Here is a 288,358-nt window from a genome sequence, read left to right as displayed (position 1 = left end):
AGGGTGGGTGACAGCCACCGCAGCTCCCAGCATGTCACTGGGATGAAGTGGTGTCCCCTCCCCGCTGTGCGGAGGGGAAACTTTGCTGCAGAAGACCATGCGCATGTACACGAGGCCTCTAAATATTTATAAAGCAGTAACTGATGTTGAGGGGATGGGCGAGAGAGACTCCAAGCTGGGAAGGTTCCCGAAGCCATTTGCACGCTGGCCCAGCTACAAGCCCTCGCTACGCCACTGGTGGGACCCTTGGTGGTGCCGGTACGTGTCTGTGGTTCTGGCTGAGCAGACAGAGGACATGCCAAGAGGAAATAAAGTAAATGGTCCATAAAAAAAACCCAAACGAACACCCACAACAGAACAACTTCCCCCAGCCCCTCTCTCTCCCCAGAGGTGGCCGTGCTGGCAGGCATGCTGTGATTTGTTTTTGTCGCTATGGGAAATGTAAAGCACAGCAGCTGTGCATTACTTACTGCTTTTATTCCCTGTCTCTCTCCCTTTATTTCTTTGCCAAGACTGCAAATGAACGTGGTGGTGCCACTGTCACTGTGCTCAAAGGCAAGAGGGCAGAGGCCACCAGGAGCGGCCGAGGTGCCCCGAGCCCCAGCATGGTCCCACAGAGAGGAGCTGCTGCTGGTGCGGGGCACAGAGGAGGGAGGAACACCTGGGTCTTTATCGTGTTTTGGCACCTGAGGGCCCCTGTGATGGGGCAGAGCGAGCTCCTCCGAGCAGTCACCTCGGGGCAGGTCACACAGCAGGGACGGGCTCCGGCACAGGGTACGGACAGGAGCAGGTGGGGCTGGGATGAGGTCGGGTACCGGCTCACCTGCCAACGGGGAAGGAAGATGCTCGTGCTGCCGCAGCCAACTCGAAAGCCTGGCCGAGCCTGCCCAGACTACAGTAGAAGGGACCCGCTGTGGCTCTGGGACTTGGGGATTTTGTTCCTTTCTCACCATGTAATTTTTCCTTTCCTGCAAGCAGGGACTGCAGCAGGCAAAACAAATAAGTGGCTGTAATGTAATTTTAGATATATGCGCTTTAGAAAATGAATTCACATCTAGAGCGCAAGCCGTAATATTTTGGTTTATTATTTAATTACGGAGTTTCTGAATTTGTAAATGGATCTAGACCCTTAATTTTAGGAGGCTTGAATTACCTTCTGTTCCTTGTTTAATATTCAGGCAGAAAAGCTCCCACGTCTGGCTGCAGCACGTTCCGGGTGTGCAACGCAGCCGGGTGAGCCAAGCATTTTCGCCTCTCTGTCTTCTCATTTGTAGAAGTTGGGCCAAACTGTGTTTTACTGTAAAGTGCTTGAAATTAATTAAGTGGCAGAGCATAAAGGAGCTGGTTCGAGTCCTCCTTTCCCCGGCAGCACTTTGCAAGCCCTGATAACTGGGAGAAAATTGAGACCCTGGTCGCCAGCTTTTCTTTTGCACCTGAAAATTTAAATCCTGTCTTTTAGTGAACATTACCCTGTTAGAAATTGTTTGCCTAATATTAGCCTTGTCAGATAAATCCCCGATGGTACAAGGCCTCCCTAGCTTGAAATCTGAGCTCCATTCCTGCACGGTGCTGGGAGCACGTCTCTTGTTTTAATCAGCTTTTGTCAAAAGGCTTGAGCACGTGCGTAGGGCTGAGCTGGTGCTGGAGTACCCCCATGATCTGCTCCTGTTCAAGGTGACTGTGGCCCCGAAACACTGAAAGCTGAGCGGAGACTACTTTTGAGGACTCACACCTGAGCCCCCTGCCCATCTGGGGATTTGATCTTCATGATTTTCTACCTGGGTGGATGCTACGCTTCCTAAATAGCTGCTTTTCTGGGAGGTTTTCCATTACTTTTCTCCTAGGGAAGGTTTTTTCAGGGGAGCTGCCCTGTGTTTCACTGTGATGGGTCCCTTCCCCGGCCAAAGCTCCTGGTGCTCCCCAGGGGGTGGTGCCGGCTTTCAAGCTGGGACCCCACGGAGGCATTGCACTCCCAGGGCTCCCACACCATGTTCTTCCCGGACACGCCGCCAATCCATGGGGCTGTTAATTAGGGGAATCAATTTGTCACCTTGGCAAGGTGCCAGCAGCAGCAGCGCCACTCAGGAATGAAGTGTTTATTTAGGGAAAACCCATTGCTGGGCCTTTGCATCCCCCTTCCCTGCTGAGCTGCTGAAGTCAGGTATTGCCAAGCACTTGCCCTGGGAGGCACAGCAGTGGTGTGGGGGTTTGGGACAAAGTACTGGGGGGGCTTTCCCTCCTGCTCCCCTGGTGACCTCCCCATAAGCTCTGTGAGGGGGCCGAGGCTGGTTTGGGGATGCCCCACTTGTCCCCCAAGCGGGGGACTGAGCCATTTTCACCATTCAGATGAAGCCCCATGTAGACTTCAAACCCGGCCAAAGCCAAGCCTGAGGCTGTGGGCTGCCCTGGCCAGTGCAACCATCCCTGAAGCACCTGGTGTGTGCCTGGGGGCAAAAGGAAAACTGCAGCTTTTCTCACTGCAACCTGAGAAAAAAACTTCTTTCATTTCCATTATCTGTTTTGAACTGTGTTTAACTCAGGCTGCTCATCCCCGGCAATTCCCATCTCCTCACATTTCCTCCCAGCATCAGCGATGTCTGCAGGCAGCTGGCCAAAGCCGAGTGCGACTCCGTGGAGATGCTACACACGTACGCATTTAAAATCCTTATTTACCTCGCAGGGAGACCTCAGCCAAAATCAGGGAGGGGGTTTGCAATTGCTTTGATACCTTATCAGGTCTGTACCCACTCCCACCCAGCTTTTGAGCAGCAAGATAGCGAGGAGGCGAGGGTCAGCTCCCATAAACAAAACTCCTGCGTGTTCAATAGGAGTAAAGACTGTATAACCATTTCTCCATGAGAAGAGAATGCGAAGGGTCGTGCTAAGATTGGCAACATATTCTTGGGATGTACACTAAGGAATAACTTTTCTCCCTCCTGAATATCATGTTTTAACAACAGGCTGCTTTTTTTTTTTTGCTTTAATGGATAATTTTAAACCGCTGCATTCAAGCAGATGTACATTTGGCATCTGGATAGACGATGCAACAAAAAGTAATGATCATCTAATTCCTATCCATCTGGATTTGCCATATAAATAATTAGAGCAAAACACCTTCAGAAAGGAGGCTGAGGCTTTATCAGCAACAACGTGCGATAAATGGCAAAAGAAGACGTCAGAGTTTGCACGACATGTCCATCTTAATCCCTCGCTGCAATTCATGAACACTAAAAATAAACCCCCTTCGAGTTTTGGCTGTTTACACAGCTGTAGCATAAATATTTAGATTTGCAAGAGAAATGCTTGCTCAGCCAAAATCCTTCCCAGATCTCTGGAGTCAGCAGCGGGGCATTTAGAGAGGCCCAACATTTCCTCGGAAAAAAAGAAAATCGATAATAATTAAAGCGGGGACTAATGTTGCCACACCAAAGCTCGGCACTTATGTAAAACAAACTCGGCTCGTGTTCTTCACGGGGTGCGAGAAAAATTCCCTGTGAGGGCTGGTAAACACCATTACAAGCTGCTGGCTGTCGGGTGCTCTGGGGGGAATATGTCTGGCGTTTCCCCGGTCAGGAACAATCATATTTCCATACGTTGTGTTTTTCTCACAGAATCACAGAATGATATGGGGTTGGAAGGGACCTCTGGAGATCATCCAGTCCAACCCCCCTGCCAGAGCAGGTCCACCCAGAGCAGGTTGCACAGGATGGTGTCCAGGCGGGTTTTGAATGTCTCCAGAGACGGAGACTCCACCACCTCTCTGGGCAGCCTGTTCCAGTGCTCTGCCACCCTCAAAGTAAATAAGTTCCTCCTCATGTTTAGATGGAACTTCTTATGTTCAAGTTTGTCCCGGTTACCTCTTGTCCTGTCACTGGGCACCACTGAAAAAAGGCTGACCCCATCCTCTTGACACCCACCCTTTAAGTATTTAAGTATTTATAGGCGTTGATCAGATCCCCCCTCAGTCTTCTCCAGACTAGAAAGACCCAAGTCCCTCAGCCTTTCCTCATAAGAGAGATGCTCCAGGCCCTAATCATCTTTGTAATCATCTGCTGTACCCTCTCCAGCAGTTCCCTGTCCTTCTTGAACTGGGGAGCCTGGAACTGGACAATTCTCCAAGACTAATTCTCTCTTGCTTGCTACGATAAAGTTGGCTGTGGACTGCAGGTCATCTTTTGACCACCTCTTGCCAGAGGAAAGGAAGGCTTTTACTGTTCTGGAGTATCACACAGACAGGTACGGCATCCCCCACCCCAGAGAGGAGCTGGAGAATGAAGCTGGCTCCTTCCTGCTGAACAACTGCAGCCTCCTTCCTAGATAAAAATCTTTAAGTGGATTTTCCATCTGGTAAACCGTCGCTTTAGGAAAACCATAAGGTATAGCAGTTATTAAAAAGAGGATTTTTACTAATGCACCTACTGTGTCTTCATTATGTCAGGGCACCTCTATGAAGAGATTTGCAGAAGAATCCATCCATTCATTTCCACGCATAATTCCTCAATAGCCCATTTGCTTCAAAGATTTTTATCGACTTTTACTACTACATGAATCCTCAGATATTTATTTTTTAGGCCCTAGGGGACCCATTGAAAAAGAAATTTGTTTTCTGAAGTTTTATGACAAAGGTTTTGCTCTGGATAAAAGCTTCCCATTATTTCCAAACTTCTGTTCTTCACAAAGATGACTTTGGCAGGTCTGTCCCCGCAGCTCCCACAGGCCGTGAGACACAGGTAAAATTTTAGCTCCCAGAAATAAATAAGAATATATTTCTGTTGGAAAGAGCACCTTCCGTGCCACCATCATTTTCAGTAGTGCAGACATCACTCTGCAGCTATCCAAATGTACACAAACGCCTGGGAATGGGAACTCTGCGTGTTCCTGTGTTATTTCCATCACTATCATCTGCCTCCATGCCTGACCCTTCTCCACGCAGGCCAGCCCCACCACAGATGGCCATAAATGCCCTCACAAACCCCCTTTGTGCTCCCCAAGCCCTGCCTGCGCGATGGTGCTGGGGAAACAGCAGTGGGGCAACCAGCCGGCAGAAACTCTTTGAAATCACTCCTGATGGGGCCACACGGGAGGCCAGCTCTCTCCTGGTGAAAGGTTTTGCTGTGCAGAAATATCCCGTATCCTGAGCGATGCCTCCCGTCCCAATTCAGGCTCTGCTGGAGGGGCTCATTGGGTTTCCTGCCACACGATATGCTTTGATCTGGTGGGTTTATTTCCTGGGGCTGCTCAGCTGGTGCAGGTGGTGGAGAGTGGCTACGGGTTGGGCTTGTTCCCCCTGTGCAGCCACTTCCCAGTGCCCAGCATCCCGGTGTTTTTCCGTGCCAGTAGCTGGAAAGGGATGAGCAGGAGGAGGTGTCCCAGGGGCTCCCAGCCAGCCCAGAGGGTACCTGGGACGTCAACCCAAGCCAGCAGGATCCCACCTGGCCAGAGGCCATGGAGATAGCAAAATGTAAAGAGAATCAGGCAAAATTAGTCGGAATAAAAGCCTCATTTCCCTGACCCTTGTGCAATATTTAAGCTGTGCAAGGGCAAGGCAAACTCACAGTACTTGGGTAACATTTTATATATCAACTGTGCTTTTTTGGGGGGAAGGAGCCAAGTCTCTCATCATTTTGCTTTCCTGAGGATTGGGAGTTTCTAAAAGCAAATCAGATGCCTTGAAAAATAGGCCAATGTGAGTGTGGGGACGCCACACGCATCCACTAGCAAAACAGGCATTAGAGACAGCCCATCAATCCAGATGCTCCTGGTTTGTCTAACTCCAGGATGATAGTGACCCATGTAAGCTGGAGAAGTAGATTTGACTTGTTGCTTAATAAAAATACAAACGGTCTGGGTGCAAACCTGCTCCTACTGAGGTCTGTCAAGATGAGATTTCACTCAATCTCCAGTCCTGAATTTCACTCAGGACTCCAACGAGGTACTGATTGAAGTGGGGTGATGAAGGTGAGGCCAACAGAGAGGGTGGGAGAGCAGGATTTGAGGGGAGCAACGTGTCCACACCAATCGGCAGCCATGAGACAGGCACAAAGAGGGAAAGCCGGATGGTTACACTGCGACAACATCAACACAGCTAAAGGAAGTATTTACCTGGACTCAGTTACCATGAGGTGCCATTGGAATTAAGAGCCAACACGTCTATGCAAGGGTGAGGTGCTATGTGGATGATAAGCGCAGCCAGCACTGTTTAATGAGGGACATAAACCACCAGGCTTCAGGGGGCAAGCCAGCCACGTTGGAGGGAGAAGTGGAGGGGAGATGCTGTGGGCAGACAGGTGCTTTCTGGTTTTCCCATGAGGAAACATGCTGGCAAAAAACATGGTTGGATTTGCTGTTTGTCTACCCATGTGGTGCCATGGCAGTGCACCAAGGACCACTGCTACTGTCTCCACGTGGTGCTTCTACAGCAAACCAACCTTCTTCCTCCATCTCTTGCATCCCGCTGCCGAGGCTGGATCTGCTGGGACAATGTCTCTGAACATTTCCCCGCCCTGCCCCATACATGCTGGCAGGGCTCCATGAGCAGCAGTGGGACAACAGTGAGTCCCGTGGGCGACTGGGCAGTCTACACCAGGTGGCCCATCTCACCATCACCGCAAGCACCTTAGGGGCATCTCCAGATCTTCACAGCCCAACAGTTTTTGCCTGGGAAACTGCAACTGGCAGTAAAACAGGGCAATTAGCCCTAATCATCCTGAATTGTCATGTGTCCTCCTCCATCCCTGCTTTTCTGCCACTCCTTCCCCCAGAACTTTTCTCTCTCATTAATCGAAACAGAAACTTTCTGTCACCACTGATTGCACCGTCCAATATCAGCTGCCTGGAAGGATAAAAATAAAAGCTGGAAAGAGTGTGCCTTTGGTACAAACAAATAGGTGCCAGAGAAGGTAATCTAATTATGCAGTGATTGAATTAAGTGCAAGAAACTGCTTTATGCCCACAAAATATCTGCCCTGGATTGATTTGAGGCATGGTCCCTGTTTGGCCAAGTGATGAGGTTTGGCTGGGAGTGCTGGGGAGCAGCTCCCGCCTGGCGTCATTGGGATTGTTGTGGATACCTGGGCCCATCCCTGCTTTTCTTTGTGAATTTGGCTGCTGGCAGAGGGAGGCCAGCATTAAAATGCTCTTGTTGTCTACTACAAAATTGCTGTGCAAGAAAAAAAGGAACTTTAGAGAAGATGAGCCTTGTGGCTGAGCTGTGTCCTTCCACTACCATACCTCCTGTGGGATTAAATGGGACAAAGTGGAGCAGTTAGAGGGGACAAAAAGGAAAAGCTCATTGTGGACGTGTTACTTGAAAGTGGCTTTTACGCCACTTTTTTTTTTTTTTATGAGGAGTTTATATGGGAGGGTAGGAAATACGGATTTACAGCTGAAACAGGGCTTCAGGCAGGGCCCTGGAGCCAAGCGCCCTGATGAAAGTGCTGCAGCCCGAGCACATCTCTAATTAGGATGAATTTCCCCACTGCTGGAGTTAATGCATTATATATTGAAACCATTTGTGTTCATTTGTAGCAAATAATTACTTTAAAACGTTATCATTCATTTGGGTTATTTGACTTCTCTATTAATCGTATAAATAATTGTTTAAAAGACTGTGTTTGGGTCAGTGAAAGTCATCAATATTACTCCGTTATTGGTTGATAAACGCGGCAGAGGTGGTGGCTGACCTGTTGGCACCACCGCAGACCCAGCCTGAGCCCTCCATCTCCAGGGGCTTCCCGCCACCACCCCTTAGTGATGCAGGACACGTGGCACATCGATGCTGAAAATCACCTTCTGCCTCAAACTTCGTGTTTCTCTCTTAATTGTTAGGAAACACTCTGATTTCGATGTAAAGCTGCACCCATGTCCTTTCTTGCTTCCCCTTGCTGTAAATTTTCTGTCCCGTGGCACCTAAAAGAAAAAGCAATCTTCTTAATCACACCACTTGATAACACAAACAGAGGTACAAGGTAAAAGGCGACAGGGCAATAAGCTCCTCCATTGTCTGCCCTTCAATCGGGCTTGATAAATGGAGATTTTGCCAGGAGATTTTTCATGCATTAGCATTAAAAGAGGAGCAAGGCTATTTTCTTTCCTTGCGAGGCGAGAAAAAAAGAGCTGTGCTTTCAGCTTCAGCAGCATTAGTCTTTATTTCAAGGGGGGAAATTAAATAAATGAATCTGAAAGTGGGAAGGAGGGAAAAGCCTTCAGTATAGAATTTTAAAAAATTACTATTGGGCCTCTCCACATCTTCCTGATGTTATCAGCCGAGTCCAGAAAGCATTAGGGAAACACATGGACCCTCTAAGCATCCCACTGGCCGTCCTGGCCAGACGCAGGGGTAGCAGCTCCCTCTTGCTGATGCTCCAACCTGGCAGGCTGCCAAAATTTTTTAAAGGTAACCCGTCAATTAGCTGATTCTCTCAGAAGAATTTATTCCGGCTAAATCCAAAGGGAGAACTTAAAAGCTCTCTGTGTTTAATTTGATCAAGGCTTTAATAACATCTGGCTGGATTAGTATGCGGGTGCCGCTGCGCTCCCAGGAACGGGGCTGGAAACGGCCTCCCTGCATGCCGTGTTCGCTGTGCTTGAGTGATTTCCCCACTATGTTGGCACCATTGGCAGTAAAAAGGATGTTGCAGGGTTTTTGTGGCACAGGGCTGCTCCTGCAGGCACCCACCCTGTGGGAGGTGGGGGTCCCACTGGCACTAAATCCCCCACCACCCATCCATGGAGCAGCTGACCCTGGCAGAGCTACCATCGTGACCTGGGGGAGAAGGCGCTCTGCTGGGTGACTGGATGGGTCTGGGGGGCCAGGAAGGTGATGGGGCAGGGGTCTCAGCCCCTCTTGCCATCCCAGTGGGTCACCTTTCTGTGGTGGGGCATCTCCTTGGAAGGCATCACAGCATCTGGCACCAGAGAGGGTTTTTGTCTCCGCTTAAATCACGAGAAGATGATTTAAGGGACTGAAAGCTTCAAGCCAGGACTTTTAACCGAAAAAGATGCATTGATTTTCTGTAGCTGATGGAATAAAAGAATTACCGTGGTGCAAAAAAAAAAAAAAAAGAAAAAAATGAAAGCTCTGTTCAAAAAGCCCCCTTGGCACGTGCTGTGCATCAGTGGGGCTGGTGCTCCCAGGAGCTGCAGAGGATCCTCCTGCAGCCCCAGCCCGCACAGCCTGGGTTGGGGTTTGGGTGCCCTGCAGTGGGAGCAGGCAGAGCCCAACAACCCAGACGGACGCAGGGCAATGCTGGGGGAGTATGTTCTCCCCCCATGCCACTGGGAGACACCCAGGCAGGTGGGCAGAGTTTGGGCATTGCACCTGGCTGCAGCCCAGCAAGGGGGGAGGCATTACCTCCGCTCTCCAGGAAGAACGAGATTTCCTTGCTGGCTTTTCTACAGTGCCTCAGACGTTTTAATCTCCCACCCCACACATGCCCCACCAGGGTTATTATCTCCATCTTGCAGATGAAGGATGGAGGGGACCACACAGGCTCCCTCTCCCTCCAGGTCCCTCCTTTTTGGAGGTACAGAGTCTCGGCCCCACTCTGGGCTTTGGGTACCATCCCTGCAAAAGGGGTACGAGTGCCAGTGGGATGAGGACGGGGAAGCAGCAAGCAGGGGTTTCTCTTGTCCTCAAGAAGTTTCCAGCCACTGGCAGGGAAGTGCTGGGAGGCTTTGCTCTCCCTGCTACTGACACTGCTTTGCTGGGTATGAATAATTGAGCTCCCCTTCGCCCGTGCCCTAATCGCCCGGCCACGGAGTCAATTGCTCGCTTTCTCGCTCGCTTTTCCTGATGAATATTTCATACCTCCCCGGGGCAGCAGCGCAGCCAGGGCAGCCTGCGTGGCTGAGGCTTGTTGGGATTTAGGGGAGCACCCACCAGCTGTGGGGAGAGGATGGGAAAGGGCAGCACATTACACAGAAAATGCCTCGAAATGTGTCACCAAGTCATCCCCAGCGCTCACAGCTGGTCTGCGTTGATGGCCGTGTCTCCCAGAGAACGGGCAAAAAGGCAGGAGAGCTGTGGCCAGTAGGAAAAGCAAATTGGGGTCGCTTTTGGGATCAGTGGGCATCCTGACCTTTCTCAATGCAGGATTTGGGCGATCCCCGGGGGAAGCAGCTGCCCATGCTGGTGGCAGCTTCTCACCCTGACACCCCCCTCCCTGGCACTGTGCTTTACCATAAGTGCCCCAGAACCCCCCCTCCAAGAAACCACCCACCCAGTGACAGTGAGGACCTGGCAGCATTTCTCCAGCTCTCTGTGAAGGCACTTGTTAATTCTCTATTTCTTCCTTAATTACGCAAAAGCAACGACCGTTCTATCATCGCTTTACAACGCCGCAGCTTAAATCCACTATTAAGGCAGGAGCGTTACGATTCAGACATTTTAATTAACATGAATGATCTCACCTTTGTCCGCAGCATCTTTTTACATGTTATTATATCAAGTAATTGTTAAACTACTCACTGCTTTAGAGAGGTCTGTGCTTTCATTAAAACGTCCTGCTTGTTCTGAGCCGGCAGATTACCCATATTTTTAAGCCTAGTATTTTCAGGTGATTTCAGTTAAATCAATCTGCAAGAAACCAGATGAATTATTTAAAGCGCTGATGGTCTCAAGCTAGGAAATGGGGTTTGGTCAATGTTTCTCTAAATTTTAGGAGCTTCAAGGTGCTCCCAGACTTGGCTGGAAAAATCAACTCCCTATTGACCAAAGCTATCAAAAGAAAGAACTGAATTGTTTAAATTCATCTGAAAACTTTCCACACTTCTGGGGGGGGAAAAAAAGCATTCATTAATTTTTCACATCCCCTTTCTTGCTTCCTCTCTAACCAGAAAAAAAGGTTAAGAAAGAAATCAGGGGCTCTTCCCTCAGGAGAGAAAAGCCCTTCCAAGTTTTTAGAAATATTGCCCATGTTTTTTTGATGTGAAATTTCATTGAAAATGGAGAGGAGGAGAGGGAAATAAAAAAAAGTAGAACAAACAAACAAACAAAAAAAAACAGCCCAGGAATCCTTTCAGGGTACACTCTGACATGGGTGAAATTGCTGCTTCTGACCAATTTTGACCACTTGAAAATGTCAGTTCTTCTCTCAAACCAGGGAAAATTGAAATAATTTTTTGTAAGATACTAGGACTAGCTAAAGCATTTTGCCTGCACCCAGCCCTCAGCCCTGAAGGCCAGCAGCGATCTCACTTCACTGCTAAAACATGGACTGGGGGGCTGCAAGAGGCTCAGTTCTCCTCCCAAGGGCATCTCCAGTTCCTGCCTCCTGGGTTTGGAGAGTGATGGGGTGAGAGCAAGATGTAGATGTAAATGTGAGATGAGACTTTTGCCTCGGCTCAACATGGACCAAAGCACTGGGAAAACCCTGAACTGTGATCTGAACAACCGAAGACCTCTTCCTCCTGCCTGAGAAGCAGGAGAGGAGCTGAATTAGGACAGACGAGGGAGGAAATCCCACCCCTGCTGCCCTTCCCCACCAACACTGGCAGCATCACATGTCCCCAACCCACAGCAAGTTGCATTTGAAAAAAAAAAAGGCTGTGGCATGTAAAAGGTTTGGTGGTGGCTCACTGCTCTGTTATCACTGGAGAAGAAACACCTGAAGGCCCTAATGGCCCTGCTCAGCCTCACCTGGGACCCGCACCCACCCAGGGGCTCTGGAGCCCTATTGCAGCTCAGCCCTGGTCCAGCAGTGCTGATCTGAGCCCTGTTACATCTCTCCAGCCCTTGTTTCCTTTTGCTCCCAGCTGCTGGACTCTGGTGGGACTCCAGACCTGGCCCATGATTCACTGTGTGAAGGTGTTGATGGACCCAGGCACCAGCCCCTGTAGGCCTTAGCTCCCAGCTTGTCTTGCTGCTCCCCAACGGTAAGTTGTTGTTCTTTGGATGGTGGTGAAGGTGAAGCTGTGTGCTTAACCACGTTGTTATGTGAGACACGAATGTGGAAAGAAGAGCTGGAAGGCACTGTGGGTTAAGGGACTGTCTTAATTTTTGCCATATGTTTGACTGACCCACGTGTGTGCCTTTTCCAGGGCTGGGGTGGGTTTGCTGTAGTGTGACCCCTCCTGTTGCAGAGATGCTTTTGAGTCATGTGAACTGTGTGGGATAAGGGCTGTTGTGTTGTCCTGTCTCCCAGAAGAGCCTCTGCTACTGCTGGGCTGTGAGCCACATCTGTGGCTCTCAAACCCACCCCTAGAGGAGGGGAGGGGGGACCAGCTCTGACCTGTAGCCCTGTGGACCTGCCACCCAGGCATGGGGCTCAGCGAGGCTCCTCTGCTGGCACAGGCAGCTCGGTGCAGCGGTGATGAGAGCTGTGGTTAACTGGGTTAATTATATTCATGTTGCTAGGAACACTGTGAATTATGTTAATAGCAGCATCTGGGGAAATTACATCTTCATTAATTGGTCCTGATAGCTTTTTGGCAGATGCGAGATGTTTTTGACTTTAACATGCAGGACAAAATTTATTGTAATCAGCGCATGCAGTAAATGCACAAATAGCATTACCTTGCCTGGCTAATTAACTCTCCAAAGAGGAAGAGATGGGAAAGACCTGCTTGGCCATCTCTTCCTTTCTCTCTTGCCCCAGCCAGGGCAGGCTTGTTTACTACTAGTCGTGCTCTGGTGTTTCTTCTAACAGAATTATAAACATTATTTTGAAGTTAAAAACAGCAACAACACGGCTGGCAGCCATGGGGCTGGGAAGGCTTCCAATGGCATGTGTTGTACACTGGGGTTGACCTTGTTGCTCTCTGGCCTTGATCTGCCCTTAAGGCTTCTCCTCGTGGATGTAACTTGGTGGCAATAGGGTCTGTTCACATGTTTAGAGTCAAGTACGTTGGTGATTTGGAGGCCTTTGATCCCATGGTCACCCTAGCTGCACGGGGCTTGCCCAGGCTGGGTTGTCCCCGGGGGACTGTCGATGGGTGGAAGATGGAGCTGGTGGGGTACCAGAAGGAAACAGAGGTGGCTAAAGTGGTGATGATCTATGTGCAGTGTGCGGCATCGATCTCTGCAATTCTTTAGCTTTCAATCAAGGTAGCGGCAAACAAGGAATTAAACCACATTTCAATGAACTATTGCCATGTAGCAGAAAGCTCTGCCTTTAACCATGGCGGAGACCCTAATCTCTTTGGATAAAAACCCGAAGCTCTGAGCGAATGCAGAGTGCGGGGCGGAGGTAATGCATTGCCTCCCCGGGGAAAAAGAGGCTAAAGCTCAGGCGAGGCATCGAGCTCCTCTTAAGTTATGAGGCTGTTTGTCTGGGGATGGCAATAAGTTGTGTTATGGCCCCACTTGCTCTGCCTTCTTTTTACGCAACCTCATTTTTCATTGTAATGGTGCTTTTTCAGCCGGCTTTGTTAGGGCTGCTGCTAATTGGACTGGATTCAGGTGTTGTACCAGGGCACAGGACAAGGCTGGTGCTCGTTAAATAGGAAGGGTGAGTTTTGCTGCCCGGTGCTTTGAATGGGCATTGTCCAGACTTTGGGGAGTAGGAGAACGGGGCATGGTGGGGGGGTGAGAGACGAATTTAGAAACAAGTTTAACCCTTTGGCTGCCATGGAAGCTCAGAGGTACCCTCCCTGTGGCAGTGATGGGGCAGAGAGTGGCTCCACATCAGTCAAATAACCCCTATGGAGATGAAAACTCTTTTTGTGAGCAGCCTTTCTGACCTGGAAAGATGCAGGCCCATGTCTTTTGCTGGAAAGTTGGGTTTAAAAGTTCTTTGGTGCTTGAAGTGTCAGCTTCAGACCTTCATGAAGTGGTTTTTGTGGGTCATCACAAGGAATCAGAACTCGTTGCTGAGACAATTTCACCAGAGCTTTGGAAGGAGCAAAGTTTGTGCCCTCAAAACCTAGAGCTATATTTTACTGAGAAACTGTATCCCGTGCTTAGTGGGGACCTAGACATGTCTTTTTTCCATCATACTGCCCCTGTAAATAGGTAAGCAATAATGCAAGGACCAGAACAGCTGTAATGCATGTGAGATTTGGTTGCCAGGCAATGCTTCTGGCTTGTGGGACACCCTTTTACCAGCTGCAGGGCTCCCCAGGTCCCTCAGCACAGGGATCCTGGAAGGTCAGAGAGCTCATGGGTTTCTGCTTGTGTTCCCAGGGCTTCTGGGAGACTTTCACAAAAAGCTGTGGGATCAGAACTCCTTCTCCCAAGAGACAGAAAAGCATGGTGAAGAAGAGCTACGCTGCTTTTCCTCACCCATTCAGATGAACCAAGTGGTAAAACCTGCCCAACCATTTGCAAAGGTCTTTCCCCATCAGCCACTGTTGTAGTAACAACAGAAATGTCAGGAAACTCCCCCAGAGAGGAAGCCTGCCCACGCCATGCGTCTAAATAGTTCGTATTTGTAGCCAAGAAACACAGCAAGGAGCTTACTCGTTGGCAAAAGGACTAATATGTAGCATTGCCTTTATTTTAAAGGGCAATTAGCACTGTGGAAGGATTCTCTTCCTCTTCAATATGCCACAGTTGTTAGTTAAAACTTCAGTTTATGGTTAACGCTATATCATAACATATGTCACAGCTCTGCGACTGAGTTGCTCTGTGGCATCAAGCAAACGGTGCCAGAGCAGAAGTCCCAAAAGATCCAAACGTGGGGGGGGAATATTGCTGTGAAATAAAATGGTACCCAGTGAAACGCAGTGGGGAGGTTTTCAGTGAAAGACTATGACTCTGGAAGATGTAACTATTTGGGGTTTTTCCCTTCCTGTTCTCTTGAGAAGTGGGACTTCTTCCTTTGGGTATGGTTTTCCTTGCAGACAAACAAAGTGCAAATCCCTAGAATTGCGATGTCAGACAGTCCAGGAGAGATGAACCAGGCTGGACCATGAACCACCCTGTAAACCTGGATTTGAGGGAGGGAAGACCCAGGGCTTCCATCAGGCTGGTGGAATGGCCTGTGTGTGTGGGGGGAGATGAACACGCTGGCCCAGCCCACTGCTTGGACTGGCCCCTGGGCTAGAGAACAGCTTTAACTTCACCACCGAGCCGTGCAGTGGCAATCTCTTATTGACAGTCAGCTAAAGCAGAGATGGCAAGCGTGATGCCACTGTGACCACCCTGGTGATGGCTGCAGGCCACAGTCTCAACTGTTGCCATGCCCATTGCTGACAGTGAGTGGGAAATACTCTTTCTTAGTGGGGAAAGAAAGTTTCCTCCTAGTGATTGTGGAGGGTTGGGTGCTGGGTTCCTGCTTCTCGTCGAGCCAGGCTGTCACTGGAGAGGTCAGAAATCATTTATTTTTAACGCTATGAATATGTAGAAACTTGTCTGAGCTTCTTCACGCAGTGGCCATGAATTTAGAAACAGTGTCAGAAATCACAGCATTCGGTATCCTGCGAAACGGGTCAGAGCTATAAATTCCCCTTATTGGTGTGCAAGCCATTTGCCATACGTGATTTTCTGGATTTGTGGTCATTTCTCTCTCTCCCCCTGTGTGCCGAGTGTATGACTGAGATTTTATATTGCGCCTCTGAGACACAAAGTCCTTCTGGTGCTTTTGCCTGGCATCTTAAACAGCCTCGCTCGCTCCCTTCCCTGTCCCCTTTGCTAATGGCTTCTGGCCACAGCCTGGCCCTTAAATCACGGGCTGCACCTGGGCTGGCATAAACCGTGACTCTCCCCAGACAGGGTGTTTGTTCAGAGGGGAGAGCGATGCGCCTCCGAACACGCGCCGTTCAGCCCTGTCGGAAAGGCTGCTCCCACGCCGAGCCTGAGACGGGTCCCCGACACAGGCACCAAAGCCCCTGCCTGTGGGGACAAGTCCTGTGAAAACCTCCGAAACCCTCAGGGAGCCTTTTCAAGGACAGCCCTTCTGGATACAAAGGGAGGAAACGTTCAGCGTAGATATCGTGTGGGTCGTGTTAAAATCGTCTCTGCGTTGGGAGGAAAGATTAAGCGAAGTTCACATTTTGGGGACTGGAAGGTGACGTTGCCACCCTCCTCCTCCACTTTACTGCCTGCATCCCTTCAAGACATAAAAGCTTTTTTATTGCAAGACTATTTTTGCTCAGTGAATTAAAATGAAGAATTTGCAGCCCCTCCTCCCCAGTGCAAGTGCTCCCAGCAGCAGCCATCCCTGACTGGTCCCAGCCTGGGAGAGGAGACAAGTGCAGCAGCAGGACGGGAACGGGTTGTCACTAAAGCCCAGCTCTGCCGAGATGTGCCCATGCATCGAGATGGGGCTGCCATATGCTACAGACCTGCTCCCTCGGAGCCTGGTGAATCACTTAAAGGCAGCAGATAGGATTAAGATGTTTCTCAACTGATTTTTAATCCTTTTGGCACAGCAGTGCCAACACACAAACGTGACCTGGGCCAACGGGACTGTTTATTAAATTCTGGTCTTGTCACAGTGGTGCAACCCCGTTGAGACGGTTTGGTGAATTAATATAAAACAAGAAAAGTGGATTTTCTCAGATGCTGCCGAGAATCGTACCTTGCCTGCAGGTTGCTGCTGAAAACGATACTTAGGTGTCATCAGGGTCTGAGCCCAATTATGAGGGTAGAGCACGACATTTGAAACTGCTCACTTCTGGGTCAAAGACATCTGATACAGCCCCTACTATTAGCTCATGGTTTCTTTCAAAGCCGAGGTCTCCGGCAAACTACGCTTTTTTGGGTCTTTCCCTCCCAGCGCCAGCCGGTAGCTGAAGTAACTGCACACAAAAGGGCCCATCAGGGTAAGGTTTCTGTGCTTGTTAAATGTGACCCTTCAAGCCTTTTCAATTTAATCCTTTTCCAAGTGTATTAGGCTGTGGGGCTCATTTTTTTTGTGGGGGTGGTGGTGTTTTAAATGGCAAGGTTTCCTGGATTTCTAACCTGTTGGCGCATATCTAGAGCACTTGCTGCCCCATCAGGGCCCTGCCAACCCACAACCTATATAAAAGCAGAGAGAAAGCACCTTGGCCGTCATGATTTTTCAGTTATAAATTGCTGGAAAGTGGTATTTGTGAAAACAGCGCCAGCTTCATGTATTTAGCAAGGAATATGCACCAGCGAAAGGTAATATTAGGAAATGGCTGGTGGTGTAAGGTTATGAATGTGGAAACAGGTTAATGATAGCAACTGGTTTGTAGGTGCTAGTAGACATGAGCAAACATAAGTTTTGAAGGCAAAGGCTTCACAGGAGTTGTCCCGGAAGAACCCTTCCAAGGCTATTGCAAATGCCATTCTCTGTTGCTACTGCTGACAGAAATCGTAGGAGGCAAGAGCATCCCAAAAGATCTCGGCAGCTTTCTTTCCAGTTTTTTTGGGGGTTTTTTTTTGGTTTTTTTTTTTTTTTTCAAGCCTCTGTGAACAGCTTCAGTGCCAACTCACCCTCTTCTCTATATGTCCAAGTTCCATAACCTTTTAATCAAAGGACAACCCAGCCTTCAAAAACAAATCCAAGGACTACTATACTTTGAAGAAAGGATGGTCTTGTACAGCAACCACTTACAACCAGAAGAAAAAAGTCATTAAATTTTTATTGTTATGGTAAAGAGTTGGACAGAGGCTAGAAAGTCGTAACTGCTTTGTTTTGTTCCTTAGAGATAGGGAACTGTGTTCATCTGGCTTTAAATAATAACAGTAACTTCCCGATGGCCTTTTGTCTCCCAGCTTCGAGTGTTTCTGAACCAGGTGAAGGCTGCTCTCTTGCCAAGGGCTTTTGTCTCACCCCCTCCTAGAGCTTTGTGACAAAACTTAGGCTATTTTGTGGAAGGAAGTAGATGCAGCAGTGAGTGCAGTACTTCTTGGCTGAGGTTTATTTGAACTTACTCTCTCTAAAGTGGTCAGCTGATCACTTATTGACTATTTTACTTTAAATGTGGTCAAGGGCTGCAGTCCACAGTAAGTCAGTTTACCTTCTCCCACTCTTAGCCCCCCTCTGCTCTGCTCTGCAACCACCTCCTGAGCCTATCGTCAAGCCATCCTTGTTTCACTAGTGATGCTACCCTGCACCTTCCCAGCCCTGGGAAGGGCAATGATGAAGGACAGCAGAGAAATGCTTTTTCAGCCCTCCAGCCACTGACCAGCTTTGGCAGTGGAAGGGAGTGAGCAAGTGCAGGGTTCAGTGCCTCTGGATATGCCTCCTAGGGACTTAAATTGCCCACCCTGAGAGAGTGGAGCTATAGGACGAAGGGTAAGAGTTTTAAACAGAAAGAGGGGAGATTTAGATGAGATATTAGGAAGAAATCCTTTACTGTGAGGGTGGTGAGGCACTGGAACAGGTTGCTTGGGGAAGTTGTGGATGCCCCATCCCTGGAATTGTTTAAGGCCAGGCTGTATGGGGCTTTGAGCAACCTGCTCTAGTGGGAGGTGTCCCTGCCCATGGCAGGGGGATTGGAACTCGATGATCTTTAAGGTCCCTTCCAACCGAAACCATTCTATGATTTTATGGATTTTTCTGCTGGGATGAGCCAGGACCTCTTGAGAAGGTGTAAACTGCAACCTCCTGTGTGCCTGTGGGGATGAATCAAGTCTGTTACTTGAATGTAGAAACAGATCAAACACGTCTGTAAGTCTGCTTCTCAATTCTGACCCCAGCTGTGAAGCATTCAGTCCTGCAGCGTCTCCTCAATATGGCCAAGCCACATTCATTCCTAGCGACAGCTGCTTGTGGGATTTACTGTTGGGGCAAGAGATGCCTTGAGACCAGAGCTGGTTTGCCTGGTTCCTGGAGCAGTGAGGGTGCTCAGGCTGAAGCTGTCAGTCAGTACAGTTATGCTGCTCGAGTTTAAAATAAATGAAATTAAAAAAAAAAAAAAAAAAGAAAACCAAACCAAGAAACCCCTGCAAGAACATGACACCCCCCTTTCTGGCAGGTTAGGTCTAGCAGACTTACTCCAGGAGGAACCACAGCCCCACAGCCTGTGCTGTCGCCCCCTGAAATGCAGAGCCTGCTTGTTTCTGCACAGCTGTCCCCAGCCCATGCTCAGAGCTGTAGAACATTTTAAAGATCCCATCCACACAATGAGGTGGGATTATAACTGTGTGTGCTCTGTTCCATTCGTAACACCAAGGAGCGCTCCGACTAAACACACCTTTCTCTTCCCAGCCATCAGTAATCAGTTATTCTTCTTTCAGCTCAACTTCAACCTGCCACTTAACCATTAACTGCGTCTGTACCTAAAAATTACCTGAAATGAAACATTCAATTATTACTGAGCTTAAACACCCAGAACAAGGCTGCCATTTGATTCCTTTATTTCAGAAATGATAAAGCACTCTGGCACTAAACTCTTGTTCTCTCCAACAGCAGCCGAGCCACTAACCTGATGACACGCGGATTAACCAAACAGTCCAGCAAATCATTGGTAGAAAGGGCTGTTTGTGAGGCATTTGGGCTGCTGTCTGCATCCATTTGATGTGCGGGTGTTTCATGGTCATTATCCATTACCAATCGCTTCCCGGTGCAGTGTAATTTTCCCAAATGTCCTCCTTCGTTTTCATGGAGAAGATCTCCACCATCACTTTCCATTGCAGCCGCACCCATCAAGCTTGTTTCTTGAGACCGTGGTAAAACTTGAATGAGGTGAGGCCCAAAAGGTATTTCCTGTGACTTTTCTGCTTCAAATGCTGAAAAGCCTGATTCACGGGTTAGTAACCTGCAGCCCTCTGGTTCGCAGTCACCTTCCCTTCTCTTCCTCTTGCACGAGGCGCTTGTCCTTGGCTCTGCAGTCGTGCTGCTGGGATGTGCCTGCTCTGACAGGCTTGCCTTTTGACATCTGAAATATGCAGACACTGCTCCATTCAGGTACTGAAGATTGATTTCATGGGATGTTGCCTCAACCTAAGAAAACACCCAGGATGCACTCAATTAAAAGGAGATATGTTTCCGTTCAGTGTTGCACGATCATCTCCCATGAATTACTTTTGCTACATGAAGGGAAGGAATTTAAAATTCTTTTTCTTAGGCAGCAGAAAGGCTCAGTGGGAGCTAAACAAAATGTCAGTAATTCTCTGTTATCACTGCTATAATGGGAACAAGAGAGGGCTTACCTCTGTGGGATTCAGCCAGAGATCTCCATCACCAGGGTTTTCTGCTGATTTTATGGCACACACCAGCATTCGAGTTATTGCTTCTTCTACACGGGCTTCATGATCTGCATCCTGCCTCGAGGGAACAGAACATGTTTGAAGACAGGTCAGCACTTGGTCTCTGCAGAAATGTGGAAGTTCTTGGGAAGAACTAAATGGACGGCCTTTGTTTGAAAGCCATACTCGTGTATTTGAAGTCAGAGAAAGGCTTCAGACTCCTGATGCTCCTACACGTGCGTACGGCCCCCACATGAGTAACAGCACAGGCTTTGGTGTGACTGCTCATCTGAATAAGGATTTGCAAAAAATAGACTCTAGTGTGCAGATATAATCTTTTTCCTTACTAGTGTTCTGTTAATTAAATCTGGTGCTTGAAATGACAATGCAGTGTTAGCATTTAATTAATATATGCATTTTTATAGCTCTTTAGGACTTGAAGGACCATGAAAGTACATAGCAAATTCTATCTATCTAAGTATTATGTCCAATTTAAGTAAAACACACAGGATGTTACAGCAAGGAGCAGCTATCTGGGGGCTACAGAGGCACGAAAGTGAGTCTTAAGGAAACATTTTATCATGTAACAGTAGCTGACGTACTGCTGCAATTTTAAACATCGGCAGAAGGAAAACCACGTTTCCTCTGAAAGCTTTCCTGCAAAAGTAAACACTAAGTTAGTAACTGGTTCTTTGTTTTGGGCCTTCACTTTCTGCATCATCCCCTCATGCAGCTGGGTACTTGCTAGTTTAGGATAACAGACCAAAACTTTCTAGGATCTTCCTACTTTCCTACCTAACTGAATTTCTTGTATGTGGAAGGAGACAATAAGACTGCAAACAAGATGGGTGGTATAGTTATTTCAATGGCAAGCACCTAGGAGTGGATACATAAATTTGCTTTCATTGTGATGCTTAAACATACAAGCTTTGGAAGAAAGATGTAACCTTTTCAACCCACAGCCCTCAACTGCCTAATTGTGGCTTTGGGGAACATGTCAAGCAAACCATGAGCATTGAAGGCAGTAAATCATCCTGGAACCCTGAGCAGAATTTGGGATAGAAGCAGGGGGAAGTGCTCTTAGCATTTTGTGCCCTTGGATGTTTGGTTTATCAATGGCCTTGTATAACAAGCTCCCAAAACCACAGAGTTTGGTATCTATGTGTGGAAATTATTTAAGATGTTGCACTCTTGGTGTTCATCCTGGTCTGCTGAATAACAGGGTAGTACTGATTGCATGAGAGTATGTTAGGAAGCAAGGAATGCCTTGAGTAGCTCACATCCAGCTGAAAACAAATTAAACTTCTACTCTAAAGTCTTGCCAATATAATTAATGGTTTCACGAGGACTATAAATGTTGGCATGATTCACATCTGTCAATATGAAAGCAGCTGGTAACAGCTGCAAGCAAGAACTGCATGGTTTGGTAATGGAAATATTCTCAGTATTGTCTTTTATCACCCATGTCAGAATTTATGTTTATAGACGGATTGCCCAACACCTACCAGTGCTGCCATCAGGGGTTATATTTTCCCTGATGGTAGGGATAATTTCTGTAAGGAACTTTCACGTGGGTTGCAATAGCAACACTTGTTTATGGCAGCTTTTGGTATCTGGGGAGACGCAGTGTGTGTGCCATTCATCAGCAAGATCCAGCAAACACTCCTCTGCTCAGGATGATGCCATACACCACTACCCGCTCTCACTGCCACCAAACAGGATCTTGGTGACTTCTGCAAGACCTTTATGACCAGAAAGGCCCTGAAGTTTAGCTCCACTACTTTTTTTTTTTTTTTTTTTTTCCCTTGCAGCACATAAGAACAGCTAGAAATGCTGTAACTAACACCACCCAGCCACCTGGGAGTTACCAGCCTAGAACAACTGGTCCAGTCCTGATCTGCTCTTCCAGAGGGGGACAATTTGTGAGGCGTAGCTTAGGGTACAAGTGTGTGTGTGTGTGTTGACATCAGGGTCTTTCCAAGCATGGGGCACACAGCCAGTTCCTCTGAATTACCTCAAAGGCTGCTCAAACGTAAGGCAGGCTTAAATGGTGCTTTCTCTGGCACTGGACACAGCCTGACCCTACTTAGGGCTACATAAGAACTCCGTATGGGCTGTTGGCCTGTTGTCCTTTCTAAATACACAGTCTCATCTGGAAAATTTCTCCATGAGGAAAACACCCAAGTGAGTTCCTCTGCTCTGCAAGTGCTTGGTTTGATGTTGCTATAAGAAACGTGTCGTGTAGTCTTTCAACAGCAGTTGAACGCATGTGTTCATTCCCCTGCAGATTTCCAGTCTAACAAAGGTTTAAAAAATAAAAAAAAAAAATAAAAAAAGCAATAAGTATTTTAGTGAGGCAGCTTTCACAGGCCATTTCAAAGGGTCTTTTTTATATTAAGCCAGGATTAACGATAAAGTAATTTGAATCAGAAAACCTTCTGAAGCATTGAGATGATATCCCTGGAACCATCCCATACACACTGGTTAACACGAGCAAGAAAAATCAAAGCCTGGGGAAAAGAAAATTAATTAAGTACTTGAGAAAATCCAACTCCAGGCAAATCAAAACTATCACAGAGAAACGAAAATTCAAAAATCCTCTGCCACCCCCTTCCTATCACATTAATCTGATTTAAATTCTAATTTCGCTTTGCATGTAAGCATGTGCTTGAGGTGAAGCTGCTGTTTTGTTGTCCCCTATTCAACACAAAGCCAGCTGTAGTCCATAAGAAATCGGACATGAAAAGTTTAGCTTGTGTTTAATTGTTTACCTGACTGAGGTAAACTTGCATGTGATTTCTGCTGAATTGTGGCTTCACATCTGGAACCTCGGAAGGTTCTTCAGGAAAAACTGTATCCATAGGGGCTCCTCCCTCACCAGCCTCTGAACACAGCATGCCCAATAGGGCTAAAGCTGGCAGGCAAGGGACAAAATGCTTCAGCTCGATCCTTACAAGAGCTCCTGCTCAATGCAGCTAAGTAGGAAACACAGCTTGAGTGGCATCGTTTTTCTGCTCAGGTCATACTCTTTTCATTGTTTTCTTGCTAGAGGTACTTCTTTTTTCTCCTCCCGCTTTCTCTAGCAAAAACCTTGAATTGGATGTTGTGCTAGTGGCAAAGCACAGCTGCGTTTCAGTGGTGGCTGACAAACGATGCTGGCAGAACAGGCGGGTCTGCAAAGTTTTCTGGGATCCTCAGGATGAAAGGTGCTATATAAATGTAAGCACCATTGAAACTGCTCAAAAGTGTCTCATGAGGTCATAATCTGGGACAGAATTATTTGTGTCAGCTTTCCTACTCTGCTTATAATATATGCAAACATGGAAGTGCTACATCACCATGACGTGGGAAGGAAGAAAATACCAGTTCAATCCAAGAGTTTATGCTGACAGTGATGGGGTCAACGGATTCCACATAGTGCCACCAGTGCCTTGGAACAAGCAGGACCTGGAATCAGAGACATGGCATTAGGGAAATAGCAGAGGCTTGAGGAACGATAAGGTGTTTTAATTAAGGTGATGTCGGGTGCAGAGACAGAACGAGGCAAGGAATAGAGGTGGATGGTGATCTTTCTCTTTCTTGTAAAGAGCCTTTTCTCAAGACTTAAATGCCCACTCTCTCCTCCCACTGTATCAGTGTTATCATATAAGAAGTAGACGTGACCCAGAACTACCTCTCATCCAAACTTCTCCTCTTGTGAAGCAGGATTGTAACCATAGAGATGTTCCAGGTAAGCAAGGTCTGGCTGTACAAAGCCAGTGTGGCTGGTGTAGGGGTAGGGCAGGGCTTTGGAGAAAGTCTCAGCCAAGCAAGAACTCTTCTGTAGACTCTCCAACTGAGCAGACTTCTCAGTTCTTTTAGAAGGACTGCCAGCTGGCTTCCCCAAAAAGCAGGTATCCGAATGCTCATCGAGGTGATTAACAACATGTAGCTTTAATTCTGGTAAACACTCACCAGTATTAAACTTGTCACTTTTAGTAGATAGGCTTTTAAAAGAAGGTGTCCCAGAAATCGTGACAATCTAGTTTAGATCAGAGCTTTGCAACTATATCAGGATGATAGCTGTGACATAAAATTGATTCTAACCCATAGCTTTTATGGTACGAAGACATTAATGTTGTTTTGATGATATAGTACAAGCTTTACAGATTACTGAACATTAGATTAACATAGAGCTATCAAGAAAAGCATAAAAGATGGGTTTTGACAGGGAATAAAAATGGTCAGAGATGGATAAAAATATACACTTCAGAATGGAGAAAGTGAAGCAATGATCTGTATCTGAATTGCAGACAATTCTTTTTCTAGGTAGACACAAATTACTTAAAAGAATCTTCTGCTACCTAGATAGCCCTGTGCTTCATTATATCAAAACACGGATAATGAGGAAATGTCTGTGTAGGAAACAATGACTGAGGCCCTAGTCCTGCAAACACTTACTTACGCGACAGTCAGAGCAGAGTCATTTTTGGGCCACAGGACAAAATGTTCTCCACAGGTTTCAATTTAAATCAAACAAAAAAAAGCATTGGCTCTCTATGGGTCAAAACCGTTGGAAATTGTACTTTAATCCAGTACAGCACACGAACCAGAAGGAAGTCAGTCTGTGGAGGGCCGTTATTTAAAAAATATCACCAATTAGTTGTTCCTGACATCTAAAAGTGTACGAAACCCTACATGAACTGAAGCCAAAACATGTTTTCTACACGGAACAAATTTCAGAGCGGTGCTTTTATCATAGAAACCTACACTTTGAAAAATCAACGAAAATTAAACGAAAAGCGCAGTTGCGTTAGCTGCAATGGGTTTATCTGTGAGCAAGTGTTCCCCCATGTTTCACTGACAGCAGACTCGTACAAAAACCCGCTCATCTGCTCTACAGGGGATCTTATGTTGCACTCTGTTAAAGAATCTGGGTGCCATCAAAATGAGAGGGCATAATGATGAAGCCTGGAAAATTTTGGTGTACAGCAGAAGGCAGCATAGTTTTTGGAGTAAGTAGCTGTTTCTAACAACGGGGTCCTTACTGTGAGACCTGCGTAGCAAGAGTGAGCTCGCAACGTGCTGGAGAAGTGGATGAAGACACTTGGGATTTGGGGTATGGTGCAGGGGGAGCATGTAGCAAGGGAACAAAAGCAAGCAGCAAATTAAGAGCAGTGTGTAAAAGCTTCAGTAAGAGGGGCTGCCTGGGAAAACCGAGATGGAAATTAGGAATGGAAAGTGCTGGCTCAACATGACTCATATGCGAAGTGAGGAGAGAAATCGCTTTGGAAAGAGGAGGTACAGCTAGGAGGAAAATACAAATCCCCCCAACTAGTCCAGTCTTTTCAAATCAAAGAGGACGAACTTGGTCTTTGGAGAGACAAATCAGATTGTACTTGCCGGCAGGGTAAGGGTAATAACTGCAAAGCTGGGTATTTCTGCTCCTGGCACTGTTTGCTGATGCAATTTATAGAGGAGTGACAGAGCCGTGATTCAGAGGCAAAACAGGTACCAAAAAGATACCCGCTATCCCTCTTTATTTTTGGGCAAGCTTATGCTTGTTAAAGTAAGGATTTATGGCAGCAAGAACACTGAAATGATCAAAAAGCAAAAGGAATAAACTTTTATGAAGAAATGTGAAAAAAGTAATTAAAAACAAAAAATACAGCTGTCAAGGGAGCAGCAGAACTAACAGAAGGCAAAAAAGTAATCCAGCAAAGAGCAGTAGGATTCTTCTACCTTTACAAACCAGTATTCTTCTAAGTTTGCAAACTAGAAGCAAAAAAAAAAAACCACAACAGAACCAAAACAAAAACTCACCACCACCCCCAACAATCAATTCCACAATAAAATAAATCAGACTACCATATGTTTATGAGTATGGGACACAGATTTAGCTACATTTGAAAATATATTTCAATAGGAAATGTGAAAGGAAACCACAGTGAAATAACACACGCACACAAATGCAACAAACGTTTTACAGGGAAAACGTAAAGTGCAAAAGCAAGACAGAACTATTCCAAGCTAAGAGATAATTTTGTATTAGCCTGCTTTATACAGAATATATCTAGCTTTGTGGGCTGGGAAGATACTGATCTAAACACCAACCAATCAGATAATTTTAATATTTAGGCTAGTGATAGGCAAATATAGCAGATGAAGTCAAAGTAGGACAGAAATCCCAGAAAAGATAAAATGAATTTCTGGTCTGTAACGGGAGGAAAGAAACCAAGAGAACAGTTGGGAGAGCAAGCGGAGCAATGCTGAAGGCTTGTACAGCACAGAGAACAGAACAGGTTTAAATTCTCAATGGACGTGATTAACTTGATACAGTGCAAAGGTAGGGCAAAGGTGGAATTGCTTCAAAAAGAGAGCATACCCTGAAGTAAAATATTATACCAAGAATTTCCTGCTCATTAGTAAAAGATACCTGGGTAAATGCGCAAGACAAGGAAGCACCAAAGAACACCAGTGTCATGGGAAGAAAAAGATGGGGGGCTGTGGGGGGAGCCAAGCAAATCCCAGAGCTGCTTGCAACCCTGGCAATGAAAAATAAAATAAAATAAATAAATGCACAGTCAACTCTGTGGGAGCACCGTGCGAGTGCTGCCATCCCAGCCTGTGCCCTGTCCCAGCGGTGCCTGGCTGCCCTGGTAATAGGAAGGTGCTTCTTACCCTGCTTCCCTCCCAAGCTGGTGTCTTCCCACCTGCTGGAACAGAGTCCCCAAGGAAACTGACAGCAGAAACACAGACGGCCTGGGGAGAAGCTCTGTGAATGGGAAGGGAATGGGGCTGTCACCATGCCGTGTCCCTAGGGACCCAGGCGAGGGACTGAGGGAAGCTCAGGGAAGAGGTGGAAAAGTAGAGTTAGGAGCTGGTGGTGTCTTTCATCTTTGGTTTGCTCAACTTATTGGGCACTCATGGGGTTCTCCATGTGTCCTGCAGGCTGAATGGTGTTTTCATCACCGATTCTAGTGTAAATTCAGCTCCTGGAATTTTCTGCCTCTTCTGTGATGGAGACGATAGTTGTGGGGACTAGAAGTTGAGCTGGGCTGTTTGCCTTCTCTGTGGGGTGACTTGGGTCCAACTCTATGGTCTCCCACATGAAAATTCGTTCTCCCTTCCCCAAAACAGAATTATCAACCACCTACTACGCATAATGTTGCAGACATCTCTGAATTCTCCTTTACTAAAATCACTACAACTCTTCTCCAACAAAAGCAATTTTTTTCACTGCAACTCCTTTTAAAAAGTATTTCATATGCTTTGAGCTGGAACGTTTTATTGCCTTTTAAAAAGTTTGAATTACTGCATTTCCTGACTTATGACAACGCTGTCTGACGCTGTCTGTTCTGCTCTTCCCCACTTTAAGCCCAATCTGAAGTTTTCAACCCTGTTCTTTAAAGGTGGCACAAAGGGAAATCCCTCCCTGACTTTGTGAAGGTTTCTGCTTGCTCAGGGTTGGGTCAAAAGTCAGAGATCTGCCCGTGCTCCTGTGGCTGCCCAGCAGGATCCCATGGTGTGTTAGATACTGCAGCAGGAGAACAGAAAGAGAAAACCTTGCAGCTATACATAGGAACTTAGTGATAACTCTACTTGTGGACACAGACCAAGTTCAAGATGTGTTTCTTTAGACTTTCAGAAGGCAGGCAAGAAAAGCAGGGGAGGAGAGCTTCTGAGGAGCAGACAACAGTGAGAGACAGGAAGCAATAATGTTGATCATTTTTAAATCACTCTTCCCATGCTGTGACAATATTTTTCAAGGCTAGAAGGGAGCATCCTTCTCAGATTTGATGTGCTTCTGAGACTAGCACAGTGAGGCCTTTCCTCGCATCTCTGCTGTTTAGAGCTGTTCTGCAGCTCCTCTGGCTCCAGGTTGCACCTGGGACTTGGGGCTAGGAAGCAGGACCCGCTGTGTGCTGCCTGTAACAGCACTGGTCTTGGTGTTCACTGCCCCTGCTGTCTGGGGCGGTGTGAGAGAGAATGGCATTGCTGGTGGGAGCCCAGCACACAAGGCGCTTGCTCTCTGTTAGGAGGGTGGATGTGTGGAGCCTCATGTGTCTGCCTTCAGACAAGCTGAGATGTGCGTTCCAGTTCTTTTTAGCATTGTCTAGCTATATGGCTACGGATTAAGAGGAAGATGGATTAAGAGCAATTACAATAGTGAGCAGGAAGGAAGCAAGAAGCTGGTGAGAAGTGGGGCAGAATGAGGAGAGAATGATCAATGATTTTGTATTTCTATAGCATCTCAGTTTTTTGTAGCCTTTTTCAGGTGGGATTCATGTCTATTTTTAATCATCAAAAAAGTTAAGCATCTATATGCGTAGGCTCCTTTTATAGCCTGCGCTGGAGGACAAGATGGGATGAATGTTCCTGCAGAACTTTAATTGTGTAAGACAGGGAGATGAATTGTCTTGCAGGGATGCCAGGTTCTTCCCACTGATGGCAGCCAGGACATCTGGATGGGGTTTAAGTTGAGGGTAGCAGATCTTACCCTCACTCTCTCAACACTTGTCCCAGAGTGTGGGGTGGAAAATACCAAAACAGACTTTTTTTTGCGACATTTGCAATCTTTCAAGCAGTATTTGTAAATTTGTTAAAATAATCAAGGTATTACTACAAACATTGCAGAATTTATGAACAAACAAACCAAAATACTAATGCTTTGGGTGAAAACTCCCTAGTTCAGTGAGCACAAATCCTGCTCCATACTTACCACTCAGACTTGCAACCCTGACATAGGTGACCGGGTCCAAATATTTATAAGGAGCCCCTTTATTTGTGTGATACAACCTGAGCTTGTAACTTTATGGATATAGCAATGTACCTCTGCAAACCACAAAACCACTCAGCTGCCTATTTAAATAAGTTAGATATCTAAATTTTATCATAATTTGTATCAAGAACAGATCACTAACGTATAACCAGAAGCTGAATTAAGACCTCTGTGGAAACTCAGCCCACAGCCACCGGTCAAGTACAGGATGAAACCTTATAAAACCTATTCACTGGACAATACAGTGAAAGGGCACAAAGGATGCAATCAAAGTACACATTGTGCATTGGTACAACGTTATTAAGAGGGAATTCTGCTTGAAAGCCTTAAATGGGTGTAGAAAAATGACCTGTGGCAAACAGCGACCAGAAGGTGGCATTAGACATTAGTTTTTGATATTCAAAGCTGCACTCACCCTACATGCAGTTGCTCTCCTGAATACCTAAGAACACCTTTGTCTTTATTTTTCATCCCTTTACTGTCACAGTATCTAATCCAAAATGTTCTGCATACCCTCTGGGAAGGAGTGGAGATGCTAGGTATTGTCACCAAAAAAAGCTGGCTGCAAATTCTGCAGTTATTCTATGAATTCTACACGAAAACCACTGCTAAGCACGTATCAAGATTGTTATTATTTAGGGATCCTCTGCCATGTTAACAAAGGATTCCTTCCAGGTCACTCCTTTCCTCTCCTCTATCAAAGGGCAGCTGTCCCCAGCCACCTGCCCCATAAGCTTCTGGAGGAGTCGCTGGGAAGCACCACCCGAAAGGCGCTGATAAAATGGATGAAGGCAATACCTCACTGCTCTGTCATTGCCTCTACGCTACTTTCTGCCCAGAAATCCAAACAGTATCTCCTTCATGGCAATGCAGACAACTTGTATTACAGCTGGCTCAAGATCTTTATTCCTAGCATGATTAATTTGTAATTGCTTTAAGCCTAATTAAAATTAAGATCATATTAAAGGTTCACTACCATACTTGATCATTCCAAAGGAGATTATAAATTGAAATAGTGTTGGGGATCATGGATAATGAAATGCTGAATGAGTGTGGCATTTTTATCAATAGTAAAATTTGTTCTTTGTCCTTTAAATTATTGAACACTGCACCTTACAAAGTGCAGAGTGCGAAACTAATCATCTGCTTTAGGAGTACGGCTAGGAGCTAATGTACTGCAAACAAGGAAGGCTGATCACAGATATTCCCCATTTGCAACTGTACCAGCAGAAGAGCATACTCTTCCCAGTTGACAGACATCATCCTCTTGTTGGAAACTACCATCCTGCTCCAGTCCGCCATCTCACCAGTTCTCAGGAGCGCTCCTTACTCTGCCTCCTCAAAATTACCTAGATTAGCAAAAAATCCATTTTTTAAATTGTTGAAGGCAGCTGGGTTTTCCAGCTAGGGACAAGGGAGCACTCACAGGAGTCGCTGAGCTGGCAGGTCAAAAGAGGTGACCACGTCTGGCAGGAAAATGGTGAAAAGGCTCTAGAAGGGGCAACTGCACTGTCTTAAGCAGTCGGAGCAAGGAACATCACAAAACTCCTTTGAAAAGGCCCGACAGTTTGAGATGCGCAGAAGTGCTTTACAAGGACACGCGCTGCTGAACAAATGAAAAAGGGTAATTCAGACTCCAAATACAGAACATGTTGATTAAATAAAGAAGGATGCTATTTATGGCAGGAGACTAGGAATTAAGAGTCCTGAACCCTACTCCCATACTGCTGCCAACTGCCTGTCTGCAAGGCAGGCACTTATAACTGAACTTTCTCAGCAAAAGAGGGTTAATAACATCCTCACATCCTCATAAAGCACCATGAAACCGCTGGATACTGCACGCTCTAAATGCAAGTATCATCATTACAATTCTCTGCTATTAAAGCAACAAGTTGGGCCAATGTTCCCTGGTGAAGGTTATTCTCTATGAAAATATGAGTTCTTTTGCTGGCTCTACACGCTCATTAATCAAATACATTTTATGGAACATACTGGTTTCAGAGTAGACAGGTTGGATTACTGTTCAAGAAAGTGTTAAAGCAGACAAATTGGAGGTGATTGCAAGAACTGTGATGGAATTGCAAGAACAGCCGATTGAACTAACTCTCCAAATGTTTGCAGGTTTTGTACAAAAAGGGCTAGTAAAGTAACTGTGAGCAAAGAAAATTCCCGTGCTGAGAGAAATATTTTAAGCCTGAGTGCAGAGTGTAAGGGGAATGAAGTACCACAGTCAGTTTGTTAAGATTTCCTAGCCCTAATTAGCCAGTTAAATAATTTACTAGAATCTTCAAACTAACGCAAAGCTCGCATGCGAAGGGTACCTGTCCTGGGCTGAGTGTAACCACATGGGCTGTTGTGTTCCTAAACTCAGGAAAGCGTTTCAGATCAGGGTTGGTAACGTTGACTTTGCTGAATATGCTGGATTCCTCATAAGGGATCCTGGTGGGATAAAGGAAACTGGTGTCACCAGGTGGGAAGAGGTGCCATCTCTTCCTGAAAATAGAGAGAAGATAAAAATGTATTCAGTGCATGTCAGTTACAGCAAAGAACTAAAGGCAGTAGCAAGGTTTTCAATAAAACATAAATCTGCCTCACTGTGTGAATCTCCTACGCAGTGAGAACACAGGCAGTGCTTACAGGCTGTCTCCTAAAAGTGTTTTTAAAATACTCCACTTCTTAATTTTTTAACTGAAAAGACTTACAGCTTCTCACCAAATATTTTTAAAAGGCAGATAAAACAAAATTAAAAAAAAAAAAAAGCTCTCCCATCTGGTTCCTCCTTCCTCCTTTTTACAGAGCAACACGCAGCATTTACAGATGCTCAGAACATTAAAAATCGCTCTATAAACCAGGGGAAACAGTTTTGTTAGAGACAATGTACTTTCATTCACTGAATGAATAGCTGCTGTACTCATGTTTGTTTTAAAAGGAGGGATTGTGTGTTTAGAATGGTAACAATAAAAGGGTATGGATGCAATCTTCTGTTTCCTATCAGCACCTACAGTACTTACTTGGCTCTTAGTCATAAAACCCTCACTCTTAGTAAAACCCACACTGATGCTCCTATGTCACAGCTAAGCCGATGGCATAAGTAAAAACTAGAGAGTTCCATAGATGCAAACATCCTGAAACATCTGTATTTTTCGGTGTTATGAGTACCACATGATGAAAATGTGGCTTGTGTGGGCCCCTGGGTTTAAGAACTCACTGGCGTGACTAAATGCTCAGATGGAGCAGGACAGGATCATTCTGCTCATGAGGGGACCCATGTTCCAGGTTGCTCTCTATGCGCCCAAAGAAGTGGGTCAACACACCGCAGTGCAGCACCAAGACATGGAACTTGTCCTCAGGAGCTAATGTATCCATTTCACTTACATAGACTAGATCAAAGTCAGAAAAAAGAATATGCCAGAACTGGTGGTGCCGGTTTTATGGGTACTATAAATGAAATATCTTAGCAGGTACATATGTTATTTAGAAATAAGAGTTTTATATGGCAGTACTTTAGGTGATGGAAGTAACCAGAAAGGAATACACAAAGGGAGAATTTATTACATTAAAAGGTGCCAGACAATCAGTACTTCAGTGACCCATGCACTAAGCAATGGAAAAGTAAAGGCAGTACTTTACAGCACAGTTGGACAATTTGTACAGCTCTCCTCTTTGTTTCAGACTCTAGCGAGATCTTTTTGTCCCTTTCCTTGGTACTCACTACTTGCTTTTTTGCCTACTGCTTCTGGTTGTCAGTTCTAAGTCACAGATCTGAAAATGGGAGAAAAGCAGCCAAATGGCACAAAACCAGAAGAGACAGGAATAGCAGGATAGCCAGAACTGCAGAGATCGGCACAGATGGAAGTGCCATAGGCCGCTGACGTTTCTTGGTAAATACCAAAGCTACTGCTGGGTGCAAGTACAAAAAATAGTTCTCCTGAAACCCAAGCCCTATTGCAACTTTATTTTGCCCTCCAAGCTAGACCCTCTGAAGGGGCAAAGAATAACTAGGTTTAGGAGGCTCATGGGTTAATCCTGCAGGCTCATGACAAAACAGTATCACCAAGCAAAAAATTAAGAAGCCCGAGGGATGCACGGAGGAAATTCAAGATAGCAATAAAGGGCTAAGGAGTCATCCCTGGCTTTCCTGCAAAGGCAAATCTATTTAAGTTTAGCATAAGCTTATATTCTGTTACAAAGCCTGTCTTGTTTGTGAGTCTCAAAAGGGAATCTTTCTGCTCTGAAGAAGTACAGGACTCACAAACTTGTGGAAGTTTGCAATCTATTTATAGGCTTTGCTCTGAAAACAACTTTGTCTTTTCAGGCCATGCAAAGGCTTCTTTCCCTGAGAGGAACAAGGATTTTGTTCTACCAGAGGGTGAGGAAGTACCTTGGGAAGGCAGGCAAAATTGCCATATGATGCTGGAACTCTGGCTTGAGTTCAACACCTGAAGGTAGAGATCAAAGAGGCAGGGCAGGTATCAGGTCTGCCAGCATTTAGGTGGATCCTTAGAAGATATTTAGGCATGTAAGTCTCATGGTTTTCAGTGAGATGTCTGGCTCCTAAATACACTTAAGTGTCTGGACTTCAATGTATGCTTCCTGATGCGATCTGAAGCCTACAGGAGTAGCTGCAGCAAAGCGCGGTGCTGAGGGGGGGCTTCCAGAGTGTCTCTGCGGCACGTTCTCCCAAGGATCTCAAAGCTGTTTATAATCATGAATGAAAGTCTGTCTGAGAGCTAAACAGAGTTACCCTTCTTACAGGTAAAATGATGACAAACTCATTTGCCTCAGGCCTTAAAACAAATCAACCTCTGGCACTGCCCAGCGTCGAAGCCAGCATGCCCGATTTCCAATCACAAGACCACCATGATTTTCCTGCTGTATAAAAAGTCAGAGTAATTAATCACATTAAAATCCCACTGGCAAATTATTCCTACTGCTCTATACTATCAAACCTAAAAAATACATGTAACTTGTTTTGTTCCTCTAGCATTACTTTAGCAATAATAGAAAACAAAAAAAAACCCTGAAGCCAATATACGAGGAAAAGAGAAAAAAAAAAGGAGAAAAAAAAAAAGAAAAGACAGCATGCAAACAGGCAGAAAGATACAGCAACAAAGCCACATGCTCCAAAATTAGTTTGGACCCTCAAGTGTCCCTTTCAACTTTGCTCACAGCTGGCTGCTCCCATTCTGATGTTCCCCTTTTAAATTAATTCTAGCAGGCTATTAGAGGCTCTTGCACAGAGAATATTGTAAAAGTCTAAAGTAGTTTATTTCTATTTTGGTTTTGGGCTTTTTATTTTTAACTCTTTATCTCCTATTTCCAAATTCCTGAATTCATAACTACTAGTAACATTAAAATGTTCATTATTAGACCACATAACACACAGATCAGAAAAGATCTTCCTCAAACAGAAGAAAATAAAATTGTGTTATCTCCATGACTGAGTCAAACTCCAGCCTGCCTGGAGTTCTGTCATTTCCTCTAGAACAGTTCTAATGCTCTTCAGTCATCGAAACCTCAGAAAACTAAAACAATCTGGACCTAGAATTAATACTCAAGAGTCCAAAACTAACTTTATAGCACAGTATAATTTTCCCTGCATTTGTTGTATGTATATGCACTTGTTACCTTCCTTGTACTTGCAACACTAGGTTGCAGCCATAGGAGTCCAAGTGGCAGGGGGTGTTTGCTCCTTCAGAACCAATCCACAGCGTGCTCTCTTTCCCACTTCTTCCAGGAAAACCAAAGTCAGACCATCTTACATCCTACAGCAATGAAAAGGTTATTTAAGTAAGCTGTTGAACTGATTCACATCCCACCCTCAGTTCTCTGAGTTTCTTGTCTTCTCCCTCCATCGCTCAGTCACTCTTTATCCACTGCAGCTCTTACTCCTTGGTGGGGTTCCCGCATGCATGGCCTGTGCTCCTTCCTCCAAAACTCTCCTCTCTAGTAGTGTTTCTTCTGCTGACTTTCTTCTTTTTCTGTAAGACTACACAGCCTCCGTGATCCCTGTCTCCAGTTCTCATCCCAGTCTTTCGTATTACTCAAGTTACCCGTTTGCTCTACAGAAGGACTGCCCATGCTTGTGGCCACACGTGGCTACTTTGCCTTCTTTTGAAACGCTCTTTTTTCCCCCTTTCTCTTAACCATCCACCCTAGCACAGGATTGCTTGTGGAAAAATTCTGATATATGGCATTTAAAAAAAAGAAGACTGGAAGGAAGGAAAAATCCCCTATTCTCTTTTCAAACCAATTTATATAATCCATGTGGCACATTTTTTTGTCTCTTTGCTCCTGTCTCAGGGTTCTCCATGTGTTCTGGAAATACAGACTTTACCCCTTTGGTATGACTTTACCCCCCTGGTATGCTGGGTTTTCTATGTTCCTTGTTATTTAACGGACACATTCCTCTCCTGCCTTTGCAACTGAGGAGACAGTGAACTTAAAACAACTCAATTATAGGTTGAGAAAGGGCATACCAGGCATGCATCTGCTATGAACGTGATCCTGGAGCTTCCTAGTCCATTGATCCGCCCACAAGCAATCCCTTGGGGATGACAGCTGGAACAAGGGACAGTGAGCTATTTTTCACACAGTTCAAGGGTTTTGCAGGATGGCTCAGTAGAACTTGGATAAAGCTTTCCCCTCTTTCTATAGCCAACCCTGCCACCTCAGGGCCTGACCATTGGTTTATTGGAAAGCGTTTGAAGTATACTGGCCAGAGATACTGGTGCCTTTTGGCTGGAGCCCCAGACTGAGCCTTAGGAAACAGAGATTCAATTCCTGGCTTCCTGATGGTCTCGGGCAAATCACTTCATTGGTGAGCTTTATTTTTCCCATCTTGAAAAGGAAGATAACGGTATTTGTTCCATTTCAGTAAAGCACTTCGGGTTACTCACATCACCTAACTTTAGGAACCTAATTTAAGCTTGGCTCCGGCTCTTGTCAGAGCGCTCTCAATCACCCCTTGGAAAAGCCTCTCTCTTCCCACTGTCTACAAAGAGCAAATAGGAGTCTAGCCTCCTAATTTAAGTATGTAAGCTAGCTGTTTGCAGACAGGTGGATGACCATCCCTTTTTAAGATCTATGGATGAGGAAAACTACAGCTAGACATTATTATAAGGATGACTTCACCATGACTCTCTATCAGGAAACCCTCAAAATGAGCGATAGCCTTCCCAAAAATTAGGTGTTGCTGAAGATTTTGAATTGCAGCGTTATTGATTTTAAAGATATCATTTGAAAAAAAATGCAGAAGTTTAATATAAACATTTGTCAAAGGCAGCAAAAAAATAAAAAAGAAAAAGTTGCTCCTATAGATTTCAGCAGCCATAAAATTTAAAATCCAATACAACTATCTCAGTGATAAAGTTAAACGTAACACCATCTCTACACTTTAATCTCACACCTAAATAGTTTTTGTATTTTGTTACAATTTAAGTGGAAAGAAAGCACACATAATCAATATTAGATTTAAAAGAACTTTTTGAAAATGCTGCAGCTGTAGTAAATAGTTGAAGCGATTATGGGTAAAATAGTTTTTACCCAATGAACTGAAAAGGAACTGGTAGGATTACTGAAATCTTGTCACAGTGGGTTCCTTTTCTACAATAAAAAGCCACAGCAAGACGAAATGCAGTAAAAGGTGTTCCAACCATAACAGATGGCACATTACTCGTGAATTATATTTATTTCATTTGCTTCTTATAATGAAGTTAATCTGTACCCGTATGTCACTTTAAAAGGTCTCATTTCTATTTAAACTTCACGCATATATCTTGCTTCTGATTTATATCTCAAATTCTGTAATGAAATATCAACTGAACAAAAAATGTAAGATGCTAGATACTGCTCATAGATTAAAATAATGGAATCATTACCTTAGCCCACACAACTGTAAATGATAAACAGTGCAATCTAAATTTCAAACAACTTCTAAATGGCCCTATTAATCACTATAAATAACAGTGCAGTTGGCCTTCTTTTCCCCTTCAAGTCACCTTACGTAAATCTAAATAAAATCAAAAAGAAAAAAAGGGGTTATCATTAAATTCACACAAGAATGGAAGATAATTTCTATAAAGAACTCTTTTGGCTGGTATAAATTGTGTAGCAGTGTTTCAAAAGCCATATGAGTCTGGAACTGACGGATGCATTTCACTCCCATGCCTGCGAAACTGGCAGATGACATACACCATATTTGCTTGCATAACACCATCGATTTTTTTTCCTTCCCAGATTCTGCTTTTAAAAAATCCCCGGCATAACCATTACGTGTGTCTATTCTAAACTTGCAGTACAATCTGTTGCTTGTTACAGGTCAGGTGATAAGGTTGTGGTGTGACACAAATGCAATTCCCGAAGCCTCAATTTTGTTCCTGAATGGGGGCAAGGCGGGAGAAGGAGGTAGGAAACCAGTTGTTTCCTTCAAGTGCGTTTCTATTGACCAAACGAAGCAGCAGGCTATTCAGGTCTTCTGAGCTGCTATTATCTTGTGCCATAAAACACAGGAAAATGCTGTCTGTTGAGGCAGAAAGAAAGAAGACCGAGGTAGGACCACAGGTAGAGGAAGTCACGCAAAGATACGGGGAAGCCTGAAACATCCCTGGAGCTCCCAACTTAGTTCAAACAACTCAACCTAGTTGTGCAGCCCAAGTTACGTGACCCTGGTTGTGTTTCAGCCTGCCAAGGAAGGGAGGGGAGAACAAAAGGCAAGATGCTCTCCATGCCCAAACCTTACCTTCCCATTAACCACGGCAAAGGAGACAGTCTGAAAAAAAGACTGAGCATTGAAAAATACCGATTTTACTGCTATAAAAGAATAAAATACATATAAGGAGCACAGGAAATGGTTTCTGAGGAAATAATTAATTTGAAGGGGCTTATCAGTTCATATTCCCTGTCATCCTGGTGATATAGTGTTTGCAGGGAATTATGATTCCATCTTCGCATTTGAAAGTGTAGAAATTAATAAGGCTTCATCTACTATTCTTTCTTTATATCTTTTGAAAAAACACACCTTTTGTACAGTTATCCTTAATTTTGCCCTCTTACAATTTGCAAGGAGAAGTAGTAAGAAGGTAGATGAACCAATACATTGAAATAACAGATAGACATGAAGAAAAGAAAAGAAAATCCCCCAGCTATGTGTCTAATACCTGCATTTGGAAATTACTATAGATTATGTACTTTCATGGACAGGTTACTTCATGTATTTTACTGCCTTCTTCACAGGCAATCAAGGTCTGATAGTCTCTCAGACTCAGAATCTCTCCACCCTGCAAACAGTTAACCTGAATATATGAAGGGAAGGAACTGTGCTACTCGAGAAAATGAGCCACAAGGTAAAACATGGAGCGAAACCATATTACAGCCGTGTTGCTACAAGTGAATCCAAGTCATCAAATTCTCTTTCCTGCGTGGAGCTGTTAATTTTGGTACCATTCGGGTACCATTTGGGTACGAGGTGGATCTGGAGCAGCCGCAGGGTCTGGAGTTTGCAACACGCCAGGCCTGCTGGCTGCTTGTCATCTCCAGACCCTATTCCCACCTCACTTCCATACCTTCAGCAGAGGTGCAGGGACAGTGCTCAGCTGCAGAGGTGACACACGGGGCTGGGTGCTCCCCGAGCCTGCCCAGTCACAGAACGATGCTGGGCTAAATGGGAAGGGGAGCGCTGACAATCTGGTAGTTTTTTTGGTTACTTGTGGTATTTTTAAGTACATATGGACACCTAGAATTTTAGACGGCTGCCACTTGGTACTAGTTCTGCATTAGCCTGAGAGCCAAGAGCTTTTATTTCAAAATTTTAAAATAAATGGCCAAAGGAGCAGACAGGATGTACCACAGGGGTTGCAGAAGCTACATTAGATAATTTGCAATGATTAAACTAGAATGAGATAATATTATTGCTTTACCTGGAAAATTTCTGGCTTGTCTTCAAATATCCTGGCAATGTATTTGTAGTCAGCATAAGCCCAATATTTGGAGTACTCGTAACAACTGAATGGTCCAGAGAGACAAGAAGGCTCCCCACAACTCCAAGCCAAAAACTCTTCAAGTGTAGCCTCCACATAGCTACACCTGGTTTCAAACTGGGGAACTAGAGCAACAAAAGGAAAGCCAAATATTACATGAGCACAGAAACAGTAAAAATAATACGTAAGTTCTCTCTCAGCTCTGGTTAAACGCAACAAGAGATACGAAGTGAGACTAGATGGCTTGACTCTGGTCAATAATCACCAGGCTCACAATTTAAGTCTGAGACTATTGCTTTTTCATTAAGGTTTAAGTGAATGGCTGTTACTTTGAACTTGCTGTGAGGTAAAAGCACACCTATAGATGTTGTTGTTCATGCGCAAGGCACTCTTAAGCACGGTAACTCAATAATACCCCCAAGTTCCCTAAACACCTGAGAGCCCATCCTTTGCTTCATCTCCCTTCTTACGTGTGAGCTGCAAATGTACACACAAGTATTTGTGTACCCTTTATTTTGTCTCCATGGATTTATGTAGATGGACATGTTCATCTTTCCCACCTAAAGCAATAACCGTATCAGCACAGTAATGCGTAAGAAGCAAATTATGGAGCTACACGCGGTGCCAATGATCCATCTAAAACGCTGTGCGTCCTTATTTTTCATTTGGGACTGACAAAAGTGTATTGCAGTGTTCCTTGGCAGACATAAAAGTATTTACCAGCAGTGTTTTGCTCCCGTCATGCTTTGGTCAGGCTGACTGATGCAGCCTTTCAGCTCAAGGTCAGGTCACTTGGAAGGCCTACAAATCTAGGCCACATCACAGCATACTTTACTTCTGGTTAATCAGAAATCTTCATTTCCCACAGCCGCTAATTGTGCCAGCTTCAAAGAGACTTACCCAATGTTAAAAAAAAAAAATAACATAATCACTCACTTTACTATAACTACTACTGGGAAAAATTACTGCAGCCTGCATGAATGACAATGACAGAGCAGCAATTTAACCTTGTGCAACTTGCAGAGAGCTGCTCAGAAATGGGACCCTTTCACTGTTATGTAGCAGCAGCTCTTCGTTCTTTACTGCTCTCATTTTGTTATCGCAGCAATTCCCATAGAGTCTCATACATTTGTTCTTACTCCCTTTAGGCGGGAGAACAGCTTTTACAAACCTTTACCGCTATTGTTTTGCTGTTTTGCATTGTAGTAGCCTAGGTAGTGGTTTTCCTTCCCCTCGCTATCAAATTCATTAACTAAAAATGTCCGATAAGCCCCACTATTCAGCAATCTGTAACCCAGGTTTGTGCAGTAGAAGGGCTCCCTACCCAAGAACTGCCCCTAAGACATATAAATCACCTTCAATAACCAAAACCCCCTATATGTGATTCCCTGCCTATGTTGCGGTCCAGTGCTCCCCCCTGATACCAAATCATTAATGCAATGCACATCATTTTACTAAAAGATGGTCTGATGGAAAAATTAGATAAAAGATTCAAGCACCACTGAAGGTGGCTCAATATCTCTATTATTTTGACGAGAACAAAGAGTGCTCAGGACACTGCCTATTTTCCAAGATAACTCAGGAGCAAGCGTTTCAAAGGCAAGAAATACGCTCTTTCTACCACACAGTGTATTTCGCTCTGTTTCATTTGAAAAATCCTAACTATGAAAAGCAAAACTATCTTCTAGGATACAGTCTCCTCAGGGCAGGGTTCTTGGTTTAATTTATAACTTGTTCAGTACCAAGGTGTGGGTGCTTATGGAAAAATAAATAGTAATGAGAAATGTATTTGGGCAACCTAGATTGCTTAGATGGATTTGCAGACTGCCAACTAGGGTGAAAGTGTTAGCAATGGGCAGCTGAAAGCAAGAACATTATTAACCAATGTGCTTAATGTCTAAAAGCTGAAGGTGTTTTGTAATTGATAAATTGTAAATTTAGCCACATAAGTCTAAAGTAAGCTACCAGTGCTGTCTGATGACACAGTATCTGGAGGCATGACAGTCCCCCGATATCCCACCTAATGCCACAGGTTGAAACTGGAGGGAGGGAGAGAGGGAAGGGCTTTTTGGGGGAAACAGCTCCCCTCCTTAGTTAAGTTCTGGTCCTGACAGACGCCAAATATTGCTCTACTCTGAAAGACAGTGTTTGCAATGTATGCTAAGGGAAATGTAGAAAAAAATAACAGCCTTAGAAAATACCCTAAAGTTCCAGTAAGAATGTAAGTAAAATGCCTCCTCCATTTCTTTAAACGTAAAAGAAAACCAAATGTCTTTTCACAGCTGCTGGGGAAATAAAACTATTTAAATGAATAATCCAAGCAAGGAATAACCATTTAATGCTATAAAAAAGCACAGGCACACTCACAAACCAAAAAACTCACCATCCACATCCGACTCCAATAACCACCCCAAATCTCAGCTTTATGTGACATTTATTCAGCCTACGGTATTCGTAATATATTTTCAGTCTCCTTGAGTCTATGGCGACCATTGCAGCCCCTTTCTATATTAAATCTCAGAGGCTTGAAATCTTTTGCTGTCCTCAGTGGTAAAACCTCTTAGGCAGATGTTGCAGCCCTTTTCTCTCCAACTGTGCATCTGACAGCACCAGCTCTATCCAGCATCTCTAAGAGTAATTTCCTCCGGGGATCTTGTGACTCATAACTGATCAGCATGACAAACTCTTGTTCTCTCCAGCTTCTTCACAGTAAACTCATTGTTTATTCATTTCACTACACAACCAGAGAAAATGGTCAAAATAAGAAACGCCTGCATACAGAAGTCAGTTACGTGTAAGCTTTCTTCTTCCCCTGTAATTGCTGGTGTGCTCCAGGTACATGAGCCATAACGCTACATTTTCTCTGCCAGAAACTCAACTTCTGTAGTTGCTCCACACCTTTTATCCCACCTCAGAAAAATAAATCCTTTAGCACATCTGGAACAAGATGAATAGGGATTTCCCGATTAACAGCACCTTCATTGTTCTTGTAAAGAATGCTGGTACTCTCTCTGGAGGTATCTTATCTCTGTCAATGCTTAATCCTCTGACTGTATTTTTTCCCTTTTATGGACACACAAGCTTAGGTAGGTACAAATAATACACACAAACAATACTGCTAGCTCCCATGTTTCAAATGTGCCTTCTACATCCATATGCCTCAGGAAGTTCCAAACTAGCAAGAAAAGAAATATAAAATCCAAGCAATTCCCGCCAAGTTGCCCCATCTGCGGTTCTCACTTTTTTACATTAAGGAATCTTCAGTTTGGGAATCCTCACCCAGGCTGCAGATATGGCACTAAAGAAAGATGAGAAGTTGTCAAAGTAAGAGGTCTTCCGGATGAACCTCATGGCTTAAACAATCTCAGAAACTCCAAAGCAGCCATTTCAGAGTGACAACAAAATATACCTACGAGCAGGAGAAAAGTTTCTTTCAGGACAACTGAAAGCAGGAGAACAGTTTCTTTCTTGTACATGTTTCGGACTCCGTGGCAGGAATGGTCCCATCTAGTCTTAAGGCAATTAATGTATTGTAAATGTGAGGAATATTCAGAGAGATCAGTATAATTTTAGTTGGATTCTCCTGTTGCTTTCTCTCACCACATCACTGCCTCCATTTCATCTGGGAAAGTTAGCGTGAACAACGATAAGAAAGTGAGGCCCTCGCTGAAAAGCAATGTTAAGCACACAAGAGTGAGACCAACCATCTTCCAAATGACAGTGGCACATGAAATGCATTACATTATTTCAGATTCTGAGATGGCTTGGCTAATGGCTTCACTAATACATCCTTACAATGCAAATTTTTTATAGCATCACAGGTCTCATTCGGTTACAATCCCTGAAGGCTCTACCCATCTTCTTGAAGCCATTTCTCACATTAGCATATAATGGAAGTTCCTGGAGACAAACCAATTGCTGCCTAGGGATTGATGCCTTTAGGAAAAAGCAAAATACAGATAGATGCAACTTCAAGATACAAATACCAATTTAAATCCACTCTATATTCCTAGTGACTACAAGTTACTGTTAAATGGTGACTCTTATCTGTTAAATGGTGACTCTTACCTACTTAGTTACATCTTACATCACTTAGCTATGTAACACTCCATCAATCCCATCAGAAGCTTTCCCAGTTGGAATACCCATTTGGCTCTCAAAAAGTGCCTACTAATTAAGGAGACTAGGACAAAAATTATCCTTTTACCTGGTAAGCCTTGCGTATTACAACTGAGATATATTAACAAGGTATCAAGGAAAATGTCATATATATGCAACTTCTTCCCTATTGGCATTGGGATGCCTTTTACTTGTAGTGCAAGAACTGGCTGATCCCTCAGCAAAATATAGAGATATTGCTGTGAAGATGTGTACCAACGTATTAATTCTACACCTCAGTTAACCCATCTGTAGGAAGTGAAAAATAACATCTGTTTTCCCAAGAATGGCATAGGAATCATTAATCCATGCTGGTAAAATGCTTTGAAATCCTAAAATGCCAAGCATTTTCCCTTTAGCACTTCTTTCTGTTTCATCACTTCTCTTGCAAAAATTGAACATGAAATAATATGGTCATGATGCTGTGAAGAAAGAAAATTTCACACAGTGTTGTTAAGTAAGATAATGTGATGTAATCCTACAACTTCTATAGGAACAGCCAGACCCTCACCTGTAGTCTTTGTGCAGACCCTACATTCCAAGAAAGAGGTGGTTCAACTGAAGAAGGTTAGAAGAGTACAGAAAGAATAGCTAGGCAGGATCTAAAAAACCATGACGTACATTGAACATCCTTTAAAAACTGGATTTGTCTGGCCTAGGGAAAAAAAAGATTGAATGTAGACAAGATACTTTAGGCAAAAGGGAGAAAGCGTATGGCAAAATATATTTTGGTATGTGGCTGGGAGGGCAAAGGATGTACAGGGCAGGAATAAAGCAATGCATGAACTCTAAAGTGGCCAGCAGATTGCCACCTTGGAGCACGCTTCATGTGTCTTCCCTCCCTGCTATGAAACTCTGTCCATGGATACACTATGACTAGTATTGTGTGGCTACAGACAGAAATGTAGTAGTTAAAATCAAGTGCAAAAATTGTCTTTCTCCCATGGCGTGTTCCTAGATGTCTGAAAGAATCTGGAGGGGTAGAGGTGAAATTATTGTGCTGGTGTCAAATGACTTTCTTAATCATTGCTTTATACTTCTATAGCGTCTTCCATCCCAGGACTATAAAGTATTGAAAACAACCACAGTCTTACAAAACCTCTGAGAGGAAGGTGAAAATTATCACCCTTACCCAGATTTAAAAAAACAAAACAAGACAGACTAGTTAATTGGCTAATTTTTTAATGCACTCAGGTTTGTGGATATGGAAGCTCAGCTCACATGAACATCTGAATCATGTAAAAGACCAGGACCAAGCACACATACTACAAAGTAAGGAAAGAAAATGGAGATGCTTGGTTCTCTTATGTTAGTGTTACTCACCAGGCTTCCTACTAAGAATAAACACACCAGAAAGAGAAAGGAGAGTTCCACTGTTGGCCAAACCCAGTGCCCTAAAAGCCAAGCCTGTGGTGAAAAGTAGTACACTAGAGAGTGAACAGTGATAACGGAGAGACAGAGGATTGCAGAACCTTAGAAAAGAGAGTTGTGACATGTAACACCGGTCCACCTCAGTCTCACCTAAATCCACGGTCTTCAGACCTAGCCTAAACTGGATTGTCTTCCCATTCAACACCGCAGAAAGGTATTTCACATTCCAGTGTAGGGCTGGCCAGTCGCCAACCATGTTACAGAAGACTGCAGGTTGCTGTAGAGACATCACAATTTCCTTGGCTTTCCCAGGAGTAAATGGTTTGACATCTTCACCTATGGAAAAAAAAAAACAAAAAACCAACCAGCTGTAGAGAGATGATTTATGATACATGAAGTGTTACCTATTATCTCCAGCAGCACAAGAAACATTAAGAACTAACACCTCCTTTGTTTATGGTTGATTTTTTAATTATATTTGTAGATTTTTCTGAAGTCAAATTTCTACTGCAAACACTGTAAGAATATTCGTACACTAAATTAAAGTTTAAAGCAGTGTATTACCACACAACATCTAAAAAAAAAGACATACTAAGAAAGACATGTGCTTAAGAGTTTTCACTTGTAGCTTAGGCAATAAAGCACTGTAGCCAAACTGTTTAGAATTAGGCTAACAATAAAAAAAAAACAAACTTATGAATAATGTCCAGAGTTTAGAGAACATAAACTTTATGAGTAACAGTCTTTCTGCATGGGATTCTTTCCAAGAACCGTAGAGCATTGTCAGAGACGGTAAACCAGGCTCCTACGCATTTGATTTAAACCAAGAGAAAGCAGTGTAAACGAAGCAGCAGGTATTTTTGAAGTGTTTTAAAATTCTTTTTCATCTACAAAATTTTAGAAAAAGTAAATTGTGCCAATCCAAGAACTAAACTAACCCGAGATACCCACTTCTTTGCTGTTTAGAGATTTATATGCCCCACTGAAACTGTCAAGCTGACAACCTTGAATAAACTCAGCACTTTCAGAACAACTTTTCTTTAGGGACATACTGAGAAGGAAAACCTGATTTTTTTTTAAAAAATAACATAACAGCTCCATAGAGCTGAAGCAGCGGACTACACCTCCAGATCATAAAAAAAAAAAATCCATTCATTATTTTAACCTCTATTGAAGTTAACTCATCCAGAATTTGTATTTGTATAATGTATAAGATTTAACACACCGAATCAATACGTATGGTTCCCCACGACTCCTAGCAGCTCATTTAAAACAAACCAACCAATTCAATCACTCTATTTAGGGGTCAAATTATGGCCTGGCATGCATGAAGAGTTAAATAAGCACAGGACAAGAAAATTCCCTTTACTGCTGGGTGCTAATTTTGCCGCTCGCTCCTCCCCATGCGTGGATGGTGAGACAGGTAGTGGAGAACCCATATCTCCCACACAGGACAGTCCAGAGGTGGCAGCTGGGGGAAATGCAGAAGACGACCCACCGGCAACAAAGCCATCAAGGAAGGTTCCTCAGGACTGTTGCAAACATAACAGTTTAAATAAATGTATGATGCTGAAATGTGAATGGCAGGAATAAGAGGAGCCCTGTCCATGCTATATGCCAAATCTCTTCAGAAACTTTGTCGAGTCCTCCTTCTTTCAGCCGGGTTTATGCTCCAGCATAGCTGTACTTTCTAGTTTTCTAAACTAAACTGCTGTCTTCATACAGATTCGGTGGAAGGTATCAGGGTTGGGGTCTCCTACGGTCAAGGAGTCCCTCCTCCCACCAACTTCCAGTTGTTGCTCTCTCCTTCCACTCCTCATGAGAAGTCCTGCTTGAAGCTTTAAACAAAAGACCTCCAATATCTTATCTTCATGGAACATAAAATTTTTAAATAGCTTCACTTTCTTCAGGCAGATGACAGGAAGGAGTTTGGGGTTTGGTTTGTTTTCCATGTTTCCTCTCATACGCAGAGCAACACTTGACAGGATGGTGTTGCTGTGACAGAGATGTCTATGACACTTGGCCTTCAGTCTCGCGCTCCAGCAACTTGCACAACCAGGACATAAGGAGGTCTCACAGGGACCGTATGTCTTACCATATGGTCTTCACTACCCCCAGAAGGAGGCTCTGGGGGTTTCCGAGCAATAGGTTCATATACCTTGAGGGAGCGAGTCCAGAGAAGGCAAAAAGACCATATGGAGGCACAATGGCGCGTGCTGGTGCAGCCACCAGGAGCTGGCTGTCAGCGTGGTAAGAGGTTAAAGCTCAGCATGTTTTCTCGCAGTGATGTTGTTCAAAGGCTAAAGGCGAGACTCGGTCTAGATCTGAACACTCCCAGAGGGGTTTATAAAACTTCTCTCTTTAACTGGTGCAATTATAATGTCGTAAAGAGGTGGCTTTCATGATGTGGGAGCTGGCCGGCCTTACGTACCTTTCAGGTTTTCCAACTCATAAAAATGAAATTATTCCTGCTCAGGCTAAATTTATCACCGCATGGTTGTCTTTTTGACTGCTGAATTGTTTTTGTTTTAATGGCAGCGCATTTAATTATTTTAGAGGATGTAAATCCAAAGAACTGCAAGAAATTGGTGGCACTTTTTTGAAGGATTTTGTGAAGCTGAGTTTTATTGCAAAAGCTCCCGCTTACCCTGTAACTTCAGCCAACAGTTGGGATGTGCTACAAAAGCAGAAATTTTACTGGGAGAGACAGGAAGGCTCACTGAAGCCAACTGTTGATTCTGTGTGGCTTTCTAATGTGATTTCCACACGCATATTGTGCTTTTGAAAGGTGTGGTTTTAACCGCAGTGAATATAGAGCGAGAAGCTCACAGCTCAAGCTACTGGAAGAGTTTGTATCAATGCCAAACAAAAAAACCACAATTAGACTAAATAGCCTCTCCTGTACTGAACATTAGCTGGAGGAGTTTTTTTCATGTCACCATGCTTTATTCATTTATAAACCTATTTCCCTAAAATATTTAGAAACAATGAAAGAGGACAGTCTGTCTCAGTAAGATGCTAATCATTCCTGTCTTCAAAGAGTATTGAAATCATTGTTAAATGAGTACGTATCTTCTCCTGATAGAGATAAAATAACCACGTACAATACATATGATATAATCAGCAGTGAAGTTTGAAACGTTTTAGAGAATTTAAAGCATTAGATAAATCAACATTAGTCTTTTTGCAAAGACAAATGGGGATTCTTCCTAATTTTGTGCAAAGACTCTTTAAGTGTCTTGATTCAGTTTTATGTATTCCTTGGTGAGAACAGCAGTCAGCTAAACATAATTCTTTCCCCATAATATTTGTCATGCATATCTAAATGCCTGTTAGAGAAAAGGCACGCAATAAAATGTAAATATAATATGCTACATCAAATAGATATTACGATAATTTGGAGAACTCTGCTCATGACCAACAGAGATTTCTGATGGAACTATATACTGGTAAAAGGTAATTAAAAGATATATCTGAAGGTATTTCTTGAAAGAGAGATTTGAAGAAAAATTTGTCATTTAAAATAATAATAATCTTTTCCTTAGTTATTGTTATCATAGCTTCACAAAGACCTCACAAGCTGGGCTCTTGCTTCTCGCTATTTCCTAACTTGAAATTGATGGTAATTATTTCTGAGGCAAAACAATTTGGACACGGATGTCTCTAAGTAAAAGGTGTATAAATAAAATGTGTTGCAAAGAAACAAAACGCCCATGGCACATCCTGGGCATTAGATATCAAGTTCCTCCAGGAGATCACGTAGCAGGAGAGAATAGAAATGCATATTCCCTTTGAAAAGAAAAGCTCTGTTGGAGTCTTCATTTTCTCAGTTGTACTCTGATCCAAAAGAGAAAAGGAATACTGTTAAATTAGTTCTTTCTATCAGGCTCAACAAATGATGTGGCTGCACAGTACAAAAGGAAGCAGGAATAATTTGTCTCATGTTTTGCCTTTACACAAGGCATGTATAGAATCCAGCCAGGAACTGAAAAACCAAACCAAGTTTTCGCTCAAGTTTTGTAACAGTGACAGCTTATATAATTGGCGAAAAACGTAGGTGTTCTTTAGAAAGGTAACACATTGCGAAATAAGAGATCTTCCAACTGATAAAACAAGGCTCTCCAGTCATCTTTACATGAAGTCTTGTCAAACATGAAGGCTTATCCAGACCTCAGTACTGAGGGCAGGTAAAATAAAAGCGATGAATTGGCTAAGTACCTTCCAGTACGTTTTTGTGCTTCTAAGAGAGAAAATAATTTAATGTTTCTGATTAACGATTTTTCCAAATAACTGAGCGGGGTTTGGGAACAAAGGGTTTAGCACAGCAGGCAGTCTGACAAAAAGTGGACTTGATCAAAGTTGTTCAGAAGTTAAATGTACTGCCATAAAAAAGCTAAATGTACTCTCATTCATTTAAAATAATTTAGCAAATTAGAAGAGTTCATTAGTGCGTGGTAGTTGGCTTCTGCCAAAACACCCTGCTGCTTAAATATGAGATTTAATTGAGAGGTACTAAAATTATTTTCTAAAAGAGGGAGTAGAAGGAAATCCTGACAACGTACTTGTTATAAGCATCACCAAATCCTTTTTCTTGCAAATCCGTAATGCTTCATCATTCTTACTTCTTTTTAAAAAAAAAAAGTATAAAAAGTTAAAAGAAAAAAAATGGCATTTTCCGTACATTAATACAAAACAGCCATGTCACTCAAAAGATCAACTAATCTCCAAAATCTTAACTATCCAACAACTAGGAGTAGGAAAAGAGAAGGTATGGGGGAGGATGGGGAAATTCCCCAAACCAAACCAGTGATTTGGCTTGGAGGTCAGACTTAATGATTCCACAGTACATTAGCTCTGTAAATTAAAAAACAACTTTAAATAACCTGCATGTGATTACAATGTTATGCTCTGTAATCAGCCTACTCTGGGCAAACAGAATGCATCTAAATAGGAGTTTTCAGGACACACCGCGTGAACATCTAGGTATTGCTTCCTGACCAGTTATTGCTGTTACTATTATTTTTGGCTCCGGGTATGTCAGTACTGCAGACGCAGCATAGCTGGGGGGCATCTAACCTAGATTTCCATAGGTATTTTGGCTACTGAAGGATAGTTAGCAGTTGCAGGGAGCCTCTCAGGATAGACCGGTCAAACGCATCTCTGCACTGGTGGGACTGGTACCTGAAGCTTACTCTGGTAGCCTGAAGCCAACACACCCTTCCTTGCCCTCCGTGTCTGCTGCTGCCGAGGGAGGGGAACAAAAGACAAGAGGCCAAAACAGGGATTTGCACCCCCTTTCCAGCCCTGCTGTGGCTGAGCACTGTACAGTTTTTCTTACAGTAGGTCTGAGCGACTCAAAATGTGAAGTAAGGTTAAGAGCGTGGGTTATGCCCTCAAACCGTCCTTCCACTAAAGAAAAGGAAATAGCTTCTTAGGGGTAGAGTAAGAGGTTGTTCCCAGAATACAGCACTGGGAGGGACCTCCCAGCCCCTGCTCTAAATGACAGTGTATCATCTCAAGCATACAGTAATGAAATTCCTTCCTAAATTCCCTAGGGCTCTTCCTAGAAAGCTCTTCCTGAACCCCTGGCCAGCTTCTGCCTGTTGTCTCTTCTCCTCCCGTCCCGTAGTGCACTTTTAGAAAGCAGTGGTGTTGGTTTCCAGCTGACAACCAAACGTTGAATGACCCCAGCTCCTCTGCTCTCCTGTAGTAGAAGAAATGCTTTCCTTTCCCTCATTGTCTTTACAGCTCCTGCCTGCGTCTTCTGCCACTTGAAATATCCCCTTTCCCTCTCAGCCCCTCAAACCCAGGAAAAACAGGATATGCACAACTGACAGGAGTCACGCTAAACGGATTTCCCATGACCTTGGTAAACTTACTGCTGAAAATTGCTAAAAGAAAAGTGAAACATAATCAAACTGCAGCACTTGTCAGATCAATGGCATTTCACTTTCTTTTGAAGTCTTTGACCAAAACCTTCCACCAGGAGAGACTGTGCTTCCTTAAGTTAGGCTGCTACAATTCCACCTTTCTGTCTGGTTTGGGTGTAAATTACACCCACCTGCTGCCAAGAAAATTTAGTAGCAAAGCCATTCCTTCCCAACACCCCACTGGCACTGATACATATTTCTCACAACATTTCCTAATAGATGGGAAATTTAATACAAAACTTAATGCTAACATAACATTATGATTGAAAGTAAGGGAACTGGCACATTGGGGAACTAACACCTATATTTCTAAGAAAAAAATAATTTATTCATGTTGGAAGTAAAGTTTATTTCTATTCCTCGCACTGATGAATGCACTGTATAAAATTTGCTGTCAGAAACTGTAACCATTTATGACTTTATTGTTGTCCTGTCCTGCAAACTTGACTGGCAAGAACTTTACAATGACAGCAACAAAAGAATCTAAATCTTCAAAAATACACCATTTTCCCATAAGATATTGCAGTAAATAGTCAATAATAGTCAACAGTATTCTAAAAATACATTTTTCCCCATAAGCCATTGTAATAAATAGTCAATAAAAAACCGAGCCTTTTGAATTTGATCCACAAAGGGGTTATGATGGAAGTATACATGACTTTGTTGACTATTATACTACATAGGATACAAATTGTGATTAATGACTGGGTCAATTACAGGCACAATTGTCTGAATGAAATTATACTTTAAAAGAATAAAAGAAGTGTTTTTGAATTACATAAATTATTGAATTGAAAGAAACCAGAAAGACCCATCACGTGAACCTAAAGAACACTTTCTGAAGTGCACAATAACCAATGTGCACAATCAGGGTGTTAAATTCAGGAATTGCCATTACTATTGGAATATTAAACAAAAAGCATGGCTATTATTCCATCTGTTTACATTGTTCCATTTCTTTCAGCATGAGTAAAACAAGCAGAAGTGAGCTTAACCTTTATTTCAAGTTGCTATTTCTCTTTATAAAGGTTCTCATGGAACGACATAACATTTGTCTGAAAAAATGTTAACAGTGTATGTTTTGAATCCTGGGGTTCATATAAAGAATGTAAAATCTTGCTTTGACATAATGTAGAGGTAAAGATACATTTGAGCTAATACAGCTCACCAAAATGTGAGCTACCAAGCTCTTCTAATTTAATTTTCAATCTTAACGCTTCATGAATATTAGTTCTGTTTTTAAAAACAGATATTTAATACAAAAGGAACTACTTTTACTAAAAAAGCACAGTCTTGTTACACAGGAGCTTATCTTTCACATCTTTATAATACAACAAGCTGCTGCTAGTGGTGTCAACATATCTTTACCATCTTCCCTCCGGAGATTTTCTTTCTCTTTACTTTTTCAAATAACAACTAGCTGCAAAGTTTCTTTATCTGTAAACACCAAGAGCTAAATATCAGAGAAGATCAAGGACTCTGCAGGCCCAAATCTCCACTCAGATGTGCATGAACTCTTGTTCTAATCAGCTGCACCTGCTTTTCTGGAGACTGAAGGTGACCTTTAATTTTAGAAGAAACCATGACAGTGCTGCTGCTTTGAATTTTGGAAGCTGCTTGTGATATGCAAAATTTACCAAAACTCAGTATTTGTTAACCTATTAGTATATCTGGAAAAGTCCTTTTGGTAGAGGAGTTTCAATATTTTCAGATTCCATTTAAACAGTAATGTCACTATGTCAACCACTGACTAATTCAATATTAGTATTAGAAACAATAATGTCTTCTATATCCAGTCTTCGAAAGTACATAGTATTTAGACATTTAAGATAACTCCCTGAGCATCAGCAAAATAATAAAACTGCAAAAGCTTAAAGTTGCACTTTTATACCAAGGCATCTAAAGTGCCTTACCACCACCCTTATTGAAATATTCTAATAGAAATTAAAATCTCTTTCTACGGTATCTACTCCTAAGAATCTCATCGTGTCTGTGATCACAAAGCATGGAATAATTTAATCTTAAATCATATACAGTAAAGAACCTACAGTGTTGTCTACAGGGAATCTGGTGAGATGCCTTTCACTGGCCAACCAAAATAGTACACTCCACAAAAAAAAGGAGCCAGCCCACATCTCCCTAAAGGACCTTGCAATGCGCTCGGGCTCACCACAAACCTTGGAATCATCTGCACTACAGTGATCACTTTGCAATGTGGATATACACAGCCTCCAAACAAAAGGCATAAATAAGTGCCCACTGGATAACCTTGGTATTCGAATTTAAGAATAAAACTGTTCGGCTTTCATAAGCTGAAGATGTGTCTGTATTTTCGTTTCTTGTTGATATGAGAAAAAAGGAAGCACTGTAAAACCTTTATCCTCATGAAGGACAAGGAAATCATTGTATGACGTTAGAGCTGGAAGTCCATCTATCTTGATAATAAAGTAAGGCGAGAAAAGATGCTGAAAGGTACAGAATACACAGATTAGAAGGTGCCCAAACTAAGCCCAAAACAGAGCAGATGCCGAACAATTTGCTCCTAAGTAACTAAAAGGAAAGGAATGTCAAAACTTGATGTCAAAAGAATGGGATTTGCTCACACCTCACAGGCCCAACTTCAAGGGTGTTGTTTGAGATGGGGGGTGTAAAGAAGAAAATCATCACAGCTCCCTGCTACACTAGTGCTGCTCGTGGCAGCTCTGAAACCACATTGTCACAACTCCAGCTGAAGTCTAGAAGTTGAGGGAAATCCCTGGAAAACAGGCCTCTTTTTGGATACTGGAAGGAATATTCAGAATTGGCTAAACACCACTTTTGAATCTTTGATTGAATTTCGGGTCCTGCCCATTTTGTGCCAAAACGCTTGTAGCCTTTGTAGGGTATGCAATCAATTCCTACTGGTCAGATTGTCACATACAAGTTGAGACAAGGTAAGCACAAGATTGTCCACACGATGTTAGGAGTTGTTGGGAGAGAGGTATCAGAAATAAGGGGATGCTGAAGTTTGTCAAATCTCTCTGAAGAAAGTCACATGGGGAGCACATCTGTCAAAAACCTGATGACTGGAGAGGGCAAATGGCACTTCCTAATGCGCTAGGAACTGGGGGCTGCACATTGAAGGGGATATTCTCCTGGACTGCTCAGCTCAACTATTACAGGATAGGTCTGTTTAAGCTGAATTGGACTCTCCAGATGCCTTCAAGGTTGTAACAAACCTGTCAAGGCCTTCAGTTTATCTTAATAAACCAGGCTTAAATCAGCACAGTCTTGGTGCCAACCCATAAGCGGATCAGTGAGGCTTGCCTCAGGGATGGGACGAGCATTTGGCAGCAAGAACAGCTTCAGCCATGTAATTTTTATCCATCACCACTAGTCTATCAGAGCTCGAGGCCACCAACTCCTAAGATGAATTCCAGAAGGTTTTAGGCCAGAAACAGGCAGATAGGCATGGATATGGAGAAGCAACCACCTTGAGAGCTTTTAGGATTGAAATTGAGCCACCTACCATTGAATACACTATCATGGTTGGGCAATTAGTAATTGGATGGGCTTCTGTATCACAATTTTGGTTCCAGGCACCGTTAAGTCCACGCAAGTGCTGCTATAGGCATGGAAGTTCTGGGCCAGGAGACAAAATAACCTTTCCATTTGGCTGAATGTATATGCACTTCATCTGATATTATTCAAATCTCTTTAGCCACATTATAATGAGGTTAAAGCAAGAAAAGATTTCCCCACCCCAAATATTACAAATGTCAGTAATGAGAACAGTAAAAATGTCACCACACGGAGAAAAGAGTGAAATTAGCATATTTAGGGAAGTATTATACCCATGAGTGAAATAATACAATCAGCTAGCTGCAAGATAAAGCTAATTTGGTTTCCAACAGTTTATCAACAATGCACTGCTCCTTTACATTAACAAATTTAAATGGTACCATATCCTGCAAACAAGAATAATTCACACAGAATATTACAGTGTGTTAATTAAATAGCTGGAATAGAAAAGGTCAGGCCATGACTGAAAGATGCGCATATGGGTTGTGAAGCTATGAAAAGACGGAGCGATTTCAAATCAAGCAATTAAAATAAATTATTTAAATCATGATTAAGTCAATAGCAAAAAACCCTGCGTTTTCTGAGCTTATGTTGACAGCTCCTTTCTTTTGTTGCTGTTTGTCAGAAATTTCTCTTTCTTGCTGACCCACACAAAAGACAAAATATCTTTAAACCCATCATAAGATGAGGTGGCTTGGATAAGTTATCAAAGGGTTATCCTGCTTATATTCAAGTTTTCATTTTACTATGCAGGTAGTAGGAGGCAAGATTTGCAGTTAAAGGACACTGCAAAGCCCTGCTTGCCTTATCTCTGGATGGGCTTCCTGCCACAAAACCAAGAAACCCCCACAATTGCTACAGCTAATTGAAAAGTGTTGACAGAGAGAAATATTTTTTCACTTTGTTTACTTCTGCAAATGACAGCACTTCGTCTTTGGCACAAAGCCACCAAATCAATTATATTATAGTAGTAACATAGCCACTGTAAATTGAAAGAACATTGTGGCATAGGCTAAACTATGCTGAGCTGGTAATGTATGGAAAAAGACATAGTAAAACAGGGAATTAATCTTACTTGGAGCCCCAAAGCACTACTGGAATATGCACCGGTCATGATCAAATCTGAATCTTGTCCAATATTTTTAACCACATTTTATTTTTTTCTCTACAGTTGTATACAGCAAGCTCAAATTTTAGTTTGTTACCATCCGTATGTCTCCCCATCTTTGTAACTGTGCACGAGTTTTATTTTTTCCTGGGGAATTTCCTGAACTTTTCTAGACAAAGTCTCATTTTCTTTTTGATCACAGTTCTGCTGATTTCAGTTGGTATAAACTTCCTTTTTACACCTTCAGTGCAACTTCTAATTTGAACATCGGTCTAGCAAACAGAGCTGCGTGGGCTAAACAAAATGCAATGCCCGTATGTTTTGCGAAGATTTCATGGGAACGTGTGGTTTTGGCTGCAAAACCGTGGGACGGGCACCACGTGTGAAGTTCAGTTGTCTGCTGCCCAGCGCATCAAGAGTTTCGCCACGGGTGCAGGGTCTAAAACCAGCCCGCCTGGGTCCCGCAGCTCAGCTCTCCCCAATTAAGCACACAGGCATTTATCAAGCCAACTTCCAGACTTTGTGACAGAATGCCTAAGCGAGCCAAAATGAAATACCTCATATTTTTTTTCAGGGAAGATGAAGCATTATGCAGCATATGAACCATTAGTTTTATGATGATAGTGCAGATGGTAGATACACAGATAAATACTCACGGAACCTAACAGAATGAGTATATACTTCAATCTATTTAAATGATAATAGTTTCTAATGAGCTTAGGGTAGCCCACATGATGGTATATTCACTCCAATTATCTTAAAATGGATTTCAGTGCAGGCTGTAACCGAACCCTACCTTTCCCCCCGCCCCAATTCGGACCATAGCTTGTCACCACCTCAGCACAAAACAATTTACTTCTCCCTTTAGAAGGCCAGACCCCCCCAGAGAAGCCCTGCTGCAGCGCTTCCCCCCAGGAGCGTTTCCCTCCACGCCTGATGAAGGGCCAGCCCGGCTCCGCGGCGGTGACAGGCCCACGCCGGAGAGGGAAGTTTCGGAGGAGGAGCCGAAGCAGAGGCATGGAGGCCCCGCTCACGCCCCCGCTTCGCCCCTCGCCCCGATCCCGCTCGGGGGGAGGCAAGCCGCGCTGCCGGACCCAGGCCCGGGCCTCGCCGCCCGCCGGGCCGCGCTAGGCCGCAGCGCGGCTGGCCCGGGGAAGGCGCGGCGGGGCGAGGGACACCTACCCGGCGCGAGAGGGCGGCGACTCTCCGCCCCAGCCATGCTCCTCGGGCTCTACCTCCGGGGTGGCTCTGGCGGGCTCCCCTCGGCACCGCCCTCGCTAACGGAAGGGGGAGCCCGGCCCGGGAGCCAGCCCGCCCGCCGCGCCCTGCGGTGCGGGGCGGAGCCGCGGTGGTGGCCGGTTCTGACAGCGGCTCCGAGGCAGGGGCTCCCTCCCATCCCCTCCGGTGATACCCGAGCGGCCCCTCGCCCCCAGCGGCGGCACCTGCCCCGGGACCCGAGCCCCCTCTCCCCGCCGGGTTGGCGGCTTCCCTCCCCCGCAGCCGGCGGGCCCGCGGCTGTCCGCCGGCGCGGCTCCCTCCCCGCGGGCGGCAGGCCCGGCTTCTCCTCCCCGGCGCCGCTTCCCTCCTCCCCTCGCCGCCGGAGGAAGGAGGCGGCTGCCGGCCCTCCCCGACCGCGCATGCGGCTGTTCCGGGCCGGGGCAGCGCCGCTGCGTTCGGGGGTTGAAGTGTGGGTGTCCCTTCCCCCGGCCCCGTCCCCCTCCCCGGCGGGCCCCCGTCAGCGCCCCCGCAGATGGGCTTAGGCTGGAGCAGCGCGGAGGAGCGGCAGCCCCTCCTGCCGCCGCCGCCACAGCAGCAGCAGCAGCAACGGCGGCGGCCGCAGCCGGGTGGGCCGGTGGGGGGCCCGGCGGTGCCGGCGGCGGTGCCGGTGCGGCGTCTGGCGCCGTTGTCGGGCCGCGTCTACGGGCGGCGGTGGCTGGTGCTGCTGCTCTTCTCGCTGCTGGGCTTCGCGCAGGGCCTGGTGTGGAACAGCTGGGGCCCCATCCAGAACTCGGCCCGCCTGGCCTTCGGCTTCAGCGGCTGGGACATCGCCCTGCTCGTCTTCTGGGGGCCCATCGGCTTCGCGCCCTGCTTCTTCTTCATGTGGCTCATGGACAAGAAGGGTGAGCGGGGCCGGGGGCGGCGGGGCCGGGGGGTCGGGACTCCCCGCCCCGCTCCTGCGGCTTCCCCCGGGCCAGGCGGGGACGCCGTGGCCGTGGCCGTGGCCGTGGCCGTGGCCGTGGCCGCGTCCCGCCGAGGCCGTGGTGAGGGGCGGCATGGTGGTCCCCAGGCCGGGGGAGGGGGTGCTGCCACCCCCGGGCGACCTGTTGTGCTCGGGTCTAGTGGCCTCGGCCTTATAAAGGGATGACTAATACTTTAAAGGCACCCTGAGTGCTATTTTTGGTACACCGCTCAAAGAAAGACACATTAAAGGCCCTTCACAAGGAAGGTACTGAAGCTGTTCCTAAAAACTAAGAGGAGTTACCGCATCTTACGTGGTGGCTGAGGTGTGGGTCTGGAGATGTGCTTCCCTCTGGCATTACCATGCGGGTGTTTTGACCTGGAGGCGGTCAGGTTTTCTGGTAATCGGCTGTAAAACAAACCCCCATGTTGATGTTTGGATCAAGTAAAGGGCAGCCCCTGCGTCTTGAAAGAAATACTTCACTTTTAGAAGTGGACAGTACGCAAAGTCAGTGGTTTGCTTTTAGTTGCGCTGGGGAGATGCAAAGATGGCGAATGTGAATCACAAGTTGCGCTCCGGAGTTTCGGCAGATGAGCCCGAGGGAGAGTTTCCCAGTTTGTGTTCAGACCCTTGCATCTCGCTAGGGAACATCTGAAAACGGTGTTTGTCTTTGGAGAACTCTCCAGGGCCTGTGCCGTTCATCCGCGGTCACCCTGGGGACCGCTCTGGCAGGGTCAAGTACCTCTGTTTGCAGATTTGAGCTTTTGGGCCTAAATCCACAGAAGCGTTTAGTGTTTTAATTCCTGTTTAAACAGGCCTCTAAACAGGAGATAGGAGCCAACGTACCCTTGTGGCTCCCCATGTTAAGTGCTACTCATTCCATTTATTTAGGAATTAATAGCTCATTTGTGGGGAGGGCAGGGGGGAAAGTGAAGGCAGGCAGGGAGAAAAGTTGTAGCTGAGAAGGCTTGTGTCTGGAAACTGGAAATGCTTTTCCTAAAACTTAAGAGGCGTTAGGGGAATAAAACCTATTGGGCTGCAAATACGCTCTCCAAATGAGTCCATGGTGGCTGTACAACCAGTCTCCTCTTGAACAATTTAGACTTAAGTCAACAACGTCTGTCTAGACTGCTGTATAATAGTGTTTTTAATTATCTTAAAATTAAAGTAAGTTATTTTGTTTCCTACAGTGAAGACAATGACTCTGCTTGTGGTATGAAGGAAATAAAGCTAAGCTTGAACCTGTGCTTGTAGAACTGAGTCTGTATTTTTATTTCTTAGTTTTCTATAAATTTGATTCTGAGCAATGCAAAAAAAAAAAAAGCAACAAAACTTGAAATGTTTTGAAGTAACTCATGGAAGAAGAAACGTTAGCATTTTGTTGTTTCTTTAATGTGATTAGTAATACAGTTGCTGGACTTTTTTGGTTTCATATGTAGCTTGTTTTAATGAGACTATGTGTACAAGTGTTTTCTGTATTACCTTAACTGATTGCTCAAGTGCTTTTTTTTTTTTTAATTTCCATGTTCATTGGAGCTATTGATACGAACTACCCTTTTACCCCTTGGCTCCTGCTTTGTTGCTTTCCTTGTTGAGAGAGTTTTGGTTGAAATTGGAGCCTAAATGGAGCATCTCAATTCATTGGCTCTATGTATAAGGAGTCCATAAGGGCTCTGGAGCCTGTTCTTTGCACAGCAGCAGATTTTGTGGGCGCCCTGTTGTGTTTCATGCTGTTTTGTGAGTCTGGATGATTCCCACAGACAATGTGATGCTGTTCACTTTGGAAATGGCGGTGGAATCCTGCTACTTGGTCTCTTGTGGAGCAAAGAGGAGAGCCACTGCTGGCCAACGCTCCTATGGGGCAGGTTTCCACCGGTGGCATGTTACGGCATGGTTTCTGCTCTTTGGAGTACTTGTGTTCTGGGAGGAGTGTGACTACTACTTTGAAGCTGTAAAGTTGGTTGGGTGTGACCATGCAAGGGCAGTATTTCACTTGCCTAGGGGTACAAATGCTTGTAGTTACACCAAGTTTACTCTCTGTACCAAAAATATAGAGAAATGACACCATTTACTCTTCTGGCTTCAATCATCTGTCAGTGGAGTTAGCTGGTAAAGGAACTGCCAGGAAAAAAAATGTAATTGTGAAGTGTCAACATGTAAAACCTGGCATGACACTGTAGATGATGCATGTCAGAATTTGAGAGGAGATTCTGCTTTTAGATAGTCCTGTACTTCACAGTCAGAGGTATATCTAGCTGATATTGATACGTAGCTGCCTGCTGTCAGTTAAGTCTGACTTTGTGTTATGATGCTTAAGACGAAGTCCAAAAAGTATTTGTCTTTTTGGTTTTTAGTTTTTCGTTGTAGCATACGGTTTGAAACATAAATCTGTTTCCGTACCAAATTTCTGTTGTATTATTTGTGCGCCTGTTTGTTATTTCGGTACTGCTTATAAGGGTTTGGTCACTGCCTTTTTTAAACCTTCTAACTAATTAGAAGTTGAAAGATGGAATATTAAGCAATAGGTGTGTTAATAATCCTACTTGGAAGAAGCATTTCTTGGGCTGCATGATTCAGTTCCATCACAGCTTCTTAGAGAAGTGTGGGGGTCGTCTGAGAAGAGAGGACTGCTGTGTTTATTTTCAGTAAGAGTTGTGCTAAATAAGCTCCAAATGTTCTTCAGTTCTGTATAGAAGGGATCCAGGATGGAGAAATTACAAAGTTTTTGTTTTCTGACCCCCGAGCATTTCTTGGCCTTTACGACTTTTTCTTTCCTGGCTTGCTGAGTGTGTCTCCTGGATATATTTGTGGAGGCCTGTTTGCAGTTGACCCAGGTGATGCAGCTGGAGAATGGGAGGGAGGAATACGTGGGCTGGGAAAGGTGTGCGGATGGTGTCACTGGGGAATGTCTGCAGGAGATACTATGGGCAGCTGTACTCCTCCCCCAAGGAGTGCAATGCCTCAGAATGGGTGTTGGTGTCAGAAGCAGCATGAAAAACAGTCGTGGTTGGCTAAGCCAAAGTTCCTGTAGATCTGTAGGGATTTCCTGGTTTTTATGAAATTGAGGGTGAATTTTCATCAGGAGAGTAGTGATGGTCTTAACAAGGCTGTATTTGTGAAAAACCTTTCTTGATGGTCTGCACAGACTCGGTAGGAATAGGCGATTTTTTTGGAAGGGTGTTAATGATGTGTTTTAAAGGGTGTTTGAGGCCTTGGAGGAAGCCTGGATTTAGCTGGTGTTTCTGTAAGGCAAGGCTCAGGTATTGCAGCTGGAAATTCTTCTCTGGGAAGTGAGCCTGGTTCCTCTAGCTGCATGGAGGGTCCTGCCAGCTTTTCCTCAGGAGCTGGGGGCAGCTTTCCATGATCCTTGGCTGGGTGCTGTGAGAGGGACAGTGGTGGCATCCGTAACCTTTCCTCGCTCTGTTCTGGGATGGGTGCGTGTTGAAACACAGGAATTATGTTTGCGCGCATCATTTCTGAGTATGTGCCATTTTGAAGTAAGTTTGAACCCCTTTTCCACGAGTAGAATTACAGGGGTTGCCTTGGTTAGTTGTTTTTTTGGTGAAGAAAGGTCAAAAGATGGAGTGTGCTATGGAGCTACCTGTGTCTTATCTGGTGCATTTTCTTCAGCAATAGGATTAGAGAGTGCTTGTTTAAATTATAATTACCTTTAGAGATTCAATAAGGCTGAAATTAAATGGGAAATTACTTCAGTGTGCCATTGGATGGACCCTTGTTGTTTACATGATTAAAATTAGCTACAATTTGTCACATGATGCTTGAGTGTTTATGGATGTTTTGTGCCTTGAGTGTTTCATTTCCTGGGAACGGTAAATATAAGCATACAGAACTGTCAGGATGTTTGTATTTCTAACTCGAAATCAAATGCTTACATACTTCTATGGATCTGGTTCCTTTTTTTTTTATTAGTTAAGTTCATCATTACAAGGTGAGACCTAGAAGCAATATACACTGTCAGTTTTCATTATGTTCCCATATAATCAGGAAGAGGCAATGAAGAATGAAATACCTTATGCTAATTTACATTAAACAAATCGAACAGAATGGTGATATTTTTCATTAATTTTTGGAATACAGTGAACACAGATTTATATTGAGTTTGAAGAAATGTGACATGCCTCTTGTAAAAGTGAAATGTAATCTATTTCTTAGTCCTTTTTTTATAGAATGGTATATGCTTTCATGGGTTGAATAGACATTCTTAGTAACTTTATTTTGCTGAAATTAAATTTACATAGCATTGTTATCCTAGTGATTAAGTTATTAAGTAGAGAGAAAACTTCAGTAATCAGACTTTGGGTTTTAATGGAGATTGGCTTGTCTATTGAAACCATTAATGGTTTTACTTGCGTGAATAGTTATTGCTTCCCAGAATATCAAAGTCTTGATTTCATTGCTGTCCCCTAAATCATACTTCTCAGTTTCCTTCTCTGAGACATTTGATAGTTCTTATCTTTTCCACCTGGGAATTTTGAGGTTAAATCCTTTAATATAGTCTGACAAAATAGTTATGAATACTGAGTATGAGTACTAAATCAGGCCTTACTAATACAAAAATGTCTTAATAACTATTCTCTGTACAAAATAAACTACACATGATGAATAAAGAGATTTCTGCATAGCAGCTTTCCTGTTTGAACTTCCCATGTGCTGCACGCATGGTAACACTGCTTCGAGGGGACCTTTGGACTCCTCTAACTCACATCTAGGGTCACTTGGACAGAAGGGAGAAGACTTCAAGTGAACTTGTTCTCCCCCTAGATTTTCATCTAGGAAGTGTTTGTGGAATGCCCTTGGTTTTATTTTGAGAGATGTGAGGGTGTGTACGAAGAGCAAAGAGGAGGTTGTTGTTCCAAAAGTCATTGGCAACATGAATGGTCAAGTGAAGCAACCAGGTAGGGAAGACTTTCTTTCTCTTAGGTACTTCCATTGCGCTTGGTGTCTCAGAGTCCTTGTCTGTCATTTAAGCTCCCGGACAACATGGTAGTAAATGTAATTGGAGCATGTTACTAATAACTTAGGAAAAAATACAGCACGTCTAGATGCTGATAGGTATCACAGCTGGTATAGATGGCCTGTGTGAAGTACTTTCCATGGTGGCACTCACAAGGACATTGCTGAGTTTTTAATGGAAATATTCATAGTTCTGTTGTGTCCCAAGTGATCATAAACACATGGGGTTTTGGTTAACAGAAGGACAAAAGTTGACAAATCATGAGCTTTTAAAGTCTGAGAGTTTTTATCTTGTGGCAAAGAAACACATTTTCAGTTTCTCTTTGTCATGATCTCAGAAATAGACTTTTCTTATCTTAGATGAATGACTGCAAGATATGTGGCCAATACTTCAAAATGACCAATTTGATAACTCCTGGGTCAAGTTCAAGCGTGAGCCTCAGTTATAGATGCCTAGGATAAGACTTGGCATAGGGCTGTAAGACTCTAATACAATTTGGAGAGATCAAGCTAAAAGGATTTAAACACTTCAAAAATAGAGAAAGTTTATCCTTTTTTTTTTTTTTGCACAAGCACAGTACAGCCTACAGGAAAGAAATACCCATGGAAAAACTTACAGGTATGAAAATGTGGGTAGAATAGCAAGGAGCCAGTGAGAAAGGAAAGTGTAATGTTTCTGGCACTGGACTGAAATATGCTGGGATTACAGAGAGCAGTCTCATCATAAACAACTGATTCTACTCAGTAGCATTTATGTTAATGGAAAAGGCCTTTTTACTCCAAGAGCAGCAGAAGGCTCTCTTGGATTTAACGAAATCTAAATGTGAATTTAGTGCTTCAGTTTAAAAAAAGGGGGGGGGGGGGGGTGAGAAGAGAATGCCTTGACTCATATGAAGTGAAAGCTCTATGTATCTGGTGAAAAGGCAAGTGACTGATGCACTTCAGCCAAATGCCAAAGAAGTTTGAAGGAAAATATCTCTTGTACCTCAGTCTGTTCTCTCCCATCATGTGGGCATCTTCTACTGCGTGCTATGAATGATGCATATTTTGTTGTCTTATAAGTGATACAGATCCACGCCTATCAAATTCTGTGAAAGGGATTAATTTTCCTAAGCTAACAAATCTTGGGAGATGAGATGAAGTGTTGTTTTTCATGTGGAAAGATGAAAGAAGCAATTAGAGAGCCGAATATAGGTAAATCCCACTGCAGCAGATATTTGATCAGCTTGATTTCTACAAAACTTATTTTGATGAGTTGCCGGGGTCTGTGTTTGCACAGACACACTTTTCTTCTACACCATCAGAAGAAAAGAAAAAAGGAAGATTGGACCGAACTTAGCTTTTGTTGCTTAATTTTGTGTACTGTGGCTGCATGAAAGTCCACAGAGCGTTTGTGCAAGCGCTTGCAGAAGCAAGGACTCATTAGAGAATTGATTGGCCCACCCTCACTGGAGTCAGGCACGCTGCAGAAGACCACTTGAGATACACAGAGTGATTAGCAACATAGAGTGGTTTAATTAGGATCTGATGAGTTGTATTAACTTGATGCCACTATGATTCATCATAGCAATACTAGCTTGATTGTTAGCAGCACTTCCCATACCTCCTGATGGGCCAGGTTGAGTTGAAAGCATCAATCATGGCTGTAGGCAGATGTCCTCTTCTGGAGCTCCTTCTGTTAGATGGTGTCACCCCAGGTCTCTGCATTGTGCTATGTTTCCACAGACGTTTTTCTTTACATTACTGCCCTTTACACAAGTCCTGTACTCTTTGCACTTTCCACACGCTTCTTTGAAGCTGCGGTGCTGGTGCCAGGGCAGCTGTTTGAAACACCACATACTGAAAAATATCAGGAAACTGCACGCTGGATTTAAAATAACTTTGTCATGATGGAAAGTAAAATCCTAACGTGATTGTGTGACTCGTGAGAATAGTAATGGCTGTGTGAAGATAACGTTATCTTGAGGCTTTGGTGCATTGAACGCACAGGCACACTGAGCACGGGGTGTGTAACTTGCTGTACCTTGATGTTGACAAATTGATGGATAGGGAAATCATTTATCGGTGTAAAACACAATCTTATTATGCAGCTGTTAACCCTAGCAGTGCTAAAGCACTTAAGCATCCTGGAACCGGGTCAGGACACAGCTCCAGCTAGGAAGATATTTTGTCAACAGATGATTTTAGAAGTTGACTACAGACAATATAATTCTAGGGCAGCTGTTCACCCTGTCTCCCCTATTGTATGATCACGTATTTTCACTGCTCCTCATAACCTCCTCTTGACCCAAATTCTTCCTAATCTGTCTGCTATCTCTTCTCTATCTCCTGCCTCACCTGTGTGTCTCCTTCCTGTTGCGCTGTGCCCATCCAGTTTCCCTCTGTGCTCCACTCGTCCTGCTTGTTAAGGACTAGAAAAGGTTGGATGCGAGAAGCTCAGGGTTCAAGGGAGTGAGAGCAGGTGTGAGAAAAGCCATTGGATAGGTGGGAAGAGATAGAGAGAAGAGGAGAGGGTGGGACAAGGTGGTGGATGAAGCATGGGAGACACAGTCGCAGAATCGGGATCTAGAGCCAGAGGGCAGGGAGTGGTGGGGATGGGAGAGGCGGAGGAGAAATGAGATGAGTAGGAGGCACAGGGAAAAGGATGCTGACTGTCTTCCCCAGCGAGCAAGAAGCAGTAGTAAACATGACTTGGGTAGCTAACAGCGAATGATGGGGGCGGTGGGAGCCTGCACCCCAGAGGCGGGTCAGCAAACACAGCTTTTGTCCACTGGCTTGAGAAACGCTTTTAAAACCGGGAGCTGGGAAGTCTCTTTGAATGCAATTGGCCTTTTTGCCTTTTCTTACCTCCAACAAGGTCCCAGTCTTCTGCCTCTGAACTGCGCCTGGCAGTGCCTCTTGTCGGCCAGAGGGTGTATTTGGTCCGTCCTTCACCCTCCCCGTCCCCGAGACACCCCGGGCCACGGCTGCCTGCTCCCTGCGGGGCTCCCTGGGCACTGCCCACGCAGGGGAGGGCGGCTGTTCCTGTTTGGTGGCGACGGATGTCTGGCCTCGTGATGGAGGCACAAGCAGGATGCCGGAGTGGATATGGCAGCTCTGGCCTCACCCCGTCTGGAAGGCCTTGTGGAACAGGACAGAAAACACTAAAATGTCATTACGTTGTCCACTGCCTTGCTGCATTTTAAAAATATTTAAATTTTGCCAATCTCCTTTCTTCTATAAGTTTTTAACAGTGTGGCAGCTGTGCTACATAAAGCCAACTGGTGGTAACTTCTATAACATTAACAATTCCACTGTTATCAAAGTCCCTTGGGCTCCCTCATAGATTTTTATTATGGAAGTAGTAAAGTACTTCAGAGAGTCGTATTGCATTCATTTTGCTAGCTATGTCTTTATACTGTATTTATAATTTCTAGCTATTAGTTTATAATTCCATTAAAGAGAAAAAAGAGTAGTTTTTGACCTGTGAAAGCAGAATCTCCTTCTTTTACAGAAAACAGAGTCTGTTTCCTTTAAAGAATTAATATGATATTCTTTATTTTTCCTATCAGAAGAAACTAAGTACAAACAAAGACAGACCGTTTTTGTTTGGTAATGCTGAACTAACCCAGCTCTACTAATTTCTGAATTCCAATCACAGCATTACCATTGCACAAACAAAACAAATTTTATTCATTATTTTTGACTGATGTCGGTTTTAGGTGTTAGTTTCATGCTATGTATTAGGAGTGAAAAACAAATCTGAAGTGAATGCAGAAATGAGGTTCATTACTTGTTAATAAAGTTTGGATATATTCTGCATTGCTGATTTCTACCTTTTTTTTTTTCCTCTTTCTCTAGTGTGAAATGCCCTGCTTATGGGAAAGGAGCCATGTAAAATGGGTATTCGCTTGCCTTTTTAGAGCTAAAGAAGCAGATAGTTCATAGTGCAGGTCCTGAAATAGTGGTCCCTGTTGTGAAAATTTATAGTCTGACATTGCAAACAAAAAAACTTGCTTTAAAACCACCCAAAAAACCCAAGTCAGTGCTGAGATGAGCAGAAGTAAATTTAAGAAACATAATGCTTCATTAATTCTCTGTTAGAATATTTTCAAATTTTGTGGAGAACGTTGTTTGAGTTCTCCCAGTGGCAACCCAGTTTAGCCTCAGCTGAGCAGACCAAAGACCTCGCTGGTACAAGTTTCTTTAAGAATTTTGTTAGTTATAATCCTGGGGCAAGGGAAATTGTGGCATGCTCTGGTTTTCTCTCAGTGGTGACATTCAGAGCTATTCCATCACTTCCTGCCATAATTTTGGTTTTTAATGCTTCTCATGTGCATGTGCTATTGTGGCTCTGTAGCCATGCTGTAACTATAATTATGCTGCAGAAGCTTGTGATCAGTGCTCCAACTTCCTCAAAAGCCACAAATTAAGCTTTCTCATGCAGATTTGTAGGAGAGAGGATTTTTAGATTATTTTTTTTTTCCCCTCTTTTTAAAGCTGGAAATCCGTATGACTCAGCCTGAGGGAATGATGTGTTTTGAAAGTGAGAGGTCTTCTGCTTTTTGCAAAGTCTGCTGATGTTTTTCTGGAATACAAGACGTCAAATACAACTACATTTAGAAACCTTTTGTTTTACTTGGTTATTTTTGATGGATGCCACCCCTTTTAAATATTTGAGAAAGGTGCGGTTGTTATATTTTAATTGGTTAATCAAGTGAACCTAAAGAGTTGATGAGGAGCCTTAAAAAAATGTGATGGGGTTTAGGACCCATTACAGTGCTGCAAAGGGTGTCTTTTAGGATCAACTACGTACCCTAAATAGTGTTTGATGCATTTTAATGTTAAGGTAGCATTGAAACTGTTTACAGAGAGGAAAATTCAAAGCTTACTCCAGTGACCTTTCCTACAAGTCACAAGACCCACATGGATACTACGTCAATGGGACTCTTAAGGCTCCCTATTCCCACAACTCGCAGCAGGGATAGTGAAAAGGAGAAACTTCGCACTTAGTGTCCCACTTAGTGGATGCACTAGGCAGTATTTAGAGTGGCTGCTAATCCTTGCTGCGTGGTTGCTTCTTGATAGCCTCTGTATTTCTTAAAATGAAGAATTTCATGCACCATTGGGTGGTGCGGGCAAGTACCACTAAGATAATGACAGAACATCTTGCCTGATGGATGTGTACAAGAGGGATTGTTTTTGCTCTCTGTCACCACAGGTAAGGATCTGTAGCTAGTTGTGCGGTAATTAAGCCTGCTGTGCAATCGGGAGTCCTTGAGATGAGGGGGAAGAAAAAGCTTCCCTCTTGTTAGATGCCCCTTGTTTGGTGCTAAAAGGGCTTGGGTTGTCAGCGTTCGTCCAGGAATACAACAGAGAAAGCAACGGCGAAGGCTTGTTGTCTTGTACTTGTTGTCTCTCAACTTTTTAATGGGGATCCATAATTTAGCTTGAAAATTAATGAAGAGGTTTAGTCCCCGGCTGCATTATTAGCTATTTTTGTCAGTTGCACTGCATCTCTCTCTCTGTATGTGTGCACCAGCACACGCATACACACTATGTTATCAAATGGCAGAAATGGATTAAATTATTCACCCAAATCTTCATGTTTCAGTAAATATTGGAGTTGAGAGTAGAAGCATGCACCTGAGGTGAAGGAATAAAGAACAACTCTTACATTAGTTTCATAGATTAGTTATTAGTTTCATAGATTTAGTGAGCGCTCAAATAGTTCTTTTCTTTTTTTTTCAGTTGTATCCCAGCACTGCACTGATCCTAGGTGAAGAGAAGACCTAATACACTAGCCTTTCTAACGGGGAGCCTGGCTCCTGTTTCTGTGTGTTTATAGCCTGACTAAACAAGGCAGAGGGAGGGGGAAAAAAAGAGCGAAGTGACGCAGAAGATAAGTGGCTTGCCCAGTTTCATAAGGCACGTTGAGAGATGCAGGTCCCACTGCCCCAGGCCACTGCGGTCTTCTCTCGGAGGCGCTCTGCAAGGATTAAGAGAGGTTCATTGCACTTGAATTAGTTGCAGGTAAAATGGATGCTCTCTGCAGTAAAATGTATAATATCAATAAACAGCTAAAATAATTGGTCTCCTTTGAAGCCAGAAAACCCCATGGTATTAAAGAATAGGAGGTATTTTAGTAAAGAGTCTAAAACTGATTCTAAAATCAGCATCTTGATCTGCAGGCAAATACCATCCAACTTAGCGCTTTGTTTGTCTATTCAGGCAAAATGTCAGTCTCTGGACTGATAAATAGAATTAACAACACTTGTAGGAACCTGCAATGCAGATTTTTAATCTGCATCTTTTGCCATTTGTTTTTCCATTGTTGATGTTAAAACTGTTAGGATGCTTCAAAATCCTTAGCTTGCATATGGAAGGAGACTTCGATGCTTTTAAATTACCTTTTTATATATCCAAAAGCTCAGGTTAAGCCTGTTCAGTTCTTAAAACCAAGGCTACTTTATTTACAATACCAAACTTTTAAGTTGCTGCACAAACTCTGAAATACTTGCTTTGTATTTACAGGTGTGTGTGTATATATATACCTGTATATATACCATATATATATGTATGGTCTGCCACCAACAGGGCTTAAATCCGTGTTAGTGGAGCTGACTCCATAAGATACCATAGAGGACCACGGGTCATTAAATTTGTAATGACTAAGTGTAGAGGAGTAGAGTTGGAGAATTAAGCTATACTTTCCTTGTTATCTTTTTAGAGATTATGTGCTTGCCTGATACGCTGAGATAACGTTAAAACATGGTGAGTCCACTGACCATATTATCTTGACCTAATTGATGCAAATGAGACAAAAGCACGCTGCATCCTCTTGACATGGTTGTGATAGCTTATTCTTCCTTCTAACAGGTGCAGTCAAATTCTTGTATTTAGAGGAAACAGAAAAATAATTATTTTAATAGGCAAAAAACCCCACCAAAACCTGACCAAAAAGCCTGTAAAGCAAGAAGAATGTGTACAATACAAACCAGGAGTGAGCAGAGCAGTCAGAGTGTGAATACGTAAGTATTTTGGTTCGCTTACAATCAGGATGCACATAGAGAAAGATGCAGCAGCTCAGGAATTGCAAGCTGGTTGTGTGATTGTCATAATAATTCTCAGTTGCAGCTTTGCTTCTCACAATTATGTCCCAGCAGCTTCTATATCTGTTGTAGTTGTTACACGTGTTCAGTCATTTCCCTCAAGATGACCGTCTTCTCTCCGAAACACTTGGCTAGCTAGATTTTGTGCTTTGAGTCTCTTAGTTATGTTGAGATTTTTTTTACAAGATTCTTAAGTAACCTCATAATTCAGGAGTGATGCTGTTATTATAAGGACTCACATGATGATGTTTCTCCAGAGAATGCACATTTTTCATCTGAGAGTTATCAGTTTTTCATTACTGAAAAAAGGGCTGATTGGGGCAAGTGTTGGCTTTCCTATTTTCAGTTTTGCACGTGGTCTTGCTGTGTCTGACAAAAAGTGCTAGCAGCAGAAATAACTTTATCTTTTGGGGCAGGTCTGGTCCCTGGCACCGTTCTTAATTCCTCATTTGGCAGGGACTTCCCTGTGAGTTCCCCCACATCGCTGGTGATGATGCTTCTGGGATATTGGCCCTTCTGGATTTCTGACCCTGATTAGAAAGTCTATATCAAACCACAGGAACTATTTCAGTGGAAGCTGCTGTGTTTGTACATACAAATATTGTTTCCTTGAATTTAAATTTTGCAATAAATTAATTTATAAGAGATGTCTAACTCCTGATAGTCTGGATGTTAACTGGGCAGCTATTGCTGATGGATCCCGTTACAACTGTAAGAAATTATAAAGAGACATCTACATTTCAAGAGATTTCTAGTACATATTTTGTCTGTATGATCCCAATCTGCCTCCTGTTTATATCAGATGGAAATCGGAGCATGCTGTCTAGTGGAATGTGCCCTTGCTGTGCAGTTCTCCACTGGAAAGTTGAACTGGGCTGCGTTGTAGGGTCTGTACAGGGAAAGGTCTACTTTTTGTATCCTAGACAAGACTGGGGTGGGAGGGGACACGCACACACACAAAAATGTAGTTTTGGGTGGGTCTAATTTATTTCAAACGAGTCCTGTATGGTAGAGCTTGGTTCTTACTATTTGATACCAGAAGGATGCTGTCACCTATCTTACAGAATGCTTAAATGATGTCACTAGGAGTTTGCTTTATTTTCAATCAGAAAAAAAATAATACTGAGGTCCTAAGCCTTTTTAGGTGAAATTTGGATGCTACTTTGGCAGTGCCACATAGAGACAGGAGAACAGAAGGAAATAATTGGCTTCAGTTTGTTTTAAAAATACAGCTCACAAAAGTCAGAACAGAAGCATCAGCATCATGTATGTTTTGCCTAATGACACTCCATGACATCTGGGCCATCAAACTAGAAGTAATTTTTGGTTAAGTACGTATGAGCTGGTAGTTGTTCTCTCTTACATGTAGTCTTTGTATTTGGTTCCCAGTTTTGTGCTTCCAAGTGTAGTTGATACTATTCTTGATAATGTATTAATTTTCCATTGAGTTTCCAAACACAATTTATGCTCTTCTGCAATCAAGTGCTTTTGTGGAATTCAAGGCAGGCCCGATATACTGATTTTTCAAGTTTGTTCCATGCATTAGCAGAAAGATTGGGAGCACATCTCAGCTATGAAGCCTTTTTACATCAGTGAAAAGGTTCTTTTCTTTTGAGAATTGTATTGCTCGATGCCATCCAGAGGGACCTGGACAGGCTTGAGAGATGGGCTCATGCAAATCGCATGAAGTTCAACCAGGCCAAGTGCAGGGTCCTGCACCTGGGATGTGGCAATCCCAAGCACACATACAGGTTGGGCAGAGAATGGCTGGAGAGCAGCCCTGAGGAGAAGGACTTGGGGGTGTTGGTGGATGAGAAGCTCAACATGAGCCAGCAGTGCGCACTGGCAGCCCAGAAAGCCAACTGGATTCTGGGCTGCATCAAGAGAAGTGTGGCCAGCAGGTCGTGGGAGGTGATTCTACCCCTCTACTCTGCGCTCGTGAGACCCCACCTGGAGTACTGTGTCCAGCTTTGGAGTCCTCAACACAGGAAGGACATGGACCTGTTGGAACGGGTCCAGCGGAGGGCCACGAAGATGATCAGAGGGATGGAGCACCTCCCCTATGAAGACAGGCTGAGAGAGCTGGGGTTGTTCAGCCTGGAGAAGAGAAGGCTCCGGGGAGACCTCATAGCAGCCTTCCAATATCTGAAGGGAGCCTACAGGAGAGCCGGAGGGGGACTCTTTGTCAGGAGATGTAGTGACAGGACAAGGGGTAATGGTTTTAAATTGGAAGAGGGGAGATTTAGGTTAGATAGTGTGAGGATTCTTTACTGTGAGGATAGTGAAGCACTGGAACAGGTTGCCCGGGGAAGTTGTGGCTGCCCCATCCCTGAAAGTGTTTAAGGCCAGGCTGGATGGGGCTTTGAGCAACCTGCTCTAGTGGAGGTGTCCCTGCCCATGGCAGGGGGGTTGGAACTTGATGATCTTTAAGGTCCCTTCCAACTCTAACCATTCTATGATTCTATGCAAGGATGTTTTTTCTGAAGGAAGATTGCTGCTTATCGTCCCTAATGACAGCAGTCAATTCGCCAAAGCGCAGGCACAACAGAAGTTTTATTTGCTGTGTTTAGTAGAAAGGTAGCAGTTACTTTTTTTGGTATTTTAATCATGACAAAGATAATTGATCTTGTGAGAGTAAATGGCACAGCTATTAGTATAATTTTACTAGAATTACATTTAAAATACAAAGATTTCTGGAGCAGTAGATAATGATGAAGTATGGTCTCTGTGCAGAGCTTTCAGGATTCCCTGACAAAGTGAGCTGTTAATCAAGCTTTTGTTTTATTACGGCTAAATGTAAAAGCATTCATTAAGGAGGAAGAGAAACAGACCCTTGCTATGAAATGGAGAATTGGTATCCAGCAAAGAAGTCCATTTTAAAAAGGAGGCTTGAACAATAAGGAGGGTATTTAGACAAGACACAAAAACAATTTTAGAACTAAAGAAAAACTGTGAAAGACTTGGGAGGTCAGTGCTTTGCTTGCTGAAAGCAAAGGTAAAAGCTGTTCATGACATGTTAACTTTGTAGAGAAAAAATGCAAGATCCTCTGCTTTGTTTTGTCAAGAAAGGCCAGCAAAGCAAGAATGTGTTTGACAACTGAATTTGCTTTAAATTGAAAGGAAAAGCACAATTTAACAGTGAAATGTTGGAATGGCTGTTGAAATTGAATTTTTCATTTCCTGATGTGTGTGCATCAAGGGAACATTATTTTTATTTAGTGAGATATGCTTTAGTCAAAATAGTAGTAGAGTAGTTAAGCAAATTAAAATGCTCTCAGTTCAGCGTCAGAAGGGACCGTTCTTGCTTCCAGCCTGGTCTCTAAAAATTGTGAAAATGTGCAGCAGGCTGATGTCACTTACTTCTAATTAGAGCCTTGTTGTATGCTGTATTTGTGAGGACTGATTTTAGTATCAGCAGCTGAAGGAAGGAGAATCCTCAAATGCTAATGCATCCAAGCGTGGGATGGGCGAGCTGTACGAGGGAAACCCGCTGCTGCCGTGCCAGGCAGGGGGCTGAATCCCGCACCCTCTTGTCTGGCCAAACTTCCATTAATCCTAGCAGAAAGGTGACAAGTGGCTGTTCTGCATGTCGGACTGGAATTTTCCCCTGAAGAAAATTCCCTCTTCATTAGGAAGGAGGGAGGAGAACCCAAATGGTGTCTGCCATTTGTGTGATGCACTGAACTAGCGGCGTGTTGCTCTTGGTGGGTCTGTAGCTGTACCTGGGAAACTGGGGTGCTGCCGTACACCGGCCTCGGCCGGGGGGATGCACAGGGTGTTCGCTGCCACTAGACAGCAGAAGTAGAAACTTCCACTTCTCAATGCGCAAGCAATTTGGACTTGAATGTGTGTTTTGTGTGAGCAAGGATTATTTTTTTTACAGTCTTGTCAGTCATGTTTTACAATGTTTTATTGCAACGGGTGACTGACAGGTGAGAGAAGGAATGGTCATAAGCTTACAAAAGTATTATGCAGTTGCTAATCATGTTCTCTTTCTGAATAACAAACTGATAATGTATAAATAGTTGGAATGAGGAGTTCAGTGTAGCTGTACACCATCTTTTATTATGTTTCTTATTAAACTCTAGGCATAATAAATCACTTAACTGGGTTACAAGTCAGTAATGCAGTGTGTGTGTGTGTAAGAATTTTCTTTTCATGTACTTTAACAAGTATCTTGCAAATAAGGCACGCTGGAAGAGTTTTTGTGGGGGCTTGCAACACCCACGTGTTGGGTGCTATCGCGGGATGTTGCTGTGAGGGAGCTGAAGAGCAGCTGGGTGCCACCGACAGCCACTGCCTCCCGCTCCGGCGCGAGACCATGTCGTGGTGTGTTGGTTTTCTGTGTCGGGCTGTGGATGGTAGGGGGCCCTGGGTTCATCCCACTGTTTGTGTCGCTGCAGCACCTGCTTTCCCAGAAAGAAAGCCAGTGGGGCAGCTAGAAATGTCCCAGGGGCCAGAACTGGTCAGCACATCCTGCCGGCACAAGTGAACAGCAAGGTTTACTAGTACAACATGGTCTTGGCAGGGCTAAAATCTTGTGGATCTATCTTGTGGCTAAAATCTTTGCAGGAGAGTGAAGAGGATTGTGGGTTGAGAGTTTGTGTTAAATCTCTAATAGTGGCGGGAGTTTGTGGGTAGCTGTTATAAAAAGAAATAAAAGCCAGTAAATGCAGCGTGGGCTGCTGAAGTTGTAAAGCAGAGTGTGTTATTAGCCGCAGGAGGGTTAAACAGTTGAACAATATCGACTGTTTCACTCATAAATGAAAAATAATATGTCTTTTTGTTACTGACTCAATTTCTGCTGCTAGCTTGGACTTTTCTGTTACTGTCAATGACGGTGGCCACACTTTGCCCAACAGCCAGAGGAACCTGTGGGGCCCAGGAACCTCCTGCAAGAGCCGGGTGGGGAGGAGCAGCTAAAGAGAAAGGCTCCAAAGAGCAGCAAACTTCCTCTGTTGGCAGAAAATCACGTTTAGGAAGTTTCTTCCCTTTCCAGCCATGTGACAGAAACCTCTGATAGAAGGAGATTGGAAACTGGATGATGGATTTTAATTTCTAACACATGCTCACAGACCCCCATCAGTTACCGGTTGTATTTGCAGGGTAACATTAATGAAGTTAATGACACCTACTCAAAATCTTGGTTGTGTAAATTACTTAGATCTCTTAAAGTAGAGAATTAATTTCTTGCAGGGTTTACAGGCTTTTTTTTCTGCCTTGGTTGGTTACTTTGGTTTATTGTCCCCATGATGCATGCTGCTTTTTGAAACACTCTGGGGTGTACTTTTTAGAGTGATACAAGATGCCCAATTCAGATTAAGAACCACTGCAAAGTTCAAAGCAAAAACACTGAAATAGCTATAAAAATACTATTAAAGACCAATTTCTAACAAAGATGAAAAGAATGAGGGATTCAGAGAGTTAAAATGTAAAGCAAAATAAAAGAGGAAGGTGCTTAGAGGGTAGAAGTACATCATGTAATTAGCAAAGAAAATGTTTACTATGCTGCTTGTCTGACAGTCTTTTACTTGTTTATTGTGGTGTCATCATTTTCAACATGCAGCTTTAACTGAAGGAATTGTTAGGGATGTGTTTACATGTTAAGGTGGGGGGAAAAAAAAGGCCAAGGAATAATCTGTGTCATCAAAACATTTAAAAGTGGTCCATTACAGTGTATAGTATTCAAGATGAGGACTTCAAAGAATGTTTGAAGAAATCAAACATACATGATTGTGAGGCTCTAACTGATTTTATTTTAAAATTACGCAACGTGAGGTTGACATTAAAGATAGATAAGCCTGAACTTAGGGCTGGGGGATAAGTTCAGCATCCAATTCAGTGAAAACTGAATTGCGTATTGTTTTTCTTAGGAAACTTTTCTGTGGATCCAAATTTAAACTTTTTCTTCATATGTGTTCTTTGATTTTTTTGTGTGTGTGGTTTTTTTGTGTTTGTTTTTTTTTTTTTTTTAATGAAAACTCAAATAGAGTTTTTGATATGGAAACATTCCTCATAGTCCTGTAGTGATTTAACCTTAAATTTCTGTGTAACACTCATTTACTGCTGTGCCCTGGGCTTGTACCTGGCCTGTGCCTCCTGTGGCAGGACCTCCTGTGTCATTGAGCAGGACCTTCCAGGCTGGCTGTCTCTACCCTTGTGTCTCCTGAAAGGCAGAATGAGCCCTGATTTGTGACATGCAATTCAAAAAGACCATGATTTACATGGAAAATATGAAGGTGATATGTAGGTCACTAGAGCTTTCCTGAAACATTGCAGCAGCATTTCCAAATGGAAGACTGAAGGTTTTTTTAGTTAAAAGACTCATGTTTTGATTTTCCATCAATAATATTATAATTCTTATTGCATACAAGTTCTCATTATGCACAAAAGCAACGCTCACAGAGATTTGTTTCCCACGAGAAAAGGCACAAGCGTTACATGTGTGATCCCGATACAAACAATTACCCCCACAACATGTGCAGTGTGGCAATAGGGGGTTAAGCGTGGCATGAAGGCTCACATAGTGGCCCAGCAAACATGAAGAAAAACAGGATTTTGAACAGCTGCATTATCCGGGCATTTAGTTAGGTCTTTATGAACACTCGCACTTGAAAAACCAGTTTAACAGCACCAAGTGCTGGTTGAGCACCAAGTCAAGCAAGTAAGTCTGGACAGGCATTGGAAATCCTTCAAGGAAACAAATATTCTCAGCTGATGATCCTTCTCCAGGGCATCAGGGATGTGAGGTGTCCTTCGGAGTCACAGGACTGCAGGCTGCATTCCTTTCGTTAGTGACTGAACCATACCAAAGGAAGTCATAGTTTCATTTCAGAAAACCTGTAGCATTAACTTCTTTTTGTTTGGGTTGTCTTGGGCTATGTTGATGGAGAAGGGCCGTCTTTGGTTGGGTTTGTGCAGTGTCCAGCACAAGGAGTTGCATACCCGGGAGTGAGGTTCACTAAGAGCTGTTGCAATAAGAGCAAAGGGATGTCCCGTCCTTTGAAATTACGTTTTGGGAAAATACATGATCTAAAACCCCTGTAAAATTCACATGGAGACAAAATATGTAATGCAACTACTGGTTGAATTGTACTGATTACAGGAGTCATTAACATAGAAGGGAGCGCATCGCTGAAAATTGGTAGTTTTAGAAACAATCAAAATCATTTGTTTGTTAGGTGAGTTTATCATAGAGACTTGTTCTTTTTCGGTCTGTGTTTTGGGTAGGTACTAGTTTCACCTAATGTTGGAGATACTGTGTGTTTGTCATCATTTAATTGCTTTTATTTTGTTCTGCTAAGAACATGGAAGCCCTTTATTTTCTGTTTGTTGCTGTGAAATTGTTTCAAGTTTTACGACTTCACAGATATAGACTGTATCAGCAGTTTTTAATTGTGCATATTTATGATTTTGGTGTCTTACAAGATTCTGGAGATTAAGCCCCTGAGCTGTCACCATTCTCTTTGTGTTTGCTGCTGCTGGAAACACCTTAGCAGCAGCAAGTAAACCACGGGCAAAAGGAATTGCAGCACTAAGATAAAGTTGTTGCTAATCTAAGTGCTTCTCAGTTGAGAATCACAGTATGAGGAAAAAACATATTCAAGGAATCAGTCAATTGTAGCTTTTTTTCTAATGTACTATATTTACAACCTCTGACAATTTGAGCTGAGCGCAGCAAAAGCCTGGCCTAATTGCAAGGACTGCAAAAAAATATTTGCACTGTTTTCCCCTGAATACATAGTTATTTCTTCAGGATGAAATGCATATCTGCATTGGGAAAGAGAACAATAACAGTGCTGTGTCTGCGCTCATTAAGTGGTTGGAAAAGAATGTACAAGTCCAGATTTTTCTTTGGATCTATCTAGGTTTCAGATCACACATTGGAGCATATTCCCTGATGCTTCTAATTCTAAAGAAAATACAGTACGTTTTGATGATACTTTTATTATCACTTTTCACTTCCAAGAATGTCTGTAAGATTTTTGGATACAGTCCTGTGCGGTAGCATGCCAAGAAAGAGTAAGCCTTTGTAATTCTGGAGTGTAAATATAGAAAATAACACAAAATTTCATAATGTATCTGTAATTCATATCAGCACCAAAGTGTTTGACTTGAAAGAGATACACATTACTTCTGTGAGACTGCATGTAAATATATAAATTTAGGCAACACTTTTTTTTTTTTTTCAACATTGCTGATTTAACTTGTAAAATACTGTTCTGTTTTTTTATCTTAGGTCTGAGGGTAACTGTGTTACTAACGTCATCCCTCATGGTATTGGGAGCTGGCCTGAGATGTGTTCCAGTTTCAGACCTAGAAATTAGAAAGAAGTAAGTGAATTAGTTATTTTCAATATACGTATTTTATGCTTTCTGTCAACATAATTTTTGCTGCTACTGCAAAGAAATGTTAGTACAAATTTTCTGTATGAATTTGATACACCAAATGTTTGTTGTGTGGATGTGGGCTTACATGCTTTGTTACTTCTTAAATGTATTTTTGTAGTCCTTCTTCTGCATAGTATCTGAAGATCAGAAAGCCCATTACAAACTTGAGTTAATTAAGCCTCACCCCATCCTGCATAGCTAATATTAATCTGTTTTGCAAACAAGGAAGCAGAGATTTAGAGAGGTTCAGAAACTGGCCCAAGATCACACAGGGAACCATGCCACAAACCCCCCCAAATGTGTAATTTGTATGCAGATGTTAAATAATTAGCTCATATTTCTTGGATGTATGGGATTGTGCAGTGAGACAGATGAATTCATGCAAAATGGCCTTTTTCATGTAGTCTCTTCCAGTCTGCATTCCATAGTAGTCTTGTACTTTCTCTGTGGTTGAAATGAATGCCTTCTGTGCATATGCAGTTTGAGCGTTTGTTACAGAGACAGGTTATTTCCTAAAAATCACAATCCAAACAATTCAATTGCCCATTCAACGTATCCTGAACCTGGGAATCCCTGGTAAGTACAGGAGTCGCATCCTTATCGTGCAGCAAGGGAATATGGATCACTTGTTCACTTATCTTTGTTTTGCCTTTCATGCTGAAGGAGGAAGGAGTACAGGCATTACTACATTTTTCTGCTTCTTTAAAAACAGTAGTAGCCCTAGATCTTTGCTAATTATGTAAGTACTGAGAAAAAAATATTCATAAAAGGTTTTTATGTGGGTTTTTTTTCCCCTTGAATTGTAATCAACTTGTAGGCAGTCCTTGTATTATTTCAGCAAATTCCATTTTTCCTTAGTATTGCTTACCACAGAATCAGCTCAGAAACATTCAAGTTGAGAAAGAAATGTTCGGTGTGAAGTGGAAGACAGGTGACTAAATGTCACGGATTTAAGAAAAAAAAAAAAAAAAAAAAGGAAGAAGTTCAGAGGACTGAGAAATGTGATAAACACATTGACTGTAAAACTAGCCCCGAGCAGGAGTAAATGGCTAGTATGTAATGACTGGCTTAGTAAGTGCATTTCAGTTCTAGGGTGCTTCAGGAGTGTATAAGGAAACCCAACATGCTGCAGATGCTAGTTGCCAACAGCATTGCCCATTTTAATGTGGTGGTCAAGGACTTCACGAGCAGGAGTGGCTGATCTAACTGAATTATGTCAGTGTTCACAGTGGCTCTTTCTATTTAGGGTAAAAATGTATGATTAAGGAAGAGCTATCCTCATTGTGCCCTTGTTTTACCTTTTCTCAAGATGCTAAGCGATGCTCAACATCCATTTCATCAGTTCTGATGAATGCTGGATTAAATATATATAACTTTTAAATGGACCAGATGGTTTAAATGCAATGAAGTGTGGTGTCTTATGTCACTTCTAATTTATCATTTATTTATGCCAAAAGACTTATGCTGGCCTAGGCTTTACCAAAGTAAGGATGAAAACTCTAAGAACTTAAGAAGAAATTCCCAAATGAGATTTACTTGTGAGGTATCATATGGGGAGTAGGAAGGAGAGTTTCCACGTGCTTTGATCACCTTTGAACAAGGTTTTCCAGTGTAAGTGCAGTGAGGGGATCTGGGAGAACGGTGAAATAACTACTTAGGAAGAAACATTCAAAGAATAACTTCTTTAACTGGGGACAGAAAGGCTGCGGAATGTATAGAGTCTGATGAGATGTATAAAAGATAATGATACATTTTACTGAAAACCATATAAGGAAAAAAAAAAAAGATGAGCAGAATCCAAATGGAAAAGGTTACTTATTTCAGTTATTCATGCTGTGAAAGTATGCATCATCTCCAGCTGAAATTGATAAATTTGCTTGCTTAGCCTACTCCAGAAAAAGAGAATTTTTCAAGAATTGCAGCTCTACCTGAGGAGGTAGTTTCATCTTTATACACAATTTGACTAAAAATCTACAGATAATTAATTATAGCTAATGGTGTGAAGCAGAGAGTTGGTTTTCAGTGAAGATTTCTTGAGACATTGTAAATACTTGTATACACCGTGCGATGTAACTTGTATTGTTTTGAGGGCTAAGACTGAGAGCCAATTTTCATCAATTACTTGAAGCATGATCCCAAATAATATAATATTTTTGAGATGAGCATTACTGCTTAATGCATAAGCAACAACTGGCTGAGCACTAAACTATGCACTTACTGTGAATGTGTGTATGCGTTAATACGACAGTTTGAACATTACAGAGCCAGTCAGATGGACAAGATCCCACACAAGGTAATATTGGAGCATTTCAGAAACCAGTGTAACTGGAACGTCTTTAAATGCTTTTGCATGTTTCATAATGTGTTCTTTCAGTCCCTGGATAATCTGCAGTAATATACTGAAGGATTTCCATGGGACAATTATGTCAGAGTTAAGATACGTAAAATTACAAGAACGTTCATGAGGTTTGTCAGGTTTAGGGTTTTTTCTACTTTGTAGCTGTCTCTGCTCCCTAAGGTCTTGTAATTTAACATTAAGGAGAGCTAGTAAAGCTCGTCGCCTATCAGAGCAATCGCAGATGTGAGGAAATCACCGTTAAGACTGACATTTAATCCTGACTGCTTTATGCTCCTTATCTCACACAGACCTGTAATATCCAAGTGCGTTCTTAAGCTCCTTTCTAGTCTGTAATTATTCTTTTGGCTCTAGCATGGAGGAGCAGACTATCTCCAGCTCCGAGTCATGTTTTAAAGACAAGCCTTAACCTCTGTTTTCAGTTCATTTGATGTCCATGTATGTGCGTGACTTGTATGAAGGAGAAGTCAGGTTGCACATTTGAGTGTGTCTCTTGAAGCAGCTGTTCCTTATGGTGAATTTTCGTTCTCTGCCAGCGTGACCTAAAACCATATTGGGAATCCGTGCCAGAGCTGCATAAATTGAAGTGAAGGCTGAAATGGGAGTATATAGTGAAAATGTGGAAGTATGGACTTGTGTTTGAGGAACCAACCTATACATGGACTAGTAAAATCCCTCTCACTTACAGCCATGCTCTTACCTGCTTTCCTTCTCAGCCCACAACCTGAGACATTACTGTGTGTATCATAAAGGCAAGGAGGTTAAAGAGAGTTTTTCTTATGTACCACGCTCATCTGGGCTTGTGAAATGTGCCAGATATGTGATAGTGAATTTGACTTTTAAACATAAACCCCCAAACTATTATTCCTTTCTAAATGTTACGAAGACTTCATTTATCACGCCTATTTTTTCAGTTCATAGTTCATAAATTGTATCAAACATAAAAAAAAAAAAAACCACGTTATCAAATTGTACCATTCCTGAACTTGTCCCTTCTTCCCTTCCCTGAAGGTTACAAGAGCATCACTAATGCTTTTTTGCCTGCATCTCCAGGTTCAGTCCTTTCCTTTTTGACTACTACTTGGCACTGAGTGAATATTTTCATTGGATTCTTTTAAAATTTGATTATTTTATCCTGAGTATTAACAGTTACCAAGAGGCCATTTTTATTTTATAGACACAGTCAGGATTGGGTTTTTTCCCTCATGTAACACTTCGTATTTATATCATTTTCTGTGTTTAGGGATAGATTTACATACAGCTTAGGACTCCTGTATAATTGTAAAATAATAAATCTAGGCAAAAAGCTATATGAGCAGAAATGTATAAGAAAGAAGAAAATAAATGATGAAATCAGCCCATAATCATAAGTCTCTGGCTTTTGAGACTGACCGTGTGATGTAAAACTTCTTAAAATGTTTTGAAAGACAGGATAATTAAAGACATGGAAGTAAAGGATGTAACATAATTCGTCATTTGTATTGAATATATTAATTAAGCAATTTATTAGAACTTAGTATGCTCTGGGCTGGTAGGGTTTGGCCTTTACATTAGGTTTCACAACAGAGAAGTAGTTGTTGAGAGCCCTGAGTCACGGTGGTGAGAAGGTGCTCCTTGGCAAGAAGTACCATTAAAACATTTGCTGGGAAGCCAGCAAAACAATAACACAGAGAATGACAGCGGAAACAGAAGTGGTTATTAACAAAGTCATTTATGGAGGGCACACCAGTAATTGGTAGCTGCTGTAAAAGGGCTTTTTCTTTAATAATACCACTCTTAAGGATTTTGGATTTTTTTGCCTACTCTTAGATACATTGATGTTAACTTTTCCCTTTATTGTATTTGTAGATTAACTCTTACCACATCTTTGGTACATTTTGTTTCTTTTAGCTAGTTGCAACTTGATTTGTATCAAGTATTTTATTTTTGTTAGACATATTCTCTAGTAGTTCCGTGTTTTCCCTTTTTCACCCCTGAAAGGCTAAAGGATAACATGGGATCATCTCATTGTTTGTCTTTCCTGATCCTAAAATGACCATGAGCCACCATTCTCATGGATGAAAAAAGCAAAGGGACACCTCAGAAGAGGTAATTCAGTAAAGAAAGGACATATTAAGACTCTCATATTCCCTGGAAATACTGAACACAATTCTGTGCTCAAATACGCACCCCAAACCTGGTGCAGCAATGGAGAAGAGAGGTTAAAATGTTCCAGGGAGTGACAAGAGCCTTTTGGGAGAGGATGGTAGAAGAATCTGACCGTAAGAAGTAAAGACAGAGAGTGATGCATGTTGTGTGCTCCATAACTCACTGGGGGTGAGAAATTTGAAAAAAAGTATTTAATGTAAAGTGTGGTTCTGGGAGTAAAAAGACAAATAAAGGTACCCGTTTGAGTGCTGTAGCTCAGTGAGCGCAGGAGGAGGAGGAGGATGAGACGGAGCTCTTGCCTGGCACTGGTGACACTTGCTGTTTTGTGCTTTGGCTGCAGTGCTGGGGGAAGGCTGAGCTGGGTTAATCCACAGCATCCACAAAAGAGGTAAATGGGGGTAAAAGGAAACAAGTCATTCATGGGTAGATTCTTAGGGGAAATACTTAATCTTTATATCCCTGTAACAGTTTAGCTTGTTTTTATTACCTCCACCAGCTTCATCTTGTACACAGGTCTTATTTTTTAACCTTTGCTCCAAAGCTGTTGTTTTAGATAAAGAGGTCCTGTGAGTTGTTCCTAAGTGGTGATGATTTTTTTCCTGCTTTACTTATTTGTGGATGTTAGCGGTGGATTCAGTAGGTGACTACATATCCTCTGACTGCCCAGTGTGTCTTGTGATGCACCGGCAGCTGCTGCTCAGCACTGCCAACTAGGTGGCAGCCAAATTGGCTTCTCCTTCAGTTGAAGAGGCCTTAGTGGAAAGAGGCAGCGGCTTGATGGTTTTGGTGGTAAATACTCCTTCCTCTTGCTCCTGTGCTGGATTTCAGCCACGGATGACACTGTGGCGGCCATCTGCCTCCCCCAGCAACAGGGGTAGCTGCTGAATTAGCAATTTACAGATCCTGTGTGAATTCTTGGAGTGGTAAATCCAGTAGATGTATTAAAGGAAACTTAAATCTCAGAAAGGGTTTGGTATTGCAGCAATATTTAATGGGTAGCATTACAAGGTACAAGGCCTCAGCTAGTACAAGCCTATGCTGGAAGGGAAGACAATTTATGTTCTTTGTGGGATATTTAGCTCTATCTCATATAATGGCAGATGTTATCCTCAACTGCACTAAGCTTTTGATTTTTTTAATCATATTGAGCTCTTTGCCTTAGTGACTCATATTCTGTTGGCTAATTTCTAATTTCTTAAAGAAGAATTCATATTAATTAAATTTTTATTGAAGTTGCTGCATTATAATCAAAACATCCTCTTGCTCTTTCACTGAAAAATTCTGCAGGAGCATTTAAATAGGTCTTGTTTATCCAGTTTCCTAATTTGCTGTATCTCCTTCCTATTCTTTTAGTAAAAAATCCTACTTAGGACCTATCTGGTGCTAAGTAATCTCCATCAGCTTTCTCCCATGGCAGCTCTGATAGCAGCCGGTCCTGGTGTGCTTCCCTGATAACTTGTTTCAGTACGTTTTGCCTCATTAGCCCATAATGTAATTGCCTACTTTGTGTTTACAGCAACGCTGTTTATTTTGGGTCTGTTCATATTTGATGAGTGTGTCCTCCATTAGCGTTGCTTTAAAGATGTCTTCTTTTAAAAATGGGTGTGTGGAGTGGGTTAGCTTTAAAAGAAAAACAACAAAGACGGACCCTTTTAATAAAAAAAAAAAAAAGCCGAAAGAAGCTTTGATTTCATGTGCCCGCATCCTTCAAACTTGGCTAAAGCTTTAAGTGAAGACACCCTCTTCTCAGCTGTGTGACAGCTCTGGTGACGGCACAATAACATGGCGTGAGGATGTGAGCGAATTTGTCACCAAACTGCCAGAGGTCTTGCTGTATGCCTGCCTTGCCCCTTTCCTCTGTCAGGACGTCTGGCGGAGACGCCAAGGTCTTGGCCTGCGATTGCTGCTTCCTCTTCTTGCAAATCCTTGTCTCTCTCTCTTGGCAGGCTCTCAAAAATAATGGTTTTGGACCAACTCTGTTTTTCCAATCCTTTTAAATTTAAAACCAAAACTCACTGGTTTTCAGACCGTTGCAAATGTGTTTGCTGTTTTCTTTAAAAGTGGGAGAAGAGGCAGGATGCGGGGATGCCCAGGAGATGCTGTGGTCCTTTCCAAGTCCACTCCCATAATGATGTGACCAACTGTGCTGAAGCCATGGTTTCTACAGGGGGTGAAAAGTGAGCCCAGTTCCTGATGAAAATGGTCAAAAGTACATTTTTAAGTTTTTCTCTTTTCTTTTTCACTATATTGCTGGTGATAATGTACCACACAGTGACTCAGGCTTTCTGCTTGTAATAATTTTTCTTACTGATGGGGAAAAACAGCTTTAAATTATTCCACATATCAGTGGTCGCATGCATCAAAAACAAGCTAAAAAATGCTAATGGCCTCAATCCATGAATATCCAGAAGGCATAAAGCTTTTGTAGTATAAATATATCATTTAATGAAAATATTGAAAGGAAGTGCATTTTCATGAAATTCATCTTTCAGAATGTTATTTTTAATAGATGAATTCATTGCTTTACCCAGAGGTATTTTTCTTTCCAATCCTTTTCCAGATATAGAGCCTTATTGCACTCTCTTTGGGTTATGAACAGAACAGCATTTGCATCGGGTTCTCCCCATACTCTATAGGAGTGAATTTCTGTAAAGCATGAATTTGACCTCCCTAGCTCTGCCTTTGCCTTAAAAAGTACCTGAAAAGGTTCCATTTAATAGAGGGTTCTTTTGTTGTATTTATTTTTGTGAGCCTAAAGGAAAAGCTCTACCCTTTTCTAGTAACTAGACTGTGAAGAATCAGGTGGTTCTTTACAAAACTGGTATCAGTTCCCTCTGAGATTTATTCTATCTCCTAATGTGTAATGTGGGCAAGTCCAAGTCTTTTTATATTCCTTTTCCTGGGCAAGCAACTTGCATCATGCATCAGTGTAGGTGCTCTAGAATAGGAGGTATTTGCTTGCTTTGTTGCCGTGTAGTGAGGCTAAATTCAATAGCACTTGAGAAGTGCTCTGAAGTCCTCCAGTGGAAGGGTTTCTTTCATTTGCTTCCAGTAGTTCCCACAATGAGCTAATCGCTATATAAACTTATTTGTCTTCCAAATTAGCAGGAGCTGAATAATCCACTTCTTTCAATGAGTAAAACTGTCAGGCATGTGAAAGAAAAATCAGCCCTCCATTTCTGTAAAACATTAACTTCTTTATCCGGAATCCCTTTTTGCGTTAATTGTTAGGATCAGCAATTCATCTACTAAACTTTTCCAGACTGAGAGGCATGCTGCAATGCTGGCTTCATGCAGCAGCAGGCTAGCGCTCTAAATGACTTCGTTACTCCTTACACTTTGCCAAACAGCAGCAAAACTGAGTTACCAATTTTTTTTCTTTTTTTTCTTTTTTTTTTATTGCCTCTGCATAGAAGTTTTAGAGGTTTTTTTTCATTGCCTCTGCATAGAAGTTTGCATAGTGAGTAAGCGGTCAAGTCTCATGGCGCGTAGTAGGAAAAGCATGGGAAAAGTTTCAGACAAATAAACCACCAAATTCTTGTCATCACAAGGCTCTTGAGATGAGGTCTGCTCCCTCCTAGGACCCAGAGGAACCTAATTTCCCAGTTGACTGGGGGCTCATCAGAGGCTGGTAGAGAAAATTCATGTTTGGAGAGTCAGAGCAATGCACTGGGGCCAACGGCCTCGCGCTTCCCCTGCGTTGTCTGCCAAAGAAAAGGTGAAAACGCTTTTTCAACTCTGTTAATCGGTATTAAAATACTGATACGACTTCTCCAGTCCTAGCCTTCCCAAAACAAGTTCAATTAACACATCTTAGAACTGAGCTTTGGCAACTTCTTTTAATGTTGTGATTTAAATCCATTGTATTAAAAGTCATTCCTCGGGTAAATCATTTTTCCCCTACCGTTGCCTTTGTTTCCCTGTCTGAGTACAGAAACTAATGAGAATTTCTTTCATTTAAAATGCTCGTAAGTCTAGGCATGAGGCATACTGTGGAAGAAACATTAAATGTCTGGGTTTTTTACACAGAAGAAGTGTTTATGTAACATGCAGCTTTTTAATAGCTTAACAAATCCAGTAACTGATGGGACCGTGACCATGCATGAAAAGTTTCAACCTGTACGGCGAGAAAAAGATAATTCAAGCCAACTGTAAATGGAAGTTCTTTCCCATCTTAACTATATGGTATTATCATCAATCACTAAAACCTTTTTCCTGTATAATCTCACATTTTTTCATACGCAGTTTGCTCAGTGATATTGTAATTTCAGCGTTTATAGCCTTATATGTGGGGTTTTTTTGTTGTTGTTGCTTGTTAGGATATTGAAACAGTGGCAGCAGGGAGTGAGTAAAGTAGATATAACCAGGTTACTTTTTAATACTCATATAAAGTCTTCCCTCAGGGAAGTGATGAAAACCATGTAATTTAAGTTATTTATAATGTGACTTGACAAAAATTTGGAAACAGAGATGGCAATTCCGTACAAAAAGAGTTTTTCTTCTTTAATTTCTAGTGTTATATTTGAACTATCCCTTGTTGTATGTTTTTGCAATTCAGAGGCCAGTTTAGGAAGAAATGTGATCGTTATTTTTTGCAAAAAAGGTGTGTGTATGCATATATAAATACCTGTGTATGCATTTTTTTAATATATAGCTGGATATGTATGTGATGTAAATGTGTAAGATATCTATTACTGTGATGCTATGGCTCATTGTATTTAGCACTAGCATTTACATTTACATAGTCCTCAAATAATTATTTTGGGGTTTTTTTTTGTTTTTTTTTTAAAGGCCTCATGTTCAACTGCAAATTAAAAGTTTGGCAGAGCACACAAATTCATTAGCACAGAGGTCAGGTGGGCAAAAACCTTGAAATTTTGAGATGGGTCCCTCACCTGGCTTCTGAAATGGTTAAAAATAAGATATTTTGTGTAGATGTTTGCTTCCCCACTTTTGCTTTAAGCTAGACAGTCATCAATTATTTTGTAAGTCAGGGATGAATTTCTGGTGTCATTTTTTCCAATTTTCTCTTTCATGATTGTGATTAAAAAGCCTTCCACTCTTGTGTTATTTTCTATTATTTGAACTCAGTAGCTCTCTACTTTCTGATACATGGAAATAATTAGATGATGGTTGGATAAATAAAGCATCTGAAAACGGAGCAGAGCTGGATAAATAACAGATGAAAATTACCCTGTTAGCGTAATAAGTCTGAAAAATATTTTTCCATCTGGGTAGGGTCCTGAGCTAAAGTTACTTTGTTAGCCCTTTTCTCAGGGAAGAGAAATCTTGTTGTGCAGAATGAAACTGAAAATAGTGGTGGAGAAAAATGCTATCGCTCTTTGCACCTTTTCGGTAGCTGAAACAAGAAGAGAATTGGGAAGTAACAGAAACAAGTGTGTCCTGGTGTTGGAGCAATTCTCAGCACTGATGGTGTTCAGGGGGAGACTACTATGGGCTGTGAGAGCCAAATCTAGCGTGGTGATGGTAAGAAGTTGTAACAAACAGCAAAAAGCCACCAGTACTGTTGTGTTCATATTTCTCTGTCAGATGGAGCGGCTGCTACATATGTCTCCGGGAGTAGCAGCTTAGTAAATGCACCAGATCACGTTCTGAATCTCTCGTCCCTGCCTCTCCAGGGAAATGAGTTAAGGATGTGTAGAGGAACAATGCAAATAATTTTTTTTTTTTTTTTTTTCAGGGAAAAAAGTAGCTTAATTCAAGCTACTATTGAAAAACAGATAAAATAAGGTTTAGGCTGTTGTTGTATGCAGAGATATTTGAGGTAGTAGTCAATATATCAGTGGCAGTTTAGTCTGAAAATAGTGTTTATTAACCCACGTGTTAGACTTGAAAAATTAAGCAATATGCAGGTAAGAGATGCTGTATCCTGGATGATAATGTCAAGCTTGGTAAATGCCAAAAATGCAGATGGAAGGGCAAATCCATGGGAATAGACAGCACACCAGGCAGGGCAAGGCAGGGCAGGAGAGAGAGCAGGCAGGAGAACGCCAACAGAAGAGACCTACAGAGACACACACATTGGCTCGCTCTTTGAAAAAAAAAAAAAAAAAAAAAAAGACAGAAAGATAATGTAGAGTTTAAGTTCTGGATTAAGATACTGTTTTCTCCCTTTGGATCTGCAAAGTAAAGTTAACATCTGTGTCTTCCTCTAGTATAGAGGTCAGTTATAGAGCTTTATTCAGATGATGGGGTTCGATAGATCTAAATCTGAAGTGTAAATACATGAAAAGAGTATGTGCAATTCTGACAATATATAAATTGGGGTTTTTGTTTGGTTTGTTTGGGTTTTTTTACAAACTTTGCTTCTTTTACCTACATGCCCATAGGCACTGCAGAAAAACTATTGTACTTTTTTCTGATTTTATTGAGTTTCATTTGCCCTTAGGATTTCTATAGAATAGGTGTATTTGAATTAAAACAGTATTATCATAGTGGTGTAAGTGAACAGAAGTATTAATATGGCACCTATAGCTATAAAGGTTATTTTGCGGTGACACAGTTTTCCTAGCATACACTAACAAAACCACAATTTAAGCATAAAATTCACCTTGGAGTGAGAGGAAATACTAAAATAATATCTTTATATGTTGCAGTAGTTACCTCACTGGCTAGTGAAATGCAGCTGTTTCTGGGACTGTAGCATAGCTCTGCAAATACCCTGGAACAGTTTAGGATAATTTTGAGAATAACTTAAATGAAAATACCAAAGTGCACAAGGATGCCTTGGTTTGTCCAAAATACACTGGGTTGGAGAGTAACCATAAGGGATTCATGTAATGTCTCCTCTAGAAAACTATACCTGGTCATTATTTAGATAGTGCTTTTCATTTGTTTAAAACTATTTCATTTTATTTTATTGGGGGGCCCTAGTTTAACAAGCATTAAAGAGGCCTGACTATGCCATGGTGATGTCCATCTGAAGCACATCATGAACAAATGATCATGAAATCTATCCTTGCTATGTGAACTTTAAAAATAAAAAAATAAAAAATGGAGCAATTGCTTAAATTTAAGAGTGGCTATTACTTCTGTCCCAGTTCAAAAAGTGTTTCCTTCAGATGATATGTAATAGTGTTTTCTTTTTTTCTGTATATTTTTATAAATTTTGTTTAAAAAATTTAATTTCTAATCCACTGAGAATCAGTAGCATCTATTTCTTTTTATTGCAAGCTAGCTTGTTAATTTGATAAAGAGTCTGTCAGCATTTCTTTTGCATATTTTGTTCCTTTGTGTGCTTTAAAATAACTCCTGCTACACTGTATATTATTCAACCATTTGTGGCTTGAAACATTGCCTAAATGCTAGCTTATGTTTCCCCATTTTCAGCCCGTAGCTTTTTATGTCTGACAACTCCAGTTTTGCAGCAATAACATCGAGTTCCTGCTACGCTTAGAAAAACACCACCCATTTAAAAATATCATCTGCCACCATTTTATTGCACAATGGGTAGATCTACTTTGGAGGATTGCAATGTTTTGTTTGACTCGTTAGCTGTTTTTTAGACATGAGGTTTTTATATAAATTCCAAAATGCTTTTGCCTTTCACGGCTGATCACTTTTTGGAAAAGTCAAAGTGGAAGGTTTCTGGCTGACTTCCACGTGTGGAAGAGCCTTCAAAAAGTTCTTTCTCTTTGTGCTCATTGTACTACTATTAAGCCAAAGTTTGTAGAGACTTCACTCCTTGGAAGTACTCTCTCTGTTCTGTCACCAGTCTTATCTGCTAAATCCCAACAAGTGTGAAAAACAAGAAAAATCTGGGTTTGCTTGGCTGTTTCAACAATGTGTTGATAATGGCCAGATTGCTGGAGAAGATGATTCTCTTGGAAACCTCAACAGCTCGGCCTCCTCATCTGTAGGCACATAAAGCTCATCTGAGTGTGTAAATAAAAATAAATAATGCAGTGAAAAAATATGCAGAGTATTTTGCTGAAGTGTTTCAATTTTCGATCTGCCATAACTAATTTAAATCTTCTCTTAGGATTTAGGCAGGCGAGGGGTCAGGTTTAAGACGTTTATAATTTAAAGCTTTCCTGCTACTATACATTTTCTACTCTTATATCCTACCATCATATCTTTTTTCTGCAAAGAAAGTCCCTTTTATTCCCTCTTCCTTTCCTGCTTTGAAGAGAACATTTGCTTCTCCATTTATCTGAGGTAATGAGAACAGAGTAGCTCTGGATTCTTTAAATCAGTCTAATTTGGCTTCTTTTAGCGTATAGAATATCCTTTTTTTTGCACAGGACTATCATTTCTATGTGCAGCATCTCCATCTCCAGCACTCAATATCTTACATGCTTTTTTAATTTAAAATTAAAAAAAAAAAAAAAGGCAATTGTCATCCAAATGTCTGTGGTCTCTATTTTCTGTTCCAGGCTGATTCACGGAGGGCAGCTGTTAAATGGCTTGGCGGGGCCAACTGTGATGAATGCGGCACCATTTCTTTCCACGACATGGTTTTCTCCAGATGAACGTGCCACAGCAACAGCCATCGCATCGCTGCTCAGTTACCTGGGTGCTGCCGGCGCGTTTCTAGTGGGACCTCTTGTAGTGCCATCTCCTAACGGAACATCTCACCTCCCGCTGGCATCGCAGAGCAACACTGAACACATCAAGGACCGCATTGAGGCTGTGTTGTATGCAGGTGTGGTTTAAGAATAAAAATTAATTTAAAAAAGAAAAAAAAATATAAAAAATTTACATACTTTCATGTGTACGTTTGGTACTTGTGAACCACTACCCTCTAGTGGCTGGTCTGCAAAGAAAATAGTTACTGACTGATGGAAAAAAGTGGTAAAATGTTGTACCATCAGAAGGGTTAATTTTTTTTTCCTTTTTGTGCAGTAAAGATCTACAAATAGTCTTTTGTACAGACTAATTCCAAATGAAGCATTTCATGTACCAGCTGATCTTAGGAGAAACATCTTCTAGGCGAGCTTACACTTTCCCTGAGCTTGCAGACTGGTTTTTGCTTCTTGAATTTTCATTCAAAAAATGTGTCCATGGCAGGTTGGGTTTTTTCTTTTGTTTCTGTAAAGATGGAAATCCAATAGTCTTTCCCAATAGTCTAGCATTACGTTTGTTCCTATAAAATCAGTCTTAATTTATGACTTGCATATGGCTTTCAAATGCGATTAGATTATTAGTATTTAAGAATCTGACATTGAAATGAAAACTCAGTAGATTTTGGTTTTAACTAAAACCACATAATTCTTATGTGGTGAACAATTTCAATGAAGTGGCAACAATTTAGTAGAAAAAAACAGTGATATAAAATTCACCTGATACAACTTAGATTTTACATCCTTGCTGTTTTTCATGCAATGGCTTCTACGACTCTTTGTGTCACTTGCAAAAGCTAGCAGCAAACCGTAAGGAAAAAGAGTTGCCTAAGTGGCTTAATAAGTCTACAATCTGATTTTTAGTGATGATAAATTGGTACAGCATGAAGAGCATCTTAACTTTGGGGTTGGGTTTTTCCCCCCTTATAATTGCAGCCTCTGAAATTCAGCCAGGACTCAGCCCTAAGTGTTCCAGAAATCTTAAAGTATATATACTGTGTAGGTTATATGCAGGTTTATGGGATTGAGTTGGCTGTTTGTGATCATTTATTCCTGGACGTTATTCTTATGGAAATTTTGTCGAGTTAATACGCCTGTTGGGTGAGGGCCACTTTACTGTTCTTTTTAAAGAAAGCATAGTAGAATTTGGATCACTATTTCAGCAAGTATTTTTGCGTAACCTACTTTTTACTGGACTCAAATATATTGGAACAACAAGGAAATTTGGGGTTGGTTAGGCCTTTTTCAGAGGTAAATATAACGTTAGGCTCTGGAAATTTAATGGCAGATGAAAATGGCCAGCGTGAAAGAAGGAAAAATGAAGGCAAGTCAGCTTTTGTCCTGAGGAGCAGTAGGTAAGGGTGGAGGACAAATCTAGGAATTAGAGAAGTGCTTTAGCTCTCCCTCTCTAGATTTTCCATGATGATAGAAGAATTCGTCTGCCTAAAGGAAGTACAGTTTTGTGTCTAAAGCCACTGGTTTGAGTCTGGTAGCATTAGAAGTGTTGCTTTCAGCAGCCCATTAGATTCACTTTCTCCTCTGTTTTCTTCTGGGAGGTTTTCCTAGGCATTTTCTTCAGATGCTGTGGTGGATCTTGCTTGCCACCAAGGTTCAGTGGTGTGTCTGGCCTGCCCCATGTCTCAGCATGGCTCTTTCTGAACCAGCAAGGATTTGGGAACATCCTGTAGACCTGTTTGGGATCGTTGATCCCAGCATAAAATGATCTTACAGCAGCTCTTCAGCTTCCTACGAAGAGTGTAGTAGCCATCAGTAGTTCTTACTTGGTATTTGAAAGTGCTTTGAACAGAGGTGGATTTCTTTGTGCAGCTGTGCTCGTAGTCGTGTTCTGTGAGGTGCATCTTTTCAGGAGCTACAACCCCTTTTGCTGTTCAGGCAATGAAAAAAAGCTGGTTCCTGAACATTACTGGCCTGTGGTGAATCACAGCAATGGTGGCAAAAACATCCAACCGGTTTAAAATAGGAACTGTCAAAGAGGAGGTTGCTTTGAATCCCTTGTGGGATTTGTCCTGTCTCACCTCTGCCCTGTTTCTCTGGAGAGCTGAAGGAGCAAAGTCCCTGCTGCGTGCCTCCCATGTCCTCTCTTATGCCAGGGAGGCTCCAGAGGTGGAAGGATGGCTGCCTCCTGGTGCGTTACTACCTCAGGTAGTTGTACAGCTTTCTTCACCTGTAGACCAAAAAATACCTGATAGGTGTGGTAGGGTATTATTTGTCCCCTTAATCAGCCTGGCAGAGAACAAAGCTCAAATTGACTTCACAGATTACTAGTAAAGGTTTTACAGAACGTAGCAGAACAAGGAGCTGGACCCAAGTGTCCCACTTCCCCACTTATTCAGCAAGTGTGGTGAGGCTTGGTGTGATTCCTCCTTTCAGATACTACGGGAAAGCCACCTTCACAGGATAAGCCCTCTGCATTCCTAGTGCAGTTGTATTTGTGATGGAGCTTGTTGCTCTTGTGTGAGGTAGAGTTAAATAAGCAGCCTCCAAAAGTTCGGTAATGACTTTTAGAAGACATTAATGATATGAAATATTAACTTGACATCAGTAGCATGCCAAGAGCGTGCTAACTTTCCAAGGACTTAGCCTCAAACATGATTACGAAGCAATTGCTTGTAAACTCATTCCAAAATTGCTCAGTTAACTCCACTCTCTTCTATGTTTTAATGAATTGCTGTTGCTTTCTCTCAAATGCAGACTAAGAGCTCAGCTGAATTACCACAGCCTCTTTCTGTGTCATCTGTGTCTCTGCACATTCTGGTTCGCAGCTGAAATAGTACAGACATAGCAAATCAGGATTGAATTGTATTACCTTAACTGCATAAGGAAGGTTGAATTATTCTGGACTGCAGCCAGAGCTTTTAGCCATGTACTTTCTTAAATATCAATGTGAAAATATTTTTTTCTTTTTTTTTTTTTTAAATTGGGTGTATAAAGTGTCCTCATTCTCCATTTACATTTCAGGACAAGATGGGGAGGGAAGTCTCTGGTTTTGGGTAGGTTTTTGTGCTCTGAGTAGCCTGTCAGAAGGAAAATGAACTCATATCGGGGAGGCTTTTGTCTCTGTGAACCTCTTTTTACTGTTTGGGACTTAACAGGCAGTAGGGTGCCTCCTTCCTAGGCTAAGACGTAGGCATCTCTCCACTTTGACAGTCACAGGTCGCCGTGGCATGGTACCCAGCTTTAGTGAGGCCTTCTCACTCCTCAGCTAGAGTTATACACAGCTGTATTTGTGCACAGTAATTTATGCTGACTTGCCCAATTCTGTGTGCTTTGCACTGTTGAGAAGCCAACAGTCAGCTCCCATGGAAGAGTTCCTCTTGTGACTACAACTCTCTTGGTCTCATTATTGACCTATTTCTTACCTTTTATCTTTTGCTTACGTTTATTCCCTACTTACATTCCCAGGGCAAGTTTTAGATTGTTTTTTTTTTTTTTTTTAAATCTAGTCTGATAGAATAAATGATGATGGAGATAAAGGTGTGGGTTTCCTAATGAGGAAATGGTGCAACGTGTAAGAAATCGGATGTGTTTGGCAGGATCTAGGTTTTTGATAGAGATGCAAGTGTGATACACAAAGCTAAGATGGCACTAAAGACTTTTATTCTTCAATAGAGGGAGCTGCTTTAGTTTCCAAAGTGAATTCTGCTCTTTTCTTGTGTGCATGAAGGCAATGCTTGCAAGGCAAATTTGTTAACTTGGTAAGTATAACGCTGGGAAACATTAACGAGTTGCAAGAAGGTACTACAAGGACTGCATGCTGAATTTAATAATTAAAATAAAAATATGAAGTGTTACCATACTGCTCCTACTGCAGCAATTTCACTGGCAGGAAACTTGAGGCAACTCGTAGAAGAGGCCCCAATTGGGCACCTGTGCATTCTTTAGAAAAAGACCTAGCCTTTCCCTTTATGGCGTTGCTGTGTAATGAAGTTAAATAATAAGCACCTTGGAGAAAGGTTATGGGTTTGTGTGGTCACATTCTTGTTGGCAGTCTGAAATCTTCCTCTAATATGTGATTAAAGCATGCTTATACGTGTACATATGTATACCTATAAACCTATACGTAGACCTAGGTGCAGGAGAAGGGGATAAACAGCTTTTGGCAATCCTTGCTTCCCTGTCTAGTATCATACTGTAGTGACAGAGCATCTTGTCCCTTTCTTAGACCTGAATTGATCAAGTTATGGCCAGTTCTTTATTCACTGCTTGTGGTCTCAAAAACAATGTATATGAAGATAGAAATCAGTCTGTTTTCTGGAGAACAGAGGAAATACAATGAGAAGGTCTAGTTAAAGTGCCCTTGACCCTCAAAACATGCAATTAGGCCACAACAGGAAAAAGAGACACCACATAAAACGGAATGAATCTTTTGATATTTGGTAGTGAAGAATGGCATTGTCACATTCCTGGTATGCCTGCAAAAGAAATTTAGTGTAGACTTTTTTTTCCATACACCAAATAGAAGCATTCATTTCCCTTCCCCATCTCCAGCTGATCCATTTAGACTTTGAGTGTTATTTACTTTTCAGTTTCCTGAATTTATTTTCTTCTGGTTTAGCAGAAGAGCTGGCAAAATGCCATGATCATATTGATTTATTAAAAAAGAGAAGAAAAAAGAAAATGAACGCAGTTGAGTATCCAGCTCTGCTGGAATTTATTTGTGGTGTCAGTGAACACTTCTTTGTTATAAGATTACAGGTTCTTTTAAGATAACACATTTCAGCTATACATTTTTCTTTCTAGCAGAAAAGAATCTTGTTTTCAAAGGGGATAGGAGAAATATTGGGATTGAGGACTGTGGAGAACATGATATACATTGTAAAAGGCCTGTAAAACAAATTCATTACACTGACTGTGCGTCGAGTTGTTTTTTCTCAGAATGTCTGGTCATGCTGCGTATTTTCTGTGAAGTGCTCATCACTTTGCAAGTTCAGGTTCAAATTTCTGCTATGAAATTTTTCAAAAATCTGGAATGCCTGCTGCTGAACAGGAGGAGCATCTGCAAACAGCTGTATTCTTTCATTTTTCTTCCTGTTACCTGTGCTCTCTCTATTCCTGAGCCATGGCTGCTCCTACACTTTTCTCTTTATATTCTGTTGCCATCTAATACTGTTTGTGTCCGAGATGCTGCCTTGCTTGACCTTTTGTTTGCCTTCATCATCCTGTGCGCTGAGTAATTGTCATTCTGTGCCCTGGGACTTCCCCAGTCCCATCTGTCTAGTCTCTAGCACACTATTACCTGCACTGCGTTACTTCCATCGCAATGAAACACGGCCAAATCTTCATAATCCAGTTCTCTCTAAAGAGACAAAGCAAAACCTTTCCTTGGTGCTTCGCTGAGTTCCCCATGTGTGAGCCTGGTGCTCTGCAGCTCCTGTCACTGGAATGGACAGCCAGTATTTGCCCATCTCATTGATTCTCCATCTCAATTTGAAATCTTGCTTGGGGAGGAAAAAAGAAATTCTCCTTCAAGTTATGGAGTTCTGTTGTCGGGAGCAGTAAAGCACTTGTGGTGGGATTTACGTATCAGAGGCTGGCTGATAAAAATACTGTGCTGAAAAAAGTCTTTTGATGCTAACATCTGTTCTCGGTTTTGTTTTTCTTTGCCCTCTTGTTTAGAATTTGGAATGGTTTCCCTGATATTTTCCGCAGCGTTGGCCTACTTCCCCTCGCGCCCCCCATTCCCTCCCAGCGTGGCTGCGGCGAGTCAACGGCTCAGCTACAGGAGAAGTTTTTGCAGACTCTTAAGGTGGGTCCTCACTGGGTTTCCACTTCAAAGCAGATCAGCACCTAAATAAATAAAAACAAGTGTGCTTTAATCTTCTCATTGAGCAAACAAGTTGGTTTGTAGTGCTTTAAAACAAAATAAAATTAAATATTAATGCTGAGACATAAAAGGATGCTAACTGCTAAAAAGCAGACATTAAATTTTAAATCATTGGGTATATCTCAAGCTTTCATGCCAAAGTCCTTCAGCACCAACACTGCTTTAGTCATCCTGTTAGCATGGCTTTTCTTATGCAATGCTTCTGGTACATCAGGTTATACAAGATTGTTAACAGTGTGCGTACTGCTAGGTGTGAGATGATAACAATTAACAACACTGGGCATAACTAACTAATAAGCTGCTTTCTTCCATGCTTATTATATTGGAATGAATTTGGGGTTTGCATGTCATTCAAAGGAGTATTGAGCTGCTTTCATTCAGCTGTGGGAGCAATGGATGAACTATTTGAAACCGTTATTTGATCTATTAAATCTCATTAATTGTATGTTAAATTATCAAGTGGGAATAGGAGAAGTGTCTCCAGATGTGTTTCTGGACAGGTTCAAACGTGAGTTAGTTTCCTTTAAATTTTGGGGGCTAAAAGAAAGGGTTATAAAGAAAGTGACACCTCTGGCTTTGCAGCTTCTTCCACTTGGGCTCTTTTGGTAGGACACAGTTCTGTCCCCCTAGTTTTTGTACAATGTCTTGTGTAATGGGAATCTGATCTCAGAGGAGCAACTGTAATATTAATGCTGAATAATTGTGAAGCCCTGTACGTGATACTGCACCAATGAGCTTCCTGGGGCAAAGAAGAACTGCTCCTGTGGTGCAGAGTGTGGCTTACTTCACTGAGGAACTTCAGACTCTTGCTGTAATTGTTTCTTGTGTGATGTAGTGATAGGAGCTGAATCTGCGTACAAAGGGCTGCTTGAAACTTAATAATTGTGGAGCTTTAGACATTTAATTGTTACAGACCTAGTGTGGGTTGTACTTTACAAAAGTGTATTTAGAGCCAGCAAAAACAACTTATCCCTTGTTGCCATTAGGTTTTTTTCTTTTGTTTTTGGAAGCTTTTGTTTGAGTTTGGGGGAGTAAATAGTTGACAAGATGCTTAATGCTGTGTCTTCATCCTGGAGCAGGCTGGCAGTTGGGAGAAGGTGTGAATACAGCTGGTTAGTCTGCAAAGTGACCTACTCAAGATATTAAAAAAAAAGGCAATTCCCATACGGACACTTAGCACACACAAAATAATGCTGTTATGCATCTAAGCTGGTGTGCAGTGAGACCCTGCCTGAGGGCCATGTTGTAAAAATGTTGCTGTTGAATAGAAATCCAAACAGTAACTGACTCCGCAGGTGAAATATAAAATTTCTGTTGACAGTACTTCATTTGGGAGCTTTATAACCATTAGATTGCTTGTTCAAAGTGTTGTAAACAGTGGACCTACAATACTGGTAAGGTCAAGAGGTAAACAGCAAAGTTGGCTTACTATTGACAATCAATGATACTTAAGAAAACAAACTGGACGCTTAAATGATGAGCATGGTTTATAGTCTCTCCAAGAACCAAGAGGTTTTTTTGAAATGCAGTCAGGTAGATCATTATATCTCCCGTTCCCTCTGGTCTTTATGCATTCTTCCATGCTACGCCTTATCAAAGGCACTTCTTGATTCCTCTGTACATGCAACAATCAACGGTTCATCATTAAACCCACTTATCTTGGGGAGCCTTTCAGCAACAATCCATCAAGCAAGGGGGTTTTATAAAAGCAAATGGTATCTGCCGTGCTTCAAGAGAAATCCATCATCTGGTTCGTTAGGCTTCTAAAGCTCTTGTTGCCTGCCTAATCTAGGCTTCATAATTCTTGGCACAGAGAGCCTTTCTTTTGACTTAATGGTGTAGACTGAAGGTAATCAGCTGATAAGTACCAGGAAATCATGATTTCCCCTTATTGCAGACTTACCCTCTGGTATAACTACTGTGTGTAAAGCATTTAGGATGTATGTGAGCTGGTGGGCTGACCCAACTATGCACCAAAAAACACTCATGAGTATTGGGATGTTCATCATTTCCCTCTTCTGCACAGGCTGCAGTTTTACACTTCAAAATAAAGCAGCGTAGCATAACTTTACCATTGAAGTCATTGACCTTTTTCCTTGGACGCCAAAGGGATCTATCACATCTTGCAGCTCCCACACTCCTTCATAGCTTCAGGTCCTTGAGCAGTCATCTTCATGAGCTGCTTCTTGCAGAGTTACATGTATCTTCTTAGGGTCAACCATCCCCTGTAAGCCATTTTTTGGGGACTTGCTTAGGAACTTGGTTCTTCCTTATGATTTGGAGGATTCCTACTTCTGACAGAGTGTAATGATTAGCTGATCTGAGGTTATCTCCTGATACCAACTCTCTCCGCCTGTAGTGGGAAATGACAGATTAGTCATGATTTGGGAGCTAAGCCCAAATCTTTTAACAGTCAATCACACACTGTGACAAGTGTAGTTTGAATTTCTATTAGAAAAAGTACAGTGCCCTTTCTCAGTTTCTTGGGTGAAGCAAGTATGACTTGTTTTTTCCCCTTCTATTTTAGAATACACCACAAATTTCCATGGAAAAATACAAGTAAATAGTTGATAAGTCTTAAAATCTGCATTAAGAAAATATGTTGTGATTGTTGCTTTGAAGTAATTAGATGCTTTTAGCCTTTTATATTTTCAGGGGACTGTGTAAGCAATTCTGAAATTTCATAACAGGGTTTTTGTGCATCATTATTTCTTTAATGAAACTTCCATATGACACCACCATCCAGTGATGGAAGCTGCTCAGAGTGTGCCTGATGTTAGTAGGCACTGTCAAAGTTACTCTGAAAATGGTGACTGACTTTGACGGGCTCCCCTCTGAACCAGCCCGTCTCACAGATTCTAGTGGCATTAAGTCGGTTTCTGAAAAAACAGAAGAAAAAGCCAATTCGTATTCCAGCAGAACGGTTTAACAGAGAGGCTAAAGCTGATATCCTGTCATAAGGGCTGATACGATGGAAAACAGTGTGGGTTCACCAGCTGATGGTGTGACAGACAGCACATTTTTCTATTTTCAGTGGAGCCATTGCAAAATTTCAACAACAAATACAAGTGAGTGGAGCCATGAAAAGCGGAGCTGCTACTTAAGATGTGTGTTTCAAGTACCTTTAGCACTTCACGCAGGCAGCGCTAGCTCCTGCTGGACAAGGGGACAGAATGGCATGTGGTGATCGGTGCTGCTTTGTCACTGCCACGCACCCTCCTGGTCACCTGGTCACCTTTCTCCTGGTCACCTTCTTTAACCCGGAGACTAGGCAGGGTGACAGGGTGGGAGCCTCTGTTACTGGAGGATGTTATTTTGCAGAGCTGGTTCTCTAGTATTGGCAGTAGAGTTGGACGTGGCACAGAGCAGCTATCCCATGTGCCAGTCTGTCTTGTTGCTTGAGTCACACAAGACAAATACGCCACAGGAGATCTCAGTCAAGTTGCAACGTACTCATCCCCACCAAAGGTAGCTCTTCAATGAAGATGAGGTTCAGATACCCAAAGTGCTATTTCAGAACAGTGCATTCAGACTTGTTCCCTCTTTGCAGTCTACGACATTGCGATGTAATGTCCATGCAAAACGGGTCCTTTCTCTTTTATTTTATTCTACAGATGTTGAATCAGCTTTTACATGTGTAGCATTAAATAGCATCAGAAAACATGCCTTAAGAGATGCCAAGATGATGCAAGATAGACGAGGATGAGAGTATGGCGTTCTTAAGAGAGAAAGTGAGTTGTCAGAAGACAGCAAACGCTTTAGCATTCAGAGAAATACAGGCAGTGTGTGGAAGAGCTGAAAGTTTGGGAGTTGTTCTTCTTTGCATTAAAAAAAAAAAAATCTGACGTGAATGATATTGAAAGAGGAGGATATGTTCATGCGATAGAAATGTGTTATTCAAGAAGAGGATGTGTGAAAAAGAACAGTGCAAAAAAATGCTGGCTGGTGTGCTGTGCGTGGATCTTCTAGGGGAGTAAAACAGCGTAAGCTGCAAACCTCTGAATGTTTTGACGAGTATTTGAAGTTTTTTCCCTCCCTCTTGGCTTTCATAACTGTGTGCTATCAAATTGCTGGTTCATGCCAAGGAACGGGTACTGTATCAGGATCAATTTTATGTAAATTATTTGCGAATGAGGGGAGCCACATTTTGTGGTTACACAGATATCCCGTGGGATAACCTTGGAATCACCGTAAAATCTCTTCACTTTAAAATATCACTGTTGCAGAGTCCAAAGTGTATTTTCTGGTTTTATTCTCAAATTGAAATGTTTTTGAGGAAAAGCTGGGTATCTCTTAGCAAAGATTTCACATTTGGTTTTGGTTACGATGGGTGGGTGGGGGAGATTGGTGGTGGTATTCATCTGCCAACTCCTGTTTAGCTGTATACGATGAAGATGATGACACAGCTTTGACTGCTTCATCTTCACTGAATGCTAAAGGTTGAATAGTTTTAATTGGGAGGAAAAAGCAAACACTTTGACTGTTTAGAGCAGAATATTATACTTGTCTCTGGTTTTTGACAGTTCAAGCTGTCAAAATTTTCCACTCGCAACTGTACCCATCTCATTCCCAGAGCTCTCCCTGCTTTTCACCAAAATAAAGAGAAGTAAAACAGTTTAATGAAAAAAAAAAAAAGGTACAGTTCAAAAAGTATGAATCTCTGATTTTATTCTTGAAATACACTTTTTGTCATTTAAATTAGTGCTCGTTGTTCCTGACATATTCTTAGGCTAAGTAGGTTGCCCATGCAAATGCGTGGAAGATTTGCTTGAGGAAATGAGAAACACATGAGCTCGGCATGTTAAAAAAGTCTTTGAACTACGTAGAGAGGCTGGATTTTTTTTATTATCACAGTGCTAAACCAGTAACATCTCAGTCACTGGAATTTCAGTGACATGGCTGGATACCTTTCTTGTTTTTCCTGGCTCATTTCCTCTTCAGACCTCTGCTGTTTTTCTTGATGGGCAGAATATAGGTTCTAGGGTGTCATTTGCTCTAGCAGCTAATCTTGGTGTAATTTCTAGTATAAGATGCAGCTAATTGCATATGTTTTGTTTTCACAGCAATTTCCGATTCTTGATGATTGCTTTAGCTTATGCTATACCACTGGGTGTTTTCTCTGGCTGGTCTGGTGTTCTGGATTTGATATTAACGCCAGTTCACGTAAGCCAAGTAAGTATCTCCTGACTGGTAATCAGTAAGTGGCTATTTTGTAAGGGGCATGTTTTTATTTTGCACTAGCGTACAATTTTATCAGGTTTTTATGTTTAAGCTGTTATTAATACATACAGACAACTTTTCTCCTGAAACTTTAAAAAAAGTAAACTGTGGCTTTGGCATCCCAGACTGTCACGGTTTTCCTTGCTGACTCTCTACCAGCAGTGGGTGTTTCAGAACCATATGCACCTTTTGACAAGAAGGAAGAGATACGTAAACAAACAGGAGTATTGTTGGCTCCTGCACCTTTAGTAAAAGAAAATAATGTTTACCAGGTGGAAATGATGAAGTGGGGAGAAGAGGATTTCTAGGCTTTTGATAGAGTATTATGAAAATCCAGAGGCCATTACTCAGCCTCTGTAAAGAGAGGTCACATTTAGGGCATAGGCTACTTAGTCATGCTTTCTTTTAGTGAATTTATTTCCTCTTGAGTATCCTAGAAAAAGTCTTGGACTTCAGATTATTGTCGGGGGCTGTTGCTAGCAGTTTGCAGCTCCTGCATACCATTTGTTTTGGAAGTAACATCTTATCATCTTATTTTCTCAGCTTTAACACATTCCTCTGTTTTGTTTTGTTGTGGTTTTTTTTCCTGTCAGGTAGATGCAGGCTGGATTGGATTTTGGTCTATAGTTGGAGGTTGTGTTGTTGGCATAGCAATGGCAAGGTAGGAATAATTACATGTCCTTCTCCATTTCTTCAACTGTGATTGTCATTTAGCTTATCGTCTTAATAACATAAGTTGTTTTCTCTCATTTTCTACGTACTTGAAATGGAAAAAACATAGTTCTGGGGTTATGATGTATTTTGTGTAAAGCAATGATTTTTATATTCCATGTTAGTTGGTTGCTGGGGGTTGAGAACTCCACGTGTGTACCTCAATTTGGCAAGCCATACTCTTAGTCCTGACAAGTGCTTCCTGTATGCTGCTTTTAAACACAGGCCTTGTGAATTCAGCTGCCTGGTATGAGGGAGAACCCATTGTAGCACATTTGGAAAACATTGAGGAAATTAGTGTCTCTCCTCTTCCATCAACGCTTTTGGGCATACTGATTCCCAAAGGGATATTGAGAATGTAGCACAAGCAGCCTACCCTGAATAACATTACATTCCTCGACAGAGAAATTAGTCTGGGCCTGTTTTGGCCAAGTTGCTGTATTCTTAGATGGCCTAACTATTTTTTGCTGTACTGCTATGGGTAGCATGGTTATACCTACACTTTATAAATAGCCAGACACAGCTCTCTTTGGCCATCATGAATGCTGATGGCATGGGGAGCGGAAAAGCAAGGACTGGATTGCTCTTCCAAAACACTGCTGCTTTTTCTTCATTGAGGTTCCCTTTTTATAAAAAAAAAAAGGGGTGGGGGAGAAAAAAAATCTTTTATGAGGTACTCAAGCAGTGAGTTTATAAAACTGATTAAAACCAGCCACATGTTCCCCTTGCATGTGGTGGAGCATTGTCCTGGCTTCTCTATGTCCACTCTTTAGACTCCAGTTCTGCAAAGAGTTTAGCGCAAGTGCAAAGTCTGTCATCATTGCGGTCGTTGTGGGATTGTGGACCCAGAGAGGCATCTTTTTAGGATGGAAATTGAAGTTCTCTTTTTTTTTTTTTTTTTTCACTTGCTGCGCATCATCAGAGTACACAATGCATAAAGAAATGTGAGGTCTCTCATCCTGACATTTTGCAGGCTGCCTAGCAACTGCGATGGAGGGAGAGAAAAAAAATCCTGACCCAGAGGAAAAAGAGCAAGCGCTTCCCTCCCGTCCACTCCAGATGCAGGCCAAAGGACTTAATCTATCGAAACCAAGTTCACACTGTGATTTCCTCTAAAAAGAGTTACTTTTGATTAGCTAAGGTCAGATATGATGTTTTGTCTCTAAGATAAGTAGATGTTTAAAACCAACTGCTGTAAGTGAGGTGCCGTAGCAGGTTACACGCTGAAGCAGATAGCGTGCCAGTTTAATCCTTTCCATCATGGGTTAATTTTTCATATATTTTCGATATTTCAATATTAGAGGGGCACCCTTAGCAGTTCACTTAACTTTGTTAGGAGAGAATCTGCTGACTCAATGCCAACATGCAAATCTCAATCTTTATGGTAGATTAATTTATTTAATATATTGCCTGGGTTAAGTTTCAGGAAATGCTGACAGTCTCTTTAACTGCTTTAAAATTGCTTTCAAACCTCGTTGAATACCAGTATTTTGTAGCATTCAGAGCTTTGCTTTTGAGTAAATTAAAAAAATACCAATAGTCAGCCTCCAAATATGTCTTTCTAACTTGGGCAATACACAGTTCAAATGGGAGGGTTTGCACACAGAAAGGGAGGGAGGAGATGATTTGTCACTCCTGATGGATGACTCTCTCTCCTAGGCCCATTCAGCATTTATCTATGTAGGGCTGAATCAATGACGAGTCTGACTGTAATCTGCTGAAAGTTGTAATTAGGAAAATTAAGTAATGATTCTTGTCAAGGCTGACAAGTTGATGTATTTCAGTGTCAGAACTGTGATTTGCCAAGCAAGCAGCTCTCTCCCTTAACCACCTTCATCAAGAAGCTGTTGGGTTTTGTTTTGGGGATTCTTTTCTGATTTTTTTTCTGCTAATTTTTGAAAGCAAAATTGCTGCAGTTTAGGAATTTGCTCCTTCCATTTTTGTCAATGCAGATTCTATCATTTAGAACTGTAACAATGTGAGCCTTGCCCTGAAGCATTTGGTCCTGAACATCACAGTGGGTGTTAAATCATCTATATTTAAAGTAACGCTCAGTTTGGAAATTTGTTTATCTATCTCATTTTCAAAATGGTGCAAGTTTTCCTCAGCACAATACATAAATCCTCCTGCTCTCCACCCACTCCTGTCCTGATAGCCCTGAACTTAGATATGTTTAGCTAATTTGTGTGATGCATTTTTATAATTGAAAAGCCTGGGCTATTTTGGGCAGCTGGCAGGTGCCTGTACCCTTTGCTGGCAGCTTTCAAATGATACTGGTTTGAAGAAAAGCAGTGTCAAAGAGCGACATTCATATCATTGCATGGAAACATAAATCTATTGCCTTTTCTCAGATTTTTTTTTTTATTTTTTTGCCACATTTGCTAATGATCGTAGATATTTCTGAGGTTTTGTCTTCCATGGCTTGGTTTTTCTTCCTGCTTTTAACCTGCAGTGTAGTCAAAATGCTGAAACTTTATGACATGGTGATAATTTCCTTAGCAACAGACAGTGCTGTCAGCAATGCAGGTTTGTGATTTTAACTGCAGGTTCCAGCCCAGGGCTGGATTTGCTGGGTTGCAGGAGGCTGTTACTAGCAGTAGGCTCAGAGGTCTGTGTCCGGGTCAGCATACACCTTCTCTCCTGGCGTGCCCGCTTTTTTAGGAGCTGCAAACATCCCCTTGCATGCTAGATGATGAAGGAGGATTTAAACAGAACAGAGGGTTTTGAAAGCAGATACTGGGGTCAGAGGATAAAATTGATTTCTCTCATTTTTTGATTGAAACAAGTATTCTGAAGAGTTGACTAGATTTACAGTCTTCTTTATTCTCCTGTAACCAGACAAGAAGCAGAAGTCCCTTGATTATCAAGTTCAGGCTAGTTTGCTGTGTCATTTTTTCCCATTATTTCTGTTGCTGGCTGAATTTAGTAGCTGCATAAACTTTTCTGTTTGTACTTGACCCTTCTGGAGTCCTGTGATGTCTGAGAGCTCCTTGGAGCACACAGCTACCCCTGATACCCCAACCAGGATCTTTGTGTCAAAAAGAATTGCAGCTGCTCAGTAAAGGTAGATATTTGCTCCCCTTAACTATCTTGAATGGTTTAGTTGCATATTGTCCTCCCATCCCCACATATCCCTGGTGGTAGGATAGAGATGGTGGACCCCCTGGAGATCCCTTCCAGACCTGTTGTCTGTGGATGTCCCCCCCTGAAGGCTGGCATTTCTCACGCTGTGTTTCATTAGATGGGATATATATGTAGCTGCTCTTGCCTGTGAGGAAAGGGAATAGTGATGTTTACTGGCAGGCGAAGTGAGGAGTCTCTGTGGAAGACATCTAAAGTTTACACTTCAAGATGCTTCTGAGAAGCTTTTGAAATTGCTGATTTTGACCCCAGTGATCTCAAAGAATAATTAAAGAAACTGGCAAACCACTGAGAGGAGGTGATCCTGATTGCTGGATTTGGATTGTCAGAAAAAAACAAGAGTAGCAGCTAACCTCTGACTGTTAGAGATTAATGCATAAGCCACTTGAACACTGCAGTCATAAACTTTTAAGATTATATGCAGCATTGATCTTCCTCTACTGCTTATTGAATTACTCACTGCTAAATTCAATGTGGAATTAGAGCACAGGGAGAATCAAAATAAGAGGAAAGAAGTGGGGGTGTGTTTTGGTTTAGTTTTTGGTTTTTTTTTTTTTTGATTGATTTACGTGTACATCTCTTATGGTGTATGTACAGCTAGGTTTCCTACTTCTCAAAATGTTGGTAGCATTATCTGTTTTATCAAATAAGCTATATGTTGTCTGCCTGTAAAGTGGTCTTTGGAAGAGGGAGAGGAGGCAGTTACCTGACAGGGCAGATGTCATCATGGACCAACCTAGGTGGATTGTGCTGCCTAACTGAGGTAGGAGGCCGTGAGGACAGAAGACATTCTTTAGACATGCATACCTAACCCATCCGGCCCAAAATCCCATTTCCTAAGCAGGAGATTATAGAAAATTACTAGTGGATAAATGGCATTGCCTTTTTTAATATATCTTTTTTAGTAGCTGTGTTGAAATCCCTTTTGAAAAGAGCAGATGCACTGATAATTATGCCATGTGAGCTCTGCTCAAACGCATTCTGTCTCCTCGAAAGAAAAAATAAAAAAGATGAAAAAAGCAGTTGTACCATCGGGTGGTATAAAGATCGTATTTGCCTCTGTGGGGCTGTCCTTCCTCTGACTGTCAGTGGGGCACGTGTATAGGAGAGGAGTTGCACCAAGACCTTGGTTTCTGGAACATTTCAACCCAAAACAGCTACCGGCGACGCGTGCCTGTGTAGAGTTCCTCCTTTGCCTAAGCCACCCAGAGCTTCATCGCCAATGCATCTGAGGGTTCAGAAGCTGTTCCATGTCATCTTCGATCTAGGGATTCTGGTATTTGGAGTTTTGTCATTTCCCACAGGAATGAATCTTGACACTTAACTCTGTCTTGAATGAAATGCAGCAGCTTCCTCACATGCTAATTGAGCTGTGTGTCTGCCAAGGGAGACTGGCAAACGCTGACAAAACAGCAATGTAAGTAGCGGTGTGATGTTGTGTCCAACAAACGCAGAAGAAAAAAAAAACCCAAACCCTTCCTGTATACCAAGTGTTTTCAATTGATGCCTTGAGAATTGTTCTGGTTTGGTTGTTATTTTGTGACAGCTAAAAAAATCCATGGCTGCTCTTCTTGACAGCTAGAAATATCACCATTCTATATTCTAAAAAAAAAAATGCTTTTTTTTTTTATATTTCTGAAAATGGGAAATTTTAAAATTGTTTTTATAGTCTCCAAAATGTTTAATGAGAATATGCTGAATTAATTGTCAAGCATCGCATTTAAATAATAGAAAATCAGCATTTGTACTGCTCTGATCTGTGCTTTTACTTTAGATTTGCAGATTTTATCAGGGGCATGCTGAAGTTTATACTGCTGCTGCTTTTATCTGGAGCAACGTTAGCATCAACCTGGTTCACTCTCACCTGTCTAACTAGTGTCACTCATCTGCCTTTAACCACAGGTATCAACAATGATTTTAATTCCTATTATTTATAATTGGTATTGCGGGCAAGAATTTGCAGTCTTAAAACAACTATATTATAACCTGGTTTGATATCTTTAGTAATACAATAGTTTTAAAAGATGACAAAAAAAATTTAGAAAACCTACTGAATCTGAAATCTCTTTACCAGCTTTGACTAACTCCATAAAAAGATTAAAAACTAACAAAACCCAATAATAAGAACCAAGGATATGCATTTAAAATTTATTTTGGGACTGAGTGTTTTTCTGTTTTGAGTGTTTTGGAATAACAGAGGTGAGACATAAACGGAGAAAAATCAGATGAATAGAAGTAGCATTGCGTATGAGAAATAGTGACATGTCTGGGAATTTAGGGGTTTGAAACTTACATTAGTTATTGGAAACACGTGGTGCAGTTCAATGCAAGGTGACCCGTAGCATTTTCAGGCATCTAAATCTATCCCTGCGCTGTGCCATCCTGCCTGCAGGTTCAGGGAACTCTTCCAGCCCATAATTACCTCAGCCTGCGCCTCAAAAAGATGGGAAAAAAGCTGTTGTCAGGAGTGGGGAAAAGCTCGGAGGTCTACTCCAGCTGCCAGCGAGCTGTACCCGTAGTTGGAAATTAGCATTGCTTTGTTCTTAAAAAAATCTGTTCTTCACCAAAGGATTGATCCCCCTGTCATTCCAAGACCTTCAACAGAGTAATGAGTTACAGTAAAACTTAACCATCCAAATTTTAAAAAGATATTTATTTATTAAAGAATTCTCTAAATCCATTAAAGAGCCATCTTTGTTATAGACAAGTTTATGCATTACAGGAGAAATGAAAATTGATTTATTTCCATTTTTGATAAATAGTTTGGTGTGGAGAGTACTATATAAAATCCTGTTTTGCTCAATTAATTTTGAGTTTCAGTAAGTGTCCTTGGTGCATTGCGTGTGTCACAACTATAAACTAAAGTGGGTGCAGGGAATTAAAATACACGATCAGTTCAGGAGAAACACCATCAGGATGGTGTGATTTATCTTGAAATTCCAACTTTTTGAAAAAAAATTCTGCTTAAATGAAACGTAATTTAATCAATAAATCAAATTGCATTGTTGTACCATATGACTACAGTTTTCCATCAAATCTGAAATAAATGCAATAAAAACTTATTTCTTGTGCTTGCCTGCTTCATCACTGCAAGCCTGCAGTAATGTAAATTTTTACAGTAGCTCTATCCTCTGAATTGATGCAACAAGCCAAACACATAAATGTCCCTTCAAGTCTATGCATAAGAATGAAGCAGAGAGGTTTCAAGAGGTGAAAGTCATTACATATGTACTCGCCAATGATCCAAAACAAAACTGATGGAACTCTGTCTCTGATTTTATTTTCTTTCTGAAGAGCTCAGCATGCAACATAGGTTCTAGAAGAATTCTTTCTTGTTTATAGCGTGTAGGTGTATTACGGTGTTTGGTTGGTTTTTTCATGTGTTTTTTTTTTTGTTTTGTTTTTGGGTTTTTTTTTTTTTTTTGAAAGGTGATGCACTGTCAGGACGTAAAAATACCAGAGGTATTTGGGGTTTGATATAAATTCTCCTAAACTAACATCCCTTGATAAAAATCTATGGATTGGGCTGCTTTTATCATGCAGTTACCGCTTCTTTTTAAATGGATGATTCCTTAGATTGAGTTGTAAATTACATTTTAGAGTTTTCTGTCTGTGCTTTCTTATAGATGTCACTGTAAATGTTGAACCCTTTTCTATAAAACACAAGCTTGTTTTGAATAGAAATGGTAGCAATATGGTGCATTCCTCTAAAAAAGGCAATCTAAAGCATCAGGGGCTAATGTGCAGCCACCAAATAAGATCTCTTTTTTATTCTCTGTCATAGTGTTTAAACTTTACAGATAGGAAACCGCCACAACCTATCAGCCTTTTCTCATTAAAGTTCATATAAAATAGATCTAATGTGCCTGTTCAATTTAGATCCTTGTATACAGAAAAGCAGTGGTATATCTTCATGAAATATGCTGTTATGGATGAAAACACACAAGCTATTTAAGCTAATTTATGGGACTTCATGCTAGATTATTCCTCAATGTAATGATGCAATATGATGATGACCTCTGCATTCCACAGTAATTGGGAGAAACGGAACATTTGAATGATTTGGATGAACTTTTTTTTTTCTTCTTTTAATTAAAAGTTAGAGATGTAGAGTATATCAGAGTATAAATGTAGGAGGTCAGGTTCAGGCTGTTGGCTGGCAGCTGTGGGAAGTGATTCTGAGGTAACCGGTGAAGGTGGAAGTCACTCTGCACATTCAGTGGGCCAGTGTTGACAGTGGACATCCAGGTAGTTATTCTCTGTGTGTTTTTGTAGAGCCAGAAGACCTGTGAAATAAAAGCAGCCATCATTGTGGTTTTGGGGTTTTTGTAGTAGAGGTGCATGTAATGCTTTGTATCGCAGAGCTACTTTGCAGGCATCGCTGAACACCTCCTGCAAAGCAGGGGTGGTTGTGTTATTGGGGGCAAACAGCGTTTGATGTTGCCAGAAGGTTAGTAGGCTCCTCAATTTCTTCCTGCCCCATAGCAAAGAGCACAAGTGTTAGGCTTGGCGGTGCTACAGAGCCAGTGGTGGGTCTCTGTCCTTACTTTCAGCCTCATTCAAATGCTGAGGCGGAGCAAATAAGGTTCAAAACGGACTGGTACGGAAACTTGTGGGGGCGTATGTTTGATCTTGCAAGAAGGTTTTCCCTTCCAACTATCTAGCTCCCATTTTGTGAGGGGCTTTCTCCTCCTCTCTTGCCCTGTCTCTGATGTTTTTTCTCTTGAGCAAGTCAGACTTTGCCCTACAAAACCACAGGCGTTGTCATCTTCCACAATACCTGGAAACTGCTAAAATATCCATAGGACCTGATGGACTGCAGGTACAGTTAAAAGGGAGCTCTTCCATGAGACAGGACAGTCAATTTTGATGAGGAAGCAGGACACCTCATGGGAGTCTTTGTACTGGCCCAGGTGGGCTTCAGCCTAGAGATGAAGGCTGGTTAAAGAACATCGTCATCCTCTTCATCTTACCTGACAGCTGCATGATCCACCAATAGAGTTTGCATCCATACGTAGACCTTTCCAGTGGTTTCCCCAGGTCCAAAAATAGTCTGTTGCTTTAGCATGTGGATATTGTGTGGCCAACATGCTCATTCCCCTCTTCTGAAAACCCTCTGCTGTCTCTGACCTGGTCTCCAGAGTAAGGACTCCGGTGGGTACATTGGCATGGAAGCAGGCTTTTGAAATGCTAAAAAGAGAGAAATGCTAAAAAATTGGCCAATTATTCACCCTAAAGGGAAGGGAAGAAAATCTCTAAAGATTTGTCTTTAAAAAGCAAACAAACTACCCCCCCTCTTTTAATCAGTATTCTCTGTAGCAGTTGTAGTAATGTCTGGTTTAAATATTGGAGGAGGAATTGTAGTTGAAAAAATGGTCACAGCAAAATGTTTTCTTCCTGCACTTGTTTGTATAATATTCTCCTAATTCCTTGTAAATAGGCACGACATCATTTAAAGATATTTCCTACAGAATGTAATTACTTAGAATGGAGACCTTTAATGCAGATATTAAAAATCAATGATTGCTTTGTGTTTTCTTTAGATGATACTGTTTAGCGTTGTTTGTATTGTATAATGCCTGCATTGCTCTGCATTATCATAATGTGCTCCCTTTTTCCTCCTGCCACAGAACAAGACAAGTTTTCTGTCATTTGCTGACTTTTTAATGTATCTCCAAAAGATTTTATAAAAAGTGTATTCAGAGTCATGTGTATGAACTATAACTGCCAGTGAGGGGAAAAAAAAAAGAAAAGCAAGGCAATAATGATACAGTGCCATCATAGCTACTATATCATCTGTCTAAAACACCTCTCATCAGCTAATCACAGCTCTAAAAAACCCTTGATTCTGGAATCGGTTTATATTTTAAGCAAGCTTGAATTTTCTTTTAAGAAATTTTAATTCTAATTTATATTATTTGCATTCTTCAGCAAGTTTCAAAGACAATTTTATGTACACATTGCGCATTAAAATAGTTTTCTCTATTGAATTCCCAATGCAGCTGCTGATCTGTTTCTCTGTGCCAAGTCCATTGTTAGTTTGCTTTGTACTGAACTTCATTATGTGAATTTATGTACAATGGGATACTTTGACCCAAAATAATTGTGTAAGGCATTGTAATGCCAGTTTCAGTATCTTGCCACTTTGTATTGCTGGTAGTATCTCTGGATACAAATACTAGCATTTTCCAGAAATTGATATGCAACGTTGGTTGCTCGCAGCTCAGATTGAATGTTTTCAGCATAGCATATCAAGAATATTCTAATATTTATGAGCACATTCAGCAGAATTTTGCTTTACAAAATCTTTTCTAGTGCTGCATGGCATATACTCTGAATACGGTGGCAACTCCATGAGTTGATGACTATATTTAGGTTAAGCAGTCTACACTTTATTTTCAGGTTCAACAGATTGAACATTATAAACACATCTGTCTCCCTGCCCTGATCTACAAAGCACAGTATTGAAAAAGAGCAATGTTAATTATTTAATACTGATTGTTTTATTCTTTGAGTTTTTCTTTACCTAAACAAGACGTGCTTGATAAGTATAGGGCAGGGAGACCCAGAGGAGAAAAGAGCGACCTGAAAACATTTCTTTTTCTAGCTTCAGCATTAACCTTTTTATGGCTCTGGGCAAATCATTACCCGCATTTCTGTTGTACTTTTCCCACTCATAAGAAAGCAATAATGACCTTTGTCTTTGTGAAGACTTCTGTAAATCCACAGATAGAAGAGTGCTTAAAGAACTAATTTAAGGGTTTTATTTAAAAACCCCAGTGTTAAATAGTGTACAATGCTTAAAATTTGGGAGGAGCATTTCAGGGATGAATATCTATAAATCTGGCCACTTTAAATATGCATCAATAGCAAGCCTCAAATATCATATGATTTCCAGTCCCCCTTTTTTCCTTTTCTTTTTTTTTTTTTTTTTCTTTTTTTTCGAGGCTCACTCGCTCATTTCTTAACTTTTTAGTTCTCCAAAGTGAATGCTCTGCTTTCAAAGTGAGTTCCACTTGCTTTTCTCTCGGGAAGTATATAGAACAAATCCAATTTGATCAGATTTTTGGTTACTTTCATAACTATATCATGAGATCAGAATTTGATTAGCATGTGCTGGAATGGAAATCCAGGCAATGAAACTTACTGATGTTATAAACGCACACTACAGGGACATCCGCTTTCTATTGTGTTTTTTGTTCCTGTGACTGAATTACAGTAAAAATTACTGTCTTACCTTGAGGGAGTCACATTTCTCATGGAAAAATTAAGGGGGACTTCTTCTGTGACTATTTTTGCCATGGCCAGTAGCAGGAATTAAATTACATGGAAGTTTCATTCCACTTTAACAGACTTTAGAGAGTTTGATAGAACTATCTTTGAATTGTTCAAAGCATTTGTGGAGATACTGAAGTACTAAAGTCAATGAAGTGCGCATCCACATGAGGCATTATCCTTTCATTTTCGCGTTCGGGATGTTGTTTTAATGGGCAATAACAAAACGCCCTGGATCTTTGCAGTTTTCACTTTAAATTGTATGCTGCACCCGAAAGAACTTGCTCAATTGTATTTACTTTCCTGTTTATCCATATGAAATTTGTGTGCGTCTTGGCTCGGTTTATCTGAGAAGAGAACTGTTGCAAAATGTACAGAGTTCAAGAGTTTCTGGCAGAGGACTTTGGAAGAAGATTCTGTACCACCTGCTTGCACTTGATATTGCTCTAGAGTATCTGCATTTCTGCATTTCTTTTGTAAATTTATCTGCAAAATATATGGGTTTTTTTAAAAGAAATAGTAATATTTCATATTCTTTGTTAAAAATCAGCCAAGATTTGTGTGCCAATAGGCCAATCAGTGGAGGTCCTTCTGTTAATTTCATTTGGGTTTGGATCAGGCTCTGTAGTTATAAATTTAGTGATGGTGTAATTTAAGAGTAAATTGCTAAACATGTTGCAGAACATCCTGGGAAGTTCCGGGAACTCGTTTGGATGTCAGAGATACTCAAGACTCCTTCTGCTGTGTTGCAAGCTCATCTGGGGACACCAAGTGCATGCCGTCATTTAAATCACATCCCTCTTTAAATTACTAAATTTAAAAATTTTTTTTTTTTTTTGGTATAAGCTTTTGCCACAGTGTGTGGCTTGGAGAAAAGAAAGTCTCTTTCTGGGGTATGGGCATGTATTTGCCACCCTGTAGCTGAAGACCTGCAAGGGATAAGAAGCCAGGAAGAAATGTAACTTCTTACTGCTTTTTCTCCTTTTTGTGCTAAGCCACTGGGTCACCATCAGTCCCTGGTCGGTACCTTACTTCATCTAACTGGTTACATCCCTAACGCTATTATCGAGGGTCATTTCATTCCTTGCTTCCATCCTGGCTAGGAGAAGGAGGATGAGTGCTGGGGGAATAGCATGGGTTGCTTCACACCTCAAGCATGAACAGGACATGAGGAAGCTGAGCTGGGGCCTCCTGCTGCAGCAGCTCCAGGCCAATTCTCTGCAGCAGCTGTGTTTTGGGTGGGCGTTTTGCCTTTCCTGCTCTTTTTGCAGTGGCCAACCTGTGAAATAGCTGCTTAATTCACATGAGCATCTTTAAAACGTGACGTTAATCTAAGTGGTTTAAAGAAACCCAGCCCAGTTCCATTATATATTGATGTCCACAGCTGTCACTCTCTTGGGTACGCAACTTTGTGCATAGCTTCCTAGGCAGTTAAATCCTTTTCCTAAGAAAAAGTGATCTTTTTTTATACTAACAGCATGACACGCTTCCCCAGCGTATGTCTATCCAAGCTTGTTTGTCCTTGCTAGGCTTTAGGACATAATGTTAGCTTCTTGGTAAATCATCTCTTTCCCTTTATTTTCTTTTATCAGCGGTTTTGTATCCTTATATTCATTTCCAATGACTGTCATCAAGATTGTCTTAATTGAAAAAACATTCGCTGTAACTTTAGCAGCTGTTCTTCTACATTATAAAATCATGGTAATTGTTTGCGTTCATTCAGTGCAAGGTTGCTGTAATGGAAAGTAAATGGTCTCCGTTAATAGGTGGTATTCTCCCTGCTACAGTGTCTTGTTGCCCATGAGCTGGAATATGAGGCGTGCTACTTAGAGTATGAAATAAAAGGCAAAAAACACTTTTGAACTCTTACTTGACTTTTCCATAGAACTTATTTTTCTGAAACTGCATATCTTATCTTTGACTTTCTATCTAGTTGACCAATTGAATTTGTGACTTAATCGCAAGTTAATTGAATAAGCTTATTTGTATAGCGCTCAGGAAGACCCTGGATGATTTACAGAAACATGAAAGAAAAAAAAAAATTCCCATCACTACAGTATGTACCCATTAAGGGAGAACTCTGTAGGCTTTCAGATGTGTACACCTCTGCTGTGGTTTGGGCTGGACTGTCCTCAATCCTCCTTCACGTTGAGAGCATCTTTTTGAGGTTTACCTCAAGCTGTCATTTCCATCAGATCTTAGAATTTAAATTGGCATCTACTGGTTGCTATGTTCTACCTGTCCTTTTGCCTTGCCGTTTCCTCTTACTGGTTTCCAAATATATGTGTACATATACATACACCTTGTTTTATAAGTATTACCTGTGACCTCAGCAGAGGTTTTGCTGTTGGTATTCAGCTGGCAGTTTTTGGCATGCACACATGAGGCAGGTTGTACTGTGGGGCGAAAACAAAAGGTAGTGCTAAAGCTGCTTTGCTCATGGTAGTATGGAAGTGAGAGTTGTGTGCCGATGGGTGTATTTGCTAAATGTATGACTAAAGCAAGCCATAGTGACAAGGAAATATAAGGGTGTATTTTCTAAAGTACAGAATCATTGTGCTTGCTTGCTTACGGTCTGGTCTTCTTAATACATTTTAGTAAGTGATGAGCAATGATTTAATTCAACTAGCATATTTTAAACTATCAATTTTATTTTGAAGGCTTCTGTTTGTTTTATGGAAACTTTTGCATCTACTGTATTGACTAAAATTTGAAGTCTGGATCTTTTAAATGGCTGCTAATCTTAGATGCATATTTTTGTCCTTACCTCAAGTGAATCTAAGTTTCTGGAAATTATATGTCTAGAGATTGTCTCTGTTCAGAGACATGATTCCCCTTTCCTGGCTGTTCCTGTTTATGGAAGTGGTTTCATTCTTCCTGCGGAAGTGTTGCTTCTGGTGCTGTCTATGTGCAGCACCAACTTTGGTTGGTGCTATTGTGGCTTTCAGCAGCTTCACGACTATTTCCATTCTTTGAGTTTTTAACACAGAACTACTGCTGGCTACCACCTTTTCTCTTTGGGGAAAGTTCCGGAATTTTTCTCTAGAAGTTACAAGTAGTTGTCTATAGATATCTTTAATTGAGTGTAATGAGGGGCAGATGTTCATTTGTCTTGAGATATAATTCTATTTCATTTATGTGTTGGTTTCTCAAAGTCAATGCAAAAATATCAAATTCAATGCTCGGATTTGCTGGCTACACCTGGTAGCAGTTAGAGACAGTTAGAGCAAAATGCAGTTGTGTTTGAGATAAACAGGATTTCAAAGAGAAGTTTGTTAAATTTTAAGTACTGGTGAGGACTTGCAGCAAAACTCTATGGATCTTGTAACTATGGGATCAGTTCTTCGGTGTTAGCTAGAAGAGCCCATTAGGAAGAGCGTCCTAATACTGGTTTGTTTGTTTGTTTCCTTTCTCTCTGAGAACTCTTGAACATACTTGGCATCCATTTATTTGACTTTTATTCTGCAGTTCGTAATAAGAGAATTTGAGAGTCGAAAAAGTTATTGTGGTTTATTTGGTTGTTTTTTGTTTTTTTTCTAAACAACTCAGAAAATTCTGGTATATTAAAAAAAAAAAAAAGTGGGGGCCAGCTGTCCCTCCTGAAGTCGTGCCATCAGTGTCATCTTTCTGGCTGAGTTTTCTGTCGTCTTTTTCCTGTCCAGGCAAATCCTCTGTAGAGAAAGAAATATGTCTTTGTGCCTTGGAAACAAACCACATCAAATGAAGGATCTGATAGCCCATTCTGTTCCTTAATGCCTTTAGCTCTTTTCCATGTTTCTCATATTTTAAGAAACAGTGATTTAAGTTTTTTAATTTATTTTTTTTTTTAAGCTGGAAGTTTTCTGCTTCCTAGCAGTTTCTCAATTGAAAAATTGAGCATACTTAACAGAAGAGGAAGCAGAGCTGTTTCAGTTCTCCCCTCTCCCAGAGAGAAAAACGTAAATTAAACTGAAAATGCAGTTTCTATTTTATATAAACATATATATCCATATGAAAAAAAATTGTCTAAGGATTTTGTACCATACTGCAGTGAAAAGATGCTATAAATAATTTCCCTGTGACTTGGTAACACTTTTGCATCTGAAAAGTTTTTCTTTACGTTTTCTTGTCATTTTGGTAGAAACTTGAGAAAATATTCCAAACTTTTATCTTTTTTTCCAAGCCTTCTACTGGTTTCCTTATGCTTTTTACTTCATCAGTAACCTCAAGTTGTTGAGGCTGCAGGTCAGGAAATCTTCCCCTTCCCAAGACAGCACTTAGAAAAGACTTATTTACATTTCTAAATAGGTACTAAATTCTTCTGAAGTTTTCTTTTTTTCAGAACTAGATATAATAGGTTTATTAACTGATAATGTAGGCACATTAAGCATCTCTATTAAGATATTAAGCACTGTAAAGTATTTGGCAGCGTCAGAAATTGTAGAACAAAATATCTGAGGCTACTGAAGAAATGCCTGTATTCTTCTGTTGATCCGGCCAAGAAAAATAATTTGTTGTGCCGCGGTGAATAATCTGCTTTATCACCAAAGTCCCGTTTCTGCCAGGCACTGGGTGCCCTTCATTTCCTTTTGTGGCCAGAAGGGATTCAACATGTTGCAGCTCAGGCGGTGATGAATACTAATGTCTTGATATCTGGTAGATCATTAGTTTTTATTTGTAAAATGGAAGTAAAATTAGTTTTGACCTTTAGAGCTAAGTCAAAAGGTTAATCCATGTCCATTTCCGATTTGGTTCACTAATTGCTCCCTGTCCTAATTGTGTATAGGACAATAGTTTCTGTTCATTTCAGAGGTAAATTAAACTGTAGGTGATGCTTTGCATTCGAAATACTGTTCTGTTTGTTTTACGTACAAGTGAATTTCAAATCACTGAATGTGTCTTTATGGGTTCTGTTTAAAAAATAAATACATCAGTATTTCTAATTTTTTTTTCAAATCAATGCATGCATTTTACCTAAAACTAGTGAGGTGTGATATGCTTTATCATGCACAGAGGATAAAAATAAGTTTATGCATTTTTCAGTTACTCAAGTATTAGCATATTTGGCAGCTCTGAATGGGGGGGGGGGGGGGGCGGGAAATGCCAGTGTGAAATTAATAACTGTTTTTGTCTCTGTTACAGCTACACTGTACACATCCTGCATTTTGTTGGGTATATTCCTCAACAGCAGCGTTCCAATATTCTTTGAGCTCTTTGTAGAGACAGTCTACCCTGTTCCAGAAGGAATTACCTGCGGAGTTGTCACCTTTTTGAGTAATGTGTTTATGGGAGTGCTTTTGTTTTTCCTCACATTTTACCATACAGGTAAGAAATACAAGCTACTTTGAAAAGATAATTCTCAGTGAAGACATACCTTTGTCAGTAAAGGGAGGATTTGTACATACAATTGCTGTTAATAATCAAATGTTTGAATCCGCCTATGTAGCAGCAAGGGAGAAGAACTTTAATTGTCCTTTTCTGTATGCATGCTAATAAAAATGAAATGCTTTAGTGCAAGATGTATATAGTCATAATCCACTTAGAATTTGCCGTAGCCAGAAACCATCAAGATACACACTGTCGTCATATTTTTATAAAGGCCTGGGTAATATGACCATTAATAACATTAGTATCTATGGGTGTTCAAAACCACAGTAAAGCTAATCCAGTCTCGTGCTTCGGGGTATAATTGTATTGCCCAGGAGGTCTTTATTAACGGTGTTCAAAGATGGAGATTTTTGGTTTGGATTTTGTTGTTGTGGTAAACATTTGCTTCATGATACGAAATCTGTAAAGCAATGTTTTGCTTTGGAAGCATTAGAAATTTTGAGCTTTTACATATTATCGTGAGTGCATGTACCTCTTAAGATGGTGTGTTGTATAACCAATAGGAGACTGACAAATTTCAGAATGAATTGTGCTTGAAATTATGGAAGTTACAGCTTGGCGCAAATTTTCAGCATGGTTTGCGTGTCTTTCTGCCAGGGAATTGCAAGGAGGTTGGCAACCTCATCCCAATTTGTGGTCTGTGAACACCAACTGAGAGAATTTTTTTTTATTTAGTGGGGTTTTTTTGTTTTGGTTTGGGTTTTTTTTGTTGTTTTGTTTTTTTTTATTACTGACACTGAACTGCATCATTGTAAAATCTGAATTCCATCCCTGCTAGCCTCAGGTGGCATATTTACATTTTAAATAATGTTTTCATGATTAATATTAATTTGTGTGAACTCTGTTCACAGGTACTATTATTTCGAACACTTACACCTGAGCTGAAAAGATTATGCAGAATATTCTGAGATTTTTTTCGGCATTTTTCAGAGTATCAATGCAGTGTTTGGAATTACTTAATAATCGAGGATGGGGATACAGTGTCTCACTTCTGACTGAAGAATTATGATAAAATGAGCTCGTTCCCTCATAAATAGTGTATTTGGGTCCCTTTTTTGTCTCCAGTATTTCTTCCCTAGCAGATATCTGTAAGTCCAGGTAAGGATAAACCTGAAATCTTCTCCCTGGAGAAGAGAAGGCTCTGGGAAGGCCTTATAGCAGCCTTCCAATATCTGAAGGGAGCCTACAGGAGAGCTGGAGAAGGGACTCTGTCAGGAAGTGTAGTGACAGGACAAGGGGTAGTGGTTTTAAATTGGAAAAGGGGAGATTTAGATTACATAGTAGGAGGAAATTCTTTACTGTGAGAGTGGTGAGGCACTGGAACAGGTTGCTCGGGGAAGTTGTGGCTGCCCCATCCCTGGAAGTGTTTAAGGCCAGGCTGGATGGGGCTTTGAGCAACCTGCTCTAGTGGAGGTGTCCCTGCCCATGGCAAGGGGGTTGGAACTCGATGATCTTTAAGGTCCCTTCCAACTCTAACCATTCTATGATTCTATGAAATTAGTATATCCATACACTCAGAATATTTTCCCTATTTCTTCAAAGGAAGAAAAAACAGATTTAAAAAGTAACTTCTGCGTAGGACAATCCATTCTCTGTGATGCAGTTTCACAAATGATCAAAAGTACAAGAGCGCACGTGGTCTCAGGGGGGAGGGATCGCTGCCAGTGGGTGCTATTGGCTCCTTTGATAAAAAGATCATTTAGAAGGTAGATGACGATCTTAAACATTTGTCTTTCATTTGATTCAAATACATCCTCTGATGGCATTTAAGAAGCTTATGGACAAACCAGGACTCAGTCAAATTCGTCTTGTTCCCTCAGCCTTGCTTTTTAGGCCAAATAATCTTTAGTAGTTTTAATTCGGATTTCTCTCTTTTTCTCCTTGTACTCCGATACTGCAAAGGCTGTGAAAGAGCTGATCCCTGGAAACTTTCCAGTGCGTTGAGGGTTTTGGTGCAGCTAGCATGACGGAGATGCAAACCTTTCTAAAGCTGAGCCCAGCTGAGCTGGCGCTGCACCCCGAGACCCAAAGCCACAGCCTCTGGATGTTTTATAAAGAAAATAATAGCAATGTATTTACCTATTGGCTTGTGGCATCACATAATGTGGTCTTCTCCAAGCCTAGGAAAATTTTCCTAAGGTTTTAATAAGGTTACTGCCTAAACAAATCTGTAAGGGCTTTTGGTGGACAACGGAGGGTGTTGTTGAACGTTACTTGTTTTGCAAAGTTGGTTTGTTAGGCTTTGTGACTTTTGTCCTTTGCATTTTGTAATATAAATTGTGCTTTTTCTTTTAGCAATATAAATTACAGATTTAGGAAAGTGATGGTGCTGAGGTCAATTTTGATTAATTCAGACTTTGAAGAAGAGTTTAAAAACAAATAAATATATAGTAATAATAAAGGAAACTAGAAAAAAAAAGAAATAAAACTAAAACTCCAGTAAAATTAATATTTCTTCAGTAAGTTGTCAGATTTACAAAAAAAGAAATTGTGGTGCACTTGTTTTTTTAAAAAAAACAAAAAACAACCCGCAACTGAATATAACTGCTAATTAGTAGTCAGATATCAGACGATAGGACATCTTGAGTGTGGAACACAGGCTTTTAAGAGCAGTACGTTATCTATAACAGCTAAAAAGAGGCTTCTGAGGAGCCATTTGTGCAACTAGTTTTAAATGGAATTGATTGTTCTACTCACAAGTTTCTTCTGAGGAATTGGTTTTCCCTTCTCAAACCAATTCAAAATCAAATCCTGCTTCTTCTTATGCTTTTAATTTGCTTTAGTTTTCACTCCATAGAAATCAAAGAACTAATGAGTAGAGTCTTCAGAAGTGGTTTATTTTCCATTAGCAATGGCAGATATTTTTTTTTTCTGACATTTTCTCCATTGGCAGGTTGAATAAGGAGGATTAACATTAGCTGGAGGCACTGATGTTTTATATATATATATAAAACTTTTATATATACATAAGGCATCCATGGAGAAGTCACATAGTCCATGTTAATCATCTATCGATCAAGAGCTGTCAGGATTTTATTCAGAACACAGCAATTTCTTTCAAACCCGCCATCAATCAAAGTTTTGTCCCCTTTAAACATGGAGCACGTTTGCTAACTCTGAGCTCGGGTCTGTTTTCTGCTTTACAGAGTTTTCCTGGTTCAACTGGTGCCTCCCGGGATCGTGTCTGCTCAGCCTCCTCCTCATCCTCTGCTTCCGCGAGTCCTACGACAGACTCTATCTTGATGTCGTCGTCTCCGTGTGATAATTCCAGATCAGTGAGAGGTTGGGAGAGAGACTGGAAGTCACCTTTGCGGTCTGCACATCTGCCTGGATTTGCACGGCTGAACAGCGGAAAAACAAAGAAATTACAAGACTTAATCGTGGCTTTATTAGGGAGGGTGAGGGACAGGCTGTTCTTACCTTCAAGACCACCTTGATTTGCGATAAGCGTGGAACTTGAGTGGTGATAATGATGCCGAAATGCACAAAGAGAATATATCTGGTGTACAGGTCCCGGTGCCAGAGCTGGGGCTCTCTGTTTGAAAGGCTGTGGATGTAGCAGTGGGGTGTACAGTTGTGTGAGCGTGTGTGGGCGTGCGTGTGTGTGTGCCGACTCAAGGCTGTACACACCGGGGTACCAGTAATCCTCAGAGTCTTCTATCAGAATAGAAATAATGAATAATCTTAACAAAAGGAAAAAAAAAAAACCACCACAAAAAAGATAAAAGGAAAAAAAATATCTTTTTTTTTTAAAGATCTCTCTCTTAAATCGCTAGTCATTTATATAATGAATGTCCATTAAACAGTTACGCTAACTTAATTTGTGATTTGGTGCTTGTACACTACATTTACATTCTAATATAATGATTTAAACATTCTAATAAAATGATTTCTGATATAAGACACTGGTACCAGGGGTTTTAGCTGTACTAAATATCCCAAACGATCCTTGGAGTGTTGTTAGAGGTGTTTGTTATCACCCTGGAGCACATGTAAACGATAGAGCTTTAGCTGCCACCGAAACGCAGTTTGCACCTGCAGTCGCCTCTGAAATACCACCATGGTCCTGTATGTCCTGAACACGGAGCAGCTGTGGTATCTCAGAAGTTTACTGGAGCGTCACGCTCGGTAAATGTTGCTGTTCTAAAGGCCACCACTGTGTCATCTTTTCATACCCCGTCTTCAGTACTGCCTTTTTTACTGTGAAGACCTGTTTGTGCCACTGAATACTGTGGGCGTGGATGTCCGAGTCCCACTAGTTCTCTTCTGATACAACAAGGTATGCGTGGTTTTTAGGATTAGTTTATGATTTGAGGGTGCCTAAACAATATTGTTTGTTAACTCAAGTCTTTAAAATCACCGTTTCCTAAAAAAAAAAAAAAATCTTTCTACTTGATGAGGTGCCCTGATGGCAAAATGACAATGAGTTTGACAATGAGGAATAACTCATGAGTTTGGCATAATATGGGAAATATAATGCCAACTCTTTTTATCAGTACTAATCTGTGGTCATTTTGGCCCTTACTTGAACATAAATACTAAAGACACTTTGAATAGTTTTTTAACTCAATTTTAAACCTGCTAATAATTTCTTAATTATATTCTTAGATTTCAGTTCAGCATCATTTACAGTATTTCCATGTGTGTGTTCTGTGCTTTGTGTAGGGGTGTGTGTTTGCGTGTGTGCCTGTGTATTTATATCTATGTATACACAAATAAAACTTATATATATATATATTTTATATATAAGTTATATAAGGGTATGTGTTTACATAGGTTTATTTTAAGTAGTCATGTCTCTGGATGGTGGTATGCCACTGTTTGTAACTAAACCAGTCACTGCTGTGAATGGAAACGTGTACATACATTGTCTGTGACATGAGGTTTTTTTTCAGGGGGTGAACGATTTCCTACCGTGGCAATTTTATCACAGGGGGTTCGGTCACGTGTTGGAGGAGGCTGGTTGTTGTAGGGTCCTGCGGCCGTGGGAGGCTGAGTCAAACGCCCTGTGCTCCCGTGGGGGCTCTTCCCTGCCACCCCAGGGTGACACCGACACTGTCAACTCGCTGGAATAAACCCTACACTGAGGCTGCCCCTCAGACACGGATCTGTTCGTTCTGCCCGCTCCCCCTCTGCAGAGAGAATGCGCCACTAATACCTTCCACTCAGGAGTGTATCTGTGCAGTACAATAAAACAAGCTGTTCCCTGCTTTTATGTTTTCAGAGCAATGGATGTATTTACTGTAGTAACAGAAAATTGACTTAGCTCATTGCCTATATCAGCTACTAAATGATTTTTTCTGTCTTGAAACAGGCTCTTTGTAGAAATGGAGCTAACCTACACTGGGATAACTAAATCAATCTAAGCAGCGCATTCAGAACCGCTGGCATCATCCTCTTACCGTTTTTCCGATGAATGGTATTAACTGTCCAACTTCTTTTTACTATGTTTTAGTGCCTGGAATAGTTTCAGTATCCAGTAGCTGCTGCTACCTATTGTCTTCTGAAACCAAGGATCACTTGCCAAGAGTCTGATTGGAGTTGCATTGTCATGGCAGAATTGCAAGCTCAGATGGCTCTTCGGAGCTCTGCTTCTGCAATTTACTGTAGCTATATTAAGATTAAAATTGCGTAGTTCAGGCACTGTCCCGAGTGACAGAGATCTCTAATCCTTTCACTATCCTATTTTAAGATGAAGAAGCTCTTCCGGCAGTATTCAGACTTTAACCCATTCTGCCTCTGTTCCAGAAAGCACCAAACAATTCAAAATATTTGTCAGTGCTGCCAGATGCAGACTCTCCCTGCAGTCAGGGGAGAAGAGTGAATGTCTTGTTTTAAACCCCGTTGATTGTTTTTCTGAGTCTGTATGAATTGTTCACTGATCTCCTGAACTTCAATGCTTTGGTAAAAGTTTCTGTGTCCGTTTTGGACGCTGTAGTGTGTGGTCATTTCATTTCCCAACGACTGATGGAAATCTGCCTGAGTGAAAACCAAAGGATGGCTCCCAAATTACTTGGAGTTGTGCAGGATGCTGCTGCATTCCACACACACAATGTTCAGGCTTTAGGATTTTATTAGATTGTCAAATCTGGTTCGGGATGGAGGCAGGGCTTGCGAACGTGCTTGCTGAGATCTCTGAAAAATATTTTACCCTCCGTGCCCATCCTTCTTTGGAGGAGCAGTCCCTTTCATGCCAGTCACCCAGCTCAACCTGTGGGAATGTTTTTTGGATATGAGTTATCACTAGGTCCACCTTTGGATTTCCTGAGGGTCCGAGCTGTCAGGTTAACCACACTTTTTTGGAAGTTAGACTTTGAGACCGCAGGGAGAGCTCTAAGCAATGCTGACACAATTAGCAGTAGTGCAGAACAGGCTCAGAACAGTTAGTATTTCTCTTATGAGTTGTTTAAAGTTCTAAGTCTCTCTCTGTAGCTTCTGAGCCATCAACAATGGAATTTTTTATCTAAGTGAGGCATTACCTTGCACTGCTGCCGAGTAGCCAACCTTGGCTGCTGCTCGCCTTTGGCTTGCAAGCAGAGGAACGTGCCCTGGGAAGTTTTAATACTTGCTTCTCTTCGTGGCCTGTAAGCTCACAGCTCTGAAGACCGTCTTGGTTTTTTTTTTTCCCAGCAGCGCAGAGTTCTCTAAAATACAAGTAACTGTGCTAAGTTTTATGTTGAAAACACTAGGAGGGATGCTCTGTAGTGACTGCTGCTCTCTTAATGGTTCTTCATTTTAAGTGTGGGCTGCTCCTCAGCTTTCTGCTTGGCTCAGAAGTCTTTCTTCTGGTGAGCTGTGGAGCTGTGCTGGCTTTCATGCTGCTGCTGAGGAAGCTCAGGGTCAGTAGTTGTAGGCTCCTCTTACAGCGCTGTTTACTCTCTCTCTTCACTGTGTTAAATTCCTTTTGATTCCTTTGCCTTCCTGTGTGGCCGCCTGCTCCCCTGAGTCCCTGCAGCGGGTACGGAGAAGAGCTTCCATGCTCCCAAGCCAGTCTGAGAGGGATGGGTTGGCCGACCATCTACTTAATACGCATAAAAATAGGTTTTTTTTAGAAAATCATGCAAGCTTGAAGAAAGTGCAAACCCAAAGGATTTTGCACGTATGAGCAGATAGTCTGTTGTGAACAGACTGTGATTTGCCTGGAACTTATACTTTTTGCCCCCACATCTAGAGACCCAAGCTGATGATACGTGGTGGTAGGTATTTAGGTTCACAGCATCACGGAGTTATTCCCAGCCATCTGACAGAGCCAAAGTGAATGGGAGTGGGACGTTGTTAATCTTGGAGTGGGTTGGAAAACCCCAGGCTGTGTCAGTGTTTGCACTGGTAACTCCGGGGGTGCCAGGCTGATGGATTGAATGAGGGGAGGGGGGCGGTTCCAGGGGGCATTTCAACACTGAAATATTGCGTTGAGTTCATCAAATCCATATAAAATCTAAAGTTTTGTGATGACAGGGATATTAATGCCTGGCTTGTTCTACAGTAAACTTAGGAAGGGACTGCGTAGCCTTTACACTGTAATACAAACAAGCTGAATTGATTGATGTGCTTGTATTGGCTGTTACTGGAAAGGGAAGTGCTGTTTAATTGTGAGGATTGACTGAAATATGAATGGGAATTACACAGTTTGCCCAGTGGATATAACTGTCCTATAATGCTGTGACAGCAGGGGTTTAATTTTTCATCTTCATTTCTTCTGTTGAGTCAAATAATAATTATCTATGACAAAGGTGCTTTTATGTTTCATTAGTTTGGGGGGGAGGAGGGCTTCTTTTAGCCTAAGTTTGGATCATTCTAATAATTTGGCAAGGCAATTGCTGTGCTGGTGTGAAAGCACACGTGAATATTTGGTATGGATTTGGTCTGTGGTGTCGGCGTCGCCATTCTCCATGTTGTTAGAGCGCGGGGCTGAGGTGTGTGTGCGAGGGGGCAGCGGTGCTTCTGGATGCGCGGGGGCGTGAGGGCAGATGCTGACCCTTCCAAAATGAGCAAGGACTTCATCCTTATCTTCCGTGGGTCGGGGGACGTGGGTCCAAACATCAGGGCTGGGAGGAGGAAGGGAGCAGGGTGGAAAAAGCCTTGTTGTTGTTGCTGCCTCCCTTCCGACAGGGGGACATCCTCCAGGCTTCACTGCTTCAGGTGTGAGAGACCGTGAGCGTCAACACAGGCTTGGCTCCGTTCCCTGCAGCCGTTGCTGCTGCCGGGTGGGTCGGAGGTGGCACAGGAATATCCACCTCGCTTCCTCCAGCAGCATCCTTTCAGACAGCGGAGGAGACTCTCCTCTGTTTCTGTGGAGAGGAGACTCTCCACAGAGCAGGCGGCAGCCCCAGGGAAGCCAGAAGATGGTGTCAATCTGCTTGTGATTTTAGCAGTTTGTGTTTCAAGACAGATGAAACTAATAAATAGAGGAAGAAACGTAGCTCTGTCCAAAGTTTTGAAGAGCAAAAGCAAATATTTGCACAGATGTGCTCACTCCTGCCTTTTACTTGGGATGGCAACGTGTTTGGAGCAATCGGTGCCTGCCCGGAGCGTGGACCTGCTCCCGCAGTCCTGGTCCTCCCCCTGCCACCGCGGGAAGCTCCGGGCCCGGGCCAGGGGACAGCAATGGGGACAGAGGGGGAGAAGGGAAGTGCTCCAGCCAGGGTGCCCAGAAGATGTGATGCTGGTGAGATCCTGGGTTATTTGCACAGGAGGAATGTCTTCAACGGCCCAGTTTTAGCAAGATCTCATTTTTTACTTTCTCAAGGGTGAGGTTCTGACCTTTGTTTTATGTTTGTGGCACCGTTTGTGCCACAGGAGCAGCTGTGGCTGTGGCACGGGGCGTAGAGGTGCTGGTTTCTCAAGGTATGGCAGAGAAGGCAGGTGGGACTTGCTCTCCTTTTTTCTTCTTTTCCTTCCATGGTCTCTCACCCCACCAGCTTCCCCCATGCAATTTCTCCGCTTGTTAGATCTGGACAGACTCGTTGCCCTCACTTTGTGTTGCTACATGAGGAAAACACCATGAGCAAATATTTTTTTTTTTGTGGCGATCTTTTGCCTTTAGGCTCAGGCCACTTCTCTGGCCTCAGCCCATCTGTCTGTAAAAGCCAAAAAGGCCCCAAACGCCATGTTTTCCTTCGCAGAGGGGCTGCGCCGGTTTGTGCGATGCTGGGACAGGGAGCGAGAGCCTGGGCTCGGTCGCAGAGCTGCTCGGGGAAGGGGTGCTGGTGCGTGGGGTGCCTCGCTTTCCCCACCTCTAAAAGGGGAAGGGGGACACCCCATGCACTTCCCTGGGCCGGGACACACTGCGGTCGGGGCTGGGAGGTGCTTTGGGATCCTGTGAGGGACTGGAGCAGGGCCTGGGAAATGCCCTGTCTGATGGGCTGGCGTGTCCTCAGCCTTGAGACTTCTGTGGGGAACCCAGACCCCGTTTTCCTGTGCCTGGGCAGCGTAATCTATCAGGCATAGATGGTATGTATGCTATAGAGGGAAAACCCCTCTGGCAGGACCGGCTGCGTTAACAAACTGTTTTGTGGTGTGAAATGGTTGTGTTTAGGGAAGGGTTGCTCGGAGAGCTGGTCTGCCGGGGTGGTCCTGGGAGGTGCGGTGTCCCTGGGCTGTACCCAGCTCTCTCTGGATGCTCTGGATGTGCAATCAAAGCCAAAACTGAGTTGACTCCCTCGCCCCGGCCCCTGTCTGCACCTCTCCTGCCTGCCACCATCTTTCTGCTCCCACCCATCACCTGGGCTGAGCAAGCCCAGCAGAGCCACGGGGCATCCCCATGGGCAGGTGGCTACCAGCTGCTGCTCCCCCCGGGGACAATGATGTATTTTCCACATACATTTATTTTCTCTGCCTGTGGTATTTGCTAGATTAAAATCTCTTTTTCCCCTACCAATTCTAACGTCTTCCGCTGTGCATTTTAGAAACAGGTACTTGATAAGGTGGAAATAATGGCTTTGAATTATGTGACGCACGTAACGGTTGGGGTTTTTTGAACTGCAGGAACATACAGACAAGGAAGAGGGTTTTACATGTTGGAGAGCATCTTTTTAAACTATCCTCAACCTGTAAGACTGTTCAATTTTACTGGAGTTTGTATGCATTTTACTTTTGTAATTTTTTTAATAATTTGATAGAATTTGATTTTAGGGCAAATTCTACTTTTTTTATGCAATATTCTGATGTGATGTATTTTTATTTTTAAGAAAATAATGTTGAAACTTGTACACTTGTCAACGTAACACATCCACTGGGTCATTTCTTTTTAAAACCGGAATCTTACCATGAAGTGCGTGTTACTTTACGTACTGGTTGTTGCACATTAAAGAGGTTACTCAGATGTGCTGCCACCACTGTTCATTAATTCCGAGAAAATACAGGGGGATAATTTATTTCTGCTATAATACCACTGAAATCCACTACAGATCCTGCTACAAAATGCAGAATTCTTAGTCTAAACGAATGTAGCCTCACCTAAAGCCCAGCCCAGCCAACAGAAAAATTTCCATCGCTTCCGGTGGGGTTTTAGGGTGGGGAACTGGCACTGCTGCTGGACCGAGGGACCCGGGGAGGGGGCTGGGGCAGAGGGGCCCCCAGCAAGCAGGGGACCGAGGGAGGGGAAGATTCTGGCAGCGGTGGCAGCCCCCGCTGCCCCATCACACCGTTCCAACTGATTTCACATCCCACCTCGTCAGGGCTCACGGCTCGGGATGCCGCAAGCCGGTTGATGTTGCTGGTTCCCATCATTATCATCTCAGTTTGTGCTTTTGGAAAGGAGACCCTTCGTAATAACCTTGTGTTTATTCTGCATTTAATTGAAACGGACCCAACCCAGCATCTCTTGATCCGTGTTTATTTTCTAGGACCAGCTCTTCAATAACGCCCTGACTACTTACCAGGGCAAGTTTAAAATAGCCTCATATCCTATTAGTTCTGGGAAGAAATCTGTCAACTCTCATATCGTGGAATATCTGGGCCCCACTATTCTTAGCAACAGTCTCTTTCCAGGCTATATATGGGAGCTTAAGGCTCCTCTAATGATACAGTTCCTGGTCGTATTTATCTTTGCGGTGTTACAGAAATCTCCATCCTTTGGGCGGAGATGAGAGCTGATCCATCCCCCATCTCCGATCCCTGCCGTGGTTTTGTGTATTGGTCAACCCCCTCTGCTCATTCTTTCTCAGAAGTTTTTTTTTTTTTTGCCGGTTTTTATTTTATCTTTGCTGCTGTTGAAATCCGCTGTTTCCCTGGCGCGTAAATGACGTTTATTCTCTATTTCCTGATGGATGCACCCTTGCTGGGTGCTCACTGGTGGCTCCCTCTCCAACCACACTGGAGTTACATGTGGGCAGAGGGGACTTGCGGGAGCAGCTGGACTGGGGGTCGAGCTGGGTGCAGGCACTTGGTGGTGTGCCCAGATGTGGGGGAGCAGCTCACAGATACCTCCTGTCTAACGGCCGTGGGACCAGCAGAAGCTGGAGAAAAAGTCAGGGCCACTGGTAAATGCTGGATATGGGGGTTCTGGCATCTCTGGGCTGCAGCCCAGCGCTGGGGGATGCTGATGTTGGGGAAGAGCAGCAGCAGCACCCAGATGCAGGAGGACTCTCCTGCCAGGGGTCGCAAGGACCCAACATCCATGGTACTTCACCTGCTTCAGGAGCACGGTTTGGGCTGCAGCTGGGGAGTTTTGTGGGGAACCATGGACCTTTACCTGACACATGCCACTGACGTTACTCTGCATCCACCCCCATATGAACCCAAATTTACAACCAGGGGATTTTTTTTTTGTTACAGCTTGGGCTTGAGCAGGCCGAGGGGAACCCCAAGAGCGTGCACCATGCCAGGACTCCTCACGCAAGCTGCCAGGAGCAGCATGCTCTCCTCTCTGGGAACAGCGAGTCACCCAGTGAAGTCATCCTTGGATGAGGGCTGCAAAAACCACCTTAACTCCTCAAGAGCCAAAAGAGCACAGAAACACAGCTCCATGATGGTGGGACAGCCCCGGCTCACCCTGGGCTCTCAGCAGGTTCTGCTGCCACAGAGAGGTTCCTTTTTGGGAGCTTTCTGCTTTGCTCTGTGCCTGCAGGCAGGTCCCAGGGGCCGGAGGGGCTCTGCTGCTGGCACCAGGATGGGCTGGACTCCTTCCCTGGGGGCTGCAAGGGCTGTGCCATGAGTGAGTCTGTCCATCCATCCGTCTGTCCATCCGTCTGCCTGGCCACAGACCTACAGCCACAGTAAGTACTGTCTCAGGCACCAAAAGGCAGTGGGCAGGGAATGCCACCCTCCCCACAGGCAGCACATGGGGACCCCGGTGAGTGGGGCGCAAGTGGGCACAGGCAGAGGAAACACCAGCAGCTGGTGAACCAACCCCACCGTATCCTGAACCTCAGCCTCTCGCCAGGGCTCTCCTGAACCTGCCTTTGATTGCAGAGCAGAGGGCCGGGATTATGGATGTAGCTTCATGGTTGAGTTTTGGTGCTGAACGAGCATCTCTGGTGGGCGAAGGAAAGGGCAGCTCTGAAGGATTTGTGGTGAGTGGATGAGCAGCAAAAGTGCATGTTAAAACAGCACAACTTCGTACAGAAATGACTTCAAAGGCCACTTAAGTGCAAAAAAGAGCTTTTTGAGAGAGATATTTGGAATAGGTCTTAGCCTATGCTATGGCATCGCAGCTCATCCTACCCTGTACACTCACGTGGTACCTAGAGATGATTTTATCTTGGCTGGGGTGGGACTGTGGGTCTCTGGGCTGGCGTGCAGAAGTGATGCTCAGGGACTGAGTCCCTCCCTATTAGCTCCAGACCCTCTTTGGCTGTGACAGTGCCTGGAGTGGTGGGGACTGCCAGGGACCAAGCTGCTCCCTGGGATGGGCAACCTCCTCCAGGCAGTGAGGTTTGTCTCTTCTGGCACCAGAGAAGCGATGGATCAGCAGAAGACAGCAGTAATTGCCAGGAGGCTTTCAGGCAGAAAGCAAGGCTCTCGCTCGCGGACAGGCTGATGTAAGTCAGCATGTAAATTGGGTACAACATAAAAATAATTTCAGCCGAGCTCCTATGAAGAAACCTATGAACAAAAAAGTGTTGTTGCTAAGAAATGCGAAAACAGAAAACAATAATGTGGCTCCTGCCAGGGTAATAAAAGTGTATCAGCGTTCTGCCCGCTCTCGCGTACAGCTCGCTTGCTCGTGACAGTAAATTAAGTACTGCAAAAATGGGTACAGTTTTCTCTGTGGCCATTGATGCTTCACATCATGGAAATATCAAATGTTTCTGATGGCTGTTCATTACCCTGCGCTTGAGAAGGGAGCAATCCATTGCTGGCTCCATTATTTCCACAACACCAAGGAAATGACTATGGGAGGTTTAAAAATGAAAAAATACAGCCAGGTTAGATGGATCGAACCCCAACAGCCTGTTGCCATTTGCTGTGGTCAGTGCTAACCCCAGGTCTGGGAGACACCACACTGTCTCCAGACTGATGGAAAACTAGGACTACTTTTTGTTTCCAGCTAATTGCCAGTTCATAAACTGCAAAGTTTGACCTTGAAAATCTTCAAAAAACTCAAAAAACTTTTGGAAATCTCCAAAAAACTCAAAAAATGTTGAAGCGTGACAGTGGTATGGCAGAACTCCTCAGCCAGGAGATGCCTCTGCCCCACAGCCAGGAGGAACTTCAAGCATTTGCTGGATACCAGTCCTGCTGCAGCTGGTGCAAGGAGCTGAGGAGTTGAATATTCCGTGTTCAGCAGAGATAAACGCCGTGGAGGTGAGGAGTGGATGTGGCCAGTGTCTGAGTACAGCACACTAGCATGTCCTTGTCATCTTTATGGTTTTAAAACTATAAAGAGCAAACTAATTTTACATGCACTTGAGCTGATGCAATGAGGTGGCCAACGTAGGCTCAGTCACAACAGAGAGGGTGATAAAACTCTGGGTCACAACACAAACCTGCCCTACTAGCACCCCACAGCAAAGCAGGAAGAGGCGAGAGTCTCCCCAGCCCCATCAGCCCGCCACAAGCCAGCGTCACATTATTATCTCAGCAAAAAAAAATCACCTTCGCCTAATTCAGTCCTTTCTCCAGAGAAAAATGGTTTGGTTTGGGGAAATTGTATGCAGGTTGAAGGGTTGAAATCTGACCAAAGATGGGGTCTGTATGTGGGGTGTCCTGGGAAATGGGCTGATATCTTACCCTCGTAGCCCGATTCTTGCCATTCCTGACAATGTAAGGGAACTTACTGTCTGTCCTTACCTCACATGCTGGGAGGACAGAGGGTTGGGGGTGTGTGGTGGAGTTGTGTTGGGTTATTTTCTTTTGGAAGCAGGCTTGGGCAGCGCTGAGCTCTGCCTTCCTCTTGGTTAATCTGAAAGTCAGCTTTTTAAGCAGAAAAGTGCGATGACAACTCCACGAGTGGCTTTTTATGAATGAGCAAAACAAGCCATGTCAAAATGCATTTCAACTGTTAGCAAAACAGCATTTTTAATGAATCTCCAAAGCTTTGGGTAATTGAGCTGTGTGTTTGAGAGCCTGCGGTCTCTCGGCTGTATGCTCAAGGGGAAAAAACACACGAGATACCGTGGGAAGTGATGGTTTTGCTGGAGAGCGTTGACTCTCATGCGCATTGAGGAGGTCCTTGCTCTGTGCTGAGCTCTGCACCGCGGTGGCTGCACTGAGCTGATTTCAGCTGGTTCAGGGACTGTCCCAGAGCTTGGGGGCTGTCCCCCTGTCTGGTCACAGTGGCATGGCCATGCAGGCTCTCCTAGCTGAGTGAAACGCCTGTGTGGGCAGAGGGAAATCCTGGAGTCAGAGCCAGGGCTTGTGATCACATCGTGATGGGGGGACTGGGGCTACTGGGCATGGCAGTAGGACACCCACTTGTCACTTTTTTTCATCGCTGCAGCTTGCCTGCTTTCCGAGGAGGGTGTCTGCACGATGCTCTGCCCAGCCACAGCTCCCGGCAGCGTGTGAGGACCGTGCATGAGAGAGTCAAAAGCCTTCCTAAAAATCAGGCTGCAGGATATTTCTTATTCCTGCGCTACCTGCAGCACTTGATGCCCATTCAGAGGAGGAAATTAACTTGGTTTGACACAACTCGTTTTTGGTAATGTCCTGGTGCCAATATGCAGCTGCTCAGCCGCTCTGTGGTGGGTACAGCTCATTCCTCCGAGTTTCTGCTCCAGCGTTTTCATGAGCACTGACAGTAACCAGGCCGGGCTGCAATTCCCTGCCTCTCCTTTCCCCCATAACAACACCCATCGTTGGCTGTTCCCTTGCCCAGACAAGTGCCCCGCTGGCCACAGATGTTTCCAGATGTTGATGGAAAAGAACATCGCACTGGAAGGGATTCATATGGCTGCACAGGGCTAAGGCAGGTTCGTCACTGCAACATCTGGCTCAGGGCATCCCTAAAGCATTTGTGGCAGGGAGCTGGGAGGAAATATGTAGACATGAATCACAAGGAACCTTCTGCTTTTTTCTTTTCCTCCATTTCTCATACTCATCCCCCGAGCGATGCCGAAGGCAGATTGGAGGAGGTCTGTGGTCCCCACAGAGGGGTCCTCACCCTGGCCCAGGGCCCCACATTTGCCTGTTTTTGCCTCCCTGGCAAACTGCGTGGGCAATGGGTGCTGCTTGGGAGCCCATCGCCTGCAGCGCGGCCCTGAGGCTTTGACTTAATAAAAAGCTGGTGGGGAACTTGCAAGGTAACAAATTTTTTTGCTGTTTACTCCACAGAGTTAAGAATTAAAGAGGAAAAAGAGTAACAGTCGGGATGTGTAGTGAAGGTGAGAGAACAAAATGTGCTGGGGCTATGAGTGAAACTGTTATGTTAATGAATCAAATTAGCAACTAAAAAAAAAAATATGTTGTGGTAGACAGGTTTTAAGGAAATTGGAAATAGGTTCCAACATGATACTTTGCTCTAATTGTGTGCAGAGGTGTCTTGATGCAAAACAAAACCATTCAGAAATGGCCTCCCTACGTTATCGTGTAAACTAACTGGGAAAAAAAAGATCCATCTTATTCACAGCAAGTTTGTTTTTACTGATCTTGTGCCTCTCAATTACTTTTTAATGGTCTGCATTGAAAAGAAATTCCTGTATGCACACTTGAGAATATGAAAACACCCAAATGATAGCTTATGATTTAGTAGGATTAAAGTATTATGTATGCAGGTGTAGCACGTTTCAGGTTATTAGTAATCCAATCTATTTTTTATGACATTATGGTGTAATTTTCTGTATGAAACTTCAATATAAGTCTTGAGCTGCATCGGAACATAAACTAAAATGTTCCTGACTCTGTCACTTTTCATGGTCTTTAGTTTGATTAATAAATGCAACAGCAGCTATAACATTCTTCAGTACGAGGCTACGATCATCCTTCAATCAAAACGTACCCCTCAGCTTTTTATAACTTTTCGCAGCAATATGTAGGGCTTGAGAAGGAGCAGCGATAGGATTCCATTGCAATTGGGCACGTACACCTGGAAGGCTCCGCAGAAGACGAGGGCACTTTTGCTGGCTGCAGCCAGCCGGTCTCCTTGGCCGGGCGAGCAGCTGTGACCTCGGAGACTTGGTGTCCTGCGCTGGGGAGCAGAGGGGAGACGCAAACTGCAGAACTGGGCGTGGGTTTGGCATCCCAAATTTCAGAAAGATTTGATCATACCTCATTGGGCACCTTACTCAGAAATACCATTTTTCCAGTGCAGCCCAAGTCTGGTGTGGAACCGTTCTCCTGCGCTCAGGCTTGTGTGGGAGGGGAGTTGAATTGCAGCGACAGACTCCGGCGTTACACTCAGTAACACAATCTTGTGACCACGTAGTCTGCAGCTCCCGACAAACATAATCCAAACTGGGGCCTTGGGATGCAGACAGATGTATGCTGCAATTCTCCATCCCTGCAGAAGCGTCTCGGTGCATTTTTGCAAAGCCCTTGGCCCCCACCGTCAAGAGGAATCTCCTCCGCGACCCCTCTGACCCCTCCTGCCAGCGCTGCTCGGGAGCCCCGGCCCCACTGCCCATCAGCCGCCGAGGGAAAATAACTCACAGGCTTGCCAGGTTGGTCTGCTTTATTTCTGAATTATTCTTTACATTGTACAATATATAAAAATACAGAGTACCCAAAAAAAATTCACAGTGTCTAAAGGCAGTGATTACAGTCTAGGTCACCTTTATACTAAAGTACCATCAAGTTCAATTGCATAGGAAGGGTGATGTGCCTTCACAATAGAGTCCAATAATACTCTCCAGGTTTTGCTGTTTTGGGGCAAGCATTCCATGTTCACGCAATAACTTCCCATGTATCCGAGATCCAGTATCGCATCTGTCACTCTCCCACCTCAATTACAAGCTGAATCCTGTCATTTCCATCTCACAGACCGTTCATCCCCCCCATAAACCTTCCTCTGCGGGAATGCTCCTAATTAACCGCATCGCTTTTAAGTATGCGCAGGTTTGGATGTTATCTAAGGAGGGATGCGTGGATGGAAACCGCGCTGTCATGCAGCTGGCTGGCTTTCGTGTTGTTTGACATTTTGGTACTGAAGCCATTTTTCCTTCAGGTATTAATGGCCCATCCACGCCAACCTTTGCTTGACTCCGTGGCAGGCGAGTTAACAGCACCCCGCTCACGGGGGTTTCAGAGTTACTAGCGTGCAGTGTTAATACTTTTCACGACCAGATTTGTTTAAAACCAAATGGCGGCTGGGACTTGCAGCAAATCTGAGCTGCTCTTACAGCGCCGAGCCCTCTCCATTAGCAGGGGTGAATTTGCAGCTGGGGCTGGAGGCAGAACAGAAAAAAAACTCAAGTTCAAGACCCAAACTTTTGTTAAATGCTGTAGAGCACACGTATTTCTGGCTATCTAAATAGTAGGTTGGTGGGTTTGCTCCTCCAGCCAGGACTAATGCAGACACTGAAATTTCCCAAAGGGCCCAAAGGAGGAATTTCCTGGCAGAACAGCTGAGACTGGATAAGCTCCACAAGGACCCAGCTCCAGAGAGGTTTCTGTCCGGTTTTGAAGGCTCTGGCAATCAGGCAGCATCAAAATTTGTGGATTTGCTCACCCACCCCAAATCTGTTCTTGAAGCTGCCTGAAGTTTTTTTCCTAGAGACGCTTAAGGGGAAGATTCACTGTACGAGGCTGGGCTTTGGTCACCATGGCTTTAACGTGATCTGTTGGGAAAAAAAATACTCCTTCCAACCCTGTTTACTGGGTATTTCTCTGTTATGCCTGACAGCTCTGAGGCGTGCTGTGCCCCGTTGTCCATGCAGGCTGGCTAGAGGGAGTGACAGGGTGAGGAGTAGATCATAGAATCATAGAATGGTTAGAGTTGGACGGGACCTTAAAGATCATCTACTTCCAACCCCCCCCGCCATGGGCAGGGACACCTCCCTGCAGAGCCTTGGCCACAAACGCTGGGAGATCCAGGGGCACTGGGTGCCTGACTCCCATGGCCTGGTGGCTTTTTTGGACCCCTCTGAAAATCAAAAGCCATGGGTTTGCAGGTTAGGTTTTGCAGGTGAGGTTTGCAGGGTTTAGGTTTTCCCTAAATTTAAATTTTGTACTAAAACCTTCTAGTGTGACTCTAAGGCAAGGCTTATAATGGCGATCAATAACTCCGAAAGCAGTTGCTAACTTCTTTAACATGGAAGATGACATTTTTCACGTTCTAATAGATGATGTCTTTTCCTCTAATGGTACAATATTTGTTACTCCTACTTGCTATTTTAATTTTCTTTGCACAATTACTCCCTACTTATAATTACAAAAAACAATAGAGTGATACACATGAGAGATTTGGGAGGCTTATTCAGAAAATATAAGCAGTAACAGGAATCTTGTTCTTAATCATTCTTAACCAGAATGATTTAGGGGAGAATCAGCATTTCTAACTAGAAAAATCAATTTTCTTTTCAATTAAAAAATTATATTTCATTTACTTCAAGAATGTCTTTTTTAAACCTAATGGAAAGGCTACTAGATTTTTACAGCTTTTTTTCCTCACTTTGTCCCTGTGGAATTTGAATACCAGCACTGCCTTTCTTATTCTAAGTTTCCTCTGCAGGCATTTTGCTAAATATATATATTGTGTGTGTATATATTATAAATATATACTGTATCTATCCACTGATAGATGTATACACTATTACAAAAAAAAAAAAAAAAAGAGTAAGTTGTTACACAAACTTTACATTTACATTTTTATATATATATATTTATATATATATATAACTCTCCCCCCGCTACATTTGGTACAAAGAATAAATCAATCATCTCAGTGGACAGCAATTTCCTCTCCAGGTGGGCTTAACATCAGATTAACACTGGAGGCGTCAAATTGTCTGCATCAGACGTGGACTCCGCTCCTACTCTCTATTGATTTCAAACCAACCGTCTCATTTTCTGAACATAAGACATTGGGAACAGTGGTGGTAAGACAATACACATTCTTCTCCTACAGTATCTGTACAGTTCGCATATTTAAGAGCAGCCCTGGCTCATAATGCTGAACAATCAAATGCACCTTTAGAGCAACAGCACCTCTTGCACCGTGGTTTAATCGCCAAGTGGTTTGTCTGTTGGTGAGCTGCACAAGTTATTTCTGCTGGGTGACAGCTGATCAAGCAAAGCCTGACAGCAACAGCACAACACAGCCTGGATAACACCGTACCGCACCCCCCCTTCTACACCCCTTCTGGAGGGAGAAAGACAGCCTCTTCCATGGAAAAAGAAAGAAGAATGGCTTAATGAAAGATGCTTCCGCTGCATACTTGGCTGTAAGATTTCCATCATATTTTACATACGGTATACCCTGAATCCTATTCAAAGGGTTTGCAGAGAACCAGTGCCTCCAGACCAATACAGGAGCTGCACAGGATTCCCCTTCTCTGCCTTAGATGTGAAAGAAAAACTATATATGTATATGTAGCAACCTGAATGCTTTAGAAAGCAATGCTCCCGAACTATATGCATTTCCAGTGTACTGTAAGATGGCCTTAGGAATGGGAAATTTTAGCAAGTTTAACATCCAGCTGCAGGAGCAATTCAAGCTGCTACAGATATCACAGCCTTGATGATAAAGCTGCCGAATTACCTGGATCACAAAAATATCAGTGTACACGGTGTCATTAACCTGCCACGCTTTAGAGAGCTCATAAAAAATGCAACCATTACCCCGCATTAACATTGTCCTTAAAGAACTGCACTCTCATGCAAGCATTAATTGAGTAATAAGCGTTCTGATTTCTTTCTTTCGCACTGTCTTGCTCTCTCCTGGATTCTACTTTCTGCTCGAATGGAGTCTACAGACCCTTGCTGTGATTGCCAATTATATGAAAAAGGGCTGAATCCGTTTGGATGGTTGGTAAGAAGGAATGTCTTGATGAAACTATAACCACATGCACCACCCTCGAAGCATCTGCCCTCCAATAGCCTACAAAATATCCACCTCCTGAGTGCAATGGCAGTAATGACCTATCTTGGTGAGCTGAACATTTAAATAATTTCAGCTGCTATGTAGTACTTTGGAGTAAAAAAAAAAAAATCAATTTACATCGTGTTATTCTGTGAAGCCGAAAATGGAAAAATGTTAAAGGAGAAAAAAAAAAAAGAAAGATTGAAAATTAAAATAATTGCAAGGTTTGACTCGCATTCCCCCCCAATTCCAGCTGCAATCCTGCCACGTGCATGGTAATTGCAGAATGTGTCGATACAGGGAATCTTCTGAAGGGGAAGCTCAGAAATGGTTTTTAATGGCTACAGTGATCTTGGGAGCTAATGTTTTCTTCTGACTCACATAAATTAAAGCTGGGAAATCCCATCCTGATAGTCCAATGTAATAATTTTCAACCCCCCGGGCTACATACTTGTTAGAACTACTTTAAGTCAGGCTTTTCAATTTTGCTGAAGGGGATGCAGAAATTCAGTGAAACAGGGGTGAACTCGTTATGACATGAAGGCATCTCTCCTCAAACGGGGTTTAGGGGCCTGGGAAGAGCCCCCCTGCGGGCACTGGTACCCGCTATCAGTGCTCTCCCACTTCCCTGGCAATTCTGCTTCCCTCCTGCCACTCTCGCTGCCAGGGGTGTTGGGGCCATCGAGCGGCTGTGCCTACTTGGAGGGTTGCAGCACGTTGCTTCAGACAGAGCTTCGAGGTCTGTATCAGCTCCCAACCCCACTGCTTCAAATGTCAGCATATCTGCTTAAGGGCACCGCACTCTCTCTTCCTCTGTTGCCTCTATTTTGCCCGGTGAGACCAGAGCAGAAGCAGGATGAGCTGCTGAATTAGAAAAACAGCTGCTGGAAATGATGGCCACCACTGAGCCTAAGGCATCCTCATGGCAGTGCTAATGACCCCACTTTATTACAAATATCCCTACAGCCTTCAATCACTGCAAACTGAAGTGGACCAAAGTAATTTAAAAATGGGAGGCTACTTTATTCTTGCCTTCTGGTCAAACCACCATAACACAGGCTTACAGAGCCATGTTGGCTTTTCCTCGCAGGAAAAGCAATATACTTATCACGAGCAACACAGTCTTTCTTCATGTCCTACCAGCTGCCTAGATGAAAGAGCTGAGCACACAGCCCAAGCTGGGCTTCTAAACAAGCAAAGGAACAGCGCTGAGAAATGACCGGTGTCGGCTTACAGCGAAATCTGAAATAAAGCGAAGACAAAAACAGGACTGCTGGGAACGCGGCCGAGGCAGTGGCCAAGCACGGGCATGGCAATTGCTCGAGTAAGATGCAGACGACAAAGCCAAGCTCGGGACAACGTGGAGCTCATGCGCGTTTTGGGGTGTACTTTTATCTCATGCTCAGTATTGTGACATTCTAAAATCCTTAGCATCAGGAGTTCATTATAAATATTTAGAAACACTGAATGATAACAGCGGTGAACTTGTTCACGTTGCTAACACATTGGATGTAATTGTACATTAAGCACCAGCAATAAGTTTCCTTTTTGCCAAACAATTATGTCAGACGAACATCTGGTTGTAGACAACATGGCTTCTGCATCAAACTAATACAGTTCTTATAGACACAGTCACACACATACACAGAATTACATTTCAAGGCTGGATATACTATTTAATAATGCTACCGCCCCAATTTACTTCAATAGCTGCAGCAGCATTTGTTTGTTGGGTTTTTTTTGTTCAGAAAAATTAAAGAAATATTGGCAAACGATGCACATTACTCAGCTGTGTTATTATTTCATAGAGTACTGACTGGAAGACACTATAAGAATGTGCAGCAGACTTTCTGCGTCATGTCAGACCATGGAAACATCCCTTACAAAAATACCCTCCCCCTGCAAAGTCAGAATTATTCACTCTTTGAAAGTAAATGAACTAAAAACCAACAATAAAACAAGAGGAAAAATTAGCCCAAAGCACGGTGATTTCCCACAAGAAGAGCATGGCCTCTAAAGTTGCCTTCCCTGGCAGATGCAATCAGGATCAAAGCGAGAACAAAAAGAGTTAACACTGTCTCAGAAAAAATAAGAACAAGAAAGAAAGCAAAAAAGCCCATGGCTCTTGTGCGGCAATCATCACATCTTTTTTTTTTCCAGTGATATAAACATCTTTGTTTGTTAGGCACTCCAAGTTCATGTCTCCGATGTTATTCCAACATTTACTTTTCTCAGTATCTCACTGCCCGTATAATTTTCTTTTAATTAAGACTGGAAACATTCTAGAAAGCTTCTTTGGGTAATGCACTTTGTTTGTTGTTTCTCATCAGCTGAACTGCATATTACCAAAGAAGGCTGCAGAGAGTATTTCCTGTAATAAGAAAAGATTCTGTAGAAGATACAGGGAACACAGCCCTAGAAAGTCTTTTTTTTTTTTTTTTTTTTTTTGCAGAAACATAAAAAAAATTAAAAATAAAAAAAGGAAAAGAAAAAGAAAACATTCTTCAAGTTGTTGGCACGATGGAGTCCCGCTTGGCCTGTCTCATGAGCTGCGTGTCATCCAGTGCACCATTGCTACCCTGTCGCAGGAAGGATGCTCCTCACCAGACAGACACCCTCGCCCCAGGAGGCCACCTCTTGCCTTGCTCAGAGTGCACCCGTGTGTCATGTGCTGCAGCGTGGTGGCCACTGAGCCTAGCACACAGCCACCTCCTTGACAACATCGGCCTTGGACAGCAACGCTGATCTTCCAGCCATAAAGAGTTGCAGTAGTAAGAGCCATCTCCAGCCAAATGTCCACAAAAGCTCTGCAGAACAGTCCATATGCATTTTTGTCCTTGTAAGGAGATGTGCTGTTTACAAGAAATACAATTAACCAAAGGAAAAAAAAAGACCCTACTGTACAATATTTACATCTAAAGGCTGGGCCAGTATTTGGTCCATAAAATCAATAAAAAAAAAATTCATATAGGAAGTGATCCAGTCCTGTAGGATCTGTCTATCATCAGCTGTTGGTAAAGGTCCTTCCAGGGGAGGCCTCGGGCCTGTAGTCATATTTATTCAGTGTACTGGGATAATAGGTTGTCGTGTACACATTGGTTTGCTGCAACGGGTAGAAGTTGGTCCTGTCATCTGGTATCAAATTGTTCTTGTTAAGTGTCTGTAAAAGAGAAGAGGAAATGACAGGCATGGCACTGGTGCCACGTGATTACTCTTATCTACCTGCAGACACCTCCCTCTCACCTGCCTTCTCCATCACGGTCTATGTTTCAGCCACCACCGCCTTCCCTCCGGCTGGGAGAGTAAGACGGTACATCATACTCGCTATGGGGCTAGTCTGCGGGGGACCACAGCTCCTGCCAGGTCTCCTTTGGTGGACCTGTGCTCAGCTACTGCTAGGGCCACAACCCAGAGCCTTCTCCAGGAGTCTCCTGGTAGCTGGCGTGTTATCTGAACATCATTGTCACACAAAACCATGCTGGGCCTACGCGGAACTTGGTGATTAATGGCAGCGCTCAATCTAATCTCTTCCAAAATGCTCATGTTACAGCCTGCAGCTCCCTCTCAAACCACTTGCCAAATGGCAGCTTTTTCTCTTTGGAAGAGCAGGTGTGCATTTACCTGATCTCCATCTCCATTGGTAGATATCCAGGTTTGGACCCCCCGATATTAAGTGTGTCACTTCTGTAAGCTACAGTATAAGTAACAAATCATGGTCACTTTTGGAAAAACTAAAATGACTTAAAAAATAATTTAACAACCACGTAACAACTGTTGGCAACAACAACAAAAAAAATTAGAACCACAAATGCCCCTTTTACCATAAAAATTTAGAAATAGAGTTTTTCTCCCTCCCCTCTTTCCCCCCATCACCACTTTGATTTTTGCAAGAATTGCTATTACTCTTCCCACCAGCAAGCAGATGTTCCCCTTCCCCCCAGCTGAGAGCCCATTGCTATGCCAGCTGTTACCTATGCTCAAGGATAAAATCCCATTTTGGGGGAATGCAATAATTTTATGAAACTTTCCTGTTTATCTTTATAGTTATCTGATTTCTGTGAATTTGGCTGACGAACATTTATGACAGGTTTTTCAACTAACCCCTGGCTTAAATTTCTTTAGACTAGCAAAAACTAGACATGTTTGCTGCCGCATCCTCATGGTCAGCACCTTTAAAGAGGGCATGAGCATCTCTCCTATCTGGAGCAGCGAGATGGTGAGGTCCAGTGAGGCAACTAGTCCGGCTACCTAATGGTTGTTCTGCCACAATGTGATATTCCTGAGGGAACCACTTCACCTCAGTTGCCCCTTGAGACAAACAGCTCACACGTGACCCAGCTCAGAGCAAGACTAAAATTCATTAACCAGTGCTCAAGTCCATGAAAAACGCAGCTCCAGTAGCTTTACTTGACCCATCTAACTTCAGCCACCTAAACTTCAGGCATCGGGGCTCCATCAGCAAGGTGGTAAGAAGTCTCCTTCCTGCGTGAAGGCAGGTGCAGATGAAAATTGCCTTCTGGGGGAGCCCCTGTCCCCCTTGAGACCCAGGGTGACCTGTTGACAGTGGGTGCCTGACTTTTAGGAGGCTACCATTAGGTGAGCAGAGTCTCCCCTTGTACATGTGCCCATGGCACAGTCAGGGCTTAGCCACGTCCCAACTGTGACCGCTGAAATGATCAGAGCTACCCCTAGGCTCAAAGACAAGACCACAGGCAGTACATTTTGCTGCATGGGGAGGGGGAGAGGAGGAGGAAGAAAAGAAAATGCTTTCTTCTAATCCAATAGCAGGCTCACAGCTGGAAGCTGCAACTCATACAAGCTTCATGCAAGACATTAGGAGGAAAGGCTTTCCTACGGCAAAAGTACCCTGGCAAAGAAATTTCCCAGTTGCTGAAGTACCGAATGACTTTTTTTTGAAACAGGCACTACCTGAAATATATACATGAAAATTGGAGGAGACCCTGCCTCCTCCAGGTCTGACTGCAATCTCTCCCTGCCTGGACTCTCTAAATCAAGCTCACAGCATGTCACCTGTAGGAACCAAGGAGAGAATTTGTACAGGCACGCTCAAAGTGACAAATATTTCCAAGGAGTGAGAATTTGTTCCCTTCAATATGGAAGGAAGAAACGAAATATCATGCTTTGCTCCCAGTCATCCAAAGACATATTAAAATAGTGTGGGCAACAGACTGCTGCTTTGTGCTGGAGGCTGGGAAACAAGGAAGCCAGGCTGAGTCCTCTGCTGCTTTCTATGCTTCCTTGGGAAATCCAATTAAGTGCTCTCTGCTTCAGTGTCTTTTGACCCAGCTTGATAAAAACGATTGAGATCCCCTATAAAAATGCACTTTGCTGGGTAGTGCCACTGAGTATTTGGGAGAACTGCTCTCTGGTGAACAACACAGGTCTTCATACCGGCTGTGCCCAATGACTGCTATTTCCTATAGGTGTCTCTAGCCCAGGACACCCACTGCAGGCAGGGTAACCCCACGGCCACGGGCTGCCACAGCAGGAGGAAGAGACTGCTTCCCAGTGCCGCACTCCCTGAGCTCTCCTGAAGGTGGTCCATCATCCAGGTCATGTTTTGGGATGGTTAAGACTCACAACGTGCCAGACTACCACAACTGAAATTTGGTGACATCAAAATCCTGACTTTGGATGGCTCAGGACCATCTCGATCTGAGGACAGGAACCTCAGGACTCTACTTTTTTGGCTTTTAGTTGGAAAATCTGTATGAGTTTCAACATGTCCCATGATGTTTAAAACTAGCCCCTTACAGTAGACTTAGCATTTAATTAACATGATTTGCATTTTTTTCTCTCTCTCTCGTCTTACTTTCATATAATATTTAATTAGGAAAAAACCCCACAACTGCTCCTTTGCTCTTTTTGGTTTGATTTTCGATGGAGGGCTTATATCTTAGGGAAATACCTTATGAAAATGGCTAGCGGAATTTATAATGCAATTAGCTGCAAAGAATTTGTCTCTGGAAATGCTGCAATGGCAGTACAGTCCTAAATCAGCATGATCAATGTGCACTGCCTTAACATTTCCCCACACAAACTTATTGTCTGTCTCATTTTAATAAATAGATTATTAGGTTCCTTGGCACTAGAAATTGGTTGCTATTTTGGAGAAGGGAAATTAAGCAGCACTGAATTTTAGAGATATACACGTACGTACTCTTGCAGCAGTGCAGGAGAAGAGGTGTGCTGTTACATCGCTCTGGGTGGGCTCCTGTGCTGTTTTACTCAGAGTTTTAACCCTCGCTCTCGTTCTGCAGTTCTTTGCTGTGACAGCACAAGAGACAGTCAATGACTTTCCCTTTGGAAGATATTCCCCCAGCGCTATATGGGTTATGCTGTCGAGGTCAGAGCTTCCTGACAACTTGAACTCACTGGAGCTATTGTGGGCATGAAAACAGCCTGCAGCACCCATAGGTGTTCCCACCAATATTTATCAGTCCCAAGGGGAAATGCCAAGAGTCATCACCACCACACAACTACCCTTGATCACAAAAAGTAACACAGACCAGACCCTGGCTCACAGCCCAACTCCTACAAGGGCCTCTTCACCTCAGCCACCTCTGAGCCAAGTCCCCAGTATTACAGTGCCCAAGAAGTGGCTGCTGAAGACAATGCCCAACAAAGCCTCTTAGAAGCGACAATCCTTTGGTGCTTTTGCAGGCGCTTACCAGTGGCTGCACTAACTGAGCTGCCTAGAGCAGCGCAGTGAGCACTAGAGTTCAGGTGGTCCTCACTAGAAGTTTCAGGGAAGGAAGAAAAACTTGCCTTTGCTACCTGAGCCTTTCTGTACGACCATCCTGCACCCTTCAGGGAGATGTGCTGGTCATCCGAGCACTCACCAGACCTTACTGACAACAATTTTCCTGATACTCAACCTATATTTTCCCCTTCTTGTTGTCTGCTTCCTCCCATATCACACACTAATGCCTCCCCCTGCCTGCAGCTACAACCTCTTAAGACTGGTTGCTGAATAAGCAGGATCAGAAAAGACCAAACGCCTGATCCACTTCTACTGCTGAAACATCCCTCGGTGCAACATCTCTGTGCCATACACACAAGGTATTTCAAACACCAAGGGAAACTTATTTCAGGGCCTCATTTTGGTCCTATCCTGCCTTGAGAAGAAAGAAGATTTTGTAGTTGTGCAAGCATAATATTCCCTGTGCAAAATTGAGGCCAGACCCTAATCTAATATGAAAACCTGTGGGATGTGCTTAGAAAAAGTGCTCCATTCAACTAATGACTAGAAATTCAACATGCATCAATAAAATACTTTTACCTGCTTCCTCCCTTCTAGTATGAGCCATGCCATCCTGGCATATTTGATGTCATTTGTTTCTTCTGGTCTGTTCACCACTAACCTCAATACAAGAACTTGTTAGTAGAAGGGAAGCCACCACACGCACTAACCCAACCAAGTGGATCACTCTTGGCAGGCACAACTTCAGCTGCTTTCTTTAAACGACCCTTTATCATGTTGCATTGCCATATGACTAATATATAAAAAAGTTCTCTGACCCAGGAACTCTGCTTTGTCAAGCAGGGATGTTCTCAGATGGACTACGACGGATATGGTTTTAAGAGCGTGTATAACAGCAGCAGCTTTCTCCATTGTATGTGATCTGTCAACTAATCACAAGGTCCAGTCTCGTTGCCAGTGAATTGCACATCTGTGCCAAGCACAACAGAATCCTGAACATTTCAATATTTATAGAAACATGTAAACAATTTGTTACCACTCTTGCTATTGTATTAGCAATTAGTTAGAACCGGAAGAGTCTGAGGGGAAAGTTGACAGATACCCCCCCCCCCCCCCCCCTTGTGTGCTGCTCTGCCCCCTGGTAGTCATATTGGAGGCAAAATCCCGACATACACTCGCCGGCTGTTCCTCCCAAGGTAGAGCCAAGCGTTGGATGTGTTAAACATGACTGCATTGTGCCGTATGCATACATTTAATTTTGTTCAGCTTGCTCCATTGATATTTTTAGCCTAAGTCATCATTCAGATTTTCCATTTGTTACTTTTTCTCCAGTAATGCCTTGCCGCTACTTCCCCAAATCCTGCCTCTGCTCCAAATCATTAAGTTATAATCCACTGACCTACTTGCTTACAGTCTCCCAGATGTATCAAAACATCTTCACGCGTAACAGTATGGGACTTTCAGTACTACTCCCATCCTACAGCTGCATGTACAAGCTGTATAAACATTTCTTACACACATAAACAGATCAAATGTTTCAATTTTCAATAAACAATCACAAAAATGTGAAAACTTGATTTTAAAAGGGGATTAAAATCTCCCCACTCCTCAATTAAAAGGAATTACACATAGTTTTTGAGAAGCTGAAGTGAAAAGGATGCTTCTAAAAGCATTTGATATACATAGAACTAACACCAAAATAAGGGCCATAAAGTAGTTCCCACAGGATGCCATGCAATGGCAAGTTTCCTGAATCTTCTCACGCAGAAGGCACTGAGCTTTCTGGAGCTCAGCATTCCCTTTGAGGAATTCTTCTTTTCTGTTTTGGGGGTGGTGTGGGGAAACAGTCAAAAAATTTCCCAAGACTTTTGTAGCTTAATCTTCACCAGCTACGCAGCACCACAGTCCCTGTGAAGTCAGTGAACAAGGACAATTTCCCCCAACCTCACAGTTTCTCTGCTATTTCTCTGTCGATGGGAGTTATTTCAGTTGTTCCACCTCCCACCCATGACACTTTCCTCTTTAAAAAGGTAAAAAGAGGAAAGAAAAAGTTGTGTGACCTTCCCGGGCAGCTTCTAACCCCCCTGTCTAGCATTTATGGTTAAGTTATCACCCCTTTAACCTCTGAAGATGCTGAACAACGCAGTGCACGCCTTTCCAATGGGCATGAATCATCAGAGATGGGTGGCCTGTGCTAGGACTGACTGCAGAGTTGGGAGTTTCCATCTTGCACGGTTGTTTTTAATGTTAAGCATTCCAGTGCAGTACAAAGACAAACTTCCCCTTTCCTTCACCACAAAGTGAGCGCAGGCACCAAGGAACCAAGGGTAACAACTCCAATCACTGCTAACCCTGGTCGTTCACTGTGGACACAGGCAAAGGTTTCAAATTAGGGTCCTGGTAGCAGATGGCAACTTTGCAGTCAACCCATTCCTCTTAGCAATATCCAAATGAAGCCCTTGTGCATCCTGCCTCTGCAAAAATCAGGGACAAAATTCCCACTGAACTCAGTCGCACAATTAGCCCTAAAAGAATTAAAGTAGCGTTTCCAGTTTTCCTTGGAACACCATCCAACAGACTTCCTGTAGCAACAGTGGGATGGCTATTACTCCCCCTCATCTCCCAGAAAAGCAGTGGGATAAGGGAATTGTGCAATGATGTAAGGAAGTCAAGATCCAACATTTAGCATCTTTTGTGCTCCTTTTAAGTCGTTTGTTTCTTGCAGTGAAACTAGATTGAGCAAAATGCCTTTTTGATGCAGATCAGCTGCTTTATGGAGCTAGCCCTGCCTTCTTGTTAAAGGATGTTACTTTTTGTGTTCTAGGAACATTAGCCGAATGACTTAGGGCTGTGGAAATAAGTTAATATTATGAAACATTTCCCACAGCTTGTACACCTCTGGAAGTACCAAGGCAGAGATCTCAGAATTATAATTAACAAGTAAATTTGGAAATAATTAGCAATAATCATTACCTTTCAACAAAATAAACCATACAACTAAAATAACCTCTTTTGGCAATAACTGACACTAGGAAAACAGATGACATCTGGGCCACCCACATGCTCCCTTTCTTCTGATCCACCGGATGCCACAACACTGCTGAGCCTCTGGAGCTATACATTACAAATGACCCTGGAAAGGTGGGAAGTTGCCAAAAAGACCTTACGAGACCCATGCATTTATTGCAAGCTTTTTTAAGACTTCAATGATTCTTCTTTCCAATCTTTCTTAAAAATTTGCTTAGTGCCTTACGCTAAACAAACTATCTCACCTGATGCTTTTATAAAATGTCTTGAGCTCTGCCTGCACTGAAGTCAAAGGTAGCAGTGGCCAGGGTTTATGTATTGAGTTTTTTCTGATGAATTCAATAAGGCTGTTTGCAGGATTTACAGTGAAGTGCAGATGTACAGATGAGGAACCCATTTTCTATATAATAAGGTTTTTCCTCTCAAAAAGAGATACAAAAAAAATCCCACTGGGACACTAAACTTATGATTGCATGTTCTTTTTGGGTGGAAGCTTACCATATTTTCAGACTGGAAATTCTTTGTTCACTGTTATTGGTAAATAAATTAAACAACCCCCAAATGATGGTGGCATCTACAGATGTGCTCAGGTTGACAATGGAACTATCATTCAATTATAAAAAAATGTATAGCTACAGTTTTCTAGAGCTGTTTGAAAATAGCTATTTCATCCTTATACTTAGGAGGGAGTGAGGTTATATTACTGCCATTTTAAACTTATAAAAACCTTCAGAGTTGGCGACATAAAGGACTATTGTCAGAAAGATGCTTTGGCACATCTCTGACTTTAAGCACATGAGTAAGATGACAAAACAAACTGTATGTAAGAGTAAGACATACTGAAGTGAGTCCCTGCTTAGAGCTAAATCCAGGTTTAAGTATTTTTCTGAACTGGAAACTGAAATCTGAGGAGTCAATGCAAATCTTCCCACTGGCAAGTACAGGTGTCTAGCCCAGAGCTTGCTATTTATCCCTGGCTTGTCAGGGGTTTGGTGGTGGCAACACCCATGACGTGGCGTCCAGACACAAAAGAGGAATTCAGGGCTGCCCCAAGCTGCTTCCCAATATAGCTGGTGCACAGGATACAGCAGACATGATCTCAGCTGCGTGGGAAGGTGTGAACTGTCTCCTTGCTGCACTACCACACTTTGGTGTACGTCCTTCCCCCCAACCTTCCTGGGTCCCTCGCACGTACTATAATGTTACTACAGAGGCTCATCAGAGCTACGGCACCTGCCCTCGTGCCTGCTCTAATACTTAGACTAACTTACCAGAGGTATAATCACTGTCTTCTAAAACCAAGTTTCATAGTTCACATTGGGCGCAGATGACCATCTAGAGCAACTGGGCTAGACTGGGCTTCAGCTGATGGTAACTAGTAAAGCCACAGTGACCGACCGGCTGTAGGTCTGTCTGGGGAAGGCAGCTCTCACTGCCTCGTTGCAGTTAGTTTGGAATAAGCAGCCCCGAGTTTTCAGATGGTCTCAGAGCTGCTTATTCTGGTGAATTACCAACACAAGTCATGCAGTCTGGTGCCAGCCCACGGCACTACATTTAGACTGAGAATTGCAAAGGTGTAACTGCAGTGGTGCAAAAAAAAAAAAAAAAAAAAAGTAGTAAAAATAGAAATAAAAGTAAAAACTGGCCTAATTTGCCATCTGCTAACTCCGTTCAGTCTCTTATAGTCTTATTGCTTTCCAAGTATCTCCCACCTTCTAAATAGCTGGTTTTTGATTATTTTCCTCAAGATTGCTTTGTTTTCTCCCCATGCTGCATCTCACCTTGTTATTTCCTCTCTACGTTTATAACCTCCCCAGGTCATTTTCCATTATTTCTATAGCAATAGCTGTTTTTTTGACACACCTCCCAATTTAATATCTTCTGCTAGTTTAATTAACACACTGACTGCGCCCTCTCCAAGCTCGTTAATGAAGGTATTAAATAAAGCCAAACCTTGCATTACTGCTTGCAGTGCCCCAAACAGCTCCTCCCCATAGCCCCGTATGTTCCCATTAATGATTGCCCGATGTTCACAGTCCATTAGCCAGGTTTCAATCTCTGCAGCAGCGTTCCTGTCCAAGCCAATTTCTACTTACACATCACAAGATTATTTAAGACTCCAACATCATTTTCTTTTCTTTAGCTGTATGGACCAGCGAAGCTACATTTTTAACTGGCTGAGAATCTGCCCTTATGCAGCTCAGTCTCGTGCTTTCCCTTCATCCTCTAATGCTGAAAGTCTGTGAAACAGTGATCGTGTTTGATTTCTTCCTGCTCAGCATTACGATCCCGGCTCAGCTGTCAGTTCAGCCCAACCACCTTTCATTTCATCAGGGTATGTGACATGTTGCCTCTCAAATATTAATTCAGATTTGCCTGCATATTAATACTGACACAGATTTGTTTCAATGAGTTTCCATCACTGTAAGTGACAGCACGGTCGAGGGTTTTTGTTTTTCCCACTTTCAGTCTCCAGTATGGCCCCAACTCTGCCAAATTTTAAAGACCAAGCAGAATTTAACACCCCATTGATATGCTTTGTTGAATGGGGAAGGTCCAGGCGTACTCTACCGAAATTGTGGGCCTGCGTGAGTACAGATAGTTTCTCTTATCCCCAAATCCAACTGGCATTTCCCACACAGACTTACTGGAGCTACTTGTGTGACTTTAGTGCATTGGACTTTGGTAGCTTAAGAGTGACTCAATTAGCTGGGAGGAAATTGGCCTGCTTTCTTACAAACGCTTTTGTATTACCTTTGCATTTCGTGGCACTGGGGGTTTGCCCAAGATCCATGATATTTATAAAGGTAATTGGAGTTGTTAATTAGCTGGTTCTCATGGACTCTGGGATACAGTCCATCTAGATTCCTTCATCTGCAGATTTTCAGTTCTTTCCTTTATTCACATGCTTTGTGCCAAATCTCAGGACAATGTTAGAGCTGACTTAATGAGGATTCCCCCAGCTATAGGGGAATGCAGGCAGAGCTACTCCTGCTTACCCTATGCCAAACCTATTGTGCATATATAAATGATGCACCAGAGGAAGGTGGCAAGGTATGTAGCGTTGCTGCAGCCTGTGCCGTGGCAGCAGCCAGCACATCCTGAGCAGCCCTGAGCTCTCAATTGCTCTTTAGGACAGGGCGGTCATGGTTCAGGAAAAAAACAGCTCAGGTATTTTGGCTGCCATCTCTCAGACCTGCAAATCACATTCTGGATATTGAGCTCCAGTTCTGCATACTGACACAGCTATCTTTATTTTCTATGTATGCAGTTCCATTTTTTTCTAATTCAACTTAAAAATCCATTATTTGCTAGTGGAGCTATTCCAGATGAATAGTAAGGCAGCTCCCCTCCAAGTGTACCACAAAGGTTATATCTTCTCTGGTATTTATGGTTCGTCTAATATTATCTTCTCCCTTTACTTTAGCTCCTTGCCTATTTCGTGGCTCCCTTTAAACTCTTCTGCAAATGCATAATTAATTCCTCCTGCACATCTTGGAGACACTGAGGATTTCCCAATTTGACTAATGCGCATAACAGTGCCAGCCAGAGCTTCACGGAGACAAGGAGGGAAGAACCGCTTCAAGCACGTGGACCAAGGGAGAACCATTAACTTTTAGCAAATAAGGCTAGGGTATATTTGAAATATTCCTCTTCTGACCAGTAGAGGGAAGTCATGTAAATATACAGCAGTCAGTGCAGTGTGATTTTGTTATTCCTATTCCTGCAGTTCTTCTTCATTTAATTCTCCTTCTTCCAGCACAGGTGGGTGGGTGGGGACAGATATATGTCAACCTCGGAGAAATTAGGAAAGGCAAAAATTGCAAGAAAAAAGTAATAGCAATTATTAGCTCAATTAGTGTAGCTGGAGAAATCAGATAAACTTTTGAACACATCTGTCTGTCTGCAGGTCTGAAATAGCAGCTCACATGTTCAAAAACCTGCCAGCTTTTTCCAGCTATACTCATTGATCTAATTAAAACCCAAACCAAACAAAACTTGTCTGCCTACGAACCTGTCTTGCTTGCATCTACGGATTATCTCAGCTGCAGTAATACGACTCTGAAGAAAGGCTAGTGTGAATTACCATGATAAGTAGCCTAACTTGTAAGAAGGCAGAGCGTGGACCATATATATCCTTGATCTGGGTGTAGAAGAGATACATCTGGCCATGCAAGGAAAAGGACAGAAGGCCCAGTCAATAGAGGACAACATGACAGGATGCATATGAAGCATCTGCCCTCAGTGTCACTTAAAACTTCTCAATCTGGCTTAAAGAGGAAAACAAAAAGTCACCCCAAGATCTGGACTCTCTCAAAATGGTGAGGGAGGAGGAACAATGTGGATTCCCACCCCCATGGTGAGCAGCAACAGCCCTGCAAAGTCATGAAGGATTTGTATGAAAAGTGAATGGAGCGGGGACCCATTCCCATTGGGGGACCCCAGTGAGCAGCTGCTTAGCATTCCTGAGGGAGCAGGAGCGAGGAAACACTCGGATCTGAATTGGCAGTTTCCCCTACTCTTAAATTATGTATCTACGAGAGGGAGATATCTGTGACTTGCACACAGCAACCCGCTGAGCCACTGCTGCCATGGGGTGAGAACACCTCCAAGAGATGCACGTCATTCTACAGGCACAATCATCCTCGGACAGCCACACCTCCAGGCATGCTTGACTGCTCAATTTGACTTGACCCTATGATATAAAGAGGAGAAAAGACACTAATAGATTTTGACTGAGACGCACCACTTAATCCTTTTTTCCCCATCAGTAAGCTCTCTTGCCTTCCCTTCCTAGCAGGCATTATGTAAATTGAGAGTCCCCTGAAGTGATATTTGCAACTGCAGGATCATACAAGAAAGGGCACAATGCCCCTCTGCCAGTACAACCCCCTGCCCCTACTATTCTTTTTCAAATAATGCTATACTCATGGTAAGTACTAAAATATGTATTCTACCATTCAAGCACTTCATGTTCTTAAATGCCACTTTGTTTAGCGGAAATAGTCTTTGTTAAACATGAAATTCACTGGGAACAAAATTTATGTTTCTATCTGATTTACTATATTTGTGTGTGTATATATATGTATTTATTTTTTCCAGCTGATTACATCAGCTAAATCTCTCTCTAAAATGCCATGTTGCTAAAGCAAGCACTTCAAGGAGGCTGTTGATAACTTATTGATGATGTTGGGTATTATCAACTGCTGGCTTATGTCTGAACTTTACAGCCACTTCCCGGGGCTTGAATGATGCACAGTGAAAGGGTCACTGGGAAAAGAAAAAGGCTTCTATCACAGTGCTATCAGTGTATGTGCTGTGATCACTACAAATAAATGGGCTAGCCAATTTTAGTTGAAGTAACAACATATCAAATTAAGTGATAGGACACCGAAGCCCTAAGTTTCCCATGGCAGAGAGAAACAAACACCCTCAGAGACCAAGGATGACTTAGACAAACATTCCTTTAGGACACTTGACAGCAGTTAAAGCTCATTTAAACTTGAACCACTGGCTGTCTCCCCACTATAAAAAGGCATGATTTTCAGTGACAGTGAAAATGACCATCACCAAGACAGAGACATTTAAGATCCATACAGGGATCCACTTTCCTGTACCCAGAGCTTTATTTTGTTTTGCGGTGTTGGAAGCCATGCCAAGCACCCAGTCTGTTGTTTTATTCAGAAGGATTCTTCTTCCAAAGACAGAATTGGTTTCTGTTTCATAACCCTCCATGTTGATATTTCATTGCTATGAATTATTCGGGATTAGTAATGAAATGTGGATCACAGAGTCTGGAGTCCTTTGCAGGAGATGTCTGCTCTGCACTGTTATTTGATTCTCAACAGCATTGTTCTCATTTTATTAAAAAATATTCATTGTAGCTTCTAATTTATACAGTGTCCCAAGTGACCTACTGAATATTCCTCCCATTTTCTGGTAGCTGCATTTGTATTTGCTGTACAATTTTGGGCAAGAGCAGGACTCAGAATCCTACTCAAGTAAATGTGTATTGCTCTGGTGTCCTCCTAGAAACTTCAGGTATCAGGTGATACATCAATATTTAGTTTCCCTCTTTCAATACCATAGCCTGCAACCTCACTCAGTTCTCCCCTAATCTTCTCTCACACTAAATTTGCTCCTTGACATAAATGACTGTTTTGCTTGAGCACAACTTTAATTCTTCTACAAGCTTCTACAAGAGCAGCAGTGATGCCCAGAGCAGATGCAACGCTCAAGTGCTTCCCTAGCTTATTTGAGGCATCGGTACAGATGTGTGACTCATGACTAAAGCTGTGTTGAGGGAAAGAAGGACAGAGGGAGGTCTGTCCAGCACAATCGAGAAGAAAATCTGCAGAATCATCATCACAACCATCCTGCAAACTTACATTTATCACTGATCCCATCTGGCGGGATCCAAAGGCCACTGGATTTTGGATTTGGACCAATGTGCAGATGCCTTTGCCTATCCAAATCCCGTGTAGAATAAAAAATTGGCTCTCTCTATTGGCAGAGGATTTAGCAATAGGAAGAAGTTCAGTCCAAACCCTTTCTCCTTGTGTGGCTGTTCCAAGAGCTCCTAATTCACAAGAGCTCAGCCTTGACCCTACATCCTCCCACTTCTACTGCAGGATCATCTGGCTTTCCATCAGCATGATGCTAATGAGTAACTCACATGAGTAAGTCACTGAGTAGCTGAAGCAAGACATTAAAAAAGAGGATCTCCTCTCTGCTTTGATAGCCAGTTATTAACTAATCGCCACGGCAGTACTGAGAAGGTTGTAGGTGGTTCTGTAACCCATCATGCCAAAATGTGAAGTGCAGATAATTTTTATTTCATTATGCTCTTGTTCTGCACAGTCTTCAATATTGTCAGCGTGCTGTATGAACTTTAACCAATTAATGAAACATGAACTGCTTATTAGGTGACCCAAAAGGTCTCTCCCCTACGATCTGTGAATAACAAATCAAAACCAATGTGCTGCTGGTAAATGTATATGCATGAAATCTTTTAAGACATCATGGCTAAAATAGCTAATAATAAACCTCACAGCATTCTTGAGAAAGCAAAACAGGAAGGGAAAAGAAGCCAGCAGAAATAAAACATTCTTCTGCCAAACACTGCCTAAGTAAGTTAGCATCAGCTAAATGATCAATAGGTCACCATTATGTATGATATTTACATCTGATCTGCATTACTGCATTGCTGTGCTGAAATGTCCAACAACGCTCATATCAGCTAGCACTTCCTTCATTAAAATCTGCCTTCATATAAAATTCACCTTGATTTATGAGTTTGCATTCAGTGCTGTACATTTGAATGTAACACTGCCAAACTTTCTACTGTGTTCACCTGCTGGTTGGAGAGCAGAGATATTTCAAGATGAAAACAAACTAAAGATGGTTGCAGAAGGCTTATTATTATCAAAGAACGGAAAATAATAGACTTGCGCATATGCTCAGCCTTCTGCTACCATCATGTCACTGTGTATTATCATTTTCTGTTACTGAAAAGTAGTCTACACACCATGTATTTCCTTAATCATGGATTTATTAACTCTTTCACACACACACATAAACCTACAATGACTTTGCTTTCATTACCTAAGAAATGTTGAGGGAAGTTTTCTTGGTAAATGCTGAATAGAAACTTACTTGGGTCTAGAATCTTTAATTTCAGGTGTCTTCACTTTCTTTCATACATACACATTTTAAATTCAGGTGGGCCCGTATCCAAGCTCAGTCCAACCCTTATTTTCCAGAAGGTGAATTTTAATTCCCCCATCATTCAAATGTTAATTGTTTAGCTTCACAATAAAACCACACACGCTCCTTGAAGGCATGAAAAACTCCCTCCTGACCCTTAGAAAAATCTGCCATTTATTCCTAAATATAAAGCTGGCTAATAACAAGTTCTGTAAGTAATTACACAGCACAGAGCACACAGAGCCTTCCTCTTACTGCACTAACACTATATTCTTCAAGGGAACACTGAGAAGTGGCAAATTTGTGGTATTAAATGAGACATTTTCAGGCAAGAGATTAAGAAAGAAGGGCCAATAGAAAAGATGAACATAAGGAAATATTCAACAGGAATAGAGACAAGGGAATAGAGAATCTGATAAACAGATTTTATCCTTTCTGTAAATCTCTTTGCCTCATTCACCACTCTGAAAGAGTATGACTGCGAGTTCTTCTCAGCAAGTAGCCCCTTGCTCCTAAACATTTAGTTTTGGTCTGTCCAATGGCTGCAGATTTATGCACTTGAACTCTTTCACTTCCTAACATTCTATAAATAAGTCCCATCTGGTCTATCTCTCCTTGTGTCCAAGTCCCTTCTCCCCCCAGCCTAACTCATATAGTCCCAGTTAGCTAATGCCTTCCTTTAAATAAACTAGACTTTTCAAAATTTGATCTAATGCCTGGGCTCTTTATGTCCCTCGAAAGAAGACTCTAACAGCTGCTCACTGTTACTACACACTAGATCAAGTGTTCAGAGATGGATCTATCAAAGAGGTCAACTCCCTCCTGATACTACATTAACTAATCTACTGCTATTTTAAACTTTGCTTAGCTTTGTTATTATTTCTACTCCACTGCACCACTCGGCACAGACATATTGCATTTCATAATCCATTTACCGAACTGATCAAGATCATTCTGCAAATAACTTCATCCTTCTAAATTTTAACCATTCTTCCTATTTTAGCATCATCTGATAACACATGATAGCACAATATAAATCACGAAGAAAATGTTAACACAAAGCCAACCCTGTAACTACCTGCTTTTGGCCACAAAAATAAATGTGTCTCTCTACTTCATTGTTTGCTATGTAAGAAACAAGGGGATACTCTTGCTCATCTATTCATTCCTGCAAGCTTTTCTCATCTGGGTCTTCCTATTGACTTTGCCGCAACTACTCACATAACTGAAAGGATTACTCTCATAGTTTGAAGCTTCCAGGATCAGGTCCCAGTTCTTTACCTGTCTTAATAATTTATTACCTAACCCGTATATGCAGAGTGTGTAGAATAATACATCCTGTGAAACTTTGTTAAAAGCTTCTGAAAATCCCAATATGTCTGCTGCTTCCCTCCTATCTAGATCAATATTTATTTAATTTAAAAAAGGAATCCAATTTGCTTGACGTGATTTACTTTCCACAAATCCATGCTGACTCGCATTATGATGCTGCACCCTTATTAAACTTCATGCAACTGTAGCCTTATGCTGCTAGGAAATATATTTTTGAGACTGCATTTACAGGCAGCAGGATCCTCTGAGGGGCTGCAATGCCCAGCACAAGGAATTCAGCACATGCTTACTGCCAAACTGGTCTGTTATTTTCCAGCTCAAACTGTTTTCCCTTAAAACACCAAAACAACATTGACTTTTTTCAAATTATTTGACCCAAGCTCTTAGTTCTGATACGTATTCACATTGCAAATCATGGCCATGTACCAGGAGTTGTCCTGTGCCCAGCGTTATACAATCCCTACGTAGAAGCAGTCCCCAAAACCCAGGGAGTTTAGACTGTGGCTACGGTCCCACCATTGATCTTATTGTTGGGTCTCAGTCAGAAGCCAGGCCAGATCAGCAGAAACAGACCACCAAAATGTCAACAGCACATAGCTATATGAAGGAACAAGCAGCTGCAGGGCTTCCTTCTGTTTTGTGTTCATGTCCTAAATAATGCTCCACACTGTTCAAGTGACCTTAGGCAGGCTATTCCTACTGTAATGACATGAAGCCCCTTCACCCATCCCACTGCTCACTTCTCTGATCCCACACTTCACCCGGAGACTGATGTTCAAATACAACGGTGCTCTACTGTCTCAGCGTATTGTCCCTTGCACCCTTAGTCCTATCTTCTCTGATGTTCTCTTTAGCATGCAGACATGCCAACAGAGTATGTCACTTCAACAGTCATCTTCTCCTAAGGCTTCAGCTCCTAATTCTGCTGTTATCATTGAATTTTGCATGGCTGCCTGGGGTAAGTTCTGTCCAGTACTGATAGCAGGGGCAGAACCCTTTCCACTTTCTCATCCTCTCCAATTTGGCAGTTCCCAAAGCATTTCCAGAATCTCATCCTACCAATAAGCATTTTCCCAGCTATTTCTCTAATGAAGTTTCCATTTTTATTCTTCCTCCCCTCCGTTTCCTCTTACCACACACTAACAATGCACTGAACTGAGATCTTTCTGATTTCTTAGAGGACAAGTTGTACACATACAATAGTCAGAATGGGCTGGAGTACCTTGGTATGTACTTGCCAGACTGGCATTCACCAGGACTGTGAAACAGAACAAAATCCCGTTACAGTAATGGGACTTTTTAGCCCCTTTGTGACAGTGCAGCTAAATACCTCTTCAACCCCACGCGTAATGCCAACAGCTGGGCACAGAAAAACAAGCCTACCCAATTCCAACCCTGACTTAAATACAGAATCTGTTTGGTAGTATCAAGCTGTTTGTGGTATTTCTTATCAAGTACCCTACCTTGAACTCCATAGGGGTGTACTTCTCGTTCTTGGGGGTTGTGTTGCCCTTGTAATGGAGATGGTTGGGAGTGGTTGGGTGGATAACAGTCGACTCCTGGGACTGCCTCTGACAGCGCTGGCAGTACACGTAAATCACAAACGTTAAGAGGCTAGAGCCAAAGAAACAGGAGACCCCAGTGGCAATCAGATGGATGAGACTAAAACCTGTAAGGGAAATGACAAGAGATGCTATTTTTAAAGAACAGCCTTTTTCCCTCTCCCGACAAGACCACAGGTGCAAATCAGAGCTTTGACATCTTGGGATCAACATTAATAAGCTGTTGAAGCCAGAGTCTTACGTTCTAACATAAACTGACATAATCTCCCTGCAAATCGGTCTCCCCACTGCAGCTCTGCCTTGTGCCGTTTAACAGGTTCATGCATTGTTTTCTCAAAGCTCCCTCCCTGTCTCTCTTCTCGCCCCTCTATTGATATTGAAACTAAACATTATGTTAAGCTGACAGCTAAAGAAATGAGCCGTACAAACAATGCACATTAATGGATTCCAAAGCATGTGTGTGTGTCATGGAAATAAGGGGATAAAACTGCTCAGTGTTTCTCTGAAGGGGAAGGAAGGGAGGGGAAAGCCCTTTTTGTTGGCTGCCCAAAATGCCTACGGGACTGTGTGTGGGGTGGGGGAGATACACATTCCTCCCCCGTGTAATCCAAGTGTGCTCAGCATTCTTGCTTATTCACGGGGCAGCATTGCCGTGGCCATGTCTGCACTACCTCTGAGGTGTATTTGTACCGCTAACAGTGGATCCTCAGGGGAATGGGAAAGATAAGGTGGAAAAAGGAAAGCGGGGAACTGCTTGAAAAACACTTCTTTGCTGGCTTTCTCCACAAACTGCAAAGATAGGAAGCCAGTTGCAGGCAGGTGCCGGTGGGCTAGCTGCAGTGCAAATATATCAAACAGAAAAGCTCTTGGACTATAAAAGCCTCCTACAGAGATCTCTCCACATGGGATTGCAGCAGCACCCTCCAAGCACAGCGGTGACCTCTGGAAGGAGCGGTAGTTGTGCACCCCACACGCTGGGAAGTACTTAACTCACAACTCTGGCTGGTGGGGGGAAGACGAAGTCAAATATTGCTCCTCATTCCTCCCTCACATCAGAGTCTCTCGAACCCCATGGTAAACCCAACCACCATGAGATCTCCATTGATAACAGAACAAACAGTAGTGAGTGACCTTTACGGCCACCAAGTTAACGAAGCAACCAGAGGCAACCTTGGGTAGCAAAACTGTATGACCCTATTCTTTTGCTATATGCAGGGGAGGATATACAGAAAAAGAATCAGCAATGATGAATCCAAATGCTAGTGCCTTTCCTCTGCCTTTGCTTTGTAATCTTTCAAACAGGAGTGACAGGGGACTTAATACCTGGGGGGCACCCCTCACTGATGCCCACACCCCCCCTGGCAGATGTCCCAGGGGACAACCACATTGGCTCAGTGGGGATTGTAGTGGTAAAGTTCTCGTAATACTTAAAAAGCCAATTCATTTGGACAGGCTGCTGTGTTGACTTGACTGTGTGCAGAGAAATGGAAGGGACTACTCAGAGAGTGGCTTTAAATGAGGTTCATTCTTATTCTGATCACGGTGTGCAATTTTTTGGTGCCATCTTACATTTTAACTGATATGCTTTTCAAATAGAGAATTCTGCCCATTAGTCTACTGCTCTCCTCTAATCTTTAGTTAAAAAATATCCTCCTGAGTTTAAAAAGAACAAAACCAATAGAGTTCTACAGCGAAGTAATGGACTTCAATCATAATTACAGTAAGGAACACACAGAATTTATTAGACTGAAGAGCTACATTTATTTTTTAAACCACACTATAAAATTCTATTGCAAGATTACCACTTTCTATTGTGTTTTGCATGATGGTTCAAAAAAACAGCAGAAAAATTATAATTTTCTACAAAATGTTACAAGACTTTTACAAAAAGACATTTCCTTTCTAAAAACCTCTGCCTGCTTTACGTCACTCCCGAGAGCCAAAACACAGAATATGCAACGGTGCTCAGGAAAGCCACATTACACTCTGTCACATTCTCCTCATGTCCAGCTTTGCTTATATTGCAGTGAATATTTCATTTCACTGCTACATTTGCAAGTCACTACAGTAGAAAATCCCTTCTAAAACATAAAGCTCTCTTACATTTCACCTTTGAAAGACCCATCTGATTTTTCAGGTGACTTTTAGCTGTATCTTAAGGAAAAAACAAATTATTTTGTTTGCAGCACGTGAGTCCCCCGAGGGGAAGCTCTCTAGTTCATCATGAAAATATAGATTTTCTGAGACGCGTCAACAGAATTTCTATTGATTGGCTTCTTTGCCAAATATTGTAGAACACTAAGTAATAAATAATATTAGCTATGGCAAAATGTAGATTGAGACAGCAAATACAATAGTGGTGGTAAAAGAAGGAAATGTGGATACCATGCACAGCAGTAGAGTGCAAGCCGTAGCAAGGAGTCCTGGAACTGAAGCAAATACGTGGCACCCTCCAAGGGAGGAGCGACGCAGAAAGCCAACTGTTACATTGCAGGTGCTGAAATCTTAATTCCACTGATTACCCCACAGTCACAAACTGAGAGGCCATGTTTCCATGCCACAGGTGGCATGCCTTTTTTTGCCATGATCTCCACAGGGAGAAGAGATTTTGGCAGCCTGCATATCATCTAGATTTCAGGAGGGCAGGGATGTGACACCAGCAGGAATTGACATGGTCATTAGTGTGAAACTAGTTTTTTAAAATGTTGAAAGAACCTGCCATTTTCTTCAGTCTGCATTTTTATTGTAGAGGCTCTTAGGGCAGTGGAAAAGTGACACTAATGACTGGATCTTTCCAAGTTACATGCAGAAAGGCGACACGACTTCTGTGAGAGGTGAGGACTTGAATGAAAGGAAGTGCTTGGAGGACAAGTATAAACTCTAATCTCATCCTTTATCAGCAAAGAATCTAAGAGACTCTGTTCACTGTAATCTTTATGGGTTATTTAAAAACACCTGCCTCCAAACAGCTGGAGGATTACAGTGATGGGATGAGGAATATCCCTTCCTTTCTGCTGAACCATTTACCCTATGTGTAGAGAGAGACAAGCAATGTACTTTCTGGTAACTAATGACCCTCAGTGGCCAACCCAAACCCCGAAATAGATAAAAATCTTGGAACTGACAAGTGGACATGAGATACATTCCTTCAGTCTGACTCAGACAGCGAGACTCCAGTGGAATTAAGGCTATCAGTGGGATATAAGCTGTATAGATTAATGGTTTGGTTGATACTGCACAGGGAGAAAAGAAGCCAGGTTAAGATAAAAATAAGATATATAGTTAATGGTACCCTACCTCCACAGTTCGTGCTCTCATCAATGCTGGAGGCTGGTAGGATCACTAAATAAAGAGAAGATGGGAGATAGTTGTCATTTTGCCATCACTTAACTTCTTTAAGTAATTAAAGCCCCTGTGGTCCAGACACGAGAAGCTGCTCATGTGTTCTGCAGCATGCTGAGAGTCTCTCTAGATTGAATGATAAACTCAGAGTGTGAAAACACATCCAACAATACCGCTCCAAAGACCTGACAATTCCAGTACTGTTACCTGATCACTGTTCAGCTTCTTCGATTTAAGGGAAAGAAGACAGCTGAGAAGGCCTTGAAAAAGAAGCGTACCATTGCCTAGAGATCTCAGATTTTTAAGTCAGGGCACTGTAATCCAGAAAAGAACATATAGAAAGGGATTACTCAGTCTAGACCCATATCAAATATGGCCTGAGAGATTCACTTTCCACAAAACACAGGTTGGAAGATGTTGATGACCATCTGTCTATCAACAGTGTTGTTCCGTCAGACCCTTGATTAATCTCCCCACTTCACACACCAATTTTCTCCATCTGCCTCATCTAATTTCTTTGCTCTTTTGGGATGCTTCTTTTGATACCTGAACTCAAGGACCTTCTGTTGCCCTTATTCAAACTGAGAACAGAGATAATTTTTATAGCCCAGCTTGAGATGAACTATGCAAAGTTAAAAGCTTCGATTCAGGTGGAGCAATACTAGTTACTTACTACAGAGCTAAGTAACTCTGTTTTAAAGAAAAGCTAGGCTTCCTTAAAGGAGTGCCAGTTACCCTGTGCCTGCCAAAAGGGAGTTTATAACATGTTTGTTTGTTTGCTTGTTTTTCTAGAAGCATCCAAACCCAATTTGTAGTAGAGAAAATCTCGGCCTAGCTTGGCAGTCTGGGCACGAGCTTCTCTCCTGAATTGGCCCACTCTCTCCCTCCTCGATGACACTGTACCTACCAGGAATTTCATTATACAGGCACTCTTGGTACTGTGTGTTGTTTCCGACGCACTGAGAAGAGTCCGGGCTGTGTACCTCGCAGTAACGGCTGCGGTATTGGATGCCCTCTTCATTACACAGGCTCCACTCTGACCACTCTGACCAGCCACCTGAAATCCAAGATCAGGAAAACAAACAGAAAATGTCACCAAGAAGGGAAATTATTCCTTGTAGATACCAAACTTTTCCCATCCTGAAGGATGTCTAGATCTTGGCCTCACCCTCTCTTGCACATCTAATCCAGGGGCCTTAGCAGATCAAATTTTGTCAATAAAAATAACAGTGCAAGCATCATACCCTACTTGTCAGGTTGTAGTTTCCTTAATGCGAACTGAACCAACCCTTGGTGGAGCACTGCACAGCACGGAGTTGTCTTAGAAGTTCCTATATCAGCTCTCTGGTTAAAGACATACAAAGAGCTGGATGGGGCAGTGTTGTACCAGGACCTCCAAGCTTTGAGGTGGCCTCCCAGGGATACCTCAAGTAGCCAGCACAAGTTACAGCAGGTAGGGAGTTTTTCTGAGTTTCCTAAGGGTAGGAGTCAACCTGCACTGGATCAGAAATACACAAAGGTGGTTCAAAACCAGCACAGATCTAAACCCCATCCTCTGCATTGTAGCACATGCTCATCTGCCTGTCTGTGTAAGAAAAAGGAAGGATTGTCCCTCCAGCAACTGTACAGATTGATGCTTCATCACTCCTTTTGTTTGTCTTGTAAGCTTCCACATGAACAACCAAGCTCCTGCTTTTTCAATTACTTTAAATGGATCAGCCGTTAACAAGAATTTGCCTGTCCAGCACCAGAATGGCAGAGCATGGGCTAGTGAACAGGTAAAGAGAAAGGTGATGCATTGCAGCTGAACACTGGGATATCTCCTTTCCCCCTGGTTCGACAGACATTTACTGAATGGACAGAAAACCTTCTAATTGGTGGTGTATCTGATATATTTTTAAAATATTTTGCAGATCTGCAGATTTTGCAGATTTTTAAAATATTTGCAGCCAGCTGGAGCAGGGATGAGAACTGGCTACCTTCACATGGGTGCGTGTTGCAAAGGGCCTCCTCAGTGTGCAGACCAATGCAGATATCCTCTCCACTAGACGGAGCTGGATTGGTGCAAGTCCGCGTGCGTTGGTAGTGTCCTCCTCCACAAGTCGCTGAGCAGTGAGACCAAGGAGTCCAGCAAGACCATGAACCTTTCACTGAAGGACATTGAAAAGCAAGGAGAGAGAGGTAGATGCCGTTGGTTACTCCTCTCGCTGTCACAAAGCTGGAAAGCCCCAGTATTTCACCTTCCAGGTCCACCCTGCCCAGACTAGCGAGCAGTTTCTTTCACCCCAGGACATTTAGGCCTTACAACAAGAACTTCATATCAAGAGAGGGTATGGATGTGCTGCACTCTGCGGATGCAGCACAAAAAGACTCTACATCAGAAAGTGCCAAAATAGAAACTATTCCTTAGGGTAGTCACTGAAATTCTATTCTATTCTATTCTATTCTATTCTATTCTATTCTATTCTATTCTATTCTATTCTATTCTAATTCGATTCAATTCTACAACTGTTTATAAAACAGCGTTGTTATTATACTGTCTCTGGATGCTTCACCTATAGCAACAATAGATTTACTTGGAAAAAAAATGCTCTACAACCTAAGTGGAGCTTACATGGCACCTTTCTATGGGGGCCCCGAGTCCACTAGTTCCACTCTTCAGTAAACAGAAACTCAGAGGCTTTATTTATTGTCCCTGCTCATTGCAGGTGGGATTGGACCAGATGATCTTAAAGGTCCCTTCCAACCCAAACCATTCTATGATTCTATGATCTGAGCACAGCCCCATAACAGATGAATAATGAAACTAGGAAGGCGCTTAAGATCCCTGATTCCCCCCCACCTTGTCAGGCTACTACTGCCTGATTTGCAGGTTCCACATACCATTAATTCAGAAGATAATAACCTGATGACTTAGTGCAAGATAAACCCAGGATTTGTGTATACACATTGAGTGAGGCAGGGAAGGAGGGAGACACAGAGAAACAGTAATCATGCACTTAGAACAGATCGTAAAACATCATAGTGTCCAAGGGGAGAAAACAGCACAGAAAAAGGGCACAGACATTAGTGAAAAGCCACGGAGAGCTTCCAAAATAGTACTAATAGCTGCCTTTATAGTGCTAGAGTTATTTTCTTTTTATAGGCCATAGAGTGCAATATTTGACACTCCTGCTACACTCTTGCTGCACATTCTGATCATATCTGCTTTGGAATTTTATCTTGGTATTGAATTTTAGAATCATAATAATGCTATTATAATATAACACTTTCAAGTGTAGGCCACAACTATATTGCCAGAAGTAGATAATTGCTAGAACTGCAAAGAGGCAAGGCAATTTGTGTAAAATCGCTTAAATTTAGTTTAGATACTTATTACAGAGCAAGGAGAAGTGAGAGAGAATACAGTAGTCAATGGTCTATTATTACTATTCTGGACCAGGAGTGCAACATAAACATGAGGACAAACTCGAAAACCAGGAAACCAGGCAAGAATACTCCCTGCTGGCTGTGCAGGAAATGGTAACTGATGTCAAGAGTAGATGCCCATCGCAAGAACAATACGTAAGCAGGAGAGGGGGAAGAAACAAATGTTCACAAGAAGAACCGCCACATCAAGCATCTCTATACAGTATTAAGCCACATTAATTAAGCTTGTATCCTCATCAAGGTGCAGATGCACCGTGATGCCCTCCACTGGATGGAGCACCAAACCTTCTTGAAGCAAAAAACTGCCAGACAAGCCACGATACTACTTCCTGTAGAGGATGTGGCTGTGTTAACCTCTGAGCTGAGGTGAAACATAAGTCATAGCACTAAAGAACACATACACGGGTCATTACAATAGCTTTTAAAAAATTAATGAAAAATCCCCCAAATTAAAAAAAAAAAAAAGCCAGCTTGGAAATACTGCTTTTTATTTTTTTACGTGGCTCTACCGTTAAGATGGGGAAAAACACCTCTGAATTTCATGAGGAAGATGATCATGGTTACCTGGGCAGGGATGCGGATTGCAGTCTTGGTACTCCATCGCTGACCCCACGCAGGGCAAGCCACCATTTTTAGGTTCAGGGTTTGTGCACGTTCTCTTCCTGATCCTAAAGCCCAACTCACAGTCCCTGGAACAGGAAGACCAGGCCCCCCAAAAGGACCAGCCCCCATTGATAATCCGTGCAGAGGTCTTACCAGTCTTCAGGAGGTCATCAACAAGAGCTTCAAGGAAAACAAACAAAACACCACAAGATCACAAATTAATCAGTTGTTGGGCTTTTTTAAAAGGGTGTCAGCTCATGAATGAAATCAGGATTTATGTGCTCTGGGGAAGAGTTTCTGTTGAAAGTCCTTAGCAAGAGTTTTTTTCCACAGGGTTACAGCTAAGCTATACAGAAAATGAAATCTGCACACACACAAACTGAGTCTACTGATAACCTTGATAAATGGCCTCTCTGGGCAGCAAACTGGCAGTCGAGGCTGTGCCCTCAGGACGCTGCCTTGCATCACAGCAGTACTGAAGGGAGTAACCCCAGAGGCAGTGCACAAGAGGACCTCCAGAGAGAAAGAATAAAGACACATTGTCCTGTAGAATGGCTTTTCTCTTCTTCTCTACACCCTCATTACTTGCCTGTTCTCTTTGGGGCAGCCTGGCAGTAGCAAGAACAAATCTATACAATGCCATAAGCACAGAGCTCACAATTGTATTGATCTCTAAGTCTCAGGCCTCTCTCCATCCCCGTCATTCTGCAGTGACACTAGTCGTACATGGCGAGACTTATGCAGACACAATCAGGTTGTTGTTGTTATGAGAGGGTCCCCCTTCCACCACCAAATCTAGGCTTGCCCTGTGGTCCCCCAGAGCTGGCAAGACGTACAGTCAGTATCACACACTGCTGAGCCATCGTTGGGGCAGAATCGACTCTCGGTTTTCTTCCTCCCGAACTGCAGCTCGTGGGGATCGGATAGTTGGGCACGACACGTGTAGCGGAAGCGCTGCTCCTGGCGGGCACCATTCTGGGTGATGTTGACAGGCATCCAAGGGGTCCAGGGCGTGTTCCTGCGCACCTCCGGGCAGCTCTCTGGGTTGCAGGTCTTATATTCCTGCCAAGAAGGAAAACCACTCTCTCCTTACTTATTAGGCAGCAGCAGCCTAACAGACAGAGACTTATCCACATTCCAGAAAATAAGGCAGTACTGTCTGGATCTAAAACAACCTCCATCCACCTTATCTCACCTCAAGCCAGTGACAGAGGACAAAATGTGGTGACTATGGAGGCAGTGGTGGCACATAGCTTCAGGTGGACCTCAAGGATGAACTATGCTTGATATTTTTATGTGTCCCTCAGGTTTATGTTTCTTTGCTGACTCAAAGTCCTGTGAGGCTTTAAAAGCTTAGTACATTATGGGCAGGAGAATAATTCAGGCAATAGATAATAATAACAGCAAAAAAGTTTTCTGCTGTGACCCTGAGATGTTGCTCCAGGTCAGCCCAGAGGAGCCCCATGAGGACAAAATGTTAGTAAGGTTTATTCCTTGAAAAGGTTATTGTTTTATTTTTAAGATGGGTTTAGGTTATCTCTTTTTATGGCTATTTTTCTTTGGTTGGCTTTTTGAGATCTCTGGTGAGGATTATGAACTGTTTACCGTCCTTGGTGTAGAGATGAGCATTCACTGAGTTCAGACAACGATCTGGCTGGATGGGAATCAGGTGATTTAGGGCCTTTAAAATTCTTGTCACCAGTGGGAGGAATTCCAGTGACAAACATTGCACTCTTGTTTAAAAATAAATAAATAAACAAACCAGTCTTTTCTGGCAGAGGGAAAGAAATGTAATGCTTCAGGACTTTATGATTCTAGAGTAAATGCCAAACAGCTTGTGAACAGATGGGAGGTTCCAGATCAAATCTGCTTACACTGAAAGAAAACTCTCCATAAAACTAATTAAAACAGCTGCATGAAACAGCTGCCAGAAGAGGAAAGGGAAAATAAAAAGAGAAAATGGGTAGCCATTGCCTCACTGATGGGTTAACTAGGTGTTTGGCCTGTTGCTCACTCAAGTATGGCAGTAAGACTCATATCTGATGCATGAGGGCCTCCTTGACTCAATGGGAGTGGGATAGAAGAAAAAACAAACGTATAGTGCTTTCAGGTAAAGGACTTAAGCCCACAGAGGCCTAAGGAAGTCCTCTGTACACCAGTCTGTCCTTACCTTTACATATACACACACAGAATGACACATACACACTTTCACACCAACTTCACTGACTTGGGAATCTGCCACCTCTCTGCTTCCCAGCTCATTTCAGCATCCTCTCCAGAAAAAGCTGAGGATAGCATTTTCTTGTAGCTTAAGAAATAAAACCAAGATGGAGGGAGGAGTTAAATACTAAGTTCCTAGATGCTAGATGTCAATAGGTGCCCCTTATGCAATGTCAATAAAAAATACATACCACAGCACAGCCTGGACATGTATTTCCATTTTCACAGGACCTCTGCCTCGAATGGATCCCTCCACCACAATTCACACTACATTTATTCCAAGGACCCCACGAAGACCAAAAAATTGGTAATGGACATGGACTGTTCTCATTACAGAATCTGAAATAAGAAAGCACATTGCTCAAAAGTCATTCATGTCAGCACATTGGAGAGATAAAATGGTGATGGATACAAGACTACACGCTGCATTTGGGTGCAATTCATGCAGGCACAGAAAGTCAGCAGAAGGCTGACACAACAGTCAGATTAGCAATATTCCTGTTCGTAGAACTGTACCCTTTGTTCAGAACAGGGGGTGTGGTTAACCAGGCTGAGCTCACTGAGACAGTTGGAATAAATGGTCAAGATCATGTTTTTGAAAGTGCTCTGAGCTCATAACTTTTATGCACTGAATTCACAAAACAGCTCACAAGATGCACCCTTGTATCACAAAGAGAGATAGTGAATGGTAAATATTTCTAATCGGACAACTAGTGAGAGGTCAGCCCAACAGTGATCTGTCACTAATGGCAGGTGTAAACGCTTGACAATCTTCTCTCCACACCATCCGGCCCTTACTGCTGCTTGGCCTCTGAAAAACTAGTGTTTGTAACTGGAGCTGAACTAGATGCTATATTCATCTAAAAGCAGGCCCTAAATTAATGCTATTTCATGTTCCCCTTTCAAAAGGTAACTTTAATTTTGTTCAGCTTTTTAATCAATATTGTTCTCAAATTGAATCACACAGGACTGCAATTGACTCAGATGTAGTCTTTAAAACCCAAAAAGGACCATTCTGAATGGCCACAAATCAAACCAAACATTAAAATGTCTGAATCAAGGAAGTTAAATGAATTGCCCTTTGTATTCTGAGAAATGCAGAGAGATCTGTCTTAAATGACCACTCAGGGGACAAGCAACAGCCTATTGCCAAGCAGAGGTGGCCTTTAATGAAATGTCAAATCTGGAAACCAAATTGGGATGTCTTGAAGCATGTGTTTAATGAGGGGCTGGACCTGAAAAAGTCTAATAGTGCAGATGGCTCTGTAGGTTCAAAAAGTATTTTCTTTTATTGATTTTGCATGAAATTTGCTTAGTTTAGAGGGGAAAAAAGATGTTTTTCTGATGCCAACCCCTGCAAAAACTCAACCCTGAGTCTGTGAGTTAAGCTGTATTTTGTCTTGAACTTCTCTTGGTGCATTAGCACAATTCATAGAGACTTAGGAACGGTGCAACTGGCAATGGAAGCTGCACATACTCAACTGCCTCCTCAGGGACAGATCACAACAGTGTAACTGCATCTATAAACTCTACACTGCTAACAGCAGGCAAAGCTTCTCCTTTCATTGAGGAGGTCAGCCCTCTGTTCAGAAGACAGAAGAATACTTGTGAAGGTCTCAAAGGTCCTGCTAGAGAGGAGGCAGCTCTGAAGTCTCTGATGGCCACAGGCTCATTGAAAAAGAGTGGCAATGCATGTGAGCAACCTCATCCCTCCCAGGCTCTGGAATTCCTTCCACATTGTGCATTCAGCCAAAGAGCCTTAATCTGCATCCATGTAAGAGCCACCACTTCCAGCTGCCAACATTATAACGACAGAAGTGAACACACAGCACTGTGGACATCTCTTACCTTTCTTCCCTGCTCTGTCCAACGCAGACCCTGCCCCCATACCGTGGAGAGGGGTTGCTGCAGGATCGCTGCCGGACCTGAAAGCCGATCCCACAGGAGGTGCTACACGGGGCCCAGGAAGACCAGGGTGTCCAAGCGCCATTTCTAATAAAAGAGGTGAGAAAGAACAGAGTATGGGGGTGACCTAACAGTCGGCCCACGTCATACTGTACTTAACAAAACACATAAGGCATTGGTGGAGGAATGGTTGAACTCATCGGAGAAGAGATTATCCATTTCAACCAGACTTTACATCAGCAGAGATCTAGAAAGCAGAGTTTCAAAAGTGCTTAGTATTGGCCTAACTTTCCTCCCATTGAAGCCTCTAAGAACTGGAAAGGAAGAGAATGAAGCCAGTGCTGAATGATTTTGAAAATGCCTCCTAGGATTTGCTGGGCAACACTGTGGTTGCTATAACTCTTACTGACTATTCTCCCTTTATCTCCCCCATGCCTCATAACCTACCCTTTCTGAGGCCATGGCTGATCCCAAAGTTGTATCTCCTGGACTCTTCTGCACAAAGAGTGCATGTTTTGAGGCTCACCAATGCCAGTTGTGCCAAAGGCTGTAAAAAACCCTACCCTCTGCTAATTCAGTACATATTGATGCTTTAAATCTCTGACAGCACTAGTGGCAGCTCCAATGGTTTTTATCACAAACTTCATAATGTTTGGTGTTTTCCTAAAGCCTTTAGCATTGAATCCTATTAAATGGAAATCTCAAATTCCATTAAAAATAACAATAATTGCCTCTAGCTTTCATGGACGCCTGCAGACGTCACTGTAGTGTGACCTTAAATCCGTAGAAACCAGAAGACAATTAAGAGCTCAGAGGCAGGATCAAGTTTCACGGTTTAATGAGTGATCACATCTCTGCTGAGCAGCGGTAACTTCACCTGAAGCAGATGTGACGTAAAACCTCTTTGTTCACACCTCGGCGACAGAGATGTCGCAAAGGCTCTGCACCTCGCTCCTGCGACAGGCTGAGCACGTGCAGGTGGCCGGCTCCTGCGGCGCTGCTGCCATGCGGGAACTCGGCCACATGCTCACACAGAAGCCAACATTTTCATCTTTAAAAATCTTGCATTTATTAAAGCTCACCTTCCTCTGATTTGGCAGCATTACTGAACCTTGGAACAGGAGAGGAGGAACTCTGTCTCATCTCTTCTGCGCTGCAGGTTTCATTTTGAACGGAGCCGGTGGAAACGCTCTGTCTTACAGAACTGCTTAATTTTGACACTTCACTGCCTTAAGCCAAAAAATCTCATTTGTTTTGTTTTTTTTTTTGTAAAGAAAAAAAAACTTTCTAAAAAGTCTGGTCAAAAAACAACTCAGGTGCTCTCTGGTTCTTGAAAGCTAAGCTTGAAAACAGATGTTAATTTTCAAAGCATTTACTGAACTAATAACACTGCTGGCAAGAAATATTTCCTGGCATAGCACCAATCAGGGCAGAGGATGAAAGTTAAAACCCACATTGCCCTTCACACTTTTTGTGTTTGTTATCAACTTTTGCCTGTTCTTGGCAGCTTTATTTCAGAACCTTGTTAGATGTTTTTCCCCTCCTCCTCTTGTTCTCTCATCCCTCTCCCTCCTTCCCTTCCCCTCTCCCACCCCAAACAAGGTCAAAGAACAAGAAACTCACTTATATAAAAATCCTACTATTCTGTCTTATTCTGCCATGTTTTAACCCACCTACTACCTCCCCACTCCTTAACCCAAAAGCAAGATTATATGTAAAATCACAAAAAGAAAAGATCAAACGGAAGGTTGCTGTTACTGCAACAAAAAAGGGATAGTAATTTCTACTAAAAACTCCTCAAAAAGCCAACAATTATCAGCATCAATTTACGTTTCAGGATTTTTAGCAGAAATATAGACTCCTTCCATTTGCAGACCTCCAGCTTTCTAATAGAACTCATCTTTAAGCATCGTGCTCCCTCTGCAAAAAGAAATCTCAATGCCAGATGAAGTCAATTAAAGGAAATTTGAGGGCTGAGGCGGATGTAAGATGACCAGATGTCCCTATTTTTCAAACCACGCTGTTTTTCCTGTGTCTTAAGATTGAATAATCTATTTTTCATCCCCTTCTTAGAAGCTGTTCCTGCCTCTTTTGCCATCAGAGCAGTGCTGAGAAACCCTTCCCACTGGCATGCTTTCCATTTGCCACTGACATGAAAAGCCTGCCTGGGGAAGGCTCTGCTCTGCTCAGCCCACGGTGGCAGCACAGGGGCAGGAATGACTGCACGCTTTTTGGGCAGCACAGCCCACAACTGGAAGGAGAGATGCCAATTAAAACATGACTATTGCTGAAATTTTGATGCCAAGACCAGCAGTGATCTCCAGGGAGGGGTCAAAGAGACAGCTGTCCTTAATGGCGTGAATGTTTAAGGAGAAGATAAAGTAGATAAAATCTGTATTGACCCAATATTTACCAGAATACTGGCTGGCCCCACCCTGGTTAAGTAGTGCTTACACTATTGCATCATCTTTCCTTGAGTCATGACATGATGTAGTCTGAGGGTGGTGGGATAACATGGGCACAAACATTGTGGCTATGTTTGGGCACCTGACTGGAGGACACTTAGCTTCCATACTGCTCAAGCACAAGCTTCAGGCTTCCCTGGAAAGGCAGCGCTTTGACAGAAGCTGAGCTGATGCGTTGTTTCAGTGGTGTCCCTGGCAGGCACACCTCCTAAGCGCCGCTCGCTGCCAGATGATGAGCTGTGGCTTTCACCTAGCCAGCGTGCCACAGACAGCTCACAGACTCGCAGAACAAGGCGAACAAGCCTTGCTCGGAGCTAGGCTAGGCCCTGTCTGTACAAGTGTTGCTCTGAAGGAGCTCTGCTTACTTTTGGCAATGCAACCTCGGAATCCAAACTCTCAAAAAATTATGAGCTTACTGGATTTCTTTAGTTTATAGCTGTTCAGCTGGCTAACAACTACCTCTGCCTTACTCACCTCTTCCTGATGGGTCACTACTCACTGTACAGTTGAGGGAAACCGAGGCACAGTGTAGGGAAGGTTAATGTGTACGCTAATTTGGGGCGCTCATCTTCCAAGAGCTCTGGCTGAAGGCCCATCTCTCAGAGCCCCTGGGCTCCTTCGTTTTTCACTGATTTCAGGCTGGACCTCACGTACCTCAGTTTGGCTGGGATACAACAACAAGGTCACAGAAACACAAGAAAGGAGCTAAGCTGTGGACAGGCACAACTCTTGCTCCCCTCCTAAAAAGCACAAAGATCACGTACCTTGAGCAATTTGCGACCTCAATCCTGGCCCCTTCACAGCCACGACCTCCGCAGCGAGGACGAGGGCTGTCACATGAACGTGACCTACACATACAGGAGCCTGTGCTGTCCCCATCCGAATGCTCACAGAGTTGCCATGGGGACCAGGGCCCCAGTCTTCCATTTGTTGTCAGGTTTTTCACCTAATTTTAAAAAAAAAAAAGGTCATTAATAGCAAGTTTACATTTCTGGAGACAGCCCCACAATAGAAATGCCAAACAAAGCTGCCGGGGGGATTAGGATGCAGCTTAGATGGGAGCTGTCTGTGCTTGTGAACGGGATTCAGAACAGAGGGTTGTTTTCAGACAATGCCGCATCAATATTTACCCTCCAAATTCCGCCCCGCATACCTAACGTGTGTGCACAGGCACCCGAGCCGACCCAGCCAGCACCACACCAGGCAGAAGCATCCATTTGCCACGCCACAAAACCATCGCACTGCCTTGTCCCACACTGCACAGCTTCAGCCTACACGGCTACGCTGGGTGAAGGCTAGACAGTGAAGGAGATGTTGGTGACTAGAATTAATGCTGGGGATCACAGAGTGGGCTAAAAAGCAAGAATTTATCTTAAGGCAATTTATAGACCAGACCACACTGCTGTTTCCTCTGCCCTTTGCTTCATGCTGTACAGCCCCAACCAGGCTGGGGCTTGAGCTTCCTGAGCGCTCAATGAAGAAGTAAAAATATGGTAGTCCTGGCAAAGCAAAAGAATGAGAACCAGAACTATTTCTTCACCAGGTTTGGTGAAGATCTTCCAGGAGATGGGGTGTCAGAACTTGCTCCCCTGTGCCTTGTTTTAACCAGTGTTGCTAGGTGAGCCCTAAGCCAAGGGCTGGGGGAGCAAGATGCTAGGGCCCTCGCAACCCAGGCTGGTTTTGAGAAGATGAGTGCTGCCTGCTCCTCCTGGGACCGCTCCCAGGCCACCACTGCCTTCTCATGCCCGCTCCACCACTACTGCAAAATCCAGCAAGTCCAGGACCATGCTTGGGAGGCTGCCCTGAACACCCCTGCCCTGCCTAGGTACAGCTATTTCCTTGCTACGGGGCAGCACCATGATGCTCTCTTCCCCCCGTGGCTCCCTCCATCCTCCCCACTCCATATCCCAAAGTGCTGAGCCTCGTGAGAGGGATGGCATAGATGGCAGCTGCCTGCAAGTGGCTCATCCCCACTGGTGTCACCCAAGGGGTGGTGGGATGCTCAGCAGCTTTGGTAAAAGCGCTGGCAAAGGCAACACTAGACTTGGCCTCGGTGTCACACGCCACGAAGGGTGAACAAAGGAAGAGGCTCGGGCCCTGGCGAGCAGCCCTGACCCCAAATCTGAGCCAGCTACTGCTGACAAACCCCACTGTGCCATGCTTCACTGAGCTCTGCAGTCAGCAGGGCTGCCCCAGGGGGGGAAATAATTTCTCCTGCTCTACAGAGAAGGAAACCAAGGCACAGAGAGGCTGTGAGCCTGCTCGGGAGCCACGCAAGGAGCCAACCACAGCCACAGCAGAAGTGCTTTCAAACACTCATCCTCTGAAACACGCTGCTCTGCTTATTCTCCAAGTCTGGCGCTATGTTAAACACTCACAATGCACCCCTGGTAGGCTGTCATCTTCCCCTCTCGCCCACCTACAGCAGCACCAAAAATATGCAGCAATGGCATGGAAGTAATTTAGAACTGTTAACTGTGCTCATCAGGCTGTAGTTGGGGGGTTTCAAGCATCTGTTGCAAACCTTTGTTTGCAATAGATTATCATGTCGTCGTAAAAATTTGCTCTGGACTGCAGGTTACAAGGCAAGATTCCCAGAAAAGAGAACACTGAGTTTTGTTGTTGTGGTTGAATTTGTTGTTTTAAACATGCATGCAGTCAAAAATCAATATAGTTGGGTTGCTAAAAGTCAGAGGGAGAAAAAAAATCAAAAGAACTACTTTGAGGTATTTAATACTAGATTTTTATCTCCTTTTTCCTCCTGCCTTACAAAAGTCAAAATCCAAGTATTGGATCATTTCTATTCATTTTGGAGCCAGAAAGCCTTGCTGATTCCAGCAGGGAGTTCTGTTCAGAAATCAATGGTATGATATGGCCCGTGGCTTCAATTAAAAAAAAAAAAAAAGCTGACAAATAATTATTGGCTCATAAGTGATACTGGGAAGCAGCCCAAAAATTAAACAAATAAGCAGCCATAACCAAAATGCTGAGATTTATAAACATGTCATGTTGTGAGTGTGGGAAGTTTTTATACTTAAGAAATTACATATGGATCATTGTTTCATGTTAAAATTCATAAAAATATCTTCAAAAGAGCAAACTTGGGATGTGGGATAAAAACCCATATGCATTGATCTTTTTCAGGAATATCTTTACAAGGCAAATCCGTTGTAGCCAACACAGTGCCCATCAGACAGAGGGGACATCTTTAAAAACATCTGGGATCAAATGCTCTTCTTTCACCTGACAATATCACCAATTCCAGAGTTCTCATATTTTGTAAACTGCCATACTCCACCCAAAGGCATCGCCTTTTCATATTTTCCTTGTACCATCTAAAGGCTCAAGTGCAGGATCTAAAAATTCAGACTGACCATTCCTACCCCTTGCTGCCAGGATATTTTCAATGTTTATTCTGATATTACAGATAAGGCTGGAAGCATTCCTTGTTCTTTTCGTTCATCTATGCTTCCTCTTAGGATTTAGAAGTCAACTGCTTATAACTTTGCCAAGCTTCAGTTATTTCAGCTGGAAGTTTCCACGTTGGCTGTCTGATAGAAGCTGAAAATTCTTGCAAAGTTTCAGTCAAAATATTTCAAACATTTCTAAAATCAAATCTAGGGAAAAAGAATGTCCATAAGTAGCAACCTTTTCTTTGAAACAAGCTAGTGTTAAGAGCAAGGAACTGAACTTTATGTCATTGTAACACGATTTCCATGAAAAGTGATTCAGATCTGTCTAGGGTATAAAATCCTCGGCAGGTGGGGAGGAAAATATGCAGTTTTCAGAGATTCTGATCTTGGCACCTGAAGTCCTCTATGTACTGTACAGTGTGGGCCAGAGCAGGATTATCCCAGCCACTGCAGCTGTGAGTGGCTGAGCCCACAGGAACTGAGAGCAGGGTACAAGTCTTCTACACACCCCAAAAAAAGGAGTGGGGAGACTGGCGATGATGAGCAAGAAAATGGGGTGGCACAGAGCAGATGCCAGATGACTGGGATAAGGGTTTTCTGGACACAGAGAGTGGGACTGGGATGAAAACCTGTGAGGAAGAACATCATTTGGCTCAGGATAAGCAGGACTATACACTTCATTGGGAATACACGATTCCTGATTTGCCGAACACCATCAACAATGACTACATTGTCTAATGGAGTTTGTTAGCCAGATCTAAAGTTCCTTTCCTGCTGGTGGCTCATGTTGGCATCAGTAAGATATTGTAAAGTAGGATGTGCTTTTTTTTCAGTTTTCCTAAAATCAAAAGGCACCTCACTGCCTTCTCCCAACCCTAAGAAGAAACAGCATTCAATCATGTATTCATGACTCCCTGATACAACATATGCACAAACAGGGAGAAGAAGAGCAGCATGTGCAATTTGTGCCCTATCACTTCTTAATATTAAAGTGTTTGACATTGCAACCTTAGCAACCAGCCTTTAGGAGATTCTGTGTGCTACCTGCTAATAACACATATTAACCGTTGCCCAAGGTACTATGTTAACACCATATAATTAACCCTTTATCTAAGGTCCCTTAATATTAATGCTGGAGAGTGGGAATCTGTGCTACAATGTAGTGGTGTACAAAGATGTTCAGACTAGCTCTGAACAAGCATGTTTGCACATGAGCTGCAGTCAAGTTGTGTTAGTGTTGTGGTTGACTCACACAAATGCCTGGCCCCTGTAGGATATAATTCAATAATATGCCAGTTCTGGCTTTTAAAGTTGCTGCATGCCACTCTCTTAGCTGTGCCAAGACATCTGTTTGTGGGCTAGGCTGCAGAAGAACTCACTGACATCTGGGTTAGGAAAAGTTTATTTGGGAGGGGTGCTTTTAATCTACACCATGTCACACTTAAGTGTGATCTCACATACAGCTGTACCAGCACAGCTGAGAGCTTGGTGCTCAGCCCAGGAAAGTGGGGTGAGAAAAGCCAGGACTTCTGAAGACAGTAACTCATCCAGCTAAACTCCCAGGCAGGCCTTTTTCAACAGTGAAATTTGACATTGAGTCACTGCATTCCCCTACCTTTCCAGTGGTTATTTGCACATCCTGCCCTAGATTCTTGCCTCTGGTGACCACAACCTTTATCCTGCACTGAACACAAGGAAATACTTGGATATTGCTGATGTAGGTGCTTAAGTGAGCCATCCCACTCCATGCCAGAGGTGAATTCATTTCAGCAAGGAGCAGAGGAGAAAGAATTCACTTGCATGTGGATTTTAAACAGCTTGGCAGCTCATCAGTTGAAGAGCACAAGGCTGATGTATGCGCCAGAATCAGAGCACCTAAACGGAAAATAATCTCCAATGGCAATGCTAAAACAAATATAAAACTAGCACCCCAAGAACAGCCAAAGCTCCTGAATATTCTGCACTGGATTTTTATGACCTTGAAACAATGATCTAGAGTAGCGTGTTCCCTAGTGTGCTCCACAGCAGACATGTTCAAACTAGAGGATTAACACCTCACACACCTATCAACAGACACAGGCATTAAGCAGGACGAGATAACAGCATGGGCAATCAAGAAGCACTGCATCCCAGTTCAACACAGGAGGGTTATAAACACACAAGCCTCTGAATCCAGCAGTGAAAAACTTAAGCCTGCCAAGCTGAGGATGGATTGAAATAATGACTAATATTTCCTGGGAAAATATCTGAGAAGTAAGGAAGATAAGGGGAATAAACATCCCAGCACCTCCAGACAGAAATAGCATACTGAAGATATAACCCATCCAGTCTTTTCTTTCTATCTACTGGACTTAGCAGTATTAACATGCTAATTGACGTTAGATAATAACGGTGGACATTAATGAGAATTTCTTCTCCCCCCCTATTTATTTAACAGGACTGGTTTTCCTCCCCAGCCACCTTGCAGGTACAGTTCAAGTAGCAGGAATTAAATTTGGCCAGACGGCTTCTGGGGATCACAGCCAGGAACTAGATATTGTCGTCAGAGGAGGATGGGGGGGTGGGAAGGGAGCTTGAGAGCCAACTCAAACTGATTCAAGCAGAGACACATTTTTTTAGCTGCTGCATCTCATGGAGACCAGGGCAAGGAAAGAAGACCATCTCCTTGAAATATCACATAGATTTTGTTTAGAGCAGAAAGGCCCCAAATCTATTTGTTTGCTCCAAAAGGGGCATCCCAAAGCATGCATTCAGTCCTCCTCCTGCCCACCCATGCTTTGGTTTGCTAAACTAAGGTTAGAACTGAACACTCTTTCTCTCATACTCCCTCTCTTGGATACACTCTCCCCTTCCCTCTTGTTCTCTAGTACATAGTGCATCATTTCGTTCCCTCAGCAAACCATCCATACATGCCTTGTTTCTCTGCTGCTCCCTAGATGCTTCTTCCTGCCAGCACAACACTTCTTCACCAGCATTACCTCCTGGGCCCAGCTCAGGGATCCAAGAGGAAAACGAACTGGATGCTGCCTGAGGATGCTGTACATCAGCTATTCCTATTTCCCCGACCTGCAGGGAAGCCAAGGAAATGGTGCAGACAGTGGAGCAGCCCTGAGAAAGCTTGTTTCATCTAGGGCTTACATGGTTCTCAGCAGTAACCCAACAGCACGATCCAATCTTCTTAAGGCATGGGTGGGTATCAGGAGGACCGAATGCTTGCTTTGGGAGGCCCCTTTTGGAGCAAACAAATACATTTGGGGTCTCTGTGCTCTAAACAAGTGGCTGTGCACAGATATTAGGCTCTCCATGCCCTCCTAACAGCCAGTCCTCATCAGACTGCCACACACTCACTTTCTCCCTCCCTTCTGCACACACACACACAGCCACCCACCCCGGTATATATAAAATATTTCCACTCCTCCCACTTACTGGGCACTCAGTAATATTTTGAGTCCACAGGCTCATGTTGGAGCTGTCCTCAATGGTGGTGCATCGCTTCTGCTTGCTGTCCCAACCGCAATAGGGGTCTCTGGCTCCTAGACATTCCCTGCATGTGCAAAGAGAAAAGATGAAAGCTCTTTAAGGCTGTCTAGCTCTAAAGACACGTATTCAAGTATAGTGCTTGTATATGACAGCTGTCAACTGCACCAAGGCTCAGCAGAAGAAACAATTTCTTCTAAGCAGAAGTTTACCTGCTTGGAAGGGGAAAACGGCTGAATAGAAGGGTGATAGAACACAAAGCAAATATCACTCATAGAAGCTGTAGATTAAAAATCAGTTCACTCCTCTCCAAGGCCTAGGGAAAGAAAATGACTTTACAAATTTTAGTCAAAGAACACTTGTCATTGAGATATCTTTGTGGCCCCATGTAATCACTCAGCAGGCCAAATCTCACACAAAGCAACCTCTGTGAGTATGTTTTCTGACACTGTGTCCATCCAAAGGGGTTAGACAAGCAGAATTAGCCAATGGACCAGTAATAAAGGCTTTCTATTAGTCTTGGCCTTTGCTGGAACAATGGTTTCATTTATAATCCCAACATCAAGATGTCAGTTTGGAAAAGTCACAGCAGAACATTATTTCTAAGCTTTTGGCTGCTTTGAACACTGCTGTATTCATTTTCCTCCTGAATCCATATTTACAGGCTAAGTGTGTGTTCCCAACATGTGAGCTGCTAAAGAAAAATCAGTAGGGTTAGTACTGCTGCTAAACACAGAAGGTCAGTCACAGAACTAGTCTGTACCCATAAAATTCAGCTGTATTGGTTGTTCCCATGAGTTGCTTTCAAATTGTTAATTTTCATTAAGAAAACATAACAGCTACAAGCTACATCATGCATGTATTAATGAAAGACAAAGAAGAGAGGACTAAACTTAAAAAGATTTGCAAGATGATTTTTTATTCCAATGATCCATTCTCTTCTATCATGCAAAAGGCTGATAGGATCTTTCCAAAAGTCTCAAATGATTTGAAAACTGCCAATTAGACAGCAGCAAGGGACCAAGGGGAAAAATTCAGTTCAAGAAGCTAAACAGGAGAGTAATAAAATTTATTCTAAGGGTAGGTATCAGTATGATAAAAGAAACATTAAAAAAAAATAAAAATCAAATGCAATGAGATGTGAACTGTTCCCTCCCAGAAATCTTTGAAATCCTATTAGCCTGTAATCAGCCACAAATGAAAAAGCAAGTCCCTTAAGCACCTCTGAAAACACTCTATCAGTCTGTTCTGACTCCAGAGCAATTTGCCCCAAAGCAAAACCTAAACTGTCTGGTACTCATTGCTTTATATATATATATGCGTTTGTGTACATATATATATAGACACACACACAGACACATGTGTATATATTTATATTTTAGTTGTGAGTTTCCAGTGTGCTCCTACGTGACAGCTCCTACATTTCCTCTACTAAAGATTTCACATGCAGAGTTTTTAGGAACATAACTTTATCTTTCATGCTTTAGGAAGGTAGTTACAATGACTGTCTCTACTACATTTTTCCTTCAGCTGCTTCAACACACCCAAGGAAAAGGCAAAGATGATTTTGTCCCAGCCCCAGGCAACAGAATATCAAATATTTGCCTAGAAAAGACTTGGGATCCTCAGTCCAAGGGCACAGAAGGGACATGCGCTGCTTTGCTCGTTATTCTCACTAAGGACCCCCGTCCTGCTGTTTTGGCAGCCCACACTGCCCTCGTCCATGAAGTGGGGCTGACACCACATCCAGAGCTGCCCTTGCCACCCAGCAGCCCCTCAGCAGGGGCAGCACCCAGTTAATGATGGAGCAGACACTGGGGCATCTGCCCAGCCTCTCAGTAACTCAGCCTTTCAGGAGGAAACTGGGCAGTTTCCAGAGAGAAGAATGAGAGAAGCAACAGGGGGAGAGAGGGAGGCAAAAACCCCTGCTTTTAGTTAGAGAGCCTTTTGGCCAGGCTTTCAGACCCTGACACCACGTACATGCTATTGTTTCCAACTGCATGAAGCCATTTCGCCGGGCACCCAGCGAGCTGAGAGAGGTCATTGTAATTCATAACAGGGAAGGCCGTTGTGAGCATCACCCTATTATGATACACATTTTCCCTGAATTTAATTTATAGGAAAACATGTGCTGCATAAATTCAGGAAATAATCTCCATATGTTCTGTGCTGCAGCCCTCAGCCACTCCGCGGGCTGCAATATATCCCAGTTAGGCACTGACCACTTTGCTGGCACTATCATAATGTATGTCATGTAGCTAATGTGCTGCTCTTGGCTGAGAGCGCCGAGCTACAGATCCCTAACGGTGCACTCAATGAATCACAGCCCGCGCTCCCCTGCCGCCGCCACTGACCCCCAGCTGATGGGCCATCAGTAACCGAGCTGCAGAGCCGCCACAAGGCCACGATGATGGGCCCTGGCAAAAGCCTGGCTCGGTGCTTGTTGGTAGGGAGCTATGGCCATCCCGTGCCGTTCCTGCGCTCTGCATCCTGGGTGTAATGAATTCCTATCCAGCCCGGGCTCCGCCGGGTTGTCAAAACGAGCACTCTATAATTTAACAACCATCAAAGCCCAGGACTTTCCGTCTGACGGCAGGCCCTCAAAGCCATATGAAATCTAAAAACAAAATAGCTATGCTGTCTGCCTCCCTTCAGGATTTGGAGCCCACTCATCTGCCTCAGCTCTGGTGAGAAACCTATTATATCAGCTGACAGCGATACACTTAAGGGTGAGGAGGAATCTATTTACTCACACACAATTTGCTGGGTTTTTTTTTTCCTTTTGTAAGCAGGAAAAGCGTTACAATGTGCATTAATGCAAGAGAACAACATTTCTGGCAAATACTTCAGCAAACACTTCAAAATCCACCCTAATTTATATCCTTACAATATCTTTAGAACATATATCCTTATTTATGTCATTAAAAGATAAAACCACACCAGCAAACACACACACACTAAAATACAAATATATGTATTCATACATGCATGCACAGATCAAAATGCTTCAAAAATATGCTGTCATTCTTAGTAGATCAGGCACCATGGTGTGGAAAATGTAAAGATATCATAGCATTTCCCTATGCTGAGAACACAAAATAGATTGAAATGTTTACATGTAAATCCCATTTCATATTATGATACCACTGAAAAGTCTCACAGAGGCCAGGGGATGCAAAGTCTCGCAGAGCACTACGTAAATACTGTGAAATACGATACAAAGGAGTTTACATGATATAATGAAATTCTGATGTTTCAAAGGCAATGGGATTTCTGCCTCAGCAGGACCAGATTTCATACCATACATACAGGGAACACCACACTTAGGTGTCCCCACCGGCAGGCTGGGAATGCCTCAAGGAACTAATGACACACTATTGTCTCCCATCATAATTCACACAGGTAGAGGGAACCCATTATCCCAGAAAATTACCCAGGCATAGCAGGTTAACATTGGCAATATTAATGCTAATGACCTAGTTAATGAAATCCCACAAAGTGGGATACTTGTGGAAGTAAGATGGTGATGATACCACATGGTCCATGCTCCCAGTTCCCCTCTGGCCATATACTAACCGTAGCACATTCAGTGAGGACTCAGGAGAATACCTCTTGATGGGTATCTAAGAGGTTGGATTTATTAAGACAGGGCATTACTATCAATAGCAATTCACTTTAATTCATTGCCTCGCAATAAATGTCTTATCTGAGGCATAAAGGCATACACTGACAACACTCAATTGAAAAACAATTCCATTTGTATTTCTTAGCCAGGGTATTTTTCTCTCCGGTTCCTTATTCTCACTTACCAAGGACATTTGCATGAAAATAAGATCTTACTCATAAGAGCTCACCTGCTGCCTGCTGTTTGGGAGCTGTAAGCCTCCCTGTTGTTGGCTGTTGCAATCATTTCTACAGCAGTGATCTGGGATAACACAAAGGATTAAGACTCTGCAAGTGGAGCGCTATCCACAGCCCACTGAAGTCAATGGAAACTCTCACCTACGACTCAAAAGAGTTTTTACAGGGCCTTTGAAGCCTGGCGCTGCTGAGCCTTCATGAATAGCATGTGCTGTAAAAAGGCTTCTGCTTCCAAGATGCTGGTCCTGCCCAACATCTCTTTTTTTTGTAATAGCCTGAATTAAGTCTTCTTTCAGAATCTTCATTAAAGCTTAAATGTCTGTAGTTCAAAAGTTTTTCATATCCACTTTAATTTGCTCTGGGTCTAGATAACTTCATCTTTTGGTCATTTTTCCCAGAGAGTTAAAAAGCTTTAGACTGTGTAATAAATGGATCATCAAATCAATAGAACCAGACCCAAGAGATTAGGTTTCGAGAGACCAAAGGAAAGAATTACTAGAGCTTCTTCCCATTCTTACTACCAGACAGAAGACACAAAAACATGCCATTTTGTACCAAAAGCCAGAAAACTGTCATCCAGAGCATTCACACTGAAGGACTCTGCTCCTCTCATCTGCCAGGACATGCTTGCTCTCCCAGTTTTTGTTCCCTCTCTTTTCATTTAGCTCTTTCTCACTCCTTTTTGACAACTAAAAGCAAGTGGAAATGGAATGACAAGATGTGATGACCTGCAGAGGCAGAGCTCTAGACCCAAAGACTGAGAACTTCTCTTCCCAAACTGCATTTGCTACCAAACCCCTGCCACTCTGCCCGGAGAGGGTTCTGCAATTTTGCTGATGAGTTTGGAACCTGCAGCGAACATTACCTTTACCAGGGAAATACGATAACTGTCATAGCACCTAGTCCTTTAAACCCCCATGGGCATCACCAGTTAGCTCATAAGAGGCAGAAAGACAGCAGTGCTATCAACTGGTGCAGGGCAAACATTGATAAGCCTGATCCTGCAAGGCACTGTGCTCAGCATCTCAGGAGCACAGGCAGCACAAGACTTCACCTTGCTCTTTCTGGGGAATAAGACCTCAGAATTTCACATTGTGTGCAATTTGTTGCACTCTTTGAGCAGGTAACTCTGAAGGAACAGCCCTTTTTGAGCACTAAGGGGGTTTTAGCTGTGTCTGTTAGTTGGAAGCACAAGGCTGTGTTTGGCAGACAGACATTTCCTGACAAGGTTAGCTTACTGTCCCATTGCTATCAACCTGCAAAGGGGATGAACTAAACAAATAATCATATTAGCTTCCAGCCAACCAAATCATAATTACTGACAACCTCAATAGCCCATGCAAGGAAGAGTGGACTTCTGTCTTCCCTAAAGCCAGATGGCACGAAAAGAGAAGAGTAAGAATCAAAAGGATGTTCATGGCTTAAGAAAATAAGATTAGAAATGGAAAAAAAGCACCAGACCTTCAAACAATCCCTCCAATTTTGATACCTTTAAAAATTCAAACTGCAGAGATGAGTTAGTGATCTGTACAAATCCATTATCTTTCCCCACTGAGAAGAGAAGCCAAGTGGAACTGAGCTGCTTTAGTCAGACGCTGGTCAAGTAGCAGCTTCATTTCTCAGCTGGTGAATACAACATATTCCATGCCAGATGCTACTGCCCTTTCCTCAAGACAAGTAGCCATGTATTTCATAAGCAATTAATGGGGCTATTTGTGGAGCAGGGCACTACTTGGGAATAGCATACTACAGCTCACAGGTACCACCACTGTGAGGGTTACAGTTGATGTTAATCTGGACAGACAAGGTTTGGTATTTGATATTGGGTGCAGAGGCAGAGAAGTGTGCGGGTGTTGTGTGCGGGTGTAATTTATCACCCACACATGCTTAGCATCAGTGATTGCTGCTCTACACATGATTTGTTTTGAATGCATAAAATAAAGCCAGGGTGTAAAACAGCCTCTAAAACTGAAGTCCATTGATGAGCCAAACACATGTAACTTATTTGAAAGAAGCAGTGCACAGACAGAGGATTTTCAGAGGCAGTTTCACCTCATTTTCCTTTCCACATCAGGGACCTTGGCTGCTAGTCTTCACCTCCTGCCCTACCATTTTCAATATCACTTTAATCGATTGTGGTTTATAGATTATGGCCTCGCACAATCTACACAACAAACTATTCCAATTCTTACTTTCTGACATCCTATTCGATCATCTTTTAGCAACGCTGACTTCTTTATTGGATAGGTGTTTATTTTTATTTTTAAAGCTGTGAAATAAAACAACATTACATTTATTCAAATATGAAGATTAATGCCATCCCGAGAAAAATTCTGATTAAATCTGGATTTATGTTTACATCAATAAAGCAGGTTATTAAAAAAAATGAACGTGTTACTCCACAAACACTATTAGAAACTCTTGTCACTGTGCCAAACAAAACTGACCTCTAATAAAAACAGCAGTACAGAGGGCCTCTGACTACCAGTGACGGGATCAGTCATCCACAAGAAAACTCAGATACTATTAAAGTCCTAATGAAAGGAATAGCCAGAAGGAATTCCTGAATGCAGGGCATGTTTGTCTGGATTTCGAAGCAGAACCATTTCCTAGCCTCAGCAGGCTTTTGAGCCTTAAGAAAACATGCCCTCCAGGGCTGCCATATGGAAAGAGGCAGAGGGGTCTAGACATCCTTTTGGAAAGGCAGCTTGGGCAAATCAGTGCGCTCAAGTGTTATTGCCTGTCTCTGCCCTGTGTCAGTCAGTGTCTGGAGGCGGCTGTCAGATTAAGATGTGCTCTGCTACTGCATTTGTGCTCTGTAGTTGCAGATCTGAGAGTTCTGTATGAACATGGCAAATTCCTGTAGTCTGGTGGCATAGGTGTATACAGGGAAAAAGGGTGGTGTAGGGAAGAGCAAATCATAGAATCATAGAATCGTTCAGGTTGGAAAAGACCCTTGGGATCATCGAGTCCAACCATCAATGCTACTCCACAAAGTTCTCCCCTACACCATATCCCCCAGCACCGCATCTAAATGACTCTTAAACACATTCAGGGATGGTGACTCAACCACCTCCCTGGGCAGCCTGTTCCAGTGTCTGACCACTCTTTCTGTGAAGAATTGTTTCCTAATGTCTAGTCTAAACCTACTCTGTTGCAGGTGCTTTACGTAGCCTCTGCAAGATTCTGATGATTTAAGAACACAAATTACGCTAAAATCGGAATTTAGGATGGGAACAAAAACTGCAAAGGCAGAAAACTTAGAAAGAAATGTGAGTGATGATAAAGCAATCTGAAAATGGTCTACAGTTGTCACCCAGGCTGCACAAAGTAATCCATATTCAAGCAGCTCTTTTGTGAAAGCTGAATTTTGTTAAGCTCTGGGTAATTATTTTCTGCTCAACAAGATGTAGATTCAACTAGACAGAACCTTTGTAGATTAACGTGTGTTGGAAAAGGCAAATAAATATTAGACCATCTACTACACCCTGAGGATCTAACACATCTCTTGTCCAGTGCAGGGCTATTTTAACAATGCATAAGGGGCAAAATGGTCCTGCCAACATATTCTCCATTGCTTTTTCCCGTGTAGTTATAAAAACAGCATCAAACAATGTTGATTCCACTTTTTAACAAGAGACAACATCACTTAAGTAAATGGATATTCTTGAAATCCAGCCCTACCCCTTTGCAGACCAGAGTGTTCCCACAGATCTACAGTACTTAGGTATTTTGACACAGTAAAAGACACTAGACAGTATAATGTTATGTTTTTCTACAACCCATACATATTTTATGTACTTATATGTACTTAAATTTAAACTTGAACCAGCAATAACAAATTTGCTCTGGCTCCAGGTACTTTCTCCTCCCCAAATGGGTAAAACAGCACATCTCCTAATAAAAAGTTAATGATGCATCTGGAGCAGTATATTCATTTAGTATTAACATTGGGCACATTCATGTTTTACACTGCAAATACTGAATGGAAGCTTGAGACATGAAGCAAACCAGCCATGGCAGCAGTAAGACTGTAGACTCTTTGCATCAACAGCCACATCGCTGAATACGACCATTGCCTAGAATACAAATCTTATGACATAATAGTAGCAAATTGCAAGAATTGACAGATGCAATGGATATCTGCCCTGGGGCTTGCTGGTAGCTTTAGTTATTAATCTTGTTTGTATAACAATAGCATCAATGTCATCCCAACATTACATATTCCAAGAAAACTACCTGCTTTCCTGTCAGTCGCCACTGTGTTGAAACTAATTTCACATAGCCCACCTAGCAGGCGTCAGATGGTAATGACTTTTAGACATCATTGATCTGAGTTGGCCTAAAGCCAGCCTGCTAGAGGTAAAGGGATCCATACGCTAAACTGTTCCCGAGCTTGTGAGCTAAGCCACGCTGGCAGTACACTTTCAAAATAAGGAGCAAATAAAAGCCCTCGGCACGTTCAACCTCCCTGCTTTTTCCTCCCTCCTAGCAAATTCAAAGCCCCCCAAAACAAATCGGCAACCTAGTCATGATAGTAAGGAGACAAAAGCCAGTGAGCCCTGAAATTAGCCGATTTTGTTTGGCTTTTTCTGAAGTGACCTTCATCTGTTTCAGCACTCATATAACCCCAGACTCTGGCTACTGCTAAATTCCCCTTCTGCCACAGTACCATTCACTCCGGACCATTTACATGGTTCAGAGCTAAAAGCAGGAGCCTAAAAGTATACAGACAGCTTAAAATGAATGTAAAGCTTGCCACTGGTTTCAGCATTTAATAGAAATAGGAAAAACTGTAATAATTCATCTGGTTTGTAGCAAAGCTCGTTTCCACCCTTTCATCCTCTGTCCTCTTTTTCACTGATGCAAACACCAGCAACCTCAGCACAGGCTTATTGCTCAAACTCAGCCTCTTGCTGGTTTCCCTACTGGCCCCACATTGCATTGCTCTCCTCCCTGTTATTTGTGATTCCCTCATACTTAAATGCCATGTCCAAAATATGCCATTTTCTTTCTTCCATGCCATTAAAGATAATGTCAAATAAGATGAAACTGAAAACCAATCTCTCTGGCATCTTACTGGAAACATGTCCCTGCTCACTGCATTACCACTTACCCTTGCCTTCTTTTTTTTTCTGGTTGCAGACACACATGGCCACTTCCCTCTCCCAGGCCATTCAAATGAATCTCTTCAACTGCTATCCTGAAATCCAGGTTTCTTAGACCTGTACCATGCCCTCGAATCTTAAAGGTCCGTATCCTGCAAATAGTATGGATGCGCTTAACTTTACATATATAAGCAGCTACATTAAAGAAAATGGGAGTAATTGCCTGCTACAGCAGATGCAAATGTGTTTTCAAGATAGAGAAAATGGTATAATTTTGTACTTCTATTTAAAGAACACAGATCCATTTCATCTACCAAACTTCATTCTTTCCAAGAGCTTTACTGATCATGGTTCTGTTTGATGTCTTCATTCTCTGTCAGTGGGAGTCTTGCTATTTACTTAAATGCAACCAGAATGTCAAACCAGATGTTTAGTGATTTATTCTGATGTATTATTGGATACTGTGAATGACAAAAGATTGGTCTGAATGCTCTCCTTTCTGCCTATGAAGTCTTCCAAAGCTTTTCAGCATTATTGGTGGTACAATAATTAGCTAATTCCCTTAATTTTGGAGAGGCCATATCAGCCAAAGCAGATGGAAATTGATGATTAAGCTTTATCACAACATTTTTGTAGGCTCTTACCTTTCCTTTTGCCTCTATTTTGAAAAGGGTGTTCAATGTGCTGAATATTTTTTAAGATCCAGGGAGAAGATTTTCAAAACAAAATCTGGGCCAGATTTTCCATGTCCTCAGCTCAGAAGAAGGGGCTGGATTTTTGAGGTCTTTGATGAACAGTCAGGCCATCAACATCGCCCCAGCAATCTGCTGGTTGCTGGGCTCCACAGAACAACAGTGTCTGTTTTGTTCCCTCCTCTACCTCTTTTAACATTTTCTCTCCCATGCTTTTTACCCAACAATAGTTCCTTGTTTGTCCTTTGAGGAGCTATCATCATTCTGAGAAGACGTCAGAGGATTTCCAGCCCATATTCAATTCACTCTTTCCCCGAAATTGGGAAAATTTTACATCTCTTCCCAGATTGTATTATTCCTCCAAATAAGTTCCCCAGCAGTTTCAGTCCTGTCCTGTAATTCTGGTTTTGCAATCCTAAATTCAAGTGCTTAATTCCTTTTTTTACAGAGGATCTTGCACTACATAAGCAATAAAAAAAAGAAAATAACAATAACCACTGAAGCAATCCTCCATGTGATATCTCAACCCCCTTAAAGCGTGGTGTGGAAGTAGAACAGGGACCATCCTTGGAGCTTCAGTTTTCCACACTGGAAGGCAAGCACGAAAGAGAGAAAGAGGGCAAAAGCCTCCCTGCTGCTTTACTGCAGCTGCTGACCCTTTTCTTCCAAGAACTCCCTGGAGCCTTTTCAGGAGTTACTCACCTATATGTACTTATTTGTCTGATCACTGGCCCAGAGCTATTTAGAGGTGAATTGTGTTTCTCAAACAGATCTCAAGTCAGCAAATAAGAGTACTTGTCAGTTGAGTCATTTCTGCTAGCTTTGCATTAAGCACCATGGCTGGAGGGGATCTACAGCAGAATTTAAGCCAAGTAGGAGGGCAAAAGCTCAGCGTCACTCAACGGCAAACTCCCTGCAACCAGGTCAGAAAAGCAGGCAGAGTTCAAATGAGAGCATGTCACAGTTGCACACAAGAGCGCTTGGTTCTCCCCATAGCCTTGGAAGCAAGAGTATCACCACTGGCATGACACTGACCTAAACTGGCACTCCCACAACCTTGATGGAATCCTTACATGTGAGCACAGCACGAGAGGGAGAGGACAGGTAAGCCAAACTATTCTCAGAACCACTGTACACCCCCAGACTGCAACCTGCATCATGCAAACTGCAAATTTCATGCAGAAAACTGGAAGGAGGAAGAGAAAAGAATGACTATTAGTTGTGGATGCCCCATCTCTGGAAGTATTCAAGGCCAGGTTGGATGGAGCTTTGAGCAACCTGGTCTAGTGGAAGGCTTCCCTGCCCATGGCAGGGGGGTTGGAACTAGATGATCTTTAAGGTCCTTTCCAACCCTAACCATTCTGTGATTATCGACATAAAGTGCATTAAAATAAACTGCTCAGGACAGGGAGAGCAGAAAAGGTGGGTAATCAAGAGACCCTCTGGTCTCGTTCCCAAACACATTTTCTTTTCCTCATTTGAAGGTGTATTCAAAAAGTGGCTATAAAATCACTCCAAGGCCTGCCTCAGGTTTTCTGTCTGCTCAGAGCGCCATGTCTCTGATGCTGCAAAGGGGCAATACAAAGAGATCATAAAGTATTCCCTGCAACAACCAGCTTAATTTTCCTACCTGTTTGATTGCAATTCTTAAAATGAATAATCTCACCCCAACCTTTGAAAAAATTACTAAGCTTCCCCTACATATAGACCCCACATGAAAATAATGGTCCAGATCTGAAGTCCTCACCTCTCTAAAGTTCAGATTCAGGATTTTGTTCAGACATGTTCTAGAGATATGGTGGTGTCTGTGATAAAGCTCTGCAAACATCCCTCCCCAAAGCTTGGGGGTAACTTGAGGTAAAAATCCAAGCTCATTTGAAAATGGCAGGGAGGTTACAAAGATTTCAAAGCCATGCAAAACGCAGCAGCAAGCACAGCCAAGCTAAAGCACACCCAGCAAAGCAGCCTTCAAAACACGCTGCATGTTCAAAGGGCTGGTAGGTTTTGCTCGCCTTGGACATCTTCCTAACACTCTCCAGCCAGAGTGGCAGCACTGAAGCACAACGAGAAAGCACACGCACAAGGCAAGGTCCCTGCAGCCAAGTCCAGCCTGTAAATTTGGGCAGCTGACATTACAGATGTCTTCTCGCTGCCCTGCTGCTAAGGCTGGCTGTTCTGAAAAGACAGATTGAGACAGGTCAGTGGGCACACACAAAACACTGCTCAGACACCCAGAAATATATTGGGTCAACAAACAACATCAAGACATGGGGCTGAGTTACTGGCCACCATTTAAGAGATTAAATTGGTGCCGTGTCAATAAACAAACAGTAAAGGAGATGGCAGAAATCCTTTTCCCTTTCCACCTCTTCCCTTCACTGCTGCTTTTTCCTCTGCCTCATTTCTGAGCCTCGGTACCAAGCCCCAAGGTGCCAAGCAGCACAGTGGCAAGGATTGCTGGAGGGGATCAATGCTAGGATCAATTTTCTCTCGATACAAGATCGCCTGTTCCAGGGAGAAGGGAGAAGGCAGGGTGAAGGGAAGAGCTCTGTGTCAGCAATCACAAACCCACATCAGCCCCCAGGGTGTAAAAGGCTGCAAAGTTTCCTGATAACGTGAGGCAGAGCCAAAGAAAACAAACAGTGTTGTGGTATTCCTGCCTGGGAGGCACAAATTCTCCATCACCTCCAAGTTTCCTGAGCCCCAATCAAAACGATTAGGTTATAAAAACTGCTGAAACCAGAGATTTTCAGGGAGGCCAGTCAAGAAGTCACAGTACGACAAAAAAGTAAGTGGGGGGTGTTGTAGGGGAGGGAGCCCTCCTTCCCGTGGTGGCTGTATATTGGCATGTATTAAACATAGACACAACAATAAGCAATAAATCACAGCCCAGGAGAAGTGCCAGGTGGAATGCACTAGAGGAAATTAAAACATCCTTCTCGATACAGTTCAGTATTATATGAAATACAAAGGAGGCCAAGTTGACTTATCACCTACATAGCCAGGATGCTAAGGGGAAAAAGGGTTCTGACATTTGCAGCTGAAAAATTTGCAGTTGAATAATTTCCTAAAAAAAAATATAAAATAAATATCTTTGTTTAAAAAGTAATAATAATATCACAAATATCCTTTTAAACAAATAAATAAATAATGGCCTTCCTTGGCTTTCCTAAGTTTTCTTCTTTTTTTTTGTTTTTTCCTCCTTTTTTCAAATGCACAGTCCCTCCTCGAGACTCAGCCTTGGGGCAAAGGATCCATTGCGATGCACACAAGTACGCTACCTGGCCAGCACCCCAATTCAACAAATTCTGGCCTCCCACATCGCCAAACGCATGCACCCACCAGGCTGTCAGGAGACCCTGTCTTGTGTACAAAGTATCATGAAACTAGGCAACGGAGGCAGAGTTTGAGGCTCCATCCTCCGAAGAGCTGGACTGCTTCCTTACTTCACTGAAAAATGCTTCCAGAAAGTTTGTTTTAGAAAAAAACAGCGTTGGTACAAAAGCTTCCCAGTAATTTCAGCCAGGAGTCAGCGCTGTACAATGCATCAAACTGAGACTGTTTGTGGCCACCAGCATGTGAGGGAACCCCTTTGGAGGTGGGTGTTTGTTTTGCTGGGATAAGCTTATACCAGCAGGGGACTGCCCTGCGCCCCTCTGGTCCTAAAGAGATGGTTCTCCTGTGAGTTACCCCCACCCGTCTGCCCTCCAGCCACTGAAGGGACAATTCCCTGCTTGTCCCTTTTTTAGGCAGTCAAGCAAACCCCCATTACTTGAGTTCTGATGGAAGTGTCATACAAACCACTTATGCAGGCTGAAACTGGGACACGATCTATAAATTACCAGAAAGTTGAACTCAAGATTAGGAAAAGAAAGAAAAGGAAGAATTCGTTTCTCTTGAAACTGGATCATATATATGTATACACACATAAATATTCTCACACTGAAACTCTTCAGGACAGCCTGAAGAGGATAGCTGTTATGTTCTACCTTTTAAAATCTCTGCTTTTAAAGGCTGAGGACAGGATGGCATTTTCCAGCTGTGCTTCTCTTTCTCTTACTAAACACTTCTGTGTCAGCCTGTCTGTATAAGCAACTAAACCTTTACACATTAAACACTTCTGTGTCAAACTTGCAGTAATGACCAAGTTATATTTTCTGAAAGGGATAATTAAGAGGTTCAGTGAAAACAGAGCTGGCATTTTTATATTTAGACAGACATGAATTCAGTACAAGCTGATAGATAAACTCTACTTGTTGAAAATAAAATGACGGTGACATTTTCTATATCAGTTTTTTTGGCAAGAGGACAGGGACATCTTGCAGTAGGCCACGAAAGAGGGAATCCGTTTAGGCATTGCTCACAAATTCCTTCCTCTCGTCTAGCACAGAGGACATCAGCTGCAGACAAAACTCTCGTCAAGGAAAGCAAGGCAAAAGCAAGAGAGGAGAAGGAAGAATGTTTTTAAGAGATTTAAACAAGCAATTACCCGCAGCAGACCCCACTGCACACTCAGGGAGATTATTTGAGCAGATGTCTCAATCAGCTGGCATCACAGGCTTTCACCTGCTTAAATGGGGCAATACCATTTGGATGCAGAAACCTTCTACATGCATTTCTGGGTGGAACACTGCTCTGGAGCCAGGGCTGACAATTAAAAAAAGTCTTTTTTCCTACTCCCTTTAAAAGGTACAATCAAGGCACAGAATCTCTCCAGGTGTGAGAGGTGTCACACGTAGTTGAGATGAGCTATTGGGTTCCAAAAGCAATAACAAGTTGCCACGCAGCCCAGCCCTGCCTCATCAGACATTTGAGAGGTGATCACTTGGATAAGCCAGGATAGGCTGGCTGCAACCCAAATTCAGAAACCTGCAGCCATACTGCCAGAAAGAACCCCCAGCAAAACACATGAAGTTAATAAAAGCAACAGCGAAATGTCAAGTTAAAAAAAAAAAACAACAAAAGTAGTAAATATTGCAAGTCCTTCCGTGGTAAACACACAGTAGCTGATGAGGATTAATTAATATTTGCAAAAAAAATATTGCTCATTCTCATTGTTCTTGTCATGAATGTATCTGCCAGGAGATGCACTTCCAACAGTGTCTTTTGTCTTGTAGTGATGAAAAAAAGCATTCTAAACCAAATCAGACTGGAATATGTTTCCCTGGTACTCTTCTTTTTAGGCTGAAGTGGAATATATCAGAGCTGTAAATTTGCTTACCCTTCTGTTCTGTACATGGAGCATCTCTCCAGAGGAATTTTTAGCACTCCATTATTTAAGCCCACAAAGAGCGACCTGTCGCTGTGCAGGATTTGGAGACTCTTGATTGCTTCCCGTTGCCCATCAGGGAGGATCTGCATTTCCTCTAAATAACAACTCCTCAGGCTCCTGTTAGTGGTAGAAAGGGCCTTCAAGATGGTGCCATACTCTAATGGAACAAGAAACAAGGCGCAAGTAAATCTTGGAGACATTGACTTCATTTCATACCTGCCAAAGGAGTGAAATGTTAATGTCATCTTCACACAGCCGCTTTAAACTTAGTTCGGGGTCACCTGCTGCCCATGGTAGAGAGAGCTCCAGCTACATGGTTACAATCCTCACAGTTCTCAGACATCACAGAAACCATCTGTGAATGCATTTTAATGAAAAACCAGAAGGATGTGAACCATCTGGAGATGGTTCCTAGAAATACTTCCCAGTTGGAGCACTGAGGCAGAAAAGAGTCTGGTCCCGTTACCTGCAAGGTGACCCGAGACAGCAGAGATCATTCCTGGTGCCTTGAGTCTATATTTCTTTTAGTTTATAGAGCAGATCAGTGTGATTTGATGCCATGACAAGTGACAACAGATGCAGCAGCCCTGCTGGAAATCTCAGGCCTCCGTAATGACTGCATGGGTCACGGATCTAATTGATCCTCTTCCTGGAAGAAGCCGTCCTGCCAGCTTGACAAGGGGATGTTATGGCATGAGCAGTACATACACAGAAACATATATGTTTGTGTTCACAGTGCTCTTACCTAAACAATTAACAGATCTGATAAACTGTGGGAGATTTATGCTGGGGAAAAGGGGGAAACCACACCATTTCTCATTAAAACCCCAAAGAGGTCTGTCAGCCCTGATTGTTCCTGAAGCTTAATCTATTCCAATAACTTCTATATTGGTGCCAATGCTCAGTAATTTATAGTTGTGGGGCTGGCTGCTGTGGGAAGCTTCTCTTTCACTTAGGAGGGCCTTAAGTGTGGAACAAGACTGAGGCCCAGGTTTGGGTTTGGTTTGTCTCAAGACTGGGTTTGTGTTCAGGGCTGCCTCTGGCCAGGGCTGTCTCTACTGAAGCATTTGACTGGTTTAAATCTTTCAGATCTAGCAGAGCTTACTCTTCACCAGGGCCAGAAAGCAAACACCTGTAAGGAGGTAAGGTTAGGGCAGTGGACATTTCTACACAAATGATACAAGGCAGAAAGTATCCCAGCTTTCTCTCAGGCTTTGTAGGTGGGATTCCTCACTTAAAATATCAAGATATCAAAATGGCAGAACCATGTTGTATTTCCATTTAAATACAACCTTATCATAATCAATGTCCATGGAGGCTCCCACAGTGGGAATGTTACTAGAACACATCCAAGATGATCACTTTTGAAGTGGTGGTAAAAGTTGGATAAATTGTGACACAGTCCTGGAAGGTGGTAACAGGAGAATGAGGCAATGACTCTGCATTCAGATGTGAGATTAAACTAACACTTATGGAGGCAATCCATCTTATTCTAAAGTCAAAGCTTCTGCAATAGAGGATAACAACATTATACCCATGAGGCTGGCCATATGCTTTGATTAATCAAACTATTTAATTTAACCTCTATCATTAGTATGAATATGGGCTAAGACAACCATTTATAACACTTTGTCCTTCTTCAGCATCTTTCATTTATCCAAGATATCTGTGCTTTTCAGAAGAGGCAATGTGTCCTGCTAATTACAGGATGGCAGTAGAAATCCAGAGACTAAATCATATACTTAATTCTACCACTGGCTCGCTAGCCTACCACAAAAAAGCACTTGCCTCAGCTTCCCCATCTGCGTTACATTTCAGTGCATGCCCATTCCCGAAAGCACTGGGAGTCATAAACCAGTAGGCACATGGAAGTGCAAAGAAAGAAATAATTAAAACCTTGGGCAAGCCTGGAGGTTAAGTATTATTATTGCTTATTTAGAGATGAGTATGTCATAGCGCAGAAAGGCAATTTACGTGCACAATACCACACAGCACTTCAGTGACCTTTGCTTCTCTCCACTGTTATGTATTAGTCTGATAAGTTGACACATGTTTTTATAAAAGGGAGAAAAATGTTATTGTTGTTTTTAAACACAACGTAGATTTATGGTCTGTTCACTTGGGACTCTGCCTCAAGTCCTCCATCCTGCTTTTAATTTACTCAGGCAAGCTAACTTCCATACAGTTTTGTGCCAAAATGATACTGAATTACAACTGTGTGACGATGTCACGACTGGGGTCCCAGGACTGCTAGGTCTACCATCAAGTGGAGGGAACTTTCTTAAGCCCTGATGCTCTTACCTGTCCCAATATACATCACGTGGTAGAGAGTATCCTTCCCCTGAACAATATCAACCACCAGTTTGGAAAATCGAATGCTGTCCTGAGTCACGTATGGATCTACAGTCACCGGCTGCACGACATCATTCATCAGGAACAAGCGCTGAGCATCCTGCAGGACTCTCTCCGTCAAGTTCTCGTTAGGGCTGTCATCATTCAGCGTCCCACACTAAACATGGAAGATTGAACTTCAGCACCTGCGTTTTCTCCCCTCTCCAGCAGCCCAAGACCAAACCCTGAAATTCTTCTGAAACCCATGTCCTGTTAATTTCCTGGGGAGGTGGGTCTGTGTGAGGGTCACAGAATCAGGCCCTTAACCTGATCATAGGTCCTTAGCATAGCTTTGGCCTGTAGCCCACTCTAAAAACACTTCTCCCAGCTGGTCCACTGACCAGTGATGTGGTGTTTCCTTCCCTTGTGATACCCTGGAGCCAGCACTAGAAGGGCAAAAGGCATTAACAAACTGAGAAGGAAAATAAAGAATTAAAACTAGCTGTACAAAGATTTAAAACTAGCAGTGGAGATAAAGTTTTCATGGTGATAAATCCTTGAAGCATTTCAAATAATCTTCAGAATCTACTGGGCATCTCAGTCTGTACAATGCACCACAACTGGAGGCTAAAAAACCTGAATACTGGGTTGGTTTTGCATCACAGGATGCAACTCACCACACTGATTTTCTCTGATGTGCTCCCTTCTGAACAGACCCTTACAGCTTCCCATGAAGCCAGGCAGGTTAGCCACTAGCTCTCCCCTCCCCACACACAGCTCTCCTCTCCTCCCAGCAAATGGCGTGTCCATCCATCCATCCATCCTCCACGACCAAGGGGTCCACTGAAATTGGATTCAATGCCCTTCAATTAATCCACAATATGGGGAAAGCAGAGACCTCATCTTGTGTCTTTTAAACAGCAGTGTAAGTCCTACCAGGTGGATAGCGCATTTTAAGGCCTGAGTTTCTATCTCATGCTAATCTCTATAATTCAGCATTTTCAAAAAACAATGCAAGATTAAACTCTCCATGCAGTTTTGTGGTCCATGTCTATAGCCAGGGCTGGATCTTCACTCTTCCCCACAGTGCCATGCATGATGGGCAGAAGATTTATTACTCCAAAAGACAGCTGGGTGACTGGTTATTTATCCTGCCCAAGGCCATGGGAGTCAGTGGTACAACTAGAAATGCTGCCAACTCCCATACTCCATCCCCGGACAACTTTGTTTCTCACTAAGTGAAGCTCACACCTGACTAATTTCACTAGAAAAAAAACACCACAAATTTCTTTTTCTTCATTTTGGGTCCAGATGTTTGGCCTTTCCTTGGAAGAGAAGTTAGTATATTGTGAATAAGGATGTGGGTTTACAGCACTCCAGCTACGGTGTACAAATTTCCCATGCGCAAACTCTCCATATGCATCAAAGCAACTCTTTGCAGTGTGGCTGCCTTTCCGAGGTGCACCATGCAGTGCTTCTCTTACGATGTGCTAAAATGAGTTGACAGGAATTTAGCTCACATTTACACAATAAATACAGATCCTAACGGCTGGTGTACTAAGCCCTACAATATTTTGGAGCTTATGTGAACTAGGTGAACAGGGTGAGAGTAATTCCCACCACCTATGAACATGGACACTTTTTTATCAACTTAAGCATCTTCCTGAGGAGCCAGACTAAGGAAATATCAGTGTCTTTTGATGTGTCCTCAGGTGGGTTTTTAATGTTGTTTTTTTTTTCTATTGCAATGGTCTTTTTTAGTTCATGACTCATCTCACATTCTAAAGAGTTTTTAGATCTCTGTGTTCTGCTGTCTCCTATACCCCTTCTTGTTTACACTACTGTCTTGCTTTGGATGCTTTCCCCCTCACTCACTTTCCTTTCTCGAGCATCACTGAAGGAAGAGTCCCAGTGGCAGGAATGTCATTATTGGTTTTGTTTTCTGTTCTCATCAAGTCACAGATAATCCTTTTGGTCTATTGGCAGCCTGTGTGCTGACACAGCATCCCTCTGGTTTAGTTTTATTTTGTTTTGTTCCAATTTCCTGATTATCTGCACTGCCCTTATTCTCTTTATCCTTCAGTATTTCTCCTTCCTCTCTGCAAGAAAAAAAATATTCTGGCATGCTTCCCTCATCTTCCTTTGTGAACACCCGGGCAAAAAAAATTAATTTAATTTTTTTGCAATATCTGCCTCTTCTGTCACTAAATTACCCTTGTCATCTCCTGAAGGCCCTTCACTGACCTCTTGTTCCTCCTGTACTTGAAAAACATCTTAATCTCTTCTTGCAATCTTCCTATTGTCTGCCACATACCTCCTTTTCCTTTCCTTATTTTCCTCTTATCCTTTTCTCTCATCTTACTGCCACAATCTTTGCACTCCACACTTTATCTGATACTCCTAGGTTAGGCCAGCAAGGGACAGAAAGCCCTTGATTCTCAGTTAACCTTAATATTTCCTTTAAACTAGGAAAAAAAAAAAAAAAAAGAAAGAAAAAAAGCCAAAAAGCCTGGCCATATTTGACATGTCTGGGCCTTCGGCAAAGCTTTGTTTCTTGAATTTGAGTGCCCCAAACTGAGGGGGTGATCGAGAGCCCAAACCTGTCCCACCTTGTACAGCCAGAAGCCCTCACTCAGGCGCCATGAGGGAATTCAGGGGGAGAAATCAGGTTCCTCAGCAAGAACCAAGCATGTCCCTGCCTGCAGCGTGGACCTGCCTCCCATCTGCTCTTGCTGAGATTTCAGGCAACTGCAGAGTCCTTTTTGGAAGGTCCCTGACATCACCAGCTTGAAGGCAGATGGCATTTGCAGGCAGCCTCAGCACCTTTGCCATAATAAAGGAGAGCCAGATTCACACAATTGGGCTGAAAGGCTTCACCATGGGAAGCGAAGACAGGAAGACAAGTCCATCCTCCCTAGGATTCCCCAGGTGGGAAGGGACTGAACTGTAAAAAGGGTTCATGCTTCAGAAGACTCAGGTTTGCTGGGGCTGTCACACACATTATCTGCACCACACTGACTGAATCTGGGCATAAAGTGACTGAACTTTTTCTATCATTTTCAATTTGGCCTTTTCTGATAATCCCATGGTCTCAATAACAAGTGGCAAGGAGTTCCACAGACTAAACTACTCATAAATTTGGAGAAATACAATTTATCTTCACTGTGGGTCTACCTAGAAAAACGAGCCCCACACAAATCAGCCCAGTGGAGTGACAGAAGGTAAAAGAGATTGGAGTAAACTGGAGGGCAGCAGTAGTACCTGGAAATTAGGGATGGGGTTTAACGTTGGCAGCCAGGCCGATCTTGGGTTTTCTTGGTAACGGAAAGGGCCATTAAATGCCTGAGTAATGGCACTCAGATTGAAGGCACACACTGCTGAGGCAGCTATGCTGTTTCTGGAAAAGGGGAGGAAAAAAAAATCAATTTAATCATTAGAACATTGACATTTTCATCATAACAGACATCAAACTCCACTCAAATAAAATACATGTAAATTGCTAGGTAGATGTACAGTGATACCAATCTCACGAGGAGTAAAAATAAATAAATAACTTGTAAAATGCAGATGGCTTGCATGACAATTTTGAGAATGAATTTTAAGTGTGGTTTTAAAATGTCTGTGATTTAAGGGCCATGGAAGCAGTTCTGACAAGAAAGGTGAATACAATTTAATTTGCATGGATTATTTGTGTCTGGTTTTATTTTTATTTTTTTTTAACAATCCATCTATCTTTATTGATTACAAACAACCTAATTTTTAATCTCTTGGTGTTTCTCAAGGTGAAATTCTGTTTCCACAAGCTCCTGAATTCTGCAGATATAAAATATATCCCCTAACACTACATATATATATATATAAAAATAAATACACACATGCATACACATACGTGCAGGGGAAGGGAGAGGGTGACAGTGCAAACCGGACCGGTTTTACAGCATCTCAGCATGCAAGGAGGTCTTCCTAATATGTGAAAGCCTCTGTTTTCAATGATCACAGTTCACTTCTTTGTGTTCCCACCCGGGAACAGCATCTGTCTCGCGCAGGCTGTTCACCACGCACGCACCAGCCAGGGGAGGCATGGCTAGGGAAACGCTGCTGTATGGAAGGGCATTTGTTTTAGGGATGTTCCACTGCCCAGTCAGACTCGCACACAGATCCATCGGCCTTCACTGTCCCATTTTAGTCATGAAGGACCCATTTCTGCAAGGTCCTGAGCAGGCTCATCTCCTTTTGCCTCAAGAGGGCTGGAGGGCACTTCCCAGATGGTGATGGCACCTCAGGCAAGCCAGCCCAAAGCAGGATGTTTGCTAAGTGGTGACCTGAAATTCAAACCTGCTCCCAGCTCTCTCCTTCCCCCCAGCTTTTTTTTTTTTTTTTTTTTAAAGGAAAAGAACAACATTTAGAGAAAAAGATATCAGAATAAAACTAAAAATAGGACTAGCACAAGAGACTGACTCGTCATGGTGCCTTTTAAATAACGCATACCCTGCTGTATGTATCTTTCTGCTAATTAAAGCAATTTGAATTCTCTGAAAAGAATACATTTCTTTAACTAAACCAATAATTATACTCTCTTGCACAAAAAAAAAAAGCCTTGCTCCACAGTCCCAGACTGGGAAGGAGAAGAACAGATTTTTCCCAGCATATTTCTTCCAACCAATACAACATCGGGCAGAACTTCTTGCTTTGCCTTCCCATTCTCCGCTCCTGCCCCTGCCCCTTCCATCCCCAGACTGATGGAGTAGCTCGCTTTGAACATGTCAAAGCAACGCTGGGTGAACCTTTCTCCACTTCTGCCTGAGCACGGCTGACGCAGCGCGTGCTCACAGACGGCAGCTCTTAAGACAAAGCTAATGATGGATGACAAGTAAATGCCTTGAGGCACACATGAAAAAGAAAAGAGAATGAGAAAGAAAATGAAAAAGGAAAAGAAAGAATAAAACACCACTAGTCTAACAAAAACACCATTTTTTTAAAAAAAAGAAAAAGATATTTTTAGGGCCTTGCTAAGGACTCCACAGTTTAGTCCTTTCTCTTTGCTAGAGGAGAAAGGAAAGAGGTTTTTGATGAATCTGCGGCCCGTTTTCCATTCCATCTGTGGCCTGGCATAATTCCCATCCCTCTCTGTGAAAAGTTTGATCCCAGTCTCAAGCCAGTGACATCAACTTGTGCAGCTGGCCCCTGTGTTGCCCTGGTGTGAAGTGCAGCCTCCTGTATTCCCACCTCCTACTTCCTGTGATTAACTAGGTGGTTTAGAGAATGGGTTAAGTTCAAGGAGGTTTTAACATTGTCTGCATTACCTCCCAGAAAAAGTTTAATAAAAACTTCTTAAATATTTCATCAGCAGCTTTCCCAAAAAGCTCTCTTTCCACTGATTCAGCTGGGTATAACATGACATGAAGCAATAAATCTATATGTGGGTGTTACCACAACCACTAATACCCCTTGGTTATAAGATGACCCTAAATTAATTAAATATGATCCTTGCAAAATAAAAGTACCTTTAAAGAAAAAAATCATAGTTTTATGGTGCATCGGTATTCTATTATAAAGAAACTCAGACTGGAGCATACATCAACCCTCTTTGGTATGCAGAGCTCATGCAGCATGATATAAGTCCCAGTGGAAGTTAAAAGAATAATTACCATTATTTCTCTAGTCGGATGACAAATTGGAACATTTTTGCTTTGAATTCTCAAAAGAACATCCTGTTGTAGACCCAAAATGCTACTTGATCTAACTTCAGCTATTATCAATAACTCATTTCTTCAATTACACAAACGTTACATATTATATTGTCCTCCAAAGATATAAGAGAGAAGATACACCCATAGTGTATGAAGAGGGACCTAAGTGTAACCCAGAGGAGATGGGTAACACTCATCATGTCTCACATTGAACCTGGGAGACAGAAACAGCAGACAAGAACTCTTCCAACTAGAGGTAGCCTATGTCTCCTCACTTATATTCCAAAAACTATACCAATTTGATAAATAGAATAGTTATTAATAATTTTGCCATTTCTAACTTCTGTTCTTGGCTGGATGAATGGACAATTCGACAGATAAAACATTATCACTATGGGCATCTGTTTGCAAAAAAAAAAAAAAAAGCATCACCTCAAATGCCCAAGCAGTAGCCAGGTTTCCTTTTAATGCTCAGGAAGTTTGGCTAACGTCCTCTACATGTTTTCAGAGAATGACTCATGCTCCTTTGAATCCCAGGACAGATTTTCCTAAAAGTCCACAGTCAAGGTACAGGACTCATTCATGTGGTTTTTTTTCTAGTTGCTTCTCCACTGGCTCACTTTTGGCACGTTGGTAATGGTAGTGCAGAAACAAAACATGGAAGAAGGATGAGGGTGGCCAAACACTTACCTACTTCTTGGCACTTACAGAACGGGAATAACATTCGGGGTCTGTTGACTCTTATAGCGAAACTCCCAACAGTGCTTCATTTAGCTCAAGAAGTTGGGGCTGATGCTTTGTGACTTCAAGAGCTGAAGTTCAAGCTCTGTCACACCAGCAAGTGACACATTAAAATAGGAAGGCCTGTACTTCAGTGGTGCTTCACTTCTTTGGTTTGCTGTGGGCTTCTTGGGAACAGACCCTTATTCATATTGAACAGTACTCCTTTGCACACAAAACCCGCAAAGACGTTGGCTACCCAGCATGAGAAAGGCGCTTTGAGCATTTGTCGTGTGGAGTAACTAACTCAGATTTTCATTCTCCAGTTTACACGTCAGGATAACACGCCCCTGGAGAACATGTATTATTGAAACTCAATACCACGCAGACTGGTTATAGCTTGAAACTTATCATCCTAGCCTTGGGCTTCACAGAAAAAGTTATTTGAGCTTTCCTGACTTAAAAATATACATTATGAGTTTTTTAATATATTTTTTAATTAACTCTTCTTCTTTCTGCTTTCACAGCTACACTAAATCATTCCAATTACAAGCTTTTTTTCAATATCAAGCCAAGAAGAGGTGATTATGAAGTTTCAGAAATCATGCCTTCCCCTCAGAGTTCCAACACTGCTTTTGATTTGTGGACCTGATACAGTCTGTAGTGGACGTACAGTCCCCCTTGGAAATGTCAAATGCTGTGTAGCCTGCATGACGTTGCTTCTATAGTGTTGCTCAACAGCAGTTTATGTAGATTTCAGTCTAGGCTGTTGTGATCCCATCTGTCTCATTCTCCTCCTTCCAGTCCTTCTCTCCCAAGCATATGTACCTGTCCATCTCATGGGCCAGCCCCAATGTTCACACCATTGTGTCAGATTGTCCAGGCAGTTAACCTGGTTGAAAATTAATTATGTTTTTCTGTTGGGTCATTTTTAGACTAGTTCGCTGAACTACACAAGTAGCATTGCCACTACAAGAAGTCAGAAGTCTGCCACAGCCCAGGTTTATATCAAATTAAGTTACCCTAGAACTGCACAGTCACCTTTTATGGACTCCAGGAATCTATGAACCATGAATTAAAACCACTGTTCTAAAGGCTATATCACTAGATGGATAACACAGACCTATCCGTTCCTTCGCGTTAACCAAAGGATTGTTCAAAAATGATTGTTCAGACTGTCTAAGAAATCAGGATATTGACAGTCTCAGACTGCTGGGTATTAGAGGAAGGGCAGTAAAACCAGTGCAACTTACACATTAGTAGTGAAGACACCATAGATCAGATCTTGCTCAGGAAGGTAGAAGGTGCTTTGCAATTCATTATAATAGAAAGGGATTTCTCCAGCACGGGAGCAGTTCAGCCTGGCCTTCATGAAAGTTGTCCACGTGTCCTCCAGCAAAAATCTCCCTCCAATATCATTTTTGCAAACCCTTGCCACACGAGAATACACTGTTTTCCCACAGTCATGTTCTACCGCATTCTCACGGAAGAAGAAGTAGGTGAACAAACCGATGTCATAGGCAGCAATAAAGTTGGGCTCTGAAAAACAAACATTTGAAGAGATTTTTACAGGTCAGAAATCAATCTGTGCTTGCTGACTTGCCCATTGCATTGTGCCACCAGCTCCCTTTACACAGGCTGTCAAAGCTGGGACCACGGGGAGTTTGGAGTCAGCAGATGACATAAAACAGTAGATGAGAATAATGATTTATGGGAATATTGTTCTAGTTCCGTTTTTCAGATCTTGGAAGGACTCCATTGTTTCCCCACTTTATTGCCAAAGCTGCTACTGACTTCACTGAAAGCAGAGTTCAACACCTTGCATATGCATGACCTATACCTATACTCATTTTACAATATAAAGCCTTCCCATTGGATTCTTTCACCTATTCACTTCTGAAGTGCACCTTATGGTGTGTTAAATATGCTGTGTGCATCCGCCCGATTCCCCAGACTGCTGCATTGAAACATTCAACCTACTCTCCCAGCACAATCACATCTGGCTTTTATCATGAAGTCTTTCCAGCTTCTAGGCACAAAAGATTATCTTATGTCCATAAAACAAAACCATGCCACAGACTGACAGCATCGAAGCAAGTTCTCCTTAATTTTTATTCTCCTAGAATTATTGCTATTATTTTCATAAAGAATTGAAAAGAACCTGGAATTGGGTTTGTAGTGAATATTTTAACGGGGTATTTAACAAAGCTTTAAAGTGTACGGTCTTTTATCCCAACAGTTTCTTTGGCAACGGGAAAAGATTGGCCAATGAATAATATTTGACTAAACAAAAAAAACCCTGTTGGTTTTATACACTGCATTTACAACGTTCATTTCTGAGCAATGTTCAAAGGAAGAAGAAAAAAGGAAAGTACAGAATTCCTTTAGGGCTGAAGCCCAGGAGTGAAAGGAGAAGAGAGTTGTGGCGGAGGGAGAGTAGGGTAGGCTGACGCAGCTGCAAGGCAGGTTTAGGAGGCCAAGGATGGTAGAGAGGGAAGGGCTCTGCAAAGCATCTCCCATCAAACTTTCTCCTTCAAACAAACAGTGACTCTTAAAGGGACGGTTGTGCTCACCAATCTGACCTTCTGTCTAACATGAACCAGAGAATTTCACCCTGTAATTCCACCATCAGATCGTGTAACTAACAGGTGAATTAGACCACATCTTTCGAAGGAGATCTGATCTTACTGGCCAATGTCACACGGCTTTACATCCATCACTTTCCTCAGTGACTTGTTCAAATGACTGAAGACTGACCCAGCTGCAACCTGTACTTTTTCCATTTGAAATTATGTGGTTTCAGCTTCCAATCACAGGCTCTTGTCATGACTCGACTGCTAGATTAAAGAACTTTATCCTGCCAGAAATCTTCTCTTGATGTAAGTACTTCCATATCATGAACAAAACACCTTTTATCTACTTTTCAGAGAGATAAATAAATTGAGCTCCTTAAGTCTCTCACTGTGAGGCAGGCTCCCCTAGCTTCAAATCACTCCATGGCTCTTCTCTGAATCATCTTCAAGTTTTCTGTTTCTTGTTGAAAAGTGGCCAGAACAGGATGAAATTACTCCAATGTCACCAACGCTGCACAAGGTTATAAATCCAAGAGTCATGTTAGCTTTTCCAATCACAGAATAGAAACTCAATTTCTGTTTGTCTTTCCTTAAACTCCTCTGTTTCAATGTGACTTTTGTCTGAATTCTTCATTTGTGCACAGACAAGAGGCATGTATTTCTAGTGACTGCATATGGGTTACGCTGCTTCTTGGTCCTAATTCACAGTCTTGCCTGATGACACCCTTTTCCCACAACTCCGTATCTCCATACTGACTTCAATATGCCTGCAGACACCTAGTTCAGTCTCATTAAGCTTCAGATTGTGCACAGTCCTACTGCTCCTATCTTTGATTGAAAGGTCCTGAAATCCAAAGGAAAGATTCTGAATATCTTGTCAACTTACCTGGATCAAAGGAGAGAGGGAGAGGGGAATATTGGGGGTCTCCATCACTACAGTCTGTTCAGTCTGCTCAGACAAGATGTGCTTGGCCCCAGTCACAACGTGTGGACTCAGTGCAGAAATTACTTGTTGAAATTCTATAACTTGCTTGATATAGGGTATTATCACACTGGGATAACAGATGCTTTTAATAACTATAAATCCACAACACCGTGGGTTCATGTTGAACATAATGTGCTGTGAAATTTCTCGGGTTTGGACTGATCTTGCACTGAAACCAACCATCTTCAGCTGAGTCAGTGGAAGTAGAGGGTGCTTAACACCGTGCAGAACTGGGTCAAGGATGTGATGCTTTAAGTTGGTTTTGATCTTCAAATCTTAGAGAAGATTTCTTGTTAAAAAGATGTATTTGGTCGTCTCACAAGACAAAGACCCATATAAGTAGCCTTTAAGACCCATTTTCTATTTCTAAATCAACTTCTCTGAAATACTTCCAGGCTACTTTTAAATGTCTTCTAAGCTGCATCGATTATCGCACCGGAAGCCCTTCCCCATCATAACTCTGGATCCCAATATGAAAAGAGAGGGAAAGATTAACAAGCCTAACAAGTTGACTTTAATACACCTCTTGCTCAGATATGACCCACAAGACTTTACCGTTGAGCCATTTGGAGTTGTATTGTGCTGTCCTAAGTGGGGGAACATTTCCAAGGCTGCGGTAAATAGCAGGATCCCGTCCAGAGAAATCAATTACAGTTGCAGCATAGAGTTCTCCTCGCGATGTGATCACAGCTGTCGAGTTATGCCGGGGGTCGTACGGGCACCGAGCCACTCCATTAATTCTGTCAATGATTTTGCTAAGATTTCCTACCTGTATTTAAAAGGAGAGAGGTACACAGAATTCAGTTTGCCCGCAAGCACCTACAAACAAAACCCCGATTTTAAAAAAAACAGGCAGCTATAAGAAAGTAAGGTCAGTGATGAGTGTAAATTGATCTTTATATCCATCATTTGCCAACATAAGAAGTTGTGTCTGAGCCTCACTGATCTTATTCCTTTGTAAGAAGGGTAATTCCCCAGCCAATAAAGCCTGCAGGCCCCAACCCACTCAGTGTAATCAGGTGCTCCTGCTGCTAGCACAGATTTCTAATCTTCCATAGACACCTCCTGAATGTATACTGGCATTAAAAAATATTAAAATAAACATTGCTTTGGATCTGTTCCTGCCTCCTTTGAAGCCAAAAGGAGTTTTGCCATTTATTTCAAGGAAACATTTAAGCATTCAGCTCAGGAGGTGTTCACAGCTAAGCTTGTCTATATTCCCCATTTTCAACAGCATATCCAAAGTTTTCATGAGCAGCACTTTGTCCAGATCCATCTCACTCATAGGTTTTTTGCTCCCCACCTGCAGGTACACCCGCTGCCCTTAAGCAGCCCAGAGAACAAAACCAAAACAATTTCAGATCAGCTACATTTGGAACATATTCTTTACAGCCATGATGTCCTGCCAAATGACCGGCCTTCCCCAGAGCACATATCCAGCCTTCTCCATCACCACAAAATAGGCAAAACATACCTGTCGACTGGAACACACCGGCGAAAAGGCATTGGTACCACAGGTAAAAACCTTCTTGCCATAAACAATTAGCACTCGGACATAGTTCTGGCACTCTTCCTATAGAGACACAAGACGTGGACAAAGCATTTTTGAAAAGGGGACTGTGGGGCTATTTATTACATTTTTAAAATTGCCTGTATTGCAGCTGGAATACACCTTCCTTAGCTCTAACTCAGACTGAGGTTTGTTGCATCAAGCAGTGCACACCTGTAGGGAACTAGTGGTCTGAGTGAGCAAGCTGGTTATTTCTCTAATCATAGCCCTGCACAGTCCCTGGATAGGATGTGATCCATCAGGTTGACTCTGTATTAGCTACACAAGTGCCTCTGTCTGTGCTCTGCGTAGACCGGAGGAGGAATCCTCCCTATTTTCATGATGATACTTCTGACCTATTTTTCCCAGTAACGCCGCAGATTTGAAAATGTTACCCAGCTACAAACTCCAGTGAAGGACAGTGGGTCCATCTGCACTATAATTCACACCAGCGCCAGCAGGAAAACAGCAGGAACTTCTGTTTAATAGACCAGGCTGGTCAGGAGAATCTCGTGCTTGAACATGCTGTTACTTTCTGCCTCCCGCAAGGACTGTGCGCCAGGATTTTCCATGGTAGAAGGAGTTTCTCTTTCAGGCCAGGCCGGTGAGAAATAGCAAATCCTCTCTTAGCTGTACGACCACTTGCTGGTACAAACAGGCGACTCTCTCCACATGCCCTACCCCAAAGGTGTGGGGCTCCAGATGTCCCACATTGGGGTGGGGGTGGCAGCACAAGGCCGCAGTTGACTTTTTTCAGAAAATCCCCTTTGTGGTGTTGGAGAGAGGCAATTCATTCTCCCCACGGCTTTTCTTTCTCCCCACAGACTCGTATCCAGAGACGTGTGGACTGCGGATCAGGCCAACTGAGCGCCTTTGGGGAGTTAAGCAGTGGGAGAAGAGGAAGCCACATAAAGCAGGGACTTTCTAACAGTACGCACAGGGAAAGGGAGGTGCAAGACTAGCATGCAGCTCGCACAGGCAGTACAGGAGGCTCGAGAGCTGCCTGCCCCAAGGTTCATCTGAACAGCCCGATGAGAGATGTACAGCAAGTCTGGTACCCGCCTGCCTGCCCTGGGCTCTGGGGGCACCTCAGAGGAAAGGATATGAGCAACGGCTAATCACGGGCACCCACAGGCTTCCAAGGGAAGAAGGTCTATTCTATTCTACTGTAAACAGAAGAGGAAACTTGTTAAAAAAGTAACAAACTTGGCTGGGTTTTCCTGGCTGCTTTGCTTTCCTCCCTCCGATAGATCATAATTTGCCACTAAGCTGAGCCTACAGCTGCAGACACCGCTTCTCCTCCTGTACACAGCAATCACTCTGCGAGCTTCCCTGTCTCACAGCGCTCCACACTGTTGATCATCTCCCTGAAGACTTCATTTGCAAGATTCAGCAGTGTAAAAACACTCCTCATCGTCTGGGAAGGAAGAGGCTTGCTTAGCTGGATTACGCGCTATCTCCTTTTATTTACTGTATGGAAATCAACTTGCTGAAGGATGGCATTTAGAGAAATCCCACCAGTGTTAACCACAGACAAGCGAGGCTTGCTTTTGACTGGAGAAGATGAGAGGGCCTGCACTTGAGCAAGCCCAGGAGCACTCCTCCAGCCCAGGCAGAGGCTACAGAGTGCCACGGAGCAGGTGCTGCCAGTGTTGAGTCTCAGCAGGTGTATCGGGGATCACATACATAAAGCCTGGCACCCGAAAATGAGAGCTTGAATTCATAGCTGGGTCAACTCAGCACTTCTTATTTCAGGAGCAGATCAGTCACGGTGACTGTGCCATCAGTCTATCAAATAGGATCTTGAGAAGCACCGTCCCACATTCTGTGTGTTGAGAATAGAGATCTCATCACTTCCTTGAGCAAGACGAAGGGCTCTCTGCCCTCTCCCATCATCGTTACAGGGTGCTGTGAGCCCTGTTAGTTATTCCCTGCCCTAGAGACATCTGCATTTCATGAGTGGGTTAAGTAATTCCTCTTTCTGGAGAGCACAGTTGTTCAATCCCACATAATATTAGGACCATTATTTATTTAACTGCAAAGTACTAGAAATTCTTGAGGGGATGCTATAAAAAAAAAAAAAGGTATGAGCTCCTCTCCCAACAAGGTTCTGTTTTCAGAAGATGATTGATTTGGTATCTAACTTAGAACGCAGCTCTGCACCCAAATTTCACACAATAAGAGAGTACCCATTTGCTCTCCCTCCACGTCCACCTTTCTCTGCTTTGTGCAGAGTCTGAGCATGGCTTCTGACCCAAATCAGCTAATATCATTTATGTTGCCGGACCCTTTCCTGCCTAGGTACTTCAATATATTCCCATCTAAAATTCTGTCCTGCAGAAATCTAAAATCCTAATTTGCAGAATTCGCTTCTTTGCACAAAACTATATTACAGATCAGCAAACTTCAATTTCTATAAAAATCTTCCCAGCTGAGAAGATAGCATACGAAAAAGAATTGCTCTGCAAGGTCATGTGCTGGATGGTCTTCTGGAGTCTACTGGCAGTGATGCATCTGTTGCAGACTTTACTCCAAGGAGCAGTAGCCTGGGTTGGTAAGGATGCTGGAAGCTGGTAAAATATTATGTTATTTTAGCCTAATTAAGCATGGTTTCATTTGTACTCATTCAGTCTAAAGCAGAAGTTATTTATTGAAACACAGGAGAAACCATACTGAGCAAATATATCTGCTGCTGTCTGAACCTGCACCACAATATTTAATCTGTGACTTCCAGCCCATACCCCACTGCGGTAGCAAAGAGCAAAAGAGCACAGTCCGTATGGATGAGGCATTAGACTGGAAACACTTGACAGGGAACTTCAGGGAACTGGATGCACCAAGCCCACTAATTATTTCATTGGCTGTAAGAGGCAGAAATTGGGGTGACTACTGGATGCTTTCCACGCTGCTTAAATAACAGTGCCTCTAGGCATGGGCCATATCCAACCATAGTTATTCCTATGAATTAGCTGAGTAGGCATTTTCCCTGGACTTGCCTTACTGATGGTGGTAACAGCACTCCACGCTCCTGGAGGAAGAGCAATGATAACATGTATATTTTATCCACTAGTCTCAAAGCAATGTATAAAGCTTCAGGTAATGTTCTGAAGCAGACGTGCATTATCTACCTGCCCTGTCCTCTCAAGCTGGGTGAATCAAAACACACAGGAGCTAAAGGACTTGCCATGGTGACACACCGAGTCAGAGGAGATCCCGAAGGACAGCAACAAAGATCTAACTACCAGAACCCACCTCTTAAGCCTTCCTGGCCCTAATACTGTACTCATTTGTTATTTCTTATTGCTGTACCCACTGCCAGTCATGTCAGTCTATGAAAACCTCCAGCAAAAGCAAAGAAGAAACCGAACCACATAAATGCTCCAGCTTGCAGGACTTTTCTCAAGACACTGCTGGTGAGATTTACATTAGATCTCCTTTCTACCCTGTTCTCAAAATAACTAGAAAGGAACAGCCTCCTCTCCGTGTTCTTTAAACCAGCCTGGATTTGCTCTGAAAAAATCATTCAACATGCTCCTCTCTCCAACAATTCATAGCTGAGGCAACTGGCTAGTAAAATGATCTCACAAACACTTACAGAAAATAGGAGCTATTTAATGCAGGTTCTTCCATGTGGCTGGAAAATGCTAGGCATACAGGAGGCAAAATTCAGAATGGCTTTAATATAGCTAGAAAATCTGGCAAGCTTGAACCCAACTCTGTCCAGACGAGACAATATTTGGATCCTGCTCTCACATTATGGAGCAGACAGTTAAATCTGTGTATGATCAGCCTGCAAATCTCATTGCCAGAAAATATTATTGGGATCAAGAGATTAAGGATTTAAATAAAGGGGGAAGACTGGGTATTTATATGGTTAATGAGAATAACCCAGTTATATTAGTTGGGATTATTATTAAATATATGGCAGAGCTGATAAAAACCTGTGGCTCATTGCCAGAGCATTAAGGATATCTCCAATTTTCCTACGAATTGCATGTTACCCACTTTAGCGTTCTTGCTCCTTCCTCAAAATTACTTGGTAACGGTCCCTTTTTTGAGATGAGACCTTAAATTGAGTAGATATCACTTTTCTGCAGTCTAACAACCTTTGTTTTTCTGGAAAGGGAGAGTACATGACTTTTAATGCTCAACCCCACAGGGCACAGGGTCTCACAGTCACTAAATGAATGAACTTCACTGAAGCCCCTCCCTCCCATCCCCATACAGTTCAAGCCTATCCTCATTTATCGCAGTTTTTGCAAAATTGAAATTTCATAGATTCATAGATTGGTCCAGGCCGGAAGGGACCTCCAAAGGTCATCTAGTCCGACCTCCCCGCAGTCAGCAGGGACACCCCCTACTAGACCAGGTTGCCCAGGGCCTCGTCGAGCTTCACCTTGAATATCTCAAGGGAAGGGGCCTCAACCACCTCCCTGGGCAACCTGTTCCAGTGTTCCACCACCCTCATGGTAAAGAACTTTTTCCTAATATCCAATCTAAATCTCCCCTTCTCCAACTTAAAACCATTGCCCCTCGTCCTGTCACTGCAGGCCTTTGTAAACAGACCCTCCCCAGCCTTCCTGTAGGCCCCCCTCAGGTACTGGAAGGTTGCTATTAGGTCCCCCCGGAGCCTCCTTTTCTCCAACATAAACAACCCCAGCTCCCTCAGTCTGTCCTCATAGGAGAGGTGCTCCAGCCCCCTGATCATTTTGGTGGCCCTCCTCTGGACCCGCTCCATCAGGTCCATGTCCTTTCTATATTGAGGGCTCCAGACCTGCACACAGTACTCCAGGTGAGGTCTCACCAGAGCAGACTAAAGTGGCAGAATCACCTCTCTAATTTTTAATCACATTTAAATGTGTCTGTCTGTGAATGCTGTCATGTCCACAGCCGTAGACAGGACCAGGCCTCTTTCTAGCTCATTCAGATGTCAGGCTGCTTTGAAAGCACATTTCAAACCCGAGAACCAAGAGCGCCGCCCTGTTACTCCCCTCATTCATGTGGACAGATCAGCAAATGGAGGGGTTGAACTCCTGCTGGCTTCGGTTCAAGGTAAAATTCAAAAAGACATTTTCAGGATGCTGCGAATAAGCCAGCTGTAGGTGCTTCTTGAGTCGTTTCATCTGTCATCTCTGAACACTGGAGTTCTGAAATGTTATAAGCCCTTAATCTCATTGTACAGATGTATTTTTCTTTGAAAGCATAACCATACATAGCCACTACTTTAATTGCCCTTTTACTTTGAATAAACCACTCAAGTCCTGTTTTTAGAGATCCCCTTTTTAATTCTTTCTTTTTTTTAGGCTAACGCTATTTCATCACATACCGATATATTTTAATCATAGATTAAAAACACATTTACATACTGTATGAGAAAAATAGCTGTTTCAGATGGTTTGTTGTCCTCAGTAAAGAAGCACAAACTCCTGGACCATAACCTGCAGTGCAGAGATCAGCCAGCAGAACTCCATCTTACCCCTTCAACAACATTTTGGAGTGCAGCAAACATTTATCTGTTGCAGTTCATCCCAATTTGTTAAAAAATAATCAAGATCTAACGTTCTCGAGCACTGTTATTAATGTGCTCTCAGGTATCTATATTTATTTCTTTGGACAAACAATTCTATTAATCAGTTTAAGCCAATACTCTGATCAAGCTGTCTTTCTCCTTTGAGTGCAGTAGATAGCAAAGAAAATTGCTAATGATTTTTCCAGCCAAGTTTTCTTTAATGGACTTCAAATCAAATTTGGGGGCTGATTCTGCATTGACATCTTAGCAGAAGTACTAAGGAATGTAGGTTCAGATCTCTAGGAACAGTTACAAAGGGAGGAAAAAATATCTGACAGCATCCCAGCTGTTTGCCTGGGGATTGATGTGGTGCCTGTCCTACCTGGATGCCTATTATTCGTAAGTGGCATGGAGATTCCCAGCTCCACTAGATAACCAGAGGGCACATCCTCTGTGTGACACAGAGCCACTTGAAGGCCTGAAACAGCAGATTCCTCCATTAGCTCCAAACCCACTTAGATGGACTCTAGCCTAGGGCTAGGATTTCCTTGAAACCTTGTGTGAATCATAAGACTCGCCAGTATCAAGGCATCATACAAGAAAAGGAAGAAACTACACTGGCAATACAGTGGGACAACCAGTAGCTGGATGCTTATCAGATGTTTCTCTTGGTTCTTTCTTGCTCCAGAAGTTTTATTAATGCATTTTCTTTCTTCTGGCTACACAAAGCTCTTAGGACAGCATGTAAGAGCCAGATCAATGCCATTTTCACAAACAGTTCCCTTTCACTTTTTGAAATGACAGAGGGCTGCTTTTGGAAAGTTAACAAATAATTCTGTGCTTAGACAGGAGAAAGACCAAAGTGCTCTTGTTTAGAAAGCCACAACTTTCCACACCAGCCAAAATTCCTTAGATGTGGTGCATGGATGTGGACTATTATGCAGAGACAAACCAATTACAATCTAGATGAGCAACTCCTAATGAAATTAAATACACCTCTTCCCCTTCTGCTCTATCCATCACTCATTCTAACTACAACCTCTGGGTGATATTATTTAGAAGACAGAAAGAAAGGCTTTTTTCTCTGTGTTGTCTCTCAGTGATGTGGATGTTTTGCACGAGGCATTTTAAGGTGCTGATCAGGATACATTTTATAAATGTCGCAAAAATAAGAATGATTACTCGTGGAAGCCTGCGTGGATCTCCAGAGACACGGCAAATAAAGCATATGCAATCCTTTCAGGAAACCACAAGTTTTGGTTGATAAATATGACATAAACGAAAACAAACACCTCAGAAAAGTCTTTTCAACACCACATGACATATCACAGAGAGTTAATTTTAAAATCAGGTTCAAGAACATATACGTTAATGGATTAAAATCTGATAAATTACTGGACTGAAAAAAGTCCTCAGAGTGAAATCATTCACAAACTTGCTACTCTAGCAGGGTCCCAGATGGAGTGGTACTAGCTCAGTATCAACATTTTTCCTTGCAAACATTTGTGGATAACCCAAATAATACAAAAATAGTAATTACCAGTGAGGTCAAAGCCTCACTATATATATAGTGATATATGCTAAACTGGTGAGCTGGACCCAACAAACGAAATAAATTTTTGTAAGATATTATGCATGAAAGAGCAAGGAACAAAAGGGCTCTATGTATAGATTGGGAGATTACATCCCAAGAGTAGCAACTGTGAAAAGGATTCAGTGGTCACAGTGGCCAGGCAATTCTGCTTGATCTCCTATGGCAGAAGAGCTTATGAAACTGCCAGGTATATGAACAGAGGAGGGTGAATAAGAGGTGGAAGACTGTTCTAATCACACTCAGGCATTAGAGAGATTGACAAGGGAATACAGGTGAAAAATTGGAGTGTGCAGAAAACAGACACAAAAAAATATTCAAGGGCAGTAGAAAAATGACTTGGAGAAAGAGGCTTGGAGAACTCAGCTTCTTACTTTATCAAAAAGCCTAAGTACTGATTTGACAAGAGATTATAAGTGCCTTTGTAAAAAATAAATATTGGTAACTAAAGGGGTCTTCAACCTAGTAGAGAAGGGCAAAATGAGACCTAGCTACTCAAAACTGAAGCCAGATCCCCAAAGAGGAAATAAAGTACATGTTGTTAATAGGGAAGGTGATCTGCCATTAGAACAAGCCAGCAAAGCACACAGTCAGCCCATTTGCTTCCGGCCTTCAGTTCAAAACTTTTTGACTTCCTTGAAAAGGTACAGCAGCCAAACACAAGTTACTGAGTTCCATTTGAGCAGGTGAAATTTGCAGCCAGGGTGTCAGAAGAAATGACCTAATGGTACCTTCTAACCTCAGATCTAGGACCCAGGTTTCTCATCTCCCTTTCCTCTGGCCAATAGGTACTCAAATGTGGAGAAAGCATCATGCCATAATTATACTTCTGTGATATGTATTTCATGGCTTTTATTCTTGCAATTTTTATTTTTCTTATGGTAAAGCTCTAAGCATTTTAGAAGATCTTTTCCAAGCAGCAGGAAGAATCTGATTTAGATACTCAACAGGCATAAGAATGAAGGGAAAAAAAAGCATTTTAATACACATGGTAGCTTTGAAAACCTCACCCTAGAATACATACATTATTAAATCAGCAAGGAAAATGGACCAGTCACATAACTTACTCAAACTACACTGTGAATTAATGTAAGAGCCAAAGGCCCTCCTTATTTCTAGCCTCTGTCACTACATATCTAAGGGCCTGACAATCCATAACATATTTATCATCAAATCATCTGTGCTAGGTAGAAAACTGCCATAAGTCAAGTTTTGACAAAGCAGAGCTGAGGCAGAGAGAGCTCTGGATCTTGTCCCATCATTGCAGAGCAGCACCAGAAATATTCACATTAGTGCTGCCCTCACTTGCTGCATTTACCCAGCCGAGGGCAGAGATGCTGGGTCAGAGCCGGACTTCTTAGCTGGAGTAGAGCACTTCACCAGCTGGCGAGGCTAAACTTGGTATTTTTGGAGCTAGCACTAAGTCATTTCACAGCCGCGTAACAAATAATGAATGTGTAGACTCCCCAAGAAGGACTCAGCCATGGAGACACAGGTTAGAGTAGATACAGACTTGGGAGATCTGAATTTACTTAGTTACTGCAGAATCCTTCTGCCTTTGTTTGTAGCTTATGCCTTATTGTCAGACTCTTAGTCAACACCTCTGTTTGCCATTAATTGTACGTCAAGAAGTGTCTAAAAATCTGCTTCATTATTGTTCCTCAGAACTTCACACCCATGGCCACGGTGCCCACCAAACAATTTCAAGCTCTGGATCACAATCAGCATAAACTCAGCTGTTCAGACCATTATCCTCATGAAGGTTTTGGCAAATTCTTTGCAGTACGAGGAGGCAGCAGCAGTGAAGATACTCAGACCATTGCTTTCTTTTGGCATGACAGTAAAAAAGATAAATTGAAATTATCCTAGAATTTGTTCAGTCAAATACATGGTTTTATCTAGGGGATGACAAAATAATTCTGGGTTATAAATTCAAATTCTTCATGAACAATAGGATACAATTTAAATCTCACAAACTTTACAATGGAAGAAAAGAGCAAAATCCTTTCTTTCCACATTTTAAAGTACAAAGACTAAAAATTAAAAAATTCCTCATGTCTTGAGTTTTGGAGTTTTTCAATTTTGTCCAACTTTTGTTGGGTTCTTCTTATAGCGGCTGGCCATGTTTGGTGTTCATGTAACCCAACCCATTTTGCCTCCATGGATGTTTTCCTGCGTAACGTAGATCCTACATGAAACTCTAACAGATGTTCTAGGATACCCATGCTCCTGTTCTCCACAGCTACATGAAGCAAACTGTTGCCTATCCAGCTAGATTCAAGCCAGCTTTTCTGTGTATATACAAGTTAATACAGTAATCACATAAAGTTTATTATATAAAATGAATGTCGTCAATGGAAGATCATATAATCCTGTGTTTAAAGCACTGAAGTGGAACTTGACTGAATTCCAGCATTTTGGGCCAGCCACACAATCACTCTGCTTGACTGTCCATGCGTAAGCAAGACCGTGCTTATCCTCTTTTATCCTTTGTCTAACTCCTTCTGTTCAGACAGAACTCTTTGCCATGTATTATTAAGGACAGACAATATGACACCCTGTCAGTCGAGTCTGAAGATTTTTGAACAGTACCAATAGCACATTTGAAAAAATCACAATATTTCTTGTTTTTATATACATGGTTTTGTTTTAGCTTCCCAGAAAAGGAGTAGAAAGGACCTGTGCTTGGATTAGAAATGCCTGCAAGCTCCGGACTTCTGGGACAGCATGCCTTGGTTCAAGCAATTCTTGCTTTAAACTGCATTTTAGCAGACTGCACCTGCCTTCAAAGCAGCTCTGTGAAATTCCACCTGAACAGTGTTGTTCTTCTAGCAGTGTGCTAGCAGATTCAATTCTCGTGTTCAAGTGAATTATGCAAAGATGAACTCTTGCAAACAAGCATTGAAGCCTATGTGGCCAAATGCCAGCAGCTCACTGCTGAGTACCGAGAATAAGCCAACCTGCCCAGCCTCAGACCCCACTGCAAGATGTTACCCCTGGCTTGCCACCACTCTGCTCCTTGGTGGGTCGCAAATTGTGTCCTCTCCAGCAGAGAAATCACCTTTAAATTTCATGCAGGGCAAGTCTAATAACTTGGACGGGGGGCCTTTGAAATGGCTTGCTCTGTGGTGCTTATACACTTGTGGTGGTAGATCTAAAATGCTGCAAATTTACAACCTCAAGCTGGTGCCAGATGCTCCCTGTGTGCATTTCACATGATGTAAATGAATTTACCCATAGCATCATTGTAGCAAAGCAAAACTTACCTCTGTTTTCCCTTTACTTTGACAGGACCTCCTGGTGTCTTCATCTGAACCCCATGCTGTTGCCTGAGAAACCAAAATGTACAAGTCACATGACAATGCCACCAACCACCATGTCTGGAGACTCCCAAAACAAGAGCAAGTATCTCCAGCCAATTTGCATAGCCCAATTTAAAAGCAGCATTGTGACGGCAAACATGTATCTCGCTCCCACTGTGCTCACAGTGCACGCAAATGATAAATAGATGAGAAGTCCAGAGGCAGAAGCAACTGGAATGTTAACAGAGGACAGACTTTAATTTACATGTAAATACAACTCCTGATCATCATTCAACTGGAAGGTCCAAGACATAAGCCCCATGCGCCAAGCCATCACCTTTTTTCAAAGAGCATAGTGCTGTATAAAAATGCCAGCTTTCATCACCAAAATGAAAACCTTCCCTACAGCAAAGTCCAGTAGATTCTGCACAAATCTGATGGTCTCCTTAAATTTACCCCACAAGATTATCACCTTCTAAATAATCCTGCAGTGAAGTGAGCTGGATAAAACAGCAACTGGGAGCTGACAGGCGAAATCCGGAGAGACGGGAAGCAGGGAGCAAGGTTGGATGGTGATTTGTGATATCAGTCAAGTGGGGTCAGATCCTGAGGCGGAGTAAAACGCATTAGGGCTGAGGGCACTATTGACCAGGGGTCAAGAGCATGTGGGATCCCCAGTCGGCTCTGACTGACTGCTTCAGGGTGAAGAAGCCCCTTCCTTCACAAGAAAAGCCAAGACTAGCAAAGCTGCATTAGAGAGAACCTTTAGATTTAAAATATTCAGCAACATAGCCAACTATTCAGTGCCCTCCGCAATTTTCCTCCCTTCAGCACTTTTTTAAAATAGTGCTAACAAATTCAAGCAGGTATTGTTAGCTGGAGGTGAAAATACATATAAACATCCATACTATACATAATACATCATTCTGAGTATAAGAAAAACAGCTCTGTTACATAGGGAAAGGCCAGGCTCACAAAGTTCAGATACAGATCCAAAGCTCCCCTAAAAGAGCCAGGATTTCTTCCCCCCCCCCCCCCCCCAGTCCATTACCAACGCAGGAAATGGCTTCAAAGTTCAGTCCAGATCTGAACTCTTCTTGAACCTTCCCACTGCAGCCAATATATTTTTTTAAACTCTGGGCTTCCACAAAAGTTGTCCCCCCGACGCATGATAAATCCTGCTTTTTGCAGGAGAAAGATGGGAGACGAGTAAGAAAAGAGAATCAGTATTCCCACCCTCCACTCAGGTCCATGAAGACACTTGCTCAGAACTGCAAGAAATGCCACCATCCAGCAAATGCATTTATACACAACACTGGGGGAAAAGGATATTTCTACCTCACTCAAAAAAATGGTATCTTCTCCATTAACTGAATATTCAGTTCAACTTGGCTTGAAGTAAGACTTTGTGAGCACATGCAAATATCTGGTGGGAGAAGGTAAGAGCACAGATCTTCTCCTGGGAGTCGCTTGGGAAATACCTCCCACGTACTGGAGTCCAAGCCAGGCTGAAGGCCAGAAGTTTGTGCCTCAGAAGTGTTTTTGTGAGAGCTGGGATAAGTCCTTGCTGGAAAGGATCATTTAGCCATATCCTGAGAGGGGATATGATATGTCACTGGAGCCATCGATAAGCCATCACAGGAGAGCAAGGAATTTTGACTGGTAACTCTCAGGAGCCCTTGACATCCGCAAAACCACTGCATAGCAGCGTTTTGATCCTCAGTCCCAAATCTAGCCCATATTCATCTAATCACAGTATCCTCGCACCTTGGATCAATTTCTGATAACCTTAAATCAAAAATAAGTAAGTAAAATCCAGAAAAGAGTTTTTTAGGCGGCTCTTCTTCCCCTTTGAAAAACAGACAGAGCACGCTCCATTATACAGCCCAGTTTACCTTAACAGTGCTTGACAGGACAAAATGAAAACAAAAATCGTTAGTTACTTCAGCAATCAATGCTGCTTCTCTGCAAATACTCTGGGTCTTCTGGGATTGCAGCAACGCAACAGAGAAGAATTTAGCCTCCTAGGGGACACCTAGCTCTTCCTGCCAGACACCTGCACCACAGAGCTTTGAGGCACGTTGAAAACGTAGCTCATGTCAGAGCACTGGCCCCCTCCAGCTACGTTCTCAGTGCCTGTTTGCTTTTATTAGGCAACGTTGCCCTTCAGCTTTCTGGAGCACTACCTTGATGAGTCTAGTGATAACAGAAGTTCTTGGTGATGGCCCGAATTATAGGAACATGTTGTTTGTGACTGCACCATTAGTCAGGGTGCACTTCATTAGAGCTAAGAGGATAATTAAGCAATATGGCAATCCAGAGCATGTTTTACAAGCCCCACACACGTAGGACAGGAAGGAGCTAGTTTGAGGGCTGAGTAACTCCAATGACCTCTAGTGACTCAAAGAAAATATTCATGACCCTACAAAGCAGAACATTTTGTCAATAATAAAAATATAATTGCAAAACCAAGGAGCTAACGTGTGTTTAAATAATTGTACTACAAGGTATGAGTATGTACCGGTCAGCTGATCTACAGCTTAGACAAGTCCTTCTGCTGGGCTCCCAGGAGCCTGCACACATCTGTGGTCATGACCTTTGGGTTGGACCTAGTAAGATATTCTGGGCTGGCTCAGACCTCTGAGCTTGGGGCTTTCACATGAGCTTTCCAGCATTATTCAATTTCTTTACTTGACTGATCAGCTGTCTTTTCAGATCAAAATGTCCCACTCTTGTCATCTCTGTTCTCTTGGGCTCCTCTGTGCAAACTCCCTTTGTAATGCTGGTGCTCTACTTCCTGCATCCCACCAATATGACCAACCCAAGCCCCTCCTCCCCAGATGAAATTTTCTTCCTCTGCCTTAGATTGATTTTGCCCCAGTATCAAACTGCATTCTGGACATTTGACAGAGAAACCTTCAGAAAGATCTCTCTCTTCTAGAGTACATCTGCATGTACCCATAAGTTTCTCAGTGAGGCAGACATCTACTCAACGCTTCCCTAACACTGCAGCACTGTAAGGAATGCTTTGGACATTTGCCTACTTACCTGATCATAATGCTTCTCAATAGCCAGCCTCTTGCACACTGACTTAGGTGCCTCCCCTCCCTTTCCTCATCTCCCTCAATAAACCAAATTAATACTATTTCTTTTTACTGCTGAAAACTGCCTCTGCACACTTGGATGAGGTAAAAACTGCATCCACCAGAAGTTTTTGGTCACTCGTTTGGGTCATCATCCTCAATTTATCATTCATTTTCTCAGTTGTCTGAGACATTTACGTTTCCCAGCCCCAGAAAACACATCTGGGATTATTTTTGTACTTCCTGCTACACATATCAGTCAAAAGCAGTGGAGTAGACATCTCTGGACACATGTGGCAATAAAACAACTCTCATGGCATGGGTCATGGAAAACAGAGCCTGAATGAAGATGTGACAAACCTGGGAGCAAGGCGAAATACAAACACAGGACAGTATGTACTTTTTCCTAGCTGCTTCTCTGCTTGCCATTTGCTTAAACAGCCAAACAAACACTTTTTTTAGGCTGTCAGGATGTTAGCGATTCCTCCCCTTACATCCTTAACAAGAGCACTCCAGCTCCTCATGCTACCTCCTTACAAGTCCTCCAGCATCTCTTCCCTCCTGCATTTCCAGTAGGAATGCAGTTTCTAACAGTGTTCCCAGCCACTTTGAGGACCTTTTCTACAACCACATGGCTCATGTGCAGAATGGGGGAACATCAGACTCATATGCCGTACGAATGAAACAACCAGCTCAGGGCTGCAGCTGCTGTGTGAGCCAAGAGCCATGCAAACCACGAGCAGGACTGCTCAGTCACCTGAGCGGATGGACATGAGAGTACTAGCGACTTTGACCCTAAACTGAAAATGCAATTAAATGTGCCTGCCTTCATTCTATTTGGCATGGACACCTGGTTCTTCACATCTCTATTTCTGTTCTTCAGTTCCATGCAGGCAGATTTTCTCAATTAAAAAAAAAAGGGGCGGTGGTGGTGGAGTATTGTGTGTTATTTCTGCATCTCTAGGAAGTCACATGAAGGAGAACAATCACAGGAGAAGCAGTCATGTACCTCATGCAACACTAGCCAACTAGAAATTAATAGAAATGGGCCACAATAGCTACACTTAGTGCATATCAGAATACTCAAATGTCACACTCCAACACAGAAAGAAAGAGTTAAATGTCTTTTCTAACAAATTACGAGCATCACAGTTTGCTCCCAGTTCAGACTGCAGATCAACAGTGCTCTAGAAATTCTAGCTCATCACATGCTGTCAAATCAGTTATTCAGCACACACTGCTGAGAGAAGCGTTCTAGATACATTTATTTAATTACCTGCACATCCTAGTGTTGGCATCCGAAATACCTGCCTGTCACTAGTAAGTCCTGTTATCACCGGTTATGTGCAACCTCAAATGCTGATGTGAAAATCTCCTCAACTTTTATGGACCAGCTTTTACATTCAGGCCAGCAATTTATAATTACTTCAAATATCACATATGAATTTAATAAATTAAGCATACACTAATCCCTGCACTGTACTTGCACAACAGAGGTTGCAGGTTTTTGTGCAAAATCAGAACATTGCTTTAAAACTCGAAAGTGAAGACTGGAAGAGAAAAGGTTGCATGCATATTTATCACATAAATTAAACCTGTTTTTAATTTCTGAAGTCTTTTATTACAAACCTATCCATCTGTTATCAACCTCACTTCCATTAGATAAGTACTCCATGCAAGCTACTGGCAGCCTTGCACGCCTGCAGACAGGCCCAGAATCATGTTGTTCTCGTCTATTAGGGGAAAAAAGTGTAATACAAAAATGTACATTGTGTATGTTTGGAAGGAGACAACAAAAAAACCAAGTACAGACTTACTGCAAAAAAAACCCCAGGGACTGATTCTGTGAGATGCCCAGCACTTCCTAAAAGGTACTGAGTTCCTCAGATTTCTGCTAATGTCAGCAGAAGCAGCACCTTTTGTCCCAGGCTCGGGTCTCCAGAGATCACTAACGACAGGAGCTTCTATTTCCATCAGTCCTCTGCAGTGCCCACAGGAGACTTCTCGATCTGTCCACAGAGTAGGAGGTGATTTTGGTTCTCCGCTGGTGCTGTGCAGGGCACCCCAAGCAGAGCCTGCCAGTCACATCACCCTTTGCTGAGTTATGCATGAGGAAGGAGGGCAGGAGGTGGTGTGATATGACAGTTATTGTTCACTAGAGACCTGAGCTGGCAGAGCCATTTCTTTCCCTGTGTATTTATTTACCTCTTCCTTTCCAGTAACTGTACAAGGCACTAGTATGTTCAGAGAAATGTAACTCTGGGAAAAAAAAAAAGACTTGCTTTGAAGGCAGCTTTTTTGATTCCTTATACTGGCCCAATATCTCTTCGTTTCTTATTTACACTTAAAAATTTTTTTTGGATCAGCTCATTTCACAGCAAGGTATGGAAACTTTTCTCCAAGTCTGGGAAGAGAGGAACACAGAGGGACCATGTTTCTGCACTGAATTTAGTATCTGTCAACTTTAATGGAAATGAAGCCCATATTTACATATCCTACCGGACCAGTTTAGTTTAAGGACTTTGCTAAATTGGGGTGCAGACCAAGTCCTCACTCAGTGGCTGCTCAGAGGCCAGTTCATTCCTTTACAAGATGTCAGCCTCGATCTTTTCATCCACACTGATTAACAGATTTCAGACCTCTAAAATATCACCCATAGACTCTTTCTGATAACGACAAATCCATTTCATAAGTTTATTTCTATGTTTCTATATACTTTGCGGTCTCTACACAAGATAGCACCATTGTAATTCTACCATTCCCTGGGCAAATTCTACAGCATTTAAAAGAAATTGGTACATGCTGGGTCTTAGAGCACATAGAAGAAAAAAAAAAATCTTTGAAAGAAGTTCTCTACGCTGGATCCAGAAAATCCATGAAAAGGTTCTTGTTTAACTTAGGTTTCTATGATGGTTAGTGTAAAAACATTTCTACAACATTTTAGCTATTTCTTCCCTATTTAATCCTCCAGGACTTCTCCATAAAGACTTGCTTCCTTAGTCTAAAAGTGGAAAGTTAAATTCCCTTTTTGAAGCATTGGTATTTGTCTCTCGAAGACAAGGCACATTTACAGGGCTCTATAAATAATAACTTATTGAAATCTAACTTCTTAATAATAAAGCACAGTAGCTAAATACCCTAGAGGCCATTTCTGAAGTTCCAACACTGGTAATTCATTAAAAGTGTGATAAACATGTCTGATAAACAGATAACTAATACCAAAAGAACATAATGCCAAGCTTCAATAAATAGTTCTGCTACATACTGCAGTATACAAATTACAGATCACTGCTGCATGCAGTGACAGGCATGAGGAATGATCACAGGACTCAGTCAATTCATTGCAGGGAGAGGAAGGGACCTGGATGAGGGGAATTGCTTTGTGTTTTATCAAAGTATAAATTGATTTCCCTTAAGTGATCTCAGATCCTTCGAGATGTGGTAACACTCAAGCTGTTTGCTTCTTTTAAACTGAACACCCGTAGAGCCTATCAACGGACCGGCCCAATCGCATGGCTCTTCTGGAGTGGCTGGAGAGTAAGTCAGCTGGCAAAGACCTCAAAATGTAACACTTAGAAGATGGAGGCTGGCAAACATGAAAAAAAAAATAAATCTATTAGCAGGTTGCAGTTCTCATAACTTTTATCTCTGAATCAGACCTTCTCTCTATAAACAAAAGTCAGCCTCTTACTATACTGGGACTGATTTTGGCCTGGCATTTATCGGCTGCTGGACCCATCACTCACTGTTGACATCAGAGCAGAGGTGGATACTACATACTGGCATAGTAAGGATGGAATCAGAAAGAAGGACTTTCTCATTTTAAGAATGGATCTTTAGCTCAGCTCCAAATAATACCATCTTTGGATACTCATGTTCCTCTATCTCACAAACTCTTATCAAATCCTTACAAGAGAATTGCAATAGTCGGAAGGAAGTTCCTCTGCCCTGGCTCACCTATTGCACAAAAATTACATAAACGGTGTACACCTGCACCCACTAGTCAGGAAGGAGAGTTTCCAGGAGATACGATTATGTTCTTTTTTTCGGTTTTATTCTTAAGCCTCAGTGACTTAGAGTCTGTCCTACCACCTTATGTTTGCAGGCTGTATGCACAGACGGACAGAACATCACTGTAACACCTGGCAGAACGAGGCCTCCAGGTATGGGAGCTCTACTTTCTCTGATCAAGTTATCCCAGCCCAGTGAGCTACTCTGCATCAGCTGAGGCACAGTAACCCACTCTGTTCAATGGTTCTGTCTTATCTCAGATGCAAACTAAAATACTTGTTTAAATCCTTCACAGTCTTCCTCCTGTGCAGAAAGCACACCCCAGTAACACAGCTCTGTGGCGACCAGTAAGCTCCTGTACCTCTGTTGTGTGTCTGTGCCTACAGACACAACCTGTTATCAACGGCACAAGCTACCAACTCCTTTTCCACGGAAAGTTTTCAGCTGTTTTGAGTTCTTCTTGGATGGTCAGTGCTACTGATTTTCTCTCTTTCACAGCTTCAAAATCCCTTGTTATTTACTTGTATTATAGGAGCACATAGAGGCATGAACTGAGATTGTGACCCCGTATTTCTAGGCAATATACAAACATGCTGTGGGAGAAAATTTCTGCCTGAGAGCACTTACAAGCCAAAGAGAAAACACAGGCACACGGGAGGAAAGGAAAACCAAAAGCACAGAGAGGTCAACTGACTAGGAAAAGCCACTGAGCATGTCAGAGGCAGAGATGAGCACTGAACTTTGCTCTGTTGAGGACTAAAAACTTTTCTGTCTAGCACAAAGTGAATTCTTGGATAGCTTTTTTTTTTTTTTTGCTAGTACCACAAAATGCATCCACTGAATGGGTGGTGCACAGAGGGAGCAGGTTTGGAGAGCAGAACAAGGGGAGAGATGCCACGCATCCCGTCCTCTTCTTTCTGACATCTTCAGCCACAGTCTAATGTATGAAACCATTTGTCCTGCAAAAAATTCCATGGAACAACATGCCGTCTGCAAATCAGACATTCCCCCCTCTCTGCAGTGTCAGGTGGGAATTTACAACTCCAGACCATGCATTTCCTTATCTGAAAGGGGCATTATATAATTCATGGTTTCCACAGTGTACCCAAATGGAAAGTCCTGTACAAGTACGAAGTTTTGTTATTAAAGACAATTGTCTAAAGCTTTAGTAAAGAACATTCGATACCAAGTACTAAAACTAAAACAGTGTTTTCTAAGATAAACAATACATATAGGTAGTCCCATCCAGGCTACAACCTGTACTTTTCAGCTCTTTGGGAATTTTAGTGTACAAAGGACAGCTTATAAGGAAGCAGCCAGCTCAACCTTGAGGAGGTACTGTCAAATTAAAATTCATATCTGAAGCAAGCAGATTGACTTGCCAGTGCTTTAAGCATATTTTCAATAATCCTCATGTAAAACACTTGTAACTCAAAGCTGAATTCCACATAGAGGAGAATTTGAGCTTTTTTTATATAATGGAACTTTCTTTGTCATACATATTTGCAGTTTTTGTAGTGCCCATGAGCCTCTATCATAGCCCAGAACTCCCTGTGCAAGCCTGTGTAGGTATGGCCTTGCCAAAATGCCTTATAAGCAAAGCATAATAATATATGAGGCATCAGGTGGCAGTGGATGGCAGAGGACAGAGACAATGGAACGTAACCACGCAATGGGGAAAGGTCTCAGCTCACCAGCCACATAACTCATCCTGAGGTTTCAGTAACCAGAAGAGTTTTAGTACATCAAGGATGGGATTCTTCCGAGACACAAAGAGGACACATGGGAGAAAGCAAGAGGAGAAGGCACTTTAACCTAGGGGGAGAGAGATGCTGTTTTCATCGTCTGATTCAAAGTGGAGTGAGCCTCTTATGGGAATTGATAAGCAGGTCTGTGAAAGACCCTTAAAATTAATACAAGCACTAATGCAATGCCTGAGAGTGTAATTAGTGGAAGGGCACAGAGACCCTGGTGATCCCAGCAACGCGAGGAGCTATGGATGTGATGCTTTACCTGAACCGAAGGGCTTGTGGAAGCCAGGAATGATGCCCAGATTACGTGTTTTAGCAACAGATCAGATTGCAGTGCTGTCCATAAGGGTAAAGAAAGAAGGAGCACACGCTCTGCTGTGGCTATATGCTGAGTTTAGACTGACAGCTACGTATTTATGCAGCAACGTTGATGAATACACCAACATGTTACTTTGGAAGTACAGCTCTGAAGAAGAGAGATAGAGATGGCACTGGATTTCTGTTTCCACTACCTAGTGTTTGTATTTTTATCGTTCTATATAAAGAAAAATGTCAGTCTGTGACAATGGTTTCATTTTGCTGATGATCTACTTCATTTTGCTTGAAAGTACTTAACACTGCAATGATTTAGCTGTGAGTACTAGATGGGAATGTTTATCTTTTTTTGAAAACAATTTAATCTATTGGATATTTCTATTGCTTTCAAGCGTGCAAAAGCATGGACAGGGCCAAATGCAAATTGATAATCTTAGTTAACTCGGACATTTGACAGCTCTCACCTGTAGCCAGTTTAGCATGAATGACAACATCCAGAAATGGAGAACAGCACAGGAGATGTTAAGGAAGGATGATTTACAGTGTTTCCTATTACTGAAGATCAAAAGCATACAGAAACTGAGACAAGACTTTTAGCATACTGAGTAATTAACAGTCAGAGTGGAATTTGGTTTCTTGCCATGTCACATTCAGTTTATAGCTTACAACAACAAACATTTACTAAATGTACTGGAGATTACAGAGACATAAGATTATATGATAAATCAATAAAATAACTAAATAAAGAGGTTAAAATACACTCAGTCAAAAATGATTAAAGAAAAATTCCAGTGCAGTCAAGCACAGCTGACGCACGTGCAGGTGTGGTTGATGCTGGCCAGGTGAGCACCACACAGCACGATTTCTCACACCACCAGCACTGTGTATTCTGTAAAGAACAGGTTTTGTTGTGGTGTTTTCTTTTTTCCTTCAGTTGCCACAAACAAGGTACAACAAGCTATTTCTAAGAAGCGAGCCAACGAACGGAGTCACAGCAATGGTGATAAAGTGGGGGCAATTCTTCCTTCGAGGCCCCTCTACCACCAAAAGATGTCCATCTCCACCCCTTTATGTTCTTTGGCAGAGTTACCATTCAAAACTAAATCCCTCCTTCCTCTTTGTGGGCTCCACTGATGGATGTGACAAGACTTCTAAGCAGCCTCCTCTCACTGTTTTGCACAATGATTTCTGGAGTAGGAGGTTCAAAAACCCTTCCAATGGACCAGCCCATATTCAGCACAAAATCAATTTACCATGGCTATAGTCCCTTTTGTATTCTGCATCAAGCAAGGCATTTTATTCTCCTCCATTTTTCTACTCTGGGTTTCCTTGCCATTGTGCCTCTTTGAAGCTCACTGCTATGTAGAGATGTTAAGGGTTCTCCACTATACATTTTTTTTTGTGTTCCCTCCCCCCCCTGCTTCTGAGCCAGACTGGACAAATCCTGCACAGTCAGCTGAGTGCATTTTTGTGCACCCACATTAAGAGTTCAGCTATGAAAAGCAATCTTCCCATATATGCTTCAAACCAAAAATATAATCACTGAAGCACATGTGAAACCTCTGTGTATTGTCAGCTTTCTAAAGTGTGGAAGTCTTGCATTCTTTATTCCTCTCCAGGTTACATCACTGGACATTCTTGTTCAGCATTTATTTGTTTGCTTTGAGAAGGAGCTAAAATAAGTTTGAGGAAATGCCCAATTTGAATCTGTTTCTCCCAACAATTAGGCTGAGAGTCAGGAATCAAAATGAGCACATCTTGCAGTATTAAAGAGACTAATGAAGAACTCAAGATGACATCTTCACTGTTCTGTACCTCCTGTTTTTCTTTAGGGAAATCACATCTATTGCACTAGGGGGGGCCTAATACTCTTTCAGACGACAAACACTGCAATATATTCTCATTAAAACTGTGTAAGGGGTTGAATGTGGTTTGAGCCCTGTCTTGGCTTGAAAAAAAGGGGGAAGTGTGCAATTAAACAGATAAATGTGCATGTGATTCAATTTATCCTATCAACATTCTTTTCTGATTGTGCTCTTAAGCTTGGTGTAGTACCAAAAGGGAAAAAAAGCTCGGGAAATCTTTAATTAAGTGAAAGATGCATTATTGAAAGCAAACGAAAGCTTTGAGATTACTTTAATTAGCTAAGGCCAGTTTTGTGCAAGCCAGAGAGACTGAGAAAGTTTTGCAAGGCAGGCTGAAAACTGAGATGCCGCCTGAGCCTGCCTGTGCCACGGGAACTTAAGTGAAACCAGACTCTCCCTCCTGCTCTTCCCCACTTTTAAGTAATAGTTTTTGAGTTTCGAGAATATGGGCAAAAATTTCTAAATCCTCAGCTAAAAGGAAGCCTTTGTACTTTCCCTATCCAGTTCAGCAGATGTATGCCTGAATTTCCATTTGTTTTGCGGACATAGAGACAGGATCCAGACTCCTATTCCTAGAGACCAGGGTTTTGACATGTACTGTGGAAGCACATGGAATACTCCACCACACCCTGCTAGGCATTTCTGCTTAGCATTAAATGGCAATTGTTGCCCCAGTGAGCCCGAATCCTGGGGTCAAGGTGAAAGACAACGCACGGCTGCAAAAAACAGGCAGAAATAACCAGAGGGAGCAGCAAGATGACTGATACTTGCAATCAGGGAGTATACATGGTGCACAGGCAAGTGTAGTGCAAGGTTCCCAGGAAAGCTTTTGGCAACACACCTAGATTTTGACCTTTAGAATCTCTAGTTTCTCTGGGGTTTGGTGCTCGGCATCACAAACTGTCAGAAAATGTCATTTCTGATAAAACACTAATAACCAAGAATAAGTAGGACCTTTCAGATGTTAACAGGCTAGGCTGGAAGAGGAAGTCAGTGATGAAAAGTCCCCCATATTTCATAAAACAGATTTTGTTATTTTTTTGTATTGTTCTATAGCTACACTGTGCATTACATATCTGCTTTCCTCCGCCAGGTGCCTAACGCTCTTGATAAGCTAATTACAGCCTTCTGCTTATTTCATGTCAAGTTTAACTCCCCAGTCTGAGCCTAGCCTGCAGTTCTGGCATGTTTTTTACTTAATCCAAGACCATCTGTGCTCCATCAGCAAGGAACACTTAAATACAGAGAAAGTAAAGAACCAATAGTGTTAAATTCCCCATACGCTGCCCCCAACTCCTCTCCCCAGCGTTTCCAATTAACTGTGAAGTCAACATCCATCCACTCCTAAATACACTGGAAGACTCTGAGCAGGCTACAGTTACCTACAGATGCAGCAATACTTTTCAGTGGTCAGTGGGGAAAAGACAAGCCAGAAAGGACCTGAACCTCTCCATTTCTTTACATCAGAAGCTTCACATTTCAAATACTGTCACATCACTAGCAATACACGCAGTGATTGAGTTCAGCACTTGATCAATGTAAATTCAAATACTTGTCTCAGAGAAGCACAAGGAACCAGTTTGGGAAAAAAGGCATGGGGTTGATTTATCAAGAATTCAAAAGATATTTCTCAAGTCTTATGTTTATTGCTGGAAAATGGAAGTGCACAACAGTTTAAATCAAACCTGGACTGCAATGTTAGGGAGGATGTCTCTCTGCCCCTTTCCTGTCCCACCACCAAAAGTTCGAGTCTTTCTAACCCTTTCTGTCCCCTTGCCACCCAGCCCAGCCGGACGCAGTTCCTGCCTGCTGTCATTGTAAGTGGCTAAAGCCTCACCACTGTGTGCAGCATCAATCTACCTTGCTTCCTCCTAAGGCTGGGAAGCAGATGCCTTCAGACTCCCTGCTTGGTCTGTCACAGTTTGCCTTGCTTCTGCCTCCTCTTTTCCAACACCAGACGTCAGCACCTGATGCCATAGTGAGCTCTGCCAAGCTTCGTCTCAACAAGGAATTTATTTGGTCCTCCTCCTGCAAAGAAGACTCTCATGCAGTGTCTTTTATTCCTTCCTCCCAGCTCCTCTGTTCTGTTCTCCAGACTGCACTCTCCTGCCAACCCAGGATTTATTTTCCAATTTCCTTCAGTTTGAGTCCTGCCCTTACATTCCCCCACCACCTGTCTCTTCCCTCACCTCCCCTCCAGCACGTTTGCATTTGACCTCTACCAAGGTCAAAGATTCCACAAATGAGTTTTGAGAATATGCCTTATAATGAAGATGAGAGAATACAAAATGATTCTCCAACAGGATTAATGCAGCATACTTCTTTGTGCTTCTTCTGTCAAACTCCTTTTTGGTGGCTTTCAATGCTTTCACATTTATCTTGTATTGAAAAACAAAAAAATATTTTTATTTTTTCTGCCTTGTTCTTAAATCCTCAGTAACTGATCTCACAGCAAAAGCTACTAAATTTGTAACAATTATATTAGCCACATACATTTTTTTCTCCTGTCACTGTGTTTACCACTATTATATTTATAAACCATTGATCATTCCTTTCTGGCCCATGCATCAAAATCCTCTCCTCTTTGGCAACTGCACTTTGTCTCTTAATACTCCCAGAATAACTTAAGAACATTTTGTCATTCTTAATAAAGCTTCAATCGCTTCTCTTTGAGCAACCTTGCAGCCTATTCAAATGGCTGCAGCCCTGTTACTCCTTTTTCTTTACATATAAGGAATTAAAACACTCTCAAAACACTCTCAAAAACCTCAAACCAATGCTTTGTCTCCTGTCTGAAGTGATTAATTAATAATTAAAATAACATACGGAATTTGATCCACATTCCTGACACAAGTGTTTCTGATGAAAACATATTTTTATTAACACTCCCCCCAAATTCCTTCCAAGCTGTTCTCTTTCTTAAAATATAAATAATTCTATAAATTTAAGAATTATTATTTGAAGGGCTATATTTTTATTGCCTATTTCCCCTACCAGACCCCAGCTACTTTTTACATTAAAAGGTGTTCATTTAAGAAGTTTAGAAAAACATAGTGAAAAATGGGTCCATTTTAAACATGCAGACATGCTGAAATCACATAATTGCTTACCTAGAAAGCAGAGGTGAAGAAAACAATTGCTTCATATCACATGTATGATGAATCAGAACATAACAACTTCGCAGACTCCTGATTAAGGCAAGTTCCCTATATTTACAAGTGCATACCATCATGTGTAATACTTGGGTCTTAAGGAGAAAACCACATATTTCAAAGCACTTCAGAAAGACAAGTATCATTATCTCGGCTTCACGTGGGGAGAAAGGAAAGCTCAGACTGGAGATGGCTGGAAACCACCTTACCTGCCCGCAACTGTTTACAAGTAAAGCAGCTAGCTCATGCTCTCCAAACTCTCCTTACAGAGAACGGAGAGAAATACACGATTTTTCTGCATATCTGCTTCCACACTCCTGGCCTCCGCAACCTTGGAATAGGTTAGTTCCCACTTGGTTACATTACCAATAAAAACATACCAGATAGCTATAACCATGGTGTTGTAACTTTTAGGTGAAAGAAGCATTCAGTGACAGTAGGATACCTGTCATTGTTCCTATTGACTGCTCAAGCTGTGGTGGCACCCAGCAACTCATTTATACCCCACAGCCATATCCCTCACCCTCTTCTAGTGGAACAACCCAGCCTTCCTCTCCCTTTGCCCACCCGTCAGCAGCCAACTCACAGCAGCTGGTGCCTGATGTTGTTTAGCTGGAGGTTTGCTACTCCTCCTCCAGCCCTGAAGAAAGGCTTCTCAGCCTGAAAACTTGCCATCTTTCTCCAGTCAAGGTGGCTGGAGATGCTGTAGGCATAGTCGAGTTGGTGTTTTTCACTCATTTGTCCTCTTAGCCCATGGGTTGTGCTTTCACAGAATCACAGAATGATCTGGGGTAGGAAGGGACCTCTGGAGATCATCTAGTCCAACCCCCACGATCTAGTCCAACCCCCAATGCTTTCCTTGAGCTCAGCCTGGGAAAGGTAGGTGAAACCTTGGAGGCCAAAGCTCTTTGGGGCTCTCAAAGGATTTGGGGAAGTTGTGCCTGCCGTGGATCAATGTCCGGTGGGAGTGATGAGCAAACTGTTCCCGTCTCTGCTCCCCAGCTCTGGGTCGCTGGTAACAGCTGTGCAGGCCACGTTACTGACTCTGCTGTGCAGCTCCAGGCTCAAATAATCCCCTCGTATTAGTCATTCAGAACTGCTGCTGTTAAAAGAAGCTGTAAAACACACATCAGCTAAAGTGTTACTAACAGAGAAAAGTAGGATTATTTATCTAGGGAAAAAAATGCATGCACTGACATGAAATGTATTTACTATAAAATAATTCTTTTCTTTTTTCCTAAGAGTTCAATAGTTTGTTTTAAAGGAAAAAAATGAGGTCATTCATGGGCCCTTTTAAAGAGGTGCAAATCAATAAATGGTGATTTTTTAATGCTCTCTTTATAAATGACTGGATGCTATCAGGGTCAAACTTAATCCTGTGCAGAGAGCCAGTGCAAGGGATGTGAATCATTTAAATCTCTCTTAAGCTCTGCTTTGAGAATAAAATGCAGATATTTCCCTGTATTCTCAGTCTTGAAAAAAACAAACTGCTGCTTTTAGGCAGTAAATGGCCCGGATACTCCGTTGTTCGTCATGTAAGATGCACTCCTCTTTGTTATCAAGAACTTCTCTTACTTCTGACTTCCCAGCATGTGCAGCTCAGCTTCCAGGCCAGGGATGGATCGGGGGGCCGGGTCCCAGGTAGGAAGAGCATTTCACTGAGTACACAGCCCTGAGAAGTGGCAAACCGCAGCGCCAGCAGCAGCAGGGTGCCAGGACCTCTCCCCAGGCTCCACCGATCGGCAGTTGGCCACCTCCACAAATCCGGGCTCGCTGAAGAGGGGATAGGCTGCTCGAGGTATCACCTCCTTTCCAGGAAAGCATGAAGGAGGAGCTGACTGTGCAAACCCTGCGCTCGGCATGTGAAACTCAATAGGTCGCTGCTGCCACATCGACTGCTCGTAGGGAAGGTGCTGCATTAAACCCATCCTGCGTTAGAGCCTTCACTAATGATCGCACCAGAGTGCCCTAATTGGGACAGGAGCAACTAGGAAATGCTTGCTGTGCCTTGTGGTAAGCCAGCATTTACAGGTAAAGAATAAACCTCTCCCATGTCTAAAAATATCCCACATCCCTAAAGTAATAATAATAAAAAAGCAGCATAATTTTATATACATCTCAGTTTATATAAGTGTCAGTTTAGCTAAGGTGTAGCCTACAACAAGAGGCTGATTCGCCTCTCAGGAACATCAGCAGAGCTGGATTTGTTGACAGCAGCCACAGATGAATGCGTGTGTCAGGGCAGGGGACAGCCGGGGCGTACGTGCACGCAGATCCCTGAGAGCTGATGGAGTGGGAAGCAGCCCACAGAGAAAAAGGGGTAAATAGGCAAAACAAAATACATTTTGCAAAAATACAGAAGCAACATTGGTGACAGGAGATGAGAAGCCCAAGGGATTATTGGGGTTTTTTTGCATTTTCATTTTTTTCCTTCCCCTTTCTGAAGGATGTTTAATGGTCCCAACTGTAAGTTCCAAGGAATAAGAACATTAGTCTTCATTCCCTACACATAAAACGCCTGACAGGGTTTTATCAAATAAAGAGCCCAATATGCTACTGTTATCAGTAAGTGACTTCAGCAGCTAATTAAATTCTCAGTTTCTGAATCCTGCTCATAATGTTTGCTGACAAAGACCAAAACCCCTGTAGTAATTTTGGCTTTTAGGTGAAGTGAAGCAGGGAAGGAGGGAATGACAACGAACAAATTACCCAGGAAAGCGGGCTGGCAATCCATGGCCAACAGTCATCACGCAAACCTCACTTCACTGTGTAACAGCCATGTAAATCAGCTCCATGGCCTTCGCTGACTCCAAGAAGGCTGCCCTGCTTAATGCCAAGTATGAATCCAAACAGCTATAGCTCCTGAATCTCCTATGTGTGCTATACAACCCTATGTATATGATCCTCCTGTGTATGGGTACATATGTATGTATTTAAATATATATGAGAACTTCTTACACCATGCTGCAATACTCACTTTAGAGGGCAATTACACTGATCACAACTAGACAGTGCACTCTGAGCCAGTTTAGCAAATCTATGGATGCACACACTGAAACGTATTCTCACTCGGCAGAGCATGTAGCATCTTCTTAACTTGGACAATTCTCAAAGGAGAACCGGCATTTATTTAAAGCTAAACCTGGGCTTAAAAGCTTTGCTGGCTGTAAATGGACTCCTGAGTTGGGTTCTCTCAGACAGAGGGGATGTTGTTTAGAAATCACTCAACACTACGGACTGTAAGAAGAGATTTGTTTTCTCTGCTCTCTGAATTTCAGCTGATGAGTAACATCAGCACAAGGTTGGTTCCCAACCCCTTATGCCAGAGCCCATCAAAGAGCGTAAAGTACCGTTCCCTGCAGAGAGGGGCTGGAGAAGTGTGTCCTTGGAGGATGAAGGGTGGCCTTCAGACACGGCCACCTCCACTCCGACATGCCTTGTTTTCTGCCCCACCTCCCACTCCAGTTAGAAATCTCTCTCTCATATAAATCCCAAGAAGGGAGACCTGCACTTGAAAGCCGCATTCTAGCTCCTGATCAGTCATTTTAAGGAAGAATGTATTCAGAGAGTAGATTTGATTTGGAAACCTGAAACCAAAAGAATAAAAAGCTGAATTTGCCAGAAAGTTTGTTTAGCCAATATAAGCTTTATTATGGAATAGCTTTAAACCTCTAGGCTGAGAGTGAGAGGTTTTAGGTGCAGCTTTGGAAGGTGATTTATGAATAGATTTATATGTTAATCTGTTAATAAAAAATGTAGCGTACTGATAAAATATGTGACAATCATAACTCAGCTATGAGCCACATATTAAAGACTGCATCTGCTCTAGTAGAGGTTTTGATTATGTTTTTAAATGAGGGAACTGCATTGGCCTGAAAATAAAGAAATAAATGTTTTATCTAGAAATATGTGTCATATAATTCAAAGAAGTATCTCAGAATCTGCAAGAAACAAATAATAAACTGCTTTTAAGAAAATGATTTCTGGAATGTCAAGCTCATTTCTGAACATTTAAAAATGGAATTCCTGTCAGGCGGCTCAGTGGTACATAAGTATTCTTGCTCTTTCCCAAAATTACTTCCCAAACTGGATTTTAAATTGGATGATAATCTTGATGCTCCAACTAGATTGAAGAAATGCATATATTCAGGAAACTTGGGCCAACTTCTGGGCACCCCTGGGTTTGCACTCTCATATCAATGCCTGGTTTCCTCATGATTTTTGAAAGGATATTTTGAAAAATGGGAATGGCTCCGGCTCAAGGATGTTTCTGCAAGTAAATCTGAAATACAATACTTTTACCTCATTTTATTGACAAAACTCACAGCACTTTATAAAAGAGTGCTATATCCCTATTTCGCACACGAGCAAACTCCAGGCAGATAAAGCAGACAGATTAACTTTCCCTCAGGCACCTGTGGGCAGAGCCAGCAGTACAAATTTGGGCCCTCCAAGCCCCGTCTGGTGCCTATCCAGCGTCTCTTGGGGATGTAAGATTTATCTATTATTTGTAAGTTTTCTGATGAGCGCCAGGGCTTTGTGAACATATTCTGAATCCTTAAAATTTCCCAGTGAAGTATTTTGACCAAGAAAGATTACTTGAGTGACAATTTGTGCTGTAAACTATATTACTCACTGCTCCCCGTTGGTTTTGTTTATCATATTTTATTCAGCTACACAGAGAAAAAAACACGTTAAACTCTGCCACCTCTCCTCACACTTTTATATGCTTGCAGAGCATGTTTCTCATCAGCACACATAAATGTGCCACTCCTGAGCCTGAAATAAGTAGAAAATAATGCATTTAATGCTTGGTTTGATTGAAAGTGCAAAATATGGAACCGGTTCTATTCGTTGCTATGTGACATATTGAGGTCTGGTAGGCAAGTTTTATTATTATTAACTATACTTTGTTGATACGTACTGTTGATTTACCAGTGATTATGACACAGAGTTAAAGATTCCTCTGGGGACTAGCAGGGAGGGAAGTGTGTCTTCAGGAGCAGCTGTGCAGTTTAAGCGCTTCACCTCTGCAGCAGGGATGTTTCTGCTTCTTAGATTGAGGGAAGAAAAATCAAATTGAAACTGTCCTTACTGGAAATGCACTGGATACGTAGCTGGAGTTCATCTGCTACAGGACCATACAGAAATGTTTTGTCTCTAGTTCAGGTTTGAAAAAATGCCCATCCCAAAGCCCCATGATATCAGCAGAGAGAAACTGATTTCAATAAGCTTCAGATCAAGGCTTAAGGGCTGATGCTGCCTAAGCACGTTACTAAACTTTAAGCTTGGCTTTCAGTCTTATGCCTCCAATGGGACTTAGAAGTTCATCAAGTTTTGCCCTAGTGACCGGCTAACATACTCCAAAGTCCCCACATGAATGTAGGTGCTCTTATTTATAAATTTGGAGGAAAATTTTGAAAGCAAATAAAGTTTTGTGTTTGTAGCATTTTCATGTTTTGCAGTGGGGTAAGTGTAGATCTGTAGTTGGAGATCTAGACTCTGGCATCCCAGATGTTACTGGGCAGTGCGTAACTCCACAGGCAATCCTACCAAATTCAGGGTTATGACTGTTGGGGAACCAACATGTTTTCTCTCTGAACTTAGTCCTCATTTAATTTTTTGTCCTCAGGAATAAATATTAGGTTGTTAATTAAAGCATATTTTCATCTCAAAATTTTTCTGTCTTCCTTAACAGATGAAATAACTTATGTCTTCCAACTAGTTTTGCAATAGGTGCACCCATTTGTTCTCTTGTATTCTCTTAAAATACAGTTTATTTTTAAGAAAGGGAATACATACAGACTCTTGAAGTATTTTAAATACTATTAACCTGAAACTTCACGGGGCTGGTTAGAAACTTTTTCACAAGAGATCTTCCATTAAAACAAATAACTGAAATAAAAACATTTTATGAAATTCTAACAGTTTCTATAAAACTTGTCAGATGAGAGTCCAGAAGGGAACCTTGGATCCAGAGGGAAATTTTTTTGTGACAAACGGAAAGGAAAGGAAAGGAAAGGAGAGGAGAGGAGAGGAGAGGAGAGGAGAGGAGAGGAGAGGAGAGGAGAGGAGAGGAGAGGAGAGGAGAGGAGAGGAGAGGAGATGCTCCAAACAAACTAGGTCAATTGCTTGATATGAGAGAAATGCCCATTCAAATCCTTTCTCTTGATGCCTCAGAAAATAACTTGACCCAGAATATTTGCATCCCAAATAACCATGTGTCTATCTCCTTCTCTTTCAGATTTTACAAAGATGTCAAAAAGTCTTGTTTTCATCTCAGTGCAAAAAGGTTGGAAATCTTAGCATCTCAAAAAGATTGGAAAAATCATTTCACGCTCAGTTCAATTGAGAACTCTAAGTTCCAGGTAAAACCAGGGTGAACAGGGGGTAGGCACTGCACTGGGATTTATGAAATGCCTGCCAAGTAGCCTGCTTTTAAGGCACACCAGAGAATAGCATTGCTTGCTAAGAAGTCCTAATCAGCATCGTGCATTTTTAAAAATTTGCTCAAAGGCTTATGTTTTTAAAATGACCCTTCCACCTACTCTATTAATTACAAACTCCAATATAAAACTGACTTTTCTATGGCCTCAGTGTGAAAGCCGCAGATTAGGAGCTAACCTTGTTTCAGACTCATGCATAAATTAAACAGCATGCGCTCAAGTGCACATCATTTTTAAAATGTGCTCTATAAAATGTCTAACACTTAGAGCTTACAATGCATACAAGAGGGCTGTTTAAAGATGGAGATGAAACCTGTTGCAGGGGTTTTGTTTAAAAGAGATGCAAAAGATTTAGGGAATGGTATCCATTTCAAAACTATGCTTCTTGACTACTGCAAGATGTTGAATACTACATGCCAAAGTTTCCAAAATTAACAGGTGCTTTTGGATACCCCACCTGGAGCATCTCAAGATGCTGATTTTCAGAAATTCTTTAACAATGTGACTCATTTTTGGCAAGAAAGTCAGGTAGACAGAATTACAAATGATCCCCCAAAATACCTTGGCATCAATTTCCTTCTGGATATTGACATTCAGCCAAAAACATTTCTCAAAAAAAACCCCAAACCAAAACAAAACAGCCATGACCGACGTTTCTGATGCAACTAAGACTCATCTGGTATAAGGTTTCTCAGGTCCCAAATGGAATTTCTGAAACACATTTCAGAAACAAAGAGAGAGGAGGGGAAAGTCTCAAAGAAGTTGGGACATTTTGTTCTGCAGAGCAGGAAATGAGCTTTTTCTGCTTCAGTTTCTGCTCCACTCCACTCACTAGTTCTCATGCAAAAGCTCAGTGCTATAATCTTGGAGAAATGACCTCAGCAGAACCAACAGAAAACTTAAAGTGAGGAGAAAACTTCAGCACATGGTAAATCAGCTGAAAACTAAGAAAGAAAAAGAAAAGACCCTTTATAATACGGTCCAATAGCTGATACATCCTAAATTCTACCTCTCTTCCTCCCCTCCCCTGAAATCTCAACTGTTCTATAGGGTAATGCTATCTTTTTACACAGTTCTTATCCAGCAACTTGCCCATATAATGCTAAGTTTTGTGTTTAGTCTACTGCAATTCCAAGACAGTAACTTCCTATCCAAACTATGTGGAGTGGCTACATGATACTCCAGAGTGTTCTTTGCTGTGGAGATTACACAATTAAGTTTATACTAACGGTAGTCCAACACAGATTCAGGAGTAATACCATAACTTTAGCTTCTGGAACTGAAGACTCCTAAAATGTATTTTCAGGAGTGATAGTTTCACTAAATGATCCTTGAAGTTGATGGAGAACTCTTGTTCATTTTAATTGATTTTGCATTGGTCTTAAATGAAAGGCCTCCACAGTCATTCAACAGGTAGAAGGAAGAGCCTTTTAGTGTCTGGGAGCTGAAAACCTTTCTAAAATGAGAGAGTAATGACATGGTTAACACTGGGTTTGTGATATGCAATATTCATAAAGGGGATTATAATCCAGAAAAAGAAGAATTTATTCCCATTGGAAAGCAATGAATATAGTAATGCTGTGATGAAAAACATTATGGCCTGCTCAATGGCAGGAAATATTCATTTTCTGGTTAAAGAACAGATAACTGTATGGAAAACATGCATTAGGTAGAGTCAGCTAGTAAATCTACCCATTAGAGAATGAAAGACTAAAGTACTGAATTTGCTGTGCTAGCAAGCGGTGGCGCAGGGATATTGCTCCGGCGAGATGTTGTTGCCACCCTTGTTGAAAAGACAAGAGTCATCTTCACAGGAACCTTCTGGCCTCCTCTCCTTTCGGTGACAGCTGTGGGGCTGAAATGTGCCCTTGTCTTTTCCCCACAGGGACAGTGAAGCCTAGGGATACAGCTGATTGCGCAAGAACACTCACTGAAAACCAGCTTTAAACTTCACCTAACCCTGCTGTAGAGAGGTATATTCCTCACACTGCCAGGCTTTTCCTCACAACCAGCATATCCTGCTGTCCCTGTAGATTGTGCTCCTCATGTTCTTGCCCTCACCTCATGGAAGTACAGATGCAAGGGAGCAAACATCTGTCAACACAATCCTGCACCTTGAAGCAGATTTAGCACTGCTGGCAACCTGAAGAGTAAGTACCATGAGCAGAAATAAATCAGACCACAATCTCAAGATGAAAAACTATCCCCAGATCAGGCCTGACAAGATCCACACTGTATTTTACTTACAAGCAAAGAGGAGATACAAAACAACCCAAATTTGCATTGCGATTACTTCGTAAACTGCAGTCTCACCCCAAATAAAACTAACTGCAAATTCCTTGCATTTCTTGTCTCACTTTCTGATCTGATCTTTAAAATGATGCACGGCGAAGGGGAGGTGGGAGGGGGTGCCTCTAAGCCACATCATGTGCGTTATGGAAACAAGCCAAGCAGCTACTTAGGCAACCATTAGGTCGGGAAACAATCGCTTCCATCATTCCCAACACGTGTGTCAACATAATTCCATGCTCTCTTTGTCATGCAAAAAGACTTGGCAAAGTGACCGGATACACCCAGAAAGCAGGAGCAAACTAAGCTCATTATGTTAACCGGAGATCCCACAGCATCCTCCAGTGCCATAGAAGGAGACTTCCCATGTTTTGCAGTGTAGGAAAGGAAACGCGCTGCATTGAAAAGGGCCCAAGCCAAGCCTGACTTCAGAAGTGTATAAGAAAAATTCGCAATTGGGTTTCGTGGAAGGGGATCCCTCGTCTGACAAGCACAAGAGGCTGTGTCAGGCAGTGTGATAACAGGCATTGCAGAAGGTATGACACTTCGCATAACTACAGAGACTTCCCTCTCCTGTGTGCTCGCTGGAAGCCTTCCAGCCATGCTAATATGGCTCTGCAAAAGGAAACTACTGCCAAATGGGAGTATCAGCTTCTCTAACTCTTTATTGTTGTCATTGGTAACTCTGGACTTTGTTTTCCTTTTAAAAGAAGATTCAATCTTTTGAATCTTTTCAAAAGACATCTTTTCTTCTCTCCATCTATACTTGTAACTTTTACTAACAGCAAAAGGCTTGTGCACATCAGAATGGCTAGCAATACTACTCTAATGGCATCTTTGCGTGGTCAGGTACAGGAGGAAGGTCCTCCAATCTATCTGAAAATGCTGAAATTAAAGATAAGCAGTTGGGGTTTTCCCTAACAATTTTTGCTGCATCTTTCAATTCCAGATTCAGTGCAGTGGGAGGAAAGTCCTAATGCTGCTGTGTATTTGCAAGCCCTTTCAAACTTTAGCTGCTTCGCCTCCATTCTGCCACAGGTAACATACATTTTTCAACCCATTTTGCCTCTTGAATGCTTCCAAGTCCAATCTTGGTTTTAGTAATGCATTCAGCAAAACACAGCTCCTCAGAAATCCATGTTCACAAAGGCCAACAATGGCTAAAAATGAGGATGGACAAGAATAGTAAAAGCTTTTCCTGCATGTTGTTGACATCTCCTCTAATGAAAGCCAAGAATTTCTACTGATTGTTGTGTTTAAGCCTGTATCAGTCACACTACATGCTTTGTTCCTTAAGATGCCATATTTTTGGCAGATCCCGTTACCACCCAAACACTCAAGAATCAAGAGAAAAAAGCGCTGTTCAAATGGGCAAGTATGGAAGAGCCCTTCCCCCAGCATTATCCTTGGAGTGGGAATAAGCATCTGGTTCTGACTTTTGTCTTCTCTGTGCTCCATCACTCTGGGCAAATTTACACTATACAGCCTTCTGAAAATGTACACCAAATATTACAGGACATTCATTAGCAAGTCAAATAAAACAAGAAAGTAAAAAAGTGAACATACCTGAATAAGAGAGACATTGTGTAGACTAAGTCTGAAGAGGTAGTTCCTGCATGAACAAGCAGAAAAATTACAAACTGTTAGTCTACCAAAGAAGGAAGGGAAAAGTTATAAAAGCAAGTCATAGATTTTGGTCATTCATTTCTACAAAAAAACAGGTTTTCTTGGACTCCTCTCCATAGAATGCAAAAATAGTTATATGCTCTTTGTTCATCAGTGTCTTAGTGAACCTCTAAACAACAAAGTTCTGAGTAGGTTTGAAGTAAAATATTCCAGAACCCATAATGAAGGACCACAATGAAATCCCAACAACACAGGGACTGTTTGCAAACCTTCAAAGGGCTTTGGTTGAAGTCCTGTATGGGCTGTACTCATGGTTTTCTCTCCTTTCTGAGAAAACTGGGCTTGGACAGAAGCCAGTTGGAGCAAAGCTGACTCCGTAGTATGCTTCCCCCAAGCCTGCCCTTGTGGGCACTCTCATTCAGAACTTTGTGGAAAAGGAGGAGAAGAGGACCGATGCTTCTCAGCAGAACCTCTCTGCACAGAAAACTAGCAAGGAAATCAAGGCAGTGACTGCAGATCCTCCTGTCATTGCATCTCCACAGGCAAAGCGAGGAAATTCCTGACAGAAGTCACAGTAGCATGAGATACCACACATCAGCTGAGCTCCTGTAAGCCTCCTCCTGCATGTTCATATCCTATCACAAATAGGAGAGAATACACATTTGCATAAACATCTATGGATGAGGCTTAGTTAACAGGATTTATTTCACATTTTTGCTTACTAAGACTATGCAGTCACCAGGAATCAGCTGACATACTAAGCCATACGGACTTGATTGTGTGCTTGAGGGTTTTGGCCACGTCTAACTTCATATTTTTGCATCCCATCTGTCAGGGAATCTGAAGAGTTGTGATCCTTTTCCAACATCCCTGCCACCACAGTCTCCCAAAGAAGACACATTTATATCATACCAGGTGAACTACATTTTTGGAGGTGGCTCTATTTAAATGGTAGAAAGTGCAGCTTTGATGATATAGCTTCATATGCTCTACAAGTGCTAGTATACAGACATTCTCCTACCTAGTAAAAATGCACGTTCCAGCCTTAGGTCAGTGAAATCAAAAGAAATCATTGGAAAGCTCCTATAGTGATGAAAAGTTTCTAAGAACTCTTTTGAAGAACCTTGTTAAGGGTCTGTAGTCAGCAGCACACTCTGCCCAAGCAAAGAAAGTAATTCAATCTTTGACATACAAGAGATTCATACTGCGTCACAATGACCACTACACGGCTTGAGCAATTTTTCCTTCTTCTGTTATCTCTCACTTCTATATCACCTAAGTCATAACCATAGAGTTGCCTGTATACTTTATCCCAGTTCTACAAATAAATCAAAAAGTCTCAACTGCTGCTGACCATCGATAAAGAAGGATGGGAACAAGGATGATGGGGAACTTGGGAAGTCAAACTCCTGGTACTGAACCTTCAGTTGATGTGGCTCTGATTTGCTCCAATTTGCACCATCCTATTGTAAATGGGGACTGGTTACGCAGAAAAGAATGAGACCCATTAGCAATATCTTAACAAAATACATCAGTAATTATTATACCTCCTGTAAGTACGCAGAGAAGTACACACACACACAAAATCTCCATCTTGTCTCCTAGTCCTATCACTGGAGATCCAGCAAGTTTTTTGTAAGTCTGAAACCCTGTTCTGTCTCAAAGGGCTGCATACTTTCCCAAGTAATTTGTTATTAACTCTTTAGCACCAGCTACAGACTTAAATATTATGTCCTGCAGGTGCACACAGCAGAGCAGACGCACCAAGCTTACGTACAGCTAAAATTTCAAAATAGAGAGGAATTCTCATCCAGTGACTGATCTGACAGCTCCCTTAGAAAAGCACATGCTACTCTCACCAAAATATTAATGCAATTCCAGGACATGAGATATCATGGAATAAGCCTTCTCCTGGAAAAGTTAAGCATGTCACTGGCCTCCAGTCTTACAGCACCCTAAGGAGAAAGTTCTCATAACTAGGGACTTGAAGTTGCTATCCTGTTGTTAAGCATGCTATTTAAATGCATTGATTTTGGAAGTCTTATAATGTAGATTTCAGCTCCTTGTTTTAGTCTTGTAAAAAGCTGGACAGTTTGACTGAGTAATAAATTTTAATATTAGGTTTTTTTCCCTGATAGCACTGCAGAGCAAATTCAACCAAAATATCTTTAATGGAAGAGACGTATCTAAAAGACACAATTTTCGTTGCACTCAACCAAAACAGATGCAGACAGGAATAGTGTCCATTTAAATAAAGCCAGTCTCTGTCCTCTCAGTGACTGCTGTGTAGCACCTGGGCAAAGCATTAGCGGTGAGATCACTTGGGTGGCTGAGACCTAAACCAGGCAGAAATGTAGTATTAATGTGAATAGCACAATGATCTTCCAAAGGCTTCATACCAACCTCAGCTCTCTAAGTCTGACCTTGTGGCCTTCTTACAGAAAGGAGGGTTTCCCTACATTTTTCATCAGCTTGCTTCACCTGGTGCCTGCACAGCCACTGGCAGTTCATTTTGTTTGTTCGATCCTTCTCACATCTCATCAGCAGTAATACAAACACCAGTAGGCCTACCAGGCTATCAGAGACACCTCCAGACTCCAGTTGACCTGCCCAGCTAGAACTGACTAATTCTTAATTAATAATATGCTCTTTTAATCGTACTTGTTCTGTAAAGCTATACCAGGAGTAAAAAGCCAAGGGGAGAGATCTGCTGAATAAGACAGTGCCATTTTTATGAATTGCATTTTAACTGCAATTTCAGTCCAAGAATGAGCAAGGTCTCTGAATGACAGGCATGGTTTATTGTACCTAGAATTGCCCCATTTGTGTCCTTTTTTCTGCTTGTGTTTGAAGTTATGTCTGTTTAATACCTTGCTGAACTATAATTTAAAGCAGCTGAAAGAGTAGGACTAAGAAATATATGAGAACATTGAGATCTCTGCGTGAATGGATGAGTTGCCTTCTTGGTCTCTTTTTTTCTTTTTTTTTTCCTCCCATTTTGTCTTGTACGTGAATGTTGGCTAATTCTTTTCTTTCTTAAATTAAGCCCATCTGGACTGGGCCAGAAGAGAGATTGCCTGGTGCAACCAGCTATTCTAACAACCTCCTTCTCCTGTGTAAAAAGCTGGTACACAAACTTGGAGGGATAAGAAACCTCCTTACTTGCTATCCTAAAAGGTCACACAACCTCACTCCGTGGTATTAAAACACGGGCTCTGTTTCATCCCAGAGTTGGCTGCATTTCAGCCATCTCCAGAGCAATCGACTACACTCCTCGAAGTACTCTGGGACAAATGGTATTATACACATTAAAAGTTGCCCGAAACCACTAATTATTATTACTATTAACCTTATTATTCATGAACATCAGTGCATTTCTGAAAACGCCCATGTTAAACAGTAATACCCTGAAGTCTCAGCCAAGACTGTGGTTTTGTTGCATTAAGACACAGAGTGGGTTGGTGATGGTTCCTCTGGAGACTGATTCACAGCAGATGCCTCTTTAAACAACCTGAGGGTGGATCCTCTCTCTGTCACCTCTGACTGATATTATCCCCCAGCTCAGATATATGAAGTCAGCTGCTGCAAAGACCCTTCTACTCTATACAACCTACTCTTGAAGAATTTGCCATCTAAATATATGCAGAATAGTAAAAAAGAGACATTGTTCTCATTTAAATTTAAAACACAGATCGAGCAACTTCGCCAACGTCACAGAGCATATCTGCAGCACAGCCAAAAGCTGATCTCCTGGTCTATTAGTCTATGCCCTAGTTAGGACAATAACTTGCCCTCAAAATTGGGGCACAGCATGTAAACCTGTGCTGATGTGCCATTTGCACTCATGGAAATTAGGTAGATGTTGAATTGCTTTCCCGAACTGGGCCCTCTATGCTAGTCTGTGTAAGAACCGAGCCAAGCTGCAGTATAAATCCTGTAGATGAAAGTATTTGTTAATTGGCTTCATAATTTGTATTTGGCTGCCTTGTAAAATGATTAAGTGCTCACCGTGCCTGGTACCACAAAGCATACGTACCAGAACAGCAGGAGAGCAGCTGAGATGTGTTTCAAGGAAGGATGGAAGGATATATCCACTCATATCTGCTTGCCATGACATTCCCAAGTAAAAGCTGCTTATTAAGTGTTTATTTCATACTGCCAAGCGCACCTTGGATGAACTTTGTAACGGGATGCCCATGCACTTGTTCGCACATTGCCTGGCCTTGAAACAACTTACAGTGAAGGGAAAGTACTTCGTCTACGATGCCACTGAGCAACAGAGCTACAAGACAAATTAAGCCTTTCCAACGGGAAGCCACGTAACAAGAGTGCTTGAATAATAGCAGAGACCCTTCCTCTTAGGAGTTCTGAAATTATAAGGGTTGCAACATGCTTCAGACAGTTCAGGCCTCTTTTTCAGTGCCTCTTTCAGGCACTACATCTGTCAGCACTGTGCTGGCTGATTAAAAGGTGCTTCCTTCTAATTAAAGGAGAGCACGCTTCAGTTCTGCTGTGGCAGACCAGGAGGAACATCCCTGCAGTCAATGGACTGAATAGGTGTGAATGAAAGGCTACTCTAGCTTCAGATTCTTTTTTCTATTTAAATGAGCAAGGTTTGTTCACATTCCTCAACTCTATCTCCCTCCACACACACCAAGCAGGTGAGATAATTTCTTTGTGCTTCAAAATAACCCCTGCTAGCAAATCGGCAGCCATGAGATCCCTAATGCTGACCCCCACCAGAACCTCTCAGGACTTTGACACACACAGAGTCACCAACAATATGCTGCCTTATCTGGTGGTCTGTATCACTACAAGACACGTACACCTACTCGCATGTTGCTCCTTGCCTCCACCCTATAGTAGAGGTGAGAAGCTCACCCCTCCCTCCTTACAGGGCAAGCTGTCTCAAGCCCCCTCTCAAGCTGCAAGTAGAAACAAAGCCAACAGAAGCTGATAATAATATTTAATCACTCTAAAAATGAAATGTGTTTAGGGAAAGCTGAAGAGAACTGAGTGAAGAGTCACTATTCCTTTTGGGGTTTACTGTGGCGCTGAAACAGGCATCCAACACAGCCCGAGTGAGGTACTGGAGACTCAAGTAGACTTGTGATGCTTTGGGAAAGTGTTCCCTGCACTTGTAGAATAGAACAGAATAGACTATTTCAGTTGGAAGGGATCTACAATGATCATCTAATCCAACTGCCTGCCCAATGCAGGGCTGGCCAAAAGTTAAAAGCACATTGTTAAGGGCATTGTCCAAATGCCTTTTGAACACTGACAGGTTTGGGGCATTGACCACCTCTCTAGGAAGCCTGTTCCAGTGTTTGACCACCCTCTCAGTAAAAAAATGCTTCATGTGTCCAGTCTAAACCTCTCCTGGTGCAGCTTTGAACCATTCCCACATGTCCTATCACTGGATCCCAGGGAGAAGAGCTCAGCACCTCCCTCTCCGTTTTCCCTCCTCAGGGCGGGATTGTGCTGTCATCAGGAGCTGGGTCTGCAAGAGGGACTCACAACCGCCACAGCATAGATAATAAGAAAAATAATTAACAGAACATGGTCCCTTGGGTGATATGAAACAAGACACAGAATTATGCATGTGACAAACCTAATGCTCCCTTCTGGCACTGCTGGAAGCCACGTGCTGGGGCTGAGCCTCAGGCTAGGAGCCAGCAGCTCCTGTCAGCTCTTCCTATCTTTGCTTCTGGAGGCCTTAGATATACTTTGTACTTCCACAGTACATGACAAACACAGCTTAGTCATGCTTCACGACTCCCTGGGAGCTGGTTAGTATCATTCTCCCCTTATACTAATGGAGAAAATGAGCCAGAGAAAGGTTAAATGACCTTCTCCAAAGCACACAGCAAGTCAGTGATGGAACCGAGATCAGACCCCAGGGCTCTTGGCTACCAAATCTCATGCCAGATTAACGCACAGTGGCTCTACGCAGGTCCAGCTGTGGCTGAACTTTTCAGGTGGTTATCCACATTTCTGAACTAGCCAACCATCCCAAGAAACCCACCTCATGAAGGGCGAGTCTGGCCTTTGCTCTCAGAAGGAGTTAATGATATGCCCACTCAGGAGTGTGATGTGATAATCCATTTGGAAATGCTATTCCAGTGATTCATTTGAAGGGCCTGGCATACACATGCTGGAGAAAAGGTGGAGAGCCAGCATCTCCCTTACAAGCTGGATCCGTATTCACCAGTAACTTTGTTTCTATTGAAGAAAAACTTGTCTGGTGCATCATTCTTCCTTAAAAATCAATAGATGTTCAACAGGGAACCATACTAAATGGCATACAGTAATATGATGCAGTTGCTGTATGAGCAATTGCTTTTCCCAAAGCAACATTTCTCAGTGATAAATCCAGCCACAGCTAGAGGAGCATCCTCTTAGAAGAGGCTCCTTATGCAAGTAGCATATCATTCTGATTAAGCAGCTTCCAAATTAAGCCAGGGTCCAAGCTGCTGTTTCTGGGTTGCCACTGAGGCCCATTTAGTACTTCTCAGTGGAAAAAAGGATGAAAATCAAATACTCTATATCCCAGTCAATGGAAGAGAACTACCATCCGCTTTGATGGCACAGGGCACAAGGCACAGATCTGCTCAGGCTTAGTGCTGTATACTCAGGGTCAGCTCTAGGAAGAGTCAAAAGAGACAGATGCTTACAGCTGCAGAGCATGCAGGACAACAGCAAAGCTCTGGCACCCTTGGGCTATACTAATATTCAGAAATCTAGACAGACGGCTGCTGTGGTGGGAAGGAGAAGCAGGAAGGGGATTGGCCCTTGGATCGACAGCCATGTCCCCTCTTCCATCGGCTCACAGGGGAGCAGCAAGCTGGCTCTGCTGTCTCTGGCCCTTCTCTTTCCCCAGGGCAGGAGAGGCAAAGCTTTGCTCCAGTGTGATCCCACCTCCTTGGGGGTGACAGTGTTTGCTGTGCTTCCGAGGCACCTTGAACCAGATGTTTTCTGGAGGGTAGGTGTATGTACACACTTCAGAGAATGGGGATTGGGATATATTTTTATTTGTAATATTGCTTGAACATATTTATAAAGTGTGGGCCAATTTACATATTTTTTTTGGTTACATATCCCTTCTTCTGCTTCAGTAGATGAATTTCTTCAAAACCTCAGAGATGGAAACTGAGCCAAATTTTCAAAATTTGTGTGTAGGTTTGTTCCTATTTTCCTGGAAGAGTGAGTCCATCTCTCAGACCATCATGTATTGTCCCACATGCCACCTCTCTTGACGTGTGGCTGACAGCTCTCCTCTCCCCCTCTCATCTTGTTGGCAGTCACAGAGCACTTACAGCACCTTGATGTGGCCCCAAGCCACGTGGGGACCTTTGATCTCCTATTTGCCCATCACTTTTAGTCATGCTATCAATAAGTCATAATGTGAAATTCCTCTTCTTCTGATGCACTGATTATCGTGCAAATATTCCCTGGCAGCCCCCCACCTGCCTACTTAGGCTGATAAACAAGCTCAGTTCTGTCAGGCTTTTCTCAAACTCTGGATGAGTTCAACATGACTTGTATACAAATACTGATAGAGTTGGCTGGTGAGCTTAAGTTATTGCCAACCAATCCCTTCTCTTTTCTGTAGTTTTTATACCTTTGCAGTGGCACAGAACAGTAGGCCTAGCACCTAGGCATCTGGATATATAAAGTGATATGCAAGTCACTGTGGTGAGCCCTGCCATATAAAAGTGACATATCACCACCCTAACCAGAGCAAGAGAGTATTTTCAGTAATTCAAAAGGAATCTGCTCTGCAGCCCCATCCTGTGATGCTGTTAAAACACATTAGGTCCAAGCCTCCAAGGCTTTTGCCAAAATATCCTGACCTTGTGTTTGCTCGCACCCCACTCTGAAATACAATCTTCAAACTCAATTATTATCAGTGTGTTGCTAAAACAAGTGAGCCTCTCATGGGTGGCTGCTTTTGTGATAGGGTATCACCAATTCTCATTTTATCTGGAATATGAGATATTTTTCCAGTCAGGCCTGCAATTCGCTGTGTAAGGATGCTTCCCGTCAGCCTGCGCCGTGCCAGGATTGCCTCTTACAAAGCTCTGGCTGCACATGAGTCAGCCAAAGGCATGGGTCCTCCGATGATGGGCAAAAGAACACAGGCTACCATGCCAGTGAAGTAGATGGTACTGCCTTGCAGATGATTTGAAGGACCAACTGTTTTCTCTGTCAACAAAGATGTCAGACCAGAGACTGCCATTGCCTTCACCATCTTCTCCACTTACAACATCTGGGGCAACGCTGCCTCTTTGCTCTCCTATCACTGTGGTTTCTTCTGGCCCAGCAACCTGACAGTGCTGCAGCATAGCATTTTGTTTGATTTATTTATTCTGAATTAATTAAAATTCACATTCTGTGCTTGAGAAAATGCACAGATTTTAACTAAGAAAAAAAAAATTACACTTTGAACAAAATTTGGGCCAGACTCCAAAGTTCCCAGAATCTCATAATTACAAAAATTCTCCTTCCGTCCTTTCTTGTTCACATCTCTTCCCCTCCTCCCCAAGGGGTATAAATCAGGGAGAGCACAGAGTTGGGGTATGGCAAATTTGGACTCCTTTCAGAGGAAAGCAAACTCTATAGGTAAGAACCAGGCACCCCAGTGAGGCTTCACCCCTCCACGCTTATACAAGGGCTGAGCTGACCTCACCTGGCACCATATCAGAGAGGAAAATCTCCCTCTGAACTATCCCAGGCTCAACCAGAGAGGTTAAAACCTGCACTTTCAATCGCACTTTTGTTCCCTGTGTAAAGAAACTGTGCACCCTCAATTACGAATTTAAATAGCTGCAATGTCTAATCACAGGTTTCTCACCTTCACCATATTCTTTACCACGCGGGTCGGGCAACTTCTTTAAAAAACATCAATGGTCTTTTGAAAGTTTCTGTTAATTTCAGAGACTGATTCTCCCTTTTTTTCTCACATCACTATGTTATCTGCCCCTCTCCAGCCCCTGAGACAAGGATGCAACTTTAATTAGAGCATTCTTTTGTCTGATAGGAAAAATCACAGTAAGAAAGGATGGTATTTGTTTTTCTAGGTTTCTCTGCAGCAGCGCTTTCAGCTACCCTCCTACGATCTGGATATAATCAAAAACATTATCATGCTCTTTGCTTGCTCACGTCCTCATTAATACCTCAACTGGCAAGGTAATTCTCAGCCAAACGTGACTTAGTAGGGGGTAAAGCTGGTGTAAGACAGTGCGATACTAACGCGAGCCATCAGAAATGGCAGTAACTCAGCTTAGTCATTTTGTCTCAGAAAAGTATTGAGTCAAATCCTGTAGTCAGGGACGAATGGCATGTCATTCCTGGCTGATTACAGGACAAGCCTGTGGACTATTTAACCTTTGGCTATGTCCACGTGGTTGCGGCCAATGCTAACTTGTTTGCATGTTAGTCTCTCCATGATATAGGAGACTTTACTTTTTCAGCCATGCTGAAGCTCCACTGTCTCAGTGTAAGAGTGTGGCAATCACAGACTTTCATGAGCATTTTGGAGACTTATGTCTTCTTTGGAGACGCAAGGCAATCAATTAAACTACCAGGTGGAAATACAACAGTAAAGGCCACCTCTGCCACAGGTTTTCTGTGAGCTCATAAAGAGCTTTGGCCGTGTCCACATTGGCCAAGTGCAGAGACCTCTGAGGTTGTGTAGACTTTGATTGGTACCTTCAGGAAGCAGAGTGTTGCTGCAGGAGTAGCTGTGTTAGGTGCAGCACTGCACCACCTTTCAGATCTACTATAAATTCACGTCTTAGTATCACAGCCTTTTCAGAGGGCAGGCTTGCTCTTAATCCCTTTGGGCCTCAGATTCCCATCTACAGTGCAAAATTATTAGTGCTCTCCTGCCTCACAGAAGCCCTGCGAGGATAGATGTTGGTGAAGGGCCCTGATCATTTGGCAACAGAAAGTATTCTTGACAGAGTTTAGACCCAACGCTGATAGTCTAAATCTGTGGATCAACTCTGAACCAACTTCTGACACTGAATTCCCTGTTTTGCAAAATGCTTTTTGCCCAGGCAGCATAATCTGTTGAGACTTAGACTCTCTTCAGGGTTCAGTGGCAGTCCAGATTTGGACAGGATTGAAGATGCCCAAGGGTAAGAGTGATATTTTCCAAGAAGCACAGGTTTTGAGAGTTTTACTGCACTGCTCTGGAGCTTTCTGCCAAGCAGGCAGGAAAGAGCCTTTGTTCAGCCAGAAATCTGCATGAAACCTGGTGTCTGACAGACTAATCTATCATACACTGGAGACTTTCAATAAACTCAGGGTGCCAAACCTGCTGGTTGAGGGTCCTAGATTATATTTACAATTTGCCATATTTCTGCAAGCTGCAACTTGAAGCAACTCTTCTGGGACATCAGTCACTCCGTTCAGTCTTCAGCTCCTAAGCCTGCATGATCTGGAGCTCTTTTAATCCTTATACAGCCAGGAGCAATAATAGCCAGGAAGGGGTGTGCCCAGGCTGCTGTGCTCCCCCTAAAAAAACTTTTTTAAGTTAATATAGCACCTTCCCTGCTCCACAAACTAACTGTATCTCCTTTCTCGCACCTACCTACTTGACATTAACAGGCACATTCAGTTCAGCTCTGTATCAAGTATGAAAATCAGCCCCATCAAAGCATCCAGACTTGCATCACCAGCAGCTTAGTAGCTTTACATTTGTTGCAGAGAAGTCTGGCAGTCCAGAATGACATGCACTGTACTTCCCAGTTTTAAGTCCCTTGATGCAGCCTTTGCTCACTACCCTCTACCTCCAGGCTCTTCTTGGTAATGACTATTTGTGACAAGGGCTCCTGAGATGCAGTTCACTGTGCAACAGCCATGAGAGACGATCCTCTCCCATCTCCTGATGGAGCTGACAGCCCCCTTGGCAGGCAGAACTGTGAGGACGTCTGGTCTTGTTGCTTTCTGGCTGGTTTTCTACAGTAACACCTCCACTCGCAGTGAATGGCCAACCCTTGTAGCCATGCCTCTCACAGCCACAGCCCCAGCAGGCTACTGCCCCGAGCTGACACCCCCACAGTCTCCTTCTGGGAAAAGTCAAATGTTTCCCTTAGGGCTTCCCAGCCACTCTCTGTGCAGCCATTTGTTTGGGTACCATCCTCCTGTTGTCCAAGCTGTTTCCCTTCAGCTTGCCATCGTGCCAGATTGTCACAAGGTGTCTCAACCATCCCCCTTTAAACCTTTTATGTTCTCCTCACCAGGGAGCTCTTTTGAAGCATGCTTTTTGGCTTGACTCCAAGCAGGGTCTTTCATATAATCATTTCTTTACTGGCTCCTGTCTCTGCCCAACCAGTAATGAGACAGTCTTGAGAAGCAAGGCTCCTTGAGAAGGTGGGATGTCACAGCTACACTATGTGCCTCCTCCATAAAACCCACCCTCCCTGGGGATTGGGCACCCTGCCTACAGCACAGGTGAGAGAGCAGAGCACTGAGTCTCCAACGTGCAGGTGAAATCACTGCCATGGGGACAGGAGAAGGCCAAAATGTCTCTGCTATGGACAGGGAAGGGAAGGGAAGGAGGGAAAGGAAAGGGGAAAGGAAGAACGCTGGAGAGTCGAGTTAGGACATCCTGCCCATGGGGATGGAGGCTTCCTCCTGCCCTACCACCATTACCTCCAGTATCCCTGTAACAGCACAGGCACACTGGCATAGGCAAAGGGTCTGGGGCTGTCTGGCTGCCCCGAGGCTGCTGCTCTCCATGGTTTCTGACAGCCTCTAGATCTGACCTTGAGCTACAGCAAGCAGATACCATCAATTCAAACAGTTGCATCTTTTAAGTCACCACTTTTTAACACAGGTCTCTTTTGCTTGCCCATCGAGTTAGGAAATTAAGCTTATCTCCTTTGTTAAACCATTTATTATACAGCAGCTCATTCAAGCTGTTCTTCCCAGACCATTCACCAGCTGTATTACTGACAAAAGAGCAGTGTCCCAGTCTTCCAGCCTTTGTTCTGGTACCAGAATAATCTCCTCTGTGGCTCTTCTGCCGTGGCAGCATATATACAACTTGTGTCTATAATTCAAAACTACTGCTCATTATGTGACACTAATCTGTGAGAAACTGCCACCCATTTCCTCACCATTACTCTTTGATTTCACATGTTTAGGTAGAGCAAATAGACCCGCAGTTAATAAAAGCAAACTGCTCACTAGGAATGCTGTATGGCAGAGTTACATTTGAAATCTAATAATGGGAAAGAGATTGAAAGTAAAGACAATAAGCATTCCAGATCATACTATTCGAGAGGGATGGAAGTTTCTACATAGTCAAGGCTGCAATCAGTTTCCATTTCAGCTCCTTTATTGGCTTTGACTTGGAAGGTTTCTCAGGTCTGAAAAATTCAAGGTTTATTCTTGATGAAAAGAGGAAAGTGTTTTGCAAAAAAAGCAGGACAATTGGACAAAATGGTATTGCAGATAGCTAGCACAGAAAAAGCAGGATCCAACTTCCCAAAATTATCAGTTTTTTTAATGCATGAGGGGATTTATGTGTCTCGGTTTTTGAGCTGTTGAGATCATATTTTCAAGCTTTTTCTCAATAATAACGAGGTCTAGAAGATTGTTTTTCCTTCCATTAAAATAAGCTCAAATAGTAATTGCATGCACTCAAGAGCTGAAAAAAAGCAGCAAATATTTCAAAACAATCACTCATTCACAGAAGAAAAACAGTACACTAAAATACTAGTGCTACATTTAAAACAAAAACAAAACATGCAAACTATGAGTCAAAATGAGGGTTATGAATTTTTGAAATGTGTGGTTTTATACTTAATGAAATGTGGCTCATAATATGGGTAGTGTGAGATTTACAATGTTCTAAACTATTCATATCCTTACTTGCAAATGTTTGGATTTTACAAATGATGTGACAAGTAAATACATTGCTTGGAAACCATGGTGGGCTTTTGAAACAAATTCTTTTGTTTCTGGATTTTGACTTGGCAGGTGTTTGGTGCAGTGGAGTTATCAAACTGCTCTGGTTAGCGCTCAGACAGCACCAGTCATTCGGGGAGGGCTCTCAGATAAGGATAAAGCTTAAAAATCTGAGGCTCATGTTATTCCAGCTCCCTGTCTGCACGGCATGCCCTCAATACCTCTTACAGTTTCAGTCACGCTGTGTCCAATTCCTGAAACCAAAAACCCTCGTGAGTCCCAGGATCTTCTTTTCTTCTAGGAAGCATTTCTATGAAGCTTTGAAATGCAGGATGAACTAAGCCAAAGAGATGCTGTGGTGAGGTCATACTGCTTTTAAATAGAGACAGAAAGAACTAGTCTGAGATAATTTATAAGGCTATCATCTAAGAGAATGATCTTAACCAGGAAATTGAGAAGTGGGAGTACTTATAAACTCCACCCTGATCCCAAACTCCTTCCACAACCCCAGAATAGCTGGCGTTACTACTAATATGATCTACAGTAGCACATTTAAACATGGTTAACATTTAAATTTAGGTTTCATAAATTACACCCTGTAGAGATGGATAGAGACAGCTCCTATCTCTTTGAGGTATTGTTTCATTTGCAGATTCAAGCAGATGGTGCACGAGCAACTAATGACTCAAAAAATCACCCCTAAAAATAGTCCAGAACAAGGTGTGGATTTATCAGGGAAGGAGGGAACAGAAAAGGCTTTACTTCCCGTTCCCATTTCTCTGGCACAGCTCCAGGAGCTCAGCGCATCCAGAGGATCCATGGTGCTCAGCAGCACTGAGGACCCCTTCACATCCTCATATTCATGTACCTCTCCTTGCCACCTCGTGCAGGGTGGAAATGAGATGGTGAAAAGAGAAAGGGCTCAGCTCTCCCCACTTTCCCCACACCAAGTCTGTATCCAACCCGGAAAAACCATCCTGGGAAATTACATCTCCGTTAACTCTATCAAGAATTCCTCGGCAGAGCCACGTGGCACCATCAAAACTTTTCTTCTCCCAGTCAGGTGGGTGCCGCTTCATGAAAACCGACTTTCCCAATCAAATCCTATAAATACTTGTCACTGCTTCCTCATGCGGCAACACACTGCACTATATTGTACTTCCAGCGGGAAGCCAAATTTGCTGTCATTCCCCTGTTTATAGTGATATTCTAGCCTTGTGTCTAACCACACTCATACAAAATCTTGCGGAGACAGAAACTCCCTCCAGGACGTGTTGCTGGGGTTTGAGCAGGGGTGAGGCGCGTCAACGTTAGCAGCCTCGGCATGGGGGGAAACCTGCCGTGCAGCAGAATTATGGAAACCATAAATTCCTCAGAGCAACATGCCTGTGTTTGTGCAATGCCTGGCAGAAGGCACTGTTCACGGCCGTCCCCAAAGCAATGCCATTCTGATGTAATAAATATTAATAATTGCTGGTTACAGATTCCAGCACAGGTAAAGCCGCAGCTTGAAAAGTAAAATGTTTCTGTATGAAAAGCAGGAGGGTCTCTAGCAATTTGAACAGCTACAGGAAGATAAGTGTTATTATTTACTGCACAAATACACGCAGAAAATGTGTATTAAATCACACTTTGGTTGTCTCTGTGCAGCAAAACTCTCCCTCTGTTACACACCTTGCTCTTTTCTCTTGTTCATATCATGAGTTCTCCCAGCTCTGCTCCTCACCTCCCTGTCCTCTAAAGCTGAATAACCCAGGAAGAAAGCAGTCTCTTCCTCCATTTTCATTAATAGCACAGACTGCTACCACAATGTTATCTGATTCTAAATGTTATACTTAAACTGATTTGTTAGACCATGCTTAGTTTTTTTTCTTTTTGGGTTGTTTTATCTGTTTATTATGCAATAAAAAATAGTCGCTGCTGGGGCTCATGATTCAACCACTCCTGACGTATATTATTTCACTGAACCATAGTTCTTTTCCCTGTTACAAATGCAGCTCTAAATTTGTAAGAGCTTGCCTATGCTCATGCTGTGTGTTTCTACCCTCCTCTTACGGCATCCTAAATAAAAATAATGTTTAAAAATAAAGGAAAATATATGCTAATTATATACAATGGGCTAGAAAAACAGAGTTGCACCAAAATGCATTAGGTAAGGATCTGGCTATATCAGCAAGATGAAGCGACCCGGTTGTAGAGTGAATTCTAAAAGAAGAGAGAAGAAAGCAATCATTTAGGCTGCCAAAGCCTCAGTATGACCTATACTAAGGTGTGCAGATGAACCTGGTACAGAGGGAGTCTGGCCATGGCAAATACACCATAAAGTCAAATTCTGTGCTGGCAGAGGGATGGTGCAGAATGATTTACCGTAACTCTTCTAACATTCACGATACCGAGGGAGATGCCAGCATTCTGCTTCATTAACCAGTCATTTTGACTGCATCTTTTTTTTTTTTTTTTTAAATTCTGGTAATTTTCTCTTCTTTGCAATTATACTAGCAGTCTAAATCCCTCTACATAAATTATAGCTTTCTTTTTGAGGGGAAGACTGGCCACATGAGCTGGAAACACACTCTCCTCTGAAGCCAGAAGGGAAAGAGCTTGAGCAGCAACCCTGTACTAATTAAAAGATTATCTTTACCTTGCTCCCACAATGAGCTGGTTCCTGTTGGCATCCAGTGCAAGCTGAGAAAAGTCATGCACACCTGGATAGGTGAAATTCGAGACCCAGGGCTTCAGATCTGCAACAAAAATGAGAAAGCAGAAAACAATAAAGCTGCTCTAGAAGCAGTGAGTTCACCCGGACATCCACTAATGGATTCCCTACCGAGTTATCTGTCAGGGGAAGGCTAATTAATAATCTATTTAAAGGGTTTCTATTTATTCTGATTCTCCGCAGAATGTCCAAAAAACAGTACATAAATGGAGGGCTGTCTCAGCAGTTATTTTCACATCCAAGACGAAGTGTCAGCATTGGTTTCAGAGACAATAGCAGCTCGATTTTACATCTGTTAAAACTGGGGAACCATCTTCAGTGCCAGGGTTAAGTGACGTAAAGGGATCAGGTTGCCCACTATAACACCTCCGTAGCCTTGCCTCCTGCACTAAGCAAAGGGAAACTGCTGCCTTCCAGAAAGAGGAGGTGGGGGTCAACTGATTGAAAAGCAAGTTAGAGTAGAAGTGATCTGCACTCAAGACCTGGCTGCTCCAATGACAGGTTTTACCTTCTCTTTCAGGTTTTAGGTTCTCTTTTTAGGTTTCACTTTACCTAACATCTGGGATGCCTATCAGTGAATTCCTTCCCTAATTTAGATGGAGGGGGGCTGGGGAGGGTGTCAACACAGGGTCTTTGTGGCTGAGAGACTGCACAAGCATGAGACTGGCTCTGTCAACTAGCTTGGGTTTGCCAATCTAATCTAGGCAATTGTCCAAACTGCAATCACACAGGTTAAATGCAAAGCAATAGATCTGGCTACTCTCTGCTCGTGGAGACAAAGCTCTTCCAGAAGCTACAACATCAGTTGAGAGATCTAGGGCAGATAGTCCTGATGTAATAAAAAACACACCTGTTTAAAGAAAAGGCTGAATTACTATTTTTAAGGTACTCTCAGGCATGATGGTAGGGCACTCACAGAATCCCAGCTTTCAATACAGTTACCAGCTTTGACCTTGTGTGTATCACAGAATTTCAACCTCTCACCTTGCACCTTTACTGCACGAAGTAACTGGGGATAGATTCATATGTAATTTTCAGAAAGTCATCCAGCTGTACTGTGAAGATGGATAGATTCATACATATCTTTCAGAAAGTCATCCAGCTGTACTGTGATGACTTCTCTTGGGAATTTATTCCAACTGTTAACTACTCTGGCTGTTAAATACATGAAGAATACCAAATATCTGAGGGAGCAAGGTACAAATGAGACCAAATCAATATATCTGTAAACCCTCTGCAACCTGTTGACAAGTAACCCTGCCTCATTCAAGGACTGGATGTTGAAGATCCAGGAAGCTCAACGTGAAAGGTAATATCTTTTGGCCGCATGCCCACAGGATACCAATACACAGGCCAATGACCTGATGACTCATAGCAGCAATGATGCAGTTCAGACCAATTCAAAAGGGCTCTGAAAAAACATGCTCCATTGTCATTTTATATCCCCAATGATAAATGGAGAATTCTCACTGAGGGCAGCCAGGTTTGAATGTTTTGTTGTAAGCATTAGTTCCCCTTTTCACAGGGGTAAGATGACAATGCTGATGAGGAATCTCATTAAGGTCTTTGGCATCTTGGCATGCTTTGTAGGATTACAGATGTGCAGTGGTTTAAAACCTTTGACTTATGGACAGTTGTTGAGCAATTTCAAGTCCCTTCTCCCTCCAGGGACAGATGAAACCTAATCAAGCCCTTCAGTTACCAAAACCTTAAGAAAACACATATAAAAGCCCCTACACTCCACTTGTCCTGGCTCCTTTTCCAAAGCAGAACCTTGTGGTGGAGCTTCTGCCTCTGCCCTGAGCACCACCGCATTTTCATAACAGTTCCTAAGCCTCCTTACCATGGAGCTGGACACCATCAGGCCTGGTCCCATGCCCTGCCTAACTGGACACTGCCAGGGCCTCTCTGACAATGAGACCTCCAACCTTGCAATCTAAAAACCCCGTTGCCAGGAGCTGGAGGCTTCCAGCCCTTCTCAGCATTCCTATCACACTGCGTAACCACACACAACACATGTACCTCCTCTGCTCTTCAATGAAAAGGCATGAGTTAAGGTATAACTCAGCCCGTCTAACCTTCAAGCATCTCCACCTCCTACACTCCTCTGGGACCCTTAATGATGTACTAGCACCAGGGAGGCACCGCAGTTTCACCTCTGGCATTCTCCGAACTAATGGGGCTCTGTCTTCTTTTCCTGTAGCTCTTTAGCTGCAGAGACATTTCTGAGCCAAGCAGCAGAACCAGCAACAATAACACCTTTCAGGCAGGTTAGCCGGCTGACATGTGCTGCAGATCTCCTGGCATTTCTGTTGGCTGATGGGGGTGGGATTAGGGGATTGCTGTATAATGATGATACCTTTTAAGGATCCTGCTTTTAGGCCATAATTTCTCTTGTCATTTTAACTCCTCTCCTACCAACTCTTTCCTACTAACTAACCCACTATTACAGTGCAGCGGCAGGAAGAATATTTCTTCATCTGCTGCTCTAAGCAAAAGCTCCTCACTTCAGAGAGGTACACTCATCAGTTCTTCCTTTTAATGGCAAGCTCTGACAAATTACAGGTAAAAATAATTAAAAAAAAAAATTAAAGGTAGTAGGTGGCTTGAATCTTTCCATGTCAGCTGAAATGTCAATCAAGCCCAAGAAATAACAGGCAGTGTCTTGATTTCTATTACTACTGCAGGTGGTACAACTTATACAGAAACCCTTCCCAGTTATAAAATTAAAGGCTGCAAGGCATGCATCCTCATAGCAAAATTAAGTTTTTATAGGCATATAGTTGGAGATTATTAAACCCAGCATGGTCCCAGCTAAGAATGTCTAAATGTGAGTTGTCAGAATTAATGCCAAACGGCACTTTTTCCTTCCCAACCTTCTTTCTTCCTGTTAAGAGGGAAGGGATAAAGTGGAATGGAAATGTAACCAGGAGTTGGGACATGGTCCTTTTTCATTCAACACATTCAAATCTACTGCTCAGACCACAGGCACCCCTAAGGACAGCTCCAGCCTTTCATTTTGAAACTAGCTCAGTTCTGCAAGGTAAGTGCTGCCCTGGATCTATCTCAGATGAAGTTTACACATATGGACCCAATGAACTACAGAGTTTGCTTGTATTTGACCTTTCTCAGAAGGCTGATTTTTCCAGTGCTGACTCTTTAATTTGGCTGGAAACCTTCAGTGCTGGGGCATGTTTACATTTGCAAAAGTATCTGTTTAAAAACAGTATGAAAAATTAAAAACCAAGGCCCTGGCTTTGCATGTCGGCAGCAGGAGCCGGAAAGCAAGGAACCACATGGCTTAGGGGCAAAATGTTCATCAAGGCCTCCTTTGTGCTTCTCATCTCTAATCATTTCCAGGGGGTTAAAGATTCGTGCTCTCACTTCCTCCACATGAGGACCAACGAACAAAAGTTTAATAGTTTCCAACACCACCCATCGCCAGGCATCTGATTCAGATCCTCTAAAGCTCTGCAAGTCCCTTCACAGCTCAAGGTGCTTCAGGTACCCAGCTGCAAAGAAGGCAAAGCTTCGCAGGAAATGTAAGTCTGCAGACACAGCTGTGCTCAGGCCATTATGCATGCATAAGGCAAGGTGAAAAGAGGCCCTCTGCCATTTCGGAGGGTGGTCCCTGCAGCCTGCTGGCGCTGCTCTGCACCGGCTTCCTGAGAGTGCAGGACCGGGAGGAGGATTAGTCAGCTGCACAAAGGACGGCGTGCCAAATTGCAGGAGCTGGGTTTAAAGGCCTGATCCAGAGGCTCTTCAAATCGTTGGCCGTTTTCCACTGAGCTCGATGGGGTTTGGATCAGCTTCTAAAGATGTGGTAAACCTGGTAATACTTGAGCCTTCATCTCCTCAAAACCAGCTGCTCCCCACCTCACCCTTATACTGTGTGTTTTGGAGGAAAGAAGTATGTAAACACTGAGCTGAGACTTCCCTGTCTGAAGGACAGCATTTACTGCTTCATCTCACTGGAGCCCACTTGTAGCTCCCATCTCCAGCAGGCTGTAACAGCTTTGTGCATCCAGCACACACCATGCAAGCACAGAGAGGTTAAATGCCCATGCCTTGAAATTGCAAAGCCATTGCTAGGTGCATGGACCATGGCTAACCACTGTGCTGTTCAAGAACATCTCTTCCGGAATAATTCTCAGCATGGATTTCCTAGTCTGGAGTGAAAGCTAAACTAAACAGGACCAAGGATTCTTGGTGCAAAATAAGGGTATACCCACATATAAGCTACCCATGCTTCTATCTAAGCTAGCTTTGAATACCAGTGAGGCTGCATGAGCAAAAACCTCGGCTTGAATTACTCATCCAAGTATTTCTCCTGCGTTTTGGGCAGAGTTTACAGCCCAACATGAATACCACACTGCCAGTTGCAAAGTCATTCTCTATACAGGAGATGGGTAGTTGAAAGCCAATTCATGCACATCTGTATAAGCCCTGTTCACACTTTTGAATAGCAGTGTAGTTGCTGCTCAAGGTGTCCACGCATTGAGTTATTCTGGAATAGCTCCTCATGACAAGTGCCAGTTCTAGTCACTAGCTGTGCCACCATGTAGAAACATGAGTCTCCTGATGAAAACAGAAGGATTGCACAGAAAATCTTCAAAGATATCACAAAAAGACCTTAAGGGAGGAAGATAGGGAAGTTAAACATGAAGGAAAATTCATGGATACCATTCCAGAAAAGGCACCCTGAACCACATACATTACATAAAGCCCCTGTAAAATAAGTAGGGACTTGCGCAATGAAGTAGAGCACACATATAGCACTGGGGGCCTGCCAAACTCAATGGGAATAGATAAATACGTGTTCTGCAGATAATCAGACCTACTTTTGTGCAGTGTTGACTTGACCACACATTGAGTGCTTCCTTGACTGCCTCAGTATGGTCTCACTCATGAGACTTAATTCCCTTAGCTGATGAGTTCATGGCATGTTTAATTACTGTGTGTATTTCAGCATTCCTGGGGAGGCCCAGATGACAGCCATAACTTCTGTAACTATACAAGCTCCTCTCCTTTTGGTTTGCTGAAGCCCTGGCACAGGGCAAACCATGTACAGCGACTGACAGATACTCCAGTTTGCAAGCACTCAACCAGTTAGATCTTTTTCAGACCACGCACTAGCCTGGAGCACTCTCAGTATTACATCCTAACAATGACCGACAGATGCAAATCACTTTGTAACAGAAGGTAAAGTCTCAGGCTGTCTTCTTGTTATAGACTGATGAACTGTCCCCTTTTCAGAATCAGACTTAGCATCTCACACCATCCTCTGCTTCAATTATCCTCAGTATTCAGAACATTTTTCATGAAGCATACAGCTGCCTGCTAAGACTGAGGCCACAGTTTTCATTCTGTGTGGGCCACTGACAAGATCCATCAGAAGCAGAGCAAACAAGGCTGTAACCAAAGATCAGAAGGCTAATGACTACCCATGCTACCGCCTGTCTTCTCAAACACAGCAAGTGTGGACATCTCCAAGGATGCACAGAGGTTAAAGTCTACTTACAATGTTATCTTTATTAGACTGACAATGAATCATATTTTAATATCAGCCTCATTTTAAATTTTAGCTCTCTGTTGTAGGTCACACTGCAGGTTAATGCAATAGTTGTTGGAAAATAACTTTCATTCCTACCTCATGCTAAGACGTAAAAGTAGCCTCCACAACACAAAACCACTCCACAATTCAGCAAATTTATCAGGGGAAAGAGAAATCTTTTGCTGCGCGGGTAGAGCTGAGCAAACAAATGTGTCAGCACTCAGAGCTCAACTTTACTCATGAGGCCAAAAAACTCAAGCTGGCTTTACCCCAAAAGTCCTCCTACACATACATATCACTCCACTGTCTTGTCTTCCCATCACCACCTCCACCTCATTACTGGTATTCTCTATTTCTTTAACCTGATCTGTTGAAACCTTTAATTGTACATTAAATGTGTCCTCATCCCAACTGCTGCAATTTCTAGCTTCATTGCCTTCTTAAATCTCTAATATCCACTCACAGTTACACAGGACTCAGAAGGCAGTTGGCAAAGTACAACCTCTTCTACAAAATGGGCCAAACCAGCAGTTTCCTTCTCTCTCCCCTCAATACCCAAATCCAACTCAGATGTTCCTCCATCTGTCTCATTTTCATAGTTTCACTCAGTTTACCCCTCTGACTCCACATTCACCACTCCTCCCACTCCTGCTTTCTTTTCTGGCAGTCTTCACCTTCTAGCCATGTTTCTACCTGATTTGTCTCTGAATTCTTCCTGTCTTGGCCAACTACAAAACTCCTCCTCAGATGAGAGAAACAATGAGCTAATGCATGAGTGGTTTGAGAGTCACCATGATAGCTGTTTGCAGTGAGCCATTCCCTTTCAATGAGATCCAAAAAGCAAAAGAGTTGCTAATGTCCCTCACCAGCCTATCCAAGAATGTGTGGATAGGAGATGACTAGAAGAAGAAAGAATAAAACTTTTTCTCTCTTGGTATCATGAAAGAGGGAATAGTCCCATATCTCAGCTACCAAGGGACAGAAGGAGACAGAAGAAAAGGCTCTGCCCTTTACCACCCTGAAGGGAAAAGAAAGAACCTAAGACTCAATTTGTACCTTCACAGACCCATAGGAATCACAATAATCATAGTAACCCAGACATATTATTTAAAGTTATGTCAAATCTATATGATTTGGCACCTCTCCCCTCACTGCCTACAGCTCCTCCTTGAACTAACCTTGCTGAGCTTCTTCCATCCCAAGAGAGAAATCACATCTGGAGAAGTAGGTATGGTCCCAATGGAACTGACAATGGAGTCTCCTCTGTCTTGGGCACATCATGAAACTATTTAGTGTCTTAGTGCTTCCAATTGTTAAATGGGTTTAGGGATACCAGCTAGTGCATCAAGACCTAATTATCTGTAAAACACGTGATGTCCAGGAGGCACTAACTGTTGCTAATGCATAGTGAGCATCTTGACTCTTTGTTTCCTAAATTTTAATCATTTCTTCAAAACAAGTGTTGCTAAACCGTTTCAATATGGAGAAAAAATAACTTAGTTCAAACCTAATTTTTGTGAAAGTACAATTATGACTGCTTGTTTATTTACTTTTTTGTTATTAATATGGAGCAGCTGGCAAAACACACCAGTCTATCAGGAAGAACCCAGGGATTCAATCCCAGATAAAGAAAACACCAAATAATAAGCATGAACTAGTACTCACTCCCAGTATGTGACAGTGTGCAGCTAGGTTGTCCTGGGGGCCACCCAAGGAATGAGATCAAAGGACTGTGAGTCACATTCCCAATTCTGCACATTTCTGAAGTTCTTCAGCGTTTCTGCTCCATCAGAGAGGCCAGCCTTGGCCCATTCTCTGTTCCACTTGGGTTCCTATTTGCAGATGGTGAAGGGCAGGCAGAAGCTCAATCAAGACCTGACCTAGGGGAGAGCCAGGAGACTTCTACTTGTAAGCCCCCAGGCTTCAGGGATTGGGAAAGAAGTCATGTTACGTGAGAGATGCTCTTCCCTCTTCAGCATGGCTCCTGTTGCTCACACCTTCACAAGACCTCAAACCCTAACTAACATCCAGATCACAGATCCTCCCTGGCAATGGCCGTTTAAGAGCAAGAGGAGACACCACCGTGCTACAAGAGTGCAGGATACGGGTGCATGTCCATGAGTCATGAGCGTATCCATTTGCCATGCCTGAGCTCAACAGGACCAAAGGTATGTGTCTACACAGCACAGAACCTTGTGGAAAGAATGGATCTGGCTTTTCTCAGTAGGCTACCAATCGAGGCAATCACTACCCTAACACTGCCTCCTCTCTTCAACAACCCTCCTCGAAAACCTTGCCTGCTACCGCACACAGCACTGCATGGTGTCATGCAGCCATAGCCCTGCGCGCCACCACCACCCTGTGAAACTGCTAAGCAGTGCCACACACAGCCCCACCATTACCAAACCCAGAGCCTTCTTGTTTTCTTAAGGATGTTGCTGCGTGTTTAAGTATTGTGATCCATTGTTTGCTGAGACAAGCCCTGCAGCTGTCAGGCAATCTCCCTTGCTGAGAAAGATAAGGTGAGTGCTCATGCATCACTTGCAGCTTCCTATGACATTCTGATCAGTATAATCCCTCTTTTCAGACAGGAAAGCAAGCTGCATCTTGGCTCCTACAGCCACTGCAGTCTGAAGGAAAGAACGCTCCTTTGTCATCATTCAACCATCATTCAATCTGCCTTCTTCGCATCTGGAGGCAAATTTTTTTCACCGTCCTCACAGTTACATGTGTACATCAGCCACTTGAGTCAGCAGAGGTGGTGCAAGGTTCAGGACAACTGTTTTCACTAATAAGAACATAGGAGAGGGCAGAGAAAGCCTGCCTAAACTCTCCTTGAATTTCACCTGCAGATAGACAGATTTGCCACAGAAGTGGATGTGTCTGATTTTGATGAACATCTGAAACAGAAGTTGACGCTCTTTTCTGACTCACCACAGACTGGAGATGCCAAGTCAAATGCTCAGCTTATGCTTTTTAGCTAGCCAGACCTATGAGGACTCCTGTCGTCTGTAGACAAAGGTCTCACCGTGAATCAGTTACACCAATGAATCAGAGCAGAAGCTGTAAAATTCTGAAAAGCTTTAGAAATGAATCTGATCTCACAAGGATGAGTGTTTTTAAATTGAAAGCTGGCTAATAATAGTAAAGGATTATCAAAGACCACATTTCACCAATGACCTCCACCTCTTTTATTAATGTGCTGTAAAACAGAGCAATCCCCATGTATAAAATACAAATCTGAATTTTACAGCTCAAGCACTTCCATTAAAACACATTCTAAGGATTGCCCAATGTTATAAAAAGGAAAGGCTGGATGATCTATGAAATCAGAGCTTTTAAGCCAAAGCACACGAGTTGTTTCTGGATTTTATCTGCACCTCCCAAAGCTAGAAATGATCATAAAAACCTCTAACCCAGTCTACTGTGTATTGCAGTTAACAGACTTTCATCCAGCTAATCCCATACTAAGCTGAGGAACATGTTGGGTTTCTTAAGCACTTGATTCTGCCATGTTAGAGGAACAACTTGTCCAGTTGGATGTATGGTAGCAGACCTCACTAGAAACAAAATTATATGCTATGGTTTCCATTTACAGACTGCGCACTTCGACTGTGTCCTAGCTCAGCACATAAACACACACTCGGTTTCAAGTACACAATCCCACTGACTTCAACATAAATACATATTAAGTGCTTGCCTGAGCTGAGACTGTTTGTGGCTTTCCAGGGTGAACCCCGCATGATTAAACAAGAATATTTCTTATGCGATTGCTAGTACTAAAGTGAACTTTATCAAAGCATAATGACATCCTTGAATGGAAGGTTTTAGGAGAATGTGATATATTAACACACATCAGAAGCAGATGTGCTAAATAAATGAGGTCTGCCATACCACTGGCTCACAAACTTATTAAGTTAGGGAACTATGCTAAGTAAACTTTAAAACTGAGAATGAGGTCTCTGTAAGGCATGTCTTTGTTTGCACTGAACCACAGAAAAAGAAGAAAAGCGCTTTGCTTTGCTTTCCACCCTGTTTCATTTCTCTGGGGTGCTGCCTGGGTTCTGAAAAGAGGCAGCCAACTTCTACGTCCTAGATCCAATCACTGTGCCAAAGAAAGGACCACGCACATGCTGCTGTTACCTGCTGCTGTCAGCCCCAGTTACACCACCAATACCTCTGGAAAATATAAACAAGCTACTCTGCTGTTGACTGGTTTTTCATGGCCTTGGACCATGCATACTATGTTGCTGACCTTCTGAGTACCTGTTCCTACACATCATGAACCCACCTCACTCAGTCCCGCTGCTAAGCATGCCCTCCCTCTCAACATCATCATCATCATGACTCATGGTCAGAGGCTGCTCCTTTACTTCAGCTTTTGTATAAAGTTTTACCCTTCCCTTATTCCAATACGTAAGAGTTACTCAATCACTTCACTTCCTGAAGCTTCACTGTAAAGTCTTCCTTTTCTCTCCTGATTGACGTGATTCACTCCGTCTAAAGCATTTTGTGAATGAAGGCAACCTTCCAAGACCCCTTTTCTTCTTGAGGCCCCAAGGAACAGCACACTGAATAATTTTTTCAATCAAATCTCATTGCGATTATTTGTGAAGTGCCTTGGACACCATTAATGGGGAAGTGTTAAAGAACTAGCATCATTATTGTTATAATTACTATTATGGAATGAAAAAGATATTGAGAGCTGTTGGGTGTCATTTTTAGAAGTATTGCTTGAGAGCAAATTACTTCCCAAACCACTATATATTTATGGCTTTATTAGTCTTAATTTTCAAGTACATTCGAAATCAACCCTAAAGAAGAAAATACCATCTTCATTTGCCACAGTTCCATTTTTCAAGATTAAAAAGAAAATTGCCACAAGGCTTGCTTAATGGAAACAAATTCTATACTGAAATGCACTGAAGGTCAAATATTCTGTAGCACCCACAGGATGCCACCAGTTTCCTGTCAAAAATCCATCATTAGTTAATTTTTGGACTCCCTGTATGGACATTCCAGGGCAACAAGGCTATGAGCTAGAAGACAATTCTCCCATAATGTATTTTGTGTTCCCTTTGATGTTTAGCCAGATATACCTCTCATACTTCATCCCACAATCTTCAACCTTCGTTAACTAAAGTTCTGGTTTGGATTGTGAAAATCTCACTTGCTCAAGAAAAGTGTAAATCTTTATCAGAATTTTCTAAGAGGCTTTCCTAGCTGGCCTTTGGAGTTGACAGATGCTAATGTGCTTTTTTTCCATCAATATACAGTAAAGGGAATAATGTATTAGTGACCAATTCAACAATAGTGTGGGTGTTTGGTAAAATGTCAAGAACCTTCAAAAGAAATAAATCATACCCTATTATCCTTCAGCCCACAAAGTTAAAACAGCTTTTGCTTTCAATACAACAAGTGAACACTTAACTGCTCCCCACAGATTTCAGTGTTTGAAGCTGGCCACGTTTCAATAAAATGTTGTTTAAAGGAAGAAAATATTGAGAAAATATATAGTCGGCTACAGTCAAGCAACCTGAATCCCATTTATCTGCTGGGAGGTAATAATTACAGACAGTCCGAAGTAAAATCCCAGATTTAAACACTCCCAAACTAATTCATTTTGAAAACCTGAGGCAACAGACAAAGCAACTTGTCTGCATCTGGGAGAGACTGAGGATTAGATGATGGGTTAAATACTGCACACTGAGAACTCACACCAACCATTATGATACGGTCTGCACAGCTGAGATTTGCAGTCCTGAGAAGATCTGGGATATAAGCTATTTAACCAAGTCCACCTCTCTCCTGTGCTTCAGCATGAGATCAGCTGAGATGTTTTTATGGAGGAAGACAGGCTGCAATTACTAAAGCAAGGACAAACGATGTTCTTCCACTTTACACTATCTTGGCCAAGGAGAGAAAGCCCTGGGAGACAGAACAGAGAAAAACCTGGGAAGTCTATCACACTTTTTCCCGAGCATAGTGATTTAATGGATAAAACTAATGAGAAATAAATAATGGCAGAAACTGCAAGTGGAAACCTGTCTACAACTCATTTGCAGTTAAGCTGTGAACATCCAAGTGATTCAAACAACACAGATGAGTTTGCAAACTTTTAAGCACTTCCTCGGTAAACAAGCTGAAACCAAGCACTCGGCACCCATTACAGACATACATGCATGTCAGTCGCGGTTCTGCCTCTCGAAATAATACATCTTGCACAGTATTGCTGTGGCAGAAGATGTTTCTGGCTTTCCCAAGGGGCGTGTTACAAAGGAGCTCCAAATGTCTTTAATGAATAGCAAAGGTGCTTTATGTCTAAGAAACAGCTGTATAACAATGAAGGATTCTGCTAAGAACAAGGACAGTATGGCAAGGGCATAGCCCAGTTGTGATTGCAGGGAGCAACCTCTTGGTTATAAGATATATATGGAAAAAACAAGAAAGATGAGCATGACTGACAAGAACTAGAAAAAATTTTTCTGGTCTTTGGCTTACCAGAGTGGTCCGCAGTGGAGCTGGGCCGGGACGACATACTGTTTAGTGAAATGGGACTTGGACGCATGTGTACATGCATGTATAAATAAAAAAGGATGCACTAAGAATATACCTGACTTGTTTCACTAATTTCTCAACTCACCGAAAAACAAACAAGCATGCAAGATCCTTAATGCAGCTACCCACTCACAGCCAAATAGGTAATAAGACACCAGAAATAGGCTCCTGGGAAGTAAAAGATCATTTTCTTATTGATCTAACAAGGGAAATCAAACTTTAACTGGATTTCTTATAAGCACCGAGTAGAACAATCTAATTATGAAAAGCCCAAACTGGGTACGTTACTATTGCTCCCGAACTGTACAATGAGCATCCTTTATAAGCCCCAGGGAAACTGGGGCACTGTTGTGTTAGTTTGGTGCTGTGCAAACACATGGGACAGCGCTCACAGCACAAATTCCTAACCTGTTCTTCACCATCTCTATGCAGTCTGCTTGGATAAATCATTCAGCTCACAGCCCCTTCTTAGCCCACATCTCTCCTGGCAGCGCAAACTTTATCTTGAGCATATAAAGCATATTTATGCTAGAATTTATGTCTCTTGACTTGTCTAGACCATTTTCTCTAGGTCACAAGTAATGGCAGGTGGTCTGGGGGAAGGATCCTGTAAAGAAACAGGCAATTCTTTGGGTCCGAACACAGCTGAAGTAAAGCATTTTGCATACATAGACTCCTTTCTGCTTAAATGAGTAGGTCATGTGCTGTATTCCCTCTTTCTTAGCCCTCCTGTAGCAATACAAAGAGATATCGATTCAAACAGATGGTTGACTAGTGTGGATGAGATACAATAAGGAAGAGATGAGGCATAGAAAATACATAATTTCTCAGGAAATAAGCTAAAAACTAGACAGAAAGAATCCTTCCATGGCAAGGATACTATCCAGCCAACTGGATCTTAAGAATATCATAATCTGGAGAAAAAGTACAATAAAAAGAGAGACTGAGCACAAGTAAGGTAGGAACTGAACTGGAGAACACAAAACACGTTACGGCATCCCCTCTGCATTGTGATGAGAAGCCTGGCTAGCAAGGCTGTCAAAAAGCAGCTCTTCAACCCCTTTGTAACACAAACTGCTTTGTGAATCTGTTCATTCTGGCAGTAAATTAATGCATCCTGTATGACTGAATAGTCTGGGGGCTTACTTACTACTACCGCCCACCCGCTGAAAATTGCTGCTGTAACAGAATCCTCCCCCCTGGCAGCAGGAGCATCGGCAGAACTGTTGCTGGGATCACTCTTTCAGTCATTGGTTCAACATCTGCATGGTATGGCAGGTTGTGATCTGTGGGACAATGTATTTGGAGACCCAAAGGAAGCCCATGAGCCACACTGCTAAGCAGAGGCATCCTCAGAGCAATTTTCAATAGCACATAAGATGTAGATTCCCCTGCTTGTCTCCCCTGTAGCCTAAACCTGTTTGTGCTAGTGTCAGAACAGGGTAGAGCTTTAAGGTAAATTATATTATGAACTGAGATGCAGTTTTGGAGGTGTGAGCCCTCTTCCACAGAACATAAACACTATGTGCAGTGGAAATAAGGTGCCTTTAATTTTATTCCTGTGTATTTTCCAGCAGAAAATACAGGATTAAACAGTTTCATGAACAATCATGGCAGAACAGGTGCTGAGAAAAAACAGTAACTCTGAATCTAACTTGGGTTTAAGAGACCCAAATGATAACCTGGATCATTTTCTTGATGTGTCTGCAATTTCAATTTTTATTTCTTTTGTATAATTGTCAAGTTCTAATTAACTCATATCCAGTTTTGCCCTCTATCATTAAAGAGAGGAAGGGAACAAGAACAGTGAAAGGGGAGGAGAGTATTTTTTTTCCGTGAAAAATTCATGCCTGATTAAAACAAAGCAAACTGGAAGATTGTGAGTGTGTTTACGTAGCCATGACTTCTGCACAGAAGTGCTCATATGGAGTGGTGAAAATGCCCACCGATTCTTCAGCATCAGGAATCAGGGCTCTAATACTCCTGCAGAAAGATTTATCTCAGTGCTGGATTCCACAAACACATCATCCGTAAACTCAAATATTGGTGCTCCTGGTTAATAGAAAGAGCGCACTTTTTCTCTTTTCTTTACCTATAACATCCTTATTATTGTATTATCTATTTAAATATCTGAGTTCCACCATGTTTTTAACAACAAGAGTTTCTCCTTTCACCTCTCCCCAAACAGATGGTTAGACTTATTTAGCAATTAAAATCAAGGTTTATTTACCCATTCCACCAGAGCAAGGTTAGACCCAATGCCATATCATGTAGTCTTAAAGATTTTGCTAATTTACTTTAATCTGTTTAAACCTTTAAAGCAGAGATAATGGAAAACAGACAAGAAATCTCTTACACTTTCCAAATTAAGAGACAAGAGTTTCCTCCTCTGTGAAAAACTGTAAAGCTTTCTAGAACAATCCTGAAAGGTCAGCAAAGAAGCCTTTGACTATTTTCTTCCTGGAAACCTTACCTCAAAGGTCACAAAACCACAACTAAATTGCCTTTAGCAAAGACCCTAACTAGAGACACATTGCAAGGTACTTAATTGCCTCTAGTGAAGAATGTAACTGGAGATGCATTGCAAAGCCTTAAATGGGAACCAAAATCGATATTTCAACATTCAGGAGGAAACCATTTTTAGCAAGGAGATTCAGCAGCTGATGATGCTGGCACACACAGCTTAACACACCAGTCTGGGGTGAATTCAGAAATAATGGTGGTACCAATATAATGATCTAACTGCCATGTGGGTAAGCGGACAGACTGGACTGTCTGCAGTCCAGCAACTTAGGACTACACACTTATGAAAAATCCAACCGGGATAAGGACAGGAGAAATTCTGTGTTGCAAAAGAACAGTAAAAGGATTGCCGGTTGCAGCACAAAGGCCCCCTCTCACATTCTTAAGATCCTGCCAAGTTAAATGCCCAGATGAAAGACAGAAAAGCGACTAGCTGAGGTGATTTAAAAAAAAAAAAGAAAAAAAAAAAGCCAAATAAACAACAAAAAAAATCCCAAAACCCAAAAGCAACAAACAAAAGGCAGCTACTCCCTGCAATTTTAAAGCAATTTACTTCTCTTGTATTCAAGTATGTCCAAATTCACTATCACTTTTCTCTTACTAAGTGTCTGGACCCAGCCAGCCAGGTGAGGTATATAAGCATTACTGAATCCAGTTAAAAAAAAGGAAACTGAAACCCAGTTTCAGTGTGGCAGAGCACAGGGAGTCTGTAGCAGAATTGAAAACAGAGATTCTTAGACCAGTAGTCCTAAAACTGCCTGAATTAAGCGTCTGCTCTGCAACCTCAAGTTAAAACACTCTAAAGCATCAAAGGGAATGTGATTCTTCAGGCCGCTGGCACTGGCCTATGGAACACAGGTGTAAGGAAAACAGCACAGACTAAACCATCATCCATGACAACACCAGGAAGGACTTCAAAATGGATCATCCTACTGGGACTTGAAACAGGAATAGAAGCTCTTACCTTCAAAAGCAATTGTGGGGTGTTCTTTCCTGACACATTGCTGATGTTCAGCTTCAGAGTGTTCAGGTACATTCTGTGATGCTGAGAGATGAAAAGCAAGAAGAAAAAGGCTTGGCAATGACAGGGAAATGGCCTTTAATCTTGAAACAACCATGACTGAAGGGCGGCTGCAGATCTAGCTTCCAAGGTAGGCCCAGGGAGGATACCTGAAATACAAATAATTCCACTTTCAGAAAGACAAATGCTTATCCAGAGTGTGTAACATTGGGAGAGAAGGGTGGAGGTTCCCCTTTCATCCCAATCCCACTTGTGCTAAGTACACAAAATAATATTCCACAAACAGCATCTAAAAAAAATTGATCCAATTTACAACTTCATTGGGGCTTATAACTTCAAAGAGAAGGGAAGTGCACAGCTCCCTAAATATATATCTCTGTGTACCTTTGGGGTATATGTCCTTATACAGCGGCTGGTGTGCAATGGCCAGCACTGACAACATGAAATCTCAATTACTCCAGATGTGAATGTGTCCCCCAGTGTGGACACCTCACTCCTCAATTTCATGACGTGTCCACATTTAAACGTCATGCTATATTCAAGAGATCATTAAGGAAAGGCCTACATCAGTCATCACAAAAATACATATGCAATTAATACTGTTCTAATAGGAGATTTATACATTTTACCACTGCTGTTTTAAATGTCATTTTAAAAAGCCAATTTAAAGGTGTTGCCAGGAAAGTGCTAATTAAGGTAACATAAAAATTAAAACAGCTTAATGGGGAGAATGGTGAGAAGTGAGTCAATTCCCTGCTTTATCATGGGATGCTATAGCTCCCAGTCACAAGAACTGAGGCACAGCTAAAGAGGAGGAGCACTCGCGCTCAGGCTAGGAGAGGGCAAAGCCATGCCTTTCCTACGTGAGCACTTTAACAATAGCAGCAGAAAAGATATACCTCTAAAAACTCCCCTGGGCCTACCAGGCCTAAGGCAGGGAATGGAGGATTAATTAGCCCATGCCACAAGCTTCCCAAGATGCTGCTGCAGCTTAGGAAAATCTGCATTGCCAAATTTAATCTTACTGATGTCCATATTGCATTTTCCTGTGTAACTTTCTTCAATTATTACAAACATATGTTTTCAAACAAATGGAGTCTCCTACCCTTAAATCTTATCTAGTGATAAAGCCGATTCTGATTAAAATCACACATAATGAGATTTTCCATTCCTGCGGGTGTAGTGATTCATAAAGGTAGTGTAACAGTCAACACCTGCAGAGCCCAATACCTCTATATTTTCATTTGGAATCTCCAAAACACCTTCAGTAATCTGAAGTGGCCAGGCTGATAACGTGAGGCGCTGATACACAATCACAGGCTCGTGGCATGGAGCGAACTCCAACATAGGGGACAATATCGCAACATCAAGGAGCTGGAAGAGGTTCGTAAAGGTCTTATCTGGGCATCACAGGAGCAATAAGAGACTGCTTCCAGCAGCAATGGGAGACAGCTGGTTTGAAAGAGGGGTGCTATGTTTTATTCTTATCTGTATTTCTCTGTGATTTTAAACACTGGCGTAAAGATGAGTTGCCAGCGCATCCATTATGCATGTCCTCAGCAGCAGCTACATACCATTGACTGAAAATAGCGTTGGCATTAAGGATTTGGGGTAGTTTTAGGGACTTGTTTTCCCAACTAGCGTGTGAGAGATTACAGCATTTCACATTTTTTCCAGCCCCACGTACAGGCAGATTTTGTGCAGGGATGTATAAAATCCCCTTCCAGTTTTCCAAAGGAAGTTCTACAGCGCTTCACCATGGAGGTTGTTTTTTTTAAAACACAGCAAATATCATGTTAAATTAAAAAATGGGACTGGCAGAAGCAAGAGATGTGAAATCATTCAAAGCTAAGGCCAGCACAGTGTTTAGTCATTAAGCACAAGCATACTGCAGGGCGTACACCACTGAGTACTGTGGCATCTTAGATGATGGAGATGTTGTGCAAGTCATGCTGTAATGAAAATTATTGATGATGAAGCATGGGATTATATTTTCAGCCATTGGTTTAAATGATCATTTTTTTCAGTATGGATCCAGAAGTAAAACACAGCACAGAGATGTGAGCCCCAGGGACATGTATTTTGTATAGCTCTCGGATCCACTTAAAGTTCCAGAAGAAACAAAGCCAAACTTTCCTCAGATAGGAGACGGTTGTTGTGGGAAATGCACAAGAGGCAAAAGGACTTCTTCACTGTCAGATATCCTTGCTGGAAACTGGAAGAGACAGCCACGGAAATCTCACTTTATGCATGCTCTACTCCTCCCAGTGCAGCCATTACTGGCTAATCCTAGAAATAAGATACTAAACTAGATAGATTTTAGTCTGACACAATGTAGCCATTTTCATGTACTAAGCATCCAAACAATGATCTCAAGCTAGGTGAAAAAAATTCTTAAATCAAAGACACACGGTAGAATCCCATGCTCCTCTATGGCCCTATGTGATCTACAATCAAATTCAAGTTCCACACTCTCATCAGGGTCATGAAATCATAAAAAGTTGCATACTGGAAGGCTTCATAACATCCCACAGCCTATTCTGTTCCAAAGCAGAGTACATTTACTAGTGTTTTGTCTGGACTAGTTGTAAAATGTGCCAAGTAGCTGGATTTCTGCCACTTTCCCTGGGAGATTTTACCACAGTCCAAGAGACTTCAGTGTTCCTTAGAAAGCTGTAACCAGTATTTGGGGTAAAGTTCCATCTTCTTTTCCCTTGTTGTCACAGGGAAATCCAAAGCGTGCATGAAAATAACGGCTTCAAACTTGATGTGAAGTGGAAAGTAATATATGACCAAAGATGAAGAAGAAACATTATAAAAAACTTGTATCCTTCCCTATGTCACCTATCTCCTACATCCAATTACATCCATCAAATGTGTGGAGCTCTCATGTGCTGGGAAGTGGAACAAAACCAGTGTCATGTGCAGCCCTAAACTGGTGTCTACTGGAGTGAGAGTCAATGGGTAAATGTCAGCTTGATCAAGGGCAAGAAAAGCCAAAGCCCTAGAGCACAGCTTTACAATATTCAGTCAGTGGATAGCATTGCAAAAGGTCACTCCTTCAACCTGCCCCTTCCCAGGCTGCCTTGCTCTTTTTTTTTTTCTCAATATTTTAAGAGAGACTCTAAGTCAGTAATTGCTATTCCCAGCTGCTGCAACTTTATTTCTGAAAAAAAACCCATACTCCGAATACGAAGCAGTGCCATGTGCAAGAGGAGGTCAATTGTATGCCAAGAGCAAGGTAGTAACTGCCTGGGAGAGCCCAGCAGCCAGTTATGAAGTATAAATGTTTTAATTCTATTGGAGATGGCCAAACTCAAGCCTCCAATTTTGCCCAAGCTCCAGATTTTCACTGTGAGGGCTGAAGTATGACCAGTGCTTAGGACCAGTCCTCATCCAGACTGCTAAAACACTGCACATCCTAAACACAGCCCAGGCAAACCACGGTTTGCGCTGCTGGAACTTGCCCTAGCGTTAAGCCATTTAGATACAGTTAAATGCCATAAAAAGAGCTGTTCTTATTAGACTCTCTGCTCAAAATGGCTTAGGGCTCAAGAAATCAGCTGTCAAGGTTTCAGTGCAGATGAGAGACAAGAACTCAAATCCCTGGTTAAACTTAAATCTCAGACAGGACATATCGTTTCAATTCTTTATTTGCTTATCTTGATGTATTTTTACCACCTTAGCTATTCCTCACCACCACCCCCGCAATGCAGACATGTTAAAAAAAAAAAAGAAAAGATAAAAATGTCCAATAAGATTATCTGCCCAAGTTTATCAGTCCTCTCCCTCACAGAAGCCTGTCCTCTGTGCCTCTGCTCAGTCCCACGCGGCAGTGATGGGGTGTCTCTCCCCCTCTCCTACTCTGCACAGTGAATCCCTCTGGCCCTCTGCCAAAAAAAGGTCAACAAATTCAGGCTCCATTGGATCCCGTGAAATATGCTCCAGAGACAGGTATTTAGTAGAGCACCACTTCTGCCACCATCCTCTTGTCTCTTAAATCAGGCTCTCTTAGCTCCTGGGCCTCCCTGACCGTGGCGGCGGTGGCAGGGAATGGGCAAAGGGCTGCTCCTACTGGGTACCGCAGGAGTTCTGCACACTCAGGGTGTCCCCAAAGCTGAGGTTTGCGACCGCAGCACCCATGTCATGTGAGCACAAACCCGCTGCCTCAGGCCCATTCCTCACCCAGGCTGTGTCATGGCAGCCCAATAGGGACAGCGTATAATCTGCTTTGCCTTGTGGCTTCGCCCCCTCGCACAAGTGCAGCATTCAGGGAATCGCCCACCGTCCCTCCCTTACTCATTCTTGGGGCATGAGTCTTTTCCAACTCGCCCTGCATTGTATCATTGTAACTCCATTGATTTCACAGGAACTAATCCTGATTTACAGAGGGTAACTCAGATCAGGCCCCCTTTGACTAAAGCTCCACGTCTAAAAGAAAAATACCTTCAATCAATCTTCAGGGCTTTAAAACAAAGCACACTTTAAAAATGGCTGTACCAGGAATTCATATCCTGCTTTCCTCTGACTGTAACTATCATTTTGACTTAATAAAACGTGACAGTAAAGTTTAAGGATAAAAGAAAATGCTTCATCTTTCATTTTAAAGAAAAGAGATGCCTTTAAAAAAAGACCAAAAAAGGAACCTCCTGTAAAAGCATTAATTCTTCTGTTCGGGATCTTTTGTGATTGGCCCGGTTATGATTTTATTAGAATGGGATACCAGAGGGAAGAAGAGCAATAGAAAGAAGTGGACATTAAAGTATTCAAAAAAGTACTGGAAGAATAAGGGAAATAAATATAAACATTACAACGCAAGACAGCTCAGCAATGCGGCTATGACAGGCTGGCACAGGCAGCTTTGCCCTAGAAAAATCCAAGGCCAACAAAACCACGGTCCTTTATTCATCCGCCGCTCCTTGCCCTCCCCTCCCACCCTCACCAGCTGGAATTCATCCCACCAGACTGGCTCCAAGGGCCATTTCACACTATCGAAGAAAAGACACAGCTTTTCCCTCTGCCCCCGGCCACATCCGTACACTCAGCCCTCAGCCATGCCTGCGCTGGGGAGACGGGTCTGTCTCACAGCTGAAACACGGCACGCTCCTCTTGTGTGTCCACGTGTCAGAGCTCAGGTGTACTCTTAGACCGGGCTCCCACATAACGAGGTTTTCTCATTTATTTACTTTTGAGGCAAACACGTGGCGTTGGTCAAACTACTGTTCAGATGAGAATCTGTGAAGACATCTTGTTTTGCTTTAATGAAATCACCCTACAGCCTTCTGAAGAATCGGTGAGCTTACCTCTGATTTCACAACAGCTTACACGCTGCAGCTCTCGTTCTGGCTGGGGTTTGCCATGCTCTCATGTGCCCACCTTGTTCAGGGCTTCCCATGGCCTCCACAACAGCAGGTAAAAGCCTTACACTGAACTCACTCTCACAACACGCCAGGAAGACAGAACCACATTTTCATGCCTATAATCCAAGGGTTATCTTTTAAGAAAACCCTTCAATTCAGCAGCAGGGTGGATCGCAAGAGCGTGCAGGTAATATGCTCTCCTGCGGCAGAGCAGAGGCTCAAGCTCCATGCTGACCACTGGGACACTCTCACAGCTCCTGCCTCCCACAGCTTGCAAGGCGCCCGCTGCAGTATCATAGTAGGCTTTATGTTAGAAATAAACAATCAGGATCTTGCAGCACAGGCCACTTTATTGCAACCTTTCTGTCATCTATATAAATAATTCAGGTAACTCTTTGCAAAGGAGAAATCAGTTTAACCTAATACGCTGTTAGGTTCACGGCTCGTGAAGCCTGTAGTGGAGCTGAATAGTGACAGACTATAGTTTCATCTTCTTAGGACTACCTCCCACAAAAGATTGGCAGTGCACTCTGGGGCATTTTATTTCTTGAGTGTTTTCTGATTGCTCTTCAAACCCACCCAGGACTGGTCAAGGTCCCAAACCAAGCCCACAAAATGCAATGGGATGTTCTCCCTCAGATCAGGTAACAGAGACAAAACTCTTAATAACAGCTTGGTACAAAAATTCGTTGGTGTCAGTCCACTTCTGGTGGGCTGGTGTATGCCCTCAATGAGCCATTATCGGCCACCACTTGGTTACTTGGCCTCAGTGACACAGTCAATGGCTGCATGGTCCTGGAAACTGAACTGTTTCCTCACCTTTAGACGAGGCCCTCCAGAACAGGAACCTATTATAGAAAGCTCCCATTAAATAAAGCTGATTCAACAATAAAAGCCTGTGTAACAGAGCAAAATATACTATACTGCTGGGTTTCTGCCAAACCCAGTGGGCATAAATAAATACGTGCTCTGCTGATACTCAGACCTGCTTTTGAATAGTGCTAACCTGACCACACATTGAGTGCATCCCCAAGTGCATCGAGAGGGTCTCCCCAGAGGGCTCTAGATCTTTTTTTTACTGGCTACACATAATATAAAGACATGAGAGGTTTTGTTAGAGTTTGTTTGGGGTATGAATTCAGCACTTGTGCAAAGGTGCCTTGGAGTCTGAAGTCTTCTGTTTACCCAAAGATCATATTTGGCAATGAAGGCTTACACTCATTTATTTCCCTGGTGGTATGCCTCCACCGTTCTCTAGAAGACTACTTCTACAGTGGGGATGGAAAGACCTTCTATTTGCTCTTCACAGAATGGCCTCTCTGAGAGACTGTCAACAGAGATGTCAAAGCGGAGGTATTTTTGGTAACTCTGGGACCTGGACTGACTATGGAATTATTTTTCACGTGCTCCATCTGTGAAACACAGAGACGAAGGCAGAGACTAACACAAGAGCCGAATGCAATGGCTGGTATGGTACTTAGCATGACTGCAATTCAGACACAAAGTTTACTGCAGTCTAGATTAGAAGTCAGGAGCTCCTGGCTCCCAGTCAAAGTCTCTGGATGCTCCATTAAAAAGAGGATGAATGAGTGTAACACAGCCCAAGAGAGGAGCCATCCCAGGGCTCATGGGACAGCAGCAACACAGCAAGAATTACTATTCCAGGGGCCCTGCCTGCAGCAGGGAAGCATGGCCAGGGCTCGGCATCCCTTGCAGTGCAGTCACCTTTCTCGTTGTATGCATGATGTAGAATCCTCTGCACGGATGCCAGATGTGCTGTTTACATGCAGGTCAGCTATATATAATGCAAATACAGTAGATTCAGCACCAGACTTACTTCAAATAGTCACCTGGCTGCAAGAGCTCTTCCTGGCTTGAGGTTTGCTGCTCAACCCACAGACCCATGCCTTAAGCCCATAGTTGTTGCAGAAACACAAAGGCCAGCAGCTTTTCTTCAAGTTGCTCCCCTGCACAATGTGGGAATGGTTTGTAAACGTGCAAATCAGCAGAGCCACAGTCCCTAACACCACACTGTGCAGCCAATGTCATTCCAATATACTCTGGTGCCTGACAGTCTGGAGATGCTCCTCTATTTGCAGTGATTTCCAGACGTGTGGTGCTGCTGCTCACACACCTCCCCACTGCAGCTGTGACATTACAGCTGTGGAAACTGAGGCATGACACAACTCTGTGACTCGGTCACTAGTAACTGCAGCCAGTTTTTGCAGAGACAGAAAGAGAAATAAACTCCTTCAGACTCTTCCAAATGGTTTTGGTATGGGGTTTTCTTTTGTCTCACAGTTTAATATGAAAACCATAAGTGTTCTTGAATTTTTGACTTATTAGAATACTAAGTGTTCTTTTACTGACATTGGTTTTTTATTCCACTCTAATTAGAGGGTCTACTGGAGTCATCCCATGGGATTTTTAGTAAGGAAGTTAGCATCAGTGGTTCCAAATTGTATCAGACATAGGTTGGTAACTTGCAAGTTTTCTTTCTTCAATACTGTGAGGGCAAGCTGGGACAACTGCAATCCCCAGATTGTGTCAACTGGACAGGCAATCCCAATGAACTATGCAGCAGCCACGATAGTGAGCCTGTGACCACACAGTCAGGAAAACACTAAGAAGATGAAATTAAAAAAAAACCACTTAATTTTTCTTTGACCTGAAGCAAACTCAGAATTCAAGTCTCCAGCAGACAAAAACTGAGCTATGAAATCATCACACCAATCAACCTCCTGCCTGACAGTCAGCCATAACATATGGGCTTGACTTTCCCTAGAGCCTTGTTTTTCCAGTTTAAAGACTCCAGTACTAGCTCCAGGGCCACAGCTCCTACCACCCGCCCCCCTTCTGCTCCATCCCAGAAATCCTCCTGCATCATTCACATAGCCCCACGTGCCAGGGTCCAAGGCAGTTGCCGCATGTCACAAACGCATCTCATCCCTCCCAGCAGCTTCTTCCTCTACTGCTACATTGCAACAACGGATGAAAAGAACTTTTAATGCTTGCCCATGCAGGAGAGAGAAACCACAGCTTGTTTGTTTTTGTCAAAGATTCGTGATTACCCGGTGCCACATAACACATATTCACAGTTTAATTGTAAGTCTAGGAGAATAAGCATAAAGCATCACTTTAGCGCAACTCCAAGTTTCAGCCTGCTTGGAAAAAAGAATATGTTTTGCTGCAGCGTCTTCTTGGCGCTGCACAGCATCATTTATCATATGGAAACCTTTGGCTAGAAGGCATTCAAACAGCCTATATATGCCCCAAATCTGAGCAGACAAAATAATGTCAGCCTTTTTTCTCCTGCCATGCCCAGCTTTTCTCATATTTCTTGCAACAGCAGTTACCGGTTGGGCGCTGTTAACTCTTCCCCTCGTTGGAGCACCCGGGCTGCTTTGGTTTGCCCCAACTCTCACGTTGCTCTTGGGATACTGCAGAGGAGAGTGGCTCTTCCCAGAGCTACCCAGCTGCAGGACAGCACTGAAGGGAAGCCGTGCAGAAAATACAGCTCTCAGATGACAGGTTATTACCGATTGCTGTGTGTAAAAAAAAAAAAATCGGACTGATTCTTCATCTGCTGAAAACAACAGTGACATCAATTTTCCCCCAAAAAATATCTGGTCATCAACAATTTCTGAAAGGCTGAGCGGAATTTTCCTCTTTTTCCAAACATCCTACACAACTTCTCTGGTATCAGGACCGTGCTATTGTGTTACCCGCTAACCGAAGCTCACCAGCCTAAGAACAGAGTTATTACTATGCTGGGTCACAGCAACATCCTTTCAGAGCTTTCCTCAAAAATGATACTCAGGCAAAGGGAAAGTGAAGCAGGACAGGTGACCTTCAGAAAGCCCCTGGCTGCATTCTTTTAACGAACTGTGGTCATAATTTTCACTGTCCACAGATTTACTTTACCTAAACAGTACACAATACAGTCCCCATCCTGTAAGGTGTCCCTCTCCCTAAATTCCCCCAAACACCAAGGTGATCCAGGATTTAATGCAAACCCTATGATCTACAACTTAGCTAAACTGCTCCACGCTGGAATGGAAGGGAGGAATATCTGAGACTGAAAGCTGTGATCATCCTCCACACTCACGTTTTTGACAAATTCAAATGTTCAGCAGAAATTAGACATCTGAATCTTCTCCCAACAGGCAGGAGAAGCAGTTTTCCAGCAGATGCCCCAGCCCTGGGGTGCCAGCTCTCCTCCTCAGAAAGGCTTTAAAAAACCCAAACAATCCCTCAGACAGAAACCTTGTCGTCTTCTTCCAGGAGGCAGGGTCTGAGCAAGCATTTGGGGGCTGATATCATTTTAATACACTCCAAGGCCAGGCTTTCCGGAGAAGATGAATTATTTGTAATGAATTCCAATCACATGGTGCTCCAGCCCCCACACCTTCATCCTGCATATACAACCAAATTAGTTTAGGAGATGTAAGTTATTCAGGGACTTAGCTGTTCAGTCTGGCCTTGGAGGATTTGCTCTCATTATGGCTTTTATGCAAATTCTGTCCTCCAAATCTCTTCTGAATCAATTATTACTAGATTAATTTAAACATGTCCACCTGGGGTGCCTGTATATCATGTGCCTCATGTTAAAAAGTAAAAAGGATGATAATGAATTCAGGAGGTGACTGAAACAGATTCCTGCTTTGTGGAAATGTGACCTTTTTGCATAATGTCATAAAAGAAAGAAGTTCCCTCAAGAAACATGGCAGATAGGGTCGTTCGTTGGATCAGCTGGGCTTTCAATCACTCTTTGGAAATTAGCATGATACAATAAAAAATTAATAAGAAATAAAAAAAAAAAAATCACTTTAATGCTCCAGACTATTAAAGTCTTCGATGGACTACTAATTGAAATGTAATGCTTAATTTTAAGCAATGCCATTTTATTAATGGTAAAAACTTGAATTAATGTCATTAACCAATGTTAATATTACAAATCCCCTGAGGGATAACAAAGCAATTATGTTATTCACAGAACTGAAAGGGGTGAAAAAGAGGTAGTCTGTACACGACTGCACTAAGGCGGAAGAGACTGCTTCCATCTGCATTTCCTCTGCTGAGAAAGGGCGTTTGTTTGTTTTTTTGAGCAAAGAGGAGGGAGAGGAAGAGAAGAATTTGCGCAAGTTAATTACTGCTGATTTTCAGGCACTTAATAGCTAGGAAATTATTCTGTTACTCAAACACCATACTGTGGGGATCCTGGAAAAATAATTTGGGAATGAGAAATTGATTACAAACCTCCTTCTTAGAGGCCTCCCTTGTGTGTGCTTGGTTCCTAACACATTCACGAACTGCCATCACCTGATGGAAAAGCCTGATGTAAATAGGCAGCCCCCACCTGGCAGTAAATGGTTTTATGAAGTTGTGCTGGTTTGTATCTGCCAGGGATCACCAAGGAGATCACCTTCTGTGGTACTGAATAGCCTCAAGTCTGTGTGAGGCCAGGTGCTTTTATTTTATATAGTTCAGCATGTTCAGCATCTTGTCAGATCCACTGCTCATACAGAAAGATCGATGGGGTTAGCCTTAATTAAAGAACCAAAACCAATACCCTTGCCAACTGGCAGAAGTCACATTGCCCAGAGGGAATAAGAACCTTGTATGGTGCTGGTGTAATGCTGCATTTACCCCAGAATAACCATGTTTGAGATAAACCCTTGATTAACCATTGTTTTCTTGTCTGGCTGATAATTCAGGGACAATGGGGAGATTCAGCAAGCCAGAGCATGAAGATCTCCCCAAGGAGCTACAAACCTTGTTGTTATTCCTCAGAATCCCAACGACTTTTGCTTTTTATTTGCACAAAGTGAAAGTACTCCAACACACCCGACACACCACTGCCAAAATCCACGACTAACACAAATGCCTCTTTCAGCGTTCACTTCTCAAGGCAACCAGTCAAATGTGTCACAAATTTGCTAACAGTATTCACCCATGGAAAGAGACATAAAAATTAGTTTCCTCTGTTTCATGCAACATGCCGATGCTCTGCTGTAAACCAGCTCTCAGGATGCTCTGGAGATTCTTCTAACACTGTCCAGCCAAGCACTTTTTAAAAATTAAGTTCATCTCCTTCTTAGGGGAAAAAGAAAAGCATTGACACTAATTATTACCAGCCTTCCTATTTACATTGCACAAGGTATAAAACCTCAGTACTAACCCAAAAGAAATCAATTGTAAAAAGACTGAGGTTTTCAGTGGAGTGAGAATCTACTCCTGGATTTGGCTGGATATAATAACAGGGATGCATACTTGGTGGCTGGGACCAGGGTGTCCAAGTTTCTTTGTAGCCCAAGCACAGAGCACCCAAATGCCTTTTTATGCTTCCGTTCAGGATATAGATATAGCTGTAAAACACAATGAGATTTGGGGGTCTTACTTAAATTGATATATTACTTGGCAATCTTATTATAAATGGGAGAGTGAGCAAGAGGAAGAATTACTGCAAGGTTTCCGCTGTGCTTACCAATGAGGTCCAGCACACGGCGGGCTTCAGTCTATGGAGCCAGTTATGCTCGACAGCAGGATGCCTTTTTCCCACAAATTTGCAAATTAGTGCGTTTTGTCTTCCAGTAATGGTTTCTCTCTTACCTCTTCTCTCCCCCACTTCCTCAAAGAACAACATTAAACCTCCTGCAAAATATCTCTGAAGTCCATTCTGTCGCTCTTCCATTTTCTCTCCCAACTCCCCACTCCCGATTTGAAAACAGGGAGGGGAAGTCACTGAAGACACCAAGGTCAAGGCAGAGTGAGACAAAGTCAAATTCATGCAATCATTTAAAACCACACGCCATCAGACCATTACAGAGACACGAGACGTTATGGATTGCAGCTTAATAGATAGGAATGGAGGATGATGGGGAAGAGGGGAAGAGAGAAATGTTCCTTCTGGGTTGAGACTTACTGATTAAAGTGCACGAGTGGGCAGGGGACCGCGACAGCATTTGTGTTCATAAAGCCAAGACTTACTTCTCTGTATTAATGGACACACCATTGTCGCCGGACGCAATGTTTTGTTATTGCGTGATTAATTGAAAGTCACACGCAATGACATATTACAGGCAGGATAAAGCTGTCACTGGAAAGCAATTCCTCACAATAATTCCTGCCAGTCTCTACGATCTGAAATTGCATACCCTGTTACAGACGACCCCTCAAGCACAAACGCATTACATATCTTTATATAAATAACAGTGACTAACAACGGCAGTCTGAGGTAATCTCTGTGGGATATGAAACAGATAAAAAGGTAAGACAGAGAAATTGTCTTCAAATATTAGTAAGCTTGTCCGTGCTAATCTCCATCAAATGAGCCATTTCTCTTTTCCTCTAAAATAAAAACTGTTCCTGCTGGAGACTTACAAAGTATGATAAAAGGACATGTTGTGGCATAAATGACAACTAGAAGCCTTTCTTCTTCAAAAGGCCACTAGTTCTAAATCTTAAAAACGTATCTTGATCAAAACTAATTAAACTTCGACACAGTCGCTTTACCACTTACTTAGGTCAGTAAGTATCAGTAACTGGTCCAGCTCACTTTTTTAAAGCCCCCAGATCAAAGACTCTTTTATACTTCTTTTGGCAGCAGCAAGAAGATATCAGATCATTAATTTTCTCCATGCATTTTATTCAGTCAGAATCCCTGCATTCAAAAGACGATGTAGAAAAAAAAATCTACAGTGCTCAAGGGAAAGGACACAGCCCAAGGGAATATAGGTGCCCAGGAAATAGCTCGCGTCACTTATATTTTGTGTATGAGAAATTCACAGCTGAATTGCCAGTAATGGTACACAGTTGCCTAATCTTCAGTTGGCGTTTAGCGCTCCATTTCCCGTACCATTGGCTAATGGTTAGATCTGTCGCAGTGCTCGATTTATTTCCTTGCTATCTGAACATAAATTGGAGGTGATATCCCACTACTCAGACAAGCATTATTTTAAGGACTTACCCTCAGACAGGGTGGCATCATCCAAAGCTAAACAGAACCCCCTCTTTTGCAACTTCTCCGTTAAAGAGCTCCACTTCACATGCCCCCAGAGATGGTCAGAGGTTTTAAGCCCTTTGAAGCTTGTCTACTTGGACCTTCTGTTACCAACCACTCCTAAGATAAGGAAATGTGACACAAAGGTCTTTACCTGCTTGGAAGACGGTCTCTTGCAGGCTCTTGTAAATC

The 288,358-nt window shown here is 42.7% G+C and overlaps 3 protein-coding genes across 4 annotated transcripts; 1 reads left to right on the top strand and 2 right to left on the bottom strand.

Annotated features, from left to right (window-relative positions):
- Positions 1-19,194: 19,194 nt before the first annotated feature.
- Positions 19,195-56,189, bottom strand: HSPBAP1 (HSPB1 associated protein 1). Its single transcript, XM_074145504.1, has 8 exons — positions 56,090-56,189; positions 44,459-44,644; positions 38,720-38,904; positions 34,431-34,567; positions 31,124-31,295; positions 23,405-23,488; positions 20,006-20,116; positions 19,195-19,796 (listed from the first exon to the last, which is right to left on the bottom strand). Exons 1-8 carry the CDS (start codon positions 56,124-56,126, stop codon positions 19,239-19,241), a joined length of 1,470 nt encoding a protein of 489 aa, XP_074001605.1. The 5' UTR covers positions 56,127-56,189; the 3' UTR covers positions 19,195-19,238.
- A 373-nt stretch (positions 56,190-56,562) lies between these two features.
- On the top strand, positions 56,563-121,872 carry SLC49A4 (solute carrier family 49 member 4). The gene is made up of 9 exons (XM_074145649.1): positions 56,563-57,027; positions 77,391-77,484; positions 90,442-90,710; positions 96,265-96,394; positions 101,536-101,644; positions 102,286-102,353; positions 107,319-107,446; positions 117,941-118,123; positions 121,333-121,872. Exons 1-9 carry the CDS (start codon positions 56,658-56,660, stop codon positions 121,446-121,448), a joined length of 1,467 nt encoding a protein of 488 aa, XP_074001750.1. The 5' UTR covers positions 56,563-56,657; the 3' UTR covers positions 121,449-121,872.
- Positions 121,873-141,032: 19,160 nt separating this feature from the next.
- SEMA5B (semaphorin 5B) lies at positions 141,033-274,901 on the bottom strand. Of its 2 annotated transcripts, none has more exons than XM_074144783.1 (21): positions 274,748-274,901; positions 259,074-259,173; positions 243,452-243,497; positions 218,938-219,000; positions 208,497-208,595; positions 207,578-207,791; positions 204,718-205,003; positions 200,316-200,451; positions 197,025-197,232; positions 194,673-194,880; positions 179,740-179,857; positions 173,665-173,846; positions 170,379-170,522; positions 168,722-168,869; positions 167,147-167,372; positions 166,272-166,490; positions 164,258-164,428; positions 163,186-163,335; positions 162,234-162,278; positions 158,838-159,043; positions 141,033-141,744 (listed from the first exon to the last, which is right to left on the bottom strand). In XM_074144783.1, exons 1-21 carry the CDS (start codon positions 274,899-274,901, stop codon positions 141,589-141,591), a joined length of 3,279 nt encoding a protein of 1,092 aa, XP_074000884.1. In that variant the 3' UTR covers positions 141,033-141,588. The 2 variants fall into 2 exon arrangements, with proteins under 2 accessions (XP_074000884.1, XP_074000885.1); XM_074144784.1 differs by having other exon boundaries at positions 164,258-164,332.
- Positions 274,902-288,358: the final 13,457 nt, after the last annotated feature.

This window comes from Numenius arquata, chromosome 3 (assembly GCF_964106895.1).
Source record: "Numenius arquata chromosome 3, bNumArq3.hap1.1, whole genome shotgun sequence".
NCBI classification, from domain to species: Eukaryota; Metazoa; Chordata; class Aves; order Charadriiformes; family Scolopacidae; genus Numenius; species Numenius arquata.
This window is presented reverse-complemented; position numbering and strand designations above follow the sequence as displayed.

Coding starts and splice junctions, on each gene's coding strand:
- HSPBAP1 (XM_074145504.1), bottom strand. CDS start 56,126: ATGGCTGGGGCGGAGAGTCGCCGCCCTCTCGCGCCGG. Junction 34,568..38,719: donor ACAAGCCAGAAATTTTCCAG/GTAAAGCAATAA, acceptor TCATTGCTGTAG/GATGTAAGATGGTCTGACTT. Junction 20,117..23,404: donor TAAACTCTTGGATTGAACTG/GTATTTTCTTCC, acceptor CCCTCGAGGCAG/GATGCAGATCATGAAGCCCG.
- SLC49A4 (XM_074145649.1), top strand. CDS start 56,658: ATGGGCTTAGGCTGGAGCAGCGCGGAGGAGCGGCAGCCCCTCCTGCCG. Junction 96,395..101,535: donor AGTTTTTGCAGACTCTTAAG/GTGGGTCCTCAC, acceptor TTGTTTTCACAG/CAATTTCCGATTCTTGATGA. Junction 107,447..117,940: donor TCATCTGCCTTTAACCACAG/GTATCAACAATG, acceptor TCTCTGTTACAG/CTACACTGTACACATCCTGC.
- SEMA5B (XM_074144783.1), bottom strand. CDS start 274,901: ATGGTTGTTTCAAGATTAAAGGCCATTTCCCTGTCATTGCCAAGCCTT. Junction 219,001..243,451: donor ACAATGTCTCTCTTATTCAG/GTATGTTCACTT, acceptor TTGGTTTCTCAG/GCAACAGCATGGGGTTCAGA. Junction 162,279..163,185: donor CCTGTATAATGAAATTCCTG/GTAGGTACAGTG, acceptor CTCTTTATTTAG/TGATCCTACCAGCCTCCAGC.